This window comes from Lissotriton vulgaris, chromosome 3_1 (assembly GCF_964263255.1).
Source record: "Lissotriton vulgaris chromosome 3_1, aLisVul1.2, whole genome shotgun sequence".
NCBI classification, from domain to species: Eukaryota; Metazoa; Chordata; class Amphibia; order Caudata; family Salamandridae; genus Lissotriton; species Lissotriton vulgaris.
Window position 1 is genome coordinate 537044329 of NC_141689.1, and position 288358 is coordinate 537332686.

Here is a 288358-nt window from a genome sequence, read left to right on the forward strand (position 1 = left end):
AACCAGCGCTGTACCATAATTCTCCCATCTGCCAAGCTCTCGCCTTTAGTGGCCTTGGTTTTAGCAACAGTGGAAACAAACAAAAATGTTTTACCAGAATTAATCTTCCATGCATTTAAATAGGTAAATATACAAGGATGTACCTAAATACTAGAAACCGAAAATAAGCTACTGGATCACTTACACTAAATATGAGATACTATTGCAAAAAAATAAGGATGTTCAACATCGGAAATTCGAAACTAAGAGCACAGATGCTAAGAATAATTTGCCACTGACAGGAAGACGAGCTGGATGTTTGACAAAATAAGATTGAAGCTAGAAAAAAAATCCCCTTGTTGTGTTAGGTACATATGTAATAAATAATATGAATAGTTTTCCCTTGAAGAAATATTGGGATTTAATTTGAAACATCGTTTATGTTATAAATAGGGTGAAAGAATATAAATATAAAATAATGTAAGTGCCTATCAGGAGAATCCTCACACGAATAACTGATTTCATGTTTATTTTTATTGGCATGTTATGACATGTTGTCTCTTTTAGGTTTTCGAATAGTCACTTGAAAATGCGTTTTTGATCTGTGTCCTGAAGAAAATGTGTCAAGATGCAGTGTCAAGGGTTTCTCTTGCATACTTATTGGGTCCAGTGAATGTCGTGTTTTATGACCATCGGCAGCACTAGGATGGAAATGACGATTAGGGCTTTGGGGGACAGACGACCGGAAGGAGGACTGTCGCCCAGGAGTATTGGGGGAATCAGGCACAGTCTAGATGACTGGGCTTGATATGGGCTACATCCGGTAAAGGATGTAGCCCAAGGGTATATCATTGGCCATTTTGAGCTTACACCCTACCATTTTGTATTAAGTGTACACTGTGACAGCCAAAGTTATTTTAGGACTAGTTTGTCACTTTTAGAGTAGCGAGAGTAGATGTTTTGTTGGAGGTAGGCATAAGTGAGCGTAAGAGTGAGTGTAGCCTGTAAATACAATCAGTCAGGTAGGGCATATTTACTATACTGACTTGGGGAAGGAGCCTGAAGCGAAAGCAGTTGGGCAGAGAGCAAGTGGGAGCAAGGGGGCAGGGGCCCTCTATATATCCCGATTTGGACAAACCAGTCTTGGCCCAGAGCAAGGTAGGGACAGGGCTGTATGAGGGCATTGATTTGCCTTTATAGACTGATCTGGAAGGGTTGGCTGTGGAGGATCCCTTGTTTTGTGGGCCCACCCTTTATTGGGGTGCACAGCCGAGCCTTTTGGGGTTATGAAGCAGGTAGACAGGGAAGCATTTACACCCCGTGCAGTTTTTTGATGGCAGGATCATGGATCTGGACATATGGGGGGCTAGTAATCCTAGGGTGCCAGGGGGTGGGGCTGGATTGAGCCAGAGGTTTCAAGTTGGCCTTGGAATTGGTGAAAAAAGGCTACTAGTCTGGTGCAGAGTTTTGGGGGATTTAGGGATGGGGACCAGCAAGAAGTTTTGTCAAGGGGATGCACACCAGGTCTTTCCTCTTCTTTGCAGGGGTCGAAAGTTCACCATGTAGCAGACCTGGGAGAGCACAGTGTGGCTCATCTGCCCCAGAGGGAAGAGAAGGCATTGCCAAAACGGCCAGTCGGACGGCGTCCTGTGACCCTGACTTAGATGTTGCAAGAAGGTCTTGGTGGCCTCACCAGGGCGAACATGTGAGCAGAGCAGAGCATTTCGGGAGGAGTACAGGTCCAATCGGCCCACATCAGAGGAACACCTGAGAGGGTATGGTACGGCCCCTCAGGAGATAGTGTAGCCCGATGAGGTGCAGCAGCCACATAGCGTGGCAGGCATGGGTACTGGCCCGGTAGAGCTTGGATGGCATGATGATGTTTTGGATTATGGAGATGATAGTCTTGAGGAAGGGGAAATTGTGGATACGGATGTGCAGAACCTACCTGTGCCGCCAGAAGCCCAGAGCAGAACCGTGTGGGAGGAGGTAATGCAAATAACCTATTTAGTGCTATTTTGCAGGTTCCCGGATGGGCACAGACTGAACAAAGGACAAGGCAACATCGCACGCTGGCAAGGTGGCATGCTTCAGAATGGCCACCGATCTTACAGCCAGGTAAGACAGCAAATGTGTTAAAAGTTGCAGGTTCAGTCGTGGTGTCCCATGGGTTAGACACAGGCTATTATGGGGGTCAGGAAGCACGATTGAAGAAGGGTAAATATGTCAAGGACACGAGATAGGTACCGAGGACATGAAGCAAAAGGAGGAGGAGCCTTTGAAACAGATAGGTACTACCAGGCAAGGATAGACAGGAGCGGAGAAGCCCATAGAGGTAGAGACGGCCAAGGACAAGTTCACGGGAATAGGGGAGGATGACAGACAATGGGACAAGAGGAAGGTGAAAGAACATGGCTCAAAAGAGAGTAAGGCGCTTATGATCCGGAACCTCCCCTACATGGGTGTTTACGAAGCCATTAGTAGCTACCTTGATGGTGTCAACTAGGGTGAGAATTTGGAAGGTTGAGTTTGTCGAGAAGTCAAAGCTTCTGCATAGAGACCTTAGGGCAAAACAGGGTTCAAAAGAGGAGGAATATGAGTTGGCTAAATGCCCAAGAGTACCCTTGACCATTGGGAACTGGACAGTGGCGTTCCTTATATACACCAGTATCTACTGTAAGAAACATCCTTATCGGAACGTTGCTATATTTAAATACATTGATGTGATACATTAGGGAAAAATGTCATTTGTTGGCCATGCCTGGCCCAGTATGATGAGGAATTTAGGGCATGCATGGCCTGGGACCCTGAAGCCAAGTGGTGAGGAGTTTGATACAGATCTGTGGCAGCAGACAATGGGCTCAGCGAAGTTTGGCAAGACTATATATACAGCAAGCGGTCTGCCTATAGTGTATCGGCCCTTTCAGGCCCAACCCACCCAGGGAGGAGTAGGAACACACAATAAGGTACAGGGAGGAACACAAGGTGCCTGTTGGAATTACAATAAAGGGTTGTGCACTAGAGAATATTGTCATTTCAGACACAAGTGCTCCAAGTGCGCAGAGAGGCACCCCCTTGTCAACTGCTATTGAAACTCGGGAGGAGTGTCTGGGTCACAGTAGAATGCTACCAGTTCACAATGGCACCAGAACTCTGGGGAAACAGGAGCAGCCCCAGCAGGAGGCTATAGAGGGGGGCGGGCGCTCAGGCGTCTCAGGGGAAAAGCTCTTATGCCAGTTAAGTTAGATAGACTCAAATTTTGACTGGGATCCTACCCAAATAGGGTGGAGGCTCGAATATTACAGAAGGGCTTCACATGGGGTTTCAGATTGGGTTACACAGGTCTGAGGGCGAGGCGATGGGCAGAAAATTTGAAGGCCGTGAAGGCACACCCAAGCGATGCAAGGAAATAAATGAAGGGAGAATGGCAGGGCCTTTTCACAATTGGTCAATGGCTGATCTAATTATTTCTCCGATAGGTGAAGTGCCCAAAAAAGAGGTGGCACAGTTTAGGCTTATCCAACTTCTATCATGGCTTGAAGACCTCTCAATCAACGACTTCACAGGAGAAGAGTTCACTTTGGTATCTTACTCCTCAGTGTATGTAGCAGTGGCCATGGTAGAACCTGTGGGAGCAGGTGCTCACATGGCAAAAAGTGATATAAAATCAAAATTTAGGTTACTTCCCATCCATCCTGATGATTTTCAATTGCTAGGTATCCAAATTAAATGTTCATGGTACGTGGACAAGACACTCCCTATGGGATGCTTAATGTTGTGCACACTCTTTGAACATTTCAGCACATTTCTGCAGTGGCTGTTCATGGAAACAAGGAGTCCTGGGAAAATGTAATATCATCTAAATAACTTTTTTATGATCATGAACTCTGATTCCACAGACTGCCAGAGGCTGGTAAGTTTACACGAGCTCATGGAGGACACAGGGGTACAATTGGCCCTGTAAAAGACAATAGGTCCAGTAAATCCCATCTCATTTCAAGGAATTGTGCTGGATTCAGTGGCCATGATGGCACGCCTACCATTGGACAAAACATTGAAGATGCAGGTACAGTCAGATACCATGTTGACAAAACAGAAGGTGAGGGTCAGAGAGTTTCAACTGCTTTTAGGTTACCTAAATTTTGCATGCAGGGTGGTAAGAGCAGACAGGAAATTCTGCAGGAGATTGGGGCTAGTATTTTCAGGGCTTTCCTTATCACACCATCATGTGAGATTATCTGCAGGGGTGAAGGCTGATCTGTGGCGAACATTTTATGACTGCACAGTATCTGATTGCAGCTCCACAGATGTTTGATTGGGATGTTTAGAATTTCTCAGATGCCTCTGGTGGGATAGGTTTCAGTCTTTACTGGCAGGGTCGATGTTGTGCAGAGGAATGGCCCAAATGTTGGAAACTTGCGAGAAAGAGCATAGCATTTTTAGAGTTCTTTCTACTCTTGGTAGCTGTCACATTGTGGGGATCCATGCTGTGCACACAAAGGTCCTTTTCCAGAAAAATTACTTGGCTGTGGTGCAAGTGGTCAAGACAGTCAGTGAAAGATGCACAGGTCCTCAAGTTGCTGAGGTTTCAGTGCTGGAGTGTTTGAGACAGTACACTTTGTTTAAAGGCAATCACATACCAGGTGTGAACAATGACATTGTCAATGCTTTGTCTCGTTCGCAGTGGGAAAGGTTCCATGCGCTGGCCATGGAGGCAGACAAAGGCATAACTCAGATGCTGCCAACTTTATGAACAGTGGGAGGATGTGACAACTGGTAGTCTAGTCCTTGGCGGAGTCTCCCCATGCAGCATATTACCAGACTTGAGGTTAGGGTCTGGCTTCAGGAGCTCATTGTGTGCAGAAGAATGGGACAGAGTTGAGGATGTGGTGCAATTCATCTTAAGCCTGACAGAGAGGGACCTGTTCAGAGTTATAATGCGTAGAAAGTTAGCAGGCATTGCCTTCATGGGAATGGGGCTATGCTCCATCAGCAGTGGAGTTGAGTAGGAGAATGTTGGACTAGGGAGCTATGGAAAGCGAATTCTAAGAGAAAGCCTATTTCTTGGCACTTTTTTGCAGGGTGATTCATAGTTTAACGGACCTCGGCTTTTCACACTTTGAAGTTATTCTTTTCTCCACGTTGATGACAGGGATGTTTTTTGGGGCTTTCAGAGTATCAGAAGTCTTAGGTGGTCAGGGTGCCCCAGGTTTGCCCTGGGAAGATGTTAGTTTATGGCATAATAGCTTGGAATTACTTTTGTTAAGGTCAAAGACAGACTAGAGGTCTAAGGGAAAGTCAGTTGTGTTACAGGCTCAGGAGGAAGGGATTTGGCCTGTGACATGAGGTAAGGAACTATGGACACAAGTGGGGACACCGGTAGGGGGGTTTCAAACACCAGCAAGGGGACTGGGTCACTTCTTTTCAACTGCTGAGAAGGGCAATAATGAAGCTGGGGTTGGTGCCTACCGACTTTGGCATGCATTATTTTAAGACTGGGGCAGCAACGGAGGCAAGTAAAAAGGGAGGATCTAGGGAACAGATAATGGGGCTGGGTAGGTGGTCATCAGGCTGTTTTTATTGATATGTAAGGAATAGCGAAGGGGATGATTGTTAGCCAGATGGCATGTTCACACTGTTTAATTTTCCAGGTTCTGTACCACGTCCATTGGCTGCAGGCTTGGCAGTGTAGATTGGCACATACTCCTTCGCAAAGTGTGCTGCCAGGGCAGCGGGAGGAGTCCAGGGGTTAGGAATCTGGGTTTTCAACAAAACACCTTGACAGTGGCCTGGTTTGGTAAGAGGGGCATAAGATAGAAGTAACTGTTATCCAGGCTTAATATGATGAGGCCAACCAACACTTGCCAAGACATTTTGATGATTCACTTGGGAGAGAACGATATGGTGGAGGAGAAGGGCGTGGCGCTTTTGCTGCCATGAAACAGGATCTCAGAGAGATACGATTACAGAGATGTGGCGCAGCAGCCATGGCAGCTGACTCCAGAGCACGGGGCTCACAGTTCAATCTCCAGCGCAGGAGCCAGCTCAGGCCAGCACCATGTGACTCTGGGCAATAGCATGCGTAATCTTCCCGACAGCCCCCAGCGCCTTGAAACCCTTAGTGGTGATTGGTTTGCACTTTACAAATGCCGGATTAATATTATTATTTATTCTATAGCATGGGTGAAGATCATACCAAGGCGATGTTGGAGAGGTGCTGCCAAGCCACCATCCATAGATAGGGCCCTGAGGAAAGTGACTAGGGTAATGTAGCGTTTTTGTAGGGACGAAGGCATAGGCAGAGTGCAGCATGTTGATTTGCATTATGAGGAGATTGGGTTCATTAGGGATGATGGGGTACATCTGTTGGACTTCAGGCCAGGATTGTGCCTTTTTCTGGTGGCAGTTGGCCAACAAGTTTGTAGTCCTTCAATTAAGGGTATTTTGGTTAATATAGGATAAGAAGACAGAAAGGGAGGGTCTCAATAAGAATACACCAGAAGTCCTGGAGTTAAAATCTTACGCTTTAGGAATAAAAAGCTGAGCACAGGTTAATTAGTTAACTGTTAGGTGGAAGAGGAAGTTTAAAGTGAGCCAATCTTAGAAGTAAAGTGCTTATCATGTTAACGTTTAAAGAGTATGTATATAGAGGGGGGGATTATAGGAGAGGGAGAGCAGGAAGGTAGCGTACTGAATGTATAGTTGGGTTTTAGTTCGGTAAGGCATTGGCTGAGGATTTTTTATGTAATACGCACCTGTTTCAATAAAGCAGCATTTTCCTACACAAACGGTGAGTCAGTGATATCTAAGTGCCCCATTTCGCCCAATAGTACTTTGGGAAACAGAGGACTGAAGGAAGGTCTGTCCCCCAGGGGTATTGGGGGAATCAGGCAAAGTCTAGATGACTGGGCTTGATTTGGGCTACATCCTGGAGAGGATGGAGCCCATGGGTATATAGTTGGCCATTTTGGGCTGTCACCTACCATTTTGTATTAGGAGTACACAGTGGTAAGCCCATGCTAGTTTAGGAAATTTTGTACCACCATCCCACCCCAGTATATAGTGTTAGGGACAGAATAATTTGGACTTGATGGTTATGATATAGGCAGACTAGTTACTGCAAGTGCGTAGGGGGAGTACATTGTATTAGTTGTCGCTTGAACCAGGTGTGTCGAAGGGGAGGTTGGCCCACTAGTTTGCAGGACTATAATTAAGGTTATTTTGGTAAATATAGTATAAGCAGGCAGAATGGGAGAGTCTCAACAACACCACACTAGAAGTCCTGGAGTTAAAATGTTACATTTTAGGAATTACAAGTTGAATTCAGGTTAATTAGTTAACTGCTAGTCAGAAGGGGAAGTTTAAAGTGAGCCAATCACAGATGTACAGTGTTTATCATGTTAAAGCTTGAAGGGTATGTATACAGAGGGCGGGATTAGGGAGAGAGGAGGGAAGGAAGGTAGAATACTGAATGTATAGTGAGGTTTTAGTTCTGTAAGGCATTGGGTAAGGAATTTTGATGTATTACACGGGAAACATCGTTTACAACACGGTGTTTACATCGCAGTACCTTTACAACGATGCCATTACAACACAAGTCGTTACTACGACTTGCGCTGGATGGCGCTGTTGGATAAGGATTATTGTAATTTTATATTCCAACACCTTCCCCACTTAAGTGGGCTGGTGTTGGAATATAAAAATATAATTATCCTCAATCTGCGCACACCAACGCAAGTCGTTGTAACGAATTGCGTTGTAATGGCAGCGGTGTAAAGTACCGCGATCTAAAAGATCGCTTTGTACTGACGTACATCCATATTACACACCGGTTTCATTAAAGCAGCCTTTTCCACACAAACGGTGAGTCAGTGATCTGTAAGTGCCCCTTTTCACCCGAGATGTGTAGCATTTTCATACATGAAAGTAGCTGAATATAGTATTTTAGACTGACAATCTATATGAAATATTATGATGAATGTTTTTGAGAGCATGTTTCAGGTAGTTTTCCAATGTAAAATGAGAAAACACAATATTTGCTGATAAAATAAATATATTTTTATGTTATGGTGAGGAAATTTTCTTTATGTGATATGAAGGATACAAATTTAAGTAAACAAATATTACTTTCCTTTATAATTGAAAACATGTGTTATGATTATTTTTGTTAAAAAATCATCAGATTATAATTTTTTTAATCTACTTTTCAGTTGCTTAACATTTCCACAATTTGTGAACAGAAGGATGCAGTGAGCAATCAGTACCTGGGCATCTGTGATTGGGTGATGTTCCCATTTTCCAAATGCTGTTGTCTGATCGGCTTAGGCATATGTTCACGATAATCAACCTTAATAGGAAATGATTGTAAATAGCATAACCAGACAATGATCTTTTCTACCTACAACGTCACACTTGTACACTTTTATTCAATCTAAATATAGGCTTGTTTTAAAATGCTTGCTATATGACTAATAGTGATTTCCACACTACTGCAACCTTACATTTAATGACTTTGATCACTTACAGGAATGCATTGGAAACAATGGAAACAGGCAATAATATGTGTAGTCTACTAATTGAAAGCCCCTCTTAAATGTAAATGTAAACTTTTTTTTGTAGTGTTTGCACTATAAAGAACTGCTAGAACTTCAAGGCTCTCATCATCAACCTTAAGCAGAGGAAATTCAGATACCGTTCTTCCGTTGCTTGTACAGTTTTTCCACCTCTCAAATGTATCAATTTGTAGTACAAGTGTCCACAAACGCCGCGCAGTAAGGAAGTTCCATTCATAATGTTCATTGTTTCCTCCACACAACCTTGGTCATCATCAGGAACTCATGAAGGACAGATTACATATTTCTCCTTTCTACATACTAATAAGCAAATTAAACCTAAAAAGACTCTTGAGGCCTTCTCTGCAGAGCAGTAAAATGCGCTCTAGGAAAAACAAATACAAGTGTGATTATCATTGTTATTTTATAAAAACTCCACTATTAAACGCTCTATTAATGCTTTTGTTTGCATTTTCTTACGCTCTGAACATTATTTTCAAACAATTTGTGAAAAATAAACCTGCAGCTTTTGGCTGGTATTTTCTGCATACATGGTGTGCATTTGCGGCCTACATTAACTTTCCCCAGCCCGTCTTGCGCAGTTTTCATCTTTCCCCTTTTAGTTTTGCGCTGTTAATTTTCACACCATTTTGTTAATAATCCACTCGATGAGGAGTTCAATCTGAGCAGGTTTTATCTCGCAAAAACCCTGCTCCATCAATCCCCCCTTTGAGGGCGACATGAGCCATCATAAAAACCAACCTAAAAATCTGATTGTTATACTTCCTAGAAAGCAGTAGTCTTCTTCTGTTATAATGACGTAAATAATTAATTTACTCTCTTAATTTCTATGCAGGTAAGTACTTAATCAATAATAACTCAGATCGGATGAAAAAAGACAGAGTCCGTGGTGTTAGAGTTTCTAAGGGTTTTTATTCCTCATAAAGGAATGGTCAAGACCAGGATATCATGTTCTGACCACCACAGGGGTGTCAGAAGGGATAGAGCAAACTTTATTGACATTACATAGCTTATATACTTGATTTATACCATAGGAAGTAGTGTAAGAGGCGTAACAGCTGAGAGAAGATAAGATAACAGTATGCACGTGTTACTAGTACGTAATCAAGAGGCGTGAACTAGGCGTGAACTGGAGGTATGTGCTAGAAAACGTCACTGATAGGTGACGCGAGTGGGTGGCATCAAGCAGAAATGTTGCAATGTCAGCAGAAATCGGAAGCTTGGATGCGCGCGCAGCTGCATGACGTGTGATTGACGGGGTGCAGGGGACTTGACATTTACACTGACGGAAAGAGACAGAAGTCTGGCATGTCAGATCAACTTGTACTTCTATCATATCTGATATCTGATGTTTAGGAACCATACTATCTGGGCGGAAAGGTCTCTAGGGCAGAAGCTATTCGATGCTAACTGTGGATGCGTGTATAAGCGCCTAAGTGTCTGCATGAGAAGCGTGGGGGCACGGGGCCTTCCATGGAAGCATGGTAACAGAGCTATGAATTACTTGTACGGAGACGGGTCGGCCCTTTGGCTCTGCAGCTGGGGAGGATGTTTACTGAAGCTAGTAGGCAGGAATGCATTTTCGAGGAGCGGACAGATAACTCGAAGGTTATAGTCAGTCTTGGCAGAAAGCAGGCTGAGCTGAGCGCGAGGGGCCGCGCTGAAAGTAAGTCAGAGTTCACGGGTACAGAAGCAGCCTGGGCTTGAGGCTGTCATAGTCAGAAACCAGAAAAAGAGGCTCGATGGCAGAAATTCAGGGCCTACTCTGTCAGAGCAGGAAAAACATGTAGAGTACACTACAAAAAGACGTTGGCATAGCATACTTAGGAACGGACTATTTAATCCATTCAGGGTGGATCTGAAAGAGGACAAGTTAACGTTGGACGCAAATGTATTTGCGTCTTCATAGCTGGCACAGGAGGGAAGTTACATGCACTTTAAGCTGGTACATGGAGTCGGTGGGGTACGCGCTAGGGAACATAACATGACCAAAAATTTATATTTCCTCATTCCCTCCTTGTTCCCTACGGACCCTTCATGATATATCGATCCTCATGAATCGATCAGTTTGTTCTTGTAACATCATTTGTTCTTCTTTCTTTCTTTTACGTTTTGAGAGAAAACTGGAATGTTCAATACAAGAGGTGGCACACAGTCCACAAATCGCTGGCCCACACTGCAGGCACAGGCAGCAACTGAATACTAGGACTAGGCCAATGCCTAGGAAGGATAGGATCTTCCATCCCCAAGCGGTTAACGTTGTCCAGAACCAACCGGACCAAGTCCAGGTGCCTGGATTCTGATGGATCTGATTTGCAATTTTATGGAGACGTGTAATAGCTTGATATACAGATGGTGCGTTTTGTGGTATGAAAACACAACAACTTGACCCGATGACCTTACAGGCTCCGCCTCTATCTGCCAAGATGACGTCAATAACAAGACGGTTCTGAAGGACAACAACCCGCATGGCGGACTGCTCTTCTGTTAGGTTAATTAAGGCGGAGGCAGTTTCATTCACTACTGCTTCAAGTGTCCTAGTTAATCTGCGTATTAATTTACTATTCTGAACAGGTCCTAAAAAGAAAAAGAATCCTTTATTAAAATCGGTGTACTGTTCCCATGCCGTTTCTGTGTAGTCGACAAGTGGGATATCTCTTCTGGGTCTATTCTTTACTAGATTAGTATTTCTATGGTAATCAGGGGGAGCTAGGAAAACAGGTGGCAGAAGGAATGCAATGTAACAGGTACCATCCCAATCTGGAGGTAGACGTATGTATGCGGTGTGACCACAAACAAAGTAAGAATGACTAATGGCTTTAAAGGACGATTTACCATGATCACTGAATTCGACCACAGTAGTGCATTTACTATGACCTAAGTGTACTGAACCTTTCTTCTTGATACATAATTCACCAGTAACTGGCAATACTGACATAGTGGGTATAACAGGTGTGTCTTCGGATTCAACAGTAAGAATCATAAGGCTAATTGTATAATTACCTAATCCATACACTTCATTTTCTAGATCAGTTCCTATTCTAGTGGGGAGTCCTTCCTTATCAGGGTAACAGACGTCAAGCAGGACTAAGTTCAGGTTTCCCCAAACCCAGCCCCCGTCGAAAACGGCAATATCAGGATCTAAGGAATTAATTATTTTAAACCATGCTCCGCAGGAGCCATTGTGAGTGAATGGGTACGGAAAGAGGGGTAGAGCTCCCTTGAAATTCTGGAAGGGAGGGAGTCGGCCACATATCCAGCAGTCTGTAGCATTGTTAGTTTGATGGGAATGATGTAGCATACTAATGAATGTATTGTTGCGCAGCGCAAGTCTGTAGGAAAGTTCGTGTGGAGGTAACTTACTGAAAGTGTGTTCAGCAGATACATTATAGGCAGATTGTTCACGCTTGAAAATAGGGTAATAGATAGGTAACAGGATGCTAGCAACAATGATTAGAATACTGAGAATAAACATGATTAATAGGGTCACTATACAGTGACTACGAAGCGATTTACAGTATGTACGTTTCTTGGCTTCTCTCTCTCTATCTCGATCTAGGGGATACATGTCAGAAACTATTTAACCGATTCACCTAGGGGAGGACTTAAACAATTAAACTGTCTGACTTGCTAGATCGGAGTTTCATGCGATAATTTTCTTGAGGAGTTTTTTCTCGTTCAGATTCGGTAAAGTCTTTTAACTCGACACAGTCTTTGGTGGGGGTGGACGAGTCTCGATCAGGTTTCAGTCCAGCAAATCTCTTCACATGACTCGTGTGAACCCACCCCTTTCTTCCTTCGATTTTCACGGCCGTCCTTGTGGTGAGAAGAACGGTCTTCGGGGACTTCCAGCGGGGCTCCAGCGGACTCTTTCTGTCGAAGTTGCGAACTAGTACAATGTCGCCAGGACGGACGTCGTGTGGCTTTACATCAGTGTTGTCAGGAAAGGCTGCGGCAACCTGTGAACGACATGATTGGAGTGCAGACATCAAGGAGGCAAGGTAATCTGTCAACATATTACAATCAACATCAGTAATCTTTTTCGGAATGGGCGTCCCCCACATATTCGGTGGTCTGCCAAAGACCACCTCGTACGGGGATAGCCCTGATCTCGAATGGGCAACCATTCTCATATAGAATAGTGCCACTGGCAGGGCGACTATCCAGTCGACCCCTTTTTCCTGACATATTTTGGCAAGGCGGATCTTTAGTGTCTGGTTATGCCTCTCTACAAGGCCTGCGGCTTCGGGGTGTCGGACACAATGGAACTTCCACTGGTATCCTAGTAATAAAGAAACTTCTTTCATTAAGGCAGATGAGAATGGCTGACCGTTATCTGAGTACACGACACGAGGCAAGCCGTATCGTGGGAAGAATTCACGAACCAGCTGCTTGGCAGTGGTCGGGGCAGTGTAATCTGGGACTGGGTATGCTTCGGTCCAGCGGGACAGAGCACAGACAACTACGAGAACATACTTAAATCCTCGACAACGGTCCATCTGGATATAATCCATCTGGAGGACTTCAAAAGGGTGATCGGGAGGATGAAATCCACCTTGCTCTACAGGAACGCTTTTACCTGGATTGAACTGACAACAGATCATGCAAGTACGCACTTTCTGTTTCGCTGCTGCTCGTAAGTGTTTATTGTTCCAGAGATTTTGTAAACTGTCTAACATCGCTTTCTCTCCTAGGTGTGCTGGGCTATGTGCTGTATTTATCATGACTTGAACCATAGAGTCAGGGAGAAACCATGTAGACTTTCCCTTCGTCATCCAACCTTGATCTGTCTGGATCCCTCCTAGTTCAATCCATTTCTTTATTTCTTCTGGAGTAGCATGTGTCTGAATATCGATAACATCTAGCGCGGGATCCCTGACTGTCATGCAATTTGTCGGTCCTATTGTCTTTGTCATGTCAGTTGTCGGAGTGTGAGTCAGTGCTGTATGTTTTGCTGTCTGGTCTGCCAGGTCGTTACCCTGGGAAACAGAATCTGTGACTTTAGTATGTGCTTTACACTTCATGACTGATATGCCTGAAGGCAGATGTATTGCTTCTAACAGTGCTTGAATGTGGGGACCATGTTGTATTTTGGCACCATGAGAGGTCAGAAAACCTCGTTCTTGCCATAGCATGCCGAAGTCGTGTACAACTCCGAACGCATAACGGGAATCAGTATATATGTTGACATTTCTGTTCTTGGCTAGAATACAGGCTCGGGTCAGAGCGATGAGCTCTGCCGCTTGAGCAGACAGTGTATCTATACGATGTGTTTCTTTAACTTCAGTTTCAGTGGTCACTGCATACGCGGCCACTAATTCTCCTGTACTTGTTCTCATACATGAACCATCCACATAAAGTGTCAGGTCTGGATTTGTCAATGTAACATCTGTTAAGTCTCGTCGGGGCTTTGTTACTGCATTAATGATTTCTATACAATCATGCGGGGCTGGATCTGTCATAACTGTAGGTAACAGTGTTGCTGGGTTCAGGATACTGCAGCGTCTGATTTCTATGTGTGGCTGGAATAGTGTCAATTCGTAACCTGTCAGTCGTGCTATAGTCAAGTGTTGGGTCTGAGTTCTGTTTAAAAGAACCTCTACAGAATGTGGAACTTGTACTGTTAACTGATGGCCTAGAACAATTGAATCACTTTGTCTGATTGCTAGCGCTGTTGCTGCTACTGACTTTAAGCACACAGGGAGTGCCTGGGCTACTGAATCCAATGTACTTGAAAAATAAGCGCAAGGCTTATGTGAACCTGCTTGATCTTGAGTGAGGACAGACAATGCTGTGCCATCACGTTCTGTAACAAAAAGAGTAAACGGTTTGCTGTAACATGGTGTCGCTAAAACTGGTGCTTGGCATAATGCTTTCTTTAATTCCTCAAAGGCTTGTGTATGTTCCTGAGTCCAAGGGAGGACAGTCGAAGTTGCTGCCTCCTGCGTCGTTAACTGGATGAGTGGTTTAGCTAGAAATGCATATTGAGGAATCCATTGTCTGCAGTACGAGGTGAGGCCTATGAAGGCCCGCACTTCCTTTTGTGTCTGTGGTCGTGGCATATTTACAATTAACTGAATGCGATCGGGAGTGAGCTGTCTCCCCACTTTGGACAGCAAGTGACCCAAGTACACAACTTGCTGAACACAGAATTGCAGCTTCGAAGGAGACACCTTGTGTCCCTTGTCTGCTAGGAAATGTAAAACTGTCAGTGATGCTTGTTCACATTCGGACTCACTTCGTGCGGTGATCAGTAGATCATCGACGTATTGCAATAAAGCGGTGTTAACTGGCATTTGAATACAATCTAGTTGTTTTTTCAGTGCTTGACTATAGATGCTGGGGCTTTCTGTGAATCCTTGAGGTGCGCGGGAAAATTTGAAACTTCGTCCATTTAAACTGAATCCGAAGAGATATTGGCTCTCCGGATCAATAGGTACACTGAAGAAAGCGTTCTTGAGATCAATTACAGTAAAGAACGTTGCTTCTGAATCAATAGCAGTCAATAGGGAAGAGATATCGGGGACCACAGGGTACTGTGGTACAATGCATTTGTTCAATTCTCGAAGATCAATCACCAGCCGATATACTGGCGGTGCATTGGGGTCTGTACGTTTAAGAATCGGAATGATGGGTGAATTACAGATATTGGAGTCGGTCTCTACAACCACTCCTTGGGCAATAAGCTCTTCAATGATTTTCAGTAAAGCCACTACAGCATCGGGTGGTAACTTGTATTGTCTGATTCTGGGTAGAACAACTCCTGTCTTGAGTGTAACACGGTATGGAGTGATATGCATACAACCTACATCAGCTGGGCCTTTTGCCCATAGGTGATCTGGTACATTTTTCAATCTGACATCAAAATCTCGTAAAACATAATGACCCTTGAAATCCCGTAGAAAGAGTCTAACTCCCTCCGGAGAACAGCATATTATAGCTCCTAGAGCCTTCAGTGTTTTAATTCCTAATAGATTTTCTGGACATGAGTTCGTAAGTAACAAATCTGTAACTCGTGATAATGGACCCACAGCCAACGGTACTGGTTCCGATACTTCATTTACAATAGGCTGTCCTGAAAAACCAAGGGAAACATTCTGTGAGCCTGAGAGGGGTGCCCCTGGGACTTCATTATGGCTGATTGTGGTGCGGCTTGCCCCTGTGTCAATTAAAAACGTTCTGTCTTTTCCCAATACGTGACTATGTACATAAGGACCTTCTTGATCTACAGGAATTTCAATAAGAGGCAAACCACCTTCCCTCTCTAGGCTGTTTCATGTATATCGGGGGTAATCTGGATATGCAGATTGGGCATATTGGTACATCTGTTGCGAAACTTGCTGAGTCGCGGCAATGGGCTGTGGTTGTGGTACTGCTACTGTCTGTGCTGTATGGGATGGAGCATGCATAGGCTGTGTATTCTGCATTGGCTGTACATTTTGCGAGGTCTGTTGCTGAACCTGATCTTGTCTAGACGGATGCGGTCTTTCTTTAGTTTTACCTGTTGAGATGTTATGTTTCAGGACTGGGCATTCATGTACATAATGACCTGGCTGTTTACAGTAATTACATGTCCCTTTAACGGAAACTGTAGTGTGACTTGTCTGGGTCCCACCTTTTCTCTGACCGTCGGCTGGGACCGTCTGAGCTACTAACATTTTCATTTTCGTGTCTTTCATACGTTTCTGTTCCTGATCTTGTTCTTCCCTAATTCTGTTCTGATGATATTGTAACATTTGTAACATCTGGGATGGCGTATTTGCCTGCCAAGTACTTTCAACCTTGTACACTCTATTTTTAACTAATGGTAGGGAGTTCTCGACTAGTTTTGATACAAAAAGGTGTGGATATGACTCGCTACTTGGTTGTAGGCCACTATTTATAATGAAACATTTCTCGAATCTTGAATAGAAGTCACTAGTATCTTCATCATGTTTCTGTTTACAGGACGAGATGGCGTCCCAATCTTCCTTTCTAGTTGTCAATAATCTTGGCAAAACCTGTACTATTAATCCGGGCAATGCTTTAGTCCTGTCCCCAAGGCCTAACCCTGGGATTCGTTTGCTTTCTTCGTCTTCTATTTCCGCCCATGCTATCTTTGTCTCTCCCACCTCCCAATCCTTTTCCTTTAATTTCTCGTAAATGCCCGTGGGCAACAGTACTTTTAACATTTTCATAATATCATCATACGTGTAATCCCCCATTAACAACATGTCTTTAAGCTCTCTGTGAAAACCTGCTGGGTCTTTATCGTGACACGGAACTAGTTTCTTCATTTCTAACAGTTCTAACTTAGTCAATGGTGTGTGAACATACACACGTTTCAAGATATGATCCGTACCCATAACTGGGTGTACTTCTCGTAAGGGGTTCTGACTTTCAATGCCACTCAGGCATTGCATGTGATACGTTTTCCTTTCTGGGGGCGGAGCGGGAACATATTCAGAACTTATGAAAGTGTTATATTTATGTCGTTGTTCTAGAATTATCTGTATTAACTTGGTACTGAAACCTCTCCATCTATCCATAAGTAGTGCTTCTAACGTTTCGTGTAAGGGACCTGGATCAGAATGTTTGTTTCTATACTTGATGAGGAGGTGCTGAATCATGTATACACCTGCTAATTTCTGCTCGTCTGGGGAAAGGTTCAAGAATGTCTGCGCTAACGTATCATCATTATATATGTCTGGATTTTCAGCCCATAATATGGCTGACCGGGCTAGTTCTTGCTCATCCATAGAATTGAGTACATGGTACCCCATTCGGTCTCGAAGCCTTTTATCAGTTTCCTGGAACTGATGTTCAGAAGAATTCGGATTTGTTAAAGCAGAGAGAAAAACTCTCTTGTTTTCTGGACGGATGCCTTTCCTAAGGTAAGTTCCCTTACCTACATACGCTATAGTATCTGTAGCTCGTTCTGGTTCTTCAGGTTCTTCTTCCTCTTCGGAGGAAGCTTTTTCCTTCTGGTGTGCTGTAATCACTGCTTTTCTAATTTTCTTGTACATACTGGCTATGCAAGCCCCCTTGTCATGTTTTGCTTCGGCTATATTTTGACCCCACTTGTTTAGTGCATCTAATTCACTTTGATCTGTTCCGGGCCTGTCTCGTTCTCTTATTAGACAGTTTATGAAAAATCGTAATATCTGTGCTTGAATGTCAACTTTCTGTTTCTCCATGGCATCCTTGATACTGTCCGGGTCTTTCCCTGTCTGAACAAACTCGTATATTCTATCTAGACGCTCCTTCATTCCTACATAGCATAGCAGGATATCAGTAGCAGGTCTTAACCGTAGTGATGCCAATATCATTAGATCGTTTTTACCGGGTACTGGATCATATCTGCAAACGGAAATGTTTTCTTTAAATGCGTCAAGTCGGGGTGACTGGAACGTGAGAGGACTCTGCGTGTCCCTGAAATTGAATCTACGTGTTAATGGCGGGGTCCGAAGACCTGCGGTCGCACCTCCTGAAGCGGATGCTTGGGCATTATCTCCCTGTGGAGTCTGGATCTGAACATGAATTTGTCCTTTAGTAGGATCAGGTAGGACTTGTTTCGGTAGGTCAATCTTGGGTAGGGGAAGTGGCGGAGCTGGCGGAACAGGGGAGGTCTGTCGCGGCACTGGCGGAACATGATCTGGGGGCGTAGTGCCACCCCCGTCCCTGTCAGTGGGCAGGGCACGAACAGGCAGGTTGGCGTAAGCTGGGGCTACATCCTCTAGATAAGAATTTAGGAATATGTCTTTAGTAGTCTTATGCATTACTTTAGTTGGAACTAATGGTGGCGGCAGATTTTTCGGTATTTCTGATAGGGCCTCAGGTGTACCTTCGGCCGCAAGATACATTCCGTTTACAAGATTGTTTCGGGCACGGTCTATTTGTTCTGATTTTACTCGAATTCCTTCAGTAACTAATTCGTTTTCTTGAGCCTTGTCTGATTCTTTAAGTCTGTCTTCTCTACGGAGTGCTTTCTCAGCACGCTTATGTGATTCCTTACGCCAAAATTCTATGGCGTCTTTCTGTGATTGTCTAGCTTTCTTTTTCCATAATGCTTCTTCTACCTTCATGATGCACTCGGCATCCCATGTTCCGGTAACAGGCCATCTGTGTCTTTCGTCTAGGTGCTTGGTGTAATCGGCCCATAAATCTAGATACAATATGGCATCTAAGCCATGCTTGTGGTACATAAAGTTACCTGGAGTGTCCCTAGGGGGAATAGGAATTTCTTCCTCCAGTATCCCTTTCCTAGTTCCTATCTGTTTTAACTTGTTGAAAAACGGCATTTTGCTTACTTATTACTGAATGCTCGATCCTTACTACTTAATACTGGTTACAGCTTAGTTGATACAAGAAACACAATAATGCACATTAAACGGTCACATTCATACCACGACATTAATCACATGAAAAGACATTTGAGACATAGATGACTACCCCCTATACTAGATGTACTGCTCAACAGTACAGATACACTGGTGTAACAGTGCAGAAATTCGGAATACTAGATATACTGCTAAACAGTACAGATACACTGCCTAAAAACAGTGCAGACCGGACTTGCGTACCCAAACCCGTCTAGATACGACCCAGCAATGGTACTCACCGGGAAGCACGGAAACTGAAGGCCTCGGAAAACTCGACTGGACTCGACTCGGTACTTCGGAAAACTTCGGAAAACTTCGGGAAACTTCGGAAAACCTGGTGGGCCTCTTGACACCTCGGACCTTGCTTCTTTCGGCTAGGCTCTGGTCGGGATCCTCCGCACTCCTCACCGCCTCGTCTGGGCACTGATCGCAGTCTTCGTCACCTCCGTGGGTCAGAGGGAGATGCAGGAAATCCTGCCGGTACGCGTTGGTTCCATCTAACTGATGGCAGGGGACAGAGCTTGCAATGCGCCAACCGGCGCGTGAGGTGGGGGAGGGGTCCCTATTCGGGCGCCAAAATGACGTAAATAATTAATTTACTCTCTTAATTTCTATGCAGGTAAGTACTTAATCAATAATAACTCAGATCGGATGAAAAAAGACAGAGTCCGTGGTGTTAGAGTTTCTAAGGGTTTTTATTCCTCATAAAGGAATGGTCAAGACCAGGATATCATGTTCTGACCACCACAGGGGTGTCAGAAGGGATAGAGCAAACTTTATTGACATTACATAGCTTATATACTTGATTTATACCATAGGAAGTAGTGTAAGAGGCGTAACAGCTGAGAGAAGATAAGATAACAGTATGCACGTGTTACTAGTACGTAATCAAGAGGCGTGAACTAGGCGTGAACTGGAGGTATGTGCTAGAAAACGTCACTGATAGGTGACGCGAGTGGGTGGCATCAAGCAGAAATGTTGCAATGTCAGCAGAAATCGGAAGCTTGGATGCGCGCGCAGCTGCATGACGTGTGATTGACGGGATGCAGGGGACTTGACATTTACACTGACGGAAAGAGACAGAAGTCTGGCATGTCAGATCAACTTGTACTTCTATCATATCTGATATCTGATGTTTAGGAACCATACTATCTGGGCGGAAAGGTCTCTAGGGCAGAAGCTATTCGATGCTAACTGTGGATGCGTGTATAAGCGCCTAAGTGTCTGCATGAGAAGCGTGGGGGCACGGGGCCTTCCATGGAAGCATGGTAACAGAGCTATGAATTACTTGTACGGAGACGGGTCGGCCCTTTGGCTCTGCAGCTGGGGAGGATGTTTACTGAAGCTAGTAGGCAGGAATGCATTTTCGAGGAGCGGACAGATAACTCGAAGGTTATAGTCAGTCTTGGCAGAAAGCAGGCTGAGCTGAGCGCGAGGGGCCGCGCTGAAAGTAAGTCAGAGTTCACGGGTACAGAAGCAGCCTGGGCTTGAGGCTGTCATAGTCAGAAACCAGAAAAAGAGGCTTGATGGCAGAAATTCAGGGCCTACTCTGTCAGAGCAGGAAAAACATGTAGAGTACACTACAAAAAGACGTTGGCATAGCATACTTAGGAACGGACTATTTAATCCATTCAGGGTGGATCTGAAAGAGGACAAGTTAACGTTGGACGCAAATGTATTTGCGTCTTCATAGCTGGCACAGGAGGGAAGTTACATGCACTTTAAGCTGGTACATGGAGTCGGTGGGGTACGCGCTAGGGAACATAACATGACCAAAAATTTATATTTCCTCAATAACATAATTCCTTCTATATCCTTCTATATCCTTTACTATTTCATAGTATTTCCTCTCCTGCCTTCCAACTCTATTTCTTCTCTCTTTCTTTTTCTTGCTCTATGTTTAGTCTCTAGTGTGTTTTTCTTGTATTTACAATACCAGCGTTACTATCCCTGTAGCAACAGCAACCATTGGCGTTAGTATTTTTCCTAACAAGCTATTACCAAAAGTAGAAATCCAACCACCCACTTAGGAGAAACCCTTACCAAGTCTCTCCCAAACACTGTCAACCTTCAGTTCAGTTAAGTCCTCCTGTAAATGTATAATATTCTTACTTTTGTCATGGATATATGAGCAGCACTGTTGCATTTTCAACATACCACAGACTCCGCCCTCTTTTGACAATAATACATCAAGAGCAAGTCTATTTTGTATTAAGAACCCACCTGCAGTGTCTGTTGTGAAACAATCAACCACTGTGGACAATTTTCTAATTTTATGTGAATTTAAAATTACTCCAACTGAAGGTATCAATGCTCCAAAAATGTCACCAACAATCTCTGCAGCTCTAATTCCTCTTCTATTTTGTATTAGTTCTCTCTTCTTTTCATTGAATCCATGACTTTCATCCAAATGGTAGACCTTTGGAAAGACAATCGCCATATAACAACACCCATACTAATGTGCAGGCAACCTATAATAAGCATTCTTACCACGGCACGGTGGCTGTCAGACCGGCATCGAGCAGACACAGCAACCACGCAGCGGCCCTACCCACTGGAGCAGATTGCCAGACTCTTTCACCCCGGCACGAAGACGAGGCCTACAGAACCCCTGTTACTTACTGTGGCATACAAATGTTTTCACAGCAGCCTCTATATAACTAATTTTTCCTTATGTGCCAACAATACCCTTAGAGGGGTTCCCTAGTGGTCCGGCAGTGCTCACAGCACATGCAGTCCGGGCATTGCAAGAGAGCGGCATCCAAACACTCGGAGATCTATATTGAGAGGGGACGCTCATACCATATACATCTTTGGTAGAGAAGGAGGGGCTTCCACCAGGTGAGTTCCTAATACACCGTTCACTGACAGTCACACTCACGGCCAAATGGGGCGACATCACCACAGAGCCATGATCACACCTCACCATGCAATACTTACATGTTAGGGGACTGGGTAGACACCTTACACGTTGGTTTACAACGCGCCGGTAAGCCTGGATTCGCTTCGCCACAACTAAGAACAAGACCGAGGTCGCCAGTTAGCAGACGCAGAGTGGGCTCGGGTACTAGAGAGTCCAACACATATCCCCCGGAACATGCGTTTCCAACAAATCCAGTTCTACATAATTCACAGGAGATATCTCATGCCTGCTAAGATCAATCAGTATTTCAATACCGAGGACGCAGCATGTCCGAGATATCACTGAACTGGGAGCTGATCTGATACACATGCCCCGGAACTGCGCCTGAATCGGCGCATGCTGGAGTGAGGTAGCAACTATATTACACAACTGTACTGGGCGTGAGTTGCTTTTCGAATGGCCAACATACTTACTACACAAATTCAGTAGAACACCCAAAAACCAAAGTGACATTCAGTTTCCTGGACTTAGGAATGGTGGTAGCCAAGAGGTTGATAGCCAAAAGGTGGAAAGCACCAGATCCCCCGCATGCACAAGCATGGCTAACTCATTGCTAGCATGGGCCAAAGCAGAAAGCCTCACCATCAGGCACGAGGAAACCTTGGGTCTACGCCAGGTTCCCATTGCAACACACTGGGACGTGCTCTTGGCTGAGCTACAGCAGAGTGCGGGTGGGGTTGTAGGGGACTCCTCTGTTGAGTAACATACAGGTAGACACCATAAACATGTGCTTCAATTGTGTATACACCACAACACTTTGATAGCAACTGCACACTGGTTGTACTAGCGCACAGGCACACGCGCTAGTCAATAGACACAGAAACAACATGCAAGACCTATGCAGGGGAGTGGGAGGGAAGCTAAGGACTTTGTTAATGTTTTAAATGTGCTTTCTCCTTTGTTAATCTATTATTATTGATCTGACACTTGCACTAACCTGTACCCCAATGTTTTGTTTTTAAAGATAAACCGACGGCAAGCAACATATGGTATGCAATGATAGGTATTGTCTAAACATTGGTAACGTTCCTAAACCCGTAGCAGCCATCAAGATATGCCAGGTAAATATAAGACAAACTGGGATCAGAATAATGACTATATTGTAACCTGTAGCATACCTGTGGCCAGTAGCGGTCGGCAGTAGGTGTTTCTATAGGGCGGTGACGTGGGCAGGAGGAGGGGCAGGGTGGGGGGAAATAATGTATGGATTACGGAGTTTTACAGGTAAGTAAACATTTAAATACATAAAACGAATTTCGTTGCGCACACTGCATCACCAAATGTGATGCAGTGCGCGGAACGAAATTCGTTTTATGTATTTAAATGTTTACTTACCTGTAAAACTCCGTAATCCATACATTATTTCCCCCCACCCTGCCCCTCCTCCCGCCCACGTCACCGCCCTATAGAAACACCTACTGCCGACCGCTACTGCCTGTGGCTTGCTAATTTACATGCACCATATCAAGTGAGTTTGCAAAAAGAATTGTAATTTCCAGACATACAAAAATAGGCATTCTTACCTCACACATAATATACTTAAGAAAAGACAGGATCCGTACCACCTTTTATTCCCCAATCTCCGTGATTAGGAAAATATGGTCACATTCACTAGAACCAATGAAATAATTATTAAAGTCTGTTTTCTGTCTTAGTAAGCAAAGTTTTCCCCTATTATGCCAATCCAGAGTAGTTGCAGTATATGTCTCACCCTTTTTGCAGTGTCCTTCTCTAAAAGCCCAAGTAGGCACATAGGACTTTTGCTCAACAGCTTTCTTCTTTAAACACTGTCTCCTATCTTCCACCAAGTTTATAAATTCAATCTCCTACTGACGCAAACTACACGTTAAATTATTATGCTGTGCATACACAGTATCTACTGCTTTGGTAGTATGGAAGAATTCTCCAAAATTCTCTGCATTTTTCGCACTATTCACCTTATTCATATTCTTTTTAATAGGCACTTCAGAAAATACTAAATCATAATTTGAATAGAAGTACTGCAGGGTTCCTATTTCATACAACAAACTTGTTAGTACATTACACAAAACTCCATATGTTAAATGTAGGTGATGATAAGTCACCCCCTCAGACATAGACAAAGGTAATTGCAAGCACACTTAACAATCTCTCGCACCTATAGAATCAAGGCACTCATACAATAATTTGGCAAAAACATTTAAAGAAAAATCATGAATAGAGTTATCCTGATGATATACATTATCACAAACAAATGATGGGCGGAATGCTGACAATGCAAACATTCTCCCCAGTCAAAGGATTGGGTTAAATTCATTGTTCATGTGTCCACTACACCACCCTAGTTTAGACCCAGCCATATGCAAATCAGTCCTGACCCTGGGGCCCATTGGAACAGTCCAGACCGAACTGCAAGGCCAGGTCTTCCCTGGACCGGAAACAAGCCTCCTGTGATCGGTTTCAGGGTATGTCACCCTTCTTCAGCCAGGCTAGCTTGAATCCAGTGGTACTGTTAGCAAGGGACCCACGTCCGGGCATACCCATCCCACTTAGTGCGAAAAGTGTTACAGCAAACAAATGATGGACGGAATGCTGACAATGCAAACATTCTCCCCCAGTCAAACGATCTGGGTTAAATTCATTGTTCTTCCATGCCACTGGAGTCAAGCTATCCTGGCTGATGAGGGCTAAAAGCCCGAAACCGGTCCTAGGATACTTGTTTCCAGTCCAGGGAGGACCTGGCCTGGCAGTTCGTGCTGGACTGCTCCCATTGGGCACAGGGTCAAGACTGATTTGCATATGGCTGGGTCCAAACTGGAATGGCATGGTGAGCAAAAAAATTATAGATTTAGGCCAAGATCTCTGTACTGGGGTGAATGTATGACATTGTTCTAGATTCTGTCCATCAATTGTTCTTTTTGCATTTGTCACCCAGAGTGGGACAGGTATGCCCAGACGTGGGTCGCCTGCTCTCCCTGCCACTAGAGTCAAGCTATCCTGGCTGATGAGGGCTGAAAGCCCGAAACCGGTCCTAGGATGCTTGTTTTGTGTCTAGGGAGGACCTGGCCTGGCAGTTCAGGCTGGACTGTTCCCATTGGGCACAGGGTCAAGACTGATTTGCATATGACTGGGTCCAAACTGGAATGGCATGGTGGCAAAAAAACAATGGATTTAGGCCTAGATCTCTCTACTGGGGTGAATGTATGACATTGTTCTGTATTCTGTCCATCAATTGTTCTTTTTGCATTTGCCACACAGAGTGAGACGGGTATGCCCAGATGTGGGTCCCATTGTCTCCATGCCACTTGAGACAAGCTATCCTGGCTGATGAGGGCTGAAAGCCAGAAACCAGTCCTAGGATGCTTGTTTCAAGTACAGGGAGGATCTGGCCTGGCAGTTTGGCCTGGACTGTTCCCATCAGGCACATGGTCAAAACTGATTTGCATATGGCTGGGTCCAAACTGGAATGGCATGGTGAGCACAAAAACAATGGATTTATGCCCAGATCTCTGTACTGGGGTGAATGTATGACATTGTTCTGCATTCTGTCCATCATTTGTTCTTTTTGCATTTGTCACCCAGAGTGAGACGGGTATGCCCAGACGTGGGTCCCGTGCTCTCCATGCCACTGGAGTCAAGCTATCCTGGCTGATGAGGGCTGAAACCCCTTAACCGGTCCTAGGATGCTTGTTTCCAGTCCAGGGAGGACCTGGCCTGGCAGTTCGGGCTGGACTGTTCCCATTGGGCACAGGGTCAAGACTGATTTGCATATGGCTGGGTTCAAACTGGAATGGCATGGTGAGCAAAAACAATGGATTTAGGCCCATTTCTATGTACTAGGGTGAATGTATGACATTGTTCTGCGTTCTATCCATCAACTGTTCTTTTTGCATTTGTCACCCAGAATGGGACGGGTATGCCCAGACGTGGGTCCCGTGCTCTCGATGCCACTGGAGTCAAGCTATCATGGCTGATGAGGGGTGAATGCCAGAAACTGGTCCTAGGATGCTTGTTTCCAGTCCAGGAAGGACCTGGCCTGGCAGTTTGGGCTGGACTGTTTCCATTGGGCACAGGGGCAAGACTGATTTGCATATGGGTGGGACCAAACTGGAATGGCATGGCGAGCAAAAAAAGATGGATTTAGGCCCAGATCTCTGTACTGGGGTGAATGTATGGCATTTGTTTGCATTCTGTCCATCAATTGTTCTTTTTGATAAATATTATCACCTGCTACTTTTTCAATATTAGTCTGTGGTTCTTCTTTAAGATTTTCCACTCACCAAATTATTAGTAATACTATTCTTAGTAGGATTTATTAAATAAGGCACAACAACAATTAGTGTTAACCAAACAAACATTAATAGTAAATCACTTATAAAGCAAGCATTAATATATCTACGTTTAAACCTTTGATTTTGATATCCAGTCTCTTGAAATGTTGCCTTTGCCATTTTCGAGAAAAATGAAATACTTACACTGAAAAACTAAAAAGCTAAAAACTATGAACAATGATAGTGAAAAATGATATATAGTGTATCCAAGCACTTCTTCAGCCTCCTTGCTTCACCCCTCTCTTTTTTTTATATCTTTACAGCCTTTAACTGAATTACAGTATAATTTTCCACACTTTTCAGAGTGATCTTTTCAACCTTCTATCCCCCAATTTTTCTTACAGTTCATTTAGGGTGGCTCATAACAGTATTTGTAGCTCGATTCTGCAACAGTCTTTTCCTCACAGCGATCTGTGTGTTCAACTACCTCTACCACTACGTATGTCCATTCATTTGTTGTGTACTTCTTGTTCGGAACTCTGCCCTTTTTTGTTCTCCGAACTGTATCTTCTTCAGAGTCACTTTGTTCTGTTTGGCTCAATACTTCTATTATTGTATTTGGAACTTTTTCACCCAGATTGTATTTCTGTCTTTTCACTCCCTTTGGCCATATAGCTACTTTTCTTGCCCTTTTCACTTGCACAGAATCACCAGATTCAAGACTTGATTCAAAACTTCTTCTTGTTTGCACTTGCTCTTGAATCAAACCTCACGAGACCAAGTAGCAGGTGCCCACTTTATTCAACTTTGTTCAGACTCTCTTTGACTTTCAGCCTGATCTTGAGCTCTTTGATCACTTTCATTTGTTTCTGTTCTTTCAAGTGGACTTGGGACTCTTCTTGTTGGGCTTGCGTGGATCCAATTTGGTAAGCCACCACACTTCACTGCTGTAGTCATCAGCAATATCACTTTGTATGGCCCAAGCCAACGTGGTTCCAAACACAGCTTCCTTACATGTTTCTTCACCAGGATCCACTCTCCTGGAGTTAGGTCATGTGCTTGTTCTTGCTCTGTTGTTGTTGCAACTTCTCCAACCTGATGAAACACAGAACGCACCACATCAGCCAAGCCTTTGCAATAATCAAGCACTAGATCATCAGTTATATCCATCAGTTGATTTGCTGGGACTATTGGCTGCCTCATTGCTATCCCCATAATCACTTCGTGGGGTGATAGTCCATTCTTTTTATCAGGAATACTACTCAGACCCGTCAGAACTAAGGGTAAGGCATCTGCCCATTTTAGTACTGTGGATGCACACACTTTTGAAAGTCTTGATTTATTGGTGCCATTAATTTTCTAGACCACACCTAAAGCTTCTGGTCGATAGGCACAATGGGCCCGATTCACAAAAGTAATCTGAGACTAAAACCTAACTTTACGACTTTTGGTATTCACAAAAGGAATTTAAGAGTAGTAAAGTTAGGATTCCTAACTTTACTATTGAGACAAAATTCTAACTTCTACTCCTAAATGCCCTTTGTGAATACCGAAAGTCGTAAAGTTAGGATTTTTCTCAGATTACTTTTGTAAATCGAGCCCATTGTAATGATTGCTCAATTTGCAATGCTTTACAAATCATCTGAATTATTTCATTGTTGAAATGTGTTCCTCTATCTGTTTCTAAAGAAAGTGGAAATCCAAACCTCAGTATTATCTCTCTTTGCAGCAATTTAGCAACAGTTAGACTAACATTTCATCTTGTTGGGTAAGCTTCTACCCAACAAGAGAACAGACAGATCACTATCAAGACATATTTTAATTCATTACATAGAGGAAGCTTGATAAAGTCTGCCTGAAATCTGGTAATTGGACCTGGTGCTTTTCCAATTCATCCCCAACTGAAAACATTTTTTCTCTCTGCATTTTGATGCTGGCAAGTTATGCACCTCTGCAAAGACACTCTGCATTGACCTTGAACTTGGAATTATACCATGTATGCTTAAATAGACTAATCATTGCATCTCTTCCTACATGTGTTAAACCATGGTACATTCTTGATATTTGTGACAACAAGCTATCTGGCATTATTGGTCTTCCATCACTGTACAGCCACACTTCATCTTTGACCCTAAGTGAACAACCTGCTTTGAACCAAATTTCTTTTTCTTCCTCGCTAGCTTCTTCCTGCAATTGACTCATTTCTTCCCGTGTCTCCACAGAAGAAAGCATAAGATGAAAATTTGTATTAGATTTCTGCGTCTCTTTGTTAATTGAAATTCAATTTTGGGCACAAAAATGTGCAACTTGATCAGCGTAGTTATTTCCCTTAGTCACATAGTAATTTCCTGACTTATGCACTGAACACTTTACCACTCCAATATCGTTTGACAACTGTAGTGCAACCAGCAACTCTTTTACATGATTGTTATTCTGAATTGGTGAACCTGATGATGTCAAAAACCCACGTTTCATCCAAAATTGTCCAAAATCATGGACCACCCCAAAACCATATTGACTATCTCTGAAATAGTTATCCTTAGATTTTTGCCAATTATACATGCTCTGGTCAATGCGATCAATTCAGAAATTTGAGCTGATCTTATTCCTTTCAAGCATGAAGCTTCAAGGACCACAGCCACGGTACGGACTGCATATGAGGGACGTAAAGTACTGTTATCATCTCTCAGGCAAGATCCATCTACAAACATTATAGATTCAGATTCAGGCAATGGTATATCTTTTATATCAGGCCTTGGTTTTTAACGCAATTCAGTCACATTCAGACAATCATGATCTGCTTTGTCCACCACTTCCTCACAACTTGGACTTAGTAACAATGTAGCTGGATTCAAATTCATGCATCTTGTCACAGTCACATTCTCTGCTCCCAGAATCACTCTCTCATATCTTGTTAACCGACTACTTGTAAGATGCTGTGTTCTAGTTCTTGTCAATAAGATCTCAACAGAATGTGGCACATACACTCTCAATGAATGTCCCCACAAGCGATTCACTCTGTTCCATACTCACACAATTAGCAGCAACTGCTTTTAAACCTCCTGGTAATGCTGCAGCCACTGAATCTAGTGTTGCAGAAAACTATGCCACTTGACAGCGTGCTGTTCCATGCGTTTACATTAGAACTGAAAGTGCACATCCATCTCTCTCACAACAAAATAGTGCAAAGTCCTTACTGTAATCTGGCATTCCTAATGCAGGTGCTAGACAAAGGCTGTCTCGCAACTCCACAAATGCCTTCATGCATTCTTCATCCAGTTCAATCGGTTTGGTCACATCTTACTGTGTCAATCTCTGTAATGGCAACCATACCCAAGAACATTCAAACATCTTTCTGTGTTCTGTGAGGATTAATTTGCAAGATCAAAGTTATTTGATCTTGTGATACTTTCCTGGTTCCTTTCTCAATTTTTTGTCCCGAATATAGAACTTCTTTTTGACAAAATTGCAATTTAGCAGGTGGCACTTTATGCCCACCTTCTGCTAAATGGTTCAGTAGAGCAATTTTATCTGTCACACATGCTTCCCTTGTCTTTGATGCAACAATTCATCAATATATTGCACCAGTACTGAGTCTTCTGGCATTGCCAATGACTCTAAGCATTTTTTCAAAATCTGATTGAAAATTGAGGGATTCTTTGTATACCCTTGAAGAATTTGGCGCCATGCCAAAACAAGGTCTCCAAACTGGAATGCAAATACATTTTGGCTATCCGAATGTAATTGTATCAAGAAAAATGCTTGGCACAAATCAATCACAGTAAACCACTCCATGTCACAAGGAACTTGGTAAAGAATTACTGCTGGGATTTGCACTATTTGGCAACAAGGTACCATTATCTTATTGATTTTCCTCAGGTCTTGAACCACCCTATATTTTCCGCTCATTTTTCTAATCCCCATAGTAGATGAATTACAAGGACCCCCTAGTATCTCTCTCACAATGCCTTGCTCAATCAATAATTCAATAGCAGGTGTTACTCCTGCAATGGTCTCAGGACTCATTTTGTATTGTGGCATTTTTGGAAATGCTAACCTTGTTTGACTGAAATCTGAATAGTATCAACCCCTTTCATCAATCCAAAGTCTTTCCCTGAAAAATCCCACACAAAAGTCATCAGTGTGTCTCTGAATTCAAAAGACAGATCCTTCGCTGTAAATAAAGGATACAAATCATTCACTTCTGTCCCTTGTCTCACCATCATCATCTTAAAGACTGCATCTTTGTCCTCCGTATGAAATGCTATACCATCTAGTGTACAGTAGATGGTGCAATTCATTTTACAGAGTAAATCTCTACACAGAAGGTTAACTGGACTCGTAACACACACCACAAAATGATGCAAGTCTTTAAAATCTCCAATGTTTATCTTCATTGGTTTTGTCCCTGGAGTTTTGATCAATTGATTTGAAACGCCTAAAACTTGGATAGTGCCTCCAGAGAGGGGTAGAACCAGTGTCGTCTACAAGGAATGCAATTGCTTTAACTTCAACTTCTACATCCACAAAGGGACCACACTGATCTACCTCTAGAAATACGCCAAGCACGCACACCTCCCCCTCAGGCACCGTCATTGACATGTATCTGAATCACTCTCCTGGAACTGCAACCAGTATTGTGAAGCCATTTGCACAATTTGATTATTGTTAACTCGCTCACCAGCATGAAAACCCACATTCGCACTGTATCTTTGTACTTGAGCATTCACATTGTTGGGCATCGGGGCTTGCGGTATTTGTACCTGTGTACCTGTTGTGGTTACTGTTGATAAATGTTCACCTTGACTTGCATTTGCTGATAAAAATGATGATTCATTTAATTATTCTCTAGAAAAACCTTATACTCGTGTTTCCAATGTCCCAACTTGCGGCAAGCATAACAAGGATATTTCTTTTTCATATCTTCTTTATTACCTCTACCTCTTCCTTGAGTAAGAACACCTCCATTCATCATGACACCTCCAATGTTAGAAATCTGACTATTCTGATTCTGACCCTTTCATAGGAAACCTGTTTGTGAAAAATCTACAAAATGACCACCTTTCTGTGCCGCTTTCATCTGTGCCCACTCTCATTTCTCTTTCAACTTCTTATGTTTCGATTCAATATCATCACTACAATATTTTGCATACCGCAATATTTCATCTACACTCTTATTTTGCCAACAAATCAAATGCTGTTGAATCATGTTACTAATCTCTGGTTTCAAACCAAACACAAACTTACACACAAAATGTCCCATATCTTTGTCAGTTATGCTTTCAAAACCACTATACTTTTTAAACCCCTGTGAAAGCCTCTCATAGTAAGCATGTTCCGCTTAATTTGTCTCCTGGGTTGTTCTGACTATTTGTTCACAATCTCTCTCCTTTGGTGAAATCTTTCCCTTCAAATAGGTAATTACTTGATTATATTTTTTCATGCCTTCATCTGATGGTGCTCTAGTCTTTGCATCTCTGGGATATTCTTCTTCTGGCCAATCTACTGCAATTTTGCACTCCACCCACAAATCAGCTGGAACCACAATATCAAACAATCCATCCAAATCATTCAACAAGACTTTTGAAACCTTTACAAATCTTTCTACTTGTTTGTACCACTCAACTGGTTTTTCTCTCAATCTGGGAAACTCGTTTGTAAAAGGCAGTATATCCTGCCTTGACCACTGAACGTAAACATATCACCTCCTGGTACCTCTCTCATTGTATATATCATTTCAGTCATTGTTGTCTCAGTTCTAGTCTCTCTTACTGGAAACATAGATGATGCTCCATTATTTGCAAGCATTTCTTTTTTCTTTTATTCCAGCCCATCCAAAGTTCCAATTCACCCCATTGTCTAAATGTATTAATCAACTCCTTAATCTCAAATCCCTTACCAGAAGCATTCAAACTCTCCAAATCTTTATCACTAAAATCCAATCTATATGTCTTTTGCAAAGCCTTTGATTTGTCTATCTCCACTCCATACTTTTGTGCAACTTCAGCAAACCTCTAATGAAGGCCCTTCGCTCTCATTATAATATTCTTACACAAAAACAATAATTCTTCTTCCTGTTATTTACTCAATCTTTCTGGAATAATCGTACCTAGAATTATTTCCCCCAAATCCACTTTTAATATACTTACATCCATGCTCGTATTCACTTTATTAGACACCAACCCGCTAATCCATTCATCCAACTCCTCCGGTGATGGTCCTATTGAACCTCCTGGAGTAGGTGTCATTTCTCTCACTTTCTGCACTAATCTTCTAGGTTCCATTTGTACATTATGCTTTGGGGTTTCTACTGATCTTTCTGAACTATCAATTAATGTTCCTGTCTCACTCACATCAGCATCACTATTAATCCTATTATCATTAACAGGTAGTGTCAAGGTATGTTCTTGTGAAATATTCCGACCCTCACTATACAATGGAACTATGGGACCAATCGTCACAGGAACTTATAAAGCTTCTGCATTCAGATTTAATTGAGTAATCTTTTTTGTCAAATCATCTTTTACCTGACTCGTTACATTTGTATTTTTCACCTGCGAAGGCTGAGGAACCTCAACTTTTAATCAATGGAGCATTCAGAGTAATTCTCTCCTGCTCTTCCTCATAAGGTGAAGGTGTATTTAGTAATAACTCATCTAATAACTCATCATCAACTTCATTTGGATCTGGATCTGAACAGTCGACATTTTTCTTTTTCTCTTTTCACTTTACTCCAGTCTGATCCTCCACTATAACAACCGGATATACACCTTCACCTCCTGCAATCTCATCCCTTCTCCATCTATTCATTTGGGCATCCCATTTTGCCTCTGAGTATCTACTTTTAGTTTGAAAAGAATTTTGAGAGAGACCCCTTGAAAACCAGGGGAATGGGGTACTGTTACACAGTATGATCAACGCTTTCCCTTGGCTGAATTAAATGAGAACTCAAGCCCAAATACTGATCTTGGACACAAGACTCTACCAAATAGAAGTACAAACATAAACAACTTTCTTGTATAAAACTATATAGTATTTTATTAAAACAGATTTTTAGTCAATTAAAAAACACATACACAGAATGTAAAAATAGAGTTTAAAGAAACTCTTCACATAACTCATAAAAACATCACCACATAATTGCACTATAATTCATGCACAAAACATATGTAGACAACACTGGTAAAAGATTTTTTCATTAGAGGAAGACCTACTCAAATTAATATGGAAATGAGGAATGGGGGAGATAAGGGAAACAAACACAGACATTCACAATTTGTCATTCAATATTACACATTAATTCCCGCATTTAACTTAAACCCAGACTCGACTTGTTTTCGTTGTTCTTGGGGCGAGTTAGGTTGTTTAATTGTGCACAAGTATGCGTCGACGCGTTTCGATGGACTCGTTAGATATGTGCCATCTTTATCAAGACTTCTCTATATTTTGTACTCTCCTATGTTGACACTGGATGGTTGCCTTTGTACGAAAATCCTTAGATCATGTTTTTTTTATAATTCATTGTGTTGGAAATATTGGTTTGAAAAATATTGCTCCCACGTTGTAGCCTAGTGGTTGCTGTAATCGGATCCTGGGGTGGGGTGGTTTAAAGCCGGAGCCTTAATATACAGCGAGGGGATAGCGGAGTGTAACGCAAAAACCACGCACAGGACAATAACAACTGAGGTGACAGACAACCGCCCTAATTTCTTCATATCCCCTGACCCACCATAAAGACTGCATGTGTGTCTACTAACATCGAGGGAGATATAATTTACAGACCAGGCTGAAGTTTGAGCGAAGAGTATGAGCAATATTTTTCAAACCAATATTTCCAACACAATGAATTATAAAAAAACATGATCTAAGGATTTTCGTACAAAGGCAACCATCCAGTGCCAACATAGGAAAGTTGTTTATGTTTGTACTTCTATTTGGTAGAGTCTTGTGTCCAAGATCAGTATTTGGGCTTGAGTTCTCATTTAATTCAGCCAAGGGAAAGCGTTGATCATACTCTGAGTATCTACTCACAGTATTTCTGTATTTATTCGCAGACCTGTCTCTATCTCTCTTATATGCCTCATGCTACCTTTCCTCAAGCGCTTCATTCTGCATTGGTCTAGGATTTGGTCTCACCTGATTCATTTGATATCTCAGGTTCTCTAAAATTCTTACAAGTACCATGCTCTTCAAATGCCATATCGCCATCTCCTTCTGTGTACTTTACCCAATTCTTCAACCATGTACACGTATGATATCCTCATTTTAAAGACATAAAAGAAGCAGGCATACCATTGGGTGGTACAGGAATTCCCTCTCTAATAGATATAGGCTCATCTTTCCTAAACAAAGTCTTCATCATTTTCAATAACTTCATTCTATTTCTTTCGCTACGCTAAAACCCCCAAAAAGCAGAGATAACTCTTCCATATTTCTACACTCGTTATTTGTTCACGCTGCTCAATACCAGCGCAACTCACACCAATCAACCAATAGTAACACAGCACCTTTTTGCAGAGGATTCACACTAGCTGCCCAATGCCAGCGCGGCTGTCCATGAAGTCAGTATAACTCCTACTACTGACCTCCCTTTACAACTTTTTTTTACAAATGCTATTCGTTCACGCTGCCCAATACCAGCATGGCTCACCCCAACCAACAAATAACAGCACAGAACATTTTTGTGATGATTAACACTAGCTGACCAATGTCAGTGCGGCTCTCTGTGACATCAGTATAACTCCTACTCCTAACCCTGCCTTTTCAAAAGTAATCAACAGTAAATTGCCAGTTCTTCTTAAAGGAAAACAAAATTAGAAACAACATAAAACAAACCTGTATGTCTGCCCCACTAAAAGAAAGAGATAGATTCAATCATTCAAAAGACTTTTTCGCTGCTAGCAGAATATTGACCAGCGTTGCTCCACACTCAATCGAGTGAAAATTCTCAGGACTTCCTCAGCTGTGCTTTCTAAAGGTACCCAAATAAATCTCCACTATACTAACTTCAGAGTTCCCTATGCAATATTAACAACCCATCTGTTAATACCGCACCAGCAGACAATGCAATATTACTTAGAGTATGCCACACTAAACCTGCCCAGTAGGCTAATATCATCTTGGGATCTTGGTCCACTTCAGACCGTCTCTGTTAAGGTTAATTACAGACCACAACATATAACAATAATACAATATAATAATAACCAAAATTATTATTTATTACCTATTAAATTGCCAATTTCATCCATAAAACCATCAAATCTGCTACCAAAAACTGATCCAGCCTTTGGGGACTGACAAACTTCTATCATGTGGACCCAGTTTAATACCTAACAGTCCCTTTCACGCTGCATGAGTTTAAACCAATCTTACCAATTTGCTCATTATTTATTTATCCTCTCCTTTCTCCAATGAATCTTTGTCATTGGTTAGGGATTGTCAAAATAATATCAGAGTTCTAAAGACGTATCATGATAAAGAATAATCATTCAATATAACTTAAATGACACTAATAAGACAAACTCTGTTCACGAATCAATATGATTTATTTAAAATAATGTAAATGCTTCTCAAGTACAAAACAGCTTGAATCATAGATCATCACAAAAGAGTATAATAGTAAAGTAATTCTTAATGATACATTCTCAAATATCAGCGCAATGAGAGAGTGGATAGATGAAGAGACAAAAGGATATAGACATTTATTTGCAAATAAGATTGATGCAAATTCAGAATATCATATAACCGATCACGCAAAGTACTGGAAATCTGGAAAGCTACCCTCTGGCCATGAGAGTAAGCTGGGCATCCCCAAGAAGAATTGAAGAGCAATGTCAAAGAATCAGGATCAGCAGAACAACATCCTGCCTATAATGTTAGGAAACAGCAACACAGCTCTCTCCACTCACAAAGTAAAGAATAAACGCGCCTAGCCCCCACCCTCTCACTACTAATATCTATACCCTAAATTCACTAGAGGTCCAACCTCTCATGTATCATTACACATAGAATTATTAAAACTCATTGGTTCAAATCAAGGAGTGTCTAATTACTCCACTCTTGATGTGCCTACATTTTCAATAGTTCCTTTGTATTCGACAGCTCCTGACATCAATCTTCAGCAGAGGAAATTCCACTCTTCCATGGCTTGTACATTTTCTCCATCTTACAAATGTATACATTTGTAATACAAGTGTCCGCATACTCCGCTCGGCAAGGAAGTTCCATTCATAATGTTCATTGTTTCCTTCCCTCAACCTTGGCCATCATTAGGAACTCATGAAGGACAGATTACATTTTTTTCCATTCTAATAAGCAAATCAAACCTAAAAAGACTCTTGGGGCCTCCTCTGCAGAGCAGTAAAATGTGCTCTAGGAATAACAAATACAAGTGTGATGATCATTGTTTTTTTTTTACAAAACTCCACTAGTAAACGCACTATGATGCTTTTGTTTGTGTTTTTTTACACTCGGCACATTATTTTCAAACAGTTAGTGAAAAATAAGCCTGTGGCTTTCGGCTGTTATTAATCGTCTGCATTTGCGGCCTACACTAACTTTCCCCAGCACGCGCTTGCGTAGTTTTCATCTTTCCCATTTTAGTTTTGCGCTGTTAATTTTCACACCATTTTGTTAATAATCCACACAATGAGGAGTTCAATACAAGCAGGTTTTATTTAGCAAAAACCCTGCTCCATCACTGCCATTCTGAAATAATGAGGCTAAACAATTATTGTGATCACTGTCTTGCTGCCATCCTAAAACTGCGATCACAAACATTTCATAGGGTAGGGAGATGGTTATTCATAGCGAAACCCTTAAAACTCACTGGGAAAAAGTGGCTTAAGACAGTTAGGACTGTGTGGGGAGCAATGATGTGTAGTCTATGACACATAATATAAAACTCTTGAATTTTATAGTTAGACCTATCATTTAGGTTACTTGTAAGGCCCTTTTAACATAGTAACATACGTTCCAAGGCCCTGTAAATTAAATACTACTAGTTGGCCTACAACACTGATTGTACCACTCACATAAGTAGCCCTTTAAACATATCTCAGGCCTGCCATTGCAGTGTGTTTATGCAGTTTACATACATTCATTCGACCTGGCAAATTAAATCCTCTTCCAAGGCCCAAACCTTTTTTAAATACATATGTCACCCTTACCCTGGGCCCTACAAAGCCCAGGGAGCATGGAGCAGTGTATTTAAAATGATTGACATGTTTAAGTTTTACAGGTCCTGGTAGTGAAAAACTCTTATATTAGTTTTCACTACAGTGAAGCCTACCTTTCCCGTAGGATAACATTGGGCTAAGTTTAGGCCTGGGCGGCGTTCACAAAGTTTCCCTATGCAGAACTATACAAAGCGACACAAATACTCCATCAAGCTACCCAGAGTTTCTCGAGCAGCGGAATGTGTTACCTCATGCCGTTTGCTCCTCTTTTCTGACAAAGTCCTCGAAAAGACCAGCAACTGATTGAACAACTAGAGAACAACAATCTTCTGGACACCTCCCAATCCAGATTCTGCACCAGCCACGGCACCAGAACTGCCCTGATTGCTGCCACCGACAACTTCAGAACCCTCCTTGACTTTTGAGAAATGGCAGTCCTGATCCTCCTTGACCTTTCAGCAGCTTTTAACACTGTATCCCACCACATACTTATCATGAGGCTTCACCACATTGTAATACAAGGAGATTACCTCAAATGGATCACCTCCTTCCTCACCGAAGAACCAAGAGAATCCGCCTACTTCCTACGAATGTCATCTGTAACGTCCCTCAAGGTTCATCCTTTAGCCCTACAATGTACAACACCTAAATAATCCCCTTGGCCAATATCGTCAGACCCCATTGGCTAAACATCATATCCTATGGATACAACACACAGCTCATCCTCTCGCTATCAGAAGACCCCTTCACCACCCTAAAAGAGACCATCCAATAACAGTCATTAGAACTCTCCAACACTCAACCACATATTGGTTTAGTCAAAATGCAGTCAGGTATTATTAGTAAGGAAAATGTCAAGACTTGTTATTTATAAATTAATAAATAGGCATTACAAGCAGTGAGGCCAACTGCCGAGGGAAATGACCGCACCGTAGCCTAGCTCCACTGCGCCACTCCCGATCAATCCGCATTGCAGCATCCTGCCCTGGCCAAACTTACATGGGACTGTGCCTACCTGGCCCTGGCATCGCGCCCATCATCTGTGCGAAATATCACCTCGATTGGAGGTGTCTGCATGAGGGAACATCGGCCTGTGCGACACAGAGACTCCGACGGATCTGGGTGTACCCCGTCACTCCCCGGCTGTATGTGTTGATCTGCGCCACGGTTGCAGCGAGGTGTGAGGGCCGCCGCCTGGATTGAGGAACCGAGCAGGTGATGGCTATAACGGCGGTGAGTGTGCCGCTCCTGCAGCAGACATTGTTTCGAGCCAGCTGCCTTCCTGGGTACCCTGGGTGCTGGAGAGCCCCATGTGACGTTGGAGGCCCGTGTGCTCCATCTCAGCAGGTGGCAGGCTTGAGCGAGGCACGTTTTGAAAAGCAAAAAGACAAAAGCCATTCCGAGCAGTGCCTCACTTTGGGGGCATCCGGGGGCCATGGGAGGACCATTTGCCTCGCATCAGAGCATCGCGCCCGGCTAATTCCTTACCCTGGGCCTTGTTGATGTGGGACAGTGTGCCATGGGAGTGAGACACCCGGTGGCGCCGCCACGCACATACTACCATGCCAAGAAGGGACGTCATACTCCAGACTGCGAGGGCGGCCCCACCGCTGGCGATCGACAACAGTAAAGTCACCCTCTTCCCAGACTTCACCCTTCGAGTCCAGACACAGCGTAGCAGCTTCCTGGATGTGAAACATTCTATGAGAGACCAAGAAATCAAATACCCATTGCTGTTCCCTTCTAAGCTGGGGGTTGAGTCGGAAGGGAAATTATGGTTTTTCACTAGTCCTGAAGATGCATGGGACTGGCTCGAGGGCTGGGGGACTGTTGGTAAATGTCCCCATAAACCTATGGGTGACAATGGTAAGTCTGGCAGAAAATATCAGCAGCAGGGCTCTTGGTACTGGTGGGGGGACTTTAACCTGACTATAGACGGCTCCAGGGATCGCCTCCCGCCTTGCGGGGACCCCCCTCAAGGGTCTCAATTGAGTGAATTCCTGACAGCTGTGGGCTTGGTGGATGTCTGGAGATGGCTTAACCCCACCACCACACAGTTTTCGCTTCATTCTGGGGCTCACAATAGTCAGTCGCGCATTGATCATGTGTTCACGCATGCCCAGGATATACATGTTTTCACTGACTCTAGATGTCTTGCGCGTGGATTCTCTGACCATTCCCCTGTCTTAGCAGTGCTCACACTCTGACTGCCCAAACGTCGCACTACCCTCTCATAATTCCCTGGGCACTTAAAGTACCACATATTATGGAAACATTGCTTACAGAAGCTGCTTCTTATTTTAAGGAAAATGTTGGGTTGGTTACCTCAGCCTGTATGTTGTGGGGGGCGTTTGGAGCCGTGATGAAAGGCAGAGCCCTGGCGCAGATGGTAGGTCATAACCTGGAACTCACCAAGCGCATAATGGAGCTTAAGGAGGAGATTCTGGCCAGGGAAAAGGCCCTCGCCTGCACCCCTGATCCTAATGTGCAACACGCACTTGCTATGGTGCGCCTTGACTATCACCACCTACTGACAGAAGCGACCAAAGTGAATTATCCCGGGCGATATCACAGAGGCCGAAATCCAGAAGGCAATTCAAGATGTGCAGACCGGTAAAGCCAGGGACCCAAGGGGCTCCCAAAAGAGTTCTGTAAGCCAATGGCTTCCAAACTCTCACCCTTCCTTTTTCAAATGTATACTGATAGTTTTGAAGTCGGGGTCCTGCGGGCTGAATTTAGGAAGGCCGCAATAGTGGTAATTCACAAACCAGGCAAACCACCAGATGACTGTGGGGCCTGTTGTCCCATTTCACTTATCACAGCTCAGGCTAAAATTTTAGCTAAACTATTGCCAATATGCTTATTCCCTTCGTCGCCAAACTCATACACCTGAATCAATCCGGGTTTATGCCAGGGAGGAACACAGCCTTGAAGTTAAGGTGACAACATGGGGTCCTGGGTAGGCGTGACACGATCAGGGAGGATGCAGTGCTTCTGTCATTGGACGCATCTATGGCGTTCAATACCATTGAGTGGGACTATCTTTTTACTGTACTGGCAAGGAAGGGATTTGGGCCCAACTTTATCAAGTGGATCCAACTGCTCTATGCCCAGCTGACCACTCATGTGACAGTAAAAAAAAACACATCTCTAGGCAATTCCTGTTGCAGAGGGGCACTAGATAGGGGTGTCCCTTGTCGCCCCTGCTCTTTGCCCTGGTGCTGGAGCACTTGGCTGTTTGGGTCAGGGGGACTGTGAGATTAGAGGGAGGAGATGGACGGAGGATCATGAAGACGGTATCTTGTTATATACAGATGGCATTCTCCTATATTTGGCCTTGCCGTCCCTCCGAATGGTCCTCCAAATATTTCCTATTTTTGGTGCCCACTCAGGGTATGCGATTAATTGAACTAAGTCCCAACTCTATGTGTGGTGGGGAGCACCTCTATATAGCCCTGGGTGCTATGATATACCAGTGGCATCCCAGGGCTTTGAATGCCTTGGTATATATGTTACACCAAACCCGACCTTATTCTATGAATCGAACTTGCTAGGACCTCTGACTCGACTTCAGTCCGATGTCAAGCATTGGCGCTCTCTCCCCCTTACTCTCCTGGGACGGGCAGCACTGTTTAAGATGTGGCGCTGCCGCGTTTCCACTATGCATTGCAGAACACCCCCATTGAGATTTCTGACATCTATTTTTCTAGCATTGACAGTGTGGTGCGGGGACTGCAGTGGGGTGGTCGGGCCCACACATAGCCATGGGAAAACTTACTATGGGATGGTATGATGGGGGCATCGCACTATTCGACAAACGACTATATTATCAGGGGTCCCAGTTGGTTGCCATTAACAAATGGGTGCATAGGGAATACGATGACCCCAATTTTTGCACAAATCGTTGGCTATTGAGGAGGAGGGTTACAATAGAGCCCTCTAGACAAACCCCTGTAAACTTTTCCTTATGGGATCCACTGCTTGCACAGTGGAGATTTGGCATGCAATAAATAAGAAATGGGGCTGGCATAATAAACTTTGAAAGCCACACCACTCTTGGAACCAGGCATACTGGGACAGCTTAGTAAATGCCCTGGGTTTGACATGTGGGACATGATAGGCATCTCAACAGTGGGGGACATGTGGGTGAAGGAAAACTGGCCACTTTTGCGGACCTACAGACCAAATATCAATTAGCGCGCACCAAGACATTTAGGTATTTGCAGATTAGCCATGCAATCACAGCTGCTTTACCCAAAGATGTCCCTCTGCCCGAGTCATCCCAGCTGGAGCAGCTGGAGAACGGGACGATACTAGACCCTATATGCATAAAAAAGCTATATCCCTCACACATAAAAACAACCACCCAGACCCCATGCTGCACCTGCGGCAACACTGGGAGGCTGACCTAGGAGATTTCGACAAGGAGGACTGGCGCAACGCCTTGGCTTCTCCTAGAGAGGTGGTTATTCCCATGAGACTGTGCCTGGTCCAACTGAAGATTCTCCACCGTGTATACTTAGATGCAAAGATCTTGACCAAAATAGGTAGGAGAGTGGACTCCATGCATCCCTGGTAGTGCCGTCAACCGAGAACCTTCTTTCATATCCTATGGGATTGCCCAATAGTGCAACAATATTGGGATAGAGTTACTGAGCAGACGGAGAGAGCGGATGGTAAGACTCTGAAGACCTCCCCCCAGTTGTGTCTTTTAAATGTATGGGATGTCACAGATCTAACACAAATGGAGAAAACCTGTGCCTCACTAGGGTGGGCCACCGCCAAACGTAACGGGGAACAACCTTAACAACGCAACTTTTACGACGCAGTACCATCACAACGCAACCATTACAACGTAGGTGCCATTACAACGCATGCCATTATAACGCATGTCATTACAACGTAGGTGCTATTACAACACATGCCATTACAACGTAAGTATAGATCAGTATTTTTTTTTTTTTAATATAAATTAAATTTTAATTTCTTTGAATTTTTGTTTTATAAATAAATGTATTTAAAATAATTAAAACTTTTTTAACACATTTATTTATTTTTTTAATTATAATCTAATGTATTTAATTAATTTTTAATTTTTTAATTACATTTATTTTAGAATAGTAATTTTAACCCCTACACTATCCAACACTTACCCTACTATTACACCCCCCTGGAGTTAGAATAGTAAATTTTTATCCCTACACTATCCAACACTTACCCTACTATTACACTCCCCTGGAGTAAGAATAGTCATTTTTACCCCTACACTATCCAACACTTACCCTACTATGACACCCCCCTGGAGTAAGAATAGTAATTTTTACCCCTACACTATCCAACACTTACTCTACTATTATACCCTCCTGGAGTTAGAATAGTGATTTTTACCCCTACACTATCCAACACTTCCTTACTATTACATCCCCCTGGAGTTAGAATAGTAATTTTTACCCCTACACTATCCAACACTAACCCTACTATTACACCATCCTGGAGTTAGACTAGTAATTTTTACCCCTACACTATCCAACACTTACCCTACTATTACACCCCCCTGGAGTTAGAATAGTAATTTTTACCCCTACACTATCCAACACTTACCCTACTATTACACCCCCCTGGAGTTAGAATAGTAATTTTTACCCCTACACTATCCAACACTCACCCTACTATTACACCCCCCTGGAGCTAGAATAGTAATTTTAACCCCTACACTATCCAACACTTACCCTACTATTACACCCACTGGAGTTAGAATAGTAATTTTGACCCCTACACTATCCAACACTTACCCTACTATTACCCCCCCCCCTGGAGTTAGAATAGTAATTTTTACCCCTACACTATCCAACACTTACCCTACTATTACACACCCAAGGAGTTATAATTATAAATTTAAAAATACTTTTTTTAGTTAAAAATTAATTCAAATTATTTAATAAACAATTTTTGAAATGTAATTAATATTAAATTAATATTAAAAAAAATACTTACCTATACTTACGTTGTAATGGTATGCGTTGTAATAGCACCTACATTGTAATGGCATGCGTTGTAATGGCATGCGTTGTAATGGCACCTGCGGTGTAATAGTTGCGTTGTGATGGCATACGCTGTGAATGCATGCGTTGTAACGTCATACATCCATTTAAGGCATCATCCACAGCATCCACTGTGGTGACTAATCTGCATATGGGGTATGGATTATGGTAGTATTGCTCCCACAACTGTTAAACTTTGGTGCGCCGTACATTGACAGATTCTTTTGCATTGTAGCCCACCATTCACCTTGCTCTGATTGCTCACTGCTGTTGCTTACTTGCTTTCACCTCTATGCATATACGTGAATGGCATCTATTGATTTTATTTTATATATAGTATGATAGTGTGCTTTTCGTTCCTACAGTCATATATAATACAATATAGTGTTCTTTAGGCCTGGAGTTCTTTCACATGCACAGTTGCATGTTGTTTTAAAAGATTTCCCATGGGATTCTTCATAGTATGACTCGCGAGAAACACCTTCTCTTTGTCCTCCTGAGACAGGTTGTCTTTCTAAGCATAATGATAGCTAAGTTAGGCTATCACAGACTGGATCATGTGAGCTGAGGGCAGACTGCCCTTAGCAAAGAGGTATGCAATGCTGTATTGCACATCTCAATATTTCAGACTTTTTAGATGCTAACTCCTATTAGCAGAGACTCAGTAGCAAATATCATTTTTGAAAATACAATGATATCTCTTATCATAGTACTTGCATTCTGCATATTCTGTAAAGCTATTGTAACTGTGATACTTGCTACTATTCTTATGCATATGTCTGTCATAATGTGGTTCTAATTAAAGTATCTAATGAATTTAACCTAAACGCCTTGGGTGTATGCTGGCTCTGACAAAAGCATAAGGTTGAGAAGGGGTTGTTGGCTCCAGGACCTGGGCTTCAGCAGGAGAAAACATTTAATATCCACTGTTCTTCACTTATTGCACACAGAATGTATTTGTATGTCAGTGTTAAAAAAAAGCAGGTTGCTGAAAATTAATTCTAAATAGTTTTCTTTTTTATAATAAATGGTACACCTAAAAGAACATGTTTTTGTTTTCTGTGTTTTGGAATTTTCTTTGCTCTTTTAAATTGTAATTGTTTTACTCTTTTAATAAAAAAAAAAGAAAAATGTCCACTTGAATTTTTCACTAAAAATCAGCGAAAAAAAGGAAGCTGAAAAAATATTGATTACACTCAGTGTTATCATGGATCAGCTTTCACTCAATCTGAGTATTCCTTTTTTGGTAAAACATATGTGGCATGCCATGCATACAATAAAGTACCAACCTATGTATCTCTGGATCTACATCAGTCTCTTTTTCATGCTCACTCTTGTCTGGACAGGTATGCCCAGACGTGGGTCCCTTGCTCACTGTGCCACTGGATTCAAGCTAGCCTGGCCATGAAACTGGTCCCAGGATGCTTGTTTCTGGTCCAGGGAGATCCTGGTTTGGCAGTTCGGTCTGAAAAAATACAACTTACCTGCTGGTCACCTTCACTGTTGCCGTCGCCAGCCACTGCTTCTCCTCAGCAGGAACAGGAAGCACCCAGACTTCCAGACTTCCATAGCCAGTAATGATGCTACTGATTCAAGGGTCAGGATTGGTCTGCGTGCCACTGTTCGGTGCTCAGAAAGGGAGTGGTAGCCTGGGCATGTTGTCCAAGCAGGTTATAGTGCAGCCTGGGTGGAGAACTTGCAAACTGTTTGACTGGCCCGAGATACGTGGCCAATCATGTGCACTTTAGTGCAGCATCAGCCACTCTTTCTCCCTGTGCCCAGCCCGCCCCACCCTAACCTGGCGGCAACTGCAATACAACAAATAAAATGATAATAATGCTGCATCATTATCATTTTATTTTTTTCCTTTGCAATGGTGCGGCAAAGCTCCTCCAACTTTGTGGAGGAGCCGCTGCTGGGCACAGATGGATTGGGTGACGGGCCTGGCCAAAGTAAATTAGTGGGAAATACCTACCTCCGCTTCGCATAACCTCTCGGTTTGGGTTTGCAAATCTTTCTATATTCTAAAATAGGAAAAATGGGATTCATTATTTTTTTTAAATGTGGGTTCATGTACTATCTAACCCTGGGCGGAGTTCACGAAGTTGCACTATGTGGAGCTACGCGAAGTGCAAAAAAAACTCTGTTGCACTACGGGGAGCTCCGCAAGTGGCGGAGTATGGTAGAAAAATGCTGTTCACTTTGATTGCACAGTGGTGGATGCTTGTCCGCACTGTGCAACCATTGCAAACAGCACCATGCACAGCACAAGCTTACCTTTTCTGCTGCTCGAGTAGATTTGTACTCGAGCAGCAGCTTTCTCAACGTGAATGGGCAGTTTCTCAATCGGAGCAGTCTCAAGCATATGCGATGACTCCAATGAGAAACCTGACGCCCCACGTTAAGAAATCTCGCCGGGAGGTTTATTTTCCATGCTCGCACTCGCCAACTTGATGTTGGCGATCGCGAACAAGGAAAAATCTCGCATGGAGGTGGATTTTCCTCGCTCGTGCTAACCAACTTGACGCTCTTGAACGCGAGCGAGGAAAAAATTTCCACTCCGCTACGCAAAGCAGAGTTTTTCTGTGTACATGCTTGCGGGCGAGAGTGGGTTTACATGAGAGAGACAGTGTGTATGTGTTTTATGTGTAAAGTGAAAGTGAATGTCAGAGGGTGTGTGATGTCAATTCGACTACTCCTGGCCTTTTGGTGAATTGACTTCCATGATTAACAGTCAGGATCGTGGCGGCTCCTCCGCTAAGGGGGAGGAGCATCGCCCCACTGCTTTTAACACCTTGGCTGCTAAGGCAATTTCCAGCCTGTGCTGGAAATTGCTATTTGACATTATTTTATGACGAGCTGGGCTCGTCATCAGCACAGCTCCACTGTGCCTCATGACGAGCTCAGCTCGTCATGAGCAGGGAAGGGGTTAAGCAGTGTCACTAACGGAAAAATAAAATGATAAAAACTCTTAGTTATTATCATTTCATTTTTTTCTTGTTGCAGTAGCTTTGCGGAAGGGTTGAGGCGCTGCTGTTCTGCTGACAGATCAGGGAAGGGGAGTAGTGATTTCCACTCCCTAAAGTGGCATGAATGTTTGGCCGGCCCGCTGGGGCCAGCCAAACATTCATGCTCACTCTGGAGAACATGCCCAACCTCCCATTCTCTGGCTGAGGTGCGATCCACGGTGCTCAGACCATTCACAACGCTGTATTGCAGTGTTGTGATTGCCTATCGGGAGGCTGTGAAGTGGGTGCATCCTGCTTTCTGCCTGGAAGCGCGGAAGAGGACTAAGAGGAGGCAGCGGCGGCAATGCCGAAGGCAGAGGCAGAAAGGTAAATGTATATATATTTTTTACATTTCATTAACTTCTCCCCTCCTGCTCCCACGGCCTGACCCCCCCCACTGCCTTCAAATACCAGCCACCACTGGTCAGGATAACATTATAGCTTTACACCAAACCAAGCAAAGATACAGCTCTTAGAAAAGTTTTAGGTTCATGCCATGTTTGATGTAATTTAGTTCAGCATTTTTTTCTGTACATGAGAGCAAATTTTCCCATGGGAAAGAAAATGGAAAACATTAATTTTTTGACAACACTTTACCTCTGCCTTCCAGATTGATCTGCTGGAAGAGTGACATGACAAAAATTAACCACTAGCTTGAAAAGTTTCAAGTAGATCTGAGAAATGGTGCCACCGTTATAACCAAATGAAAAAGGATACTTTCAATGGAAAGTCAGACCAAACAATAATTACGCTACAGTTTTTACAGTAGAAAATTTAACTAAAGTAAGAAATATATATTATATATGGGTACACAGACAAAATATCGATTTTTAAATATCGATATACAAAAATATCGAAGTTTAAATATCGATGGGTCAAAATATCGAAGGTAAGTAATATCGACAGTCTTAATATCGATATTGGTATGATATCAGTAATATCGAAGTTGTAAATATCGATGTCAATAATATCGAAATTAATAACTTTGATGTTACTAATATCAATTTTTAAATAAATTTAGTGTATATTATATTGTATGTATTATGTTTTATTATTTATTTTTAATGTAATTTAATTAAATATTGTCTTTTACTACTGTAGCGGGTTGTGGGTTTATAGGGGAATAGGGTGGGAAGTAATTTAATTATGTTAAATTAATTATTAATTAGTAGGAATTATTAATTAATTAATTGAGAAATAATTTTTATTTATTTTTAATAATTGATTAATTGATAAATATGTTCTGTAGCGGGTTATGGGTTTATAAGGGAATAGGGTGGGAAGTAATTTAATAATAATTAATTAATTGATATATGTTTGTACATATTTTAATTAATAATTAATTGGTAATTAATTTCTATTAATTAGTTAATTAATTAATATAATTTTTGACATATTTATAATTATTAATTAGTTGGTAATTAATTAATATTAATTATTTAATTACATTAATTATAGTAATGTTTTTTATATATAATTTATTGTTATTCTTAATTAATTAATTGGGAAAAAAATATTAATTATTAAATTAAATTAATTACAGCAAATGTGCTAATATATTTACTTTATTGTTATTGTTAAATAATAATTAATTGGTAATTAAATAATATTAATTAATTTTGGGTAAAGAAGTATTTTTAGGGTTCAGGGTCAGTTTTCAGTTTTTGGGTAAAGGGGTATTTTTAGGGTTCTGGGTCAGTTTTCAGTTTTTGGGTAAAGGGGTATTTTTAGGGTTCAGGGTCAGTTTTCAGTTCATGGGTAAAAGGGTATTTTTAGGGTTCAGGGTCAGTTTTCAGTTTTTGGGTAAAGGGGTATTTTTAGGGTTCAGGGTCAGTTTTCAGTTTTTGGGTAAAGGGGTATTTTTAGGGTTCTGGGTCAGTTTTCAGTTTTTGGGTAAAGGGGTATTTTTAGGGTTCTGGGTCAGTTTTCAGTTCATGGGTAAAGGGGTATTTTTAGGGTTCAGGGTCAGTTTTCAGTTTTTGGGTAAAGGGGTATTTTTAGGGTTTAGGGTCAGTTTTCAGTTTTTGGGTAAAGGGGTATTTTTAGGGTTCAGGGTCAGTTTTCAGTTTTTGGGTAAAGGGGTATTTTTAGGGATAAGGGTCAGTTTTCAGTTTTTGGGTAAAGGGGTATTTTTAGGTTTCAGGGTCAGTTTTGGGTTTTTGGGGTACAGGGATATTTTTAGGGTTCAGGGTCAGTTTTGGGTTTTTGGGGTACAGGGGTACAGGGTAAAAACAAAAAAAAATTACATTAAATCAAATAAATTACATGAAAAAAAATAAAATTACTTTAAATTATTAAGTGCTTTATTTATTTTAAATGTATATGTATTAGTTTTAATTTTGTTTTAATATTTATATTTAATAGTTGTAAAATTATATGTATTTTAAATTTATTTTTACATTATTATTAATACATTTAAAAAACGATATTTTTGATTCCGATATTTTTGTACTTCGATATTATTTTTTCGATATTTTTGTACTTACCTTAATGAAGATAGGATTCCGATATTTTTGCTGTCAATATTTTTGCTCCGATATATTTGCATATCGATATTCTGTCTGTCGATATTATGTCAGACATTCTTATATATGTATATATATATATATATATATATATATATATATATATATATATTATATATATATATATATATATTCACTGAAAAAACCATAGCTTCCACACCAATTATAGTTAGCAGGTAGTTTTACTCCCATAAAACCATTGAAATTCCCACGTTATAGTTAGTTGGACTCACTATAACTTGCGCGTGCAATGCACTGCTGATGACATCGTATATTACATGTTATGTTATGTTAAATTTTATTTATTCAGCGCACGTACGCCCGTAGGCTTCATGGCGCTATCGAAAATTGTGGGAGCGCAACATAGCACCACAGACAAAATCCTTAGAAAATTGGAAACCCAATATATTGTGGCATTGGACAGCAAACAGCCGTACAGGCTCAATGCCACAGAGGATTTACATAATTTTATATAAATATCTCCCCCTGTTTTCGCTGTGGCGAAAGGTGCTGTACAGGGTGTTGGAATTTCCATGTCTTGACCACCTTAGTATCAATCAGTGACACTTATAAAGCGCGCTACATACCCGTAGGGTCTCAAGGCGCTGGGGGGGGGGGGGGGGACCGCTACTGCTCGAACAGCCAGGTCTTCAGCTTCTTCCTGAAGGAGAGGTGTTTTTTGATACTGGCATTATTTTAATTTCGTCATTGATCAACCCACTGAGTTAAAAACTCCACTGCACATGAATAAGATGTATGAGCTTGAACATCTTTGGGAGATATTCAGATCACAGATGTGCGCATGGAGTTTGCTACTTTTCGCTTTTACAATATTGTACATAGTGTTTTATTTCCTACTAACTTTATTGTTTAATAGCCTCATTCACATTTTTCTTTTTACACTTTCAAATAGGAGCACAAATCAACGGTGGTTATTTTACACTAGATTGTTTTGTATATAGAAGCACAAAAATCTTGGTATTTATGAAATATGTAAATTCATCAATTTTGAATTTTAATAAATATTTTAGATTTGAGCTTGTGGGTATCACAATGTGAGTTGCTAGTAGTACATTTACATTATATGATATGGGGAAATCAAGGCTTCATCAGTATATATCATTCTGGTGATCGGTTGATACGAATTTGTACTGGGTATTCAGCATCTTTTGTGATAACTGCATTCAAGCAGTAAGGACTAGGCACCAGTCACTTTAATAACCCGGCATTTGGGTAATCTGCATTCAAGCAGTCACGATATGTGTCAGAGCCATGATTTAAAATGTGTGCAATGCCTCAGGGTATGATATGATAATTTTAAAAATGTTTCATTACACATTTTTAGAGTTAATGGACGCAATATAATTCAAATGAAACAAATTCTAATTGGTATTTATATTGTACAAAAAAAAATTGGATGTAATTTGCATTTTTGTTAATTGCACCAAGAAAAGTCGTCTGTTTTCAAAATCCAAGTCAATTGCACCCTTTTCCATGTTTATGTATCTGGTCATGTGATGTACAACTGGAGCATATAAAAAACAGGCTGACTATTCTATCGGTGTGTGAACAAGAGTACATCGTACTCGAAACGCGTCATTGAAAGTTTGCAATAAAATTTACATCTTGCCTGAAACGTGGGGTTCTGCTTCTTCTTTCGCCACGCCGTCGGCGTGGAGGTTCGAGGATTTGTTGCATATATATATATATATATATATATATATATATATATATATATATATATATATATCAAAGTTTCCTGATACGATAAGCAAAAACACGCTCTCAGAAAGGTGCAGCTAGTGGGAGTTTATTCACAAAGTAACGCTACGCGTTTCAGCACCAAAGTGCCTTGATCACACGTTAACCACAAACCAATCAGGAACATCTTATGTACAAACACCAATGATCACCATGTTTGGTAAACATAATAGAAGGACAATGACATTCTGAAAAATTGCGTCGGCCATTATTAACTAGTCTTTATGCATTAGATCTCTATTGCATCATAGAGTTAATTCATTTGATATATAATGAGAGACCTGGACTCCATCTCATATTGTTCAAGGGGGTACCACCCTCCACTGAGTCAGTCAAATGTTTTGCTGGGTGGGCGTTGCCCCTTAATGCCAACAATTACTCCGTTAGAAAACGGCTTTTAAGAAACGATACATAAACAAAAAGGGCCCACGAAAATGAGTTTAACTATTCTAGTAATTCATAACAGTGAGCGTTATAGCCTTGTATCAACTGTACACAACATTTCAATCATGCAATGCAGTCATAGTCGAATTATGCATGTTAGTAATTGCATTTACGCGTTTAGACAAGGCAATAACTAAGATTCCAACCATTTCTGACTCACTTAGCAATGAATCATACAAACTGAATCGTCTGTCAAATTTCCCAATTGCATGTGCGCCACTGTCTGCAAAATAATAATCCATATAAAGTGCTTACTGCGCACCCTGCTAAAGCAAGTAGCTGTTATAGCCATATATGAACTATGCCCAACATTTCAATCATGTAAAGCAGTCATAATCAAATTATGCATGTAACTGATAGCATTTCCGCATATGACAAGGCTATAGACACAATATAAACAGTTTGTGGCTCCATCGGCATTAAACCAAAGACTAGATCGTCTGGGGTGATACATCAATTGTATGTGCACCAATGTCAACATAATATTGATCAATAAGATGCTTGTTACAAACCCTGGCTTAGATTCCCAAAAATTAGTGAGGTAATTGCAGTCATGCATGGGATCAGCTAGTTGCTAAGCGTGTATGTCAAAGCATCTGCAGGACATATTTACAAATGGCAAATTGCACTCGGTCTAGTGCCCGAAAATTACGGATTCAGTGAGTGATCATGTTGAGTCTCATAGTCTCTAAGGTACCATTCCTCCCATAAAGTGATCAAAGTAGGTTCCACTTGGAATGTTCCATCAAGGTGAGTAGAGTGCATCTAGATCCAAAGGATCAAAAGGAATCAAAAAAGTGGGGGTATATATGAACAAAAGTGATGGTGTGTCTCTTAGCTTATCGTGGTGAGGTGATAGTCTTCTATTCAGTTCAGACATGTGAGGATCAGTGCAGTGCTCAGATTTTCTAAGGAGTGATGTGCCCCCGGCTGACTCCTAGAAAAGGTAACAAGAATAGGTGATTAAAATGGATTAAAAACATCATCAACAATCAATTTGCATGAACACTCAGGTTACACATTAAACATGAGGACACAATTTAAATTGCAGCGGACCAATAGAAAGCAGCTTCGTACAGTTACTCAATGTGCAGATGGGTTGCAAGTTCTTCATCCAAATTGTGCCCCCCAGGGAATTTGGTCTCCAATTCTAATATCCATTTGGATTCTCTTTTTCTGAGGGCAAGTTCGCGATTCCCACCACGCTTACCAACATTTACCTGTTCAATCGCATAGTATCTAAGCAGGTCATTGTTTGATTGGTGTGTGGTTTGGAAATGTCTTGCAATGGGGTATTTGGGGTCTTTGTTATTAATAGCCCTCAAATGTTCCTGAACTCTTTTCTTAGCCATGCACGAGGTACTGCCCACATATTTTTTGTGACATGGACATTCCAAAATATAGATCACATAAGTGGAGCTGCAAGTCAAAAATTGTTTGATTTGTTTTTTGGTATTGGTCCCTGGTATTTCAAAGTCTTTGACCATCACACTAGACCGGCAGGCCCTGCAATGCCCACAAGGGTAGAATCCACTAAGTCCTTGGATATGTTGGCCCTTTTTATCAGAGATGTCACTTTTCACCAACATATCCCTTAAATTACGGCCTCTTCTGTACGTTATGAGTGGTCTGTTGGTCAGTTTAGGGCCTATAATGGAGTCAGATTTGAGAATTTTCCAATTATCTGCCATTATTTTTTGTACTTGTTTGGACTTTTGGTTAAAGGTAGTTATGATTCTAGGAGATTGTGGGGAGACACTGGGTTTGGGCATAGGATTCAGGGTCTCTGATCTCTGGATAACAGAAGCTTTAGAAAGGGCTTTGGTCAGTATCTCTTCGGGATATCCCCTATCCCGAAACCGTTGGAGTATATTGCTACTTTCGAGTATGAAATCTGCCTCTTGGGTGCAGTTTCTTTTTGCTCTTAGAAGCTCCCCATAGGGAATGCTCCATTTAAGTGGTTCTGGGTGGGAGCTGAGAGCATGCAGTAAGCTGTTACCTGCGGTGTCCTTTCTATGAAGTTTGGAAATCAGTTTACCATCTTGGATCTCAATACTTGTGTCTAGGAAATCCACCTGATGTCTGCTAATGTTGTATGTTAGATGAATATTATAGCTATTACGGTTCAGCTTTGCAATAAAGGTAATAGCCTCTTCCTCTGTGCCACGCCAGATGACGAAGAGGTCGTCAATATATCTGGACCATAAATGTACCTTGGTGAAGTCATCCCTGAGATCTACACTAGTCATGATTTCCTCTTCCCACTTCCCCAAAAACAGATTGGCGAAGTTGGGAGAAAAAGCAGAACCCATGGCCGCCCCACGAATTTGTTTAAAAAAGGTGCCATCAAACATAAATATGTTGTTGCGTAGACAAAGTTTCATCATCTCAATTAGCATGACGGTGTGGTTTCTGAATCCTATTTCATGATTTTTTAAGAAATAGTAACAAGCCTCCATACCCTGAGTGTGATCTATGACAGTATATAGGGCACTGACGTCCATAGTTATTAATATGGAGCCTTCTGTCAAAGTGATGGTGTCTATTTTTTTGAGAAAGTCTGTTGTGTCCTTGATGAAAGAAGGAAGTTGGATGACATAATCTTTAAGGAAGTGATCAACATATACTGACAGGTTTTCGTTGACGCTTCCTATGGAGGATATAATGGGTCTGCCTGGAGGTTCTAAGAGATTTTTGTGAACCTTGGGCAGCAAGTAAAATATTGGTAGTTTGGGATAATCACGTTTAAGGAAGCAAAATTCGTGCCATGAAAGGAGCCCCTCTATTTGCCAGTCATGTAGTCTATTCCATGTTTCCTCAATACTATTGTTATATTCATTAGAATTAGATTTAGTATAGAAGATATCACCTTCAAGTTGTCTGAGGGCTTCTTTAACATAAAGATCCCTCCCCCACAGAACAATGTTTCCTCCCTTATCGGAGGGTCTTAGTATAACAGAGTTGTCATCTGCCAAAGAAAGGATAAAGTCACGTTCTTGTTTGGTTAGATTCCTATTCCTATTATCTCTGTTATACTGTTTGTGTTTAAGCTTAGCGAGTTCTTTGCTAACTACTTCTTGAAATGTATCTATGGGGTCATGTGGCATGATAGGGTAGAAAACAGATTTGGGTCTGAAGCTAGTACATGCAGCCCTATTCATGTTATTATCGCTCACCCCTACAATAGAATCATCAGGTTGGCTATCAGATGATATACCGCCCAGCACATACATGTCTAATAGTAGATCCTGATCATGGATATTAAATACAGGTGTATCTGCTACTGTGGAGGATTGCGGAGTACCTTCTATGGGTCTGAGTGAATGCCATTTCTGAAGTTTGAGTTTCCTACCAAATGTATAAATATCTATTCGGGTGTCAGAGTAACTAAACAGTTCACTGGGGCAAAAAGTCAATCCCAAACAAAGAGTACGTTTTTCCTTGAGAGTAAGTGTTCTAGAAGACAAGTTTATGATAGTTTTGTTTACCATTTCGTCATCCATGGTTAACGTCTTCGTCTGTAGCCTCCTCTTTTGGATCCCACCGGCTTTGTACTCTTTGCGTTTTCTCTGCTGGAACTTGAGTCTTCTCTTCTGTGATCTGCTCTTCCTCTTGCTTGTCCTCTCGGTCTCCCACGAGTTGGTGTTTTTTGGAAGGACTGCTGCTGCTGTTGTGATTCCGCCTCTTTTTTCCGTCTGGTCCTTAGGACCCTGAACTCTTCTAAAAAAGTCGCCGGTTTCTTAGCAACTTTTTCAGTCTCAGAGGCAGTGCTAGTAGAGTGTCTAGATGCATCAGAATCTGGCTCACTGGCGATAGCATTTGAAGAGCATGCTTCCTCAGTTTCTTGAAATTCAGGTGTCTCAATTTGGATATTATCTTGTTTGTACAAGTAGTCATATTTGGGACTATAGGTAAGTATCCGTCCACTGTCATACTCTCCACAGTCTCTATGTAGCTTAAGTTGTTTTGCCATTTGTAAATATGTCCTGCAGATGCTTTGACATAAACGCTTAGCAACTAGCTGATCCCATGCATGACTGCAATTACCTCACTAATTTTTGGGAATCTAAGCCAGGGTTTGTAACAAGCATCTTATTGATCAATATTATGTTGACATTGGTGCACATACAATTGATGTATCACCCCAGACGATCTAGTCTTTGGTTTAATGCCGATGGAGCCACAAACTGTTTATATCGTGTCTATAGCCTTGTCATATGCGGAAATGCTATCAGTTACATGCATAATTTGATTATGACTGCTTTACATGATTGAAATGTTGGGCATAGTTCATATATGGCTATAACAGCTACTTGCTTTAGCAGGGTGCGCAGTAAGCACTTTATATGGATTATTATTTTGCAGACAGTGGCGCACATGCAATTGGGAAATTAGACAGACGATTCAGTTTGTATGATTCATTGCTAAGTGAGTCAGAAATGGTTGGAATCTTAGTTATTGCCTTGTCTAAACGCGTAAATGCAATTACTAACATGCATAATTCGACTATGACTGCATTACATGATTGAAATGTTGTGTACAGTTGATACAAGGCTATAACGCTCACTGTTATGAATTACTAGAATAGTTAAACTCATTTTCGTGGGCCCTTTTTGTTTATGTATCGTTTCTTAAAAGCCGTTTTCTAACGGAGTAATTGTTGGCATTAAGGGGCAACGCCCACTCAGCAAAACATTTGACTGACTCAGTGGAGGGTGGTACCCCCTTGAACAATATGAGATGGAGTCCAGGTCTCTCATTATATATCAAATGAATTAACTCTATGATGCAATAGAGATCTAATGCATAAAGACTAGTTAATAATGGCCGACGCAATTTTTCAGAATGTCATTGTCCTTCTATTATGTTTACCAAACATGGTGATCATTGGTGTTTGTACATAAGATGTTCCTGATTGGTTTGTGGTTAACGTGCGATCAAGGCACTTCGGTGCTGAAACGCGTAGCGTTACTTTGTGAATAAACTCCCACTAGCTGCACCTTTCTGAGAGCGTGTTTTTGCTTATGGTAGCAGGAAACTTTGATTGACTTAACTCGGCGGTGGGATTGGCCGAGTGCAACACGCCACCTGACAATGGGATATGGATCCCGGAAACGAATCCTCTGGTAAAGCAACTGAATATATATATATATATATATATATATATATATATATATATATATATATATATATATATATATATATATATATATATATATATATATATATATATATATATATATATATATATATATATTCACTGAAAAAAACATAGCTTTCACACCAGTTATAGTTAGCAGGAAGTTTTACTCGCTTACAACCATTGAAATTCCCACGTTATAGTTAGTTGGACTCACTATAACTTGCGCGTGCAATGCACTGCTGATGACATCACATATTACATGTTATGTTATGTTAAAATTTATTTATTCAGCGCACGTACGCCCGTAGGCTTCATGGCGCTATCGAAAATTGTGGGAGCGCAACATAGCACCTAAGAGTGCATTAGTGCAAGGGCACGTGTTCCACCTATTTAAGAGTAGGCTTGTCTAAACAGCCATGTTTTAAAGGTTTGTCTAAAAATGAGAAGAGTGTCACTCTGTCTTAGAGATAGAGGAAGGGCGTTCCATAAAGAAGCGTCCAGATAATGAAAACCGCTGCCACCCTGACGTTTTTTCCTAAATGATGGAACCTTTAATAGTTCTTGATGGACTGAACGAAGATTACGTGGGGGGTGTATTTGCATACCAAATTCTTTATGAATTTTGGGCCATTGCCTTGCAAAGCCTTAAAAATAATGCAACCGGCTTTAAATGCAACTCTCTGGGCTACCGGCAGCCAATGTAGATTTTCCAATACTGGCCTAATGGATTGCCTTTTAGGTTGTTTGCTTATCGGCCTGGCTGCCTGATTCTGGACATACTGTAATCTCTTAAGCTGACCTACTGGAAGGCCTAAATACAAACTATTAGAAAAATCAAGTCGAGATAAAACCAAAGCAATACTCGCTTGAATTAGAGCTGAATAAGTTAGGAAATGGGCAATTTTCTTTATTTTTCTCAGGTGGAAGAAACTGGATGAGACTACCTAGCCAATATGGCTTTTAAGCGACAGATCCTCACTAACAGTTACCCCCAAGCTCTTTACTGTGTGGGATTTGGTGGGAGGAGTTCCCATGTCAGATGGCCAAAAGTGGGGTCCCCAACTGATTTCACTTTTCCTGGGCAAGATAAGTTCTGTCTTGCCCGGGTTGAGCTTAAGATGGTTTAAATTCATCCATCTCTGGATATGGGACATAGTTTTTTGAAATTCAGCCACTGCATCCGAGGAGTCCAGTGGGAAAACAAGTTGCAGGTCGTCTGCATAGTTAAAAATTGTAACTTTGTGGCTTCTCAGAGAGTACAGTAGAGGGCGCAGGTATAAATTAAAAAGTAAAGGGGACAAAGACGATCCCTGCGGGACTCCACAGATGGAAACAGTTTTTCTGGATGTGAACGTCCCCAGTCTAACAGATTGAGATCGTTCAGAGATGAAAGATTCCAGCCAGCTCAAGGCGGGACCCCTGAGGCCGGCCTGTTCGACACGGTTGACAAGAATGGAAAAGTCAACCGTGTCGAACGCGGCCGACAAATCCAGAAGCACCAATGCTTGATGAACGTCTCTGTCTGCATTAGATCTCAGGGTATTCTGAACCGCCAGTATCACTGTCTCAGTCGAATGACACGGACGAAATCCTGCCTGATTCGGTTCCAGGTATTCTGTAGATTCGATAAAGTTTGACAGACAATTGGAGACATGGGCTTCCAGAATTTTTGACAGATAAGGTAGGAGAGAAATCGGCCTGTAATTTGTGAGATCATAAGGATCAATGCCAGGTATTTTAGTTAAAGGGATCAACAAAGCGTGCTTGAACCCCTTAGGTACCCTGCCTTGTGTGAGCGAGTCATTCAGTAAGGTAAGAATGCTTTGAGGAATGGCAAGTCCTATTTCTTTAAAAATATGGGGCGGGCATATATCATCAGGTGAACCAGATTTGACTCGGGTGAGAAGATCAGTTAAGGTTTTGAACTCAATGGGAGAAAAAGTATGTAGTGTAGAGATATTGTAAAATATATCATCTATTGGGATTGGGGTGGGAGAGCTGATTATGTTCTGTTTTATACTGATAATTTTTTCCCTGAAGAAATCGTTCAATGAAGCACACAGTTTTTGAGTAGGGATTATAGGAGGAGCAGTTCTATCATCATTGCAGAGATTATTCACTGTGTCAAGTATCTCTTTAGATTTATTCACAGAGTTCATGATTTTAGATGAAAAGTAGTCAGTTTTATGTTGTAGGATAGTTTTTTGGTATAATTTCCTAGCTGAACAGTAAGTTTCTTTATCCTGTGGTAGATAGTTAGCTCTCCATTTCCTTTCTGTTTGTCTGATCTCAAGTTTTAATTTCTTCAATTCTGGAGTAAACCATTTGTGGGCTTCCCTCCCACGGGATCTAGGAAAGTTTACTAAAGGGGCATGGGAATCTGCAGCTTGATGCTTGATCACTCATGACATGGTCAGTGACATCACTCATGACATCACCGATGACACCATCTGGTAAATGTGTGTCTTTTTGAAAAATAAATTTGTTTTATAAATGTATATGTAAAAGTTGATGGAAGAATAAATGTTTAAATAAGTGTCTAAATGGATGTTTTTTTTTAATAAAAATTGATTAGTTAACTGGCTTATTAAGTGTTTCTTAGTGAGTACTTATATTAGTGAGTAATGTTTAAATATTTATATATTTGTATTAGTGTTTCACTTTGTGTCTAAGTGGCTGCATGGGTTGGTGAGTAGGTACATGTGCAGGTATATGGGTTATTAGATTTTTTTTGTATCAGTGTGAGTGTTTGTATGGTTTCATGGGGGTATTACTTATCACATAGATGCATGAATGACTAACTCTCTCTTTGTATGTGTTTTGAAGACAGCATATATGCAGGACTGTATGGGTGGATGAGTGTGTATATGTGTGTGTTAGTGAGTGAATGACTGTCTCACTAGTGTCTTCATCAGTAACTACATATGTTTTAATCTAGTATATGTGAGTATTGATGTATATACGTGAGTATATGTGAGAGTGCAATATTGAAAGAGCTCCTGTTTAAATAATTATGTGTTTCTATAAGTGATTGTTTAAGAGAGTAAGTATGTGTAAGTTTCCTTAGAAGTAAGGTGGTAGTGTGTGTATAGCTGTATATTAAAATAAATGGATGTTCAATAGTTTACTTGCATGTGTGAGTATGTGTGAGAGTAACTTTTGGATGACTGGAGGTGTGTAACAGGATGTATAGGTGAATCACTACATATGATGAGTGAGTATATGTATGAGTGACTATATAGAACTGTTGGTGAATGAGTGGATGTGTATATAGATGGTGGAATTATTGAATTGGTTGTTGTAACTGGTATGGGTATCTCCATTTTTTTTTAAAATTTTAATTTATATTTTTCAATATGTGTTTCATGGGTTACATTACAGTGAAAGGAGGTCTGTCACTCTGTCACAAGGATGGTGTCATCAGTGATGTCATGAGTGATGTCACTGACCATGTCATGAGTGATGATATATGAGACATCATCAGCAGTGCATTACACGCGCAAGTTATAGTGAGTCCAACTAACTATAACGTGGGAATTTCAATGGTTTTATGCGAGTAAAACTTCCTGCTAACTATAACTGGTGTGAAACCTATGGTTTTTTCAGTGAATTTAATAGGTTTTTTAAATGCTAATTCCTAACTATAACTGGTGTGAAACCTATGGTTTTTTCAGTGAATTTCATAGGTTTTTTAAATGCTAATTCCTAACTATATATAGGGCCTCAAACCTATGAAATGTAATATTTTTATAATGAATCCTATATTGTGTATTTATATAATATTTTTATTTTATTTTTTTTTGCCCTGGTGCGCTCCCGGGGCGCGCCCCGGTGTGCGCACTGGAAAGTGCATTTTTTTGGAGCGCCCCGGGTCGCGCACCGGTGAGCGTCCCGTTGGCGCTATTGCCGCGAACGAAAGCATCATGACGTATCGTGTAGCCGCGTCCGCGTGATACGCACGGCGTAAGCGCACCCGGAAATACTTGAGCGAATACGATCGCGCAACATAATTATCTGACGCGCTTACGCGGTGGGCCCGGGGGCGCTTCGCGTAAGCGCGTCAAGTCAAGTCAAGTCAAGATATTTATATAGCGCGCTATATACCCAGAGGGTCTCAGGCGCTTGAGGAGGGTGGGGAATTACCTGTCGAATATCCAAGTTTTAAGTTGTTTTCTGAATGCTAGGTGGTTCTGAGTGAGGCGAAGGTGAGTGGGAAGTGAGTTCCAGGTCTTAGCTGCTAGGTAGGAGAAGGATCTACCTCCCATGGTGGTTTTGTTGATGCGAGGTACGGCAGCAAGGGCTAGGTTGGAAGATCGCAGCTGGCGGGGGGGGGTGTAGAAGGAGAGACGTGTGTTGAGGCATTCGGGTCCAAGATCGTAGAGTGCTTTGTGTGCGTGGGTCAGGAGACGGAAGGTAATCCTCTTATTGACGGGGAGCCAGTGGAGGTTTTTCAGGTGACTGGAGATGTGGTCTTTACGCGGGATGTCTAGTATGAGTCTGGCTAAAGCGTTCTGGATGCGTTGGAGTTTTTTCTGGAGTTTTGCGGTGATGCCGGCGTATAGGGTATTTCCGTAGTCCAAGCGGCTTGTAACCAGTGCATGGGTGACCGTTTTTCTGGTTTCAGTGGGGATCCAGCGAAAAGTTTTTTTGAGCATGCGAAGAATGTTGAAGCAAGATGATGAGACGGCGCTGACCTGTCTGGTCATCGAGAGTGAGGAGTCCAGGATGACGCCCAGGTTCCGTGCGTGGTCCGTCGGGATGGGTGCTTTTCCAAGGGCCTCTGGCCACCAAGAGTCATCCCAGGCGTCGGGTCATGTGACCTAAAAATAACACTTTTCATTGGTGCAGAACAGTTTTGGTTTCTAAATGATGAAAGCCCGGGTCATGTGACCTGAAAATAACACTTTTCATTGGTTCAGGACAGTTTTTTTTTCCAAATGATGAAAGACCCCACCTTTTCTCCTTATTCTGACTTTGTCCTTTGACTGAGGAAGACCTGTTTGAACATCTTTGAGAAAAATGTTGTACTTTAAAATGGCTACAGTAGCAGCAGCAGCTGGAGCATCTGCACCACCACCACCACCACCACCACCACCACCACCAAGAGGACCACCATAACATTACATTGGTGGTCAAGAAGAGGAGGAGGAGGAGGAGGAGGAGGAGGAAGAGAGAAGGTGGCTGCCAGAAGAAAATACCCCATACAAGCCAAGGCCATACATTGTATGGGAGTTTTTTCTATCCCAGAGGGCAAGAAGAAAGTCAATGCGCCCAAGATGACTTGCCTAATCTGTGACATGAAACTTTCAAGGGGGAACCCGAACAAAAAATATTCTTTTGGTAATAATACCATGATTAGACACATGCAGCGCAAGCATCCAAACAACTATTCTGCTGCAGAGATGAGAGAACTGGCCAGTAACCCTCCCCAATCTTCAACCACCACCTCCAAAAGAAAGCAACCCACTCCATCGGGACCAGAGACAAGGGAGACAATCCCTTGCATACAACCACGGTTTGGGGAATACAGGATTACATGTATTTTTTGTGGTAAGACCATCTCCTATGGTGAACAGAGCATCAAGCTCATCCTCCTTGCTGGTGACAACCACAATTGCCCCAAAAAACCCTCATTTTTTCCTTTTTTTTTTTGCTCCAGTTGAGCCATTTTCAATTCCCTGTATTTTGTTTCTCCCCATAAAAATAACAAAAAATATATAAAATAGTTCATAAAAGACAAAAAAAGTACAAAATGTTCAAAAAACATTAAAAAAATATAAAACAACAAAAAGAAGAAAAAAAACGTCTTTTTAGAACTACCTCCAATTTATAAAAAAGGCAAACTTTTTTAAAAACTCTATCATTCTTTTTTCCCCATGGAACGCTTCCCGGTACGCTCTGCGGTGCGTGCACCGGGAGCTCCCCCCGCGCAAATAAAAAAAAATGTTTTTGCCCCACGGGGCCCTTTTATAGCCCCCACATCAAACCTAGGGGTCAGGGGGGTCTACTCTGCCCCCTTATGGTCATTTCCCCCTTTGTTTTTGCCACCTCTTGTGTCTCGATCCTACAGAGAGACAAGATGGCGGCCGCTCCGGACTGTTTGGAATGTTGAAAGACACCCGAGAGCCAATCAGCTTTCCGCGCGCGAACTCGCGTAGCGCGCTGGTTAGCGCCCCGGTGCGCGTACCGGGGCGCGGCAATAGATATATATATTTTTTTTAACCTAAATTACTCATAATCCACTGGAGCACATATCTTGAGACATAGCAAAGGCACATTGGGCTACCAGTCCCTACAATTTTGCCAAGTTTGGTGGAAATCCATTCAGCCGTTCGGGCTAAAAGTGAGGTCGACCGCCCTATGGAAATTAACATGGGAAAAACACGTTTTGGGACCCCCCTTTCATCTCGGCCCCCGCTTGAGGAATCCCCCCAAACTTTCATGGAAGGACCAGATCGCCGCGAGGCAAATTTGAAATTTTTTTAAGGCAGATCCCTCAACCGGCACCAAAGTTATTCACAATAGAATGTTTAGATTTTGCATTGAAAATAATCCTAACTATAACTACCTACTGGCGACCGCCAGTAGGTAAAATATATATATATATATATATATCACGCTCCCTGCCCCACTAGAAAGTCAGGGCACTCGCGGGCGGATGCGGTTTGCGGTAATGGGTACCCGCAATAACACTCTGCTCGGCTTCAGAACTCGTATCTTCCAAAGAACCGCACTCGTGGAACCAAAGTTTTGCAGTGCTCACACCATAAGTTTATTCACAGATGTTAACAGACGCGTTTCAGCATTACGCCTTCGTCAGTGTCAATTACATTGTGAAGATTGGCCTAGGATATAGCGGCAAACAATCATAAACATGGTTGACGGACTACAGTGATGTTAGGGTCGCGCCATCTTGGAACATGTCAATACACTTCACTTTTAGGTACGTGTTACCCCAAGTTGGAAACAAGATACATATTGCCGTGGATCGGCATGGTTCCCCGTGTTTTACACATCCGGGGAAGATGTCGGGAGCTTCAGACTTAAAGCCCCCTCTTACCGAAGTTTCCAAAGTCCATCAAGCCATGTATTGGCAAGTACTATATTTCAGCCTGCTCCAGTGCAAATTATTTACAGTGGCCCAGCCCCCCTCCCCTCATATGGTCAATCCTAAGAGAAAAAAGGTGAAAAATAAACTTAACACAGATTTCAATCTTAATGTTCATAGTGTCTTAACCAAATATTTGAATCAAGGAGGAAAATCTACTGTGCTTGATAAAGAGTCTTTCATTCAGCTATTTCCCCAAATGTACCGCCAGTTCTTCCCCATAGTTCAATCCCATTGGTGCTTTGGTCATAAGGTCTATAATGTACCTTGATTCCAAGCGCCTCAAAGTTTTTAACCTGTGACCTCCTCTCGGATTTTCAGGCACAAAGTCTAGCCAAAGTACTGCAATTTATTCCTGTCCCGTTGGTGCACTTGGTCAAAATGTCTTGCGACAGGGTATGCTGGGTCAGCTTTCTCTATTGCCCTTTGGTGTTCAAGTACCCTGATTTTAAGTTGGTGGATCGTACTTCCGATATAACCAAAGCACCAATGGGATTGAACTATGGGGAAGAACTGGCGGTACATTTGGGGAAATAGCTGAATATATATATATATCTTACCTACTGGCGATAGCCAGTAGGTATATATAGTTAGGACCTAGCTACCATAGGAAGTCCGCAACATTCTATTGGGAATAACTTTGGCGCCGGTTGAGGAATTTGCGTGTAATTTTCCAAACTTTAGGCCAGCTCCGCTCCGCTCCTTCCGTAGAAGTTTTGGGGGGATTCATCAATCGGGGGCCGAGAAAAAAGGGGGGTCCCAAAACGTGTTTTCCCCATGTTAATTTCCATAGGACGAACAGACAAGGCTACAGCCCGAACCGCTGAACGGAATTACACAAAACTTTGCAAAATTGTAGGGACTGGTACGCAGAAGTGCCTTTTCTATATTTGGTGAAAATTGCTCCAGTGATTTTTACGAAAATTAGGTTAAAAAACATATATCTATATGCGCGCTTCCAGCGCTTACCGGTACCCGTACCGGGGAGCGCTACCGGCGCAACACGGAAGTGCACGAGCGGAAGGCTGATTGGCTCTCGGGTGTCTGTGAACATTCCAAACGGTCCGGAGAGTCCGCCATCTTGTGTCTTGGTAGAACATATCGGTATTTTAAACATATCATCAAAGACAGTTACATTGTTATAGTAACATTTGAGCTATTAGCATACCTTCTCTTTTTTAATGAAAGACACTGCGATTTCGTAATCAGGATCACTCGGGTCAGATAGCCCAGTGTGGTAGAAAATCTGAGTGGAAATAGAAGAATGGCGCAAAAGAATACTATCACTATAAGCGAATCAATCATTGTTATGTACCACAGAGATCAGATGTGAAAACTAATTAAAACTCCAATTGCATATTTCTAATTTTATATTTAAGTCAATGTCCTAAGGCTTTTTTAATTCAAATCTTTTTATTATTAAAGGGATGCCTTTTATTATATTATGGGCTATTAGAACTGGGTGATTTCCTCGATGTTTCTCTCATATTCCTCCGTATTATAATTTCTTTGGCTGTTTAAGCCATATTGGATGAAAAACCGTTTGTTTACAATTATTTTTGCTCCCATGTTCCTCCCCAACAATCACTCTTACCCGGTCTGCCCCATTACGATAATATTGTTTGTCTTTTTGGCCGCCATGTTTGGAGGTCACAAACCCTTTTAAACTAGAAAAGAAATTGCAGAAATGAATCTAAAAGATGCTACTACCAAAAATTATGAGATTTTGAAAACAGAGTTAGCTGCCTATTAAATATACTTGAAAGATAGAAAATGAAAAAAATACAGAGGGATGAAAAGGATTATGCTAACGGTAGAATTTTCACCTTTTCAAAAAGAATACGATGATATAACCCCTAAAGTGACATCTAATGGGAACTCTCATGTGAAACCAATAAGTATCTCCTCAAGTAGCACATCCCTTTCCTCCATTGATAGTGACCCTGGCGAGGGCACCAGTAAACAAGAAGTGCCTGTTTCCTCTGCCTCTTCTCATTTTTTAAGGGAAGTTCAATGGTACAGATTAGGAAACAAAAAGAAAAGTCAAAATTCAGAATCAGAAGGGGAGTGAAGAAACACAAAACAAGGCGTACAAACCAGGCAACAGAGCAAGACAAACATGAAGAAATAAATGATGATATAGATTCTAATGTGGTACAGAATGCCTTAAGTATCATCAATCTATCAGATAGAATCTTGACTGTGAATGAAGAAACCTTGCTGTTAAAAGGATTGAATTTTTATGTAACGAACACTTGTAATTTTGTGGATCTACATGTTGACTTATTCAAATTTATAAGAAAACTGAGATTAAATAAATACTTTGAAAATCATAAAAGTGTGCAGAATGTTCCATTAATTAATTCAAGTGTTTCAGAAATGTCATTAGCTGATCTAAATGTTACCCATTTGATTTCCACCTTCAATGAGGAAGATGAAAATGTAGATATTACAGAAATTGCTAGATCTTTGGAAATAGTTGAGGATGTCTCTATTGACAGTGGCTTAAGGATACAGTCTAAGTTTTTACCATTAAGACCACAAGATACCTATATTGATGAGTTTTACAATAAAGTAACTCTAGATATTCATCAACTAGAAGACAAACATATGTTCCACTCACACTGTAAACATGAACACAATGTGACCAAAAAAGATAGGGACATATTCAATACATTACGAGATGATCCCAAAATAGTCATACGAGAAGCAGACAAGGGAGGATATATTGTAGTGATGAATCGAGTTGACTATCTAAATGAAATAGATAGAAAACTAGGACAAAAAGATTGCTACATCAGATTAAAAGACAATCCTACCAAAAAAATTGAGCAAAACATCAATGCCGCGCTAAGGGATTGGCATGAATCTTGTCTCTTGTCAGACACTGAATACAAATATCTACAGGCTCACGACTCTCGTCATCCATGCATATATATCCTCCCAAAGATTCATAAGGGGGGATGGGTTTCCACCTGGGAGACCTATAATATCAGGGAACGGTGGACCCACTGAACGGCTTTCAAAATTTGTGGATGAATATCTCCAGCCCTTTGTTAAGAACTTGCCCTCCTACCTCAAGGATAGTGGGGATGTTTTATGCAAACTAGAGGACTTCGTTTGGGATAGTCCTGATCTACTCTTTGTTACTCTAGATGTAGAAAGTTTATATACGTGCATAAAAAGTGACTGTGGTATAGAAGCTGTTAAACATTTTTTGTACAAACCTAGCACCACAAATCTGGAACATACTCTCATTTTACTTGAGATGACATGTATGATCCTTGAGATGAATGCTTTCCTCCACAACGGAGACTGGTTCTTACAAAAACAGGTACGGCGATGGGATCCAGATTTGCTCCGTCATACGCAGGCCTTTTCATGGGCCTGTATGAGACGGAGCATGCCTGGGGCGTCGGGTCACAACCATGGAATGATAATATCATTTTCTATGGCAGATATATCGACGACATCCTGATGTTGTGGAATGGTGAATTAACAGAACTAATGGCCTATTTCAACTATCTAAATGACAATCGGTTTAATGTAAAATTGACCATGAACTATTCCAAAGAATTCATTGAGTTTTTGGATCTTAGACTATATGTCAGTGGAAACAAAATCGAAAGTGACATTTTTAAGAAACCCACAGCGTGTAACAGCATTTTACATGCGGAAAGTGCACACCCAAGGGGAACAATAAATGCTATACCCTTTGGGGAAATGACAAGAGCCCGCTGCAATTGCAGCCAAGAAAAGAATTTCCAAAAACATGTTAAATCCATGAAAAATGCCTTTAAAGAGAGAGAATACACAAATAAATGCTTAGATAAAGCTGAATCAAGGAACAAAACTGTGAATCGTAGTACCACCCCGAAGAGTAGTGTAAATAGAAATATGAAAAAGAAAGAAAACAAGGATGACATCATGTTTATAACCAAGTATGATGTGTACAGCAATCATGTGTACAATATTTTACGCAAAAACTGGCACATAATTACATCAGGCAAATTGCCCCAAGGCACAGTACCAATAAAACCCAAGGTGGTGTATAAGAGGGGAGAAAATCTGAAAAAGATGTTGTGTCCTAGCTATGTAAAAGGTGAGAAGGAGATGAGTAACATCACATGGCTAACTAATAAACCGGCAGGTTTTTATGTTTGTGGCACATGCACCATTTGTCAATATGGCCTTAACAAAAAAACAAAATTTAAATACAACACCAAAAGAGAATATGAAATTCGATCTTTCATCAACTGCAACACTACACACACTGTATATGCTTTGGGTTGCGCATGCAACAAAGTATATATAGGCAGCAGCATCAGATGCATAAAAATAAGAGTACAAGAACATATTAGAGCGATAAGAAATAATGATGCAAGATACCCTGTGGCAATACACATACAAGAAAATCCTCCAACCGAAAGGGATGTCTGGTTCCATGCTTTGGAACAAATACAGACTCTATTGAGGGGTGGAAACAGAGAATTGTGTTTAAGAAAAGCAGAGGAAGGCTGGATTTGTAGATTAAGGACTACGACCCTGGGACTTAACACCAATACTGAACTGAATCATTTTCTGTAGTTTAGGACAACCTAGGTTATAATTCAGTATTTGTTCTTGAATCTCCAAAATCAATCAGTTAGTGACCCAGTATATGTCCTTGAATTCAGAATATCAATTAGACAGTGATGAAGAAATTAAAAGATTGTCTCTCTAAATACTGCAGTAATCTTTTGCCTTAAAAGTATGTATGTGCTTATAAAATATTGCAAAATACTGTATAGCTGTAATAAGGTTGCACAGAATATCATTTGTGAAATGCATGTTGATATCACTGTTTCCATTATGATGGTTTTAATTTAAAACAAAACCTTATAAATATTGCAAAATACTGTATAGCTGTAATAAGATTGCACAGAATATGATTTGTTTGATGCATGCTGATATCACTGTTTCCATTATGATGGTTTTAATTTAAAACAAAACCTTAGAAATGTGTACGATTAAATTTTATTTTCCATTTACTGCAAAATTCTTACAACTCAACTGGATATGTCTTGATAAAATATGCATGGACAAACAGTAACTTTAATGTATTATGATTAGAAATCTATTTCTATGAAATGTAACTCTAATAGAACCACCACTCTAATATGGCGCCGATATTTAAATTTAGTCACTTAGTGTAAAATCAATTGAAACGATGTGTTTAAACTTTTTGACGAGATCGCTTTAAAAATGAAAATGATTAGGATAATATACTCTTTGCTTTAATCACTTACTATATTATATTGAAATTGGAAATTGGCGCTTACTTGACATTAATCGAAGTGAGCGTTTTTCATACACTCCAATATGGCGCTTAAATCGAAATCTTGATTCAAATTGTAAGACCAACCTAAAATGGCGGGTCCAGTTGCCGGACGAGTTTGCCTGCGTGTAAGGATGATTGGGCATTTGTATTTATTGCTCTAAAACACAGGCAGATATAAATTAATAATGATCACACGAGACACGAAAAGCAGACGATATATGTCGTAATATTAGGTCAACCTAAAATATATCAGTTATTTGAGAAATTAAACTTCGAACTTGTTTCTCTTTTCTGGTAATTTGACATTTTTTAAATATAGGTTTCTATGAGTGAATATACTCAATTATGCATATAGAGATCTGAGATTTTTTTATCCCAATGGATACATGGGAAGCTAATCGAGGACGACCAAGATGGCGCTGGTATAACGAAGGCATAGTTCAGCAAAAATGTAAAGATACACTCAATTAACCACAGGTGAAGGCAATTGCATAATTAACTTTTGTATAAAAAGCGGCTCCGCTCTCCGTTGATTTCACGCTACAACGGAAGACGCCACGCGATGGAGCCGGCTTAAACCACTTTCCAAGTAAGTAACATGCCGCTAGAATCAATTTGTGAACAAGATGGGATGGATGTTCTTCCTTGATAAGAACACCGCTTTGCCTTCCTAGTTTGATTTTTACTTTATTTAGTGTAACATGGGCACCTTGAATAGGTAAACACTGCTAGTTGTAAAATATGAGAAGTCGTTCACGCCCGCTGCCCATAGAAATAAAAGGGTTTGTGACCTCCAAACATGGCGGCCAAACAGACAAACAATATTATCGTAATGGGGCAGACCGGGTAAGAGTGATTGTTGGGGAGGAACATGGGAGCAAAAATAATTGTAAACAAACGGTTTTTCATCCAATATGGCTTAAACAGCCAAAGAAATTATAATGGGGAGGAATATGAGAGAAACATCGAGGAAATCACCCAGTTCTAATAGCCCACAATATAATAAAAGGCATCCCTTTAATAATAAAAAGATTTGAATTAAAAAAGCCTCAGGACATTGACTTAAATATAAAATTTGAAATATGCAATTGGAGTTTTTATTATTTTTCACATCTGATCTCTGTGGTACATAACAATGATTGATTTGCTTATAGTGATAGTATTCTTTTGCGCCATTCTTCTATTTCCACTCAGATTTTCTACCACACTGGGCTATCCGACCCGAGTGATCCTGATTACGAAATTGCAGTGTCTTTCATTAAAAAAGAGAAGGTATGCTAATAGCTCAAATGTTACTATAACAATGTAACTGTCTTTGATGATATGTTTAAAAACTTGACATTAAGGATTTTTATCCTCCATTAGATACCCAGTACTTTTTTTTGTCTGGATGGAAGAATACTTATATATACTTATTCTAAGAAGAGTTCACTCTATTTGGTAAGCCAACTTTCCGGCTTCATTTATTAATTTTGAATTAGAACTATATAGGCCCAGAATTGACCTGCTAATATCGTCACAATATATAAAACCCACCAAAAACATTTTTAGACAATAAGTTTGTTAGGCCCACAACTGTTTTTTTGCCTTAGTCAAATCACCACTCCTCTGTTTGAAGTTGTCCTGCAAGACAAGAAAGTAGCAGAATTTAGTAAAATAGGATATCAAAGGATTTTTTCTGATAAAAGTGTTTTTCTTTGAACATGAAAATTTCGAGACAAGTGTATTTTAATTGTAGAAATGGTTTGTAAAAATGGTGTCTAAGAGAAAACTGTTTACAGCCCAATTTTTGGACTCTTTTCTTTTTAATAGGTTGAAATGTAATTAAATGTGTTTTTAAATTGTATAATAGTGTATATATTGTACATATAATAATTGTGTGTATATATATATATTATTTGTAGCCCTGAAGAAGTCCGTGGAGGACGAAACGCGTTGGCTACAGTGTGTTGTGAAGAACTTAATAAAGATTGAACTTCTAAAAACATCTCAGATTCTGCTACTGAATGTTTCTCTATTGTGATTTATGAACTTTGATTATCACTGTATACGTTTACAAAAAATAGTTTTGTGTGCTGGATCAGTATTGTCAAAAATTGTATGTTGGAACAATCTATTGTTCTAGGAGATTTAGGGGAATAGAATCTCCGATCCGTGGCACCATAAAAAAGAATGAATAAGGCAGCACTCAGGATAGGTGCAATTGTGCTTAAAACCCCTTTCCCCAATCTTTTTGTTCTTAAATTGGTTTGCCTTGGTATTTAAATATGCATTATATATATAGCAATTTGCATCGAAGAATGAGTGGATATAAATAAATAAATATTTGGATGGAGGATTTAGTACAGTGTAATTGACTGTTTACTTGACCAATTTATAGTGTCTCACTAAATATAGTGGATAGGGAGTAAACTGTATAAATATCTGTATCACTTTGTCAGTTGTTGTGTAAACTGGTTCTACAGTTGGTTACTAGCTATGTGAAAGTCTATATTAGTTATTGATTAGATAACTGAGTATTTGTATGGGAGAGTGAAAGTGTGTGTGGTTCGGTGGGGGGTGTGTGACTGTCCAAAGATGTGTGAATAGTTGATTCAGTAGATATATGAAGTTAAAATTACATGTTCTAACAGTTTGGGTGAGTGAATCTCTTTATGGGTGTGGTGATGAGCAAATATATTTCTGAATGGTACATGTCCAACAAACTAGAAAAATAATAGGCAGTGTATGTGTCATTTGTTGTATATGAATAAGTATACATAAGACTCAATGATTGTATGAGTGACTGTATGGATAACTATATACTTGTAATAATGATTTTATAATTCGCTAAGTATGACTTACTATCTAAATGAATGGATGAAGTGGTGTTTGTATAAGTGTGCAGTTTAGTAAATATGTAAGTATCATCCATTGTTTGCATAAGTGAGTAGGATGACTTCATATGTGAATAGGATGTGTGCTGTTGTTTAATGTCGATATAGGTGTATAAGTATTTTTGATAGTGTTCTATTGTTCATGGACAGCATGTATAAGTGAATCTACAGGTAAGTGATTAGATGTGTGTATACATCTATGAACCACTGAGTAGGTTTTTAGATACTTGTATTGCTGTGACAATGGATTCAAATATGATACTCTGTATTTTACAAAGAGTGATGAAAGATTTTACTAGTGTATGAAAAGGTGTATGTGATTGCCACGTGGATGATGTCATCAGTGATGTCATCAGTGATGTAATTTGAGATGCATCAGTGATGTCACTGACCATGTCATGAATGATCTAATATGTGACATCATCAGGAGTGCATTGCGAGTGCGCAAAATGTAGTTAGTACAGCTAACTATATAGGAGCAATTTCAATGGTTTTGTATGAGTAAAATGTCCAGCTAAACACCCCTAAAACTTGTAGTTTTTGAGTGAATTTCAAAGGTTTTTTAAAAGCTAATTCCTAACTATATAAGGCCTGAAACCTATGTTTTTTTTCAGTGAATATATATATATATATATATATATATATATATATATATATATATATTACCTACTGGCGATAGCCAGTAGGTATATATAGTTAGGATTTTTTCTCTATGGGATTTTTGAAAATTCTATGTCTAATAACTTTGGCGTTTGTGGACGGAATTGGCTGAAATTTTCAGGAAAATGGCACATTTTGTTTCTGAGCAGCCCCTAAAAATTTGGGGGGGTTTCGTCAAGGGGGGGCCGAGAAAAAAGGGGGGTCCCAAAACGCGTTTTTCCCATGTTAATTTCCATAGGGCGGTTGGACTCACTTTTAGCTCGAACGGCTGAATGGATTTGCACGAAACTTGGCAAAATTGTAGGGACTGTTAGCCCGATGTGCCTTTGCTAGGTCTCAATATATGTGCTCCAGTAGTTTTTGAGAAATTAACGTTCAAACCAAGATATATATCTGTAACAGCGCTCTGGGCAGCGATCCGGTCCGCTTACTTTTCGCTTATCGGAACTTTGCGCGCAGAAAGCTGATTGGCTCTCCGGTGTCTGTCAACATTCTAAACAGTCCGGAGCGGACGCCATCTTGTCTCTCGGTAGGATCGAGAGAGAAGAAGAGGTGGAAAACGAAAGGGGAATTTAATGAAAGGGGGCAAGGTATCCCCCTCTTGACCCCCTAGGAATGTTGTTGGGGTTATTAAAGGGTCCCGTGGGGAAAATAAAAAAAAAATGATTTTTCACGGTAGAAGTGCGGCCGCGAACTGGTAGCGAAACGGGAATTCGCCATTTTGTGCTTCGTTAATTAAATTACTAGTTATAAGTGGGTGCGGGAGACGTATCCTAATCCCCTATGTTTTCTGAGGGTGGCTGAGGAGGCTGATATATGTTGATACATCTCTTCCAGCGGCTGTGCGTGAGCTTTTTTTTTTTTTTGCTGCGTGACAGTCCGGAGCGGCCGCCATCTTGTCTCTCGGTAGGATCGAGAGAGAAGAAAAGGTGAAAAACTAAGGGGGAATTTAATGAAAGGGGGCAAGGTATCCCCCTCTTGACCCCCTAGGAATGTTGTTGGGGTTATTAAAGGGTCCCGTGGGGAAAATAAAAAAAAAATGATTTTTCACGGTAGAAGCGCTTCACGGGCCGCGAACTGGGCCGCAAACTGGTAGCGAAACGGGAATTCGCCATTTTGTGCTTCGTTAATTAAAGTACTAGGTATAAGGGGGTGCGGGAGACGTATCCTAATCCCTTATGTTTCCTGAGGGTGGCTGAGGAGGCTGATATATGTTGATACATCTCTTCCAGCGGCTGCGCCATCTTGCCTTTTTTCGAATGCCACAATTTTGTCGTGCACGGCAGCCATTTTAGATGCCAGGCTGGTCCCAGGCTATCACCTAACCCTGCGGATGTAGTTTATGGCCCCAGCTGTAGAGAATTCAGACATGCCAATCCTCCCGATTCAGGCGTGTGACTACTGATTTCAGTGCTTGTCTCCCGCCTCCCGATTTCTGCAAGCAAAAACCCGGGGGCATATTACGAACAACTAGCGATAATTTTTGTCTCTAACTTGTTTAGAGACAAAAATTATCGCCGCACATCGGCGATTTTTATCGCAGATAAACCTTGCTATTATCGCAGAAAAGTCAGCGATATTCATGTATTATCGACCTAATGCTCTTAGCCATGTTATCCACCTCCCATTGGATAACATGGCTAAGAACTGCTCAGGGCAGGTGTTAGATTTTGGAGATATTCGCGCTTAGCGCGAATATCTCCAAAAGTTGGTAATAGAAGGTAGCGATGTTAGGGACTGTTTCCAGTCGCTAACATCTTGGCACGCCACTTTGCATGTCATTAGTGATAAGTATCACTGACATGCAAAGCGGGGCCCAAGATGGTCGCTATCTCCTTTTAGCTGTCACTAACTGGTGTTAGCGACAGCTTGGTAATAGGGAAATAATTTTATCTCCGCTTTCATGGCTTTTAAAGCCAAAAAAGCGGAGATAAACCCCCTTGATAATATGCCCCACGATTCCTTGGGGTTTCAGCTGACAGGGCTTGGTATTGTGTTACATGGTAATTTTTCCATGAAACGTCAGAGGGTCGATGCAGGGGTTCTAGAAGAGGTGATAAACCATTTAAGCCTCATGAACAAGCGCATGGTCTTTTAAAGATTTGTGAAGTACTCGGGGCGGCGGTGTGTGTGTGCCCTCTTTCAGGAGCGGGCGGGGGGGCACTGCCAGCAACTTGCCAGGTCAGGTAGTGTTCAACACGTGCATCACCCTTTCTCTGCCTGCTATTGCGCTCCATGCTTCGGAAAGGTAAGAAAAAGAACGTGCATTTGAGTTTGAAATGTCCGATCCTGCAGCAGCACACTTCCAAAGCCCACACATGACAATAACCCGATTCAAGGCCCCATTCACCCGTTTTTAAAAAAATAGATAACACTCCAACAAAGTAAGGTTATAAAACTTTATTAACTACTAACTTTAACGAACGGAACAAAAACTAAAAACATTTAAACATTTCTCAACACAAAAAGCAACAATGGTTAGAAGCTGTCTTTTGTGCGAATAGTCCCAAGGCAGCACAACGTGCAGAGTTCTGGACGGCACCCAGGTGATGTCGCCTGGGTGCCGCACTGGTTTAGGGATCCTACAATGCTGCTCCGAAAATTGGCGTGGGGCGTCCCGGGTGGGGCGGGGGGAGGCCTCGTCAGTAGCGGTCTGTTGTGCGAATAGTCCCAAGGCAGCACAACGTGCAGAGTTCTGGACGGCACCCAGGTGATGTCGCCTGGGTGCCGCACTGGTTTAGGGATCCTACAATGCAGCACAGAAAAACAGCGTGGGGCGTCCCGGGTGGTGCGGGGGGAGGCCTCGTCAGTAGCGGTCTGTGTCCAGTGTCACATGGCTGACACAACATGTACGACAGGCACCCAGGTGATGTCCAGTAAACTGCCGCACTGGTTTTGGTATCCTACAATGCTGCTCCGAAAATTGGCGTGCGGCGGCCCGGGGGGGGGGCGTGGGGGAGCCGGCGTGAACGGGCCTCCCCAGGTGGCGGCCATCTAGCTGAGTTGCGCTCGCTCTTGCGGCCACAGCGTCTCGCTCACCATGTTGTTGAGTTGCTCCCACTCTTGCAGTGCAGCGATAGGCGGCTGCCACATGGCTCTTAAAATGGCGGACAGCTCCTCGGTTTTAGGCCTGGTCCACTGAAATGGCCCTGGGACACTTTGGAACTCGGACGCTTGCCTGCTAGGGCTTGGGCTCCATTCTCGAAAAGCGTCCCCTCAGCCGTGAAGATTGTATAAAAGTCTTGGGGGCCCCCGACTCCCGCAGGCTTCCGGTGGGGAGCGGCTGCCATGATTGCTCGCGGAATGACCACGACGGAGCCACGAGATGGTGGTGCTCTCATGCTGACGCCAGCTTCAGTCTGAATGATCCAGAAACAAGGTGGGGCTTTCATCGTTTGGGAAAAAAAAATGTTCTAAACCAATGAAAAGTGTTATTTTTAGGTCATATGACCAAGCCTTCCATCTTTAGGAAACCAAAAGTAAAATGAACCAATGAAAAGTTTTATAAACAAGTCACATGACCTGTTATGCGGCATAGGGCTACAAAAAGCGTAGAAAATCCGTTGGCACGTGAGGCGGCGTCAGTAGCGGACCGATGTGCGAATATGCCGAAGGCAGCACAACGGGCCGAGATCCGGATGGTACCGAGGTGGTGTCCAGCAAATTGCCGCACTGGTGTGGCCATCCTACAATGCTGCGCCGAAAGACGGCGTGTCCAGCTGAATTGCGGTCACTGTTGCGGTACAGTGACTCGAACGCGCCGAGATCCGGATGGCACCGAGGTGGTGTCCAGCAAATTGCCGTACTGGTGTGGCCATCCTACAATGCTGCGCCGAAAGACGGCGTGTTCAGCTGAGTTCCGGTCACTCTTCCGGCACAGTGACTCGAACGCGCCGAGATCCGGATGGCACCGAGGTGTTGTCCAGCAAGTGGCCGCACTGGTGTGGCCATCCTACAATGCTGCGCCGAAAGTCGGCGTGGGGTGCCCCGTTGGCTTATGAGGTGATGTCAGTAGTGGACTGATGTGTGAATAGGTCGGAACCAGCACAAGGCGCCAAGATCCGAATGGCAAGTCCTGGATGTTGAGTGCCTCAGTTGAGATTTCTGAGCAGTGCTTGTAGGACTGTCTGAAGCTTATTTGCACCTGCTGCAGCTTCACTATTGCCCTGGTGTGGCCAAAGGTGGCACATGACATAGGCGGCCGGCTCCCGAGGTCCGGCGGAACTTTTTTCCTTTTCCTTTCTGCTTCTTTTCCTACAATGCGTTTCATCTGAAGACACGACCAGGTCCCTGAATGTGTGCAGGGGGACGCTATTGAGTGAATGAAAATGGCGGCTTGACACAAAGCTGACTCAAGCGCTACTGTTGGTGCTATACAGACAAAAATTGGTTTTCAGTTTGTACATTCTTCAGGTTTTTTTTTTCCATCCAAGTCTGATTGAGAGTTTGTAGAAAAATGGCTTCAGATTTTCCACATACTACTCTTCAACATTCTTCCTAAATGTAACAATGTGAAACTCACTAGGAGAACGGCTGTTTCTGTTTCTTTTCAAAATGCTGCCACCAATATTTTCTGAATGGAAGACACCATCTTGTAGCATAAAGGGCCGAAAGGGGTTCTGGTCTGGCCGATGGTTGGTGGAGACATTTTGACTATATGTTGGACCTGCCCGACCTCGCCCAAAATGGCGCCGGTATAAATGGGACTCGTAACTCCTTGCCCGCAAATGTATATCTAGAAAATGTTATTGTAAGTGGCCCTGTCGTATTTTAATTACAAAATGTACGTCCACCGATTCCGCAACTGTTAGACACCTTTGTTCTTGTCACCTAATGGCCCGCTCGTTACGTTCTTCTACAGTGTAAATGTCTCCTCATCATATACGATTTCAGTTTGCTCCGTGGCCGGCCCACGTGGTTATAGGCTCGTATTTGTATACTGACATTTTCACAATAAAGGTTTTTAAAACAAAACACGGTAGTAGTATTTACATTTGTAAAGTTTTTACTTTTAGTGACTGTTTTCGAATCAGTAAAAGGCAAGTGAAATAAAGCAGTCCAATTACATGACGGATAAAAGGTATAATATGTAGAAACGCAGTAAAGATAAATGGTCAAGGGCAGTTGTGTTTTTCATGTCTGCAACATAAAGTGATCGATAAGAATCTGATAATCAGGCGTATCGGCGACTAAGACAGCAGGCCGAATCTCTTTTACTCAACGGCTCCGTCATGGAAGGAAGAAACGCCCTTTTTCTCGAAAAAGGAATATATTTTACTTGCAAGACAGTTGTAAATTTTCCGGGAAAGTACATTAGCCTGGAATATTATAACATATGTTTGAAAAAAAAATATTGTTTGAAAATAATAAAAAGCGTAATTTTTAGGTCATATGACCAAGCTTTTTATCATTAAATTAACAAAAGTAAAATGAACCAATGAAAAGTTTTATTAACAAGTCACATGACCTGTTATGCTTACGTTACGCGCTGCGCGCCGCGCCTCGGATCACTTCCGGGTGCGCTAACGCGGCGTGTCATAAAACGCATTACGCGACAACGTAGGTCAAGAATATAGTCTAAATGTCTCCACCAACCAGCGTTCAGAACACAACCCCTTTCAGCAGTCCAAAAAGTTCTGTTAAATGACAACAGAGGGGACAGGCAACAAGAACCATCAGTCAAAGAGGGGAGGGCAAGTTCTTCTCTTCCGGTTCATGTTGGGGCGCTACCGGAACTGATCGAATTGGTAGTCTATAGTGTTTCTGGATGTTTCAGACTAAAGCTGGCGTCAGCATGAGACCACTGCCATCTCGTAGCTCCGTCGTGGCCATTCCACGAGCAATCATGGCAGCCGCTCCCCACCAGAAGCCTGCGGGAGTCGGAGGCCCCCAAGACTTTTGTAGAATCTTCACGGCTGAGGGGACGCTTTTCGAGAATGGGACCCAAGCCCTAGCAGACAAGCGTCCGAGTTCCAAGGTGTCCCAGGGCCATTTTAGTGGACCAGGCCCAAAACCGAAGAGCCGGCCGCCATTTTGAGAGTCCTGTGGCAGCCGCCTATCGCTGCACCGCAAGAGCGGGCGCATCTCAACTACATGGTGAGCGAGACGCTGTAGTCGCAAGAGCGGGCGGTAAACAGCTGAATGGCGGAAGAGGCACAGTGTAGCAAAAGCGGGCGGAATGGCAACTAAAACGATAAAGGGGCGCCCCACTACAGCTTGTCTTCAGGTCAAACGGATTGTGGGACAAGGTCCAGAATTGAAGAGTCATCAAAAGGCAAAAAGTTCCGCCGGACCCCGGGAGCCGGCCGCCTATGTCGGGGGCGATCTCAGGCTACACCAGTGCTATAAGACTTGGGGAGGGTGTCGGAGCCAAGCGTCTTCTCCGAGTCCATGGCCATCACACCGCCCCTCAGGGGCCTCCGTCAAGCTGTTTAGGAAGGTAACATATCACATTGTTTTCTAATGCAGTCAGGTCCACAAACGACACTCACTTACTTTGAGAATAGTGAAGCTGCAGTAGGTGGAAATAAGCTTCAGACAGTGTTACAAGCACTGCTCAGAACTCTTAACTATGGCACCCAACATCCAGAACTTATGCTATTTGAGAATGGTAGTGACATCGAAGCATCTCAGGGACCAAAACCATTAACGTACTTTCACGTATGAAAATCTTACTTGGGGAGGGGGCAGGAGCGAAGCGCCCCCTCCCAGTCAGCGCCACCACACCGTATGTTGAAAATCTGAAGCCATCGTTCTACAAAGTCAACCAAACTTGGATTGAAAAATCTAGAAAAATGTACAAACTGAAAACCAGTTTTGGTCTGCATAGCATCAGTAGCAACGCTTGAGTCAGCTTTGTGTCAAGCCGCCATTTTGATTCAACAAAGCACAGGCATTGAAAAAGGCTGAAATTCAGAACTCTAAACTATGGCACCCAACATCCAGGAGCTTGCCATCCGGATCTTGGAGCCTTGTGCTGTTTTCGTTCTATTCACACATCGGTCCACTACTGACATCATCTTATAAACCAACGTTATGTAAATAGTTTTTTAATAAAATGTTTTACCCTGTTTCTTTGCTGGTGTGTTGTCTACATTTTTAATATTTGCATAGGGTTTGTCGTTATTTTGTGCGGGATGGGTGATGGAGCCGAGCTGTCTTGCAGCCCTCATGGTGTGGAGCTCAGTTCATCTCACTATTTTCGTATTTCTCATGAAGGGTTGTTCCTAATATTTCTATTTTAGCGAGGTCAAAAAGAGATCCAATTAGTGGCCTACTGATTTTGCTCGATTACTTTTATTTTTTTACACGATTTTTCACTATCTGCAAAGACTAAACAGAGTATTGCGCCTTTGTGCTTGTTTGTAAATAGAGAATGATCCAAAGAGAACCAATTCTAAAACAGTAAATGCTTGGACAACAATCAATCAAATGGAGAGACAAGGAGGCACGACGGATTACAACGGGGGTAAAGGCCTGCGTTAACTACCCTTCAGTATCTGCAAAGAGAGAGTACTACTAAGACAAAAGAGGGGAGGGGGGGGGGTGCAGCGTTCAAAGCACATCAGCGTGCATAAATACGAAAATGTTTTTATCTATCACGTACTTGACATTTTAAAGCTTTTCATATTTGCTATTAAAAAACCAATGAAATTCACAGAAAAAACCATAGGTTATAGTGGATATATAGTTAGGAATTTGCATTTACAAAACCTTGAAAATTCAATGAAAAAACCATAGGTTATAGTCCATATATAGTTAGGAATTAGCATTTACAAAACCTTATTTTACTCGCATAAAACCATTGAAATTCCATATATAGTTAGAAGCGCTAACTATATATCGCGCACCCGCAATCCACTGCTGATGATGTCACATATTACATCATTCATGACATGGTCAGTGACATCACTGATGACATCACTGATGACATCTCAAATGACATCACTGATGACAACTCAAATGACATCACTGATGACATCTCAAATGACATCACTGATGACAACTCAAATGACATCACTGATGACATCTCATTTGTCATCACTGATCACATCACTCATGTGATAATACAATGAACCTCTTCAGACTCTAATATAACCTTACATACACTCAGTATAAACAGACACTCACAGACTGTCACTCATCCATGGAGTTACTCACACACCTAGTCAGTCATGCAAAGAATCAATCACACCTCCATTTCCTCAACTATAAAGTTATACACATCTTACTTATTCAAACATATAATAACACATATTTATTCTCTTATATAATCCCTGATACAAGCTCACAGTGATCGATACAGCCACTCACACATTCACTGGCTCTTATGTTCAGTTATTTATATATCTCAACTCTCACATGTATTGTGTTTTACATACGTACTTACTTGCACATGTAGCAATGAGAAATCCATTCACTCACCAACACACCCATGCATAGTCAACCGCCCATATAGCTGTTTCCACATGCACTCTTGAACTCATACTCCTAGTGAATCAACTGCTTACACATCTATGCACAGAGTCACGCACCTCCCAGCCACCCACACACACACTCAGCCTCCCATTCAAATACTTGGGCAACCAATCAATAACCCATATGGCCACTCTTATAGCTACTGATCAACACATGCAGCAGCTTACACAACAACAAACATACTGATGCACAAATTAAGACAGTTTAGTCACTAACCCATGCACTCAGTGAGACACATTTAATCACTCACTCATACAGTCAGTCATGCACCTACTAAATTCTTCAGCCAGACACTTATACATCCACTCATTCTTCAATATGTGAAACATATTTAAACTTTACAGAAACATACAGTCACTGGATGTTGTCATCAGTGATGTCATCAGTGATGTCACTGACCATGTCATGAATGATGTAATATGTGACATCATCAGCAGTGGATTGCGGGTGCGCGATATATAGTTAGCGCTTCTAACTATATATGGAATTTCAATGGTTTTATGCGAGTAAAATAAGGTTTTGTAAATGCTAATTCCTAACTATATATGGACTATAACCTATGGTTTTTTCATTGAATTTTCAAGGTTTTGTAAATGCAAATTCCTAACTATATATCCACTATAACCTATGGTTTTTTCTGTGAATATATATATATATATATATATATATATATATATATATATATATATATATATATATATATATTACCTACTGGCGGTCGCCAGTAGGTAGTTATAGTTAGGATTTTTTTCAATGTTAAATCTCAAAATTCTATTTGGAATAACTTTGGCGCCGGTTGACGAATCTGACTGAAAATTTCCGCAAAATGGCCTTGCGGCGTTCCGGTCCTTCCCTGAAAGTTAGGGGGGGATTCTTCAAGCGGGGGCCGAGATAAAAGGGGGGTCCCAAAACGCATTTTCCCCATGGTAATTTCCATAGGGCGGTAGATTTCACTTTTAGCCCGAACGGCTGAATGGATTTCCACCAAATTTGGCAAAATTGTAGGGACTGGTAGCCCGATGTGCCTTTGCTATGTCTCAAGATATGTGCTCCAGTGGATTTTGAGTAATTTAGGTCCAAACAAATATATATATCTATGGCAGCGCCCCGGTACGCGCCCCGGGGAGCGCTCCGGGCGCGCCACGCGAGGTGCGCATGGAAAGCTGATTGGCTCTCGGGTGTCTGTAAACATTCGAAACAGTCCGGAGCGGCCCCCATCTTGTGTCTCGGTAAAATCGAGACACAAGAGGTGGCTAAAACAAAGGGGGAAATGACCATAAGGTGTCAGGGATAGACCCCCTCTGACCCCCTAGGTTTGATGTGGGAGCTATAAAAGGGCCCCGCGGGCATTTAAAATATTTTTTCTTTTTTCGTTTTGCGCGGGGGGGAGCGCCCGGTACGCGCACCGGGGAGCGGACCGGGGAGCGTACTATGAGGAAAAAAGAATGACAGTTTTTAAAAAATGAAGCCTTTTTTTAGAAATTGGAGGTAGTTCTAAAAAGAACTTTTTTTTCTTCTTTTTGTTGTTTTATATTTTTTTTGTGTTTTTTGAACATTTTGTACTTTTTTTGGCTTTTCAAAACAGTTTTATATTTTTTTTGTATTTTTTTAGGGGGAGAAACAAAAAAAGGGAATTGAAACTGTCTCAACTGGAGCAAAAAAACAAAAAAAAACAAAAATTACTTCTTTTTGGGGCACTTGTGATTGTCACCTGCAAGGACGATGAGCTTTACGCTCTTTTCACCATAGGCGATAAGCTTGCCACATGCAGTACAAGTGATTTTAAAATCAGCAAATAGTGGCTGAATACAAGGCATCATCTCTGATATTTCTGGTCCCGATGAAGTGGGTTCGTTTCTTTGGGAGGTGGTCCTTGAAGACTGGGGGAGGTTACTGGCCAGTTCCCTGAGCTCTGCACGAGAATAGTTGTTAGGGTGCTTACGGGTCATATGTCGAATCATGGTATTGTTACCAAAGGAATATTTTTTGTTTGGGTTGCCCCTTGAGATTTCTTCCTTACAGATTAGGCAAGTTACTTTGGCCGAATTCACTTTTTTCTTGCCCTCTGGGAGTGAAAAAAACTCCCATACAATGTGTGACTTGGGCTTGTATGGGGTATTTTGTTCAGGCAGCCATCTTCCACCATCCTCCTTTTCCTCTTCCTCCTCCTCCTCTTGTTGACCACCAATGTAATCTTGAGCTGGTTCTCTTGGTTGTTGTGGTGGTGGTGGTGGGGCAGATGCACCAGCTGCTGCTGCTACTGAAGCCATTATAAAGATCAAAAAGGTACAGAGAGGTACAAACAGGTCTTCCTAAGTCAAAGGACAAAGTCAGAATAAGGAATAAAGGTGGGGTCTTTCATCATTTGGAAAAAAAACTGTCCTGAACCAATGAGAAGTGTTATTTTCAGGTCACAAGACCAGGGGCTTCATCATTATGAAACCAAAACTGTTATGAACCAATGAAAAGTGTTATTTTCAGGTCACATGACCTGACGCGCTTACGCTACGCGCCCCCGGGGGCGCCCAGGGGCGCGCCCCGGGTCGCGTCGCGTAAGCGCGTCGGATGTTTACGTTGCACGATCGTATTCGCTCGAGTACTTCCGGGTGCGCTTACGTCGTGCGTATCACGCGGACGCGGCTACGCGATATGTCACGATCATGTTTTCGTTCGCGATATTGGCGCTTACGGGACGCTCCCCGGGGCGCTTTATAGAAGTACGCTTTTCGGGGCGCTCCCCGGGGCGCGCACCGGGAGCGCTCCAAAAATAAAAAATAAAAAAATGGGAAAAATTGTAGGGACTGGTAGCCCTATTCTTAAGTGGTTTTTACGAAAATTAACTTTGAAAAAATATGTATTGTGCTACATTGGGCTATATATATGTTAGAGCCAAAATGTAGCCCAAATGTAGCCCAATGTAGGCCAATGTAGCCCAAAGATGGCCACCAGAGACAAAAAAAAATATAGCTCAAATATAGCCCAACTGTAGCCCAATGACAGAATGTGCCAGAGTGTTCTAAACAACTAGAGCGCTAACAGTCTTACTTATAAAGTGAGACTTATAGTTAGGAATTAGCATTAAAAAACCTATGAAATTCACTGAAAAAACCATAGGTTTCAGACCAGTTATAGTTAGGAATTAGCATTTAAAAAAACCTATGAAATTCACTGAAAAAACCATAGGTTTCACACCAGTTATAGTTAGGAATTAGCATTTAAAAAACCTATTAAATTCACTAAAAAAACCATAGGTTTCACATCAGTTATAGTTAGCTGGAAATTTTACTGGCATAAAACCATTGAAATTCCACGTTATAGTTAGTTGGACTCAATATAACTTGCGCGTGCAATGCACTGCTGATGACGTCACATATTACATCACTCATGACATGGTCAGAGACATCACTCATGACATCACTCATGACATCATCCTTGTGACAGAGTGACAGACCTCCTTTCACTGTAATGTAACCCATGAAACACATATTGAAAAATATAAATTAAATTTTTTTTTAAATGGAGATACCCATACCAGTTACAACAATCAATTCAATAATTCCACCATCTATATACACATTCACTCATTCACCAACAGTTCTATATAGTCACTCATACATATATACACTCATCATATGTAGTGATACACCTATACATCCTGTTACACACCGACAGTCATCCAAAAGTTACTCACACACATACTCACACATGCAAATAAACTATTGAACATCCATTTATTTGCATATACAGCTATATACACTCTACCACCTTACTTCTAAGGAAACGTACACATACTTACTCTCTTAAACAATCACTTATAGAAACACATACTTATTTAAACAAGAACTCTTTCAATCTCTCACTCTCACATATACTCACTCATATACATCAATACTCACATATACTAGATTAAAACATATGTAGTTACTGATAAAGACACTAATGAGACAGTCATTCACTCACTAACACACGCATATACACACTCATCCACCCATACAGTCCTGCACATATGCCGTCTTCAAAACACATACAAACAGTGAGTCAGTCATTGATGCATCTATGTGCTAAGTACCACTACCACCAAACCATACAGACACTCATACTGATACTAAAAAAACATCTAATAACCCATATACACACACATGTAGCTACTCACCAACCCATGCAGCCATTTATACACAAAGTGAAACACTGATACATATATTTAAATATTTAAACATTACTCGTTAATATATGTATTCACTAAGATACACTTAATAAGCCAGTTAACCAATCATTTTTTTTTTTTTTAAAACATCCATTTACACACTTATTTAAACATTTATTCTTCCATCGACCTTTACATATACATATATAAAACATATTTATTTTTCAGAAAGGCACACATTCACTGGATGGTGTCATCAGTGATGTCATCAGTGATGTCACTGACCATGTCATGAGTGATGTAATATGTGACGTCATCAGCAGTGCATAACACGCGCAGGTTATAGTGAGTCCAACTAACTATAACGTGGAATTTCAATGGTTTTATGTCAGTAAAATTTCCAGCTAACTATAACTGATGTGAAACCTATGGTTTAGTAAATATATATATATATATATATATATATTCACTGAAAAAACCATAGGTGAAACCTATGGTTTTTTCAGTGAATATATATATATATATATATATATATATATTCACTGAAAAAACCATAGGTTTCACATTTGTTATAGTTAGGAATTAGCATTTAAAAAACCTTTGAAATTCAATGAAAAAAACCATAGGTTTCACACCAGTTATAGTTATATAGTTAGCTGAACATTTTACTCATACAAAACCATTGAAATTCCCACCTTATAGTTAGTTGGACTCACTATAACTCGCGCGCCCGCAATCCACTGCTGATGATGTCACCTATTACATCATTAATGACATGGTCAGTGACATCACTGATGACATCACTGATGACATCTCAAATGACTTTACTGATGACATCATATATACAAATATATATGTATATATATGCATATATATATGTATATATATATATATATATATATTTGTATATGAGGAACACTTCTAAAATTCAAAAATATGCACTTTTGTGGAACACTTCTTAGAGTCAAAAATATGCACTTTTGTAAAGGCAAAGATAAAATATGCCTTTATAAATGTTTCTAATTGCCGTCGTCAGGCACACTGCTCAAGACATGTGACTGTAAATGGAGAAAAGCGGTCTATGATTCTGTGGATCACATATATGTACTTCATCAAATTAAACCATGCATAAATATTGCATCAAAATAAGGGGAATGTTTGTGATTTACCCAAACGCTGTTGCTAGTTTGCAGAAATTCAGCAGGTGCAGGGTAGTTTTAGGGACTGCTTACGACTCAGGTGGAGCGGTATCACTCGGAAGCATACCGCTCTGTCTGATCTCAATTGTCCTAGTGTTCCCACTCCTGGGGTTCCCAGGGTTGGAAATCTGGATTAGGTTTTACCAGCTGGAATTTCCGGCCAGTGAAATTGCCTGAGGCTTTGGTTGAAACATCAGTCAAGACTCGTCCCATGGTCCAAATGTTTCTTTGGGAAGGGGAGAGTATGTAATGCTCCCTCCACCAAACCTTTTCTCATCTTTCTCCCTACCCTCCTAGGTTTTCATCCTCAAACCCCAGAAAAGCAACTGCACCACTTACCACCTGTTTACGACATGGGCGCACCAAACCCCTCTGCATAGTAATTCCATGTCGCAAACTTTTTTGCCATTTGAAGAGGTTCTAACTTGTAATGGACAGAATTCCAGCAGGTAACAGTAATTTCCGGCAGCCGGGAATCTCACATTTGGAATTCCTCCATGCTTGTATTCAGGGCCATTTAATCTGTTATTCATATTCTTAAGAACCTTTGTAAAACTGTCTGGAGATTTCATAAGAGATCAAAAAAGTATAGGAGGGCAATTTCAGAAAAAAGCAAGAAAATCAAACATGACAAAAACCTATAAATTAGAATAGAAAAACAAAACAAATGCACACAAATGATAAAAATGCAACGTGAAAATATTTGAAGAGAGGATTCTTACTAAAGATAGGGAAACATTTTTAAAATACGAAAACAGAGTGAAATGCCAAAGAGATACTCTGAATTAAAAGTTTATATTCTGTGCCAGATTCCAATATTTGTTTTTTACTCTGATATGATACTTCTTCCTATAAAAGAGACACATTTGGGATTATAAATTCCCCACCCTAGGTCACAGAGTGAGGACTTGTGGAATTTTATGATTGTAAAGTGAACAAAAGGTGTCATAAAAGATGACAGATTTAACACTATTGTAACTAAAGGACATATGTTGGTTACACCTGAACACTGCAGAGGTAGGTGAAGGCCCACAAACCTTTATACTTGTCAATATTTACATGCATCTGGGAGGTAGGTCTCCACAATGGACATGCGCACATGTTTTTTACTAGTGAAACGCAGAATTTTCACTGTGGGAAGAGACGTCAAATGGCAGTGTACACAAACAAATATATGCTTTGTGGAGATAACAAATATTTGTGCAAATACACAATTCTGCAAGATTTACTCACGCTTTGGGTGAACACCTCATTCCATGTCATCACACATACTGTTGCTAGTCCAGGTCTTTATCCCTGTAATAAGTCTAGCTCAATGGGAGCAAACCAAGACTAACTACAACACCCAGAATGCACTAGGTTTTCCTATGAAATGCCAGAAGTAGAAAGAGTGCCTATGGGGACATGAAGTAAGATGGTTAACCTGCTCATGCATTTTTTTTTACGAATCTGATGAAAATGTTAAGCATCTGAGACCTGGGTGTCTGTGCCTATAATAGATTTCCAGGATCATTCCATCATTTATTGGTACAGCCAGTGAAAGTCAAACGGTACTACAGACACAGGAGTACCTATACAAGAGTATTGTAGAGTCTTCCAATTTAAATCTACTAGGCCACTTTTAAACATGTCTAATAACTACCCACCATATCTCCAAGCAATGACTAAAGGAACCAGTCATTTTCTGTACAAATTCAGTCACCCGAAATATTTTTAAAAAGTGAAGCTAAAGACGTTAAAATTTGCTGCAAAGGGGGGTGGAGCCAGGCGCGGGACCAAGATGGCCACGTGAGACCTTAGCTCCGTAGAGCCCGCTTCTCCTTTAAGTCTATCCTGTCTTAATCCTGCCACCCGAGAGTGAAATTCGACAGTTGAGTCGGAAAGATAATAGTAGGCGAAAATTGGGACGAAAATGGATGTTTCTACCCCTCAGGATCGGCATCGGAAGACTCGGGCCTGACACCTCCGGAGTCCGGGAGCTGTGGTATGCCTCCGAGCCGGATGTTAATACAACAACAGCGGTACGGGGGTCGACCTCCCTAACGCCCAGTCGAAAGTTGCGACTTCAGAGAAGACCGACGCTGCACCACCGACACGTACTGCGTATTGTATGCACGACTGAGGTGTGATACACAGTCCAAGGTGTGAAGTCCTGCTTTGGAACACAAAGCGGTGACCATTACGACCCCGTTAATGGCGTCGAAACCAGACAACGAAAAGTCCCCCTTGCGGGGTGGAGGAGGGCTGAAAAATGTACAGTCCAATAAGATGGACAGATACGCACAGGCCAAGGGTTCGCCAGTGAAACGGAGGAAATCTCCGCCGCTTGGGGGAGACTCCTTGGTGGAGGCAGTGGAGCCCACTCTGGCGGATGTCAAGGCCACCATAAACAAAGTGCAGACGTCTATGGTGAAAAAAATGGACGCATTGGACAATAACTGGAGTTTAACCTACTGAGAGCTGACCATGTCAAGACGAGCGAAAAGGTTAAATCGCTAGACATCAAGACATCCATCCTGGTGTACGATATGGCGGAGGTGCAGCGGGAGGTCCGGCCCTTGCAAGCGGCCTGTGAGGAAACGCGTCGGAAGTTGGACGAATATGAAGGGCGTAATAGGAGGAATAATATCCGAATCTTTGGAATACCGGAGAAATCGGAGGATCAGGCCCCAGATCTATTTGCAGAGAACATTATGTTGAATCACTTAAAGCCGAAGGGCCTCAGTAACTTTTTTTCGATTGAGAGGGCCCACAGAGTGCCGGGTGGACAGCCGAGACCCGGGGTGCCTCCTCGACCTATGATAGCTAGAGTGCTGAACTACAGAGACAGGGATGTGATCCTGCAGGCGGCATGCTCAGTGGACCCGCTTCGCTTTTAGAACACGACTTTGTCCTTCTTTCCGGACTTCACCCAGGTGGTACAACGGCAAAGACAGAGCTTCCTTCCTGTTAAAAGGAGACTGAGGGAAAAGGGAATACGCTACTCAATGCTTTTTCCAGCGAAGCTTCGGGTGGAGGTGGATGGGAGGGCATGGTTTTTTGATCATCCAGAGGCGGCATCGTACTGGCTGGACAGTGCCACATGGCCTTAATCAGAGGAAACACATGAGGAGACCCAGAGGAACAGTGAGGCCAGAATTAGCTGATTCATGACTGCTACAGGGGGAGAGGGGTTTTCATATGAAACTTATACATGACTGTGAATCGCGTGGTCCTTGGAGGGGGGGAGAAGGGGCTGAGGGCTGGGTTCCCCCTCATACTATCTTTAGTTAATTTGTTAGGGTCGGGCGACGGGCACACTGCGAGTCGGGGTTGGGCATTTTCCTTATGCAGTGGTGCAGGGAGGGGGAGGTGTAAGGAGGGAGGGGGATATATGTTTGTTAGTGATGTTGAATTTTTGAGTTGGTTTGAGTTGTGTATGTATGTGCTATTTTTGGACTCAGGTGACTATCCAGTTTTGATCTTTCTCACACATGGGTTCGAAGGTATGTGAAAAAAGAGGATCATGGATGAAAGTGCTGATCTGTAACGTGAATGGTTTAGGAGATAAGATTAAGAGGGGGATGGTCAGTCAACTCATTAGGAGACACTTCCCGGATGTAGTGTTGCTACAGGAAACCCACCTAATTGGTAACAAATGCATGTCTCTTCACAGAGGGGGATACAAAATGGTGGTGCATGGGGGTTTCACAGCCGGTTCCAGGGGAGTGGGTACTCTGATCAAAAACTCCTTCCCCTTCTCTGTACAGAAGACCTGGATTGATCAGCAGGGTAGATACGCCGGCGTCACTGGCCAACTTGGGGGACATACGTTTACTCTCCTGTCCATATATATACCGCTGGCCCTTCAGTCCGAGACGTTCAGAGACTTGAGTAACATATTGCTTGTGTTTCCCCTGGTAGGGCTAGTACTGGGTGGAGACTTTAATTCAGTGCTTGATGGTAAATTGGACCGCAGTCCGCCCCGGGTGTTGGCGCAAAACAGAGATGGCTCCCGGAGTTCCTATGTACTTTGGGACTGATTGATAGCTGGGGTGCGCGCAACCCGAGATCCGTGCAGTACTCCCATGTTTCGGCCGCGCATAGGTCCCTGTCTCGACTTGATTATGTCTTAATTCCGGCGGCAGTGGCGCCTTCGATTGTGGAGGTCAGATACTTGGGGAGAGGCATATCAGCCCACTCCCCACTATGGCTTAGTCTCACACTTGAACTCCCGGCAGCAGGTAGAGTAGCTCCTATTGGGGCTTGGAGATTGAAGGACCCCACAGTACGGAAAGAAATTCTTAAGGTGGCGGGCAGATACTTCCTGGAGAACGAGGGGTCGATTGAATCTGCCGAATCACTTTGGGAAGCTTATAAAACCGTTGTGAGGGGAGAAGTGTTGTCTATTGTTTCGAGGCGGAAGAGGGAAGAGCAGGTGGCGATTACCAGCAAGGAGGGAGAGGTCACACGTCTAGAGAGGCAGTTCGCAGAATCACCTACAGCGGCGGACCTCCACCTACTGAGGCTCCGGGAGGAAGAATATAGGACTTTGGCTAGAGAGAGCGCTGTGGCGCAACATAATTCACACAGAGCCGTATATATGAATATGGTGATAAGGCAGGGAAACTGATTACTTGGTTGGAGAAGGGGGAGCGAGCATCTAAATTAGTCCCGGAATTGGATAGTCAAGAGCGGGGTTTGATTAAAGACCCACAGGCGGTGGCAGACGAATTTGAAGAGTATTATCGGGGGGTTTATGAGGCCGGGACTGATTTCACGGAACAAAACAATGGAGAAATGATTAAAGATATTGTCATGCCAAGCCTTTCCGATGAGGATAGGAGCTTTCTTGATTCTGCTATTACAGACAATGAAGTCGCCCAGGCTATATGGCAAGTTTACTCCGGTAAGGCCTCTGGTCCGAACGGAATACCTATCGAGCTGTATAGGTTAAATGCCATTAGAGTAGCACTGTATCTCCACGCCATGGTTCTCGAGAGTAGAGAGAAAGGAGAGCTCCCATATGATCAGCGAGTGGCCAATATAGCTGTTATTAATAAGCAAGCTAAACCTAAGACATGTTGCTCCTCCTACAGGCCCATATCGCTCCTCAATGTAGAGCCCAAGGTCCTGGCCAAGCTCCTGGCTACCAGATTAGTTAAGGTGATAACAACCTTGATCCATCGGATCAATCCGGTTTTATGCCACGGTGCAGCACAGCGTTGAATCTACGTCAGCTGCATGGGGTACTTGAAGGGGCTTCAAAGCTAGGTGAACCGGCGGTTCTAGTGTCCTTGGATGCCATGATGGCATTCGATAGAGTGGAATGGCCATACTTATTTGCGGTTTTGACCAAGCTGGGTTTCGGAGATGGATTTGTGAGCTGGGTGCGATTACTGTATACTAAGCCAAAGGCAAGGGTAGTGGTTAACAACTGCAAATACCGGGACTTCTCCCTTGGGAGAGGTACCAGGCAGGGGTGCCCTCTGTCGCCGCTGCTCTTTGCATTGGCAATGGAACCATTGGCATTGTGGGTTCGCTGGGACATCACTATACGCGGTTTGTGCTGGACGGCGGAATGGGAGGACAAAATATTGTTATATGCAGATGATGTACTGCTCTATCTTACTAAACCTAAGACCGCCTTCCGATATTTTCTGGATGTCCTTACTATCTTTGGGAGATACTCCGGTCTAGCTATAAACTGGAGTAAATCAGTACTTTATGTCCTCGCCGGAGATCCCCCGGAGGTCCGGCATACATGCCCCATCCGTATAGAGAAGGGCGGATTTAAATACTTGGGAATCTATGTCTCGCTCGATCCAAAATGGCGCTATGATAATAATCTTGCATCTCCTCTGACTCAATGCCGAGGGGATGTGGAGCGCTGGAAGACTCCCCCGCTGTCATTGCTCAGCAGAGCAACCCTGTTTAAGATGATGGCACTGCCACGATTCTTATATGCGTTACAGAATGCAATGGACCCGTGCCAGCAGTTTATTTCAGAGAGATAGAGGCCCTTCAGCGGCACCTCTTGTGGGATGGTGGGGCTCGTATAGCTTTTAATAAATTGACTTGCTCCTGGTTTGATGGTGGTATAGGGCTGCCTGACTTGCGAAGGTACTACTGGGCATCACATTTAGCCACGTTGAATCACGTCGTATACGGAGTTCCCCGAGATCCAGGCTATGTTATGGATAGAGGTCAAGCCCCGGGTGGCAGGATAGATAGAGCGTTATATTCTAGACTGGGTAGGTTTCCCCTTACGGGTCCAACTGCACATTCAGTACGAGTGTGGCACACTGCCACCAAAAGTTTGGGCTGGGAGGGCAGACTTACATTGGCCACTCCGTTGCTTAATTCTGAAAAACTGGGTAGCCTATGGAAATCCAAAGGGTTTGATAAGTGGGACCTTATTGGAATTACTCCGATCAAGGATGTGTGGGGGAAAAACTCGATACCACATTTGAATCACTTGCAAATCAATATAGTCTTCACCAGAATGAATACTTTCGATATTTGCAGGTGAGGCACTCGTTGTTAGCCTATATTCCTGAGGGAACGGAACTCCCTGAGGCGTCCCCTCTGGAGGACCGGGTCCTTGATGGTCATATCCCAGACAAGACCATTTCCCTGATATATTGCAAGTTAATTAACAACACAGAAGACCCACTGGTTAGGCTTAGGTCACAATGGTGTGCGGATGGCTTTGAAATGGATGATGAGGACTAGACGGAGGCGCTATCCTCCCCTAAGGTAGTCGCTGTTCAGATGAGGCTTCGCCTGGTCCAGTTGAAAGTGCTCCACAGAGTTTATGTTACCGGGCCACGGCTTGTGCGAATGGGCAGAGCGCCTAGCGCAGCATGCAGGAGAGAATGTGGAGAAATGGGCACATTGATACATATTCTTTGGCACTGCACCTTCGTACAAACTTACTGGGAGAAGGTTCATGAGAAATTGAGAGTTGTGTTGGGGTTGGAAGTGCGTATGGAAGTCCGTAGATGCCTCTTGAATGTATGAGAACCGACAGATCTCAATGATTATCAGAAGCAATGGGTGACGTTGGCGTGTATGGTGGCCAAGCGAAACTTTGCCTCGACTGGTGTATGATGAGAGAACGGGCGGTCGATGTTGCCAGGGGCTGCCCCCGGAAGTGGGGGAAGGTGTGGGGGGCTTGAAACCAGTTTCGTGGAAGCCTTTGTGAAGCCCCCGGGGGAGATCCGTATATTGCAGCACAGGAATCCCCATGATCCCGATGCTTCTTTTTCTATTAATTGCTGATCCTGCACGGTGCCCAATAAACCGAAGTGTTGTAAATTGATTGCACTCATCTGAGATCTTATTATTTCTATCGTTGGCCCTAATATGGGAGTCACCAGACACACCGGATTGCCTTAAAGACAGACTCGCACTCCCCTTAAAGACAGCTGGAATAGAAGAGGGGGGCCAACTAATGTCGCAAAACAAAATAACTGACTGGGAGATGCTATCATTAACAACAAACGCTTCTTTAGCAAAAAATGTATTTTACCAACTCTCAAGCTGGGCAAAATCATTGAAAGAAACCAGAAGGGGAAATCTAACTCTAGAGACCGAGATGAGGAAAAAGGAACCCTTCCATAAAGAAATTTCCCATTGGTATTGCACCCTCATTTCAGCAGGGGAGGAGAAATTCCAGATTACAGAGAGAACCTGGGGGAATGAACTGCCGACGCTGGATGTAAATAATTCTTGGCAAGTATCTATGAATAAATGTTGGTCCATTGTAACATCTGCTGCCTTAAAGAGGAATCATCTATTCACCACCCAGAGAGCCTACTGGACCTCGAAGAAGCTTTCCAAATTCAACGGGGCCACAGTGAAGAACTGCCCAAAGTGCGGACTGGAAAAAGCTGATGATCTACACATGTTTCGGCAGTGCCCCAGCTCGATGGTTTCTGGAAAGAAGTGGGTAAGACACTAAATGAGGTGCTAGGAAGACATCTGAATGTAAATAGCGATTTAGTTATTTGTGGGGTAATGGGTTCCAATATCTCAGAAAGGTTATCAAGAAAGCAAGAAAATGTGTTATTCCTTGTCATGATCGCTCTCGCAGCCACAACGAGAGCACTTAAGAAAGGACAAAATGCGCGTTCACTCCTTCTGCACTACAAGTCCCAGAATGCCAAGCGGACCGGGAAAACAGGAAGGAGTGTCTTTTCTATATAGCTCCGCCTTAGTTGAGGATCGGTGCTTGACAATTGTTATCGTGGATTCATGAAGGGCGGATGGTGTTCCCCGCCGGATTTATCCCAGAGAAGATTACCAGCGCCGATCAAGTGCTCCAAAGCATCAAGCCAAGTTCCGAGTAGGAACCAGAGCGGTCAGAGGAGTGGAGCAACTTCCAGAGAACCGCAAGTATCACCACGGAAGAACGGGATCGTTCTTTCCGTTCAGACCTGAGAAATTGCTATTGTCTTACGGAAGTTCCCGTTATTTTTGTTTTAGTTCTTACAAAGCCAGTACTAACTCAATCACAGGGTTCTATTACATTTGCTGTATACTCAAGCGTTATTGAGGATACAATTGAACGGAGAACAACACTAAAAGCACCAGATACCGATACTCTTTCTAAGGAGTACAGCACTGAGTGGGAAAGTGACTTTCAACTTTGTACTTCAGTCTTTTGGAATAAGAGGAACAGACCGGTTCCATTTACAGTGCGAGTGACAGTAACTTTGGTAAGTGTGATTGCTCAGGGCCAGGGAAGAACAGGGAAAAGAAAGGAACAAGATACTTATACCTGTCCATTGTCTTCCCCTGCTTCAGCACATCCTTCCAAGGAGGTTTCCCCGGACCCAGACTCAGAGGGCCTCATCCTGCACTCCGTTCTTTCCTGCACATTATCCCTCCGGCTTTCTGCGATACCCATTCAGACGGCGATCTCTAAGACGCCCCTGGGTGCGGTGTTTAGGCAAGTCGAAAGGACATTCGTCACATCGTCCCTGCTGACCGGATTGCTCAGGTTAGTGGTGCGCGAAGGTATTGGCGCCGCTTGCAATCGCGACAGATTGTCAAGCCCACGAATACTCTTCAGCCCGGACGATGGACGCCGATGCTACCTTTGCTTCCCTGATGGAAAGCTTCTCGGAGCTTCGTCAGGAAGTCCTTACCTCTCGTGCCGAGAATCAGGCATTATACCAGGAAGTCACGCTAATGCGTAAAGAGATGTCAGACTTATCGCTGAAGGAACCAGCGGCTCGACCTATTCTTAAACCAGCCACCTTGCCTCCACCTTCGTCTTCCCGAACCGGGGGTTACTTCTTGCCATTATCGACTCCCGCAACAGTCCCGGATGCGGTACCGACGGTGCAGGTGATTCAGAACCAAGGGATTCCTTTGGCCCCTCCGGAGAGGTTTTATGGGGATCCCCGCAAATTCGAGACGTTTCTGAATCAGTGCCGTCTTCATTTCCTTTGTAAACCTGTGGTCTTCCAGGAAGAAGCGGTTAAAACGGCATTCATGATGTCCTACATGGGAGGGAATGCGTCAAGCTGGACCATTCCCTTATTAGAACGTAACGACCCGGTTTTACATAATTTTTCGGATTTTTGTCTCGAATTACGCAAGCTATTCGACAGGAAATCCCATATGCTCACCCTTGACCGAGAAATCATGACGCTGAGACAGGGGTCTCAAGATTTATTATCTTATATCACTACCTTTAATCGCCTGCTCGTGGAAACGGATTGGCCGGTGGAGAAACGGATTTCCCTCTTTTATCAGGGGTTGAGAGGAGAATTAAAAGATGTGTTGGCCCAGGTGGTACAACTTCCCACCACGGTATCAGAATTTATAGATCTCACCGTACAGTTGGACCATCGATTACTGGAACGTAAAGGAGAAAGGCCCAGAGGGGACAATCGTTTCTACTATCCCCCTTCCCGTCCCAAATTTGGAGGAGAGGAAAAGATGAAAGGGGTCGATGAGCCGGAACCCATGCAGATTGGAGGGGTCAGGGGGCCTCTTACTGCCGAAGAAAAAGACAAAAGGCGACGTCTGAAACTATGCCTTTATTGTGGTAAAGGAGGACATTTCATTAAGGAATGTAGAGCCCGTAATTACAATCCCGGACGCTCGACCCTTCCCCGGGTCCAAGCTACTCAGAAAGACAGCGAACCGGCGGAAAACTTCAGATCTTAAGTCAGACGGAGGTCTCTGACTTAAGATACCAGCAGCCTATGATCTCCCCCGTACTGGCCAACACCCTTCATCCAGCAGTGGCCCACATGAATGTACGTGTATCTCTCTGGATTGCCTCGCACAACAAATTACAGATAGATGCCCTTCTTGACTCTGGGGCCACCGGAAATTATATTGACCAGGACTATGCGTTAAGGATGGGCATCCCGTGCGAGAAGAAGCTGCGTCCCGAGACGGTGAAGGCAGTGGACGGAACTATCCTGTCGTCTGGTCCGGTGGTTTATAACACCCTGTCACTTTTGATGGAATTCGGTGAGAACCACCAAGAACACATCCAATTTGATCTGATCGATGCCCCGCAGTTCCGGCTCATCTTGGGTATGCCGTGGCTTACGTTGCATGATCCCTTCGTGAGCTGGTCATCCCGAACAGTCAGTATGACCTCTCCTTATTGTAAGGAACATTGCATGAATCATGAGATGCGTCCTCCTGTTCTGGTGCCCTCGCCGGCGGCCTGTTTGGCGAGCGCCTGTGGCTTGGAACTGTTCTGTTGTGCCACGGTGCTTCCCGTTGAATATCTGGAGTATAAGGCGTTGTTTGACAAACAAGAGGCAGCGCAGTTACCCCCCCATAGGGTTTATGACTGTCGAGTGGACCTCATACCGGGGGCAGATATCCCTTGTAGCAGGGTTTATGCATTGACGGAGAAGGAGACCCAATATTTGAAAACTTATATTGACGACAATCTCGCTTCCGGATTCATTAGACACTCTACCTCCCCAGCGTCTTCACCGATGTTTTTCATTGCAAAAAAGGACTGTGACGAGTTAAGACCCTGCATAGACTATCGTGCAATCAACAAGGTGACGATAAAAAACCGCTATCCCCTTCCCCTCATTCCGGTCTTGATGGACCAATTGAAGGGGGCGAAATATTTCACGAAGCTTGATCTTCGGGGGGCATACCACCTTGTTCGAGTGCAAAAGGGAGACGAGTGGAAGACCGCGTTCAGAACCAAATTCGGATTATTTGAATATAGGGTGATGCCCTTTGGACTCTGCAACGCCCCTGCTGCCTTCCAATTCTTCATGGATGAGGTGCTCAGGGGGTGCTTGGAAACATACTGCGTGGTCTACATAGACGATATTCTGATATACTCAACAACAATGACAGAACATGTTGTCCATGTGAAAACTGTGTTGCAGAAGCTTCTGCAAAACTCATTATACGCCAAATTGGAGAAATGTCTCTTCCATGTCCAGGAAGTCGCCTTCTTGGGGTACATCATCGACGCTCAAGGGTTCCGAATGGACACACGAAAAGTCGAGGTAATCCTGAACTGGAAAACCCCACAGAATGTTAAGGCGGTGCAGAGTTTTCTTGGCTTTGCCAACTATTACAGACGCTTTATTCAGGACTTTTCGAAGGCCATACATCCCATCACATCCCTCCTGAGAAAAAACGCCCCCTTTGTATGGGGACCTGAAGCAGCACAGGCCTTTCAAGTACTCAAGGACAGGTTCACCCAGGCTCCTATTCTGAGGCATCCAGATCCTCAATTGCCTTATGTCCTCGAGACCGATGCATCCCAATACGCTCTCGGAGGAATCTTGTCCCAAAGACATCCGAAAACGGGACAGTTGCACCCAGTGGCATACTACTCCAAGAAACTTACACCGTGTGAGGTAAATTACTCTATCACCGATAAGGAACTCCTCGCTATTAAACGAGCCTGTGAAGAATGGCGACACTATCTTCTAGGAGCACTGCACACCGTGGAGATTATCACGGATCACCGCAACCTTTTGTTTCTCAAAACAGCTAAGGCTCTGACCCCAAGGCAGCTTCGATGGACTTTGTTTTTTTCCGATTTTGATTTTGTAATCAAGTATCGACCTGGATCCCGTAATGGAAAGGCAGACGCCTTGTCCCGAATAGGTACAGATGAGACGGTGGAACCAGCAGAGCCTCCATATATCCTTCAAGGCACAGACTGTTCTGAGGTATCGCTTGCCCTGGTATCCTCCGAAGACTTTCTGGATGATTTGAAAGTGGCAATAGCTGATCAGGACATCGATACTTGGATACAGGAAGAGCCAGGAAATCGACGTATGGAAAACGAACTGGCCTACCACTACCAAGCGTTGTACGTCCCACAGATACAGTTACAACAACAGGTGCTCAAATGGGCGCATGACTCAGTATTAAGTGGACACATGGGCATCTATAAGACCACTGCTAATGTGGAGCGTTCCTTTTGGTGGAAGGAAGTTCCCAAGGACGTTAAAGAATACGTAAAGACATGTGCTGTTTGTGCCCAGGGCAAATCTGTACATACAAAACCCTCGGGTCTCCTACGCCCATTGCCCATTCCTCCTAAACCTTGGCACACCATATCCATGGATTTCATAGTGGAGATGCCTCCCTGCGGCAATCAAACTGTGGTTCTGGTGGTAGTAGACCATCTGACAAAAATGGGCCACTTCATTGCTTTACCGGGGCTGCCTACATCGATAGAGTTGGCTAAAGTGTTCCTTCAACACGTTGTACGGGCGCATGGAGTGCCCAGTGTACTCATAACCGATCGAGGTACGCAATTTACATCTCATTTTTTGAAAGCGCTCTGTGCCATCTTACAAATTGATGCCAAGTTATCGACTAGCTATCATCCTCAGACCGACGGTAAGACCGAGAGGCTTAACCAAACACTGGAGCAATACCTTCGATGCTTCACCATGCAGAATGCCATGGAATGGACCACCCTCCTTTGGCTGGCGGAATTCGCTTATAACAATGCTGTTCACTCCACCTTGGGGTGTTCCCCCTTTTTCTGCCTTTACGGTTTCCATCCGAATATGCTTCCCTTCGACTGGCCAGCGGAATCCTTGGTTCCTTCCATACATGAACATCATGCGCATTTGAGAGCCATTCTGATCGATGCGCGACATTGTTTACAGTCGGCACAGGCAGCACACAAACTGTTTGCAGACCGGAGGAGGTCGGAGGAGCCCGAGTATAAGGTGGGGGACAAGGTGTGGCTATCCACACGCAATATCCACTTGAAGGGTGTCAATAAGTTTAAGCCTAAGTTTATTGGACCCTACGGTATCAGTGAGGTTGTGAACCCTGTAGCCATGAAATTGTCCCTGCCGGTGTCGTGGTCCATTCATCCGGTGTTCCATGTGTCTCTCCTCCGGCCTTGTCCGTTGAGTATGCGCTTGCCGGAGCGTCCCCCTGCAGTGGAGGTGGAGGGACAGGAAGAATACGAAGTGCAGCGGATTCTGGACTCCCGGTTGATTCGTGGCAAGGTTCAGTATTTGGTCGACTGGCAGGGATATGGGCCCGAAGACAGAACCTGGGAACCAGGGGACCATTTGCATTGCCCGGATCTGGTTGCGGAGTTCCATGAGCGATTCCCTGGTAAGCCGGGTCGACCGCCGAGTCGGCAGTCCTCGAGAGGGGGTTCTGTCATGATCGCTCTCGCAGCCACAACGAGAGGACTTAAGAAAGGACAAAATGCGCGTTCACTCCTTCTGCACTACAAGTCCCAGAATGCCAAGCGGACCGGGAAAACAGGAAGGAGTGTCTTTTCTATATAGCTCCGCCTTAGTTGAGGATCGGTGCTTGACAATAGTTATCGTGGATTCATGAAGGGCGGATGGTGTTCCCCGCCGGATTTATCCCAGAGAAGATTACCAGCGCCGATCAAGTGCCCGCGCGGTCAGAGGAGATTGCCAGCGCCGATCAAGTGCCTGCGCGGTCAGAAAAGCATCAAGCCAAGTTCCGAGTAGGAACCAGAGCGGTCAGAGGAGTGGAGCAACTTCCAGAGAACCGCAAGTATCACCACGGAAGAACGGGATCGTTCTTTCCGTTCAGACCTGAGAAATTGCTATTGTCTTACGGAAGTTCCCGTTATTTTTGTTTTAGTTCTTACAAAGCCAGTACTAACTCAATCACAGGGTTCTATTACATTTGCTGTATACTCAAGCGTTATTGAGGATACAATTGAACGGAGAACAACACTAAAAGCACCAGATACCGATACTCTTTCTAAGGAGTACAGCACTGAGTGGGAAAGTGACTTTCAACTTTGTACTTCAGTCTTTTGGAATAAGAGGAACAGACCGGTTCCATTTACAGTGCGAGTGACAGTAACTTTGGTAAGTGTGATTGCTCAGGGCCAGGGAAGAACAGGGAAAAGAAAGGAACAAGATACTTATACCTGTCCATTGTCTTCCCCTGCTGCAGCACATCCTTCCAAGGAGGTTTCCCCGGACCCAGACTCAGAGGGCCTCATCCTGCACTCCGTTCTTTCCTGCACATTATCCCTCCGGCTTTCTGCGATACCCATTCAGACGGCGATCTCTAAGACGCCCCTGGGTGCGGTGTTTAGGCAAGTTGAAAGGACATTCGTCACATCGTCCCTGCTGACCGGATTGCTCAGGTTAGTGGTGCGCGAAGGTATTGGCGCCGCTTGCAATCGCGACATTCCTATTGATTTTATTGGCCAGAAGAGAGATTTGTGTAAAGTGGGTAAGTCCAGTCCCACCTCTTCATGGAGAATGGCTGGCCTCGAATTAAGAATATATAATTTGGATAAAAGAAGACCACCTAGTAAAAAGTAAAAATTTGGGGACATATGGGGAAACTACCAAGCTAGTTAATTCATCTAAGATGTTTGAAATTGCAATGGTCATGGTTGACTCAATATTCTACTGTCCAATGATTATACGATAGCAATACTAAATCAGGCGAAGGCCTGCCAGAGTAGCCGGGATTGCTAGCTCAACCACCTCAGTGAAACCTTCTGTAAAGTAATGAAAATAAGGGGATCCCATCCTCTCTACACTTCGTGGGGGAACTGCCTAGATCCAGAATCAAGGCAGTGAAGGAAGAGGATAAAGCGAGAAGGGGCCCGACAACTCCTTATTAACACTATTGCACAATGAGGACAAATAAAATAGATTTACTCACGCTTTGGGTGAACTCCTCATTCCATGTCATCACACATACTGTTGCTAGTCCAGATCTTTATCCCCGTAATATGTCAAGCTCAATGGGAGCAAACCAAGACTAACTACAACACCCAGAATGCACTAGGTTTTCCTATGAAATGCCAGAAGTAGAAAGAGTGCCCATGGGGACATGAAGTAAGATGGTTAACCTGCTCATACATTTTTTTTCACGAATCTGAAGAAAATTTTAAGCATCTGAGACCTGGGTGTCTGTGCCTGTAATAGATTTCCAGGATCATTCCCTCATTTATTGGTACAGCCAGTGAAAGTCAAACGGTACTACAGAAGCAGGAGTACCTATACAAGAGATTTTAGACTTTGTGAATCGAACTCTATGGGTCCAATTTACAAAGAAAGTCGTAAATCTGCACTCACAGATTTGCATTACGTGTAAAGTACAGATATACGACTGTACCCGGTGTATTTTCCTATGCATATAACTTAGTGGGTCATGGGACAATCTTAAAAGGATCCTATATCTTGTTGTGCAGATGTCTCCATAGTAGAGCACTCTGCACAGCGAGAATAGGATCCCTTGTGCAAATGCATGTTTTTTTCTACATGGGGAAAAACATGTTCCCTTTGGAGAAACCCCTTCCCCTACACCACCTGCAAATGTTGGGGGGATCTGCTCCCCTTCATATCCTGGAAGAGGTGTTAGGTCAGCCCTTGGATGGAGTAAATCTCGGTAATTCTCCAGAGTGGACAGCAGATATAGAGGAGTTTGTGAATGTTGACAAGCAACAAAACCATATATGCACAAACTTCCAATGCTAACCACACCTTGGCACGCCCACTCCTTGAGAGGGATATATGGATGTGGCGGACTCCGCGCTCTCAACGGAGATCTTCGCACAGGTAAGAAGGCTTGCACCATCCAAGTTTACCTATATGAATTCTTTGCAGGCGTAAGCTTGGTAAGCTTGGTCGTAAACACATGGTTACCTGTGTGAATAGGCTCCTTTGCGAGGAAGAAATAGAAACCAGTAAATGCCAAGGTGCTGCCAACAAAAATAAAAGCAGCATATAAAATAAAATGCAAAATGCAGCTTTATTTTAAATCTTAGGCACCACTCAAAAGTCATGTAATAGGCAAACTGTCATCCTCGAACTATATTGTACTAAAGACCGCTCTAGTTCATCCACCCCTTGCCTTCCTGAGAATGCAAAACTCGTTCTAACATATTAAAGCAATTTTCCTTTTTCCAGTGGTATCAGCATCTGTTCAGTTGATGAGGTTCCCTGCCACTGAGCTCCAAGGCCAGCCTCCAGCGAGTTATGATCACTTCAGGAAAGCTTTGAAACCCTGGCTTTTCATATTAGCCTTGTCAGTATTGGGTTTCCCGGGTTTCAAAGCACTTCAAAGTGAGCTTAAGCACCTTATCCATTTTGTACAAATAGTGTACTCATTCCCATTCACTTATTCAGTCAATCTTTCTCGTGCCCGTGTGTGGTCGGCCACAGCCGCCCAGTGTGAACACATTCGGCATATCCGGTTCCCTTTAACCAGCAGGAGCAGATGAAATCTAAGATAGCCTCCTGCAATGATGCAAAGTTTCCATAAGGCTTACGAGTTCATGATACATTGCACAAGCGTGGCCAATTAAAGATCAGAAAAAAGTTAACAATCCACTGAAACGTAAAGACACCCCCCACACTTAAGCGTTCAGAATAAAGACGTCTATAGCATGAGGAGCCATACTGGGGGCAACTTTAATATCCGAACCCCCAGATTCACACGGCGGATTACTGCAACCTATTTACACTCTCCTACGAGCAAGCACAAAAAAACAGGCTAGGAGTGGAAGTACGTCTCTTAGCTGTCACCCTCTTTCAAAAAGTACCCATCGTTTGAATATATACCCTGCACCAGGCCCGGTTCTTGCAGGGGGGCCGGGTGGGCCAGGCCCACCCAAACATGACCTTTGGCCCACCCAATCATGGCAGAAGAGGCCACGGAGAAGGCACCTGGTAAGTGCTTCGTCAATCTCAACGTCAGAATGTCGAAATGTTGTTTCATGGTCTTTAAAACTGAAATTGGGTTTTGGGGTTAGAGGTGGGCGAGGAAACAAATTAACAGGGAGAGCAGAGCTCAGGCTCTGGCTTGGCTCTCAGAGCCTGTGCACGAGCCGAGCCCTGAACATGTTTGCTATGTAAAACATATCACAAACATCACGTAAAATATGATACTCTTTTTGAAAATGTGATGAGACTGCATTTCTTTAACACAGGGAAGCTTTGACTTAAATATGTCACAATATAGCGCTGCACTAATTAAAAGTGATAGTTTTTAAACATGAGCTTAGAGTCAGTCATTCTTGTCCCATCCTCACACACTGGTGACACTGCTATTAGCGAACCAACAGGCAAGACAGTTGTCACCTGGACCCTGTATGTGGCCTTGAATATTTTAGAGCACAGGTACTCATAGTACGGCCCGCGGACCTTGCAGACATCCTACCTGTGTTTTTTTTTTTTCTGTAATTTTTTATTGAGTAAAAAATATATATATATTTACATGGAGCATGAGATATACATGAGAGTGTCCTGTGTCTGCAAACACTGCCAGTTGCAGCAGCGCTCTATAGGAGCGGGCGATTCCTGCGAAGGTCAGAGTGGAGATGCAGGGGCGCCAAGAAGAGGTGAAATACAACAAAGCCTCATTGACAAGTAAGTGGTCTTTTAAAGACCTGTGACGTACTCCAGTGCAGCCGGGAAGCTGTCTCAGCCCCAGCTGACACACACGCACGCCAGGTGAGGTGACAGAGGGAGGGAGACAAAGGGAGAGGGAGGGGGGAGAGGGAGTGGGGAGGGAGGGAGAGAGGTTGGGTGACAGAGACAGGGAGGGAGACAGAGAGAGAGAGACAGATGGAAGGAGGGGGAGACAGAGGGAGGGGGAGGCAGATGGAGGGAAACAGAGGGAGGGAGACAGAGGGTGACAGACAGAGGAAGACAGACGAGAGAGCGGGAGGGAGACAGAAAGAGGGATGGAGACAGAGGGAGGAGGGTGACAGAGGGAGAGAGACAAAAGGAGGGAGACAGAGGGAAGGAGAGGGAGGGAGACAGGGAGGGAGGGAGAGGGTGACAGAGGGAGGGAGACAGAGGGAGGCAGAGAGAGAGGGAGAGGGAAACAGCGAGGGAGGGAGACAGACGGAGGGAGACAGACAGAGGGAGACGGAGACAGAGGGAAACAGAGGGAGGGAGGCAGTTAGAGGGAGACAGACAGAGGGAGGAGGGCAACAGAGGGATGGAGGCAGAGGGAGGGAGGGCGACAGAGGGCGGGAGGGCGACAGAGGGAGGGAGACAGAGGGAGGGAGACAGAGAGAGGGAGGGAGACAGACCGCAGGAGACAGACAGAGGGAGGAGGGCAACAGAGGGAGGGAGACAGAGGGAGGGAGACAGAGGGAGGGAGAGATAGGGAGCGAGACAGAGGGAAGGAGACAGAGGGAGAGAGACAGAAGGTGACAGACAGAGGGAGGTTGAAAGAGGGTGACAGACAGAGGGAGGGAGACAGAGGGAGGAAGGGATACAGACAGAGACAGATGGAGACAGACAGAAGGAGGGAGAGGGAGAGACAGTCAGAGTGAAGGTGACAGAGGATGAGAGAGTGAGACAGAGAGAGAGAGGGAGACAGAGTGAGGGTGACAGAGGGTGAGAGAGAGAGAGGGGGGACAGAGAGAGAGGGAGGGACAGAGAGAGAGGGAGACAGAGGGAAACAGCGAGAGAGGGAGACAGACGGAGGGAGACAGACAGAGGGAGAGGGAGACAGAGGGAAACAGAGGGAGGGAAGCAGAGGGAGAGGGGGACAGAGAGAAGGAGGGCGGTATAGGGAGGGAGACAGAGGGAGAGGGAGACAGAGGGAGAGAGACAGAGGGAAGAAGACAGAGGGAGGTTGAAAGAGGGTGACAAACAGAGGGAGACAGAGGGAGACAGACAGAGGGAGGAGGGCGACAGAGGGATGGAGGCAGAGGGTGGGAGGGCGACAGAGGAAGCGAGGGCGACAGAGGGAGGGAGACAGAGAGAGGGAGGGAGACAGACCATGGGAGACAGACAGAGGGAGGAGGGCAACAGAGGGAGGGAGGCAGGGGGAGGTTGACAGAAGGAGGGAGACAGAGGGAGGGAGAGATAGGGAGCGAGACAGAGGGAAGGAGACAGAGGGAGAGAGACAGAGGATGACAGACAGAGGGAGGTTGAAAGAGGGTGACAGACAGAGGGAGGGAGGGAGACAGAGGGAGGAAGGGAGACAGAAAGAGACAGAGGGAGACAGACGGAGACAGACAGAAGGAGGGAGAGAGAGAGACAGTCAGAGTGAGGGTGACAGACGATGAGAGAGAGAGGGAGACAGAGAGAGAGGGAGACAGAGTGAGGGTGACAGAGGGTGAGAGAGAGTGGGGGACAGAGAGAGAGGGAGACATAGAGTGATTGAGGCAGACTGAGACAGAGGGAGGGAGCCAGAGGGAAGGAGACAGAGGGAGGGAGAAAGAGGGTGACAGAAAGAGGGGGGGGAGACAGAGGGAAGGAGACAGACTGAGACAGAGGAAGGGTGACAGAGGGAAGGAGACAGAGGGAAGAAGACAGACGGAAGGAGACAGAGGGAAGGAGACAGAGGGGGGGAGAAAGAGGGTGACAGACAGAGGGAGGTTGAAAGAGGGTGACAGACAGAGGGAGAAAGAGACAGAGGGAGTGAGACAGACAGAGGAAGGGAGACAGAGGGAGGGAGACAGATGGAGGGAGACAGAGACAGAGGGAGGGAGACAGACAGAGGGAGGGAGACAGATGGAGGGAGAGAGAGAGAGAGAGAGGGAGACAGTCAGAGTGAGGGTGACAGAGGATGAGAGAGAGGGAGTGAGACAGAGAGGGAGACAGTCAGAGTGAGGGTGACAGAGGGTGAGAGAGAGAGAGAGAGAGAGGGGAGACAGAGAGAGAGGGAGAAAGAGAGGGAGGGAGACAGGGAGGGAGACAGAGAGGGAGAAAGGATGGAGGGAGAGGGAGACAGTGGGAGGAGGGAGACAGAGGGAGGAGGGAGACAGAGGGAGGAAGACAGAGGGAGGAAGACAGAGGGAGGAAGACAGAGGGAGACAGAGGGAGGCAGAGGGAGAGTGGGAAAGATGGAGAGGGAGACAGAGGGTGGGAGACAGAGGGAGGGAGACAGAGGGAGAGTGAGACAGAGGGAGAGTGAGAGTGAGACAGAGGGGAGTGAGAGTAAGACAGAGGGAGAGGGAGACAGAGGGGGAGTGAGACAGAGGGAGGGAGACAGAGAGGGAGCAAAACGGAGGGAGACAGAGGGAGGGAGACGGAGGTAGGGAGACAGTCTGAGACAGATGGAGAAGGAGACAGAGGGAGGGAGACAGAGGGAAGGAGACAGAGGGAGGGGGACAGAGGGAGGTTGAAAGAGGGTGACAGACAGAGGGAGACAGAGAGAGGGAGTTAGACAGAGGGAGGAAGGCAGACAGACAAAGACAGAGGGAGGTAGACAGACAGAGACAGAGGTAGGGAGACAGAGGGAGTGAGAGAGAGAGAGAGGGAGACAGTCATAGTGAGGGTGACAGAGGGTGACAGAGGGTGTGAGAGAGAGGAGGAGGAAACAGCGAGAGAGAGGGAGACAGTCAGAGTGAGGGTGACAGAGGGTGAGGGAGAGAGAGAGAGAGAGAGAGAGAGAGAGAGAGAGAGAGAGAGAGAGAGAGAGAGAGAGAGAGAGGTGTGTGTGTGCCGGGTCTGGTGGCTTTGTGGACAAAGCGTCTGCTGCAGGGACCTGTGTTCAACTGTAGTGTAGTTCCTATATTCTCAATAGGCTCTGCGCATTCGAATAATATATCCTATAGATTAGACGGAGGACTGAGGTCTACTAGGTCTCTATCGAATATACTAGACTCAATTGTGAGTGCCAGCTAGCTCAGAGGTCACTAGAAACTTTCTCGAATTCACAAGAAGGGATTAGTTTCCGACAACCGCATAAACATGACAACTTTGTTTCCCCAAGATAAAACTTATCTTCAGAGTCGTGGAAACAATAGATATATATTTCACTCAGTCAATCGTGCATGCTTCGTTTCACCAGAGTTGCAGAGAAATAGATAGACGGGCGTTTTCAATAAAAGGATTTATTGAGCAGTCTTCTTTCTCAAGCATAAGAAATTAACTGCTACAATCGTAAAACTGGTTGTAAAATATAACGCATACAGTATAAAAAGCAGAACAAAATAATACTGTAAGAGCATTGTATGGTTCCTAAACCATAGAAAAATACATACATAAATAACAGAGGCTAAAAGTACTCAACTGGTGCTTCTAAAATACGCCTACCCCGGTGTACTTAACATAAGCTTAGTACGGGGGAAGAAGTGAGGTGTAGCATAAATATAGTATACTTTTGCCAAGAATCTGTCCAAGATTCCTCTTAGGGTCTAATCAGCTCCGTACCTTAGTTTAGAATGGAAAAGGTCAGTCTCAGGACTCGATTTCCCAACAACCCGCAAGGGTAGCTTGGAAACACTGGAGCTGGATTTCTCGGCAGGAGAAAAGACAGCGTCTCTCTCAGTGCGTCTGCAGGAGGGGCGGCTTCCTTCGGCACTTGCTGTAGCAGGATGCGTCGGGCAAGTAGATACTTGAATTGCTCCAAACCACTGTGTGTTTGCTAAGGCAAGTGTAGGCATATTTATACCTTGAAGTTGCAGAGTTTGACTAAAGGTGGACATAATAATGTCATCAAAGAGTCTCAGTTCTTTGAAAACTCCATGAGTTCTTGGACAAGTCAGTTCTCGAGCAAGGGAAAGTCCCTAGCTGCTGAAGCCGAGTTTTCCAAGAAGAGATTTTCGGAACTAGTGGAAGTAGCCCTGCCGTATTTGGACATGAGCTATACCTAAATATGGTTATTATTTCTATGCCTATATAAGGATATGGTGATTTATACCTACATAAGGGCATGAATTGGGAAAATTACAATAGTGTCCAAAAATGGTTTAAAAAACAACCTCATGGTCACAGTTTTTTTGTTGTTCTAGACCTACCACCCTCCCCCACTGACCCCACCCCCACCGTTGTGGCCCTCTGCCACAAACCACATGTAAATTTCCCCCCGAGAGAAAGTTTATGAGTAACCATGTTATAGAGCAACATTAGTCTCTTAAATGAAACACAATAGCTTTTGTATAGTTGGTTTTCAAATTCATGTATTTGAATGTGCTTTCATATGCAAATGCGAAGAAAATTGAGTTTTGGTGAAATAAAATATTTGCCCAAGCTCACACAATTTAAGTGGAGATGCTGCAATTTATCCAGGTTTTACGTTTCCATTTTGAACAAATCAGCTGCTTAATGGCTATTTGTCTCTCCTTCTTATGTTAATGCTTTGTTTTTACCACCCAGGTTTTCTGAGATTTTTATATAGTGTGAACACTACTTGGAGATATTAAAGCATTCACATGAACACCATTTACATTATACAATGTCCCATTCATTTATTTTAGGCATTTAAGATTTGCCCAGAATCACAGGATGTTGAGCCAACACCATGACTCAAACCTAGCTTGTTCAGTTCCAAAGTTGGAAGCTCTCATTGTAATGCCACCCCCTGATGAGATTGAGGGTGGCATGCAAAAGGTACATAATAGCTCGGCTCATTATGGGCTCGAATTTCCAACAGGACCTCAAGCTGAGCCAGAGCCAGGCTTCAGGCTCAAGCCCTGATGAAGCTTTCAGTGCCTGTCTTTCTAGTGCAAAATGTCAAGGCTCAGATGTGTTAACAGATATCTCCTTAACCTTAAATTGCTATTACAATCTGCATGGAATCTTGGTGCTGGTGCTAAAGCCTAGCCTGCTGGAAATAATAAAAGTTTAGCTGTTGAGCATAGGCATCAGCTGCTACTCTAAAATAACTCTTTAGATGCTCTTTATGCCGGTTTGGAAGAAGATATGATGTAAAACTTGGGATTACAGAATTGGACGCACATTGGCCCACCCAAACAAACCCTTGGCGCATCCAGATCTAAATTCCAGCAACCGGGCCTGCCCTGCACCTTAATAAAACAACACAGTGGGCTATGTAACCAGAGCTTTGATTAGATCTGTTTTCAGTCGTTTTTGGTTTCTTTGAACAATCCAGATTTTTGTTTGCCTGCAAGTTGTTCTTCAGCTCCCAAACCGCACTCTCATTACCACTCCCTGATTTTCCCATCATCACTTGCAAATGTAGCCTGTATTCATTCCCAGCAAAATCCACGGTGGCACCACAACTTCTGCCCCCTTTACCCAGAGTACTATCTGTGAAGTGTATAATTAATCAGCATTTCTCATTGTGTTAACTCCTTAGCAGAAGCAGAGTCAATTTGCAGCTGGTCTACACTTTAGTTTTACTTTAGTTGGAGTGTGTCCTTTTTTAATCAGGTTTCTGATTGATATGCTTTGAAATTTACGGTTTGTCTGATCTGCCTGCACGAATAGTGTATGCTTCATTCAATGAACGTTCCAGTGCTAGTCAGTATAATGTAGGTGTGTTTGTGTGCGTGTGTAGGTGTGTGTGTGTTGGGTGGGTACTTCAATCAATCAATAAGTCAGGGGTTTGTATGGCACAACTACACACCCGTGAGGGTCTCAAGGTGCTGGTGTTGGGGGGGCCGCTCCGTTGAGTGCTGGGGTCATCCGAAGAGCCAGGTCTTGAGGTCTTTCCTGAACTGGGGCAGTGTGAGTTTTGCTGGAGGTGGAGGGGGGGGGGTCATTCCAGGCCTTGGTTGCAAAGTAGGAGAAGGAATTTCCTCCCATTCTGGTTTTGTAGATCAATCAATCTATCAATCAATCATTTGTAAAGCGCACTACATACCCGTGAGGGTCTCAAGGCACTGGGGGGGGGCACTACTGGTCAAACAGCCAGGTCTTGAGTATCCTCCTTAAGTTCAGCAGGTCTTGGGTCTGTCGTAAGCTCAGTGGGAGGGTGTTCCATGTCTTGGCGGTGAGGTGGGAGAAGGATCTCCCACCGGTGGTTGTTCTTCAGATGAGTGGGACGGTGGCGAGTGAGAGGTTGGCGGAGCGTAGCTGGCAGTTGCGGATGTGGAAGGAGAACCGTCTGTTGAGGTAGGCTGGGCCGGTCTTGTAGAGTGCCTTGTGGGTGTGGGTGAGGAGCTTGAAGGATATCCTCTTGTTGATGGGGAGCCAGTGCAGGTTTCTCAGATGGGGGTTCATGTGACCGTGGGGTGGTACGTCGAGAATCAGTCGTGCTGAGGCGTTTTGGATGCGTTGTAGTCGTTTGATGAGCTTGGTCGGGGCTCCCGCATAGAAGGTGTTTCTGTAGTTGAGTCTACTGCTGACGTGGGCCTGGGTGACTGTCTTTCTTGTATCTGTTGGGGTACATCTGTAGATCTTGCGGAGCATGCAGAGGGTGGTGAAGCAGGAGGAGGAGACTGCGTTGACTTGCTTGTCATTGAGAGCGTTGAGTCGGGGATGATTCCCAGGTTGCGTGCATGGTCGGTGGGTGTCGGGGCTGCCCCCAGTGCCATCGGCCACCAGGAGTCATCCCAGGCTGAGGGGTTGGAGCCGAGGATGAGGACCTCCGTCTTGTCCGAGTTCAGCTTCAGACGGCTGGTGTTCATCCAGTCGGCGACGGCCTTCATTCCTTCGTGGAGGTTGGCTTTGGCGGTGATGGGGTCCTTGGTGAGGGAGAAGATCAGCTGAGTGTTGTCGGCATAGGAGATTATGTTGAGGTTGTGTTGTCGAACTATGTGTGCGAGTGGGGCCATGTAAATGTTGAACAGCGTCGGGCTGAGGGAGGATCCCTTGGGGTACGCCGCAGATGATCTCGGAGGCTTTGAACAGATTGGGGGAGGCGGACACTCTGGGTTCTGCCGGAGAGAAGGGAGGTGGTCCAATCCAGAGCCTTGTCTCAGATCCCTGAGGCGTGGAGGCGTGCACGTAGTGATCGGTGGCAGACGGTGTCAAAAGCGGTACAAAAGGGGGTGGTGATGGACGGAGCATCTGAATCAATCAAACACTCACACCCAGTCAAAAGATCTGGATTCACGCAAGCTGGGCTGAAGACGGCTGGAATGCCAGAAACCGGTCCTCGGAAGCTTGTTTCCGGTCCAGGGAAGACATGGCTTGGCAGTTCGGGCTGGACTGTTCCCATGAGGCACAGGGTGAGACTGATTTGCATATAGCCATGTCTGAACTGGGGTGGCAGAGTGGGCTAAAGAACGGTGATGGATCAAACCCAGATCTTTTGACTGGGTGTGAGTGTTTGATTGATTCAGATGCTCTGTCCATCACCACCCCCTTTTGTACCGCTTTTGGCCGCCATTTGTGTGGCTGGGTATGCTCAGACGTTAGTCCCTTGCTCACTTTGCCACTGGATTCAAGCAAGCCGGGCTGAAGGCGGCTGGAATGCCAGAAACCGGTCCTCGGAAGCTTGTTTCCGGTCCAGGGAAGACATGGCTTGGCAGTTCGGGCTGGACTGTTCCCATGAGGCACAGGGTCAGACTGATTTGCATATAGCCATGTCTGAACTGGGGTGGCAGAGTGGGCTAAAGAACGGTGATGGATCAAACCCAGATCTTTTGACTGGGTGTGAGTGTTTGATTGATTCAGATGCTCTGTCCATCACCACCCCCTTTTGTACCGCTTTTGGCAGCCATTAGTGTGGCAGGGTATTCTCAGACGTGAGTCCCTTGCTCACTTTGCCACTGGATTCAAGCAAGCCGGGCTAAAGATGGCTGGAATGCCAGAAACAGGTCCTTGGAAGCTTGTTTCCGGTCCAGGGAAGACATGGCTTGGCAGTTCGGGCTGGACTGTTCCCATGAGGCACAGGGTCAGACTGATTTGCATATAGCCATGTCTGAACTGGGGTGGCAGAGTGGGCTAAAGAATGGTGATGGATCAAACCCAGATCTTTTGACTGGGTGTGAGTGTTTGATTGATTCAGATGCTCTGTCCATCACCACCCCCTTTAGTACCGCAGACGGTGTCAAAGGCAGCAGAGAGGTCTAAGAGGATGAGTGCTGCGGTCTCGCCATTGTCCAGCAGGGTCCTGATGTCATCCCAAAAAGCAGTCTCGGTCCTGAGGTTGCTGCGGAACCCTGACTGGTAAGGGTCCAGGATTCTGTTTTCTTCGAGGTATCGGGTTAGCTGTCTGTTGACGGTTTTCTCGATGACCTTGGCCGGGAAGGGGAGCAGAGAGATGGGCCAGAAGTTCTTGAGGTCTCTTGGGTCTGCCTTTGGTTTTTTAAGTAGGGTGTTGATCTCGGCGTGTTTCCAGATCTCTGGGAAGGTTGCGGTCTCGAGGGAGAGATTGATGACTTTGTGCAGGTGGGGTGCGATAAAGCTGCTTGCTCTGTTGAAGACGTGGTGCAGAAATGGGTCTGACGGAGAGCCGGAGTGGAATGTGCGCATGGTCTTGATGGTTTCATCGATGCTCACGCTGGCCCAGGCTAGCAGGGAGTCATGGTCGATGGTGTGCGGAGGGTCTGTTATGTTGCTGTCTGTTGGGGCTGTCTGGGTGTTGAAGCTGTCATGGATGTCTGCTATCTTGCGGTGGAAGAAAATGGCGAGGGAGTCGCACAGGGCTTGCGATGGCAGGATGTCGGTGTTGGAGCTGGAGTTTGAGAGTTCCTTCACGATGTTGAAGAGCTTCTTGCTATTGTGTGCATTGTTGTCATGGTGGTCTTTGAAGGAGGTCCTCTTGGCCGCCCTTATGAGGTAGTGGTGATTGCGGATGGCGTTCTTGTGTGCTGCGTGGCTGTCCGGAGTTTGTTCACTGTGCCAATTCTTCTCTAGTTTCCGGCAGGCTTGCTTGGAGGCTAGGAGTTCTGGGGTGAACCAGTTGGCCCTCTTGCTGTTGTCTCTGAGGGGGGGTTTCTTCAGCGGGGCGAGGTTGTTGGTGCAGTCCTCACTCCAGCGTCTGAGGCTGTGGGCAGTGTCGTCGCTGTTGGAGGGTGCGGTGAGTGGGCTGAGAGCGAGGTTTGCGTGTAGTTGGTCTTCGGTGATTTTTCTCACGCAGTGGTGGGGATCTGTTTGGTGCGGTGGGCTTCTGGAAGGCGAAGTGGATGCACCGGTGGTCTGTCCAGAGGAATTCGGTGGTGTGGCTGATGGAGACGTGCGGGCTTGAGGAGAAGATGGGGTCGAGCGTGTGGCCGGAGGAGTGGCTGGGCGTTGTGACGAGTTGATTCAGTCCGAGGTTGGAGAGGTTATCGATCAGGGTTGTGGAGTTGTTGTTGTTCTCAAGGTGAAAGTTCAGGTCTCCGAGGAGGATGTAGTCGGTGGAGGTCAGGGCGTGCGTGCTGATCAAGTCGGTGATGAAGTTGCTGAACTGGGGGCGTGGTCCGGGGGGTGAAATGTTAATACATGTACATGTTTTACGTTTTGATCATGTTTCTTTTTTGATGCCCATTGTTGCTAGGTAAATACCTTTGTGAATAAATATTTTTGGCCTGAGCATTGTAGTTTTCGTAAATGGTCAGAGGGTTGACTTTTGATTGGGTTGTCACTATCCTGTAGCCATTTTTCTTCACCATTCCCAGGACATCCTAATGCCTTAGTGTCCTGTGCTTAAGGAAGTCTGAGGTAAAAGGTGACCCCCTGAAGTAACACCCCTGTTGGGTCTCTTAGTATCCTTGAGACAAAACCTCCGCTCGGCTGTGATTGAACAAATAAAAAGAAGAAAAATACAAAAATTCCCAGGAGAAGGAATTGTATTTATTGATTGGACTGTACACAATTGAGTTTTGTATATATACTAAACTGTGAGGTGGTGCAACATTAATATATATTGTAAAATACTTGTTTGACCCTATGGTAAGGGTGGTGCTCTTGGACAGAGGGCACTGTTAAAGATTTGCACACAAGATTTTCTTAGTTCAGGTTAAGATATGGTAAATATTTCTGTTATTTGGTGCCTTAGAAGAGATTGATTCACTGTCCAGTTCTTTGTGTTTTATGATTTTAGAGATGATGTCTTTGTGTTTAACCCACAATGTTTTTATTTTTTAAGGCAAATTTTACAAACAAAAGCAAGGAACAGCAATGGGTACTTCATTCACTCCTACATATACGAATCTGGTGACGGGATATTAGGAGGCAGAATGTATGTGGTCAGAAGCAAATTTAGCTAATATGGAAAAAGTGATATTGTGGGTTCGTTACATCAATGACCTTTTTCTGATATGGGAAGGTGAGGAGAACAAGTTGTTAGAGTTTTTGCAATCTTTGAATCATAATTCGCTAAATTTGCAAAATACTTACACGCTTAGCAAGAATCTAATTGATTATTTGGACATTCAAATTTATATTGGGAATCTGAAGATCTGTATCACCTTATTCGTAAACCCACCGCTTGCTATAGTATCCTGGCTGCAAATAGTGTCCACCTCAAATGAAGTATACCATAAGGAGAATTTTTGCGGGCTTGAAGGAACTGCTCAGAAGACATAGAGCAGAAAAAGAGATCCAAGGGAATTAAATGTATCAGAGATTCAGAAGACGTGTTTATCCGATAACTGTGTTAGAAGATGCAAAGATAAGAGCAACCAAGCAAAAGAGAGAAATTTTGCTTGTGCCCAAAACATCCCTTAAGACCTTAGAATCCAGCAGGGAGGTTACCAGATTCATTACAGATTTCAATGTGTGAAATAAAGCCATCAAGAGAGTAATAGGAAATCATTGAAAGGCACTCAGAAAAGATGAGGAACTCAAACGATTGGTTCAGTGCGTTACACGGGGCGTAAACGCATCCTTGATGATGGGCACACTCTTTGGGTTCGTCATATATCGACAGACTCCATTGAAGTTTTTTTGTGTTGATTTATTTGTTATTCATAAATTCTTTGTATTCATTTAATCACGAATATATTTTCAAAAAGTATATTTTCAAAACGTTTTTCCAAGTTTTATGATTCGGTCACAAGAAAATCATTTGTGGTAATTTCAGCATTGTGTTGAAATTACCACAAATGATTTTCTTGTGACCGAATCATAAAACTTGGAAAAACTTTTTGAAAATATATTCGTGATTAAATGAATACAAAGAATTTATGAATAACAAATAAATCAACACAAAAAAACTTCAATGAAGTCTGTCGATATATGACGAACCCAAAGAGTGTGCCCATCATCAAGGATGCGTTTACGCCCCGTGTAACGCACTGAACCAGTACTTTACGACGACGTGCATGGACGGTCACGTCACTTGTTGGAGCACCTAATCTTTCTAAACACCAACCCAAACATTTTCAAAAACCTACTATTTAACCATATACTACCACTTGCTGTGCGTCACGCCATTAATTAAACCAGTTTGTAGAACTCAAACGATTAACATTTGAAAATGTAAATATCACACATAGGAAGGTACCATCTTTGAGAGATTTATTAACTCAAAGTTACTTCACAAAAGGAGGGGCTCAGAAAGAAAATTGGATAAGGAACAATGGCTTCTTCAAATGTGAGAAATATAGGGAGTGCCGTTAGGGACAGAATAGAGGGGGCTTCAGGACACTCAATGGCATAAAAAAGAAGATTAAAGAGAGGATTTTGTGTGAAACCACACATGTAGTATACATCTTGGAATGTGGGCGTGGAACACAATATATTGGCAGTACAGTCAGCAAGCTAAAGCTACAAATATTGCAACATCCAAGAGCAATAGTGAACAAAGACTTTGCATATGTGAGGGCTAAACACATCTGGAGAGAACATGCGGGAAAACTAGCAAATTTTTCATTTTCTGCATTGAGCATATCCCAATAAGGATCAGAGGAGGGGATCGAGGAGCAACTTTGAGAAAGGCAGAATGGAAATGGATTCTCACGATAGGAACTGAAATTTCATGGGACCTTAATGCAGATGTGGAATTATAAACATACTTACGATGTTCCTTGATGTTTTGTAATTGATGATGAAAGATATTTTCTGTAATGGGGGCCAGGGCTATGAATGTGTGTAGTCAAGAGAGTTGGATGAGTGATGTAATATGTGACGTCATCAGCAGTGCATTGTCAATGTGTAAATTCATACCCTCAGGGATTTAAAAACTTGTCCCTTTAGTTGCGTCCCAGGTGGTGATTCAAATCGGGTATTTTTTTCAGTGCGTTTAGTCCCAGATACGTTCTTGATCAAAGGAAAGCGGACGCACAAAACCGCAACCATCGGGTCAAAGGTGATCACTGAGGGTATGAATTTACACATTGATCTGCACCTCTGAATGCTCACAGTGCTATCTGTGTTTTTATTATAAGGGTCATCCTCACTGCATTAAAATTTTCCGTCCTGATGATGGTCTTGGGATAAAAACAGATAAGACCGAAACGTCGACACACCAGTCCATGTCTGCACCTTTCATCTGACTTTCTGTTTACTCTAACAAGGAGTCAACTTTTTATTAAATTTACAGACTGGATCAACGTTCTTATGTATTGATGGAATGATTTTGTCGCTTCCTTATACCTAAGACTTTTTTGCAATTATGTTGACCATGAACCCTTGTAAAATTTGAATTTGACTTGAAGATACAAATAATAAGTTTCTTAAAAATGTTTTCCTTGTGTTGCTTCTTATTAGTATTTCTCCTGTTCCTGAATTTCATTTGTTGAACCGAATTGTTATTTCAAAACTGGTTGTTTCTCTGGGGCTAGTGTGGTAGTCTCCATGAGGTTTTAAACTGCACCAAGAATTATAACAGTGACTGATGTCTTCAGTAGAGGAGTCTTAGCAAGATAGACCCTATTACACTGAAAAACTTTGTTCCTCAAAAATAAAACCCTTGCTGGTACCCCCTTCTTAAATACACATTGTTTGCCCGAGCAGGCAAGGGTATATTGGGTTACCCACCTTTCTAACTAGTGATTAGATGAGGGCAGTCTTTACTGATCCCAGTAGACTTTGCCTCTTCAATGATCTCATTGTCAAGAGTCTTAGAAACATGTAAGCTTTCCCTGGAGCGCATTTCTGCCTTTGTGAGTGCTTGTTTCAAAATTTTGTCAGAATACCCCCGTGCTTTCAGTCTCTTATTCATCTGCCCAAGACAATGGTCAAACTCAGTTGGAGTGCTACAAATGCGTTTTAGGCGTAAGATTTCCCCCAGTGGTATACTGGCAATGGTATGCTTAGGGTGCATGCTAGACGCATGCAGGGTAGTGTTCCCAGCAGTAGGCTTCCTGAACAGGGTGGTCTCTATTTTGTCATTGCTGATTAATACTTTGACGTCAAGGAAATCAATTTCATTCTGACTCATTTTAAAAGTAAAATTAAGATATAAATCATTGTTATTGATTTCCTGGACAAAGAGAGCCGCTTCATGAGCATCCCCCTGCCATAAGATGAAAACATCATCTATATAGCGGAGGTATTTGACAATTTTGTTATTGACCCAGGACTGGTGTTGTCTTCCCAGGACATGTTCCTCCCACCAGCCAACGTGTAAACACGCATAGCTGGGGGAGAAACAGGCCCCCATAGCAACTCCCCTTAACTGCCTCCATATGTCCTTTCCATATAGAAAGTAATTATTATGGAGACACCAGTCTATCAGACTGAGGATGACTTTGTTATGTTGGAAAAATTCGTCTGGGCGTTTGTTCAAAAAATGTTCAATAGCCCTTAAACCTGCGTTGTGGGCAATGCTCGTATATAGGGATTCTACATCCATAGAAGTCAACCACATATCCTTCTTCCACATCACGTCTTGTAGTTTGACCAAAAAGTCTCCCGTATCTTTAATGTAGCTGGGTAAAGCCATTACCATGTCCTGTAAGAAAAAATCTATATATCTTCCCACATGCTCGCCTGCGCTCTTAATGGCGGAGATAATGGGTCTCCCTGGAGTAGGCTGTATACATTTATGAATTTTAGGTATAAGATAAAATACAGGGAGTATTGGAAAGGCATTGTACATGAATTTAAATTCTTTTGAGGAAATTAACCCCCGCTCTTAATATATATATACACGGAGCGGAATGTATATATATATATATATATTACCTACTGGCGGTCGCCAGTAGGTATATATAGTTAGGATTTTTTCTCTATGGAACTTTTGAAAATTCTATGTCTAATAACGTTGGCGTTTGTGGACGGAATCGGCTGAAATTTTCAGGAAAATGGCACTTTTTTTTCTGATCAGCCCCTGAAAATTTGGGGGGGTTTCGTCAAGGGGGGGCCGAGAAAAAAGGGGGGTCCCAAAACACGTTTTTCCCATTCATTTTTCCATAGGGCGTTTGGCCTCACTTTTAGCTCGAACGGCTGAATGGATTTGCACGACACTTGGCAAAATTGTAGGGACTGTTAGCCCGATGTGCCTTTGCTGGGTCTCAATATATGTGCTCCAGTGGATTTTGAGAAATTAACGTTTTAAAAAACAGATATATCTGTGACAGCGTCCCGGGTAGCGCTCCGGTTCGCGAACTTTTCGCGTTACGGAGCTTTGTGAAGCGAAGCTGATTGGCTCTCCGGTGTCTGTCAACATTCTAAACAGTCCAGTGCGGCCGCCATCTTGTGTCTCGGTAGGATCGAGAGACAAGAAGAGGAGAAAAATGAAGGGGGAATTTAATGAAAGGGGGCAAGGTAGACCTCTCTTGACCCCCTAGGAATGATGTTGGGGTTATTAAAGGGTCCCGTGGGGCAAATAAAAAAAATTTGATTTTTTGCGGTAGAAGCGCTTTCCAGTTCGCGAACCGGGTAGCGAATCGGGATGCGAAACGGGAATTCGCCATTTTGTGTTTCGTTTTAATTAAATTACAAGATGGAGGAAAAACAATGTGAGAAATGGGTATAAGGGGGTACGGGAGACGTATCCTGACCCCCTATGTTTTCTGAGGGTGGTTGAGGAGGCTCATATATGTTGATACTTGTCTTCCAGCGGCTGCGCGTGAGCGTTTTTTTTTTTTTTTTTTGCTGCGTGACGTCTGTTAACATTCGATTCGAAGGAAATCAGGAAGTGTTGACCGCCATTTTGACACTGCGAGTAAATATATTGTTAAAAATAATTGTTATAAATTAATCCGTATTGATAAACATTGTCTGCGCCATCTTGCTTTTTTTCCAATGGCACACTTTTGTCGTGCACGGCAGGCATTTTAGATGCCTTGACCAGACCCACTCTCTGCACGCCGCCGATCGTGACGTCTGTTAACGTTCGATTCGAAGGAAATCAGGAAGTGTTGACCGCCATTTTGACACTGCGAGTAAATATATTGTTAAAAATAATTGTTATAAATTAATTCGTATTGATAAACATTGTCTGCGCCATCTTGCTTTTTTTCCAATGCCACACTTTTGTCATGCACGGCAGCCATTTTAGATGCCTTGACCAGACCCACTCTCTGCACGCCGCCGATCCTCAGCATGGCTGCCCACCCTCGCAAGCATCTCCCCCATGCACTGGTCACCCACGCTCTCTCTCTCATGCATGGGCCATAAACCTCCTCCCATATGCGCTGCTCTTCCCTGAGAATCACACCCCGTGCTGAGGAAAATTCAGCCCAGATTACAACCGATGCCCAAGCTGCTGGCACAAGACGCCAATTAGTTCCCATCTTGAACGGTTACCAAATAAAGAGACGGGCGCTGGAAGCAGGAACACAAGAACAGAGTTTTATTTCTCATGAGGGTCACGCAGAGGGAGAGGGCTTTATGGTCGATGCATGAGTTGTGTGCGCGGGAGGGGTGCTGGGGGTTTAACAAACGGGCATAGAGGCCATGGTGCCTAAAAATGGCTGTCGTTTGCGTGCGTGCATAGGTCTATGCTGGCGGGATAATGCTTTGAGTGTTTCGCGGTATTCGTTCTGTTTACAGCAAGGGGTATGGTGAACACAAATGAACGCCGCTTATGTACATATACATATACATTGCCATTTTCAACAGTTTCCGTTTTTTAACATAAGTTACAACAAACCTGGACCATTCATATTTGCAATGTTTCTGCATACTATACTTTTTAACCCTTAACTAATCGAGCTGCTTCATTTCACCTGCTTTTTTTTTTTTTTTTTATATATCGGAAACAGTGGCCATTTATTCGAAACTTACCAATCTACGCGTTACAACTACGTTTGCTTTTTCAAAAACCTTTAATAAAAATGTTGGTGCACAAATACGGGCCTACAACCCCGTGGGCCGGCCACGGAGCAGGCTGGAACTGTAAATGGGGGGGGGGGGTATTTATTTGTGGAAAACATAACAGAGTCAGTGGTCGTTGATTTCATAGTAAAACGTGCGACAAGTGCAACAAAATCATATCGATAATTCATTGTGAGCAAGTACCAAAAGTGTCGACAATTTGAACCTTCAATAAATACAGTAATCAATGATGCATTAGAACTTAATATCAATTCATTGTCCGAACGTGTAATCAGTACCCGTCCCATGTCAATTCATTGTTCGAACGTATAATCAATACCCATCCCGGATCAATTCATTGTCCAAACATATAATCAGTCTTATCCCATATCAATCCCATATCAATTCATGTGCTAAAAACTGCATACATATCTCATGATATCAAGGCTGAGCAATAGGGGCACAACAAGGAGTTGAGAGTTTCATTTGTACCGGCGCCATTTTGGGTGAGGTCAGGAAGGTCCAAGTATAGTCAAAATGTCTCCACCAACTCGTGGTTGGACCGGGAACTCTTTCGGCAGTCCAAAAGTTTTCGTTGAAGGGTAGCAGAGGGAACTGGCGACATGAACCATCAGTCAAAGTGGGTGGGAGGCAACAATGTCTCCTACCGGGTCATACTGGTGTCCCACCGGAACTGATCAAGTTGGTAGTCTTGCAGGATTTTGGTCATTTCAAGACTGAGGCCGGCGCCGGCATGAGCGCGCCGACGTCCCGCGGCTACGTTGTGGTCGTTCCGTGGGTGATCATGGCAGTCATTCCCCATCGGGGGTGTCTGCGGGGGTCGGGGGCCCCCGTGGCTCTTATAAAATCTTCAAAGTCGAGGAGAACGTTTCTGGACGCAGGACTCATTTTCTAGCTGAACTCAGAAGCGCCGTTGCACCGCAACAGTGGACGAGACCCCCGCTGGGTGAGCGGAGCATCATTGCCTCGCAATAGTGGACGAGACCTTTTGTTGGGTGAGTGGAGCGTTGGGGGTGCAGCTGAGGGGGGGTGGGAGAGGCTCGTTCGCGCCGCCTCTCCCTCCCAGCGCGCCCCACGCCGACACCTGGCGTTGATATCCGTGATGTCCGGACCAGGCGATAAGAGGGGGGGGGTCGGAGGCAGAGGCAAGACATCCCCCCCGTGGCCTGCAGGGCGCCGCTTCAGGACCAAACGGGGAGCTCATACCAAGCCAGGGCCAGACCAGGAGATACGAGGGGAGGGGGGAGGGGGGGGGTCGGTGGCATGTGTAAGACATCCCCCCCCCCGTTGTCGCAGCCATTATTGAAGAAAGAAGAGGATGGGACAAGGGATCCCGTCGGCCTCGGCTCCTCTCCTGGCCCACCTTACGCGACGACCTCCCCGGCCGACGGCTGCCAGCAGGACTCGCCCTACACGTGCCGAAGGCCTCGTCTTCCGGATGGGCGTAGCTGCGAACCTGTTGCACTTCGGGAGTTTCCGGAATGGGGGTAGGTATCTGCTGATTTGTATCTATTTCATGTTACCGTTATTGGGCGTGGCGGGCGGTGGGACAGACATGCTTGGAGCAGTGGGGAGGTGGCGGAGCCTAGCTACCTCGTGGCTGCCGTAACGTCAAGCTTGGCTTCTCTCACCACTTTCATGTTTCTTATTTCTAGCAAAGTCAAAAACTCATCAGTGGCCTACTGATTTTGTTCGATTTCTTTCCCTTCCTTTTCAAGTGTGTTTCATGCTAAAGTTTCAGGATACAGTGATTACTTCGTATTTTACATATGTCTTCTTTATTAGGGGTACCCTCCGGTTGAGCCAGATGATGTACCTCTAATAAATGGTCCGGGTGGAACTAGTTTATCAATCAGTGGGGAGTAGATGGGCATGACAGATTACAACGGGGGACAAAGGTCCGCATTACCCACCCTTCACTACTTGCAAAGACTAGACAGAATATTTCTATTCCACGTTATTTGCAAACAGAGAATACCTCGAAAGAACTATTCCTTGAACAATAAATGTCCAGCCAATCAATCAATCAGTGGGGAGAAAAACAGGCATGACGGATTACAACAGGGGACAAAAGTCCGCATTACCTATCCTTCACTATCTGCAAAGGGAGACAGAATATTCCTATTCTTCTCTGTTTGTAGACAGGGAATATCTCAAAGAGCAATAATCGATAAAAAATTAGTAGGATTATAACACTTTAATAACTTATAAATATATACATCGCAACAAAAACAGTAAACACCTTAAAACATTTTTTATTAAAATAGAAGCAACAATGACAACTAACAGTAGTGATATCCTGGGCGGGTGATGGAACTGGGATTGTTAATGGAAAAACATCTACAGAGAAAGCTATTGGTGAATTATACTTCTCCGGAAATTTAAAACTCACAAATGTTTCATTTGTATAATCGTTTCATAAACATGTACATTAAAAAACTAAATACGCTCCACTGTTTTAGAAAATCTTTACAGCTTGCTAGATCACCCTTTAAAGGTACAACTACGAAAACCTACTTACTTAAGCTGTTGAATTCGGCTTCAAATGTAAAGCATAAGTTCAAGCTAGCATATCATATGTCTAAAAGGTTTCACTTAATTGATATGCAAATTTAAATACTACCCTTTCTTAATGGTGACACCTTATCTCTCCTATATCCCACAATTTCCATGTGCAAAGCAAAAGAAATTCTGAGGCCCTGAAGAAATAAGGCTTACTGTGGGGTTCAACTCAATCTGGTGTTTGGGAGATTCCATGTTTTAGGGTGATATTCTGTGACAGGGTGCAGGCACCAGAAGAATTTTAGCCTAGTTCATCACATTGGAGAATGAGGGTCTGGGAAAATATCTAATCTGGTGAAGAACCATCCCTTCTTTAAACCCCATGGTGACCAACTATAGTTTATTCTCTATTTTGTTCCCTTGCCATAACAAAATAAAAGTCTTGGGTTATTTATGGAAGGGAATACTTTTTGTTTCTTCCAATTTTTAAAAGAAAAGAGGAGGGGGGGGGCAGCGTTCAAAGCACATCAGCGTGCATAAATACAAAAATGTTTTTACCTACCACGTACTTGACATTTTACAGCTTTTCATATTTGCTATTAAAAAACCATTGAAATTCACTGAAAAAACCATAGGTTATAGACCATATATAGTTAGGGATTAGCATTTACAAAACCTTAATTTACTCGCACAAAACCATAGAAATTCGCATATATAGTTAGTTGCAATAACTATATATCGCGCACCCGCAATCCACTGCTGATGATGTCACATATTACATCATTCATGACATGGTCAGTGACATCACTGATGACATCTCACATGACATCACTGATGACATCTCAAATGACATCACTGATGACATCACTGATGACATCTTAAATGACATCACTGATGACATCACTGATGACATCATTCATGTGATAATACGATGAAGCTCTTCAGACTCTAATATAACCTTAGATCCACTCAGTGTAAACAGACACTCACAGACTGTCACTCATCCATGGAGTTACTCACACACCTAGTCAGTCATGCAAAGTATCAATCACACCTCCATTTCCTCAACTATACAGTTATACACACCTTACTAATTCAAACATATTCTAACACATATTTACTCTCTTATACAATCTCTCATACAAGTTCACAATGATTCATAAAGCCACTCTCACATTCACTGGCTCTTATGCTCAGTTATTTATATATGTCAACTCTCACATGGACTGTGTTTTACATATGTACTTACTTTGACATGTAGCACTGAGATATCCATTCACTCACCAATACACTCATGCACACAGTCAACCGCCCATGCAGCTGTTTCCACATGCACTTTTGAACCCATACATCTAGTGAATCAACTGCTCACACATCTTTGCACAGAGTCATACACCTCCCAGCCACTCATACACATACTCAGTCTCCCATACAAATACTTGGGCAACCAATGAATATCCCATATAGTTACTCATATAGCTACTGATTAACACATTCAGCAGTTTACAGAACAACAGACATAATGATGCACAAATTAAGACAGTTTAGTCACTAACCCATGTACTCAGTGAGACACATTTAATCACTCTCTCATACAGTCAGTCATGCACCAACTAAATTCTTCATCCAAACACTTATACATCCACTCATTCTTCAATATGTAAGACATATTTAAACACACAGTCACTGGATGATGTCATCAGTGATGTCATCAGTGATGTCACTGACCATGTCATGAATGATGTAATATGTGACATCATCAGCAGTGGATTGCGGGTGCGCGATATATAGTTATTGCAACTAACTATATATGCGAATTTCTATGGTTTTGTGCGAGTAAATTAAGGTTTTGTAAATGCTAATCCCTAACTATATATGGTCTATAACCTATGGTTTTTTCAGTGAATATATATATATATATATATATATATATATATATATATATATATATATATATATATATATATATATATATATATATATATATATATATATTCAAAATGGCTTCCTTCTACTCCCCTTCTATCTCCCGAGGCAGTTGGAGCATCTTGTAGGTGAAGCCCACCAACTTCAAAGTTCCAATAGTTTTTCAATTAGGCGCTCACTTAGGAGCTCAGTTTCATCAGCTTAGATTTTATTGCACCAGGTTACGCGTTTCAAGGAACCTCATCCCCTTTTATAGCGTAACCTGGTGTTATAAAATCTGAGCTGATGGACCTGAGATCCAGAGTGAGGGCCTAATTTAAAAACTATTGGAATATATATGTATGTGTATATTTTTTTTCACTGAGAAAACCAAATGTCACAGGGACATTATAGTTTACAGTTAGGCTGACATTTCACTCGTACAAAACATAACATGCGCCCCAACAATGCACTGCTTATGACCTCACATATTACATCACTCATGACATGGTCAGTGATATCACTGATAACATCTCAAATAACATCACTGATGATATAACTGATGATTTCATCCAGGTCACTGTGAGTGTTTCTAAAATGTTTATGAGTGTTAAATATATATACACCAAGGTGTATTGATGAATCAGTGGGTGTATGAGTGCCTGTATGGATGATTTAGTGGGTGTGTGACTGACTGTATAAGTGAGTGATTATAAATGTCCAGTGAATGTATGGGTGAGTGACTAATTTGTGTGAATGTCTGTATCAGTATATCACTTGGTGTGTAAGTGGCTGTATAGGTTGGTGAGTAGGTAAATGAGTGGCTGTATGGGTTATTGATTGGTTGCCTGAGCACCTACATGGGTCTATGAGTATCTGTGTGGCTGGGTGAGGGGTATGTGATTGCCTGTGTGGATGAGTGAGTTGGTGAGTCACTGGCTGGATGGGTTTGTGAATTTGCCTGTGAGGGGCTGTATGGGTGAGTGAGTATACATATGGCAATGTCAGTGAGTTCATGGACGTGTCAGTGGTGTGTAGGTGAGTAACTGCTTTGTGAAAGGCAGTGTAGGTGAGTGTTGGGGTATATAAGTGACTGTATTTGTGAGTGAGTGATTGTGAAAGTGACTGTATGGATGAGTGGGTGCTTGTGTCAGTGACTGTGTAGGTGAGTAGGTATGTGTTAGTATCTGTATGAATAAGTGAGTTGGTGTATGTTTAATTATTGGTGAGGTGAGGAAGTGGCTGTGTGATTGACTATATGGGCGAGTGAGTAGGTGTGTGAGTAGCTCTATGAGTGACTGAGAGTATGTGTGTGGCTGTATGGGTGTATGAGTGGATATATCAGAGACCGTATTAGTGAGTGAGTTGGTGTATGATTGGCTGTATGGGTGACTTAGTGAATGTGTGTGGACCTATGAATCAGTGAGTGGTTGTGTCAATGGTTTTGAGAACAGTAGTGTGGAAATTGAAGTGGGTGAATGCAAAGTTTTAGTGGGGTGTGAGTGGGTATGTGAGAGATTCTATGGATGATGTCATCAGTGATGTCATCAGTGGTGTCATCAGTGATGTCATCAGTGATGTCACTGACCATGTCCTGAGTGGATGAGACATATAGTCAGCTTAGCTAACTACAACTGCTAAATCTCTCTGGTTTTGTACAAGTGATATGGAATTCTAACTATAACATCCCTGTAACCTTTGGTTTTTCAGTGATTTTCTAAGGTTTTTTAAATGATAACTCCTAACTATAACATCCCTGTGACCTTTATTTTTTTCAGTGAATTTCTAAGGTTTTTAAAGTCTAATTCCCAACTATATTGTCCATATCACCTGTGATTTTTTAATTGAATTTTTAAAGTTTTTAAATTGTATTTTCCATCTAAAATGTCTATATAAGGTGTATATTTATAGGCTGTTATTTTCTTCAGTGCATTCATAAGCTCTGTTTTTTTTCTTTAAATTATTTTATATTTGCAACGACATTGCGATACCTGTGGACATGTCATGAAAACACAAAACAAAAGCAGTCATTCAATAACCACCAACACATTCACAAATAATATGTAAAAAAAATCCATTCTGACTATTACCCTACACATATTACTGTATACATATTTCTTTAAAAACATGTTTAAACTCATGTTTTTGTACTAAGTGTCTTTAAAATCAATCTTTCAGACTAATTTTCTGTTTTAGCAGTTATTCTGAGTATTGCAACCACGTTGTTAAATGCGACGAATGTGCCTTTTCCACAAAGTGTAAAACACATGTAGCCACACATACCCTAGTATTTTACACATTAGGGATTTCTTGCAGTATTCTCTAAAATCATGTTTTAGTACAGAGTTTCTATAAAAATCATCCCCAAAATCTATTTTATCTTTTCTCAGTGACTCCAGAGATCGCGATGATGTCAGTAATCGCGATCCCTGCGGACACGTTGCAAAACCCGAAAACAAAAGCAGACATTCAATAACCACCAACACATCCAAAAAAATCCTTTCTGAACATTGCCCTACACATATTACTATATACATACTTCGTTCAAAGCATTTTTAACCTCGTATTTTTGTACTAGGTTTCTTTAAAAGCTATCTTTCAGACCTATTTTCCGTTTTTGCAGTTATTCAGGACGTCGCAACGTTGCAGTTAATCACGTCATGCCTTTCCCATAAAATGAAAACACATATATGCACAAATATTGTAGTATTTTACACACTAAAGGTTTATTACTGTACACGTCAAACTCCTGTTTTTTTAAAACTATATAATTAATTCTAAACATCACAGTAGATAACTCATTAGGTAAATAACTCTAAAAAACATTTATCAAAATCTCAATATCTCTATAACAATGCGTATTAATGATTCACAAAGAAATGTTTGACTATTTCCACCAATATTTGGGAAGACGTCGATAGTCGCGACGTCCCTGTGACAGTACACAGGTGCCACGGTGGCAGTCGTTACGCCACTGCAAATATCGCGTGCAATTAAAAAATCAATTTGGAACACATAACTTGCATCACTAACACCCCCATTACTCAAACATAGAGTCAGAGTACCTCTACTCTAACCACTTATGTTAGCTTTTTCAGAAATTGTCAGCCCCGGGAACCGTTTCTGAGCAATAAAATGGTGGCCACAACTTTCTGTCAGGTTCCGAACTCCCAAACAGAGCATTCCATTGGCGCGTGCGTTTGCGATTAATCGTGAAATCGTCACAAAATACCTGCGAGATATCACTATCATTTTAAACTTACATTTCTCAACAACTACTGAATGGATTTACACTAAATAAGCACAAGGCACTTCCTTGAACCAGCATCTACTGCCCTGCCAAATTTGGTGTCAGTCTGTTCAGCAATTCGGGCTGTAGCTGTGGCTAAAGGTTCCTATGGAAAATAACATTACAAACGCACCCTTATTTTGGGCCCCAAATTCTCGGTCCCCACTAAGATTGGTCAAACAATGCCAGATTATAGGCAAGTCAAAAAATGCTTTTCCTATGGAAACTAGGTCCTAACTACCTACTGGCGACTATATATATATATAGAACATCTCTTGTTCGAAACGTTGGTGGGTGGTGGATGGTGGCGTTTCACTTTATGCTTGAATAAAAACAAGCTTCACTAAAGTTCCTGATTTCCTGAGTGCAGTCATTTGAAGAATTGTTTTTGAATATATATATATATATATATATATATATATATATATATATATATATATATATATATATATATATATGTAGTGAACAAGGCGGCAACGCCGAAACGCGTCTAAGCAGACAGTGAGTAAATAAATCGAGTTTGGATTGAGATTCATGGTGTCAGCGCCTTCTTCGTATCGGATGAGTTTGGCAAGACTGGATATATATATATATATATATATATATATATATATATATATATATATATATATATACATCCAAACCAGTCACAAACAAAGTTCGTACGCTCTCAGGAAATGAGTCCAAAAACACGGTTCAGTTGAAACACAGGTTTAATCCACACAACGCGTTTCGCCTTGCAGCTTGTTCACGTGAACAAGCTGCAAGGCGAAACGCGTTGTTTCAACTGAACCGTGTTTTTGGACTCATTTCCTGAGAGCGTACAAACTTTGTTTGTGACTGGTTTGGATTGAGATTACCGGCTCACTACGCCGGAGTGTACGCCACCCCTCATGGGTCCCAGTGTCCCGGCAGGAGCCTTTTCTTTGTGGATTATATATATATATATATATATATATATATATATATATATATATATATATATATATATATATATATATATATATATATATATATCGGCACAAATCTTCAAACCTCCACTGCACAGCGGCGAAAGAAGAGACAGACCCCACGCTCTCCAGGCAAGATGTTTATTTAATCCTTGTGCCTTCCAAAATGCAACGTTTCGACTACTGACGTAGTCTTGTTCACACACCACATTGCACAAAGTGGAAACTTTTTTTATATCTTATGCAGTGAGGACACACCCTTCCGGGTCCCACCTCCAAACGTGAGTCACATGGTTCAACATTTAAAACAACAGAAACAGAGCCTTAATTAAAGGCACAGTGCACTGTGACGCCATGTATGTGTAACATTGTTGCAATCCAGAATAGAAACATTTATGTAAGCCTATTAACGTACTCACATAGATCACTCTGTGATTCTGTACACATAATTGAATATACAGTGGCATTGTAGCTGAAAGTTTGAAATAACCGCATGAATGCGTAAAGATTTCTTATGGGGGTTACTTAAGAACAATAATATGCATGAATGCTTGATATTGGTCACATAAGTCACACATTAATTTCACGCAGGTAATTGTATATACAGTGTTATTTTCCTTGAAATGTCAGAAATAACCGCATGAATGCGAAAAAAATCTCATAGGGTTGACCTGAGAATAATAATGTGCATGAATGCAATATAAGCTTCACAAAACTCCATAAGAAAATATCTGATTATTCAACTTACATGGACTTGCAACATAAATCTATTCATACAAATCATGGCGGTGCACTGCAGTTTGTTGCTATAGCATAGAACAACCAAAAATATTGACCATAAAACACCAAAACAGCACCTAAGTGTACTAAACACTTATAAATACATTATAGTCCCAATTACATGTATATGAAAAAATATATATCTGTACATTATTCATTTTTCCAATATCATAATTATATAAGAACTATTTACATCAAAATTGTGTGTAAAAAAAAGGTGCTTAAATAAATAAACAGTGTAATACAAATCACCAAAAAAGAAATTCCCAAGTGTTTGTTTAAAAAACTGTGCTGTCTAGAGAACTAAGCAGCCAGACCTTTAAGCGACAGGACTACAGAATACCTAAAAATAGGTGCTGGAATACAGGATTTCATATATATACACACTATATACAATTTTATTCATTGTTCTCACGTTGTATCCACTATGTAAATGATCTGCAGAGTGTCTGTGCAAAATGTATGTTCCTACAGAAAGTTGTGCAAGTCCTTCGTCGCATTCAACCCATTTGGTTGTTTGCTGTCGAGTTTAATAATGTATTGCGTTTCCAACCGGCGTAGTATTTTGTCACGATCACCTCCTCGTCTGAGGGGGGCCACGGCGTCAATGACATAATAGGTAAGACATGACAAATCCCTATTGTGCCTGCTGTTAAAATGACGCGCCACTGGGTATGCCCCATCATGGTTGACTATGGCTCTGAGGTGCTGCAGTATTCTGACATGCACCTGTGCACCAGTACTGCCCACATAACGTAGGCCGCAAGTACAAGTTAGGACATATACCGCAAACTCCGTGCGGCAGTTGTAATTGCCTTGAATTGGAAATTCAGTATCAGTGAACGGAGTGCGGTAATGAGTGGTATTTTGTCCAAACTTGCATGCCCGACAGGAGGAACATTTGTGGAATCCCTTTCTTCCAAACCATTGATCCATCCTAGGCAGTTCAGGGCTGGATTGTGATAACTTGCTACGCATCCTAAACGCGAGCCTGAATGTAATTGTAGGCTTGTCAGGAGTTAGATCACGTAAAACTCCATCTGTTTTTAAGACTGCCCAATGTTTATTTACTATGGATTTGATCTTGCGGTGCTGTTGACTATAGGTTGTTATTAGTTTGCTAGAATTCGAGGTTGTGTCACTATCAAGGGGTTTGGGTAATAACAAAGAGTCTCTAGTTCTTTCACCACTCTTCCTCAAGGCAGTGGCAAGACAGGATTTACTATATCCTCTTGCCTCCAGTCTTGCAAGCATTGCGGATGCCCCTTCCTCAAATTTAGCCTGGGTGTTGCATATTCGCTTAAGGCGTAGCAATTCACCCAGCGGGATGCTCATAATGACATGTTGTGGGTGGCCACTGCTGGCATGAACAATACTGTTGCCAGCAGTGGACTTCCTGTGGAGGGCAGTGATGATCTGATTGTTGATGATATTGATAGATACATCAAGAAATTCGGCAGTGCTTTCACTAATGTTAGAAGTGAAAAATAAGTTGGAATGATTTTTGTTAAGTGCATCAACAAAAGTCCGAGCACTGCTAATGTCTCCCTCCCACACACAAAAAATATCATCAATAAAACGCATCCAATATTTAACGCATTCAAATCCAGCAATGCCAGGTAGCTCCTGCTCCTCCCACAGCCCCACGTGCAAGCACGCGTAGCTGGGAGAGAAGCAGGAACCCATGGCTACACCACGTATTTGCTTCCATATATCTTTACCAAACAAAAAAAAGTTATTGTTTAAACACCACAATACCAAGTTACAAATCATTTTGTTGTGGCTATAGTATGCACATGACTTACGTCCCAGGAAATGCTTTATACCCTCGATTCCTTTATGGTGTTCGATACACGTGTATAAAGATTCAATGTCCAGAGTTATTATACACCAGTCCTTTTGCCATGGTATGGCTTCCAATTTGGATAAAAAGTCACCAGTATCTTTGATGTAACTAGGTAATCCCTGGACATGTTCTTGTAAATAAAAATCTATGTATCGAGAAACATTTTCACCCATACTGTTAATTGCGGAGATGATGGGTCTCCCGGGAGTTGGATTTTGTCTCTTGTGCATATATATATATATATATATATATATATATATATATATATATATATATATATATATATGAGAGTGTGAGGGTGAGGGGGTGTGGGTGTGTGAGGGTGGGTGAGGGTGTGAGGATGTGAGGGTGTGTGATGGTGAGGGTGAGTGAGGGTGGGTGAGGGTGAGAGGGTGTGAGGGTGAGTGAGGGTGAGGGTGTGAGGGTGAGGGGGTGTGAAGGTGAGTGATGGTGTGTGAGGGTGAGGGTGTGAGGGTGAGTGAGGGGGTGTGAGGGTGAGGGGGTGTGAGGGGTGAAGGTGAGTGAGGGTGTGAGGGTGAGTGAGGTTGTGGGGGTGAGGGTGAGTGAGGGTGTGTGAGGGTGATGGTGTGTGAGGGGTGAAGGTGTGTGAGGGGTGAAGGTGACTGAGGATGTGAGGGGGAGTGAGGGTGTGGTAAATATTTGATTAATCGGAAAGAAAGAGGCAGAGTCTGTGGTGTTAGAGTTCTTTGGGGTTTTATTCCTTAAAAAGGAATGGTTCTAGAACTGGATATCATGTTCCTGCAACCACAGGGGTTCAGGAAGGGATAGAGCAATATTTTATTGACAATACATAGCTTATATACTTAAATCGTACAGTAGAAACCAATACAGTAGGCGTAACAGCTGAGAGAAACAAGATAACAGCATCCACGTGGTAGTGATACGTAATTAGAAGGCGTGAACTAGGCGTGAACATAGAGGTGTGTGCTAGAAACGTCACAGGTAGGTGTCACAAGTGGGTGGCACAAAGCAGAATCTTGTAATGTCAGCAGAAATCTGAGGCTTGGATGCGCGCGCAGCTGCATGACGTGTGATTGACGTGAAACTGGAGGGTGCAGGGGACTTGGCATTTACACTAACGGAAAGAGACAGAAGTCTGGCATGTCAGATCAACTCGTACTTCTATCATATCTGATATCTGATGTTTGGGAACCATATTATCTAAACGGAAAAGGTCTCTGGGGCAGAAGCTATTCTATACTAACTGGGAGTGCGTGTATAAGCGCCTAAGTGTCTACATGAGAATGCGAGGGGCATGGGCCTACCATGGTAACAGAGGCTATGAATTACTTGCACGGAGACAGTGAGGCCGGGCCCTTTGCTCTGCAGCTGGGGGGATGTTTACTTAAACTAGTAGGCAGGAATGCATTTTCGAGGAGCGGAACAGATAATTCGAAGGTTGAAGTCAGTCTTGGCAGGCAACAGGCTGAGCTAAGCGCCATGAGCCGCACAGGGAGTAAGGCAGAGGTCACGGGTACAGAGACAGCCTGGGCTGAAGTTTTCGGAGTCAGAAAGCAGGAAAAAGGCTCGATGGCAGAATTCAGGGCCTACTTTGCCAGAGCTGAAAAACGTGTAAAGTACACCATAAAAAGACGTTGGCATAGCATACTTAGGAACGGAGCATTCAACCCATTCAGGGTGGATCTGAAAGAGGACATGTTAACGTTGGACGCAAATGTATTTGCGTCTTCATAGCTGGTACAGGAGGGAAGTTACATGCACTTTAAGCTGGTACATGGAGACGGTGGGGTACACGGTAGGGAACATTACTTGACCATAAAATTTATATTTCCTCATTCCCTCCTTGTTCCCTACGGACCCTTCATGATATATCGATCCTCATGAATCGATCAGTCTGTTCTTGTAACATCATTTGCTCATCTTTCTTTCTTTCACGTTTTGAGAAAAAACTGGAATGTTCAATGCACGATGTGGCACACAGTCCACAAATCGCTGGCCCACACTGTAGGCACAGGCAGCAACTGAATACTATGACAAGGGCAATGCCTAGGAAGGATAGGATCTTCCATCCCCAAGCGGTTAACGTTGTCCAGAACCAACCGGACCAAGTCCAGGTGCCTGGATTCTGATGTATCTGACTTGCAATTTTATGAAGACGTGTAATAGCTTGATATACCGTTGGCGCGTTTTCTGGGATGAAAACACAGCAACTTGACCCGATGACCTTACAAGCTCCGCCTCTATCTGCCAAGATGACGTCAATAACAAGACGATTCTGAAGAACAACAACCCGCATGGCGGATTGCTCCTCTGTTAAGTTACCTAGGGCGGAGGCAGTTTCATTCACTACTGCTTCAAGTGTTCTAGTTAATCTGCGTATTAGTTTACTATTTTGGACGGGGCCTGTGAAAAAAAAGAATCCTTTATTGAAATCTGTGTACTGCTCCCATGCCGTTTCAGTGTAGTCGACAATCGGGAGATCTCTTCGGAGCCTATTCTTTACTAGATTTGTATTTCTGTGATAATCAGAAGGAGCTAGAAAAACAGGTGGCAGAAGGAATGCAATGTAACAGGTACCATCCCAATCTGGAGGTAAGCGTATGTATGCGGTATGGCCACAAACAAAGTAGGAATGACGGGTAGCTCTAAAGGAAGATTTGCCTTGGTCACTGAATTCGACCACAGTAGTACATTTACTATGACCTAAGTGTACTGAACCTTTCTTACTGACACATAAATCACCAGTGACTGGTAATACTGACATAGCAGGGAGAACTGGTGCAGCTTCGGATTCAACAGTAAGAATCATAAGGTTAATTGTATAATTACCTAATCCATAGACTTCATTTTCTAGATCAGTTCCTATTCTAATGGGAAGTCCCTTCTTGTCAGGGTAACAGGCATTAAGCAGAACTAAGTTCAAGTTTCCCCAAACCCAGCTCCCTTTGAAAACGGCAATATCAGGATCTAAGGAATTAATTATTCTAAACCATGCACCACAGGAGCCATTGTGAGTGAACGGGTACGGAAAGAGGGGCAGAACTCCCTTGTATTTCTGGTATGGAGGGAGTCGGCCACATATCCAGCAGTTTGTAGCGTTGTTAGTCTGATGGGAGTGATGTAACATACTAATGAATGTGTTATTGCGCAGCGCAAGTCTGTAAGAAAGTTCGTGGGGAGGTAATTCACTAAAGGAATGTTCAGCAGAAACATTGTAAGCAGATAGTTCACGCTTGAAAATAGGGTAGTATATAGGAAGCAATATACTCGCAACAATAATCAGAAGACTTAGAAAAAACATAATCAATAATGTCACTATACAGTGACTACAGAGTGATTTGCAGTATGTACGTTTCTTGAGTTGTCTCTCTCTCTCTCTATCTCGATCTAGGGGATACATGTCAGAAACTATTTAACCGATTCACCTAGGGGAGGACTTAAACAATTAAACTGTCTGACTTGCTAGATCGGAGTTTCATGCGGTACTCTTCTTGGGGAGTTTTCTCTTGTTTCGTAACTTTAAAGTCACTAGATTCGATACAGTCTTTGGAAGGGGTGGACGAGTCTTTTTCTGGCATCAGTTCATTGCACTTTTTTATATGGCTTGTATGGATCCACCCCTTTCTGCCTTCAACTTTGATGGCGGTCCTCGTTGTAAGAAGGACGGTCTTCCGCTCTTTCCAGCGGGGCTCCAGCGGACTTTTCCTGTCGAAGTTCCTAATTAGGACCAGGTCGCCGGGACGGACATCATGCGGCTTTACATCAGTGTTGTCAGGGAAGGCTGCGGCAACCTGTGAACGACATGATTGGAGTGCAGACATCAAGGAGGCAAGGTAATCTGTCAGCATATTACAATCAACATCGGTAATTTTCTTAGGTATGGGCGTCCCCCACATATTCGGTGGTCTGCCAAAGACCACTTCATACGGGGATAGTCCTGATCTCGAGTGGGCGACCATCCTCATATAGAATAATGCAACTGGCAGGGCGACTATCCAGTCTACCCCTTTCTCTTTACAAACTTTAGCAAGGCGGGTCTTTAGTGTCTGGTTATGCCTCTCTACAAGGCCAGCGGCTTCGGGATGTCGGACACAATGGAATCTCCACTGATATCCTAGCAGCAGGGAAACCTGTTTCATGAGTTCGGATGAGAATGGCTGTCCGTTATCTGAGTACACGACACGAGGCAAGCCGTATCGTGGGAAGAATTCTCGAACCAGCTGCCTGGCAGTGGTCGGAGCAGTGTAATCTGAGACTGGATATGCTTCGGTCCAACGGGAAAGTGCACAAACAATTACGAGGACATATTTGAATCCTCGACAACGGTCCATCTGGATATAATCCATCTGGAGGACTTCAAAAGGGTGATCGGGAGGATGAAATCCACCTTGCTCTACAGGGACGCTTTTACCTGGATTGAACTGACAACAGATCATGCAAGTACGCACTTTCTGTTTTGCTGCTGCTCGTAAGTGTTTGTTATACCAGAGATTCTGTAAACTGTCTAACATCGCTTTTTCTCCTAGATGTGCAGGACTATGTGCTGTATTGATTATGACTTGAACCATAGAGTCGGGGAGAAACCATGTAGATTTTCCCTTCGTCATCCAACCTTGATCTGTCTGGATCCCTCCTAGTTCGGTCCATTTCTTTATTTCATCTGCAGTAGCATGTGTCTGAATATCGATTACATCTAGGGCGGGTTCCCTGACTGTCATACAATGTGTCGGTACTATTGTCTTTGTCACGTCAGTTGTCTGAGTGTGAGTCAATGCTGTATGTTTTGCTGTCTGGTCTGCCAGGTCGTTACCCTGGGAAACAGAATCTGTAACTTTAGTATGTGCTTTACACTTCATGACGGATATGCCTGAAGGCAGATGTATTGCTTCTAACAGCGCTTGAATGAGGGGACCGTGTTGGATCTTGGCACCGTGAGAGGTCAAGAAACCTCGTTCTTGCCATAACATTCCGAAGTCGTGTACAACTCCGAACGCATAACGGGAATCAGTGTATATGTTAACATTTCTGTTCTTGGCTAGTATGCAGGCTCGGGTCAGAGCAATGAGCTCTGCCGCTTGAGCAGACAGTGTGTCAATACGATATGTTTCTTTAACTTCAGTTTCAGTGGTCACTGCATACGCGGCCACTAATTCTCCTGTACTTGTTCTCATGCATGAACCATCCACGTAAAGTGTCAGGTCTGGATTTGTCAATGGAACATCTGTTAAGTCTCGTCGAGGCTTTGTTACTGCATTAATGATCTCTATACAATCATGCGGGGCTGGATCTGTCATAATTGAGGGTAACAATGTTGCGGGGTTCAGAATGCTGCAGCGTCTGATTTCTATGTGTGGCTGGAATAGTGTTAATTCATAACCTGTCAGTCGTGCTATAGTCAAGTGTTGAGTCTGGGTTCTGTTTAAAAGAACCTCTACAGAATGTGGAACTTGTACTGTTAATTGATGTCCTAAAACAATTGAGTCGCTCTGTCTGATTGCTAGTGCTGTTGCTGCTACTGACTTTAAGCACGCAGGGAGTGCCTGGGCTACTGAATCCAATGTACTTGAAAAATAAGCGCAAGGCTTATGTGAACCTGCTTGGTCTTGAGTGAGGACAGACAATGCTGTACCATCACGTTCTGTAACAAAAAGTGTAAAAGGTTTGCTGTAACATGGTGTCGCTAAAACTGGTGCTTGGCATAAAGCTTTCTTTAATTCTTCAAAGGCTTGTGTGTGTTCTTGAGTCCAAGGAAGGACAGTCGAAGTCGCTGCCTCCTGTGTTGTCAACTGAATGAGTGGTTTAGCTAGAAATGCATACTGAGGGATCCATTGTCTGCAGTACGAGGTGAGGCCTATAAAGGCCCGCACTTCCTTTTGTGTCTGGGTTTGCGGCATATTTACAATTAACTGAATGCGATCAGGAGTGAGCTGTCTCCCCACTTTGGACAGCAAGTGACCCAAGTACACAACTTGCTGAACACAGAATTGTAGCTTCGAACGGGACACCTTGTGTCCCTTGTCGGCCAGAAAATGTAAAACTGTCAGTGATGCTTGTTCACATTCGGGTTCACTTCGTGCGGTGATCAACAGATCATCGACGTATTGCAGTAAAGCGGTGTTAACTGGCATTTGAATACAATCTAGTTGTCTCTTCAGTGCTTGACTATAGATGCTGGGGCTTTCTGTGAATCCTTGAGGTGCGCGTGAAAATTTGAAACTTCGTCCATTTAAACTGAATCCGAAAAGGTATTGGCTCTCTGGATCAATAGGTACACTAAAGAAGGCGTTCTTGAGATCAATTACAGTAAAGAACGTTGCTTCTGAATCAATAGCAGTCAATAGGGAAGAGATATCGGGAACCACAGGGTACTGTGGTACAATGCATTTATTCAGTTCTCGTAAAACAATCACCAGCCGATATACTGGCGGTGCATTGGGATCAGTACGTTTAAGAATCGGAATGATAGGGGAATTACAGATATTGGAGTCGGTCTCTACGACCACTCCTTGGGCAATGAGCTCTTCAATGATTTCCAGTAAAGCCACTACAGCATCGGGCGGTAAGTTGTATTGTCTGATTCGAGGTAAAACAACACCCGGTTTCAGTGTAACACGGTATGGTGTAATGTGCATGCAGCCTACATCGGTTGGGCCTTGTGCCCACAGGTGATCTGGTACATTTTTCAATCTGACATCAAACTCTCGTAATACATAGTGACCCTTGAAATCTCGCAGAAAGAGTCTAACTCCCTCCGGGGAACAACATATCACTGCTCCTAGAGCCTTCAATGTTTTGATACCTAACAGATTTTCTGGACATGATTTCGTAAGTAACAAGTCTGTAACACGTGATAACGGACCCACAGCCAGGGGGACTGGTTCTGATACCTCATTTACAATAGGCTGTCCTGAAAAACCAAGGGAAACATTCTGTGAGCCTGAGAGGGGTGCCCCTGGGACTTCGTCATGGCTGATTGTTGTGCGGCTTGCCCCTGTGTCAATTAAAAACTTTCTGTCTTTTCCCAATACTTGACTGTGTACATAAGGACCCTCTTGATCTACAGGAATCTCAATAAGAGGCAAGCCCAACTCCCTCTCTAGGCTGTTTCATGTGTATCGTGGGTAATCGGGGTAAGCAGATTGGGCATACTGGTACATCTGTTGTGAAACTTGCTGAGTCGCGGCAATGGGCTGTGGCTGTGGTACCGCTACCGTCTGTGCTGTATGAGATGAAGCATGCATAGGCTGTGTATTCTGCATGGGCTGTACATTCTGTGAAGTCTGTTGCTGGGCCTGGTCTTGTCTTGGTGGATGCGGTCTTTCTTTAGTTTTACCTGTTGCTATGTTATGTTTCAGAACTGGACATTCATGTACGTAGTGACCTGGCTGCTTGCAATAGTTGCATGTCCCTTTAACGGGAGCTGCGGCGTGACCTGTCTGGGTCGTACCCTTTCTCTGACTGTCGGCTGGAACCGATTGGGCCACTAACATTTTCATTTTCGTGTCTTTCATACGTTTCTGTTCATGATCCTGTTCTTCTCTAATTCTGTTCTGATGGTATTGTAACATTTGTAACATCTGTTATGGCGTATTTGCTTGCCATGTACTCTCAACCTTGTATACACGGTTTTTAACTGCTAACAGGGAATTCTCCACTAACTTCGATACAAAAAGATGCGGGTACGACTCGCTACTTGGTTTAAGACCACTATTAATAATGAAACATTTCTCGAATCTTGAATAGAAGTCACTAGTATCTTCATCTTGCTTCTGTTTACAGGCCGAAATTGCGTCCCAATCTTCCTTTCTAGTTGTCAGTAATCTTGGCAGAACCTGTACTATCAAACCTGGTAATGCTTTAGTTTTCTCCCCAAGGCCTAGCCCTGGGGTACGTTTTTCCTCCTCGTCTTCTATTTCTGCCCATACTATCTTTTTGTCTCCCACCTCCCATTCCTTTTCCTTAAGTTTCTCGTAGATGCCGGTGGGCAACAATACCTTCAACATTTTCATGATATCTTCATATGTGTAATCCCCCATCAGTAACATGTCTTTAAGTTCTCTGTGAAAACCTGCAGGATCTTTATCATGACAGGGTACTAGTTTCTTCATTTCCAATAGTTCTAACTTGGTCAGGGGTGTGTGTACATACACACGTTTCAAGTTATTATCGGTACCCATAACTGGATGTACTTCTCGTAAGGGGTTCTGACTTTCAATGCCATGCAGACGCTCCATATGATACATTTTTCTTTCTGGGGGCGGAGCGGGAACATATTCGGCACTTAAGAAAGTGTTGTATCTATGTCGTTGTTCTAGAATTATTTGTATTAACTTGGTACTTAGGCCTTTCCATCTATCCATGAGTAGTGCTTCTAATGTATCGTGTAAGGGACCTGGATCAGAATGTTGGTTTCTGTATAACGTGAGGAGGTGCTGAATCATGTATACACCTGCTAATTTCTGCTCGTCTGGGGAAAGGTTCAGAAATGTCTGCGCTACTGTGTCATCATTGTATATGTTCGGATTGTCAGCCCATAATACTGCTGACCGGGCTAGTTCTTGTTCATCCATAGAATTGAGTACATGGTACCCCATTCGTTCTCGAAGCCTTTTATCAGTCTCTTGGAACTGATGTTCCGGAGAATTCGGTTTTGTTATGCCAGAGAGAAAAACTCTCTTGCTTTCCGGACGAATGCCTTTCCTAAGGTAAGTTCCCTTACCTACATACGCTATCGTGTCTGTAGTCTTTTCTTGTTCTTCAGGTTCTTCCTCCTCCTCGGAGGAAGCTTTTTCTTTCTCTTTTTCGTGTATTTCTATCACTGCTTTTCTTATTCTCTTGTACATACTGGCTATGCAACCCCCTTTATCATGTTTTCCTTCGGATATATTTTGACCCTACTTGTTGAGTCCATCTAATTCCTCCTGTTCTGTCTCAGGCCTGTCTCGTTCTCTTATTAAGCAATTTATGAAAAAACGTAGTATATATGCTTGAGTGTCAACTTTCTGATGCGCCATGGCCTCCTTAATACTGTCAGGGTCTTCCCCAGTCTGGACAAAATGATATATCCTATCTAGGTGTTCTTTCATTCCTGAGAAAAACAGTAGGTAATCTGTAGCATGTCGTAAGCGTAGTGATGCTATCATCATTCTATCGTCTTTGCCGGGTACTGGATCATATCTGCAAACTGAAAGCGGTTCTTTGAGTATGTCGAGGCGGGGTGATTGGAGTGTAAAAGGGTTCTGCATATCCCTAAACTGTAATCTGTGTGTTGGTGGCGGGGTCCGGTAACCCCCGGTCGCACCTCCTGAGGCGGAAGCTTGGACATTATCTCTCTGTGGAGTCTGTATCTGTACTTGAACTTGTCTTTTAGTAGGATCAGGTAGAAGCGGTTTCGGTATATCAATTTTAGGTGCGGGAAGTGGTGGAGGTGGAGGAACGATGGGCTGTCGAACGGGGAAACCTGGTTGCGGTAATGGCGGGATATGGTCTGGAGGCGGGTTGCCACCCCCGTCACCGTCAGTAGGCGGGACGCGGACAGGCAGATTGGTGTAAGCGGGTGCTACATCCTCTAGATAGGAATTCAGGAATATGTCTTGAGTAGTCCTGTGATTTACTTTAGTTGGAACCAATGGTGGCGGCAGATTTTTCGGTATTTCTGAAGTGGCCTCAGGGGAACCCTCGGCCACGAGATACATGCCATTTACGAGATTGTTTCGTGCGCGGTCTATTTGCTCTGATTTTACTCGGATCCCTTCAGTAACTAATTCGTTTTCTTGGGCTTTATCTGATTCTTTAAGTCTGTCTTCTCTACGGAGTGCTTTTTCAGCACGCTTATGTGATTCCTTACGCCAAAATTCTATGGCGTCCTTCTGAGATTGTCTGGCTTTCTTTTTCCACAGTGCTTCTTCTACCTTCATGATGCACTCAGCATCCCATGTTCCGGTGACAGGCCATCTATGTCTTTCGTCTAGATGCTTAGTATAATCGGCCCATAAATCTAGATACAATATGGCATCTAAGCCATGCTTGTGGTACATAAAATTTCCAGGAGTGTCCCTAGGGGGGATAGGAATTTCTTCCTCTAGTATCCCTTTCCTAGTTCCTATCTGCTTTAACTTGTTGAAAAACGGCATCTTGTTTACTTAATACTGAATGCTCAATCCTTGCTGCTTAATACTGAATACAGCTAGTTACACAAGAACACAATAATGCACATTAAAAACAGTCACACTCATACCACAACATTAATCACATGAAAGACATTTGAGACATATATGACTACCCCCTATACCGGATGTACTGCTAAACAGCACAGATACACTGTTGGAGACAATGCAAGAACTTGAATAACTGATGTACTGCTAAACAGTACAGATACACTGTCTAAAACAGTACAGACCGAATTTGTGTACCCAAACCCGTCTTGATACGTCCCAGCAATGGTACTCACCGGGAAGCACGGAAACAGAAGGCCTCGGAAAACTCGACTGGACCGGACTGGACTCGACTTCGACTCGACACGTGGATACTTCGGAAACTGGTGGGCCTCTTGACACCTCGGACCTTGCTTCTTTCGGCTAGGCTCTGGTCGGGATCCTCCGCACTCCTCACCGCCTCGTCTGGGTGCTGCTCGCAGTCTTCGTCACCTCCGAGGGCCAGAGGGAGATACAGGAAATCCTGCCAGTACGCGTAGTTTCCGTCTAACTGATGGCAGGGGACAGAGCTTGCAACGCACCAACCGGCGCGTGGGGTGGGGGAGGGTCCCTGTTCGGGCGCCAGAATAATGTGGTAAATATTTGATTTACCGTCCTAATTTCTATGCAGGTAAGTACTTAATCAATAATAACTCAATCGGAAAGAAAGAGGCAGAGTCCGTGGTGTTAGAGTTCTTTGGGGTTTTATTCCTTAAAACGGAATGGTTCTAGAACTGGATATCATGTTCCTGCAACCACAGGGGTTCAGGAAGGGATAGAGCAATATTTTATTGACAATACATAGCTTATATACTTAAATCGTACAGTAGAAACCAATACAGTAGGCGTAACAGCTGAGAGAAACAAGATAACAGCATCCACGTGGTAGTGATACGTAATTAGAAGGCGTGAACTAGGCGTGAACATAGAGGTGTGTGCTAGAAACGTCACAGGTAGGTGTCACAAGTGGGTGGCACAAAGCAGAATCTTGTAATGTCAGCAGAAATCTGAGGCTTGGATGCGCGCGCAGCTGCATGACGTGTGATTGACGTGAAACTGGAGGGTGCAGGGGACTTGGCATTTACACTAACAGAAAGAGACAGAAGTCTGGCATGTCAGATCAACTCGTACTTCTATCATATCTGATATCTGATGTTTGGGAACCATATTATCTAAACGGAAAAGGTCTCTGGGGCAGAAGCTATTCTATACTAACTGGGAGTGCGTGTATAAGCGCCTAAGTGTCTACATGAGAATGCGAGGGGCATGGGCCTACCATGGTAACAGAGGCTATGAATTACTTGCACGGAGACAGTGAGGCCGGGCCCTTTGCTCTGCAGCTGGGGGGATGTTTACTTAAACTAGTAGGCAGGAATGCATTTTCGAGGAGCGGAACAGATAATTCGAAGGTTGAAGTCAGTCTTGGCAGGCAACAGGCTGAGCTAAGCGCCATGAGCCGCACAGGGAGTAAGGCAGAGGTCACGGGTACAGAGACAGCCTGGGCTGAAGTTTTCGGAGTCAGAAAGCAGGAAAAAGGCTCGATGGCAGAATTCAGGGCCTACTTTGCCAGAGCTGAAAAACGTGTAAAGTACACCATAAAAAGACGTTGGCATAGCATACTTAGGAACGGAGCATTCAACCCATTCAGGGTGGATCTGAAAGAGGACATGTTAACGTTGGACGCAAATGTATTTGCGTCTTCATAGCTGGTACAGGAGGGAAGTTACATGCACTTTAAGCTGGTACATGGAGACGGTGGGGTACACGGTAGGGAACATTACTTGACCATAAAATTTATATTTCCTCAAGGGTGTGAGGGTTGTGAGGGTGAGGGGGTGTGAGGGTGAGTGATGGTTGTGATGGTGTGAGGGTGAGTGAGGGTGGGTGATGGTGAGGGTGTGTGAGGGGTGAAGGTGAGTGAGGGTGTGAGGGTGAGTGAGGGTGTGAGGGGTGAGGGTGTGAGGGTGAGTGAGGGTATGTGAGGGTGATGGTGTGTGAGGGGTGAAGGTGTGTGAGGGGTGAAGGTGAGTGAGGGTATGAGGGTGAGTGAGGGTGTGAGGGTTGTGAGGGTGAGTGAGGGTGTGTGAGGGTGTGAGGGTGAGGGTGTGTGAGGGTGTTAAGGTAAGTGAGGGTGTGTGAGGATGTGACGGTGGGTGAGGGTGAGGGTGTGAGTGAGGGAGTGAGGGTGTGAGGGTGGGTGAGGGTGAGGGTGGGTGAGGGTGTGAGGGTGAGTGAGGGTGAGAGGGTGTGTGAGGGTGAGTGTGAGGGTGAGTGAGGGTTGGTGAGGGTGTGAGGGTGAGTGATGTGTGTGAGGGTGACTGTGTGAGAGTGAGTGAGGTTGTGTGAGGGTGAGGGTGTGTGAGCGGTGAAGGTGAGTGAGGGTGAATGCAGGTGTGAGGGTGTGTGAGGATGAGGGGGTGAGGGTGAGGGGGTGCGAGGGTGTGAAGGTGAGTGATGGTGTGTGAGGGTGGGTGAGGGTGGGTGAGGGTGTGAGTGAGGGTGTGAGGATGTGAGGGTGTGTGATGGTGAGGAGGTGTGAGGATGAGGGTGTGAGGGTGAGGGGGTGTGAAGGTGAGTGAGGGTGAGGGGGTGTGAGGGTGAGTGATGGTCTGTGAGGGTAAGGGGGTGAGGGTGAGTGAGGGTGTGTGAGGGTGAGGGTGTGTGAGGGGTGAAGGTGAGTGAGGGTGTGAGGGTGAGGGTTGTGATGGTGAGGGAGGTGAGGGTGTGAGGGTGAGTGAGGGTGTGTGAGTATGAGGGGGTGAGGGGGTGAGGGTGCAGGGGTGTGAGGGTGTGAAGGTGAGTGAGGGTGTGTGAGGGTGGGTGAGGGTGTGAGGGTGGGAGTGGGTGAGGGTGTGAGGGTGTGAGGGTAGGTGAGGGTGAGGGTGTGAGTGAGGGTGTGAGGATGTGTGATGGTGAGGAGGTGTGAGGGTGAGTGAGGGTGTGAGGGTGAGAGGGTGTGAGGCCTGCAGTTTTGGCCTGCAGCTGGCGATAGGCGACCACGTCCAGAAATTAGTTTCACATCACAGGAGGGGGATAAAAGTTTGCGGCATTTAAAAACCAGTGCCTTGCATAATGTCATCGGCTTTCACCTAAATAGTCACTCTCCGTGAGAGACGGCTAGATTCCATGTGCGTCAAGAGGGCCTGTAAGCTGACATCACAGGGTGTGGATAGAGGGGAGAGTGTAAGCAGGGAGGTAGAGCGAGAGCAGGGAGATGAGAGAAGAGTTGAAGAGAAAGGCAGAGGGGAAAAGAAATGGTATTGAGAGGCGGTCGATATAAAGCAGAGAAGAGAGAAACAAAGGGGCAATATGTAGGAAAGAGGGGAGGGGGGAGAGAGCGCGTAACAGCGAGAGCCTGACTAAAAGTAGAGAAAGGGAGTAGGTGGGAGGGACAGGGTCTGAATGTAAAAGAGAGCATGGTGGCGAGGGAGAAAGTCTGGGACAGATCGGTAAAGGAAATGGGGCGAAGTGAGGGGCGTGAGCGAGGCTAGGGAGAGTGGTAGGGAGAGACCGGATAAAGAGGCTGCAGAATGGAGGGGTTGGCGGTACAGGAAGGGGGTAGGGTGAGTACCAGGAGGAAAATAACTGCATGGGCAATCCGGAGTTTATTGCCAATGTGTTTGATATGTTCATGTCTGGAGAGTGTCGCTCCGTGTTTATTTACAGCGCTGCGAAGATGAACCAAACATAGGCGCATAATAAGTTTCTGGTGTTTTGTTTGGGGGTGGTGGGTGAGCGTTGCCCTCAGACAGCTGGTTCAGTCCCGGAGACCCTTTGATTGGCGCCTCTAACTCAAACCCAGCAAGGAGAGGTCCGGGCTGCCGTGTGTTCACATGCACAGGGTCTATTCAAGGGATGCCCAAAGGAAGGGGACGGGGGTTGGAAGACATTACCTGCTGCCCCTACTGCTAAATAAAGATTCGGGTTGTTTTGTATTTAGTTAACTGTAATGCAGTATTTTGGCAGTACTAACGATGCTACTGTTGTGTAATTTCCCATAACATGTTATCCAGGGGTCGGTGAGTGGAGGCTGTGACGTAGCACGGTGGGACAAAGCCAAGCAGGAAAACTGGTGCCTTCCCCCATCGCCTAATTAGGTGGTAACAAAAAAAAAATTGGCATTGCTGTGGGGAAAGGGGGGGGAAATGCGAGACGTGGCCTGGCGGCTGTGAAGTGTGAAGCAGTGGGCGGGGGAGAGTTGAAGAGAAAGGCAGAGGGGAAAAGAAATGTATTGAGAGGCGGTCGATATAAAGCAGAGAAGAGAGAAACAAAGGGGCAATATGTAGGAAAGAGGGGAGGGGGAGAGAGCACGTAACAGCGAGAGCCTGACTAAAGGTAGCGAAAGGGAGTAGGTGGGAGAGACAGGGTCTGAATATAAAAGAGAGGATGGTGATGAGGGAAAAAGTCTGGGACAGATCGGTAGAGGAAATGGGGCGAAGTGAGGGGCGTGAGCGAGGCTAGAGAGAGTGGTAGGGAGAGACTGGATAAAGAGGCTGCAGAATGGAGGGGTTGGCGGTACAGGAAGGTGGGGTAGGGAGAGTACCAGGAGGAAAATAACTGCATGGGCAATCCAGAGTGTATTGCCAATATGTTTGAAATGTTCATGTCTGGAGAGCGTCGCTCCGTGTTTATTTACAGCGCTTGAACGATGAACCAAACATAGGTGCATAATAAGTTTCTGGCATTTTGTTTGGGGGTTGGTGGGCGAGCGTTGCCCTCAGACAGATGGTTCTGTCCCGGAGACCCTTTGATTAGCGCCTCTACCTCAAACCCAGCAAGGAGAGGCCCGGGCTGCCGTGTGTTCACAAGAGCCGATCTGGCCGTAAAGTGTGAAGCAGTGGGCGGGGGAGAGTTGAAGAGAAAGGCAGAGGGGAAAAGAAATGGTATTTAGAGGCGGTCGATATAAAGCAGAGAAGAGAGAAACAAAGGGGCAATATGTAGGAAAGAGGGGAGGGGGGAGAGAGCCCGTTATAGCGAGAGCCTGACTAAAAGTAGAGAAAGGGAGTAGGTGGGAGAGACAGGGTCTGAATGTAAAAGAGAGGATGGTGGTGAGGGAAAAAGTCTGGGACAGATCGGTAGAGGAAATGGGGCGAAGTGAGGGGCGTGAGCGAGGCTAGAGAGAGTGGTAGGGAGAGACCGGATAAAGAGGCTGCAGAATGGAGGGGTTGGCGGTACAGGAAGGGGGGTAGGGAGAGTACCAGGAGGAAAATAACTGCATGGGCAATCCGGAGTTTATTGCCAATGTGTTTGATATGTTCATGTCTGGAGAGTGTCGCTCCGTGTTTATTTACAGCGCTGCGAAGATGAACCAAACATAGGCGCATAATAAGTTTCTGGCGTTTTGCTTGGGGGGTGGTGGGCGAGCGTTGCCCTCAGACAGCTGGTTCAGTCCCGGAGACCCTTTGATTGGCGCCTCTACCTCAAACCCAGCAAGGAGAGGCCCGGGCAGCCATGTGTTCGCAAGAGCCGATCTGGCCATGAAGTGTGAAGCAGTGGGCGGGGGAGAGTTGAAGAGAAAGGCAGAGGGGAAAAGAAATTGTATTGAGAGGCGGTCGATATAAAGCAGAGAAGAGAAAAACAAAGGGGCAATATGTAGGAAAGAGGGGAGGGGGAGAGAGTGCGTAACAGCGAGAGCCTGACTAAAAGTAGAGAAATGGAGTAGGTGGGAGAGACAGGGTCTGAATGAACATCGCGGACAGAACTGTTGAAAATCGGCTTGAGAGTCTTTTGAGAGCCTTGGAAGAGCCTTTGGTGAGCCTTTGGTTTAAGTAGTGGTTTAGCTGCATTAGACTCCCATATTCATTCCTTGCGGAATGGAATAGGCGAGACCTAAAAAGCGCAAAATACGAAAAGGGGGCAGGGTAGAAACCCCCTATATCTGTTCAAGGGGTCCCACAAGGACCCCCAAGCCCCAAAAGATTAAAATGTTTGTTTGGAAATCAGCAAAATCCGCGCAGGATGCATGGATCCTGCCTATCAAAAAACAAAACATAAGCGCGGACTCCTGTGCTTCTTTGGTAATTGGCCACATTCCAGGGTCAATACTTATGTAAAGGGGGCCCAGAGGGGCCCCCAGGGACCGTTACCCCCGGGGCTTTATTTAATTACGTGCGAGGGCTCTCAGGCCCCCCAGCCACGGGGACCGCTACCCCCGGGGCCTCTTTCAATTGTGTGGGGGGCTCTCAGGCCCCCCGAGCCCCAGGGACCACCACCCCTGGGGCTTCTTGAAATTAGGTGGGGGGCTCTCAGGCCCCCTGAACCCCGGGGACCACCACCACCCGGGGTTTCTAAAATTGAGAGGCCCCCGGGACCGCTACCCACCGGGGCTTCTTTAAATTCATTGCGGGGGGCTCTCGCGGGCTCACGGCCCCTCTGCAGCCCCGGAGACCGCCACCCTGGGGCTTTTTTTTTATAAAATACCCTGTGTGGGGGGGAATCAAGACCCCCCCAGCCCCAGAGCCCACCACCCCCTGGGGCTTTGAAACAGGTGGGAGGGAGGCCACGCAGTCCCCCTCCTGGAACCCTCAAGGGCCCTAGGGACCGCAAGGGGCTGCTCCTGCAGTGTCCTGGGGTGCCCACCCCCGGGACACTGCTGTTTGCTATGGCAGCCTCGCTGCTTTCGCCCTGCCATAGCAAACTGCTTTGCTGTTTGTAAGGGAGAGCAGGAAACCTGCTTTCTCTTCCAAATAGCAAAGCAAATTGCTTTTCCATAGGGGGAGCTGCATCTAAGCAGCTCCCCGTGTGGAAAAGCAATGCTGGCTCCCGCAGGAGGCGTGGAGCAGGCAGGACCATGGGGGGATTGGAGACCCCATGATCCCCAATGGAGTGGGCCAGACCCGGGGTATGGGGTTCCTCAGGACTATTAGTGGCCCGGGCAGGGGGCCGCATGGCCCCCCTCCTCAAATTAGAAAAACAAAATGTAAAAAAAACAATAAAGGCCGGCCCCGTGGGATGGGGTCCCCAAGCCATAAGGAGGGGGGCAAGGCAGCCACCCTCCCAAAAAATAATATTAAAAAAAGGGTCATGCCCGGCGATGGGGTCCCCCGGGCTGATTAAGGACTCAGGAGGGGGGCCACGCAGCCCCCTTCCCAATTTTTGTAATAGGGGCAGGCCCTAAAGGGGTGGGGTCCCCAGGGCCTAAAAATTAGAAAATGAAGGGGGGCTATGCACCCCCCCCTTCTTAAAAAAAAAAGGAATACCAGCAACACGCCGGAGGCCACGCCCCCTCCTTTCAGAACTCTGCAGACGGGCCCCCTGCCATGTTTGCAGATGGGGACCGAATTCCCCTTAAATACTGGGGGTCCCTGGGGCCAACTAGCCCACCAGGAACCTCCAGTATGCACCAGGGGCCTGCGTGGCCAGAGAGGTGGTCTGAGGCCACGCCTCTTTTTACACCTCTCTGCAACGCAGCTCCGTGGTGCTTACTGGAAGTACCTGGTGGGATAGTTGGCCCCCAGGGGACCTCAGGATTCAAGGGAAGTTAATCCCCCAACTTAAAATGCACCATGCGTACCTCCAGTAAGCACCACAGAGCTGAGTTGCAGGGTGTTGTAAAAAGGGGCATGGCCTCTGAACACCCCAGGGGACCTCAGGATTGAAGAGGAATTAATTCCACGACTTAAAATGCGTCACAGGGCGTGTTTGCAGACATGTCACCTCAGGCCCCGCCCCCTTCCTTCACCATTGTGCAAACGAGCCCTGTGGTGCATTTTAAGTTGAGGAATTAATTCCTCTTCAATCTTGAGGGTCCCTAGGGGCCAACCAGCCCGCCAGGTACCTCCAGTATGCGCCAGGGAGCTGCGTTGCAGAGAGGTGTTCAGAGGCAACGCCCCTTTTTACACCTCTCTGCAATGCAGCTCTGTGGCGCTTCCTGGAGGACCCTCAGGATTCAAGGGGACTTAATCTCCCAACTTAAAACGGACACAGGGCGTGTTTACACAGGGGCGAAGGGAGGGGACGGGGCCTGAGGTGACGTGTGCAAACACGCCCTGTGGCGTGTTTTAAGTTGGAAAAATATTTCCCTTTAATTCTGAGGCTCCCTGGGGGCTAACTAGCCCACCGGGGGCTTCCAGTAAGCGCCAATGCACTGCATTGCAGAGAGGTGGCCCAGGCTGTGCCCCATTTACACCTCTGTGCAACGCAGCTCTGTAGCGCTTACTGGAGGTACCTAGTGGGATACTTGGACCCCAGGGACCCTCAGGATTCAAAGGGACTTAATCTACCAAATTAAATGGACACAGGGCGCGTTTACACAGTGATGAAGGGAGGGGACGGTGTAGGAAAGTGGCTCTAAATATAGTGGACCAAAGTAAAATCAGCCGAACTACGAATCCCGATTTACTCACCTGTTAACAGGAGAAACCACAGTGCTGCATCTTTGAGCCCAGTACTGATCCTGAAAAGTACTTTTAACCTTACTTACCAGTAACTTGAATTTCCTTCCATAGGCTAACATTGACTGGTTTCACTTGGAAATTCTTCGAAGTGTGGAGTTTTGGAACTTTAAAATATTCCTCTAAAATCAGCCGAACTACGAATTCCGATTTACTCACCTGTTATTAGGAGAGACCTCAGTGCTGCATTTTGGAGCCCAGTACTGATCCTGAAAAGTACTTCTAACAATACTTACCAGTAACTTGAATTTCCTTCCATAGGCTAACATTTACTGGTTTCACTTGGATTCAAGCAAGCCGGGCCGACGACGGCTGAAATGCCAGAAACCGGTCCCCGGAAGCTTGTTTCCTTCCCAGTGTAAGAATTGGCTTGGTAGTTTGGTTTGCCCTGTTCCCATCATGCACTGGGACAGGAACAGACTAATTTGCATATAGCCAGGTCCTGAACTGGGATGGTGCAGTGAGCTAAAAAACGGTGTTGGATCTAGCCCTGATCTCTTGACTGGGTGAGAGTATTCTGCTTAATTCAGAAACTCTGTCCATCACCACCCCTTGTTGTTAAATATGTTTCGAGTTCAGCATGGCTTAGCCCCCTTGTACATACAAAGCCTTGCCAAGCCTTACCAACTCAATTGCAAACTGAGATCAGCCAATGTAGGACTTTGCGTTTTTGGCTAAAGTTCCCTAAACTTTTTGCTTTCCCCCTAGACCGTTTTCCTGACAAAGAGTTGCCAATTTAGATGCTTTGGGTACTTTGCCACTGCTGATCAGTGTCAAAGTACAAGTGTTCCCTGTGTAAAGTGTAATGGTATTTGGTTGGCCATGATTGGTATATTTGCCTTACTAGTAAAGGCCCTAGTGATGTGCACTGTGTGTGCCAGGGCTAGTAATGCAAAGGCGCGCGGAGAAGGGAACTCAGGCCTGCAGTGTAGGGCTTGCCTTGCACGCAGCTTGCTAAGATAGCATGTTGTCCTGACAAGTGCAACCACTTGTCAGGCCTTACTTTCCCTTTTGCATACACATTGGGCACCCCTTTAGTAGGTCCCAGGTAACCCCTGGGCAGGGTGCCATGTAAGTAAAAGGCAGGACATATACTAAGGTGTGTGTTATGTACTGACAGTGAAAAACATTCCATTTTGTTTTTCACTGCTGAAAGGCAATCCTGCCCATAGGACAGAATGGGGGAGGCTGGGTGTTGTGTTTATTAGCCTAGTTTCCTATAAGATTAAAATGGAGAGGTGAAGTTTAGTATGTATGAACTCACAGTGTCATAACACAATTTTTAGTGAAAGTGGTTTTGTCACTGTGCGTTCAGAAACCACTCTTTTAGAAAGTGGCTGAGTTTTGTGCTTTACGCATTTCTGTGTGTCTCTGTTGAATGTAGATTGACTGTCTGGATCTGAGAGGTGAGAGGAGTTGGGAGAGGTCTTGACCCAGGGAGGTTTTGAGATGGCACCAGGCTCCCCTGCATCAGGAGAGTAGGGGGAGGAGAAGCCCGGGAGGTGAAAAGGACTGGGCTGGTGCTATAAACCAATTGACCCATCTCCTGCTGAGTGATTAAGGATCCAGAACCCCAGTATCAAAGGGAGAAAGGTGAAACCGGGAGGGAGACACCCAGAACTGATTTAGGGAGGGGACAGGGAGCACAACAAACTTCAAAGAAAATAAGGGGTATAACTATGAGAGCTGAAAACCCTGAACATTGGAATGAAACAGAAATGATTTGAGACTGAAAAGACTTGGACCCATTTTGTGGTCAAGAGGAACCTCTGCTAAGAAAGGAGCAACTGAAGAGACTGCTGATGAAAGACCAATCCTTGCTTCATGATCTGGGGCTGATCTGCAGTTTGCTGTTCTAACCAAGGGAGAGGCTGTTGGGACTGTGCTTTGAGGCGCTGGGTCCCCCTGCTTGACGAAGACTGTGCTTTGTGCTGTGTCTTGAACCCCAAGGGCCCGAGGTGAGCTGGCTTCCTGTGTGGAAACACAAGAACAAAAAAGTTTCCGGAGAAGTCCAAAGCAACACGGTGTGCACATGTTTTTGCAGCTTGAGACCCTCGGAAGTCGTGCCTTGACATCGTGGGCACAAGGCAGAAAGCGGAGTCTCGGACATGCATGGTGCGTGTCATGGTGCAAGCCAAGGCGTTGGTGAGGAGCGCCTGGTCGTTGTGTGCACCGGAAGAAAGTGGAGTCTCAGATGTGCATGGTGCATGTCGTGGTGCAAGCCAAGGCATTGGTGAGAAGCATCTGGTCGTTGTGTGCACTGGGAGGAAGAATGGAGTCTTGGACTTGCAGAGTGCGTGGTGAGGTGCAGCCAAGGCTGGTGAAGAGCGCCTGGTCATAGTGTGCACCGAGCAAAGAGGTGAGACTCGGACACGTAGGGTGTGTGACGAGGTGCAAGTCGGGGTGTTGGTGAAGAGCGCCTGGTCATCATGGGCACCAAGGAAGAGGTGAGTCTCAGACGCGCAGAGTGCTTGTCGAGGAGCAACCAGAAGCGCTGGTGAGGAGTGCCTGGGTAGGGTGTGCACCAAGATCGAAGTAAGTCTCCACAGTGCTGAGGGCGGGTCTTGTAATCCACCTATACTGCCGGAAGGAGGGGCAGGTCATCGGGCCCTCAGAGTGAAACAGTAGCGGCCAGGACCAGCAGCCCCGGAGGAGCTGAGCTGCTGGCCCGAGCTAGCTGTGCCCATCTACGGAGTTCTGGATCAAGGCCCAAGTCGCTGAAGGAGGAGAGAAGAGTGGGGTCGCGCTCCCCAGGTAACGTGGCTCACCACCTGGGGTGGGGTGTGGACCCGGTTGGACACTCACTCAGCCTCTCGCTTGTGTCAGCTGCGCAAGCCTGTTTCTTCGTCTTGGATCTAGGCCTGTGCTGGCCCAAAGAGGGGCAGTACTGGGGCCGGAATGAGAAGCTGTACTTTTGTGTCATCATTGATCCATATTGGGGGCAACTGTTAACGGAGCAACTAAACTGTTGTATTACACTTTGCATTATTGCTGCTAACGAACTATCGAACTGTCGTATGACACCTGACTTTATTTGTGCCTGACGAACTACATGCTTGATGCGCTACGTACTGCATTACTTTTCCCCTGCAGAGTACATGATTGTAACGTGGCGCATTGCATCATTTTTTCATTACACCGTACCTGATTATAACCTGGCACATTGCATTATTTCTTCATTGAACAGTACATGATTGTAGAATGACCCATTGCTTTGTTTCTTCATTGCACAGGGCATGCTGGTAGTGATACGAATTGCATTATTCCTTCTAGTACATGACTGTGGCGCTACGTATGGCATTGTTTCTCTATTGCCCAGTACAGGAGTATATCGTTATGCATTGCAGTATTTCTTTTCTTTTGCAACGTGTGTGATTCTAACAATACGGGTGCGTGACTGAATATATAAATGAGTGATTCGGTGTCTCTGTGAATGTATGGGTAAGTGACTAGTTGTGTGAATGTTTGTATCAGTCTGTCAGTTGGTGCCTAAGTGGCTGTATTGGTGTGTGAGTGGGTATGTGAGTGGCTGTATAAATGATTGATTGGTTTTCTGAGTACCTGTACGGGTGGCTGAGTGTCTGAGTGGGTTAGTGAGGGTGTGTGTGATTGCCTGTCTGGGTGAGTGACTGGGTGAGTCCGTGGCTATATGGGTTAGGGAGTGTGTGTGTGAGAGGCTATATGGGTGAGTGAGTGTATTTATGGCTGTGTGGGTGAGTGAGTGGATGTGTCAGTGGTATATGAGTGAGTAACTGCATATGTGGAACCAGTTTAGGGGAGTGATGGGGTATATAAGTGACTGTATGTGTGAGTGAATGTGAGAGTGGCTGTATGGGTGAGTGTGTGCTTGTGTCAGTGACTGTATAGGTGAGTGAGTATGTGTTAGTGTATGTATGAGTAAGTACGTGGGTTTGTGTGTAACTGTAGGGCTGAGTAAGTGGATCTGTGATTGAAAGTATGGGTGAGTGAATGTTTGTGTGAGTAGCTCTACAGTGACTGGCTCAGTGTGTGGGTGGCTGTATGAGTGTATGAGTGGATATATCAGTAGCTGTATTAGTGAGTGAATGGGTGTATGAGTGGCTGTATGGGTGAGTGAGTTGATTTGTGTGTAGGACTATGAATCAGTAAGTGGGTGTATAAGTACTGGTATGGGTCTGTGAATGGGAAGTGAGTATATGAAAGGTTCTAAGGGGCTGTAATGGCAGAGTTTTTGGGCTCTATTTAGCAGTGATATAGACCTTAGTCTTGCTCACATCTAGTATAGGTATTCTTAGCCTGTGTTGGCCCTTTTAAGCCCTTTTTTCCAGACCTAGAAGAGGATAGCTGCTTAATATGATGATAGCTTGACTTTAACCTGTCTATTGCCTATTGGCTTTGACATATTAGACACATTGGTATGGTTTATGTAGGTATTCTGACAGAGCTAAGGGGCATTTCATCCCTTTCAGGCCTACAGGCCTAGAGCTAGAGGGACTCCATCTTGATGAAGCTGAGAGGCTTTTCAGGGTAAAGGCAAAGTTTATAGTTATAACTGTTGTTCGCCCTAAGCGGACCGGAGAGAACCGGCCAGAGCTGAATCTAATCAGGAATTGTTCCCGGGCTCAGGTCTCTAGACGAAACAAGCAGACTGGTCACTGTGGGAGCGTCTAGCGCAAGGAGCCTGGTGCATGGGATTGGTGGGAGGAAGCTGCTGGCTGGAACTTTCCATGAGGAAACAGCATTCTATATCAGTGAAGTTCAGAGGCGGAGTCGAGTCGAGGAGAGTCGAGTGGAGGTGGCGAAGCCAGTCAGTCGTGTTGAGGTGGAGGAGTGGAAAGCAGTGGAGTGGAGTTGGCAGAGAGAGAGAGGGTTCAAGCTGGAGAGAGAGCTGAGTTGAATAGTGAGCTGGAACTGAAGGAAGCAGTCAGAAGCAGTTACTTATCAGGAGGAGGTGTGAATAGCTGGAGTCTGAAGTAATGCCTTTTAGAAGAGACGGAGGAGAGATCGTGGACTAACCTATGGGAGCAGATGGAGTTATTTGGACATTGGTGCAGAGACAGAGTGAATAAGCTAGTGGAATGAACGGTGATCAGAGCGGCAGGAACCATTAAGATTGAAGCTGGAAGGTGGAGACAGTTCGTGGGGGAGAGGAGTCCAGTGCAAAGTGATCAGCGCAGAGGTGTACCCAAGAGTGCAGGAGAGAGAGAGAGTCTGAGATGAGCCAAGGCACAGACGAGAGAGGAACCCAGATGACAGCTAGAACAAGACTACACACTAATAAGGTGAACTCTATCCTTAATCTTGTCCTTATTCCCTAAGCTATTGCATGTCTAATCTTTTCTCTTTCAGCGGTGTGTTCTACCTATAGTCTTTGTCAGTTACAGATCTGTGTATTTTTATATTGTTCTAATAAAATAACCCCCAGTTTGTAGCAAACTGGCATGTGTCTCATACTTTTGTTCAATCTAGGTAAATATATCTCCTAGGTGTTTACTAGGTACATGAATGGATGAGTAATCCCAATCAGGTAAGTGGTGATCACATAAATAGAGAGTGAGTGGACCTATGATGCCAAGAATAAGAGGTACATTATATTAATTGGCTAACTCCTAATATTGTAGTAGCAGACCCTTAGTGAAGAGACTTCCCAATATATATATATATAGGTGTTCATAGGAATGTGGTCGTCGTTGATATGCGGCGTTAGTGAGAACGTTGGGTAGGAGACCAGCGTGGATACCCACAAGATTGTGGCTTGAATAAGTGAGAGCGTCAGGGAGGAGACTGGCGTGGAGGTTTGCCGGATTGCAAACCGTTTGGAAAAGGGAGCATTGGGTTCTGCAGGCCCATGTGTAGACGCACCGGATTGTGTGTCATATCTGCCCTAGGGTAGATCAGTCTGGGTCTGAGTGGCCGCGAGACTAACTGATGTATGAGTGTGGTGTAGGGTATGGATATCCCTAGTAATCAGTGAGTATTCTTAGTATCCCTATAGATTTAGTGGTGTTTTTAATAATATGAGCTTGTATATTGCGAGTTCCCCATCCTCAGGTAGGTACCCAGGTGCCTGGATGGATAGTCCTGAGGAGGGATGTGATTACGTTCTGGCTGGGTTGGAGGGGCCCCTAGGGGCTGATCCCATCTAATCAGAAATTCCGACCATAACATTTGGCGTAGTCGGCATCTTACGAATCCTGTGTGTCCTGGCCATGTGCTTAGATTGTTTGTGGGAGTGCCCTGAGCACCAGACATAACATTTGGCGTAGTCGGCATCTTACGAATCCTGTGTGTCCTGGCCATGTGCTTAGAGAGTTTCCCATGTGTTGTGAGGGAGTGCCCTGAGCGATGGTTCCATCTGGCGTAATGTTGCAGTTTATGTAGCCTGTGTGACCTATGGGCTTGAACAGTTGCAGCGTGAGGAGATTGCATTACATCATGGCATTTGGCTTATTCAGGGTGGAAGGAATGGTTATCATCTTGGTGTTTAAACTGTCAGGGTTGAAGGTTGGCATTACATGAGGGAGCCAGTTACATCTTTGTGATGGTCCAATAGTATAAATGTGTGTAAAAAATGTTTTTAAATTGTCCATTAAATTGCTTGCTGCATCTGCTTATGCTGTGCAATGTGAAATGTGTTCATTGTTATATGATCTGTGGAGTTCTTTGCATATAGCTCCTTGTAAATATGGCTTATGAATAGCGCCATATTATTGTGGCTTGTGAGGTGCATGTTCTTATGTTGACCTGCTGTGTTCCTTGTGAATTGCGCCTTGGATATAGTGTTTGTGAAGAGTTTGTCTTGTAAATATGGCTTGTGAATAGCGCCATGTGGTCATGGCTTGGACAGGGCATGTTATCATTACGTTAGGCAGGAGAGAGCTGGATCTCTCTCGGGTGCTTGGGGATAACGTTTTGAAAATGTGTGTACGTGTTATCTGTAAACGTGAAGAGATGTGTTCATGATTTTCCCATGTATCTGCAGTCATTGGGAATTGATTGTGCTTGAGCTGCCAAAGGGTTAATATCTTGAATTGAGATGGCAGTCTTTATTTTTAACATGCTGTCAACACGCATGGTTATCTGACCTGACTATAAAAGTCAGTGGATTATTTGATGGTTTGATTTTGACTTTTTTTTTTGGATTCCTTGGTCTGCCTACGTGCTTTGTCAGCTTCTTGACGGAAAGGTAACATCTTGTGCTTTGCGAAGGGTTCTGTTCATTTCACATTCTTTTTGAACTGCGTCTACGAATTTGTGTGGGTTTTTGCCTTGGAACTGTAAGTTATAAATCAACCAGTCGGATTGAGATAAGGGTTTGCACGGAGAGAGCTGTGTTCTTTTAAATACGCTTCTTAATATGCATCCATAGACGTGTGGAGTATTATTTTTGAATGCATGATTTAAAATGAATGAAATGTTAAGGAGGTGGCCCGTTAGAATGCATGCTACGGGCTGTTTTCATTAATTATTTCTTTGAGGGTTTTCCATCTAGAAAGGAATGTGCTGGTTGCAATGATCACAGGTTGAGAATAATCAATCTTGCCCGACAGTGCATGGTAACATGTGCTTTTAATTAGTGAAAGGCAACCGTGTGCTTTTGAAGAAAAATAATGATATGTATTCTTATTATTATTTTCCCAAATGCAAAATGAAACTTTTTTTATAAATGTGTCTATATGAAAAGTTTGCGCTATAAATTACACTGTAATGCATAGTTGCATGATGCCCCTGGTTGAACTAAACACAATGGTGAAATATGTCTGCATTTTGTGTTGTTTTAAAATTATTTCTCTTTCAACAGCTGACAATGGTCCATGTTAATTCGTTTTTTAAATACAGACTGTATGTGCAAAACTTAGTTGCCCCTTTCTAAATAAGTGCCCTTATTTTAATTATCTTGCCTTTAGCTGAATTAGTTAGACAAAAGTCTTTTTAGAAACTGGAGCTTTTAAGTAGCAGTACATTGTAACAGAATTGTTTTTTTTTTAGAATGCTGGCTTTCGTTAGTTAGTGCAATCAGGCCTGGGAACAAGCTTGCAAAGAATTTGTTTGTCGACCTTGGCAGACCAGCTGGTTTGTGAAGACGAGTTTTTTTTTCTTCTTCCTCTGCAGGCTCCGAACACGGCCCTGTCTCGTTATGATTGGCTATAATCCAATTTTGTTCCGCGGACGGCTTGTTTATGTAAGGGTGGGGTTAACTGGCTCTTCCTGGCTGTTGACGCAGGCAGCTTCATTGCCTGCTGATAAGGGACTCTTGCACACTCTTGGCCCTTGGCAGTAGGCCTGGGCGGGCTTCTCTGATCAGGGAAATGGGAGGCTTGCAGTGCCCTGCGCCTGCTGTGAGATCATCATTTGGCAGTGATTCAAATTGCTTCACACTGTAGCCTGGCTCCGCGTCTGAAGGGAGAAGGCTGTCTTAGAGAGGATTAGGGTATGTTAGGCCCTGCTAAATTTCATTAAAAGTTAAATTTTGAATGTTTTTAATTAATTAGGATATTTTCTTTTCAATAATGAAAGGCACCTGGGGTGCTTTTTAAATTAAAATTTTATTTTTCAAGAATAATGATACTTGTTTTCTTGTCCTAGGTTGCTGGGTTGTGGTGTTGGTGTGGGTCGCCCCCCCCCCCCCACTTCCTTTTCTTATTTTAGTTTTTTACTTTCATGTTTTTATGTTAGTTTATTATTTTTGGAAGATGGAACCAGACCAGACCAGACCGGAAGGGTGGTGGATGGCCGCATCGGAGGAAGTGTCCGGATACCGAAGATGCAGGGTGGTGGCCTACACTGAAGTAACAAAATTGACATTGGACTCTTTTTTTTTTTTTTTTTGATGATACAAAGCAAATGGATTTGGTTATATAATTCCTTGGCCTGCATTATTATTTGCAATCACTACGAGCAGGCCCCACTTTAAAAAAAAAAAAACACAAACATGTTTTATTTGTGACAGAATCACAAAAGGATTTGGTACTATAATCCCTTGGCCTGCATTATTCCCATGTTTTCAATCATTACAAGCAGGCCCCACTTTTAAAAGCAAATACATGTCACCTATTATAGTTTTCCTGTTTTCTTCAAAACAGTTTTTGCCAATGAAGGACTTTTTTTTTTGAATGGTGGTGCACACATGTGTTCCACAGTGTGATGTAAAATGGCTGTTTTAGGCTTGGTGTTACACCAGCTATCTTGTAGAAATGGGGTTGTTTTTTACTGTTCTTACATTTTCACCTTGATTGATCAAAGGGTGGTTACCCTAGACTTTGGATTGTCCTGGGAGGTGTGTCTTTTAGTATGATTATGTATTAATGTTTGCCCAGACCTTGAGAACAATTTGTCATGTTTCAAATGTCAGTAGGCCTCATTTAGGCCCATTGTTATTTTTATTCCACATTTCAGTCCCTACACCAATAGATTTCATGAGTCATCATTAGCTTAAATTGACTATAGTAGGTAGGCCTCATTTAGGCCCTTTGTTGTTTTCTCATTAGAAGTTGAAACACATTTAGTTCTTAAGTTGTCCGAAGTAGGTAGGCCTCATTTAGGCTTAAGTTGTCCGAAGTAGGTAGGCCCCATTTAGGCCCCTTGCTGTTTTCATTCAACACATAAGTCCCTACATCACTAGATTTCACCAGTTATCATTAGAAGTTGAGGCACATTTAGTTTGAGGATGCTTTGGTTAGTTTCTGTTGTTATCAGATCCAATCTCAGATATGTTTCAGCATTTAAGTCAAGGGTGCTTTGATTTGTTTTCAGTTGGTTGTTAGGTTTGTATTCCCTACAATTGAGTTTCAGGTGGGATTTCCTTAAGTTGTCATTCTTTTTAGGGAGTTTTTTAGTTTTTGATTTGTTGATAGATTGTGTTGATGTTTGTCTATATGGATGTTATTGTTTATAAGATGTTCGCAAGATAAGGATCTAAGGGTGGATGGCAGAGTTTTTGGCTCTATTTAGCAGTGATATAGATCTTAGTCTTGCTCACATCTAGGATAGGTATTCTTAGCCTGTGTTGGATAGATTGTGTTGATGTTTGTTTATATGGATGTTGTTGTTTATTGATGTTCGCAAGATAAGGATCTAAGGGTGGAATGTAATGGCAGAGTTTTTGGGCTCTATTTAGCAGTGATATAGACCTTAGTCTTGCTCACATCTAGTATAGGTATTCTTAGCCTGTGTTGGCCCTTTTAAGCCCTTTTTTCCAGACCTAGAAGAGGATAGCTGCTTAATATGATGATAGCTTGACTTTAACCTGTCTATTGCCTATTGGCTTTGACATATTAGACACATTGGTATGGTTTATGTAGGTATTCTGACAGAGCTAAGGGGCATTTCATCCCTTTCAGGCCTACAGGCCTAGAGCTAGAGGGACTCCATCTTGATGAAGCTGAGAGGCTTTTCAGGGTAAAGGCAAAGTTTATAGTTATAACTGTTGTTCGCCCTAAGCGGACCGGAGAGAACCGGCCAGAGCTGAATCTAATCAGGAATTGTTCCCGGGCTCAGGTCTCTAGACGAAACAAGCAGACTGGTCACTGTGGGAGCGTCTAGCGCAAGGAGCCTGGTGCATGGGATTGGTGGGAGGAAGCTGCTGGCTGGAACTTTCCATGAGGAAACAGCATTCTATATCAGTGAAGTGCAGAGGCGGAGTCGAGTCGAGGAGAGTCGAGTGGAGGTGGCGAAGCCAGTCAGTCGTGTTGAGGTGGAGGAGTGGAAAGCAGTGGAGTGGAGTTGGCAGAGAGAGAGAGGGTTCAAGCTGGAGAGAGAGCTGAGTTGAATAGTGAGCTGGAACTGAAGGAAGCAGTCAGAAGCAGTTACTTATCAGGAGGAGGTGTGAATAGCTGGAGTCTGAAGTAATGCCTTTTAGAAGAGACGGAGGAGAGATCGTGGACTAACCTATGGGAGCAGATGGAGTTATTTGGACATTGGTGCAGAGACAGAGTGAATAAGCTAGTGGAATGAACGGTGATCAGAGCGGCAGGAACCATTAAGATTGAAGCTGGAAGGTGGAGACAGTTCGTGGGGGAGAGGAGTCCAGTGCAAAGTGATCAGTGCAGAGGTGTACCCAAGAGTGCAGGAGAGAGAGAGAGTCTGAGATGAGCCAAGGCACAGACGAGAGAGGAACCCAGATGACAGCTAGAACAAGACTACACACTAATAAGGTGAACTCTATCCTTAATCTTGTCCTTATTCCCTAAGCTATTGCATGTCTAATCTTTTCTCTTTCAGCGGTGTGTTCTACCTATAGTCTTTGTCAGTTACAGATCTGTGTATTTTTATATTGTTCTAATAAAATAACCCCCAGTTTGTAGCAAACTGGCATGTGTCTCATACTTTTGTTCAATCTAGGTAAATATATCTCCTAGGTGTTTACTAGGTACATGAATGGATGAGTAATCCCAATCAGGTAAGTGGTGATCACATAAATAGGGAGTGAGTGGACCTATGATGCCAAGAATAAGAGGTACATTATATTAATTGGCTAACTCCTAATATTGTAGTAGCAGACCCTTAGTGAAGAGACTTCCCAATATATATATATATAGGTGTTCATAGGAATGTGGTCGTCGTTGATATGCGGCGTTAGTGAGAACGTTGGGTAGGAGACCAGCGTGGATACCCACAAGATTGTGGCTTGAATAAGTGAGAGCGTCAGGGAGGAGACTGGCGTGGAGGTTTGCCGGATTGCGAACCGTTTGGAAAAGGGAGCATTGGGTTCTGCAGGCCCATGTGTAGACCCACCGGATTGTGTGTCATATCTGCCCTAGGGTAGATCAGTCTGGGTCTGAGTGGCCGCGAGACTAACTGATGTATGAGTGTGGTGTAGGGTATATCCCTAGTAATCAGTGAGTATTCTTAGTATCCCTATAGATTTAGTGGTGTTTTTAATAATATGAGCTTGTATATTGCGAGTTCCCCATCCTCAGGTAGGTACCCAGGTGCCTGGATGGATAGTCCTGAGGAGGGATGTGATTACGTTCTGGCTGGGTTGGAGGGGCCCCAAGGGCTGATCCCATCTAATCAGAAAATCCGACCATAACAGGGGCGTCATCAGTGATGTCACTGACCATGTTATGAGTGATGTAACATATGAGGTCATTAGCAGTGCATTGCTGGGGCGCAAGTTATAGTTAGCTCAGCGAACTATGACTGCTGAATTGCACTGGTTTTGTACCAGTAAACCTGAGCTTAACTATAATGTCCCTATACCTTTGTTTTTTCTGTGAATATATAAGTTTTTTTATTCCATTTCCCAACTGTTTTTTTCAGTGAATATTTATATATATATCTATATATAGATATACACACACACAAACATATATATATATATATACATATAGATATACACACAAACATATATATGTCTATATATATCTATTCCAACAAACACAGATGGGTGTTCGTTCTGCTCCCCTATTAATTAAAATAAATCAACCCAGTGGGTTTGCACAGTGGTCTGAATCCCTTCCACTGCCAATACATCACCCACACATGGAGCACAAGCCAGTCCCGAGCATCCAAGTCATCCGGTGCTCTCGATCCGCCATTACGCTGCAGGCCAACTCTGCGACTGAGCAGGCCGCCTATCAATTCCAACAAACACAGATGCCCATGGGGAGGAGGCCTCACTGGCTAGTACCTGCTCCCAAAGTGAGGCTGCAGTGGATGGGGCAGGCACACACTGTTGAAAATCCATGGCCAAATGCGTTTCGGGCTCCCGCCCTTGATCACTGGCAACACAAGGAGAGTACACACACAAAGGATGCAGTCAACTGTTTAATTTCAAAATAAGCCCTTACCACCAGCCTCCGGGCATGATGGTACTTGAAGTCCTGCAATTTCTTCCCCAGTGGGTGTTCGTGTGGCTCCCAATTAATTAAAATAAATCACCCCAGTGGGTTTGCACGGTGGTCTAAATCCCTTCCACTGCTAATACATCACCCACACATGGAGCACCACCCAGTACCGAGCATCCAAGTCATCCTGTGCTCTGGATCCGCCATCATGTGGCGGGCCAACTCCACAGCTGAGCAGGCCGCCTATCAATTCCAACTATATATATATATATATATATATATATATATATATATATATATATATATATATGTATATATATATATATATATATATATATATATTACAACAGGTTTTCCCCGGTCCCGGGGAGGAATGGAGTCGCAGAAAAGACGGCTCTGACACGCTTATCTCAGTGAGAGTTCAGGATTTATTTTCATCAATCCATGTGGGGGATTCAAACAACAAAAAGCAACCAACGCGTTTCGACAGCGTCCGCTGTCTTGATCACGGTTAGTTTGGTAAGTGAAGCTCACAGTTTTATGAAACAAGCACAATATTGAGGTTACACCCCCTCGGTCTCTGGGGCCGCCCCTTGGTTCTAAGCATTCTGGGACTGGTAGTCCATAAGTTACATGCGTTGCATTGGGTAAACATTTAAACATTTTCATCAGCGAGTACATGGGGATGCATTTCCTTTCATCATTCTATTATGGCATGCTGTCCACATTTATACATTTAGTTATACTTTTGACAGTTTCATTACAATGTCGGTCCGTATTGGGAAAGGCCATCGGAAACCCGTTTCTATCAAAGTCCCGCCCTCCAGTGGGCTATGGTGGCAATTATACTGTGTGGTGCTTGATGGAACCGATAGTTTCCAGGAGTTTACATTGGAACTACGTTCCTCATGAAACCCGCACTATGTCCTTAGTGATTTATGTGGTGTTGGTGAATTCTAGGGTTTCTTATATTTTACGTTAAGCAGGCAACAGTATACTGTGTGGGTGGGGTACATTTATCCCTGTTACTCGGGTTTAGTATGGCCGATTCCCCCTTCTATTTATCAGGAGTACTGCCCTCTGGTGGGCTGGTTAATGTGCAGTGGAAAAGCAGCCAGTTTCACACGTGAGCTTGTAAATCAAGTGACAATAATCAGTGAGGTGGTGAAAAAATTAAATAAGGGAGAAATCAGTTAAAATTGTTCATGGTTGGCGGGATGTTACAGAAGGCTCAAGAGATCAATTTAGTTAAAGGTGTATATATAGTTCTTCCGACTGATTGAGCCCGAAGGGTGTCATAGTCCTGAAGCTCAAAATGTGTTTCGATTCTTTTCGTCGGAGTTCTTTCTCATTGTGTCCACCCCTTGCTGAGATACTCATGGTCTCAATGCCCCAGAAGCGTAATTTTTTCCAGTCTCCTTCATGGTTCACTTCCATGTGTTTAGCAACTGCGTTGCTTCTGTCCTTGTGTACAGTAGCCCTTAAATGCTCAAGTATACGCTTTTTTAATTCGCAGATCGTGCTGCCTATATATCTTAGCTTGCATGGGCACTCAATCATGTATACCGTGTTTTTGCTATTGCATGTGATGCATTCTTTGATCTTCCAGGTTTTGTTGTTGGGCATAAGTATTTCCGTAGTTGGTTTTGCTATTTCGCAGATCTTGCAGTTATAGCATTTCACAAAGCCCTTAGTTTGTAGCCATGACTTCTTACTGGAGGCTTGGAAGTGACTGTGAATCCTGGAGGTTTTTTGCTCTCCTGTATGTCAGTATGGGGTGGTTACCCATTTTTTGTCCTATCACTGGGTCCAACTGTAGAAGCTTCCAATTCCTTTTTAATATTTGATTTACCTGCTTGGTTTCCTGACTGTAATCTGTGATGAACCTGATAGGTTCTTCTTGTGTTGTAGTTGGTATTTCTTTCGGCTTTAGGCAGTCCTCCCTTGCTTTCCGATTTGCCCTTTCCCAACAGAGTTGAGTGGCTTGGTAATTGTATCGTCTCTTGCTGAAACGCTGTTTTGCGGTGTGGCTTTGTTTTTGCCATTCTTGTTCTTCACTACAAATTCTCCTCAGACGTAAGAATTCCCCGTACGGGATACTTGATATGAGGGACTGCTGGTGGAAGCTGGTTGCTTCCAATGTGGCATTTGTAGCAGTGCTTTTGCGATGCAAAGTCGTTTCAATTTGATTGTTTTTAATGTACACCTCTGTGTCCAGGAAAATTGCTGTGTCTTGACTGATGCTATGGGTGAATTTTATGCCAGGTGTGCTGTTATTTATTATTTGAAAGTATTGCAAGAATTTTTCTTTTCCCCCGTCCCACACAATAAACAAATCGTCTATGAATCTTTTCCAGACTTTGATATGCTGCGTGAACGTTTGCAGATTCTTGTCCCATGCCTTTGTTTCCTCCCACCAACCCATGGCGGTGCAGGCATAGTTGGGGCTAAAGGAAAAGCCCATGGCGGCTCCGTTCTTTTGTTTATACATGGTTTCCCCAAACATAAATATATTGTTGTTAAGCAAATATTTGATCATATCAAGTAGCATGATGTTATGATGATGGTAATGAATGTTCCGTTCCTGGAAAACACATTGGCATGCCTCGAGGCCCATGTCGTTGTCTATATTTGTATACAAGGCGATCACATCCATGGTGATCAGGATGTAATTTGGTTGCCAATTTATTTGTTTCAGGTTACACAAGAAATCCGTGGTGTCTTTTATGTACGATTTTAGGAGTTTCACATGTGGACTCAGGTAGAAGTCTATGAAGTTGGACAGAGGTTCTAGTAAGGAACCGTTGGCTGACACGATCGGTCTCCCTGGTGGTTTCGTGGCGTTTTTGTGGATCTTGGGCAGGAAATAGATTGTCGCTGTCTTTGGGAAGTCTACAGTGAGATATTTTTTCTCGTCAAAGTCCAAAAGTTCATCTCTTTCCCATTGTTCTATTTTTCTGTCCAGGTCTCTTTTTATTTGATCCATAGGGTTTTTTTCAATTTTTTCGTAGTAGTGCGGATTGCTCAGTTGTTCCATAGCTTCAGCAATGTACAGCTTTCGATCCCATAGCACTATGTTTCTGCCCTTGTTGGCCGCTTTGATCTCAAAGGTATTGTTGTTTCGTAGTGAATTTAAGGCTTCCCTTTCACTTCTGATTCAGAAAAGGGGGTGGTGATGAACAGAGTGTCTGAATTAAGCAGACCACTCTTACCCAGTCCAAAGATCAGGGCTTGATCCATCACCGTTTTTTTAGCTCACTGCACCATCCCAGCTCAGAACTTGGCTATATGCAAATTAGTCTGACCCTGGCCCAGTGCATCATGGGAACAGGGCAGACCAAACTACCAAGCCAATTCTTATACTGGGAAGGAAACAAGCTCCCTTTCACTTCTGGACAGATTGTCTTTGACCTGGTTTTTCATATTGATTTTATATAAGTCATGAATGACTGCCTCCTGAAACATGTCTATTTTATTTCCAGGTGCCAGCTGGGGATAAAACTTGGATTTTGCTTTTAAGCCACTCGTTCCGGCTCCCAGTTGTGGTATGGCCGTCTTCAGATCGATTTCCTGGTCCTCCTGTGCATTTAAATTTAGCACAGTTAGGTATGCCTCTGATTCCTTTGCTAAAAGTGTGGATGTGGGTTTGGGCTGATTTTTCAATATTTTTGGTTTGTTTTTTCTTTCAGCGAAGAATTTCGCAAGCTTGATTTTTCGGATGTATAGGTAGAGGTCAATCCTAGTTTGTGCCAGGTTAATGCGTGCGGTGGGACAAAAGTTAATTCCTTTCTTTAATAGGGAGATTTCTGCATCAGTGATTTCTTTCCCAGAAAGATTGACTATTTGAAGTTCCTCGTTTATTTCCCTCTCTTTTGTTTCATTAGTCTGGTTTCTGTTCCCACTTTTTCGCTTGTAACCGTTTCGCCTTGTGCCCCTCCTTGTGTAGGCCCGGTGAATCTTGGTTGCCATCCTCTTCCTCTGCCTCTCGCTCGACCGCGTGCATTTCTCTGCGCCCCGTGGTTTTGTTCCCATCTTTGTTGTGATAAGACAAGGCGCATATCCCCTAAAAAAACCTTTTGTGTGGGGTCCAGGTTGGCATCATCTTCGCTTAAGTCCGCTGATGTTAAGGATGCCAAGCTTGATGAGGAACTGGCTGTATTTGTTTTTGAGGGCCTGAAGGGGTCGTATTTTCGGGCGAAAGTAAATATGCGACCTTGCGCATAGTCATTGGCATCCCTTTCGAATTTGGTTTGTTTTCTTTGTCTGACCTCTTCCTCATGTTTTTCAATCTGCTTGTTTAGGTCTTCCCTGAATTTTGTCATTTCCGTGTTGAGTTTGATGGCCTCAAGTTCTTTTTCCACTGTTCGTAGTTGTTCCTTTATTTTTTCAAGGGCTATCTCGATATGTTTTACTAATATTTTTATCAGGCCCAAAGATGAATTTAATGTATGTTCACCCCACTCCTGGAGTAGCTCATTCGTGACATCCGTTGGCTTGGCATTATCAATATTCGTAGGCCACGAGGCACTCTTTCCACTTCTAGGTATTGTTGCAGTGATATCAGTTCCCAGGACTTGTTTATTTCTTTTTTGTTTAGCTTTTCCCATAGTCTGAGCTTGTCCTTTATGTCGTTTTTTTCTGGTTCCTTATTGCCCTCCATCGGTTTGGTGTTGTCACGTTTACTAAACATGGTACCGATGAGTTCCTTTCTCTTGGCATCCCGCCTATCCATTGTATATTTTCTTATTTTTGTGTTTTATTCCCCCACTTCTGGGTATTGGGTGTTTACAGGATTGTTTGTAAAAGCGGCTCCGTCTTTGTTTGTGCCTCTATATCACTGTTTGCGCCTCGATTTCTCAATTTCAGTTTATACCCTCAGTTGGGTTGGTCAGTGGATTATCAGAATCCCTGGGCACAGAAATACAGTTTAGAGGATTTGAAACCCAAGTAGCCGGCCAGCGTGATGCTGTGTTAGTTCTGTTAGTTCCAGAACTGGGTCCACTTAGTCAGCGTTCAATCAGCGTACTCCAGCATTCAAACACTCTTACCTTGGAGTCTCCCTCCGCGGTAGGCGAATGGCCGCTTTCTTCCGCCGATCGTCTGCTGCACAATGGGTCCCGCTGTCTTCCGATGGTAGGCCGGCGAGCACCTCGAAGAGTGATTTATGTCCACCGCTTGGCTCCCTTTCCCTTCGCTAGGCGCTCCTTTGTTCTCGGTCGCGTTACTCCTGCGGTTGAGGCAACCGCTGGTAATTACAACAGGTTTTCCCCGGTCCCGGGGAGGAATGGAGTCGCAGAAAAGACGGCTCTGACACGCTTATCTCAGTGAGAGTTCAGGATTTATTTTCATCAATCCATGTGGGGGATTCAAACAACAAAAAGCAACCAACGCGTTTCGACAGCGTCCGCTGTCTTGATCACGGTTAGTTTGGTAAGTGAAGCTCACAGTTTTATGAAACAAGCACAATATTGAGGTTACACCCCCTCGGTCTCTGGGGCCGCCCCTTGGTTCTAAGCATTCTGGGACTGGTAGTCCATAAGTTACATGCGTTGCATTGGGTAAACATTTAAACATTTTCATCAGCGAGTACATGGGGATGCATTTCCTTTCATCATTCTATTATGGCATGCTGTCCACATTTATACATTTAGTTATACTTTTGACAGTTTCATTACAATGTCGGTCCGTATTGGGAAAGGCCATCGGAAACCCGTTAGGTAGTTATAGTTAGGATTTTTTTCAATGTTAAATCTCAAAATTCTATTTGGAATAACTTTGGCACCGGTTGACGAATCTGCCTGAAAATTTCATGAAAATGGCCTCGTCGAGCTCCGGTCCTTCCCTGAAAGTTTGGGGGGGATACAATAAGCGGGGGCCGAGATAAAAGGGGGGTCCCAAAATGCGTTTTCCCCATGTTAATTTCTATAGGGCGGTCGATTTCACTTTTAGCCCGAACGGCTGAATGGATTTACACCAAACTTGGCAAAATTGTAGGGACTGGTAGCCCGATGTGCCTTTGCTATGTCTCAAGATATGTGCTCCAGTGGATTTTGAGTAATTTAGGTTCAAAAAAATATATATATCTATAGCAGCGCTCCGGTGCGCGCACCGGAGTGCGCTCCAGGCGCGACACGCGAGGTGCGCATGGAAAGCTGATTGGCTCTCGGGTGTCTGTAAACATTCCAAACAGTCCAGAGCGGTCGCCATCTTGTGTCTCGGTAAAATCGAGACATAAGAGGTGGCTAAAACAAAGTGGGAACTGACCATAAGGCGTCAGGGATAGACCCCTTTGACCCCCGAGGTTTGATGTGGGGGCTATAAAAGGGCCCCGCGGGGCATTTAAAATATATATTTTTTTTTCGTTTTGCGCGGGGGAAGCGCTCGGTGCGCGCACCAGGTAGCGCACCGGGGAGCGTAAAATGAGGGAAAAAGATGACAGAGTTTTAAAAAAATGAAGTTTTTATTTAGAAATTGGAGGTAGTTCTTAAAAGAACTTTTTTTTTTCTTCTTTTTGTTGTTTTATATTTTTTTTGTGTTTTTGGAACTTTTTGAACTTTTTTTGGCTTTTCAAAACAGTTTTATATTTTTTTTTGTATTTTTTAGGGGGAGAAACAAAAAAAGGGAATTGAAACTGGCTCAACTGGAGCAAAAAAACAAAAAACCCAAAAAATTATTTCTTTTTGGGGCACTTGTGATTATCACCTGCAAGGACGATGAGCTTAATACTTTGTTCCCCATAGGAGATAAGCTTGCCACAAGCAGTACAAGTAATTTTAAAATCAGCAAATCTCGGCTGAATGCAAGGCATCACCTCAGATGTTTCTGGTTGCGAGGAAGTGGGTTGGTTTCTTTGGGAGGGGGTCCTTGATGACTGGGGGAGGTTACTGGCCAGTTCCCGGAACTCTGCACGAGAGTAGTTGTTTGGATGTTTTCTTGTCATGTGCCGAATCATGGTATAGTTACCAAAAGAATATTTCTTGTTTGGGTTGCCCCGTGAAAGTTCATCATTGCAGATGAGGCAAGTCACCTTGGGAGCATTCACCTTTTTTTTCCCCTCTGGAATTGAAAAAAACTGCCAAACAATGTGTGGTTTGGGTTTGTAAGGTGTATTTTCTTCTGGCAGCCATCTTCTTCTCCCCTCCTCCTCTTCCTCTTCCTCCTCCTCCTGTTCTTGACCACCAATATAATTTGGAGCTGGTCCTCTTGGTGGTGGTGGTGGTGGTGGTGGTGGGGCAGATGCACCAGCTGATGCTACTACTGAAGCCATTATTTGGAGCAAAAAAGTAGAGAGAGCAACAAACAGGTCTTCCTCAGTCAAAGGACAAAGTCAGAATAAGGAAAAAAGGTGGGGTCTTTCATCATTTAGAAAAAAAAACTGTCCTGAACCAATGAGAAGTGTTATTTTCAGGTCACAAGACCAGGGGCTTCATCATTATGAAACTAAAACTGTTATGAACCAATGAAAAGTGTTATTTTCTGCTCACATGACCCGACGCGCTTACGCTACGCGCACGGGGGCGCGCAGCGTAAGCGCGTCGGAAGTTTACGTTTTGCGATCGTATTCGCTCGAGTACTTCCGGGTGCGCTTACGCCGTGCGTATCACGCGGTCGCGGCTACGCGATACGTCACGATCATGTTTTCGTTTGCGATATTGGCGCTCACGAGACGCTCCCCGGAGCGCGCCCGGGGGCGCTTTTCAGAAATACGCTTTTCGGGGCGCACTCCGGGGCGCGCTCTGGGAGCGCTCCCCCCAAAAATTAAAAAAAAAAAAATGGGATAATTGTAGAGACAGGTAGCCCTATTCTGAAGTGGTTTGTAAAAAAATTAACTTTATAAAAATATGTATTGTGCTACATTGGGCTTAATATATGTTAGAGCCAAAATGTAGCCCAAATGTAGCCCAAAGTAGCCCAATGTAGCCCAAAGATGGCCACCAGAGATCAAAAATTGTAAATGTAGCCCAAAATTCAACTAGATGTAGCCCAACTGTAGCCCAATGACAGAATGTACCAGAGTGTTAAAAAGAACAACTAGAGTGCTAACAGTCTTATTTATAAAGTGAAACTTATAGTAAGGAATTAGCATTAAAAAAACCTTTGAAATTCACTGAAAAAAACCATAGGTTTCACACCAGTTATAGTTAGGAATTAGCATTTAAAAAACCTATTAAATTCACTGAAAAAACCATAGGTTTCACACCAGTTATAGTTAGCTGGAAATTTTACTGATATAAAACCATTGAAATTCCCACGTTATAGTTAGTCGGACTCACTATAACTTGCGCGTGCAATGCACTGCTGATGACATCACATATTACATCACTCATGACATGGTCAGTGACATCACTCATGACATCACTGATGACACCATCCAGTGAATATGTGTCTTTCTGAAAAATAAATATTAGTGAGTTATGTTTAAATATATAAATACATATATTAGTGTTTCACTTTGTGTATAAGTGGCTACATGTGTTGATAAGTAGCTACATGCGTATGTATATGGGTTATTTGATATTTTTAGTAGTATCAGTATGAGTGTCTATGTGGTTTGGTGGAGGTATTACTTAGCACATAGATGCATGAGTGACTGACTCTTTGTTTGTATGTGTTTTGAAGACAGCATATGTACAGGACTGTATGGGTGGATGAGTGTCTATATGTGTTTGTTAGTGAGTGAATGACTGTCTCACTAGTGTCTTTATCAGTAACTACATATGTTTTAATCTAGTATATATGAATATTGATGTATATAAGTGAGTATATGTGAGAGTAAGAGATTGTAAGATTTCCTGTTTAAATAAGTATGTGTTTCTATAAGTGATTGTTTAAGAGAATAAATATGTGTAATTTTCAGTAGAAGTAAGGTGGAAGTGTGTGTATAACTCTATATTCAAATAAATGGTTGTTCAATAGTTTATTTGCACGTGTGAATATGTGTGTGAGTAACTTTTGGATGAATGTCGGTGTGTAACAGGATGTATAGGTGTATCTCTTCATATGATGAGTGAGTATATGTATGAGTGACTATATAGAACTGTTGGTGAATGAGTGGATGTGTATATAGATAGTGGAAGTACAGAATTGCTTGTTGTAACTGATATAGGTATGTCCATTTTTTAAAAATTTCAGTTTCTATTTTTGAATATGTGTCTCAAGGGTTACTTTACACTGAGAGGAGGTCTGTGACTGTGTCACAAGGATGGTGTCATCAGTGATGTCATGAGTGATGCCACTGACCATGTCATGAGTGATGTAATATGTGATGTCATCAGCAGTGCATTGCACGCGCAAGTTATAGTGAGTCCGACTAACTATAACGTGGGAATTTCAATGGTTTTATATCAGTAAAATTTCCAGCTAACTATAACTGGTGTGAAACCTATGGTTTTTTCAGTGAATTTAATAGGTTTTTTAAATGCTAATTCCTAACTATAACTGGTGTGAAACCTATGGTTTTTTTCAGTGAATATATATATATATATATATATATATATATATATATATATATATATATATAACAATGTTCCTGTTTCACCAATCCGTGGTGAAAATAGATCAGGTCAGGACCTCTTAACATGACAATCCTTCAATCGATCAAAACAAAAGAAGCAGCAATGATATTATCCATAGAAGTGAAGTATTTATTTCACAGAGATGAAATAAAAATACATGGTGTCGTCCATGACGCGTTTCACTCCACAAGGGAGCTTGTTCACATAACGCGCCCCTTAGATTAACCTCAATTTATAATCAGTGCACAGGTGAAAAAGATTTAGACATAGAAAAAGTGCAATAGTGAAAATAAAGAAAAGACTAACATGTTGGCCATATTGCAAGTACAAGTGAAACAATTCCTTAGCAATCATATTTACCATATGGAAATGAAAATAAAATGGATTATTCAAATCATATGGTTAAAACAGTATGTACATAATTTACATCAAATAAATCGTATTGATGGAAAATTACAAAAATTACCGACAAGTGTCATAATCAAAATTCATATTTAGAGTCAAACACCTAGGGTGGAAAAAAATTAAATAAATACAAAAAATATTTTTAGAATCGTGTCTACTAGTGTAGGTTTTCAAAATTCCATGAATATATACAATATATAAATCTTTTTTGTAATCTAGGTGTGACTCACAAAGATGAGAGTTATAAAGATAATCGACAAGTGTCTTAATCAGTGTAAAGTACAGACTGCACAAAAAACCAATACATAGTCCAAATCATGTCCTTATATGAAAAACAGTTCATCGTCAATGATTAATATCATAGAGATTGTTATAGATGTAATCCAAAGGAGACATTTCAATGGAAATGATAGCCTTAGTTGGCAGTAGAAAGTCTTGTAGCAAAATTATGCCTAAAATTTAAACAAAAAAACATATTTGTAGCAAAACATACTAAAGCGCGCTCAATCATAATAAACAGTATATGCATAAAAACAATTGTAGAAAGCAGCAGCAAAAAGACATCAAGAAAACAGCCATTATGATGCCATTTAACTTAATAACTCTAATTTCATTTTAGATATAGAAATAGAACATTGCAGAGTAGAGAAGCAAACAATTCATGAAGAAACAGTACAGATATGATTACCCCAGACCTCACTGAACATCACAGCTAAATGGTGACATGGGATAGATGTAAATATTTATAAATGCAGTTTAGATGCCTATAGATTTTTTATTTCAATAATTTACAGAAAGACATATAAGTCTTCTGTAAGATTAAGGCCATTAGGAGCTCTAGTGTCAAGTAAAAGAATAAGATGTGCTTCTTTTGGTCTTAGCAGACGTTCACGGTTGCCTCCCCGGCCAGGAACAGGCACTGAGCATAAGTCAGTATACTCTAGGTCTTTTAATTGGTTATTGTGGACAGCTTTAAAGTGTCTTGCGACAGGATAGTCATTATTGCTGTTCACAATGGCGCGTATATGCTGCAAAATGCGCTGATGCACCGGGAGTTTGGTACTCCCAATATATTCCAAATTGCAGGTGCATCTTAATTTATAGACTGCAAAGTCTGACCTGCAAGTCAAATGTTCTGTTATAGGAATTTTTTTGTTGCTGAAAGCTGATGTATAATATGTTGAACTGCGTGCAAAAGTGCACGCGCGACAAGAGGTGCATTTAAATAAACCAGTTTTAAGGAACCATGGTTTTTTTGGTAGAACTTCAGGCATTGGTTTATCTAGGGCATCACGCATTGAAGGTGCTCGTCTAAATGTAACAGCTGGCAGATTTGGTAAAATAGGATTCAAAATGTTATCAGTAAGGACAATTGGCCATTCTGAACAAATGATACGACGAATTGCTCTCTCTTGCGAACTAAAGGTGGTAATTAGTCTAATGGAGCAATCCGTTTGAGAATCTAGAACAGGTCTGGGTTTTAACAAAGTGTTGCGATCATGGGACTTTGCTTTGACTAAAGCCTGCTCTAGTATTGTTCACGTATAGCCTCTTCTAAGAAACCTTTCTACTGAGGAATCAAGACAAGCATTAGCAGTCGTGGCATCACTACAAATGCGACGAATTCGAATGAATTTGCCGTAAGGTATGCTGTTGATGGTATGGATCGGATGTGCGCTCTGAGCATGTAATATGGAGTTTCCTGCTGTGATTTTGCGGAAAAGTTTAGTTTTTACTTCAGCGTTCTCCACATACATTTGAACATCTAGGAACTCAGCTGAGTCTTTGTTGATGGATGCAGTGAATTTGAGATTCAAATCGTTGTCATTGATTTTATCAACAAAAGACAAGGCCTCTGAGGTGGTTCCATTCCAAAAAATACACACATCATCGATGTAACGCCAATAATGGGAGATGTGTGGCAACCATTTGGTGTGTGTGACTCTAAGCACGCGCTCCTCCCACCAGCCAACATGTAGACATGAATAACTGGGGGAGGAGCACGAACCCATTGCCACACCGCGCAATTGCTGAAAAATGTTGCCTTGGAATTTGAAATAATTAGAAGTTAAACAAATCCGTATCATTTCCAACAGCATTGAGTTATGCCCTCGAAATCTTGTTTGTTTAAATAATACTCAGAAGCATGCAATCCATGAGAATGGTTAATAGAGGTGTACAATGACTCAATGTCCATTACCAATATCTTGTAATCAGAATGCCAACGTACATTTTGCACCTTATTAAGAAAATCTGTGGTGTCTTTAAGATATGAGGGCAAAGAAATCATATGTGGTTGCAGGAAATAATCGACATATTTGGAAATCTTTTCATTGATACTACCAATGGCTGAGATGATTGGGCGCCCAGGTACTGGGGATACCATCTTATGAATTTTGGGGAGGAAGTACAAAAATGGAGTAATCGGATTTTCAACATTAAGAAAATTAAACTCGTTCTTGGAGAGTAAACCAGATTTATACCAATTCGGCAGTTTCCTCCTAGTGGCTACCTCAGTATTTACCATGACATGTTGGCTAGATAGAGTGTAACATGAGGAATCTGAAAGATGTCGGTTAGCCTCAAGAAGATAGTCAGATCATGCCCAGAGTACAGTATTTCCTCCCTTATCAGAGTTTTTTACTATTACCTCGCGGTTGGATTGTAATTTTCTCACCAATCGATGGTACTGAACATTGAAATAGTTAGTTTTTCTAGTTTTATTCAAAACTGTGCGATTTAAGATTTTCAATTCAGTAATTACCCTGTCGCTGTAGATGTCCAAAGCATCTCTTGGCATAAGAGGAAAGAAAGTGGACTTGGGTTTGAAAGAGCTCGGGGCTGGCAAATTTACATTAAAGACTTGGCTCACAGTAGGACATGGCTGTGAGTCACATTCATGTGCCAGATCATAAAGATTTTGTAAGCCTGTCGAGTCCACAGCTTGTATTGATGGCTGACTGTCGCTGCTATTAGTAACGCTTAACTCTTTTTTGCGTTCGGGATTCAGCTTGAAATATTTCATTAGTTTAATTTTTCTAATGAAGTTGTAAGCATCAATACGAGTTTTATTATAAGAAAATCTATTGCTTGGACAAAAACTCAAACCCAACGATAACAACTGTTCCTCGGCTTTAGTTAAAGTAATATCAGTAAGATTTACCACTGTATTTTCTGTGATGTGAGTCACTTTTTCCAATTCTTTTTGGTCTTTGTTTGCGAGATATTTTTGTTTGTGTTTGCGTTTCCTTGCGCGCCGGTTTTTGCTGACTGGTTTACCGGCTTTGATGGAGGATTGCAGGAGCGCAGGGAATAACGCCGGTCCTCGTTGACAAAATTCAGTTCATCAAATAGGGAGAAACTCGCAAGGCTTGACAAGCCTGGTTGCACAGGTGTTTGGTTGTCTTCCGAATCGTTGGAGGTTAACGAATTAATAGAGGTAACTGAGATGCTGTCGGATTGATCTTGCGGTGTTGCAGATGCATCATTACTTTCAGCTGGTAATGGATTCAAATTTTGGTTCTGTTTACTTGTGCCCGACAAAGCTTTACAATTGTAATTATCGTACTTTTTAGAAAAAGTAAAAATACGACCATTAGCGTAATCGTCTCTGTCGCGGGCAAATTTGAATACCTTTCGCTCAATGATAGTTTCCTCTAATTTTTTGAACCTCACATCGATTTCTGCTTTAGTTTTTTGTATCAAGTCCGTTTCGCCAGTCGCCTCCAAGAGCGTGTTGACTTTGTCAATCTCAACCAAAATTGCATCGCGGTCGATTTCCGCGTATTTAATAAGAATATGAATCATGTTCATGGAGCTCTGTAAGTTGTTAACAGCCCACTCTTGCAACATTTGGGGGTTTGGATTTTCGTAAGTTGGTACAATGAGGACACGTAGACCGCGTGGGATTCTATTGACATCACAATATTTTTCTAATTGCTTTTTTTCCCACCACTTTGAAAGTTCTGATCGCAGTAGCTTCTCGAGTGTTTTTAAAAGTAATTTAACGTCTTCGTTGGAATCTTCTGCAGTGTTTTTATTGGGTTCATTGGCAACAGTCGGTAAATTTTCAAAACGTGCCTCTGCGGCGCTTTCACGGTTCCGGAGCGCGTCACTGGATGTCATCTTGTGTGAATAATTAGAGTTTATATTTGATATTATTGTTGACTTCGGATAATATCCCAAGGAATAGGAAAATGTTGCTGCCGTTGTCGGTTGCGAGCTCAAAGTTGAATAATCGTTTTCGAGCTCGAAACAAGTCACTGTCCCACAACCCGCCTAATCGGAAAGCATGAAGAAGGTACTTGGCGTTCGCTCGCAGGAGCGTCTTACCGGAATCGGTGCCGGGCTCCAGGTCAGTCAGCCGACCGACCGGCCATCCAGCTACCACGCCGTTCGACTACTCCTCCTCAGGGGCCGAAAACCTTGCAAATTCCTGGCGGGGGGCACAGCAAAGCGGGACTCGAAACAATCCAATTGCAAATACGTAGAAACGTAGAACGCTGCAGCAGCGCTGTGCCTCAGTAGGCGGGAGGGTCCCAAAACCGGAAGCAGCTTCTCCGGTAATAGATATAACAATGTTCCTGTTTCACCAATCCGTGGTGAAAATAGATCAGGTCAGGACCTCTTAACGTGACAATCCTTTAATCGATCAAAACAAAAGAAGCAGCAACGATATTATCCATAGAAGTTATTTATTTATTTTACAGAGATGAAATAAAAAGACATGGTGTCGTCCATGACGCGTTTCACTCCACAAGGGAGCTTGTTCACATAACGCGCCCCTTAGATTAACCTCAATTTATAATCAGTGCACAGGTGAAAAAGATTTAGACATAGAAAAAGTTCAATAGTAAAAATAAAGAAAAGACTAACATGTTGGCCATATTGCAAGTACAAGTGAAACAATTCCTTAGCAATCATATTTACCATATGGAAATGAAAATAAAATGGATTATTCAAATCATAGGGTTAAAACAGTATGTACATAATTTACATCAAATAAATCGTATTGATGGAAAATTACGGAAATTACCGACTAGTGTCATAATCAAAATTCATATTTAGAGTCAAACACCTACGGTGGAAAAAAATTAAAAATAAATACAAAAAATATTTTTAGAATCGTGTCTACTAGTGTATGTTTTCAAAATTCCATGAATATATACAATATATACATTTTTTTGTAATCTAGGTGTGACATGAGTGATGTAATGTATGAGGTCATTAGCAGTGCATTGCTGGGGCGCAAGTTATAGTTAGCTCAGCGAACTATGACTGCTGAATTGCACTGGTTTTGTACCAGTAAACCTGAGCTTAACTATAATGTCCCTTTACCTTTGTTTTTTCTGTGAATGTTCAAGTTTTTTTTATTCCATTTCCCAACTGTTTTTTTCAGTGAATATATATATATCTATATATAGATATACACACACACAAACACATATATATATATACATATAGATACAGATATACACACAAACATATATATTTGTCTATATATATCTATTCCAACAAACACAGATGAGTGTTCGTTCTGCTCCCCTATTAATTAAAATAAATCAACCCAGTGGGTTTGCACAGTGGTCTGAATCCCTTCCACTGCCAATACATCACCCGCACATGGAGCACAAGCCAGTCCCGAGCATCCAAGTCATCCGGTGCTATGGATCCGCCATTACGCTGCAGGCCAACTCTGCGACTGAGCAGGCCGCCTATCAATTCCAACAAACACAGATGCCCATGGGGAGGAGGCCTCACTGGCTAGTACCTGCTCCCAAAGTGAGGCTGCAGTGGATGAGGCAGGCACACACTGTTGAAAATCCAAGGCCAAATGCGTTTCGGGCTCCCGCCCTTGATCACTGGCAACACAAGGAGAGTACACACACAAAGGATGCAGTCAACTGTTTAATTTCAAAATAAGCCCTTACCACCAGCCTCTGGGCATGATGGTACTTGAAGTCCTGCAATTTCTTCCCCAGTGGGTGTTCGTGTGGCTCCCAATTAATTAAAATAAATCACCCCAGTGGGTTTGCACGGTGGTCTAAATCCCTTCCACTGCTAATACATCACCCACACATGGAGCACCACCCAGTCCCGAGCATCCAAGTCATCCTGTGCTCTGGATCCGCCATCATGTGGCGGGCCAACTCCACAGCTGAGCAGGCCGCCTATCAATTCCAACAATATATATATATATATATATATATATGTATATATATATATATATATATATATATATATATATATATATATATATATATATATATATATATATATATATATATATATATATATATATATATCCACAAAGCTCTCGCAGTGGGTGCTCAGCGTAGGAGCCGGATCCTGGCCCCAAATTCAATTTTGCAGGCAAAGATGCAAAGCACTCCAAAGTGAAAGTCTTAGGCTTGTTTATTCAACAAAAACCCAACCAATGCGTTTCAGCCTACTCGGCTTTGCTCACGTGAGCAAAGCCGAGTAGGCTGAAACGCGTTGGTTGGGTTCGTTTTTATTGAATAAACAAGCTTAAGACTTTCACTTCGGAGTGCTTTGCATCTTTGCCCGCAAAAAAAATATATATATATATATATAAATATATAGATATAGATATATATATATTCACTTAAAAAACCATAGGAAACACACAATCACTGGATGATGTCATCAGTGATGTCATCAGTGATGTCATTTGAGATGTCATTAGTGATGTCATCAGTGATGTCACTGACGAAGTCATGAATGATGTAATATGCGACATCATCAGCAGTGGATTGCGGGTGCGCGAAATATAGTTAGTACAACTAACTATATAGGAGCAATTTCAATGGTTTTTTAAATGCTAATTCCTAACTATATAAGGCCTGAAACCTATGGTTTTTTAAGTGAATTTGCAAGGTTTTTAAAATGCTAATTCCTAACTATATAAGGCCTGAAAACTATGTTTTTTAAGTGAATTTGCAAGGTTTTTTAAATGCTTATTCCTAACTATATAAGGCCTGAAACCTATGGTTTTTTAAGTGAATTTGCAAGGTTTTTTAAATGCTAATTCCTAACTATATAAGGCTTGAAACCTATGTTTTTTTCAGTGAATTTGCAAGGTTTTTTAAATGCTAATTCCTAACTATATCAGGCGTGAAACCTATATTTTTTTTCAATACATTTCAAAGGTTTTGTAAATGCTAATTCTATTAGCGGATAACGTTTATATATGTTATTATCCTTCTGGGACCACCAGAGCAGCCATCTTGTTTCTCAGGAGAAGTGAGGCACAATAGAGCACAAAACAAGAGTGGAAAACGCGAAAAGGGGGCAGGGTTGAGACCCCCTGACCCCCTAGCCCTTCTCAGGGGGTCCCAGAAGGGTACATGCATGGTCCGGAATCGTATAATCAGTCTTGATTCTAAATGTCTCAATTTCGCTGTTCTGTCTCCACCCCTTCTATTCATAGGTACTGATGCGATCCCCAGTATTTCATTTTATGCCAGCTGTATCTCTGGTGTGTGTTCATGTGTTACGTCATTGTATTGTTGTTCTCATCATTCTATACTGCTCGAATGTGTTCTAAAACTCTCTTCTTTAGTTGACAAATGGTACTTCCTATGTGTCTTACGCCGCATTGGCAGACTATATATGTTGTTTCACATTTGGCTTTCTCGTTGATGTAGAAGGTTCTCCCCTTAAAATCATTGATTTCCTTCATGTTTTTCCCTATGCAGCAAGTTTTGTATTTTTCACATTTGTTGAAGCCTTTCTGATGCTCTCGTAGCCATGATCTAATTCGTGGTCCTGTGAAATGACTATGTACCAGTTTGACATTTAGAGATGGAGCCCTTCTATAAGGTACATTGGGTCGTTCTCCTAAGTTCTGCCCAATGTCTGGGTCCTTCTTGAGGACATGCCAGTGTTTGTACCCCGCGATTTTTTTGATTTTTTTTCTTCCCTTGGGGGCCCTTTTAGGACCCCCTGCGAAGGGCTAGAGGGTTGGGGGGTCTCTACCCTGCCCCCTTTTTGTGTTTTCCACTCTTGTTTTGGGCTCTCTTGTGCCTCAGTTCTCCTGAAAAACAAGATGGTGGCCAACACTTCCTGGTTTGGTAAGTTTGGAATGTTGACAGTCGACTGCCAGCCAATCAGAAACTCGCTCGCGCACGTAAGGGTACGCGCCCGTATGCGTACGGTGCGCGTACGGTGAGCGCATATAGATATATAATTTGCTCAAATTCAATTTAATCAACAACTACTGGAGGGATTTTCCCCAAATATAGAAAAGGCACTACTGCATACCTGTCCCTACCATTTTGCCAAGTTTGGTGTAATACCGTTCAGCCGTTCGGGCTGTAGCCGTGTCTAAAGGTCCCATTGAAAATGCCATTTGAAAAATTTCAAATTCAATTTTCCCAAGAACTACTGGAGGGATTTTCACCAAACATAGCAAAGGCACATCTGCATACCAGGCCCTACCAGTTTGCCAAGTTTGGTGTAATTCCATTCAGCCGTTCGGGCTGTAGCCGTGTCTAAAGGTCCCTATGGAAATTAACATGGGGAAAACATGTTTTGGGACCCCCCTTTCGGCCCCCGATTGACGAATCCCCCCGAAACTTTCAGGGAAGGAGCGGAGCTGGCCAAAATTCTGGAAAATTACACACAGATTCCTCAATCAGCGCCAAAGTTATTCCCAATAGAATGTTGAGCGCATATAGATATATAATTTGCTCAAATCAATTTTCTCAACAACTACTGGAGGGATTTTCACCAAATATAAAAAAGGCACTACTGCATACCTGTCCATACCATTTTGCCAAGTTTGGTGTAATTCCGTTCAGCCGTTCGGGCTGTAGCTGTGTCTAAAGGTCCCATAGAAATGCCATTTGAACAATTTCTCATTCAATTTTCTCAAGAACTACTGGAGGGATTTACATCAAACATACAAAAGGCACTGCTGCATACCAGTCCCTACCATTTTGCCAAATCTGGTGTAATTCCGTTCAGCCATTTGAGCTGTAGCCTTGTCAGAATGTCCCTATGGAAATTAACATGGGGAAAACACGTTTTGGGACCCCCCTTTTTTCTCTGCCTCCGCTTGACGAATCCCCCCGAAACTTTAAGAGAAGGAGTGGAGCGCAGCGAGGCCAATTTAAGGAAAATTACAGGCAGATCCCTCAATCGGCGCCAAAGTTATTCCCAATAGAATGTTCGGAATTTCCTATGGTAACTAGGTCCTAACTATATATACCTACTGGCGACGGCGACCGCCAGTAGGTAATATATATATATATATATATATATATATATATATATATATATATATATATATATATATATATATATATATATATACACCAACAAATTATGAATCGCACTCCAGGGAAAATATATTCAGGCTGCATTATTCTCATGTTACCATCACCATCAACCAACCATTTCGACCACAATGGTCTTGATCACAGTTAGTTTGGTCCATATTCTTTTTTTTTTTTTTTAAACCTTTATTGATAAGCATGGACAAACAATAGCAATCATACAGCCACATCGGGTCGGCTGGCAACATTTCCGATGATCATAACAGGATGAATGAATACACAGCCCTTCAGCCGACAACCCTAGGGCCCTACGGCAATTAAGCAAACATGTCATGTCATACATTAAATCGCAGGAGGAATAAGGTCTTTGTTTTGTGTTTTTTGAAAACCAACCAACCAAAAATTAAAGAAAATAAATGCGGAGGCTAAACGCAAGGCCGATACATAAGTAATCCTTCTGGGGAGGGAGTACCACATCTACAACTGTTACGTAGTAACAAGCGAAATTGAAATGTTATAAGAAAAGCAGACGGGAGGGGGAAAGAGAGCAAGCCAGCAATACATAGACAAAAATTCAGACTGGAAGGAACATCACGCTAAGGGGAGTGTAACACCTCCGGCTGTGGCACAAAAGGGGGAGTACAAATTTCACCACGATACTGGTTCCACTGATTCCACACCCTCCCCTACTTCTTGGGCCTACCCCGAACAATGTAGACTGTTTTTTCACGAAACATGCACCAGTCTATGTTTCTAGACCAGGCCGACAGACTGGGTGCCCTCGACGATCCCCACAATTGCTCAATGTCACTCTTAGCGATCATATTACCCAAGGTGGCCCACTGTGTCTGTGCTACATTATAATCATTGGGCTCCCACACATTCAATACACACCTTCAGGCCTCAGGCAAAAGCGAAACACCCGTCACCTCGGCCATAACACCATGCACATGATTCCAAAAAGACACTACCGCCGGACACTCCCACAAAATATGAAGGAATGTACCCACCATTCCACACCCACGCTTACACAAATCATCCGAAGCATACCCCATACGTAACAAGCGAGGACCCGTCATGTACACTCGGTGTAGGATTTTCAACTGGACCAATCTCAGACGGGCCGAGATTGCTACCTCCTTTGGGGAGGATATCGCCGCCTGCCAGTCCTCATCATCAAGTTCCAGTCCATCACTGGTCCAGGCCGTACGGAGCTGTAGAAGAAGGTCCGCTCGGTCATTTATCAGCTTTTTATATATAAGTGAGATCGTACTGTCCGGGACATGTCCGTCGAGTACTCTGTCCTCCAGGGGTGAGGATTCTGGAACGAGCGTGCCGGCCGGAAAAACAGAGGAAAGGGCGTCGGACCTGTAGGTACCGAAAGTATTCTCGATTGCTGAGTTTGAATTCAAGTTGCAGCTCTTCAAAAGACTTTATCTTGTCTTTCCGCCAAAGGTCCCCCACCCTACTAATCCCAATGAGGTCCCATTTTTCGAATCCCTTGGTGGGCCACTAATTGCCTAACCTCTCGGCTGCGTAGAGTGGAGTCGCTCGAGTGAGAGTGTCCGACCAGCCCATAGCAGCATTAGCGTTATACCAGACCCACACCGCAACTCTGGTGGGCCCCGTCAACGCAACATCAGACCGTTTGGAATAAAGCGCCCTGTTATAGTCACCGCCCGGCAGCAACCATTTGTCCATAGCAAAAGCCAGGTTGGAAGCTGGACCATACATCGCATGATTAACTGAGCTCAGTTGTGAGGCCCAGTAATATCGTCTTATATCCGGTAACGCTATACCGCCATCATACCAAGGCAGCGTAAGCTTAGCCAAGGGAATCCGAGGACGTCCGGCCCACAGCAGTTTCCTTTGTAGGCACTCGATCTCGTGGAAGTAGCTGGAAGGCACTAGATCCAGTGTGTTTTGGAGCGCATATAAAAATCTGGGGAGGGACATCATTTTGAATAAGGCTGCTCTGCCCACCAGGGACAGCGGCAGTCTGCTCCAGGCTTTCACGTCCGCTTTTAGGCGAATAAGCGGGGGGAGTAAGTTACGCTGATACCTGACAGCTGAATCGCGCGAGACATAGATACCTAAATACTTGAACCCGGTGGATGAAATTTGTATCGGACAATTGCGCGGTACGAGTGGAGCATCGTCTGTGAGCGAGTAAACGCAAGACTTCACCCAATTGATGACTAGTCCGGAGTTCCTCCCAAGGGAATTAAGGACGTCGAACAATACCCCCAGATATTTCCGAGGGGAGGTGAGGTAAAGAAGAATGTCATCCGCATAAAGTGAGATGCGATCTTCAAAACCGGGAGTCCACCTGATACCTCTGAGGGACGGCTCCCATCGCAACCAAGCGGCCAAAGGCTCCAGAGCCAAGGCAAAAAGCAGCGGAGACAGAGGGCACCCCTGTCGCGTACCCCTCCCCAGAACAAAGGGAGCCGATACTCGACCGTTAACAACTACCTGGGCTAGGGGCTCCTCATAGAGTAACCGGACCCATCCGATGAATACCGGTCTGAAGCCGAACTTCGCCAGCGCTGCCCATAGATATGACCATACCACTGTGTCAAATGCCATAGTGGCATCCAAAGAAACCAAAATGGCCGGCTCACACAGCGTCTCCTCCCTCGCCAGCACGCCATGAAGACGGCTTAAATTCAACGCGGTATTCCGGGCCGTAATAAAGCCAGACTGGTCCTGGTGCACCAAATCACCGATCACTTTAATCAGACGGTTAGCTAACATTTTTGCCAAAATTTTAGGCTCCAAATTAAGAAGTGAGATAGGTCTATAGGATGTACAAAATTCACGGGGTTTACCCTCTTTAGGGATCACCACGATAGACGCTAAACGCTGGTCACGGGGAAGCAAGCCCCTCTCCCTGGACTCCAAGAACATCGTGCGAAGATACAACGCCATTTTGTTCGGACACAACTTGTACAGCTCGATGGGTATGCCGTTCGGGCCCGTGGCTTTTCCAGAGCGGATGGAGCGAATAGCGAGCGCTACTTCATCAGTGGAGAAGTCCGCCTCCATTAGCTCTCTGTCAGATTTGGACAAGCAAAGCAAAGCGATATCCCTAAGAAAAAGATGGGAGTCTTCCTCCGGCCGGTCCGAGACTGGCGCATACACCGTTCGGAAGTGGCAGGCGAACTCCTCCACGATCTCCAATGGATCCGTCACGCGTACACCATCCACTCGCTCAACCACCGGTACCACTCGATTCAGTCTCTCCCTCTTGTCCAGCCAAGCTATCAACTTCCCCGGCTTGTCGCCCACATCATACAAATGCCCCTGTTGCTCTCGACTCATGGCTTTCGCAGCATTCGTAACCAAGGCTTTATAATCAGACTGCTTCAGTTGCAAAACATGCACCTTTTCACCCGTGACCCCACACTCAAGATCCCTCTCCAAAGCCACTATATCAGACTCCAGCTGCTCCACCTCTCCATTGTGGCGCTTCTTAGAGCTGGCGACTAGTGACAGCGTCTGACCCCGTATCACAGTTTTAAAGGCCTCCCATAGGGACACAGACGAAGATACCGATCCCACATTTTCAACGAAGTAGTGATCAATGGCTTTGATCACCCCAGTCCTGGTCTCCGGAACACTGAGATGCCAGGGATTAATTGGGGCGACCCGGCCCCCTGCGTCTAAATTGAGATCTATATGGATCCATAGCGGGGAGTGATCCGAGATGCCTCTAGGCAAATGTCGGGCCTCTCGCACCGTTGTAGCTTGGGTTGCGGGCCCAAGAATATAGTCAAGTCTAGCTAAGCTCCCATGGGCCCCGGAGTGGAAACTATATTGAGCCTGCCCTGGGTGAAGCATCCGCCAACAATCACCATACCAAACGTTTCCAAGAAACCACTCAGGCAGCACTGCGATGGTGTAAGAGCCCTGGGGGGATGTCGATCCTCCAGGCCGTTAACCACTGAGTTGAAGTCCCCTCCAACCACCAGAATCCCCTCAGGAAGCCTCAACACCAGTTTCCCCAGGTCGACAAATGTGGTGGCCTGCAAACCCGGGGGGACATATATCGAGAGGATGATGACCTTTCTCCCCTCCCACCTGCCAACAATCGCTGCATACCCTCCCCTATCGTCCAATATCGTTTCATCAATCTCCAAGGGAAGGGAACCACGGATCATAACCCCAGCCCCTCTAGAGCCCGAAGTGAATCCTGAGTGTGCCACCAACCGGTAGCCCCTCCGGTTCATTGCATGGAACGTGTTCCCCACCAAGTGTGTTTCTTGCAGTAATACAATGTCGGGGGAATGGCGCTTTACATATTGGAGTACAATCCCCTGTTTTATTTTGTCCCCCAAGCCTTTGACATTCCAACTCAAGACTCTCAGCCCCCTACCCCCATCCCGAAAAAAGTAGCAGGGTCCCTCAAACCCCACGAAGGAAACACAGAATAAGCCATTCAGCAATACGTAGCCTTGAAGACAATGCAAACAGTAAAAAGAAGAAACCCCCCCTCCCCCAAAATACCCAGAACAACAACCCCCCACCCAGCACCCCTGCGATAAAACCAGAAAACCACCCCTTTCTGCAGTGTGCCTGTTGCCCTACCCCAGAAAACGAATCTACAAGTAGAATAGGAAACACCCCCGGAGGAGGAAAAGTCCCGAACTCCCCGCCGCCCCAGGGTTTGTCTTTAAGAGTGTCATTGACCCAAAAAAGGATAACAATCACGGTACGATGGTAGCAGACGCCGGCGTCCCTACTCCTCCTGGTCCCGTTGGCTGCCTTCAGCACCTCTGGATTGTTCCGCATTGTCCAGTGGCCTTGATAGTGTGTCCAACCAGTCACTGACCACCTCTGGCATTGAAGTACCGGGTTTTTAAGAACCCAGCGGTGCCAGGGAGAACACCCAAAGACTTCGAGTCCTTCCTGTTTCAGACTACAGAAACACAGAGTCCTCTTGGTGAAGTCAAAGATCGTATTTATTGGCTGCAGCCAGTAACAGGTATCCTAGAAGTACAACAGCATGTATGTTCACAGGAGACTGCTCAAATTTACAAAGCCAGCCTTCCCTTTTTATACAAAATAATATGCTTCAGGCAAACATTACTTATTTTACAGTTGACCATACACATATTTTCACTACAAAGAAAAAGCAGAGTCATGATGACAAGCCCACATTTCAGTATGTCCAGTCCATAATAAATTACCCGGCAAGGCCCAGAACTTTCATCAGATATCGACGGACCCCCAATAAAAACGGGCACCTCCTCCTCGTAAAGCAGGTCATAAAGAAGAAACAGGGACAGGTGTGTGTAAGATTAGGCATGGTTTGTGTGCGATGAGGGGTTTATGACATATTGTGCCTTGATACTAATCTCATTCGGCCACTGAGAAAGAACTGCCCGAACAGGGTTGGCTCCGGGAAGTGGAGTCAGCTTGCCCAGGTCACAGAGGAGTCAGCAAAGGTGTACGTGTCCTTCAGATCGAATTCGGCCTTAGTTATTTGCTATGTGAGGGCAACCACAAAATGGCTGCCGTTCACAAAATGGAACCCGAGGGTTCAGGACGAAAATGCCGATTTCAGGGTGATTGTGTCACTCGAACATGACGCAAATGCTTGTGCATAGTATTCAAACCATTACCGGTCTGCTGATACCAAAATCATCATGATACGACGATGTTTATGACACGAGTCCAGAATTTTCAGTACCACAGACCCTCCTTTTGCCCTTACATAGGCAATAACCTATACTCACGCTAATCTGAGTCCAGGTCTATATTCATAAAGTCATTGAGATGTTGCTGTAGCATCATCCTATTACTTAGTTTGTTTCTTGATACAGGTTTCCTTACACATGACGTAGCACAGAGGCCACATATTGCAGGAACACACTGTACACACAGACAGAACAGAAAAAGAATGGCTAAGATCATCCCAATGACTATCAGAATCTTCCATCCCCTGGCAGATATCAGTTCCCAGAACCACCCCATCAAGGACCAGTCTCCTTCATCCACGTGAATGGATTCAGAGATCTTATGCAGTTTGGAGATGGCCTGGTATACTATCGGAGCGTTGTCTGGGATGAAAATGCAGCAACTTGATTGGATCACTTTACATACCCCACCTCGGTCTGCAAGTATGACATCTAACGCGACCCTGTTCTGAAGAGTCATAAGGCGATCCGACTGGAGCTCAGCAGTCAAATTACTAAGGGCACCGGCAGTTTCAACTATAGTGGATTCAACCACCCTTGTCAATTGCCTTATGTTCCTGCTGTTCACCATAGGCCCCCAAAACGGCAGAAAACCCTTTACAAAATCTCCGAATTCTTTTCCTGCAGTGTCTTCTTTACTGATGACACCTCTAACTATCCTTGTCCTATGGTAATCTGCCGCGGCCGTGTAGGTGGGAGGCAACAGGAACGAGACAAAACATGTGCCGGAGAAGTCAGGGGGCAACCATGTATAGGCCCTATCATGGCAGATGAAATAAGTACCCTCAGCTGCTAGGAACGAAGGGGAATTTCGAGATGCAAAAACATATGTTTCAGTGCAGACGCTCTTCCCCAACTGAGCTCTGGGATTTTTGCCATTACCTTGCAGACATAGGTGACCCTGATGGGGTACAATCCAAATCGAGGAGGATCTCTTTGCTCGCTGGTTCTCACTCAGAGCAACTCCATATTTTGTTATATTCCATTTAACGTAAGCTTGCAACTCATCCCTAGGAATCGTTCTGTGCGAGTCAATTGTTCTGCTCATATTTGCAATTCCTACTGCCAATGCTTTGTTGCTTGAGTTACTTTTTGCGGAACGTGGGGGATATGGTTCGATGGCAAATATGAACATCGTTTGAAACGCCCACAAAGAACCATTGTAGCTAAACGGTAAGACCAAGTATGGGATACGCTTGTTTGTCGTATGCGGCATAAGACCACACACCCAGCAGTTAGTTGTGTTTACTACTAATTGGTGTTGGTGTAAAAGCTGAATGAAAGAGTTATTAATAAACTCTAATCTTCTAGTGGACTCATGCTCAGGCAGAGGGTGAAAAGAGTGCGAGGAAACAGTAGGGGGAGGTATGGGCTGTGTAGTGGGCACGAATGTCACCTGAAAAGTGAATAGAGCATATCCTATTAAAAACGTAATTACACCAAGTAACATGAAAATACAAAATATCAATGATCTTTTCTTCGTGATCAATATACACATTTTGTCTTTAAAGTTCATTTGTTTGGCAGGTCTCTCCATCTTGAAAAACTCCATCCTCTCTAATTTGCTGCCCACGGTGGTAGGGTGTTTCTGCTAAAGAATGCTTCTGTCAGTCCAGGGCAACTCCCTTAGACCGACCAGAACTGTTGACCTAACGTCTCCAGCTGCACTCCAAATACTTGGGAAACCGCGACCCTAGCAGCAGAACCGGATGGCGGTTCAAAAAAACAAAAATGAGCAAGTTTCTCAGATGAGAGAGCTGCACAAAAAGTAAAAAGAAATATTTTATTTGTCCATAGTCATAGTTCTCGGCCTTAAATTGTAACGCTTTCTTCCAGGTGCTGTCTGGTCTTGGAATAAAAGTTCAGGCTCTGTAGTGTTCAATCGAATTGACGGAGGCACGGCCTCTTGCAAAATATTGTCGCTTTCCTGTTCAGAATTTGTTCCTTTTACACGTGCATCGCTAAAAGGTAGAAAACGAGGCACAGTCTCAGTTTCAGAGTCAGCGATCCCCTCCTGGACCCGCCGGTCGTACCGAAGAGGCAGTGGGACCCTCTTACAATGAATGCCGTGGATCCAGTGTTTCTTCCCTTCCACTCGAACAGCTGATCTTGTTGAGAGAAGGACTAGATGAGGGCCGGTCCACCGGGGCTGGTCATTCTTTGTTCGCTGAAAGTTTTTAATCAGCACCCAGGATCCAGGATCGATCGGATGTCCTGGAGCTTCAGAGGCCTGAGGTAGAGTGTCGTGGACGTGTTGGTGTAAAACACGCAATTTAGCCGTCAATTCATACAAATAATCAAGCAGTACAGGGTGTTCTATCTCGCTAAACCTGGTTGGTCTTGGCACTCCCCATATGTTGGCCGGGCGGCCAAACACAATTTCATAGGGACTAAGTCCCATTCCCGAATGCACAGTCATTCTCGTTGATAGGAGTGCCAAGGGCAGAGCGTCAGGCCATTTAAGACCAGTGCTCGCTTGAATCTTGGCCAGTTTCAGTTTTAACGTGCCATTATAGCACTCTACTAGTCCAGCTGATTGGGGGTGATTTGCAGCGTGGAATTTTTGCTGAATGCCTAGCCCTTCACACACTTTCTTCATCACTCGACCCACAAATTCACTCCCATTATCACTCCAAACCATTCTCGGCATTCCAAATCTGGGGAAGAATTCTTTGACAAGGGCTTTAGCTGTGGATAAGGCAGTATTGTCCTTTACGGGGTATGCTTCGACCCATCTTGAAAAGGCACAAACAACAACGAGTACGTATTTCAAATTGTTGCACCTTTCCATGTGGATGAAATCTAGCTGCAAAACCTCGAACGGATACGTTGGAGGCGCAAAATGACCAGCTGGAGTTGGGGTTCCCCTACCAGGATTGTATTTCAGACACACCATACAATTCTTGACCACATTCTCTGCACACTTAGGGATTCCAGCATTTTGCCATACTGGAGCCAACAACTTACAGATCCCTTTCACACTGATATGAGCCATTCCATGAGCCATTGTCACCAATGCAAGCACATACGCATCGGGTAACAACCATCGCTGATGCTCTGACAATTCAACCCAACAACCATTTGCATCCAATTTACCCGTACTTTCTCTCCACACACTCAATTATTTCTCTGTAGCTTCAGCTTGAATGGATTTCACACTCTCAATCGTATCTTCACACATACCAACGTCCCCAACCCATCTTGCAGGTCCTGCAACATACATTCGACTCATTACATTCCTTGCAGTTTCTTTCGCAACTTCATCCGCAAACCCATTTCCGCGACCAACATCATCAGTAACTTTTTTGTGTGCACTGCATTTCACAATCGCAACTTGTAACGGCAAGGTCAGTGACTCGAGAAGCTCATTCACCAACTGACCATGCTGGATCTTAGCACCATGCGAAGTCAGGAACCCACGTTCTTTCCAAAATCGTCCAAAACTGTGAGCCACACCAAATGCATACTGGCTGTCTGTGTACACATTCACTCGTTTTCCTTTCGCCAACACACACGCTCTTGTAAGTGCAATCAACTCTGCTGCTTGCGCTGAATTGTGTGGGATACGTGCAGCTTCAACAATCGTATGCAAAGTCGTCACAGCATATGCTGCAGTCGTATCACCATTTGGCAACTTGAAACACGAACCATCAACCCACAAAATACCATCACATTCTGGAAGAGGAGTATCCCTAAGATCTATCCTCCCTTTCGTTTCTTCTTCTGTCCTAAGACAGCAATCATGCTCTTCAACCTCATCTGTCTCTACTGAAATTGGCAATGACGTGGCTGGATTTAACGTACTGCACCTCTTTATGTGTACATGACTCGCTAACAGTGTCAGCTCATAACCTGACAATCGAGCACTAGTTAAGTGCTGTGTCTTTGTTCTGTTCAACAGAATATCCACTGCATGCGGGACCATCACAATTAACATGTTATTCATCACTAACCCAGCAGACTGTCGGATAGAAACAGCTGCTGCCGCAGTGGCTCTCAAGCAACTCGGCAACGCCTTAGCTACCCGGTCTAAAGTCGCCGAAAAATACGCGCATGGACGCTGTTTGTCCCCAAAAGACTGTGTCAGAACTGACAATGCACAACCTTCTTTCTCATGGACATACAATGTAAAGGGCTTACTGTAGTCGGGGGTACCCAACACAGGAGCCGAACACAATGCATCACGCAAGTCGGAAAAACTTTTCTGACACTCTTCAGACCACGGAATGGGATTCGGTGTATCTTTACAAGTTAATGCCACCAAAGGTTTGGCCAATAAGGAAAAATTCGGTATCCATTGTCTGCAATATGATGTAATGCCCAAGAAAGCACGCACTTCTCTCTGTGTCCTTGGGACACTCAATTTTGCAATTGCCTGAATTCTTTCTGGGGTTAGTTTCCTTCCCTCCTTCGATAAGAGGTGTCCTAAGTAGGTCACTTCTTGTCGACAATATTGCAATTTTGAAAGAGAGACTTTGTGGTGCAGATCACACAAATGACTCAACAACGACAATGTGGCTTCCTTGCAAATCTCCTCAGTATCTGCAGCGATTAGCAAATCGTCGACGTACTGAATAAGGGTAGTGCCGTCAGGTAAAACAATCGTATCAAGCTGTGTTTTTAAAGCCTGACTGTATATTGATGGACTTTCACAGTAGCCCTGAGGAGCGCGTTTGAAGCGGAAGCTTCGGCCTCCTAAACTGAAGCCAAAAATATCCCTGCTCTCCTCGGCAATCGGGATGCTGAAGAAAGCATTCTTCAAGTCAATCACCGAGAACCAAGTGGCTGACGCTGGAATCATGGTCAATAGGGCAGTGATATCAGGGACAACTGGAAACTGTGGCACAACTATTTTTTTGACCTCCCTAAGATCAATCACAAACCTGTAAACAGGTGGCTGGGAAGGATCAGTACGCTTCAAAACAGGCAGAACAGGACTATTACAAACGTTGCCTCTTGTCTCTTAAATTACATCTTTCTCAATCAGATCATAAATGATCGCTAACAACGCCTTTTCACCTTCGCTAGAGATCTTGTATTGGGGAAAACATGGCATTCTAACATTTGCTTTCAATGTTACAACATATGGCGCTATTTCCAAGAGACCCACATCATTAGGACCAGTAGCCCAAAGAATATCTGGAAGAGAAGACAATTCTGTCGGAAGTTTATCCTTCGACAAATACATTGGAGAAACCACTTACTTACCCAGTGTAAGTTGTACTCCCGAATGAGAACAGTACAAAGTCACATATAATCTTTTCAACAGATCCAATCCCAACAAGTTTTCACCACAACCTGTTGTAAGAATAAGGGGTGCTTCGAATTCACAAGGTCCGACAGAAAGGGACATAGGACTAGAAATCGGGTTCCTAACCGGGGCGCCAGAAAAACCTACTGAAACGTTCATTTCGCCAGACAAAGGTGCGCCAGGGAGTTTTGAGTGCATAATAGAACTCTTTGTAGCACCAGTATCCAACAGAAAAGGCTCTGACACACCTGATGTAATCACCTCAACATAAGGTCCACTCTGATCTACTGGAACTGAAACAACTCCCTCACTTTGTCCATGGCTGTCCTAGCAATCACTACCTTCCATATTCTCATTTTCTGCATAGTAGTCATCAGCATAGTACTGAGCCGTCCTAGCAAATGCGTTATTCTGCTGGTCGAAACTATTCATCGAATTCTGAGGCGGGAAGGAACGAGTGTTCTGGGGGAAAATTCCACGTCCCCTACCTCTAGGAGCTTGTTGAACACCTCGACCTCTTGCACCAGAAGCACCATTCATACGCTGTAACAAAACCGGACAACTACTCTTGAAATGACCCTCTTCTTTGCAATACGCACACTGATTGGGTCCATACGGTAAACGTTGTTGAGAAGACTCGTTTCTTTGCGAGTTCCTCGAATATTGCTGAGGTTGCTGATAATCATGCTGATTACTAGTACGTGGTGGATAAGCTTGCTGTAGAAGAACTTTAGTCTTCAATTCTTTAGTCTTTTTATCCGCTTTCTCTAACTCATCTTTGCGCCTATTTCATAGTACTGGGCCGTAGCTAAAATCTGTGCTGATGTGGAAACGGCCCAAGCACTCTCAGAATCCTTCAATTTACTACACAGTTCAGGAAACAAATTAGGTACAAATTTGTCAACAAACAATCTCTGGCCACCCTCAGTAGCCATATCCTGACCACTATGATCCACGAAAGTCTCTTCAAACCACGTGAAAAAGTCAGACACAGTCTCATCTTTCTTCTGTTTGCACGCAAACAACTTGTCCCAATTAACATGCAATTCGGGCATTAAAGTCTTCATATACGTAATAATCTTGTCAAGGAGTTCAGTAATCAGATCCTCAGGCTTAGCACCACCTACTTGTCTATTGTCGGCGTCTCTAAGATTAACCCATGTATCACCCAATTGAACCACATGAGCCTTTTGACGAATCTTACTCCAAATAGGTTGTGGAACAACATTACCAAACAACATGTCAATGTCCGCCAAATTCATAATACACAAACCCACAGTCTGAGTCAGTTCCTTATAGTACCCTGCTGGATTTTTGCGTGGATCAGGTAAAGACTGCTTGATAGCTAAAACTTCAGCGCGTTTCCATGGAACATGCACCCAGACGCGCTAAAAATGAGCCGGTACAAGTGTCGGATTATTACTTGGATCAGCAGCCACTTCCTCTTTCCACACCGGGGGAACTTCTCTCATTGGATATTGCCTTGCCTTCTTCTCAACAGATAAATCGGACTCAAACAACGACTGGGAAATACTCTCACCCCTAAACGATAATAGTGTCGCAACTGCTTTCTTAACATCAGAACCTACAATTGTGCCTTTTGCAAACTCGAACCGTACACGGTACAACTCAGACATGTTGGATTCCAAATTATTTTCCTTCAATTCCTCGCAAAGGAAAACACACATTTTCTCAAAAACGTATCTCTGTTTCGATGCTTCCCACTGATGGAAGACATCCATAATAGATTCTAACTCATATTGTATCGGGTCTGTAACCCATTTATGTGCCAAACGATTCAATATCTCTCTCTCCCTAGAATCAGGCAATTGACTGCATGACTTTCTACGCTCTGTAGCAGGGGACATACCCAATTGTCCCAACCAAGGAGAAAAGAAACCAGAAAAGGCAGCAGTCATTCGCTGTCTGGTAGAAGGAGAAGAAGAAAGAATAAGGGAAGACGGAACAACAGTAGAAGAATCCAGAGTCGGAGCAGGAGGAGCATTAAGAACAGACGTAGAAGTAGCAGGCAAAAGCAAAGTTTGGGGCCCCTGAGGAGGCTGCGCCAAAGGAACGGTAACCAACGGAAAAGGGGCTGGTTGTGGAGGAATCACAGGTGGCACAATAACCGGAGGTTGCACAACTAAAGGTTGTGGAGGTGCTGTGGCACTCTGCGCATAAGGGGGTGGCGAGCTCAACAAGTGTGACATTAAAGGATCTTTTTCAAGTTCTTTTGCTGCATCTTGCTGAAGAGGCGACAAAACTGGATAACATTTATCAATCGCCATTTTACGTTGCCTGTGCAACTGCTCATTTGCCTGTTCTTCTTCATCATCCTTAAATTGGGTAGCAGCTTGCATTATCGAGATACCCCTATCTCTCTTATTTTTCTTTGCTGATTTAATTTCCTTCTGTTTGGCTTCCTTACGCCATAAGCGGAAAGAGTCAAACATCGCCGGCCGGGCTTTCTTCTTAAAAAGTTTAACCTCTAGATTATCCAAAATCTCTGTGTCAAAACTACCATATTGGGGCCATTTTAAAACACCATCCTTTCTGGTGTATCGGATCCATACTTCGTTATATGTGATAGGGCCTACGCCATGTTTCACATATAATTCATAGGTCGGAGTTCCAATCGGAGGAACCGGACACGAGTCCTCCAACCGGTAATCCCTATTACAACCAAGACAAAACAAATGTCCAAGTCTGCTAAAACCAGGCATCTTCGCTCTCTAGTCTAGCTTCAAACTTCAAAGGACTTTCGAATACGATAGTCTCGTGAATACACAAGTCCTTCGGCTTTGGCACTTGCAAGTTCCAAATCAAAGCGATCCCAAAGGGATACCAAACTAAGAACCAAACTAAGGACTGGGAGACGCTCCACTAATACTTAACTGAGGTATCGATGACCGATGACGTCACCAGAAGACTCGTCTATCGTTTCGCTCTACCAATCATCAAGGGTCCAAAACAGGGTGATAGCCAGGGCAGCAGTCCTTCGTAGCGTCGGGACGCGGTGATCCTCGCAGCAAAGACTTTCGGACCACGTCGACATACAGGGGTCGATGAAGTGGCGGCCTTCCTCCAGAATTTTCACAGGAAGCTCCTCATGAACCTCTGGCATGGACCGGTACCGCTGATACCGCCCCACGTTGGGCGCCAACTGAAGTACTGGGTTTTTAAGAACCCAGCGGTGCCAGGGAGAACACCCAAAGACTTCGAGTCCTTCCTGTTTCAGACTACAGAAACACAGAGTCCTCTTGGTGAAGTCAAAGATCGTATTTATTGGCTGCAGCCAGTAACAGGTATCCTAGAAGTACAACAGCATGTATGTTCTCAGGAGACTGCTCAAATTTACAAAGCCACCCTTCTCTTTTTATACAAAATAATATGCTTCAGGCAAACATTCCTTATTTTACAGTTGACCATACACATATTTTCACTACAAAGAAAAAGCAGAGTCATGATGACAAGCCCACATTTCAGTATGTCCAGTCCATAATAAATTACCCGGCAAGGCCCAGAACTTTCATCAGATATCGACGGTCCCCCAATAAAAACGGGCACCTCCTCCTCGTAAAGCAGGTCATAAATAAGAAACAGGGACAGGTGTGTGTAAGATTAGGCATGGTTTGTGTGCGATGAGAGGTTTATGACATGTTGTGCCTTGATACTAATCTCATTCGGCCACTGGGAAAGGAACTGCCCGAACAGGTTTGGCTCCGGGCAGTGGAGTCAGCTTGCCCAGGTCACAGAGGAGTCAGCAAAGGTGTACGTGTCCTTCAGATCGAATTCGGCCTTAGTTATTTGGCTATGTGAGGGCAACCACAAAATGTCTGCCGTTCACAAAATGGAACCTGAGGGTTCAGGACGAAAATGCCGATTTCAGGGTGATTGCGTCACTCGAACATGACGCAAATGCTTGTGCATAGTATTCAAACCATTACTGGTCTGCTGATACCAAAATCGTCATGATACGACTATGTTTATGACACGAGTCCAGAATTTTCAGTACCACAGCATATCAAAGAACACCACCCGCTCATTATGTTCGATGCGCAATCGGGCGGGGAAAAGCATAGCATACTTCATGCCCAGGTCTCTTAGTCTCCGCTTCACCCCAGAAAATCCCAGTCTCTGCTTCAGCACCGATGGGGTAAAATCAGGGTAGACGTTGATGGACGCATTCTCGAACTTGGTGGGGCCGCTAGTCCTCGAGGCCTGCAAAATGGCGTCTCTGTCCCTATAGTTGAAGATCCGCGCAATGATGGGTCGCGGTGTAGCCCCCTGCTTGCGTCTGCCGCCCGGGATTCTATGGGCACGATCCACCGCAAAAAGGTTACTCAGGCCCTTAGGGGCGATGTGGTTGAGAATCAGATCTTCAATGAGTAAGTCCGTCGATTGGCTGAGGACTCCGGAACTCCAACTATGCGGACATTATTGCGCCTAGCGCTACTTTCGAAATCCTCAAACCGGCGGGCAAACTGGTCACTCGAGGTCCGAAGAGTCCGGATCTCAGTCCGGAGATTGGAGACATCGGTGGTGAGACTGGCTGTTTTGGCATCCAACGACTTGACTCTCTCATTAGTCTTGGCCAAGTCCGCCCTAATCAAGCCTACATCCACCGCCACTGTGTCGATCTTGGCCGCCAAGGTTTCATATTGTTGGCCCATCGATGATTGTATACTCGCAATGGCGCCCATCACGTCTCGAAGAGTTGGCTCCTCTGACTCAGGGGGGCCACCACCAAGGTCCTCCGGGGTTTTGCCAGTCCCGCTAGGCGAGCCCTTGTTGCTTGCAAATCTGTCCATAATGGTGGTCTGAGTTGTGCCACCGGGAGTCGCGTTCTTGAGGGACCGCTTGTCACTATCAAACTTGCCCGCCATGGTGGGCTGCGCGCCCCTCAGGGGCTTTTGGGACCTGGTGTAAATGGCTCCCCACAAGGAAAAACAACGAGAGACTGAAGTGCAGGGCGCCGGTGAAGAGTAGTCAAGCGAGTGCGCTCACAGGCCAGCTTGATCACTAGGCAGCCGCCTCCCAACCTTCTTAGCCAGGAAAAGCGAAACCGAAAGTAGATCCCGGGTATTCGTCCCCTTCCACACACCGTTGTTGTTCAACTACTTTCGGGGTGCTCCGGATGCCCAAGTCCCGGGATGAGCCACGGTGTAGGCCTTCAGGCTTCAGGAAGGAGTAATTCGGACGTCCGGCATCCGATTCAAAGTCTGAAAAAGGCCTTTCAGATCAGGAGAGTCTCAGCTACTAGAACCTGTCGTCAGAAACAGGATTAGTGCCAGGATAGACGGGGGAGGCGGCGAGGGTTTCGGGAGCTCACAGCTCACGCAACCATCTTGGATGCGCGCTAAGCTCTTCCTCAGTTTGGTCCATATTCAATTGCTAATTTTTATACAATTGTCCACTTGGCCCATGATGAAGCATTGTGGGACATAAAGTCCAATTGGTTTAAAAAACTCAAATAGTATTTATAAATTGTCTTATGCATGTAAAGATTGTATATTGTCACTTAATAGTGATTTTTGATAGCTTCATTCGTTCAATTGCAAGGGTTACTACTTTTGCAACGTTTTCAAGCTCTATCATTATTCATCTCTATTCTTTAAAATCAAATTTGATTTTGTTTTGCTTTTATGCTTTGCTTTTATGGCTCTATTGTCCAAATTCATAATACGGGTTATGACTTTGAGGCTCAGAGGTCTCGCTGGCTCCCTGAATTACACCATTGTGGCTCGGTGCCCAGTGTACATTAATTATAAAAGTATCTTCTTTCGGCTCAGTGCCCACCATCTGTTTATTTTGTAAAGTCTTTCATTTCATTCCGGGAGTGTGATACTAGTGTAAATTAATTCACTGGTTCACTCAGTTGTCCAGTTACGGCTTGGTACCATCTCTACCCCATTGCTGATGGTATATTCATTTTATTCTGGGAATGTGATACAATTAAGACATTTCCTGACTCAATGGCAGTTTTTAAGCAGGAAGTTCTTGTTTCTCCTGAGATTACAGATGCATGTGTAATTCCTCGTCCCCATTCAACCCATAATGGTTGTTTGGTCCGGAATCGTATAATCAGTCTTGATTCTAACTGTCTCAATTTCGCTGTTCTGTCTCCACCCCCTCTATTCATAGGTACTGATGCGATCCCCAGTATTTCATTTTCTGCCAGCTGTATCTCTGGTGTGTGTTCATGTGTTACGTCATTGTATTGTTGTTCTCATCATTCTATACTGCTCGAATGTGTTCTAAAACTCTCTTCTTTAGTTGACAAATGGTACTTCCTATGTATCTTAAGCCGCATTGGCAGACTATATATGTTGTTTCACATTTGGCTTTCTCATTGATAAAGAAGGTTCTCCCCTTAAAATCATTGATTTCCTTCATGTTTTTCCCTATGCAGCAGGTTTTGTATTTTTCACATTTGTTGAAACCTTTCTGATGTTCTCGTAGCCATGATCTAATTTGTGGTCCTGTGAAATGACTATGTACCAGTTTGACATTTAGAGATGGAGCCCTTCTATAAGGTACATTGGGTCGTTCTCCTAAGTTCTGCCCAATGTCTGGGTCCTTCTTGAGGACATGCCAGTGTTTGTTCATAATTTTTATTATTTGGTGGTTTTCTTTACTTTAAGTAAGAATCAATCTGATGTCTAAATTGTATTTGTCTGTTGTTTTCTTACATTCTCCTTCTTCTTCAACAAACTATGTTCCCATGGTACCTTCTGTGTTCTTCTTTTACCTTTCTTAATGTGTGATCAGTTGTATCTTCTTCTTAGGAAATTACATTTGGTTTCTTTAGTTTTAATTTACAATTCTTCTTCATCTGAACTGTTTTGTTTCATCCTCAAGAATTCCCCATACGGTATACTCTTAATTAGAGACTTAGGATGAAAGCTGGAGCCGTGTAGAGTGCTGTTTGTTGCAGTAGGTTTTCGATATACTGTGGTTTTGATTCGACCTTGTTCTATGTACATTTGTACATCCATGAATTGAACTGTCTTAGTGCTGATGTTACATATGACAACAAATTGAAGCACTGCATTAATTCATTAGTTGTCCCATTCCATATTATGAAAAGGTCATCGATAACCTTAGGCTTATTTTGTCTTAAATTAGGATTTTGTCATAAATTAGGACTTTGTATTAAGTTAGGATTTTGTCTTTAGTTAGGATTTTGTCTTAAGACCAAAACTTAAGACAAACTTAAGAGTAACTTAAAACAAAATCCTAACTTAAGACAAAATCCTAACTTAAGACAAAATCCTAACTTTACTACTACTAATTGTCTTCTGTGAATACCAAAAGTAGCAAGTAGAGGATTTTGTCTCAGATTAATTCTGTGAATCGGCCCCTCTATGAGTATTTGTTTATTGCACAGTTAATAAAAACTCACAATTTTACACAAAAATTAAAAATAGAAATTAAAAGTCTTTTGACTATGTAAAACTTTTCCTGGCAAAAAGATGTTACACTTTAATAAAATCTCAAAGAGTCTATAGTCAGGTAGTGGGTCTTCCTATTGATCACTGCTATTTTTTAGTTGAAGTTCTTGTAGTTATAAGGCAGTTGCAGGATCTCTATTCCCCTGATTTAATTAATTTTCGCTCAGCAATCTTTATAGTTTTTTTAAGGGTCGTTTGAGAAGACTGCCTTTATCCCAGTGCGGTTGGTTTTTCGCATCCTTATACTGTTTCATTTAATTTTTTGGCCACTATTTCAAAATATTTAACTGTTCTACAGTTTAGCTGGGTCTCGTTGGGGTTGAAGCAGAGCATTACTGCTTGCCTGCATGATCTTACACCCTTCTGGTTCCATAGGGGCCGGAGCATTGACCGCCTTACATCCACTAAAGCTTTACAGATGCATATAATATGTATAAGATCCTCCTTTGCAGATTGGCAAAGGCGACATGCGTTTGATGGATCAGGCCTTTTCCAAGGTTCCAGGTGATGTGCTATGGGTATGTTGCCTAAGCGCATATTTAAGAACTTGCTTTTTATTTTTTGTGTAAGGCCCCTTGATAGGTATTCTTGTGGCTTTATGACTCCATACCCTTCGAGCACTACCCATCCGTGTGCTCTCCTGGTCAGGGTGGCTCTGTCCTCGAGTGAAGAGACCAGTTTTGTGACCTTTGTCACAGTTTTCTTGAAAGTTCCAAAGTCCGTCCTTGTTTCCCAGAGCATGTTTAATCCTAGGCTCTCCAATGAGTTTGTTAGGTAGGCCCTTGCTGGGGAGATTTCTTTGGCGTGAAGCTCAGTCCATAAGTTCGCATTTAACGATCCTTGCTCCGATTCTTTGATTTTGCGCCAACTTTTTACATATTGTCCTTTCTAAGCATGGGCGGAAAATCCGTTTCGCTCGCGGATTTTGCGGATTTTCGGTAAATTCGCAATCCGCGAGATTCGCGAATCTCCCGCAAAATCCGCAAATCCGCGAGCAGCGGATTTTGCTCGCACTGCTCGCACTGTTCGCGTGAGTTCACGGCTTCCCAGTACAACTTCGCGCCCCGCGAATAAGTGGAAAATTGCAGAAATACGATCTTAGCAAAACTGAAACTACTTACCAGGTTCAAAAGTTCAGGCTCATCATTAGTAGCCATTTCCTGTAGTGCTTCCTGAGGGGCCCCTCCAGAGTTCAGTTGCCAGTTGCAACTATTATGTGACCCTGCTCTGAACCTCAGAATAGTTACACATATGCCACAAAGGTCCTGAATTACAGCTAAGGGAGACAAGCAGGAGCCAGGCTGGCAGTTCAAATCCATTAATCAGCCCCTAATTCAATATTGTCAGTTGGGGCAGGGCAGGTGTTGTAACTAATTTTGCAACAATGAAAGCACTTAGCAAGTGCAAAAGATCACTAATCAGGAAGCACTAAGGAAGCAGGTGCCAGCTAAAAAAATATTCTGTGACACATTAATCAGCCCCAAATTAATTCAGGTCACTTGAGGCAGGGAAGGTGTGCTTGCGTTGCCACAATAATGTACACTGACTGGACAACCAGAGGGTGCTGTGATGAAACAGAGGGTGGCATGGGTGGGCCAGAGGGTGGCATGAGTAGTCAGAGAGTGGCAGTGGTGACAGAGAGTGGCAGTGATGAAGAAGAGTGTCCCAAACAGGCTGGACACGTAGAAACAACAAGTTCGCGAAACTTGCGACCCGACAGGTAAGTTCGCAATTTGCGACATTGTACAAAACCCTCGCGAACTGGCAGAAACCCACGCAAACACACAAAAAAAATCCGCAAATTCGCGAGAATTCGCGGATTTTGCGGATTGCGAGTTCGTAAATCCGCAAAATTCGCGAACGCGAGATTCGCAAAATTCGCCCATGCTTAGTCCTTTCCTCTCCACAGATTGTTTCAATAGTCCGAATTCAAGACGAATTTGAGCAGGCGAGGAGTTTTTAGGGAGATGGAAAATTGCCCTGTATGCACGGCTGATAGTTTTGTCCAAAGTGCTTGCATCTTTACCCCGCATTGATTCGCTGCCATAGGAGAGCATTGGCAGTAGGCGAGCTTTTATTACCTGTAGAAGTGGCGCTAATGTCCTGTCGGGAAGGACTTTCTGCAAGGGCCTTATTGATAGTTGAAAGGTCAAGCCCTTCCTACGGATGGCATCTAGTTGGTGCTTGGAGGAGCCATTGCCCTCTATTGTAACTCCTAGATATTTATATGAGGCTACCAGTTCCAGTCTTTGTTTATCCAGGTACCATGCGGGCTTCTGTTTTTTATTATAGTTCATTGGCATGACCTTAGTTTTGTCCAGATTTATTGTTAAGGAGTTTGCTTTGGAAAATGTGTTTGTTTTATCTAGAAGGTTTTGAAGGCCGATAGGAGACCGGCTGATAAGGACCAGGTCGTCTGCGTAAAGCAGATTTGAGAGCGTGATATTTCCTAACCGGGGTGCGTGTGATGTAACTGTTTCTAACTCTTCAGGAAGATCCGCGAGGAAGAGGTTGAACAGTGTTGGCGCTAGGACGCAGCCCTGCTTTAGGCCTTTGCTGGTCTTTATTTTCCTCGATAGATGTGTGCCAGATCCCAGTTTTATTTGGACCCATGTATCGGTGTGCAGCATTTCCAGCTGCTGTAGAAGGGGGCCGGGGATTCCCCATGAGCTCAGCTTCCGCCATAGTTTATGTCGGTCTACATGGTCGAATGCGGCACTGTAGTCAATGAAACACACGAACAGAGAGCTTTTTGCAGTTTTTGCTGCGTCGGACAGTAGGGTTAGTGCCATGATGTTGGTTAGAGTTCCCTGGCCCGTCCGAAAGCCCGTCTGAGTGACTGGGATGATGTTCTCTTTTGTTGCCCATGTTGTTAGATCCTTCAAAATGAGGCTTGCATAGTACTTCGCTTCTACATCTATCAGGGCAATCAACCGGTAGCTGCTTGGGTCGATCCTTGCGCCTTTTTTATAAATTGGGCTTATTATCGAACCTCTCCAAGATGCTGGTATTTTTCCTATTTCCCTTGCTTCATAGAATATTGGGATCAATGTGGAGCACCAAAAGGCCGGGTCCTGTTTATATAATATTGGAGGGATCCCGTTTGGTCCTGGCGCCCCCTCGAGTTTTCCCTTTGAGATTTGTTTGAGGATTGTGTCTGTTGTTTCTTGGGCCGATTGTCCGGGTTCTGTTTTACTAGAAACGACTATCTTGGGGCCGGCTTCGTTCTCTGCTAAGATACGGGGCCCAGTTGTTTTCATGTTTAATGCTTGGTTTTCTTTTTTGGCGGGTGTATCATTTTTTCCCGGTTGGTGGGAAGCTCCCTCTTCCGAATTTGTCCCTCCGGCTTTCTTTTTTGCGGGGTCAGTTGTGTTAAAATGAATTGTTAAGTAGTTGGCCCAGACTGATTCCGGTATTTCAGAGGTAATACCTCTGTGGTCTGGCTGTTGGAACCTGTGAATCATCTTCCAAAAGCTAGAGCTATTCTTCTGTTTTGAGTTGTGTAGAATTTTTGCCCATAGGTCTTCCTTCAGTTCCCGCTTCCTTTGCCAAGTTTTCTTTTGTAGCAGTGCCTTTGACCTGCGTAACTGCAGTTGGATTTCCGGATTGTTTGGATCTTGCCGGAGCTGTTTGAGGATCTTCTTTATTTCGAACTTGATATTTTTTGTTTCTACTGTTGTTACTTTACCAAACATATGCCTAGTGGTGTTCCCTTTTTGGTCTTTCTTCCTTTTGGCATGTTTTTCTCCTAGTACCGTTGTAAATTTTTCCCATAAGGTAATGGGGTTGTCGGTTGTATTGTGTATTACTTGTATTATTGTTTTTGCACTGTTTGTGAGAGTTTCTATGTCCGAGATCTTACATCGTAATCGTTTGTAGTCGGTAGTATGTTCTGTGCACATACTTCTGATTTCGGTTGCTTCGTTCTTACAGTTTAGTGCTAAGTTGGCTTCTAGCGGCAAGTGGTCGCTCTGGGCTCTGTCGCCTATCTTAAATTCTTGTACATTGTCATACAATGGGAGTGTAACTAGAATAAAGTCTAAATAGGATGAGGCAAATGACGAGTGAAATGTTGGTACTGGGGGAATGTCCTCTTTGAATCGTCCATTAAGAGCGCGCAGGTTCAATTTCTCTAGAGATTGTAATAGCTTGGATGCAGTGTTGCTGTGTTTATAACTGTGGGGAATTTTTTGAGGAGGAATTTTCCATACTGTATCCATTTCCTGCGTCATCTCGTCGGTTGTCGGTTCACCGAATAACTGGAGGTTGAAGTCGCCTCCCACTAGTATGTTTTCCGTTTCTTCGTCCTCCACGAGTCTTGTTAATTCTTGGACTAATTCATTTGACCCAGACTGCTTATTCTTAGGATGAATGTAAGTATTAACTACAACTAACTGTTGAGTTTCTTGGTTTTTTCCTATTGTGATTGATATTGCCTGAATTGCATTCGGCGGAGTGAGGTTTATGGTTAGTAATTTGATTTCTCCTATTACTGGTATTGAGGTGAAGATTACCAAACCGCCGGAGCAGCGGCCATAATGTGATTCTTTGCGGGCCGGGTGTGTCCAAGCTGTAAATCCTTGCAGAGTTATTTCGCTGGGTTCCCATGTTTCCTGAAGGAGAATCAGATCGAAAGATTGCAGGTAGTTCAGTGTTTCGGGATCTTCCAATTTGTTCCCTAAGCCGTTTATATTCCAACTACAAATTTTGAATTTGTCTTTTCTTTTGTAGGGACCTGCAGTTTTGTCCACTAAACCTGACTCGATTTGTCAGTTTGTGGCCCTTCCGTTTATTGTCCGAGTATGACAATGAGGAAAGGCCAACTTCCATCAGAGTGAAAGGCTGCACAAACAATCCCCATCTGACAAAACAGGCAAATGTCCCAGTAAGGGATCTATCTAACTACCGCCCGATCTCTCTTTTGCCTCTACTGAATAAACTCTTAGAAAAATGCATCAACAAACTACTCTCAGAATATACAGAGTCCACTATTTGCCTTTACCCCTCACAGTCTGGGTTCAGACCAATGTACAGTACGGAGTCAGCACTGATTGCTGTCACAGACAATATAAGACACTCCCTCGACAATGGCCAGGTGGTCCTGTTGGTGCTGCTGGATCTGTCTGCAGCTTTCAACATGGTATCCCATTCTATTCTGCTCTGGAAACTTAAAGAGTACTTGTGCTTCCTTACCCATCGGACACAGACCATCAATCTCGGACCCTTCCGCTCTCGAACGATGGAGCTTACCAAAGGAGTGCCACTGGGATCTTGTCTTAGCCCCCCTAATTTCCTATTTTTGTGGCACCCCTCGCAAAACTATTCAGAAAACTTGGCTTCACATCGATTGCATATTCTGATGACATCCAGCTCTTAATATCATTTGACAAAAATTCCAAGAACACTCAGTCTTGTGTCTCAGAAGGTATTACGGGAATCGCTGTCTGGATGACGGAGAATTTTCGCTGGTTAAATACTTGGAAAACTGAGATCATGCTCTTCGGTGAAGCTACTTTGATATGGTCTCCAGAGTGGTGGCCATCCGAGTTGCGTGCTGCCCCTGCCCCTAAGATAGTGGTCAAAAATCTTGGCGTCTATCTAGACCAGAAACGTATGATGAAAGATCAGGTTGCAGCTACAGTATGCTCCTGCTTCCCTATGTTCAGGTTCCTGCAGAGAGTATTCCTTTTTCTTCCTCTCTCTCTGTGAAAAACACTTGTCAGGCACTAGTGATAAGCTGCCTGGATTACTGTAATGCCCTCCTAATTGCGGCAAGTGATTTCTCAATAAATAGTCTCCAGGTGGTCCAAAATACCACTGACAGTCTCATTAAGAACTCACCAGCCAGAACAGCCTCCTTCCCACTCTTACGACACCTTCATTGGCTAGGATACTTAAGAGGGTTTGGTTTAACATATGCTGCATTGGGGACAAAGCTTTAAATGTCACAAGGCCTTGTTATTGAACTGAAAAACTCATCCAATACCAGCCATATAGATCCCTACGATCAGGAGTGAAATCCCTGCGTCTCACTTCGCGTGTTAGGAAATCTCACATGGGCGGAAAAGCTTTCTTCTATTTAGCACCCTACTATTGGAATCAGCTTCCGATTTATCTCCGTAGATGGCCAGAATATCTTTTGTTTAGAAAACTTCTCAAGACTGAGCTTTTCTGAGCTTTCCTTACCCTGGTCTGCACTAACGGATATGCCTCCTACAGCACGGAGATACCCCTTTTGGGGTGATTCGGGGGCTTGATAAGTCAATAAAATGAGATGCATATTGCACAAAGCACGTCACTGCATGAAAACCGCATTACAAACTGTAACCCTTTTGAGTGCCTAAATCACTAATACTGGTTTCCCAAGGATAGGTGTATCTGCAGAATCCTACAGCACCTCATCAGGAGTAAAAAGTGATATATACCCATAGCACACCATTGCATTCATGCAGAACATTAGGAAAAGTATGTGGAAATTTTGCAACTATGAGGTAGGGTTGGTATGGAGCCTGTGTGAGTATGTTTCACTAGCCACAGGAATACATCTTTGGATTTCTTTGTGTGGAGGGCTACTCAGAATGGAGGGCTAGGCTAAGGCTGATGAGCACTTTGTAACATTTGTAAGGAAATGCCTTTTTTTTAATGATCACCCCCAAAGTTTAAGGACTAATGCTGCTGATTTTTCAACTCTGAGAATGCTCTGAGGCCGCCTAACTACACCTCAGTACCAGTGTTCTGACCCTACAAGTATATGTCTGACTAGCCTACATCCATTTGGTGTAACTTTACTTATGTATAAGCCCCAAGTATATGCTAACAGTGGAACCCAGAGCCTGTGTATTAAAGGTGTCCCACCAAGGCTGCAGCACCTGCTGTGACAACATGAAAAAATGTATCCCAGCCTGCCGCTGATGACTGGCAGGGCAGTTTTAAACAGCTAACCCGACTTTGCCATTTAAACTAATGGCAAAGCGAAGACCTCCCTCTTTAATAAATATAAGCACCCCTACAACAGGTCTATTGAGTTCTAAGGCAGGGTGCAATATAATCAGGCCACTGGAAATATCCAATTGTGCGGCCACAAGGATTTTTGCATAATTATAGAATTGCCACATTTGCAACATAATCCATCATTTGCTGCATAATCTGCAGATTTTAACAAAAGAATTGTTTCTAGCTCAAACGGTTCAAAAGTTACTAAAAATGCAGTGGCATGTGTTGCATCTCAGTGGAAGGCCCTCTATGAAGCCTGGCTGGTCACCTTTCTGTTGCTTATTGATATATTTGGGTGCTAACCAGGTACTAATGAGGTGCAACTAATACCCAGACAGTGTGAACATGTTTACAAATTATCAAATAATTAAGTAATACAATTACACAATGTGCTACATTATGCTGAATAATTTGCCTTTTCTTGCTGCATAATTTACTCAATCCTGACACATAATTTGGCCCTCTCATGCCGCATAATACCAGTGGCCCTTAATATAATAAAGAGTATGACATGTATTTTTATATGTCGTAACATTGAAAACTCTGATTTGTCATTTTCACTGTGGAAACATTAGTAACCTCGTCGATGAGCACAGGGTTACATTCTGACAACTCAGCTGTGCTAACTTCTGAATTGGACTATTAAAGTTGATAGTTCAAGGTATCAAAATGATTGTTGTTTTAAGGCCGACTTGATGCCCAAGTCGCATTCAATGAAGCTTTGTAAGAAAAGCAACTTTAAAAAGTTGCCACTCTGTTTCCCAAGGCTTCCTGTGGCTACTCGCAGATGTTGGCCACAAAACAGCCTTCTGTGCTCCTGGGAAGAACTGTGTGGCAGGTAGCCACACAGTGTGAGCCCAAAAGGTGAGCTTCAAAGGGGAAGCCGCCTTTGAAGGGTAAATGGTGAACACACACACACACACGAGAGGGGCTGCACTTTTAATGCAGTAGAAGGATTGGAGCTGGGGAGAGAGCTTGTGGAAAAGTTGCTCCGAGCCCCAGTCAGAAGAGGTGAACTCGAAGAGTTAGTTCCCAGACTTCCTGTTATAGCAACAGGGCCAAAAAAAATCTAACGGCGCCAGTTCTCGCAAGTCACTAGCCACAATCATCTGATCCCCACTGACTGATGACGAGTCAAGTCCTGACACTCAAAAGTTGTACCCAAGTCTGTGGGACCTGGGAGTCATCTGACCACAGTTTGGATGCCCTAAACAGAATCTACACAGAAATAATGTTAAACATTGTCAAATATTCACCCCCAGTCACAGATCACAATCACCAATGACGAGTAGTAGGACAGTTACCTTGCCACCAAAACAGTCACAAGTCCAGTTCCAAGTGCTATGGATGAACCACCATAGACTTCATTAGAATGGTCCTGATTCAAGGGATATAGGATGAGGAAGGCACTGTAAGATGCTGAGGATGCTGTGTGGTCGACAATGACATTCTTGGGGCTACTCATCCGTCCATGGTCCAAGTGGGGCAAATTTGGCCATAAAGATCAATGTCCCTTGAAGTCCTCTTTGGTCCAGAAAATGTCCAGTTACCACTGAACTAGTGGTCTCCAGTAATAGCCAAAACAGTGGTTCTCTTGGGTGAAGGCTAGATTCTGTTTAGCAAAACACACAAGATGATGGACGGAATGTTGCACAGTGGCAAAACATTCACCCCCAGTCACAGATCTGGTTTTAATCCATCGTTATTTTGCTCACCACGCCACCCCAGTTTAGACATAGCCATATGCAAATCAGTCTTGACCCTGTGCCTCATGGGAACAGTCCAGACCGAACGGCCAGGCCATGTCTTCCCTGGACTGGAATCAAGCATCCTAGGACCATGTCTGAACTGGGGTGTTGTGGTGAGCAAAAAAACGATGGATTAAACCCAGATCTGTGACTGGGGGTGAATGTTTTGTCAATGTGCAACATTACGTCCATCATCTTGTGTGTTTTGCTAAAAGGAATCTAGCCTTCACCCAAGAGAACCACTGTTTTCGCTATTACTGGAGACCACTAGTTCAGTGGTAACTGGACATTTGCTGGGCCAAAGAGGACTTCAAGGGACATCGATCTTTATGGCCAAAATTGCCCCACTCGGACCATGGACTGATGAGTAGCCCCAGGAATGTCATTGTCGACTGCACAGCATCCTCAGCATCTTACAGCACCTTCCTCATCCTATATCCCTTGCATCAGGACCATTCTAATGAAGTCTATGGTGGTTCATCCATAGCACTTGGAACTGGACTTGTGACTGTTTTGGTGGCAAGGTAACTGTCCTACTACTCATCATTGGCCCCCTTGATCTTCTCCCTGTCAGATTTGGTCACCCAAAGCAGTTCAGAGTGGCCAAACACACATGTTTAAAGGTTTTACAAAGTTTCCAAACGGTGTGGCTGCCAATGCTTGTTTGTGCTTCTGAGTGAAAAGCTGGAATTTACATTTAACTTAAAAATCTATACGTCCGTAACCCTCTGGTAGATTTTGTTCATTTTGGTGTCCAAAATTCATAGGAATGCAATCTATTTTATTAATAGGGGTTGGATTTCTTTCGTGTTGCGTCTTACTGATTTCCTTGTTTTGATACTTCTAAATTCTTTACACTTGTTCCTTTGTTCAAACCTGACTGCTGGAAGCCACAGCTACCAAGGGTTGAGTTCTCTTTGAAGTTGAGCCATCTATACCCTTAAAGGGGACTGTCGGGCCTGCCTTATCTGTGTAAAAAGGATGGTGGCTGAACCAGACTGGAGAGAATAAACAAATTCAGATACTGCCTGAGACCAACTTTGGTAGAGCTCCACTGGAAGAAACCACTGTCATGCGGAGGAGGGGGGGGGCATACTGTGTAGTTTTTGAGGAGTTTTACAAAATGTGAACATTGCACAAGGGTGATCGACCAGATCAGAAATACTAGATAGATACTTAGTGTGCCAGGAAATTTCTTGACCAGACTCGTTGAGTAGGACTTGCACTGTTGCTAAGTGTTACTGGGCATACTTGGGGCTCAGTTTTGGCTCCAGTGTTGAGAAGGCCCCAGGATACCAGGGGTGAAAGGCTTTCAGTGTTACAGATGGAGCCTGGCAACCCTTGATTGTCCCGATACCCTTTACCCAAAGCAATTCCCACAACATACTTCTTTCTCTAGCACCGGTATTCGTGTAGCTGTTGTGAATTCACACCCATCCCGCTTTCGGTTAATCATTTGACATTGGGGTCTTCCCTCAGTGTCGCAGACAGAATTTCTGGCACTGCGCTGCGCTGTTCTCGTCAGGGGAGGCGGTTCGTTTATTCTGGACGCAGTGCCAGATTTAAGCACAAGGCGGTAAATCAGTTTGGACACTTTGCTTTCAGACATCTCAAGTATTTAAAACATTTTTACAGAAACACCATTGGCATCCGCGCTTATAATCTCTTATCAGAGGCTGTTCCACGGCTGGCCTCCGAGGTTAATGCTGCCATCGCAATGAGTTTGAATCGCCTTGAAAGTCACAGGGAGATGAAAGGCTCGAGGCCTCTGCCCCGGCCTTCCCAGCCGGGCCCACTGAGATCACGCACCGGGGCGGATTAGGGCCGTCCATCGGCCGGCTCAGCGGCGGGCGGGCAGGCTCAGAAGAAAAACAATAATTACTGCTAATTGCTTGTGTCCAAACACGGGCACCAAAGCCCCTTTCCCTTTAGTACTTCGTGAGGTGGAATGAAAGAGACACCCCCTGTTTTGACAGCTGGGCAGGCGAGCGGAATGGGCGACGGATGAAGGGAAACGTCTTCGGGCGTGAGCGCAGACACACCAGGCCGCTGGTGTGGGGCGGTGAGGGGGAGGGGATGGTGGAAGGGAAGAGGGTGGGGGAAGGGAAGAAGGTGTGGGAGGGGGAAGGGTAGAAGGTGGAGTTGGGGGAATGGTGGAAGGTGGGATGGGGAAGGGTGGAGGGTGGGGGTGGGGATGGGGAAAGGGAAGGGTGGAAGGTGGGGGTAGGAGGAAGGGAAGGGAAGGGAAGAAGGTGTGGGTGTGGGAAGGTTAGAAAGTGAAGTTGGGGGAATGGAAGAAGGTGTGGGGAAGGGTAGAAGGTGGAGCAGGGGGAAGGGAAGAAGGTGTGGGTGGTGGAAGCGAATAGGGTGTGCTTGGGTGAAGGGGAAGGGCGGGAAAGAAGGTGGGGTTGGGGTAAAGGAATATGGTGGGGTGGGGGGGAAGGGGAGAGGGTGAGTGGTATAAAGGAGGGTGTAAAGGAAGTGGAAGAGAATGGGAAAGGGAATAGATGTAGAGGTGGCGGTATATGAGACAGGTGAGGCAGGCAGTGTAAGGTTGGCGCTAGAGGATTGGGGATTCAGGGGTTACTCTGGGAGTGTAACTAGTAATGCAGGTGGGGATGCGCAGGAGTGGAAGGCTAAGGAGAGTGGATGTGCGAAGGACTGTGAAGAAGAGCGGGTTGAAGGGAAAGTCAAGTGGGGTGGAGGGAGTCAATTATGTGATAAGGGGTGAAGAAAAGTTTAGGAAGGAAAAGGCTGGGTGTTGCAGTGGACATGAGGGAGGTCAGGTGGAGCGAGAGAGGGGCTAAGAAAGTTGAGGAAATGTTATGCGGAACTTAAAAGATAACTTAAAATAGAGAGGCTAAGTTATCTTCTGTGAATTATAAAGGTGTGAATTTATGAGTTTTTAATACTGTATATGTATGTTTAGACTGAATGCTCGCTGCATTCCTAAAGCATTTAATGGTAGTAGTTTAAAACAATTTGTAAGTCCTGGCTCGCCTTTAAAAAAATGTCTGGTACTCATCTAAACTGCTCTAATGAACCTAGGCCAAGTCCGCGCTATTTGAAACTGTAAAATAATACAAATAAATACAAAATATATAAAGTGGTTTGGATTTGAATTATTGAGTGATTGAATGGTATGGGGGAAACAAAATGAGATGAAGTGAAAATGGAGACTATCGACAGAAGGCTCCAAACATCACATGTAACATCTCAACTACTGATCCGGCAGGACCGGGGTGACGGTCCATTAGCATGTCTGTGCCATGCGAAGTGACAGCAAAACGCCCCCCGTGGCACTACCCGCGCCTTCGGAGGGTCATGTGAGGACTGCAGCCCCCTCTCTTTCTCTCCCTGGTGTGAGCAGCCAGGACGGGTCTCTTCTTGTTGTAGTGCCCTCCTGCAGAGACAGCCTTCAGTAGCTGAGGTGAGGTATAGGACCGAGCGCTCTCTCAGCGTGACAAGAAAGACCATGAAACGCAAGGAAAAGCTTTAGAGCCCCCTGGCGGCCGACAGGGGAACAGGCGACACAGTGAATCTTTCTCTGCGAACAAGTTGTTACTGAAAGGAAAGTGCGTCTTTGTTGCCTTTCTAGCGCGCTGTTTTACTCATGCTAATTTATCTGTACAATACAAGGCATTAGAGTTAACTGACATTTTCCTAAACTTTTAAGGCACCGCAGTACACCTCTAGCAGGTTATACTGTCCGTTGTAACTATTTCACAGCTGCTAAACGGGTAAAGGTTGCTTTCTTCTAAGGCTGCAAGTGCATCCGATTGTTCGACATGGGTCTCTTTACGTTCAGATGTCCAAATGCTGGCGATACTGGCGTGGGTTTCAAAGTAAAATAATACAAACTCTACTATATGAAACGCAACTTCGTCACACAGCCCTCCATTGAAAATCCGTGTCCCCAAATGAACAGATAATTTAAACAGTTCAAATGCAATGAAACGAATCGTGTAGTCTGTTTTGGCGAATTTATGAACATAGAGACGATTTGGCGCGCTTTTTGGAACCTTTATTGATTCTGAACAGACATGAAGCGTTCCGTACAGGCCTCAGTGGTGCGTTAGTTGCCCTTAGACGCTGCTCTCCCCGCCCTGCGTGCCCTTCCCTGCCCCTTCCTGCGGTGCCACAATCATTAACCTCTTATCTCATCTCCAAGGTGCTGCCTTGAAGGTGAGGGGAATAAAGCGGCCGGAGGGCGTGGGCTGCCCGAAGTCACGCGCCCTCACCACGAGGCACCCTTGGTGCGTGCACGTCCCGGCCCTGAGTCCCGCTCCATACTCTCTCTTTATTGTGAGTTTAAGGCGGCCTGTCAGGGGGTACCACCTTGAACCAGCCGTTGAAGGGGAGCCCGCACTGTAGCGCAGCTCTGGAAAAGTGCTCTTTGTATGATTAGTAGCAGCAAGATTTCTTATTTGTAATACTTTATACATATGTGTGTGTGGCGCGTGTTCTGCCAATGGTACGCATTCGCAGTGCGAACCGGTGTCACGCCTTCCCTTCCCGGGCCCAAGGGTTCTAATGCCAGCCGGTGTGTGGGGGAGCGTGGCGCGTGTAGTGGCATCCGGCTGCGTGGGGGGGTCTGTAGCTGTGCTTGTGGTTAATAAAAGTCCTGTAACCCGAAATCCAGCCAAAATGCACTATTAGTAGTAGTATTCGTAATATTAACTGGACAATAACAGAATAATATTCCTAACAGTAAACCATTCAGCTATTAAGCGACCTGCGTTCTGTAAGCAGTAGTACTATTATTACTGTTACCACTAACACATGTAAATGATAATAATACTTATTATTTACTAATAATTCTGTTGCTTCTGTATAACAATAATAATAGTCATATTAATCATAACAATACTGATAACAATAATTGTTATTATTGTTGTTACTTTGTATTATTAGTATTATTTTACCTCACTAATCGCTGCAATGAGTATACTAATGCTAATGCTTCTTTTATTAGTATTACTGCTAATAATAATAATATAATTATTATTACTTATAATAATAACAGTAAACATTACTTTTGTAGTTGTTGTACTAACAGAGATACCAGTAAGTATTTCTCAGTGGAACAACACAGATTGTGACTGTGGCGAAAACAGGATTACACACCTGGTCGCACACCACAATAAAGCACGTATAATACTTTATAAAGTTAATACAAAAAACATTAAAATATATTCAAAATATACATTTGACACCATACTATAAGGATGACGTTAGAATTATCGTGACTTTTATTAATATTATTATTATATTTGCGATCTTTCTATCATTATTACGTGTTGTATCTATATTATAAATATCAATTATTTCTTGCATTGCCTCGGATGGTTTATTTTTTTATCACATAAATATTGTATTTTCGTTGGAATTGATGCTATTGGTAGTTTTATAAATCACTGGTTATATATTAAAGCGGTTGCAGGGCAGCTATTAAAGGTTCGTAAGTAAGTTTGAGATGTCAAAGTTGGATGTAAACAATAGTAAGCGTCAGTGATCGGAGTGCGGAAGGGATGTTTTTGGCATAAATGGCGCCGGCAGCGACAGTGTCGGTGCCTCTGGTGACGGCCGGGCAGGCCCGCAGACGTTCTGCGCACAGGGCGGATGTTAAAGAGACGCCTTCTAGGCGTGGAGCAGAGTGGCACTCATTCTGACGATGCTGACAGTTACACTTGTTTTTTGTTGAGGGAATATCACTGATTGCCCTACAATGTAAGATATGTTTATGTTCAAAGTATAGCTTTGGCTTGACAGGTGTTTAAGTGCCAGCGCATTTGTATAAAAAATATGTGATTATTCGTAATTCAATACTGTTGTGTGATATAAGATTTCTTAACAAGGGAATGAGATCCGATGAACAAAGATGATAGAAACATCACAATTCGGAAATGTATATGGTGCCCTTCTTGCCCGGGTGCAGCCTGCCCGCGATCGCCTCTGTTGGCCCTGATTGCCGGGCATTAGGGCATTTTATAGTAAGTGTGCATTTCCGGTGCTTTGAAATTGCGCAGCTAAACCCCCAAAGTGGCAGAGCAACACCTAAAACAAACAAATCACAAACATCTCGTCTATTTCTAAAGCGCGCTTCCACCCATTGGACCTTTTTAATGGAGGGTATTTATTGTTTTCCAACTCAAAACTAAAACTCAAAATGCCTCTGAGATAAGTTGGGTGCACTCGCGGCACCAAGGCCAGCCTTGCCCTGCTGCAGCACTGCCTGCACCACCGGTCTTCATCAACGAGTGCGTGGGCATTTAAGGGGCTCATAAGCGTACTTTAGGTACGTTCCAGACACCCCCGGCGGCATTGGGCTGGTCCGCGTAACTTTCACTAAACTTTAGTGAAAGTTCCGTGGACCCTCTAGTGACGAGAGATCACTATTACGGACTCTTTCTCGTCTCGGCGTGCACATCTCCCTGCTGTGACGCTGCCCTTCTCTGTCATTCTGGGATGCCCTCTTCTCTGCATCCTTTTTTCCTACATCATCAATGGTGGCCGCTGCTAAGCCATTGGCCAGTGTCTCCGGAGAAGAGAGTGCCAGGGTTCTGTGTGGTCACTGCGGGCTGCAGATGCCCCAATAATTTCAGATATAATTGAGGGTGTCCACGGGGTGCTCTGAAAGGCCCGGATGTGGTTCTGCGGGTGGTGACCATTAAAGGCTTCTTGACGACGGCTCCGCTCGACTGGTTTCATTAGTGAAATACTTGGATACTTTACCACACTGAGCCCCGAGGGCCGCTCTCTGGGAAATAATTCTAAAGTTAAGTCTTTCAAAGTCACGTTCACAGTTACGAGGGCACATCTGTACAGGCAATGGGGCCTGGCCCGTACCGAACCAGCTGGAGGGGCGAGCGCCTCGAAGCACGTTATAGCAAGGGCCACTTCTCTCAGAGATCGGTGTTGTAACAGGAAGGTGCGAAATGAAATCCGAGGAAACGCACCTGAGTTTGGCTCAGACTGCACACGCGAGGGCGATATTTTAAATATAATGATGTAGAATTTGCAGGCCTAACAGCGGTATAAGAATCTGTGTAATATCAGAGGAACATTTGAAGTAATTAAGGACGCTGAAATATGTAGATCTAAAAGTTCATAGAAATCTGGGTCTAGTAATATTTCTGTGTCGTGTATTGCAGGTGCGGCGCAGGCTACACCACTTTACAATAAAATGTATTTTTACATGTGATAAATAATCTTCAAAAGGTAGCAGTTATTACCTAATAAAAACTCCCTATAAATGTCCGAACCTATCAATTACCAGAAAGCCAATGTGTGTGACTTATCTCCATTTCTCTAACTAAAGAGCTGTCCTCTCTCTGTTATCCAATTTCGAAATCAACACGGTCAGCATATATTTTAGTTGACTAAAAGATGTCGTTTAGTTGTTAGTTTTATGCCTCTGGGCAGAGAAGAGGCGTTGTTTTTACTCGGTGGCATTTATTACGAGCACTGCCGTTATATATATATATATATATATATATATATATATATATATATCATACATTGTCTATCTTATAGTATTTTTCTTCAGTGTGTATTAATAGGTAGGTCATAATGATGTTATGGATTCGTAAGGCCTCCAAAGCCCCTCCGGGCTGCTAGGAGCCCGCCTGCGTCCCGCCGCCTGCGTCCCGCCGCCCGGGTGACAGGCGCGGCCCGCGCTGCCTCAGACCCCCTTCCCCTCAGCGGCTCGGCCGCCTCGGAGCGCACCCTCACCCCAAACCTCCCACCGAGGCCCCGGCCTCCAGCAGGATGTGTGCGAAGTTTCGCCTTTCACTGGCTGCAAATGCAGATCAGATGGTGGTTACAGGACGTCTGTGAAAACAATGGACTAAAATTACACGGCGGAGCGGTAATGTACACAAGGACATGCGTGATTAATTATGTAAAGGCCTCTCCGACAGGAGGTAGCTTGGAAGGAGCCGGGGTGGGCGCGGAACGGCAGCTGAGCACCGGGGGACGGGGCTGGGTGGAGACGGGGGTCTGGGCGGGGCCTGGTGGAGAGCATGCTGTCGGGGTCCACGAAGAGAAAACACCCAAACTGTATCCATCAACTAACTAGGTCTGAACACCCCTAAATAGCACCCCTCTAGAAACAGTGACCGCGGCAAGGTTCCGCCTGGACACTAGCGCGTGGCTATTATCATGGGACCACACCTGTGCCAGCAGAACTGCGCCAATAGCGCGTGCCCAACTGCCTTAGAGCAGGGTCTCCTTCCGGATTATATTATATTTGTTATACAATATTATATTATATTATATGATATTATATTATATTATATTATATAATATATTATATTATATTATATTATGTTATATTATATTATATTATATTATATTATATTATATTATATTATATTATATTATATTATATTATATTATATTATGATTCAACGTGCACTTTAAAACACAAAATATTACACATCCCTTTTAAAATTTCGCCTACAATTTCAACAATGATTTTAAGGAGGAAGGCAATACCGTACCAAACAAACCTATTGATTAATCAAACTATAAAGGTGAAGGTGATTTTTTTAAAATATATTTTTCAGAAATCCAGAAGTATTGATATTAAGCAGAGTGAGTGATGATAAATGACAAACTGATTCCAGGTTATCTGAGTAATTTCCACCTGCTGCAGTTTGAAGTTTCAATTTTAAGTTAATGCGTGGATTAGCAGGATTTCATTGGTTCTGGACACTCAGTGGCCATACTGTAGAATATAATTTGAACAGAATAGAATAATTAATATGGTAAGTTCTGATATTTTATCATATATTCCTATGTAGTTAGTAGAAAAATGCCCTAAAAAATTATTTTTGGCTTCACATTGACAGGTGGTTTACCTGTTGCCATAATTAAAACATCTGGATGTTTAAAATATTTCGCAGTAAACAATACATGAGGATTGGAGAATTGCTAAAAACAAGAGTTTAGATGTGGATTGTCGCATATGTATCGGACACCTTGTAAGGGGGCTCTGAAGTAAGAGAAGCGTAGGGCTCGGTGGCTAGCTCGAACCCGTGGCGATGGCAAGAGTGAAGGGCGTTCATGAAGATGGGATTCACGGGTGTGACGACGTGTTGTGGGGGTCAATGTGCACGTGAGGAGCGTGTGCCGTTCATACCTGTGTTTGCACACACATGATCATGCTGCTTAATTCATTAATGACACCAAACAGTGGGTAACAGTGGCATAGGCTTAGTGAGGCACTTACATCAAGCGGCGGGGGGTCACGGTGCTCTTGAACCCATACGGACGTACGAGCTGTCACTCAAGGCGCACCTTTATATGGAAGCACTCGGGGTGGGGTGGTCCCTGTATGTCTTCATGCACCGATCTATCGTGAAGTAGGGGGACATAACATGAAAATTCATCGATGTACAAAGAAACTTGGACCACTCGAACCTATAAAACTCTAACGTTCATAGTCACACATTTGCGTTTACGCACTGCAAGGGATACTATGGGGCAGATTTACAACCCCTTGTTCCACTTTTGCGTCATTTTTAACATGGGAAAAGTGACGGAAGAGTGGTGCAAGGGCCTTGTAAATAAGCCCCTATGTCTTTATACGCCTTTCTTTACATAGGGAGGTGGGGGACGCGGAGCCCTTTGATTCTATGCTGGAACATGGAATCCGTCGATCCTATAGCAAGTTCTGCATAAGGACAGTTGTGTGTCCTCTGCTGGAGTGGCCCTATCTTTACCCGGCCAATGCACAGCCAACCTGTGCGTCCGCACGCTACAGCGAGCAGACATGTGGTATGAAGCGCCTAGAGGCAGAATGTGAACAGTGGCCTCGACTCCTCCATATCTCACAGATAGTCTTTATTCTTGGGCTGAATCGTTCCCCCTTTGAAGGTCTGGGGCCCTCCCTGCGCTGCAGAGACTGCAGGGTCTGCCCAGTGCTCCTGGCCAAGAGATTGAGAACCAAAGAACAGTGGGCGATATATGATGGTCACCAGATACACGCGAATTACAGGCAAACTATAGGAACTCCGTCATTCCCAGGCACACGCACCTGTCGGGTTTGGCTCTGAAGGAGGCATCCTCGGTGTTTAATTTGTTTTTTTTTTTTTAAATTGTACTTAGGAAAAGAGGAGGCGGCGCATGATTGTATATATATATATATATATATATATATATATATATATATATATATTGCTTTAAATGAACAGGTATAGTCCAGTACTTACCGGCGCTTCTTTAATTTGAAAGGGAGAGCACCTCTGCCTCTACCTATATATGTGTGTGTGTATCTTTATTGTTCCATGAACCGAAATAAAGTGTATATATATATATATATATATATATATATATATATATATATATATATATATATATATATATATATATATATATATATATATATATATATATATATATATATATATATATATATATATATATATATATATATATATATATATATCGCAGCATCAGCATTGTTAAATCAAGCCAGGCAAAATATTTCATTTCAGAGTGACTGGTAGCAAAGTTTGGAAAACCTATTTAGGGAAAAGTAAGTTAAACTTTATTTTTAATTTTTCTTGCAATGTCTTCGTTTCTCTGGGGGAAAATAGATCTGACCAGCTGGATATTATTTACCTGCCACCTCGTTGCCAAACACGGCCTTTTGGATAAAGGACGGTAGATACGCAGCAGAAATAATGTTTTGTTCGCTTTAAAATAGAAACAACAAAAACAATAAACAGAAATAAGTTCCACGACTGAACTGGAACTAGACGGGAGAGTATTCATAGACCCTGACTCCAAACCTGGCAGGGTGCCGTGGCATCCTATAGAAACCATCTGCAACCGGCCAACTGGAATTGCCTCCAAGGGTAAAGTTAGAACCAGCGGGCAAACGAAAGGCGGGCTCTCCTGAGTCAGGTCTCTACCCCTCAGTGCTGCAGGTGCCTTCCAGTCCACCTGCCCTTCATGCCTTCTACCCCGTGCTCCCAGAGCGCGCAGAGAGCGGGTGGCACTGTTGTGCCCTCTGCGCAGTCTACTTAAACCTGCTAGAACTAACACGCTCTTCAGACAGACGCCGCGTCCCCCTGCGGCCTCGGAACACTTCTGCTACCCTTCTTGGTCCAGGCTATGTCCCCTGCTCCCCTCCAGTGACAGCCAAAGCTTCTCTGCAGCGGGCGCACCGTGTTACCTTGAGCAGCACCGCATTCGCTGAAAAGTCCAGAAAGAGTATTTTGGGAGACAGAGCCCGGAGGGATGCATCGCTTCAGCCTCCATACAAAGGGGTTTGTTAGGATATAAAACCCGTAAAGCCAGCGGCTGAGGTGCTCCCAAGGGCATTTTTTTTAATCTCTCATCCAGGTCTCTCTGGAAAAGTTACCAAAAAATAGTTTACAAATTTCAGAGGAGATGAAGTTACCAATTAGGAACGCATTGTCTTCTTCGTTCTTTATGCACGGTTCGTTCATTATTCGTTTATTTAAATATTCAGAAGTGTTTCTATATATTTTTTTGTCTCCCTTAAAACTCCCGATACAAACACAAGGTTGTACACGTATATCCACATTCTGCTTTGAATTAAATCGTCACTTCTCACCAGCGTTTATTTTCCGATGCGGATCATTTCCCGTTTCCTTCTTCTTGCAAGAACATTAGAAACTCCTTTCAGCACATACACGTGCCCATACCACAACCGACGTTTCCGAGATGTAGCTTGTATGTTGAATGCATGTTAATGCTGCTTCTTGGCCATCATACCTGCAGCATGTACTGGCCGCTTGCGCTGTCTTTTAAAAAGATGCATGTCGGTGGTTTGCACCGAAACTGCACTGCTACTCTGTAGCGCCCAACCCCCATCGTCAGGGCGCTTGCCTGGCACAAGTAGGCTTCGGACGGGTCAAGCGTCGGAGACTGGAAACACAGTGCCCGCCTCACGTCACATATATTAGTTCACCTACAATTCAAATACTTCACCGTCTCCTTTAAAGACCACAATGTACATTATCCGCGGAAGCAGGCAGACGTTCCCATAAATGTACAGGTTTAAGCACTGTCACACATGCATTCATATCATCACTAATTTAATAGTATAGCTTTAATTTTACATCTTAGTGTTCTGTTTACAGGGAACTAATGCGTCCATTCTTAACCTTTCTAAAGCGCCTCAAAGCCTTCCGAATTATGTCAACGCTATAGAAAAAATAAATACGCTGCTGCAGCGCACTGCGCACCCTCGAGATTCTGGAGGCTAACGCACCCGGCTCGAACAAATTGAGCCCAGTCCCAAAGGCAGATGCCCCCAGCTGCAGTGGCTGGCATGCATTAGGTATTTTTTGGGAGCCTGACTATTCATCACAAGCTCTGCAGAAACATACAAACGAGAGAGCGGAGAGCGGAACACTTGTAACCATTCACACGTCCTCTTCAATCCTTCGGAAATAGCCGCAAACAAGCTTGTCTAAAAATACATTAAGAGTCGAGACACCCATGACACATTGTCTCCCACAAGAGCCACTGGTGGAGGAGATCCAGTCCCACTTTCAACAGCTGCGACCCGGTACAAGTTTCTGGACGGTTTATGTCCTACTGCGACAGTGACCGCACGAGCTACGCAATTACAGTGCTGTGGGGCCACACGGCGGCAGGCTTAGCTGCAGTGGTGCCTTAGCTGCAGTGGTGCAGTACTGCGACAGGTTTAGCTGCAGTGGTGCTGTAGCTGCAGTGGTGCCTTAGCTGCAGTGGTGCCGTACTGCGACAGGCTTAGCTGCAGTGGTGCCCTAGCTGCAGTGGCGCCCTAGCTGCAGTGGTGCCGTACTGCGACAGGCTTAGCTGCAGTGGTGCCTTAGCTGCAGTAGCGCCCTAGCTGCAGTGGTACAGTACTGCGACAGGCTTAGCTGCAGTGGTGCCTCAGCTGCAGTGATGCCGTACTGCGAGAGGGTTAGCTGCAGTGGTGCCTTAGCTGCAGTGGTGCCTTAGCTGCAGTGGTGCCTTAGCTGCAGTGGTGCCGTAGTGCGACAGGCTTAGCTGCAGTGGTGCCTTAGCTGCAGTAGCGCCTTAGCTGCAGTGGTGCAGTACTGCCACAGGTTTAGCTGCAGTGGGGCCTTAGCTGCAGTGGTGCCGTACTGCGAGAGGGTTAGCTGCAGTGGTGCTGTAGCTGCAGTGGCACTGTAGCTGCAGTGGTGCCTTAGCTGCAGTGGTGCCGTACTGCGACAGGCTTAGCTGCAGTGGTGCCCTAGCTGCAGTGGCGCCCTAGCTGCAGTGGTGCCGTACTGCGACAGGCTTAGCTGCAGTGGTGCCTTAGCTGCAGTAGCGCCCTAGCTGCAGTGGTACAGTACTGCGACAGGCTTAGCTGCAGTGGTGCCTCAGCTGCAGTGATGCCGTACTGCGAGAGGGTTAGCTGCAGTGGTGCCTTAGCTGCAGTGGTGCCTTAGCTGCAGTGGTGCCGTAGTGCGCCAGGCTTAGCTGCAGTGGTGCCTTAGCTGCAGTAGCGCCTTAGCTGCAGTGGTGCAGTACTGCCACAGGTTTAGCTGCAGTGGGGCCTTAGCTGCAGTGGTGCCGTACTGCGAGAGGGTTAGCTGCAGTGGTGCCTTAGCTGCAGTGGTGCCTTAGCTGCAGTGGTGCCGTAGTGCGACAGGCTTAGCTGCAGTGGTGCTTTAGCTGCATTGGTGCCTTAGCTGCAGTGGTGCCGTACTGCGACAGGCCTAGGTGCAGTGGTGCCTTAGCTGCACGGGTGCCTTAGCTGCAGTGGTGCCGTACTGCAACAGGCTTAGCTGCAGTGGGGCCGTACTGCTACAGGCTTAGCTGCAGTGGTGCCTTAGCTGCAGTGGGCCCTACTTCAGCGCATAGGTTAGAGAGGATCACATGTGCGATGGTGCCGTACTTCGACGGTATTTGCACGCGCGAAAGGATTTCGCTTGCTGTGGTGCAGTACTTCAGGCTTTGGGTGCAGTAGTGCCCGACTCAAGGCTTATTCCAAGGGCTGGGGATTACAGCGCCGCGATGCCTTACCTCGACACTAAGAGAGGCGCCAGCCTGCTGGTTGGGCGCGTGGTAGTGCGGCTGTCAGGGAGGCGGCAGCGAGTGCCTTTGCTGTGCTTCCACCTTCGTCGCGAGGGACCGCAGGCGCTGTGGTATTCTGTTCAATTTGGCAACCAGTATGAGGGGGGGGGCAGATTATCTTTCAGTGGTGCTGTATAACAGAGAACTGCAGTGGGAGTGAGTGCACGCGGCACACACCTGTAGGCGCTATGGTTCATTGACATGATACACTCGCAGGAGTCGCAGCACCAGTGCAGTCTGAAATTTGCGGTATGCAAAGTGACTTCAGGTATCAAAGTACGGGGCGCTGCATGTGGTACTTGTAGTGGCCCATTCACAGCCCGTCACCTTTGACCTGAAGCCCTCCACCCTCAGTTAGGCCTAGCGCTCTGCGGTGCGGGGCATGCAGGCAGAGCGCCTGTTATTCTGTTATTCTGGGTTCGCCCTCTTTCTTGGGCCAGGCACTGCGCACATGGGCTCTGCAGCCGCGGAGGTCACCTGAGGTCAGGTGAAGAGCTGAGGTGGGCTAGACCGGCCTGTACGCTGCACTAATGGCTTCAGGTCGATCTCCTTCACTGACCTGGGAGAACCTCTCCCATCTGCGAACTAAAATCCAGATACCACTGTGTTCAGAGTTTTCGGGCCTGATGCGCACTACATGAGCAGACACCCTTCTGAACCCCTGGCCATAACCCTAGGCCAGGCAAAGCAACACTGATCATCGAGGCTAAATCTCATCCGAAAAAGACGTGCAGCTGCGCAATGAGAGTCCTGGGTGGACTAGAGGCAGCAGGTGATTCCCAGCTTCCGGGGCTTCCGTGCACCCCTGTGCTGCGACTATAGGATCTCCATCAGATCCCTGGCTGATGCATAGATCACCTCTATAGGGCTGTTCAACAGGACCTCACAGTCTAAGCTCCTAAGCAAGGAACAGGAACTGACCAATCACTGGAGCCACATCTCGGTCCACTATACTCAGCATCACCTGTTTTGCCCTCCCTGAATATCTTTGCATTTCTTGTCTTAGGCCCCAACTAGAGATTGGTAATATGTAAACATGGATGTTAAACTGGTGCAAAGTGGATTTTTGGTTGTGGAACTCGTCCAGGAGAACACAGGGAGTCAGTGGTTACTGCGCTCCAGTTGTGTCTATTGAAGCCTTTCACCATTGGTCCCCAGGAGCCACTTTCCCATTCGCCCCAGTATTGAGCAGCAAGCAATGAACCTCAAGACAGCGTGTGTGGGGAAGGAGAAGGCCCCCTGTCATGGCTCTAGTTTGGAGTGTTTTCTTCACTCTTCTTTACAATTAAAAAAACAGACAATGCTGCCCTCTCTCGACTCTATTGCTTTAATGGCAACTGAATCATTAAGTATAGTCAAATGTAAAATCCAGAACTTAACCTCATAGCTGCTGCCGTCGGCCACTGAACGTTCGGAGCACTACCTGGGAACGTTCAACGGCCGACGCGGCCCGCCCACTCTTTGGAACGCCCAGCACTGCGCCGAAATAACGTCCGCAGCTAAGGCGTTAAACAGCACATACACAGTAGTTGGAGGACCAGGGGTGTAGGAGACACTAAAATTCGGGGGGTTTGGGGCAGGGACAACCTTTTCGACTTTCCAGTGACCTTTTACAAATCGGCCATTATCTGAGAGCCTTCGCTCTGTTAAAAGAAGACAATTGCATAGTTTTGTAGTGTAACATTGATAATTACAGGCATGTAGTCACAGTTTGCAAATATGCTTTAATTGTTATTTACATTCATAAAGTAATTAGACCAAATAAGAAAAAACACGTTTTTGAATCTTACACCGTCATGCACCAAGCAAACAAAAGTGGGACGAAAAAAAAGGAAAAATAAACTGAATGCTCTTTGCAACAGGCCTAATCTCAAAATGCAATTGGACTAAAATTGAAGTGTACTGGAGACAGGCTGCATGCACACAGAGCTGTAAGAGCAGATAAATGTCCACTTTCTAAAAGTGGCATATCTTAAATAGTAATGTGCATTCCATCCTTACCAGTAAAAAAGATTTATCATTACCATTCCAAAGTTATAAAACATGCCTCTGCTACTTCTTTCTTACCAGGAATTACATATTAAAAGAGTCTATTAAGGAATTCCCAATGTCAATCTATGAGAGGAATATGCCTCACATTAGTGTAAAATGAATATAGATGTTTTTCACTACAAGGACATGCAAAACATAAAAGTACATGTCCTACCTTTTAGCAACATAGCATCCTCTTCCATGGGCTACATAGGGTCTACCTTAGGGGTGAGGTATGTGTAATAAAAGGAAGTTTAAGGCTTGGCCAGGGGATTTTAATACCAAGTCAACGTGGCAGTAAAAGTGCACACACAGGCTCTGCAGTGGCAGGCCTGAGACATGTTTAAAGGGCTTCTTGTGTGGGTGACACGATCAGTACTGCAGTACCACTAGTAGCATTTCATTTACAGGCCCTGGGTATATGGTGTAACACTGTACAAGGTATTTACAAGTAAATATAAAAGGCCAATCGTGTGTACACCAATATTCAAATTTTTAAGGGAGAAGCACATGCACTTTAGCACTGGTGAGCAGAGGTAAACTCCTCAGAGTCCTAAAGCCAACAAAATTTATCGCAAAAAGAGGAAGTAAGCAGGCAAAAAAGTTTGGGGGAAGTCCGTCCTAAGGCTGACAGGTCTAACAGTATGGTGTAGGATTCTGTGTGTCTGTTTGAGTATTGAAGTCAGTTGGATCCTTTTTGGAAGTCCCAGGTTTAGTAGGGCACTAGAAAGAGAGCGAGAATAGTTTCACAAACACTAAGTTTATCGCCTGCATTCCTGAGGCCGGAGGGTGGAAAAACCCTCAATGCTTCACAAAGTATACCACGCAATACAAAAACATTTGTTGTCTAATCTATGAGAAGCACTATTGCAGATGGATGACATAAGTGTAGAGTGCACTCAAACCACATTATCTTGCATAGGAATATAAGACACCCTATACAATACATTTGCAATAAGAATTATCCTTGTGTGGGATGTCACAAAAATGAGATTTACAGTGTTTGTGTGGAAGAGAGATGCTTACCAATGTAAAACAGCCTGCTGTGAGAGACACAAATGAGATTCTCACAGAAGATAGATATAGTTAGATATCGGAATGAATTGTGTGGCAAAGCTCAGATATGAGGTGTTAGTGATGAACACCAGAAACAATGTTTGTGTGTGAAGCTTACACATGAATACAGTAGGTGGAAGGTCACAAATGAGAAGTGAGTGGGATGCAGTAAAGCACAAAAAACGTTGTTATATGAGAGGCTCACAAAAACTATAAAAATGACCAAACTAGCAAATATGCCTCATGCTAGGATTTTTCTAGCCAGCATATTCAGCATTTAATTGATACAATATTTGAAGGTGTGGAGGCCTTGCTCAAGACTGTGATGATTTATTTACAAGAGACATTTGGAGAGTTGGGTATTAACAGTGAAGTCATCTTTCGGGAACAGTTATTGCTACAAAGAAAAAAAGGTCAGATGGGCAGGATAACTTGGATATGGATGGGGATGCTCTTGAGCATATCCAGGAGGGGTCTGGAGGCCCCTTACTGGAGAACTCTAGTCCCCCAGAGAATAGTTCTAGTAACACAGAGGGAGGCCCTAGAGGTATGACCCCGTTATTCCTCCTGGGTTGGTACAAAAGGTTCAGGGAAGTCCAGGCCCTCCTCCATTAATTCAGCCTCCTCTGCCACTTCAATAGGGACTTCCATCTCTGGCAGGAAGTGGGAAATGTTTTAGAAAGGAAATACCACCTGCTCAAACTTTAGCGAGCCAAGCTCAGAATCAAGAAGGAGGTAGCCCTGGATAAGGACACCCGAGAAGTGCAGAGGGCTAGGAAGAATTTAGTATTAGAATCCCATGGTGGCAGGAATAGTGATCCTAGAGTTAGGGAAGATCCCTTTGACACTTGGAACTGGAGCAGGATAGTCCCTCCTTACCAGGAGGGTGAAGACATCCATAAGTGGGTTACTGCTTTAGGGAGGGCCTGTAAAGGTCAGAAGATTCCTCAGGGGCAGTGGGCAGCTATCCTTTGGTTCTCCTTTGCTAACAAAGGTAGAGACAAACTCTTGACTGTAAAGGGAGAAAATTCAGCTTTTCAAGACAACTGGAGTGCCCCCCACACTATACTGGAAAAGAAAGGTGAGGTCACCTACTTAGTTGACCTAGGTACTCCAAGAAGTCCCAACAGGGTGCATCATGTGAATCACCTGAAAACGTTTATTGATCGGGCTGACATGAGGATGCTCATGGCCTCTGATGAGGGACAGGAGGAAGAAAGTGACCCTCTCCCTGATCTTCTCTCTCAGGACCCTGTTGATGTATCAGTTGAAGGAGTAGTCTTGGCAGACAGACTCACTTATCAACAGCAAGCTGATTACAGACGTGTTCTCAATCAGTTTCCTGGTCTCTTTCTCTGACATCCAGTCAAACCACCTGGTGTAGCCATGAAGTGGACACAGGTGACAGTCTGCCTCTGAAGAGCAACATTTACAGACAGCCTGACCTTGTCAGAGATTGCATCAGAAAAGAATCCCAAAAGATGCTGGAGTTGGAGGGGGTCATTGAGCCCTGATATAGCCCTTAGGCTAGCCCTGAAGCCATTGTACCAAACGCTCATATCCAGGATGGTAAGAGAGAGATTAGGTTTTTGACTATAGAGATCTCAATGCAGGCACTAGGACTTATGCCTATCCAAATCCCGGGACAGATGAACTGATTGATACTTTGGACTCTGCCAAATGTGTCAGTACATTTGACCTCACTGCTGGCTATTGGCAAATCAGACTTTATGAGGATGCCAAATCAAAAACTGCATTTTCAAACCCCAGTGGGCATTATCAATTTATTGTGATGCCTTTTGGTTTGAATAAAGTCTTAACAGTTCTGGAAATCTATAGTGCAGCATATCTAGATGATATATCTGTCTTTAGCTCCACCTGTGAGGATCACCTGGTCTCCGTCAGAAATGTACTCGAGGCTACTCGAGGCCCTGCAGAAGGCAGGCCTCACTATGAAGATCACAAAGTACCAGATAGGGCAGAGTAAAGTTGTGTACTCAGGCCACCTTGTAGTTGGAGGCCACCTTCCAACATTGGAGAGCAAAATTTAGACCATCATGAACTGGAATGCTCCCACTACTCAGACTCAGGTCAGAGCTTTCTTGGGCCTGAGTCAGTACGACAGAAGGTTTGTTAAGGGCCATGGATCCATAGCAACACCCCTTAAGGATCTCACCCCCTAAAGAATGCCTAAGAAAGTTCAGTGGACAGTTAGCTGTCAGAAGTTATTTGATGACCTGAAACAAGCCATGTGCTCTGCTCTAAATCTGCAATGTCCAGTGCTAGAAGTATGATCCCATGTACTGGGGGGCTCCTTAGGGGACTCCCATGTACTCCCGGTAACAGTTTCTTAGGGTCTGCCAGCAAGCTAGTGCTGCTGCCAACCACAGACATGATTCTGCCCTTCTGTTTCTGAGCTGAGCTTAAGCAGGGGAAGGTAGAACAATAGGTTTAATGTCACAGGAATTGTGACCCCCCCCCTCCCAGACAGGGTTCAGTGTATTGGGCTGTGCTGGGATCGCCTTCTAGGCATCCAGACTGTTATGAAGGGCATACTTGAGTCCCTCTTTGCATACTCAAGTTTGAGCCAGTTCAGGAACCCTTGTTTCCTGCTCTGGTGAGAAACTGGAGTAAGGCCAAAGGAAAGCATCTTCCCCTCTGTCCAGCCCCTGCTCTAGGGGGGGCCGTGGTGAAACTCTAATGCTTTCTATAGGGTACCGAAGTTCTCCACTGTGGGAGGGTCCTCATACTCATCGTAGAACAAGAATCACACCTGAAACCAAGACAACACTCTTCGACCGTCTGGACACTTGAACTTCGTTGGGCTTTGACTAGAACCGAGACTGCATCAAGGAAGAGTCCTGCTGCTCCTGGTCTTGCTGTCAAGTCTTCTGAGTCGTCTGTGTCTGTGCTTCATCCAGGTTCTCCAGAAGGCCTGTAGGCATCAAGGACATCCCTTGCATCTGCAGGCACAGCAACAAAGAGGATTGGTCAGCTGCTCCTGTTGTTCTGCGGGCTTCCCAAGGCCCAGCAACACAGGTGGTGGTTCTGCAGCTCTCTCGAAGGCCTGCCCTGCCTTCTCTGCAATTTTGAGGACACTATCCCTCGTTGGAGCCGGTGGGACTGAACCCCTGTGCACCCCGTGCACTTGCCATTGTCACTGCTTGTTGGCTCTGTATTCCAGAGATCTTCGGGCTACAAGAAGCTCAAGCCTCCAGTACCTCATCCGTTGAAGATCAGCATCCTCATTGCATCCTCTGCAACCTCGGCCTCCATCTTTGCTGAGCTGCCTGAGGTCCTCTTGCGACTCCTGTGCCTTCAACCTGTGGGTCCTCTCAAGGAAGTTCCTTTGCTGCAGTGGGTTCTCCTGCTTGCTCAGGGCCTGCTTTGATTATCCTGCTGTTTGTGAGTCCCTTGGACTTTGCTGGTCCCAACGTTTGCATCTTTTTGCTTTCTACGCCAATTGCGGCTACCAAGGCTTGTTGCTGCTCCCGCCAGACACCAGGCACCTGGACATTGACACCTGATGTGGGGCAGCTCGTGTGCAGCTCCTGGACTTCTTCAGCATTGCCTGGTCCTCACAGCTGCAGGGAAAAGGTATCTGTCTTCACTCCTAAACCTCCAGGTATAGGTGGGCATTCTGCTTCCATGCCTCCTGGTCACTTCCCAGTGGCATAGACTCTGTCCCCTCTGCTGACAGGTTCTTCTCTTGAAGAGCTTACTATTGTATTCCACCGAACTCCTTCACAGGCTTCTCCAGAGTCATTTTCAAAGTCTTCTATTGTCGTCTACGGCAGGTTCCAACGTCACTTCACTCTATGCACCTGGCTTTCCTGGTGCAAGTAACCTGATTGCAGGTGGGGTGGGTCTGCAACTTCCCAACTTCCAAAGGGTTTCGTCTGAGGTTTCTGGGATGAGTTCTTCTTCTTTAAAACTGCAACTATAACTTCTCCATTGACTTCCATTGGGCACGTGGCTGTGTTTCCACTCTGCACACAGCCTCCGGGGGGGGGGGGGCATGGTTACTTACCTTGGGTGGTTCCTTGTGTCCCCAGCTCCTCTGAGTCTTCTGGTCCAAGTCCCATTCTCCTTTGCAGTTTATATTCCACTTTCTTAGTATATGGGTTGGTCTTCCCCTGGAGACCAGTGTATATTTGTGCTGCTGACTTCATTATTTTGATGTATTCTTGTGTGTATTATTGATATCTCTGGGTAGGAGATATGCCAATTTGTTAGTGATTGTGTTGCATAATAAATAGACCTATTTTTATAAACACTGTGGTTCTTTTTTATCTTATCTTTACACTCCTTTAAGATAAGCCTGAAGGTTGCTCTACGCAGATACCACTTAGAGAGCTTTCTATGGTTATCAAAGACCACTAAAATCACCACAAGTAGTTGTCTGGATCAGTGCAAGGTGCATCACTCCTGAGCATACACTATATACTAAACCTGTCTCCAACAATCACCAACACCAATTCTCCATTGTACTTTTCCCACCAGGATACAAGTCCTAAAAAAAGAAGTGGGGCACTAACCAAGTTAGGCAGTATGTAAGTGACATCACAGCATGTGACATCACAATCCACAACCTCACAGGAAGTGCTATCACAAAAAATTACATCAGATTTTAAGACCTGATATATGTTAAGCAGGTCTGTCATGAGTACATTTGAGTATATTACAATATGTTTTTTGATAATCAATTTTATTAGGTGTATTACAACAGATAAATATTACAATATTTAACAAATTAGATCTTGCGTCGGAGTTGTACCAAAAAAGTGTTGCAACCCCAGCGCAAGATCTAGGCCTCAGATTACACATTTATTTATTAAAACTCTCCCAGAAAGAAATTGGCAACAAGGAGAAATGTGGCAGTGTATCTGTTCTGCTTAATTGCTTGCAAAGTCTGCATTCTAAAATATCTTATGGCGTTAAGGTGCCTGCTGCATAGATCTTTAAGTACCCAGTAAATCTGAGGGAATAATAATGGTAAGATAACTCTGGAGGTTAATGCACTTGCTGGAGAGACAGGTATTTTGTCTAGTTCCAGTTTTGTCAAAGTAGCATGGAGGGTTAATGTGCCTCCCACAAAGAACATCATGTGACACGCAGATGACGGATCTTTATTTTATATGAATGGGTAAGTGGGTTATTGCTTTTAACACAGAGATCCTTTCGTTACTTACAGTTCATAAATTGTAATTCCTCTATTATAGCACAGTGAACTATGAAGGAAAGGACATGTGACTCCTCAAATCGTAACACTGTCTTATGTAACACATCCAGTAAAATGATTTTAAAACATGTGCATTATTGCCAATGTGCATGTGTGATGTAAGGCGCTCTGACACCCTGGATTGGGTTGAGTGGTGCTATAAAAGAAATCAGACAAAATAGTGGTATCTAAATTGTTATTTATGTAAATATTAGGACAGACCAAAACATCTGACACCCAACCGAAGTAGGCTCAAACGGTGTCTGTTACTAATTGTTTTTCATGTGCCCTGGCAAGGTTCAACTGCTCAAAATATACATTTCACCAAACATTAGCCTTTGAGTGGATAAATTACGCAGTCAAAATAACTAAGTAGGGTCGGGGCTGAGGAGGTGCACCATGCAGACAGCAATTAACAAACTATCTCTCCTCCTTTGTCCTAGAAGTTCAGAGTGCAGGCAGCCATGGCGGGGAGGATGAGGTGAGAAAATTCCGGGAGGTTTGCAGCACAACAAAAGGGAAGGGCCATCGGCACGTGAAAGGCTTTGACAAAAGTTTCCCCTCTCTCGTCTGTCAGTCGCAGGGCCATTGGCACCTCAAAGCACTTATTGGCACCTCAAAGCACTAGTGCTTTGAGGTGCCAATGGCCCTGCGACTGACAGAAGGGAGAGGGGAACTTCTTTTGTCCCCTTGTCCCCCGTGTCCCCCCCCTCTACAAAATCTGGGGGGGGATATATTCCCCGCGTCCCCCACACTTCCTACGCCCATGCGGAGGACACAAAGTGTTCCATTATATAGTTACCCTTTGGAAGCCCTTGATTTGATAAATTCACTGATGACAGTAATTTATTCCTTTAATACATTTTCAGGCTACAAAATAACTTGGTCCAAATGCTAGGCACTGCCAATAATTCAAGCATAACTAAAACCTCAATAGGAGAATCACCACATTAAAGGCTTCATGCACGTCTAAACTATTTTTTAAAGAGACAAGGGAACCTAAAGGTAATACACTAGGGACCTTGGGCGCTTAATTGTTACTAAAGACAGGGTTCCCTAGAACATGAAAATTGAACGCTTGAATCAACATACGCTAAATATGTTATGTTATGTTATATGTTATATATAGATTTATAACGCACTCCGTTAGTCAAGACTGTCCTGGCGCAGGGAAGAAACTGAATCAGAGTGGTTTAGGGAATTTGCTATTCATGATCTATAAAAAGGTGAGTTTTTAGCAGTTTTTTAAAATTGATCAGGTTGGGAGCATGTCTAAGAGCATCAGGCAGGGCGTTCCACATTTGAGCTCCCTTTACCGTCAGAGATTGTCCCCCCAGGCGAGCTCTTTTGAATCTGGGGGCGACCACCTGCTTTCTGGAGGTGGATCGCAGCTGACGGTCGGAAGGTAGAAGTTAAATCTTTTGGCAAGGTAGGGAGGGCATGGTCCATTCAGGGCTTTAAAGACGAGGACCAGAGTTTTAAAGCGCACTCTTTGGGGCACTGGAAGCCAGTGAAGCTCCTTCAGTTGTTTGCGAACGCTGAGTCTCCTCGGGATGTTATAGATGAGTCTCACCGTTGCGTTCTGGACTACCTGTAGCTTTCTAATCAGGAAATCAGGTGTCCCAATGTAAAGGGCGTTCGAGTAGTCCAGACGGGAGAGCACCAGTGCTCTGGCTACCGTTTCTTTGGCCGTTTGGGGGAGAAGGGGAAAGAATCTGCGAAGAGTGGTCAGGGTTCCAAAGCAAGTCCCCGCCAGTCTCGAGATCTGGTCGTGAAAACACAGGTCGGCTCCGAACCAAATACCCAGATTCTTGGCTATCCCACTCTCTCCCGTTGGGCATGCTGATTCACTGGGCCAAATGGACTCCTTAAAGTCAGTGGGAAATTGGCCGTAGAGCAGGATTTCTGATTTGTCCTCGTTGCATTTGAGGCATGCTCTAGCTAGCCAGGCAAATACAGAGGATAGGCATTGGCGGACTCCTGAAGTGCAGATGTTCTCCTTATTTCAGGTGAAGAGAAGTTGGGTGTCGTCGGCATATGCCATAATCTTTGCTCCCAAGTTCTCTGCCAGCCGGATCAGGGGTGTTAAATAAACATTAAATAGAAGGGGACTCAAGGTCGACCCTTGTGGTACTCCAGTCTCTACCCTTCGGTTAGAAGAGTGATAGGGAGGTAGCCAGATCTGTTGGGACCGATCAGGTAGAAAAGACCTGATCCATCCTAATGCCGTGCCCGAGATGCCAATATCCTCCAGCCTAGATAGAAGCTTGGAGGTGGGGCACCGTGTCGAACGCGGCAGAGAGGTCCAATAAAATTAGGGCCGCTCTGCCGCCTCCGTGAAGGCACTCCCTGATGGCCTCTGCCATCTCCACAAGTGCAGTCTCTGTACTAAAAGAGGTACGGAATCCTGATTGGGCCGGGTGAAGTGCCTCTGAGGATTCCACGAACCTCTCAAGTTGCCGGAATGCGGCCTTCTCGCAAACTTTGGCAAGGGCTGGGAGAAGGGATATGGGCCTGTAGTTGGATGTAATCAATGGACCTGCGGTCTTTTTTTTTATCAAAGGGAGGAGTTTGGCTTGTTTCCACTTGGAGGGCACCATTCCTGAAGCTAGAGATTCATTAACCAGGGCAGTGACCATAGGGGAAATTACTTCGGCCACTCCACTCAGGACCCTTGCAGGGCAAGGATCTGCAGGTGACCCTGACTTCAGAGTTTTTAATATGGTCATCACATCCGTCTCTTCAACGTAAGTAAATTTGGTCATCTCAGTTTTAACCTTTGTTACTTGGCATAGTGAAGGTGAAGGTGGTTGGTTAAAATAGCCAGTATGTTCTTTGTCCAGCCGGACAGAGTTTATTTAAACAAATATGAATAATAACACAGAATTGGGAAGTAATGTCAAGGGGGCACAGCCTGTGACCCACATAAAACAAGACAAAACAGCAATTTTCAGGCAAAAACGGGCAGAGCGGTCTGTTTCCTAGTATTCAGTAGACAGACTTAATCCAATCAAGGTACCATTGTGCAATACATTCTGGATATTAGGAGACATATGGTACATAGGTGTCGACGTTTCGATGCCCAGACTTAGATATGTGGCATCATCTTCAGGACAGTAATATAAAGCATGCCTGTCTTGAATTCATAAAGTTTCCAGTAGGCTGAACAATCGGTGTGAGGTTGCAGAACGATTAGGGATTGGGCAAAATCAGTCCAAGGGGGTGTGACAATAACCCAATGATAACGGGTATGCAAGTTTCACGCAATTGAGGGAACGCCGTTGCGGATGGCAATTACGGCAAGTTTGAGTTAATACTCGAGGGATTCGCCGATCTGCGTCTCAACTATCTTGGCATTTACTTAAATGTGGACCTTGATAACATGGTTAGAAATATTGTTGCTCCCATACCAGACATGGGCCTCATTTCGATGCAGTTCAGACCGCAACCAACGGCTTGTCGGTTGTGGTCCAAACCGCATCTACTGCTGCGCTCCGACCGACGCATTAGGACACGTGCGGTCAGAGGCAGCAGTCAGAGTGACCGACCAACGATTTTCAACGGGCTCATGGAGCCATGCGGTTGGTTAGAAACTCCTCATAATCCCTTGAGGATAACGTTTCTGCTGTCTGGATTATGATGTCTGTTTCCGACAGCTTTTCCATGTCGGCCTTTACGACATGGGAAGGCTGTCGGAAAGCGACATTGGGGGCCCCTTCCCTACTGGCCCTCTGCCTCCGGGCCTTGGGGGCATCATAGCCCCTGAACATCCCTGCATCATGTGGCAGGCTCCATGAGGTGGCTGCCACAGGGTGCAGGCATGTTCACAAACTCCCATTTCTCCATGGGAGCTTGTGCTGGGTGCAGTTTTTGCCCGCCGCACAAGCTCCCATTGAGAAATGGGAGTTTCCGAAGGCATTATGTGCGGTCAGATCGTAATTCGGTGTGTCGAACCTCTGACATATGGTTTGGGGATTCTTCTACTGAACAACCACTGTGAGAAGAATATGTATTCTGCATACTAAATCACTTTAGTTTGCACATTAGCTGGAACATGAGATATAACTGTGAAATACACATACAGAAATAACAACATTGATTCATACAGAAATAATATACTTAGAAGAACAGTTGAACTGACAGCGTTTGACAAAATTTTCCAAAATCATACACACCCACAATTAGATTGGTTTAATATTCAATTGCTCCCACATCTATATATATATATATCACCCAACAGCTCCGGTTATATAGAAAACGCCAGTCACGTTCGCCGGGCGGTTCGAGAAAGGGTTACCGGTCACCCATATAATCCAACCAAATAGTCCATAAATGAACAGGCATACTCGAACATTGAAGTTGCTGGTGCACGCACAATTTAATCAGTTTCCTGCCTGATTAAATTGTGCGTGCACCAGCAACCTCAGTGTTCGAGTACGTCTGTTCATTCATTGACTATTTGGTTGGAGTATTTGTATATACATATATATATTGAGTTCCACAAGTTGCCACTTTAGAAAGCACTCCCCACAAGGTTTTCAAATGCACCGGGACAGTCTTCGTGCAGCACAAGTAATTTAATCAACACACGCCTTGCCTGACGCGTTTCAGAGTAAACACTCTTTCCTCAAAGGCAGCATGTAAAACAAAGTTCGTTCCGTGAAAAACTCCAACTAACAAGTTCCCTCCAATTAATCTCCTGCCCAGCTGGGCCTGAAGCAAAGAATCACGGGAGTTGGAGTCATATTTGAATCCCAAGTGGGTCCGGACACAGAACCTGTAAAATATAAAGTACATATTTTCCTTTTGTTAGCATTGCTTGCACAAACATCAAAGGATTGTCCCAAACTCAAAGCGCCACTTGTAGTTCCAAGGCGTCACTCACGCAGAATGTCACTGGATTTGCATATTATAACTGCAAAGGTGCTTTCCCCGACCTGGCAGGCCGTAATACATTGAGTTCCACAAGTTGCCACTTTAGAAAGCACTCCCCACAAGGTTTTCAAATGCACTGGGACAGTCTTCGTGCAGCACAAGTAATTTAATCAACACACGCCTTGCCTGACGCGTTTCAGAGTAAACACTCTTTCCTCAGAGGCAGCATGTAAAACAAAGTTCGTTCCGTGAAAAACTCCAACTAACAAGTTCCCTCCAATTAATCTCCTGCCCAGCTAGGGCCTGAAGCAAAGAATCACGGGAGTTGGAGTCATATTTGAATCCCAAGTGGGTCCGGACACAGAACCTGTAAAATATAAAGTACATATTTTCCTTTTGTTAGCATTGCTTGCACAAACATCAAAGGATTGTCCCAAACTCAAAGCGCCACTTGTAGTTCCAAGGCGTCACTCACGCAGAATGTCACTGGATTTGCATATTATAACTGCAAAGGTGCTTTCCCCGACCTGGCAGGCCGTAATACATTGAGTTCCACAAGTTGCCACTTTAGAAAGCACTCCCCACAAGGTTTTCAAATGCACTGGGACAGTCTTCGTGCAGCACAAGTAATTTAATCAACACACGCCTTGCCTGACGCGTTTCAGAGTAAACACTCTTTCCTCAGAGGCAGCATGTAAAACAAAGTTCGTTCCGTTAAAAACTCCAACTAACAAGTTCCCTCCAATTAATCTCCTGCCCAGCTGGGCCTGAAGCAAAGAATCACGGGAGTTGGAGTCATATTTGAATCCCAAGTGGGTCCGGACACAGAACCTGTAAAATATAAAGTACATATTTTCCTTTTGTTAGCATTGCTTGCACAAACATCAAAGGATTGTCCCAAACTCAAAGCGCCACTTGTAGTTCCAAGGCGTCACTCACGCAGAATGTCACTGGATTTGCATATTATAACTGCAAAGGTGCTTTCCCCGACCAGGCAGGCCGTAATACATTGAGTTCCACAAGTTGCCACTTTAGAAAGCACTCCCCACAAGGTTTTCAAATGCACTGGGACAGTCTTTGTGCAGCACAAGTAATTTAATCAACACACGCCTTGCCTGACGCGTTTCAGAGTAAACACTCTTTCCTCAGAGGCAGCATGTAAAACAAAGTTCGTTCCGTGAAAAACTCCAACTAACAAGTTCCCTCCAATTAATCTCCTGCCCAGCTGGGCCTGAAGCAAAGAATCACGGGAGTTGGAGTCATATTTGAATCCCAAGTGGGTCCGGACACAGAACCTGTAAAATATAAAGTACATATTTTCCTTTTGTTAGCATTGCTTGCACAAACATCAAAGGATTGTCCCAAACTCAAAGCGCCACTTGTAGTTCCAAGGCGTCACTCACGCAGAATGTCACTGGATTTGCATATTATAACTGCAAAGGTGCTTTCCCCGACCTGGCAGGCCGTAATACATTGAGTTCCACAAGTTGCCACTTTAGAAAGCACTCCCCACAAGGTTTTCAAATGCACTGGGACAGTCTTCGTGCAGCACAAGTAATTTAATCAACACACGCCTTGCCTGACGCGTTTCAGAGTAAACACTCTTTCCTCAGAGGCAGCATGTAAAACAAAGTTCGTTCCGTGAAAAACTCCAACTAACAAGTTCCCTCCAATTAATCTCCTGCCCAGCTGGGCCTGAAGCAAAGAATCACGGGAGTTGGAGTCATATTTGAATCCCAAGTGGGTCCGGACACAGAACCTGTAAAATATAAAGTACATATTTTCCTTTTGTTAGCATTGCTTGCACAAACATCAAAGGATTGTCCCAAACTCAAAGCGCCACTTGTAGTTCCAAGGCGTCACTCACGCAGAATGTCACTGGATTTGCATATTATGACTGCAAAGGTGCTTTCCCCGACCTGGCAGGCCGTAATACATTGAGTTCCACAAGTTGCCACTTTAGAAAGCACTCCCCACAAGGTTTTTCAAATGCACTGGGACAGTCTTCGTGCAGCACAAGTAATTTAATCAACACACGCCTTGCCTGACGCGTTTCAGAGTAAACACTCTTTCCTCAGAGGCAGCATGTAAAACAAAGTTTGTTCCGTGAAAAACTCCAACTAACAAGTTCCCTCCAATTAATCTCCTGCCCAGCTGGGCCTGAAGCAAAGAATCACGGGAGTTGGAGTCATATTTGAATCCCAAGTGGGTCCGGACACAGAACCTGTAAAATATAAAGTACATATTTTCCTTTTGTTAGCATTGCTTGCACAAACATCAAAGGATTGTCCCAAACTCAAAGCGCCACTTGTAGTTCCAAGGCGTCACTCACGCAGAATGTCACTGGATTTGCATATTATAACTGCAAAGGTGCTTTCCCCGACCTGGCAGGCCGTAATACATTGAGTTCCACAAGTTGCCACTTTAGAAAGCACTCCCCACAAGGTTTTCAAATGCACTGGGACAGTCTTCGTGCAGCACAAGTAATTTAATCAACACACGCCTTGCCTGACGCGTTTCAGAGTAAACACTCTTTCCTCAGAGGCAGCATGTAAAACAAAGTTCGTTCCGTGAAAAACTCCAACTAACAAGTTCCCTCCAATTAATCTCCTGCCCAGCTGGGCCTGAAGCAAAGAATCACGGGAGTTGGAGTCATATTTGAATCCCAAGTGGGTCCGGACACAGAACCTGTAAAATATAAAGTACATATTTTCCTTTTGTTAGCATTGCTTGCACAAACATCAAAGGATTGTCCCAAACTCAAAGCGCCACTTGTAGTTCCAAGGCATGACTCCAACTCCCGTGATTCTTTGCTTCAGGCCCAGCTGGGCAGGAGATTAATTGGAGGGAACTTGTTAGTTGGAGTTTTTCACGGAACGAACTTTGTTTTACATGCTGCCTCTGAGGAAAGAGTGTTTACTCTGAAACGCGTCAGGCAAGGCGTGTGTTGATTAAATTACTTGTGCTGCACGAAGACTGTCCCAGTGCATTTGAAAACCTTGTGGGGAGTGCTTTCTAAAGTGGCAACTTGTGGAACTCAATGTATTACGGCCTGCCAGGTCGGGGAAAGCACCTTTGCAGTTATAATATGCAAATCCAGTGACATTCTGCGTGAGTGACGCCTTGGAACTACAAGTGGCGCTTTGAGTTTGGGACAATCCTTTGATGTTTGTGCAAGCAATGCTAACAAAAGGAAAATATGTACTTTATATTTTACAGGTTCTGTGTCCGGACCCACTTGGGATTCAAATATGACTCCAACTCCCGTGATTCTTTGCTTCAGGCCCAGCTGGGCAGGAGATTAATTGGAGGGAACTTGTTAGTTGGAGTTTTTCACGGAACGAACTTTGTTTTACATGCTGCCTCTGAGGAAAGAGTGTTTACTCTGAAACGCGTCAGGCAAGGCGTGTGTTGATTAAATTACTTGTGCTGCACGAAGACTGTCCCAGTGCATTTGAAAACCTTGTGGGGAGTGCTTTCTAAAGTGGCAACTTGTGGAACTCAATGTATTACGGCCTGCCAGGTCGGGGAAAGCACCTTTGCAGTTATAATATGCAAATCCAGTGACATTCTGCGTGAGTGACGCCTTGGAACTACAAGTGGCACTTTGAGTTTGGGACAATCCTTTGATGTTTGTGCAAGCAATGCTAACAAAAGGAAAATATGTACTTTATATTTTACAGGTTCTGTGTCCGGACCCACTTGGGATTCAAATATGACTCCAACTCCCGTGATTCTTTGCTTCAGGCCCAGCTGGGCAGGAGATTAATTGGAGGGAACTTGTTGGTTGGAGTTTTTCATGGAACAAACTTTGTTTTACATGCTGCCTCTGAGGAAAGAGTGTTTACTCTGAAACGCGTCAGGCAAGGCGTGTGTTGATTAAATTACTTGTGCTGCACGAAGACTGTCCCAGTGCATATGAAAACCTTGTGGGGAGTGCTTTCTAAAGTGGCATCTTGTGGAACTCAATGTATTACGGCCTGCCAGGTCGGGGAAAGCACCTTTGCAGTTATAATATGCAAATCCAGTGACATTCTGCGTGAGTGACGCCTTGGAACTACAAGTGGCGCTTTGAGTTTGGGACAATCCTTTGATGTTTGTGCAAGCAATGCTAACAAAAGGAAAATATGTACTTTATATTTTACAGGTTCTGTGTCCGGACCCACTTGGGATTCAAATATGACTCCAACTCCCGTGATTCTTTGCTTCAGGCCCAGCTGGGCAGGAGATTAATTGGAGGGAACTTGTTAGTTGGAGTTTTTCACGGAACAAACTTTGTTTTACATGCTGCCTCTGAGGAAAGAGTGTTTACTCTGAAACGCGTCAGGCAAGGCGTGTGTTGATTAAATTACTTGTGCTGCACGAAGACTGTCCCAGTGCATTTGAAAACCTTGTGGGGAGTGCTTTCTAAAGTGGCAACTTGTGGAACTCAATGTATTACGGCCTGCCAGGTCGGGGAAAGCACCTTTGCAGTTATAATATGCAAATCCAGTGACATTCTGCGTGAGTGACGCCTTGGAACTACAAGTGGCGCTTTGAGTTTGGGACAATCCTTTGATGTTCGTGCAAGCAATGCTAACAAAAGGAAAATATGTACTTTATATTTTACAGGTTCTGTGTCCGGACCCACTTGGGATTCAAATATGACTCCAACTCCCGTGATTCTTTGCTTCAGGCCCAGCTGGGCAGGAGATTAATTGGAGGGAACTTGTTAGTTGGAGTTTTTCACGGAACGAACTTTGTTTTACATGCTGCCTCTGAGGAAAGAGTGTTTACTCTGAAACGCGTCAGGCAAGGCGTGTGTTGATTAAATTACTTGTGCTGCACGAAGACTGTCCCAGTGCATTTGAAAACCTTGTGGGGAGTGCTTTCTAAAGTGGCAACTTGTGGAACTCAATGTATTACGGCCTGCCAGGTCGGGGAAAGCACCTTTGCAGTCATAATATGCAAATCCAGTGACATTCTGCGTGAGTGACGCCTTGGAACTACAAGTGGCGCTTTGAGTTTGGGACAATCCTTTGATGTTTGTGCAAGCAATGCTAACAAAAGGAAAATATGTACTTTATATTTTACAGGTTCTGTGTCTGGACCCACTTGGGATTCAAATATGACTCCAACTCCCGTGATTCTTTGCTTCAGGCCCAGCTGGGCAGGAGATTAATTGGAGGGAACTTGTTAGTTGGAGTTTTTCACGGAACGAACTTTGTTTTACATGCTGCCTCTGAGGAAAGAGTGTTTACTCTGAAACACGTCAGGCAAGGCGTGTGTTGATTAAATTACTTGTGCTGCACGAAGACTGTCCCAGTGCATTTGAAAACCTTGTGGGGAGTGCTTTCTAAAGTGGCAACTTGTGGAACTCAATATATATATATATATAAAACAGTTAACTCTCCCCGAATCCACATCCAACGTGAAAAGATAGAGCGCGGACTTCATGGGCTGAATCAGCTGCAATCTTTAATGGTAACCCTTTCGCAATGCAGCGGCAGCCATGACGCCTTTCGTCCCACGCAGGGGACATGATCACAGTTTAATCAGTTTCCTGCCTGATTAAATTGTGCGTGCACCAGCAACTTCAGTGTTCGAGTACGTCTGTTCATTCATGGACTATTTGGTTGGAATATGTGAGATTGAGGAGAACAACTGTTGTGGAATATATATATATATATATATATATATATATATATATATATATATACGCCAACTGTTAATGATTCCTCGCAATGTTATTTGAACCCTCTGTTATGGAGAAATAGAGCCATAAGAATTGGTGGTATAGAAATTGACTGGTCTCTATGGAAAGATATAACACATGGGAGACCTCAATTAACAATGGCAATAGCATAACATTTTGTGATCTTCTGCAAAAATGTAACCTGCCAAACTCGCAGTGTTGGAGAAAGGATCAAATCTCTGTCAGCCTAAGACATAATCTTGGGGCATCGTCGTATACACTTTTGAATTCACCAACACTTCAATATGTTAAAACGTGGAAAGTGCACAGAGAGACAACTTTGGGACACTACATGAGTTTAATCAATAATGTTTTTCCCCCAAAAGAATGTAGCAACCTTGAAAAATTGGGGGGAAACATGCTTAGATACAGACTTTCCAGATGAAGAAAGGGAAACTACCATCCCCCCCAACACTCACAGACCCACTAAACACAACACTAGAGGCATCGTCAAAAACAACCTTAGGCAAGTTCCCCTCATTCTGGAACCCATTACATCCCTCTTTACGCCCGCCTTAAGTGTATACTACTAAATTGCAGATCAGCCTCAAGATACGCGGCCAACATAGCTGATCCAATTCTCACACTAGAACCCGATTTGCTAATTTTAACCGAAACCTGGTTAAAGGAATCCTCTACACCCATCACTGACATACTAGTACCCCCGAAATATGACATAATCAGACTGGATAGAATTGATAAGACAGGGGGGTATCGCTTGCATACACCGGAATAATATCTCAGTAAACAAATCCCTATCCCCTGTATTCCCTGGTTGTGAATACATATGCCTTTACATCAATAGCTATGGCAAACCAATATGCTGTCTACTCACCCTTTATCACCCGCCGGGTGATAACCTCACTTTTACCGAACACTTTATGGACATAGTTTCTACTAATGCCGGACATCAAATTACCCAAATATTTCTCGGAGACCTCAATCTTCACTGGAATGACACCAATGATGCAGTGGTCAACAGTCTCAAAAATGTTCTCGCTGACCTTGACCTCACCCAAATTTGCAACAGCTCTACACATGATAAAGGATCAATCCTTGATTTAGCAATCTCTAAAGTTGATTTTATCCAGCTAGATACGATCCATCCATGTGATTGGTCAGATCATCACATCATCACTTTCTTTATCAATGAAACTGTGAAATGCAACTCGGTTCAACCCACAAGACCTAAAGAATGGAAGAGGGATCTGAAAAACATTGACCCTAACATAAGCACAATTCACAGCTACAACCTACTTCTTCCTCCTGAAGGGATATCAGACGTTCATGATCTCACCATCCACTATTTCAATTCCATGAACACGATACTAAATGAAGTAGCTCCCCTTCAATTGAAGAGAGTCTCCACAAAAGATTCTAAGCCTTGGTACGATGGAAGATTAAACGAGAACAGACGAGCCCTAAGAATAACTGAACACAGATGGAGAACAGCTCCATCCGCCAACTATCTCAAGATACTAAGAAAGAAGAGGAACGCATTCTACAGAAAGATCAAACTCACTAAAGCAGACTTCTTCACACACCAATTCGACCAGGGAAAAAAATCCCAGAAAACTTGAGTTAATGAAAACTCAATTGAAGGATGCGCCTCACTGCCGCCAAGATAAATGTGGCGCACAACCAAACTGTAAAGAATTTGCTACCTTTTTCACTCAGAAGACAGATACCATAAAGAAGGACCTTCTCAACGGCCTAATAACACACATTGTCTCACATACGAACCCCCCACCTTCCCTTCTAAATGCCCCACAACGAAAGTCATCAAAGTTCAATTTAAAAAATAATGCATCTTGGTCTTCTTTCAATACCTACAAAGAAGAATCTATTCTCAAAATGCTTACTGCCCTGACCCTGGCCAATCACTTCACCGACCCACACCCTGCAAACTTTGTAAAAGATTTCACCCCATTGCTGTTGCCGCTATGGACCGAGATCATAAAGAGCTCTTTACGCCAAGGTTGCATCTGTGACACCCTAAAACCCGGGCAGGTATCACCCATTCTAAAGAAACCTACGGCAGATCCTGTGGACTTAAACTATTACCGCCCTATATATCCAATATCCTCACCTTGGCCAAATTCTTAAAAAGATTGTGTACACCTCCAACTGGTGAGACATATTGAACATTTTAACCTACTCAACAAATACCAATCAGGTTTCAGAGCAGGTCACAGCACTGAAACAGCCATGACTCATATATTAAATGATGAGCTACAAATCCTGAATCAGAACGGAGCCTGCTTACTCATCCGGCTAGACCTTTCCTCTGCCTTTGATTCCGTCAACACGATAACCTGATAGACCTTCTGAAACACAGAATGGGATTATCTGGATCAGTGTTAAACTGGTTCACTTTGTTCCTCCGAAACAGATTGCAACGAAGTAAGGTCAACCACTCATTGTCCAAACCCGTCACGGTCATGTTTGAAGTCCCTCAAGGATCTTCACTATCTCCAACATTGTTCAATTCATTTATGGAACCACTTACTGAAATTCTTAACTCCTCCAATGTGCAATAACACATGTACACTGATGACACACAACTATACCTTAAGATCCATACCCAGGAAGACATCAAAGCACTCAACTCAACTCTTGGAAAAACTCAGACCTGGCTGTCAGAAAATCATCTAAAACTGAATGCCCTCAAAATGAATTCCTCCTAATTGCTCCTCCCGCTCAAGTACCCAGAATGCAAGAATGGATCAAACACCTTACTGCACTCAACGGCCAACCTCTCATCGTTGACTCAGCAAAATCGCTGGAAATTTCACTGGACAAAAACCTCAATATGCAAAAACACATTAGCAACGCAATAAAAGGAGCAAACTTTCAGATTCATACTCTGAGAAAACTGAAATCTTTCCTGCCAGAAAAGGACTTCAAACTGTCAGTACAAGCGCTAGTCATCCCAAGAATTGACTACGGGATTGTCTCGCTTTGCGGCCTGCCCAGAGCTGCAACGGCCCCTCTAAGAGCCTCAATCAACGCTGCAGCAAGACTTATCGCTGGTTCCAAAAGAAGCTCCCACATATCCCCTGACCTAAAATCCCTTATTGGCTACCTTTTGAAGCTAGAATACATCTGAAAATAGCATGTATGACGCATAAAGCTATTCACTACAATGCACCTAGCTATCTGGTACAGAAACTGGCGCCCTCTTGTGGGGTCAGATCTTCAAGAAGTGCTAAAAACCTTCTACTGAAACCGCAAAGATTCAACAAGAAGAAAACATATACCCGAACCTTTTCAGGGATGGCACCCAGAATATGGAAAGCTCTACCCCCAGAAACCAGACTAAGGGCCCGATGTAGGTAATTAGTATTTACCGATTCGTAAATACCAAATTTTACCGATTCGGTATTTACAAATCGGTAAATGCTATGTAGGTATTTTTACTGAATCAATTACCGAATCGGGAATATTCGGTAATTACCGAATCGGTATTTACCGATTCGGTAATTGCCATTGATTCCTATGGGTCTTGAGGCCCATAGGAACCTATGGCAATTACCGAATCGGTAAATACCGATTCGGTAAAATTACCATTTTGACACGGGGGACAGGGTGTCACTTTGACACCCTGTTGCACCCCTGATTCAGGCTTGTGTGCCATGTGACACACAGACATGCCCTTAGGGCATGTCTGTGTGCCACATGGCACAGGAATTCGTTATTTACCATGCAATAGTATTACATGGTAAATAACGAATTCTTAGGGGCCTGTGGCACTGTTTGCAGTGCCACCTACATATAGATTTACCGATTCGGTAAATTTACCGAATCGGTATTTTACAGAAACGGTAAATTTACCGATTCTGTAAAATTTAGGCCCCCTACATCTCAATCACCAAATACTGGTCGGTAACTGCCGAAATCGGCCGTTACCGACCGGTATTTGGTGACCTACATCTGGCCCTTAATCCCTCTATGGCATCTTTCAAAAAAGAAGTGAAATCGATTCTCATTGCTAAATTCACTTGAGCATGGACTACTGTTATATTGCTACCAAACGTATCTTCTATATAGATCCTTTTATTGTCTATTGTCCAACCAGGTCTTGGATACTGTATCTATATTTTGCTTGATATACATTGAATGTTTTGTTATGTACCTTATTCCCATGTAGCTATGTTAGGAAGTTTAAACTATCATTGACCCACATTGAACCTATGTTATTTTCTTTGTATTTATGTAACTTTGACACCTACCCTGTAAAGCGTTCTGGTACCCGCAAGGGTCTGGTTTGCGCTATATAAAACTTTCAAATAAATACAATAAATAACTATATTACAAGAGCACAATAAAATATTGAGTAAGGCCAGACTGATAGTAACCTATTATAAAATTAAATACCAAGTTACATAAGGCACACATGATGCAAGACTTTGAATGCTGAAGGAGTGATACCCAAAGAAGTTCACAGTGCATATTTTATGAGACTGTACAACACTATCTCAATATTAGAATACCATATGGGATTCAATTAAAACTAAGATTGGTGTGGTTATACAGTTATTGCCGAAACCTGCTCTAATACCCACGGTGGCTCCTCCTCTAAGGCAGAGGAGTATTGCCCCACTGCTGAGCAGTGCAATAAATGAAAAAGAAAATGATAATAACAAGATATTATTATTTTATTTTTCTCTACGCAGCCAGTTTGGGTGGGGCAGGACTGGGCAACTGTTTCTATGTTGTCTGTTAAATTTAAACATCATTTAGGGCATGGATGCCTTCGGATTGAATTGCAAACTGTGGTTTGGGGGGGGGTTCACTTTTTTGGTGTGTGTTAGGCCTTTTCAGCCAATAGGCCCAAAGGTACTCATCGGTGCATGAAACAACTGTTTCTATGGTGTCTGTATAATTTAAACATCATTTATGACATGGATGGCATTGGATTGAATTGCAAAATACGTTTTTTGGGTTGTAGTTAACTTTTTGGGTGTGTGTTAAATACATGCCTTTGATGCATGTGTATGTGTTGTTGTTGTGGTTGTTGTGTAACTTTCCAACCTTTTTAGCCATGTGGATTTTTGTTTTTGCATTAAAGCTGTGTTGTTTAACAGGCATCCTTTGTCTGACCATATAGCTATATAGGCCTGCTTGAGTTCATTGTTTTCCGGGCCTTGTGCCTGTGATGAGTGACCATGTGGCTGGGGCCATTTTGTGTTGGTAGTTAGTAGTGTGCTGTTTTTGCCACATAGGCCTGTGTATCTTTCCATTGTTCCTCTTGGCTTACTGCTTCCATCCCCATTGCCAGCTGCAGGTCCCTGATGCTGCATCCATCCCACAAGATTCACAAATTAAGGCCATACAGGTTCCACTACATTTGCATTTTGGTTTTTGTTCTTTGCTGTTCTTATTCTTCCTGAGTGTACACAGTACACTAGCAGTAATTTAAGCACAACAAATTTCATGTTTGACTGATGTTCTTCTGGCTTTTTTGCTTTTAGGTGCACAAAAGACTGAGGAGGAGGTGTCTGTCATCATCACCCGTTGTACTGCCAGACAGACGTCCTGCTGTTGTACACGACGTGTGACCTTACCAGCCATCTCTGCAACTTGTGCAACTGAGTGCTGCTGACATCTGAAGAAGATGGGCCCAAAGAAAGCAGGACCAGGTCCTCCAAGACCAATAAAGTTGCTGAGAAGAATGAACAGAAGAAGGAAGTGACACTTAAGTCTGGTGTTCCGCCCCACACCTTTTTTGGGAAAACTAAAATTACACCTGCAGCAGCACTGTCTGGGGGGGCACGCTGGGGGCAGCACCTCTCCATCAGTGGGCCCAATCCACCAACCCAGGCCCAAGCACATGAGTGTGGAAGAAATAGCCAGCCTAATGGTGCAAACCAGTGATACTGAGCCTGAGATGAACTTATCGCTATCTCAAAGTAGTACCCAATCAACGCAGGAGGAAACACAGCAGATAAGTGGTCAACGATAGCCTCAACCACCGCCCACAATACTAGTAGTTGTTCCTCCTGAAGTAGGGGCAGTTCAGGAAATTGAGCCTCATGCAGAGGAAGAAGAAGAGGAAGCCACTCATTCAGAGGATCCATTGTCTTCCACATCCCCAACAAGGAGAAGGAGGGTTAGTCTATTAAGTTCTTCGCCAAGCATCCCTGCAGATGATCTAGATGCCACTTGGGAGCCACAACCTGAGCCTGAGAGGGAGACATGTCTCAAGACCAGGCTAGTCAAAAGGAAGGTTCCAGATACTCTTACACTTATGGAGGTTGATGTACAACAGCAGGATGATGATGAGCCAGTCATCATGGACATTACTTACGCCCTATTGCAGACTGACATTACCACATCCCAAATTGCTGTGAGGGATGTGGCACGGATAACACCAAAACCATCTACAGCTTCCATATTTGCATTAGCAAAGGGACGGCAGCGACCTACATCCAACACAACCACCACCTCAGTTGAAGTAGATAGTGGTATTCCTACTGCACAGAGTCAAATTAATCAACGCACACCCTCCAGTTCATCCGGCATTGGAAGTAGCACCTCCAGCAGGAGACAAAAGTTAATCACCCCAGTTTGGGACTTCTTTACGGTTAGCGAAAAGAAGGAGAACATTGTTATATGCTCCATTTGTAATACCTCTTTTAGTCCGGGTAAGCTTGGTACAAACTATGGTACCGGAGGCCAAATAACCCATCTGAAAAAACATCACTTGATCAACTGGGAGGACCACCTTCGCAGCATAAAAACTGCAACCATTGCTGTTGGTGGGGATAAACGAGTAGAAGATCCAATCACGGTGGGAGAGGAAGAAGAGGGAGACATTCTCTCTGGTAGTGGTACACAAAGTAGCCCTGTCCAAAGCAGTGCAGTGGTACCGCCCACATCCGCAGCAACATCGCAGTGGCACAAGAGTAAGAGTCAGCCTAAGACACCAAGCAGTACCGGAATGAAAAAAAGTGTGTCGTCATTCAGCCTAACAGGAAGGAAAACCATGCAGCCTACCATTCTCAGCATGTTGACCAGGGCAGAGGGGCAGTACGAACGCACCCACCCAATAGCACATTTGTACAATGCAAAGATGGCTAAAATGATAGCACTGGACCTTCTCCCCTTTTCTTTTGTTGAGGGGGTGGGGTTTCTGCAATTTGTGACAGCCATCTGCCCAAAATGGCAGGTTACCAGCCGCTAATATTTCACCAGAGTTGCTGTTCCAGCACTACATCACAACGTGCTGGAATTGCTTGGAAAAACCTTAAAGCAGAGTGCTGTTCAGAGTATCCACCTGACATGAGGCATGTGGACCAGTTGCCAAGCCACTGATTACATGTGCATCACTGCACACTGGATCTCTTTTGTGAAGGTTAGAGAACAGATATCTGCTGGTGTTGACGCTACTGAGATTTTTCATGCCACTCGACAACCTTGCAACTGTAGCCATGTTTGCCATGGAGAAATCTCATACTGCTGCAAACATTTTGGATGAGTTTAACAGCAAGGTCTTTGAGTGGCTGCACCCAACAAGGGTTAACATTGTTTTTGTTGCCACGGACAATGGCAGTAATGTAGTTAGGCCATGAAAGATGGTGGCTATTTCAGGGTCACATGTTTGGCACACTACATTTACATTGTTGTTCAAGACTTTCTGAAAAATGAATACAAAGTCAACAACTTACTGGCCACCTGCAGAAGAATATGCACACATTTCAACCATTCTTTTAAAGCCCGGAGGAAGCTGAGGGTCATTCAATGTGAGCATAAAATGCCAGTCAAAGCACTCATCCAGGAGGTGCCCACACGTTGGAACTCAACTTATTACATGCTTGATCGTCTGTTTGAGCAGTACATACCACTCAATGCTTATGTCATACAAAGAATAAGGGATCCTACTGTGAGAGGCATGACCGTTGAGATGGGCCAATGGGACCTAGTTAAATGCCTGACAGAGATGCCACTTAATTTTGAGGTCTTCACACGTGAAGTCAGCAGGGAGGACTGTACTATGGGCTAAGCTATCCCATCGTTGCACATGCTAGAGCAACAGCTGAAGGAGGTGTCTGGAACGTACACAGGTGTGGATGACTAACAAGACGCATATCATTTTGCGGACTCATTAGCCGTTTCTTATCTGAAAATACAAGGATTGAAAATAACATTGTGTCACATCCACATTACATTACTGCCACAATTATGGATCCACGGGACAACATATTTCTGAACTGTAAGGCAGTAATTCCTTTTTCAGAAGTGGATGTTGCCAAGTACAAAACTTTGATAGCTGAGCAAGCCATTGACTTTGAGAACGAACAGCTGGTAATTAGAGGCCCCCACCCCAGGTCAGAACAAGTACTACTGGGGATCCAGAGTCAAGTTGTATTTCGGAGCTTGAGGGCAGTGTGTTAGCCTCCCAGCAGTCACCAACACTACCAATAACATCAACAATAGCAAGAACAGGATCATCAGCCACAGTACAATCGGCAACTGATTGGTTTCTGCGGCAGGGGTATGGTAAGTCCAGTGCTGATACAAAGGCAAAAGATGACGAGCACATCGGAGCACCCCTGAGCATTGAGCGGACGGTCAAGGCCTATATGGAAGACCCAACAGAGGTCTTCCTGGATCGAAACCCATTGGTGTATTGCTACGGGAAAAGAGGCCAATGGACGATAAAGTATCTGGCTTCCCCTGTCGCAAGTGTCTCTTCTGAGCGTGTTTTCAGTGCTGCTGGTGCCATTGTAACTTTGAAAAGGACCAGTCTCTCGCCCAAAAGCGTGGAGAGGTTAACCATGATCAAAATGAATCAGCACTTTATACCACCGGAGTACAAAATACCTGAATCACAGCAGGAAGAGGAGAGCGACTTAGATGACGGGAGTAGTGTGTTAGAGGACCTACTTCTGGTCGAACCACCAGAGTTTGAGGATGAGTTCCTCTTCCCTGTCAACTAGGCTTTCAAATTGTTACTTTCTTCCTTCCTTTATTTGTGTGTGTATCTGTCTTTCTGGTTCGAATCGAATCACAACAAATCCATCACCACCGTCTTCTCTTTTTATTTCCATACTGGAGTTGCACCTCTGTGCATTTAACTGTCCACTCCTCAGAGTCCTGCTCCATCTTCTTGACTTGCCCTAACATCAAGCCAGGCATTGGATGGAGAATAGTACAAGAAATATTGCCTCTAACAGTTCCTCCAGAGGAGGTGAAACATGACTATAGCTATCTTCCTTTTGTTTCCGAGCCGAAACTCATCATTGTCCGAAGGCTACCGCCTCTGCAGGCATCCACAATTCTTTACTGTCAGAACTTGGCTTTCGCCAGTCGGCAGGCATCCAATAGTAAATTCATCACTGTCAGAAGGCTACAGCCTCTGCAGGCATCCAAAGCTCATCACTGTCAGAACAGAAGGTACTTGGCAGAGGAAGACAAGACTCTTCGAAGAAACTTGCTGACATTTCGGCAAACTCAATTGACACAGCGACTAAAACTCAAATTTAATGTGGAGTAATAATAAGGACACTTCCTCAGTCAAAAACACACACCTGTCAGAACTAGGCATCTGACTGCCAAAGAGAAGAGCAAGACAGGTAACTAAAAGTGACTCAAGTGATAGTCAAGGTTTCCCTTCGTGTTGTTTAATAAACAATTTATACTCCGTCCTGCTACTGCAGGTGCAGGCCAATATCCGTTGCAATTTTTAAATATGGAACATGGACTTAATCGGAGTCACTACAGACTGAGTTGGAGTTGGACAACACGTACCATACCATGATGATGACCATAGTATCTTCGCACGCAGTCAGTCAGTTGGATCGGAGATGATTGATGGAATAACTCGAGGCATTTACTTTCAAATCAAGTGGCATAAAAGGTAAATAAGTCAACAACCACAGCAGACCTACATGTCTGTGTAGTGGTAGAGTTGAGTAGTCACGAGTGTAGTAGTGGAGGTATGACTGACAGCTGTGTGTTGATTTAGTTACTTACTTTGGAAAATGCTATGTTGCTGTATATGTGTCCTGTTTCAGGTTAATGCTGGAAACAGACTTGTTGTTTAATAACAAAATTGTACTTGCAGACCTACATGTCTGTGTAGTGGTGGAGTTGAGGGCAGTGGTATGGCATGTAGAGTAGTTCCTATATTCCCAATAGGCTCTGCGCATTGGAATAACATATTGTAATAATCTCAGGGAACTGGATGATGTATCAGTTTAAGTTTAATTATAGAAAGCGCTACACAGCTCATCATATGCTGGTCACATCTGTCTCCAAGTCAGCTGGCTCTCAGCATTGAAACATAACATTCCACAATAGACCAGATGCAATGACATCATAAATACAGTGGCAGCTGTAAGCAAGTGTCTAGTTAAAGTTACACCACATAGAATGTAGCTGAAAAGTACAGAACATGAAACCTAGAATATAACATATATCCTATACATTTGACGTAGGACTGAGGCCGACTAGGTCTCTATCGAATATATTAAACTTCATAGTGAATGCCAGTTAGCTTAGAGGTCACTAGAAACTTTCTCGAATAAACAAGAAGGGATTAATTTCTGGCAACCACATAAACAGGATAACTTTGTTTCCTCAGGAATAAACGTATCTTCGGAGTTGTGAAAACAATAGATAGATATTTTACTCAGTCAACTGTGCATGCTTCGTTTCATCAGAGTTGCAGAGAAGTAGAGAGACAGGCATTTTCAATAAAAGTATTTATTGAAGTCTTCTTTCTCATGCAGAGGAAATGGCTGTAAAGTATAATGCATACAGCAAGAAGAGTATTATGAAATAATACTGTAAAAGCATGATATGGTTTCTAAGCCATAAAATACATACATAAATAACAAAGACTAAAAGTACTCAACTGGTTCTTCTAAAATATGCCTACCCCAATGTACCTAACCTAAGTCTAGTACTAGGGAAGAAGTAAGTATGGTGTAACATAGGTTTTAGTTTCTTTGCCAAGAATCTATCCAAGATTTCTCCTAGGGTCTAATCAGCTCCTTACCTTGGTTTAGAATGAAGGAGGTCTGGTATCTCTGTCTCAGGACTCGATATCCCAACACCCCGCAAGGGGAGCTTGGAAACACTGGAGCTGGATTCTCAGAAAGGCAGCCTTTCTGTCGGTGCGTCAGCTGGAGGGTCGGCTTCCTTCGACACTTGGTGTAGCGAGCTGCTTCAGGCAAGTAGATAGTCGAGCTGCTCCAAACCACTGTGTGTTCGCTAGGGCAAGTGTAGGCATATTTATACCTTGATGGTGCCTAGTTTGACATAAAATTGGGCATAATAACATCATCAAAGAACCCCAAGGGAATGGTAGTTCTTTGAAAACTCCATGCTTTCTAGGACAAATCAATATTCAAGCAAGGGGATGTCCCTGACTGCTGAAGCTGAGTTTTCCAAGAAATCGTTGTGGCTTTTTGGAACAAGTGGAAGTATCCATGCCTGTATTTGGACTGCATGGGCTATGTCTAAATATGGGTATTATTTCTATGCCTATATAAGGGCAAGGTGAATTGTACCTTTATAAGGGCATGAATCGGGAAAATTACACAAGGGTCCTAAAACGCTATACAACACCCACTCCACTTTATTATGCTCAACATAACTAAATCCTAAGCATTTAAAACATATCTAAAGCATGTGTTTACAATACCACCCAAAAATACATACATAAAATGTATTTGAAATGGTTGCACACAGAAATTAGCATTTTGTGCTGTATGCATTGTAAAAGCAATGTTTTTCATTTAAAGCATATAGTATGACATTGGAAATGCTGAATGAATCATGAAATTACATTCATGAAATGGCTCTTAAATACAGGCGAAAAGGTTGAGACCATTCCATAGCAGAATATATAAAATGTTTTGGTTGTGGACAAGGTCAAATATTGTCTCTAGGAAGTATTCAAAGAATTCTTGTTCTCTAAGAATAGTTTTACTTTTAGCAGATTACTTTGTACCCAAAAAAAAAAATCAATTTTGGAAAAAGTCAAATCAAATCCTAGAAAAATATAATTCCAAAGTCAGAAGTTTTGTTTTGAAAATCGAAGATCGAATACAGAGTTCATAGAACGCTGTGTGCTAGATTCAAAAGTCATTCTCGCTGTTAGGAGAAAACATCAAATCTTTTAGGCTGGCAAAGAATTAGTCTACTATTGTAGGTGTAAGTTGGACTACCTCGTTAAGTAGATCAATCGTACACAGATGAGAAGCATCGCCGTCAGCCACATTAGCAATGTTCGCAGCAGATGGTACCTGTGTGCCTGTAATTCCACGTATCGCACCGGCAGCAGATTGCTCTGTGGGACCTCAATGAATGCCGTCATCAGGATTGATAGCTGCTGCGGACAACACAATGCATGAGCCATTATCGAACCAAGCAAAGCATCAATATCCGTCGGCAGTGCTGATGGAAGCGTTAGACAGATGTCCAGCACGCATTCTTCTCCACATAGCAGGCATAGAACAACAGGTAAGATGCAATCTTGCCAGATTGGTCTGAAGGATAGGAACCATGTGGTATTCAAATCTCTCAAACGAGCCAGGCCAAAAATCTGTATCATGCGCTCATGACACTTCATTGCCAGTAGAGTGTTCTCTATGGTAATCTGGGTGTCGCTGTTGACCGGACTTGCCATATGGGAGCAGAAGGAACAAGAATAGTATTCCTGCTATGAGTCCCAAAATAATAGGCAGGCCGTATAACACAGAGTGCACAAAGTTTGGAAAAATGCCTAGGACTCCTTTAAAGGGTGCTAACAGTCCTGAAAAACTGTTTTAAATACATGTACAATGTCACTGGTATCAGACATGTTTAAGATACGACCTAACATTTCTATGAAATGTATGAGGTAGTTTGTTGATAAAAGGGCATGTATCTCTGCAGAGGACCTTGTAACCTGCAGATCATACGTCTCTTTGGACGAGGTCAGTGGCACTTTTTTTTGTAAAAGAATGGCTTTCGTTCTGCTTAAAGTATCAATTCGAATAGAAGAGATGTTCAATGAAGGCCATAGCGGCGACTTCCCATCTGTCTTAGTTTTAGTTAACAATACTTGCATACAACAAGTGACCCTGGCTGACACAGTTACGAGATAGGCTATTCCTGGCATCATTCCACAGCATCTGTGATCATTCAACATTATGTAGCTCCCATTGGAAAGCTGCCTAAAAATTGGATCTATCACCACTGACAGAGAACCTTGCAGGTGGCAGGATAAGTTGTTCGAAGAACCATCACAGGCTCCATGTAAATTAATACTCTGACATAGAAGTGGACCGCTTAGTGCGATTTTACATTGTGTACCACTAAGAAATACTTCTTTTCCCCCACTCCAACATCTGTGTGTATATGGTAATTCCCAGGTTGACTTTATGTATTCTTTACCCAACCTTTCATACAGGCCAATTGGTATGTGTTTCAAGCAATACTGAAATTGGAAAATTGACACTGGCAAGGTAATGGTGCCATGTATTATCCATTCTATAGCTGGTTTCTCAGAAACAGTCAATGGTAATTTTTCCAGTTTTTTCTATGCTCAGCACCGTATAGTCTGCTCCCCTCTATGCCAATGAGATTTGTTTATCTGTAAGGTTAAATCCAGAAAACAATGACGTGGTGTTGATTAGACGCCAAGGCACATTGCCTGAATGAAGATTTCGTAATGTCCAGCCTAGAAGCATTATAGAACGTAATTGAGACTGTCCATGTTGTAACATGAGCAAGTGCTATTCCATTATGTCTATGGCAGAGAATACAATACTGTCCAAAGAATAAATTCTGGATGACAGAGTCGTTAACCTATTGTCAACTACAGAGAGAGTTTTCTCTAAAATATTACAATCAATTTCTCATATTCGTTCTGCAGTTTCCATTTGCGAGATTTTCCATGCTTCATTATAAGTAGCATAGATAGCGGCGTATATGAAACGTTTATGACGAGGTGTAGGAGGCCCTTGTAAGAAGTCCCTCAAATCAACGCCATCTTTAAGTAAAGTTAAGTGTTGTCTTATATCTGGTAGTGTGGACTTTTGTAGCCACTCAAGGCACAGTTATCCTATAATTGTATGCTGTTACTATCCCTGTATGTTGTCTTTGGACATATTTTGGATCTGGCCTAGTGAATGTGAACCCTTGTGTCTTATTCAGGAATCTATCTTGACAGGTGTTTGTGTCTGTGGGCCAGATTAACCATTTTTTCCAATTAGGATTAGTTCTGTTCTGTTCTGTTCTGTTCTGTTTTTGCTATCAGGTGTAGGTGTAGGTATGGACAGTTTGTTTAAATCTTTTATCTTGGCCAGGCCAAGACAAGATGTCTGTTGAACAGTGTCATTCAAAAACATTATTTGTTTAGGGATGATGCAGGCTCTAAATAAGGCTTCTAATCCCTGCAATTGTCAGTCTTTTGGGCCCCAGACAGTTTTTGTCTCAATATTGTCTTTCCAAAAGTCAAAACCTAAAGTAGACAATTGAGCATAAAAGGTCGCAGAATAAATTTGCTTAGTATTAGTCAACATACTTTTCATTCCTGTCTTCACACTTTTAAAATAAAATGTTTCTGAATTTGAGACATTAAAACCTGAGAAGTATGGAAATTTTTCATAGAATGTTTTTGAGCTACGCTTTGGTGGCGTTGAACAATGTTCCCATTGATTATAACTATAAACATTTCTAGGGTTTGCAGATTTGTGCAAATAATGATGACCATAGTGATTATAACAGCACATTTGTTCATATTCTGATGAACCTTCTAAGTATTCATGTTTTGTAAATTTTGCAGACATCTCTAAGTCTGGCATCATATTATTAACAGTCTCAAAATCCCAATCATCAGAAGATGTGCTGGGTGAAACAAAGTCACTCAAGGAAACCTTGAATTGATGTAGAATCTTTAACAGGTCTGCAGGACCATAAATGTCATAATCAATTCTGTTCCATGCTATACCGCCAGGTATAGGAACGGCTGTGATGTTCACTGATGACAAGTCTCTTTGTTCCTGATGAGATGATTTGTGTGGCTTGAGGAGCAAGTTGATGTTCTTACTTGCTGTGTCCATTTTACGGTATTTTCCATTCATTAGCATTCCCAAAGATAGTACAAGAGTCAGCCAAAGTACAAGGGAAAATACGCCTAACACAATCCAAAGTTCAACCCATGGTGAAACCAGATAAGTTTTTTCAAGTTCATGAAAAATTTCTGTTGCTTGTTCTTTAAAAGTTGTATTTGCTGGCGTTATTTCAGGCTCACTGGGATCCTCGGAAAACGTATCAAAGTTGATAAAATAGCCAGAGGCAGTTCTGTCAATTGTAGGGATTGCATCAGGATTAGTTGAAATCACTGGAGCTACCGGATCGTTTGTCATATTAGTATAGTCAGATGCTATATCATTGTAAACAGGTGTTTCTTGACGAACTGTTATTTGGGTCTCGAGAGGCACAAGTTCCATGGCTTTGTTTCATAGTCCTTCTTTTCGCTCTGCAGATTCTTCAAAGGTGATGAGTCTCTCAGTTTGAACCTCTTGGATAGTAGCAAGATTTGGTCGATTGCTACATCTTTGGAGTCCACTGGGCCTACTACTTATCATCGGCCACATGATGTGGTTTTACCAGATCGATGAACACGAACCTGGTCTCCTTTCTTCCAGCAAGGGGCGGCAGTAACACTGTTCTTGATCCATGGATTGCAAGCACAGGTACTGGTTTTCTGTAAGAAGGTCCAAATTCCTTCTTATCCGTGATCTTTTCTCTGACTAGATCCCCAATCTTTGAAATCCAGACAGACCTTGCTGGGACGGGTGGTTCTCCTTCAGTGATCGTTGGCTTCTGCAATGTGTTGCTTAGACTTCTTCTTGTTTCATTTAAGTGCTGCAAAACAGCCAAACAGTTTTTGATATCAAAGGGTTTTTGTTCTACCACTGAAGTGTGATGATTGAGGTCTTTAACCAGCATTCTAGTACCAAAGAGCATTTCATATGGAGTGATTCCAGATTATTTAAACTACGTTGGACACTTATTAGATGTTTTACCCACCCGAGCCTAATACCGTAGCTGTTATTGATTGCTTTATGTCCCGGTTTTTTCTTTCCACTATAGAATTTCCCTCAGGATGGAATGGACTTGAACACCGCAATGCAACGCCCAGATTGGCCATGGCCTCCTTGTAAGCTCGAGAGCTAAACGCAGGACCCTGGTCAGAATGTAGTATGCCGATTGAGTATGTGCCGATAAAGACTTGCAAAGCTTTTATAACAGTTCGGGTGTCAGCCGAGCGCTGGAGCCACATCCAAATGAATCTTGAGCATGAATCCTCTGTGACCATGATATATTTATAGTTACCATTCCTCTGTAAGGGACCACAGTGGTCCAGGTAAACACATGCTAATGGTTTATCTGAAATTAGAAGTGGCGTCTGCGCCGGGCGTTTCACTGTTGAAACCTTCATTTTCTGGCAGATTTCACATTCCAAAACATAGTTTCAGGTCTGTTTCCTCATGCGTGGCCACCAGTATCTCTGTTTCAATAGCGACATTGTGGCGGAAACACCTGCGTGTACAGAGGCAAGCCCTTCATGTGCTGCTAAAATTAGTCCTAATCTATGTTCCATGTTTGGAATTACTCTACCCCCCACTCCAGGGTTTCGAGCAAAAGGAACATTATTTGTATCAGTTATATATGCGTACTGGAGTGGAAAGCCTTTTGCTAACGTTTTACTGCTAATAAACACCGTATAACAAAGGGTCCAAGGGGATTATATTTAATGACCAGACAGTCTCCGAACCCCTATTTATCAGAACATACAAAACAAGAATGGGTGAATAACTGATAGTTCGAAAAAATAACTATCTCAGAGCAATAGGATCTAGGTCGACATGTTTCAGCCAAAAAGGTGTTATTAACCCGGATTTCGTCAGGACCTAGTATGACATACGCTACTGCAACAATATTAGTGAAAATGTGCCAAAATCATAAGAAAAAATAACAAGAGTTACCAATCATTGTTACGGTACCCACTACCCAAACCTGGTGGACAATATTCTGTCCAGGTATCCAGTGGATGTAGGGTGCCCATTCATTCCTGTAACAATAATGAAAATATATGGTTACAACCAGATCTCAGTCTCTATGTACAACTAGACTGTAAATGTGATTCTACAGAAGCTAAAATACCCCCTCAGGTGGATACGTATGATATAATGAGAACAATAGTTATAATAACATTATGGATGTACCCACCCAGCTTTGTGTGGGAGTGGACCTCACCTCACCCGGCAACTGCTCGGTAGTGGAGGTCCGCTCTATTTGGGTGAGATCTATACAACAAGACATAATGACTATACCTTTTTACTTACTGGGTTACTAGGATTTGTTGTGGTTGGCCTAGCACTTAGTATTCATTTATAATGGTTTCTATAGTGTATGTGGGGTCCATGACTTTTTTAACAAACCACTCCACTGTTTGTTTATAGTATTTGTACTAGATCTGGACCCATCAGGTCAGCTGTTAGACCTGCATTCATCATCATTTCTAGTCCCTTTTTCTGGCCATTGGTTTGCGTTTTAGGTCAACAAATTAGTTTTTTTTAGGTAAGGATAACACACATTGTACTGAGTATGGTGTGTTTCTTCTACCCCAAGTAGAGCGGGGCCTCCACTACCGAGCAGTTGCCGGGTGAGGTGAGGTCCACTCCCACCCAAAGCTGGGTGAGTACATCCATAATGTTTGTATAACTATTGTTCTCATTATACCATGCGTATCCACCTAAGGGGGTATTTTAGCTTTTGTAGAATCATATTTACAGTCAAGTTGTATATAGAGACTGAGATCTGGTTGTAACCTATATTTTCATTATTGTTACAGGAATGAATGGGCACCCTACATCCACTGGATACCTGGACAGAATATTGTCCACCAGGTTTGGGTGGTGGGTCCCGTAACAATGATTGGTAACTCTTGTTATTTTTTCGCATGATTTTGGCACATTTTCACTAATATTGTTGCAATAGCGTTTGTCATACTAGGTCCTGACGAAAGCCGGGTTAATAACACCTTTTTGGATGAAACTTGTCGACCCAGATCCTATTGCTATGAGATAGTTATTTTTTTGAACTATCAGTTATTCACGTTTTTAATCTTGACACCTGGTTTACACTCAATAAAATTTGGTTGTGTTCACCGGTAGTCATTTTTTATCTCTCTTAGTACTGCACTGCAAATAAACACTTTTTTCAGCACCACTCTTTTGAGATCCCACCAGGGCGGTCCAGTTGTCTTCTTTGAACATAGTGCAAGCCAGTTCCCCCTGTCAAGGGTTGGGCCGCACTGGATTCATTGGTTTGACTCCCAGATGACGAGGCTCCGCCAGTGTAGTGGGCTGATGGGATTCATCTCAACTTGGTGGAGCTGAATTCACACATCTTTCTACACACAAAATCTTTCTTCCTGGTTCTTCTATATTCTTAGTCTCACTACGGTTTGACCAGTTCTCTCCAATTCTTTTTTTGAACGTTTTACTGCTGTCTTTATTGGAAGCGGCGAAAGCCTGCATTATTTTGCTGTCTATTTTTGTTTTTGAATGAGTGGTTGCAGCTATGAAAGCCGTTTGCACAGTTGCCTTTGCGGCTTCATCAGCCAATGAATTCCCTGCAACGTGAATGCCATCACGCTGATGACTCAGTGTATGGATCAAGTGAGTCTTTTGTAGTTTTTTTTTGTAATTGAACAAATTGTTCCCAAAGCAACTTATGCTTGATTGTGCCACCTTTTGCATCTTTGAAACCTTTTTGAACCCAGTTCTGCAAGTATTAATTGTAAGATTAAACGCAGTAATACGAATCGCACACTATAAGTGTGGGGAATTTGCGATCGGTATTTTCAAGCGCCATCTTGAATGCATGTAGCTCAGCTCGCTGAGCTGTACAGTCTCTGAGAGATTGTGTTTTTGTGATCATAGGTCTGAATTTACCATCGCGCCAGCGGCCTTTAACAATCGCGCACGCAGCACTATAAGCCTGTTTGCCACCAATTGCGGGCTGTGCTGAACCATCTGTAGATATTATACATTCGTATTGTTCTAGAGGCAGAATCTCAGTGGGCAGAGGACATTCTTGTTCGTACCGTAGAAATTCTTGTGTTTTCAAGTAGGGGTCAAAAAACTTATTTAACGTCTGTTGCAGCAAGAGAGTTAACCCATTGTATTCATCTCGGATGTAAAGCCTTTGCATTCGGAATGCTTGCTTTTGCCTCTAAGGCAGGTACAGGAGTAACGACCATTATGCGTTTACCCTGTGCGAGAGCTCTCTCTTTTGCTACTGCAGTTTGAACCGCTGTCAGAATTTTTTCTGTTGAAGTGAATTTCATTTCAGCTTGTGTGCACAAGTGTGATTTGTAAGCAATTGGTACTTTTCCCCTTCATTAAAGGCTAATTACGTGAATCTGCATCTTCCTGGGATTAATCTGATTACAAGGTTGCATATGTTTACGCGTGTCTGTAAATGTGATGTTGCTAACATGTCTGTTTGCACTGAATGTAAAATTTCTGTGTGTTTTTGAGTCCAATTAGTTGTTTTGAAATCAGGTTTTATTAGTTCGTAGAGACGTTTAACCCTTTCTGCGTAATTTAGAATGTAAGTTCTTCCAAAGTTCAGAAAACCTAGAATTGATTCTGATAAGTATTTCAGCGTTTTTGAAGGTTGGAGCAGGGCACACTTTTCTAAAGAGTTCGCTGCTAGGCTCTTGCCTTCACTTGATAACTCATATCCTAAGAATAGGACGTTGAGGTAGGCAATTCTTGATTTCTTAAAATTGAATTTGTACCCTTCAGATGCGAAGCCAAGTATTATGGTGTTCACTCTGTTCAAGTGCCTGTCCAAGTCGTCATCCGTTAGATAAATGTCATCGACATAAGATAATGCCTCATCATCATACGTTTGTAGTAACTCTGTTACTCTGGCTGAAAATAACCCTGGACTATTCTGAATCCCTGGGGGAGACAACAGAAGTGATGCTCTGTCCCCATAATTGAGAAAGCGGTTAAGTACCTGCTTTCAGGTGCAATATTTTGACAGACGAAACCATTAGAAATTAGGCATGGGCGGAAAATCCGTTCCGCTCGCGGATTTTGCGGATTTTCGGGAAATCCGCAATCCGCGAGATTTGCGAATTTCCTGCAAAATCCGCAAATCCGCGAGCAGCGGATTTTGCTCGCACTGCTCGCACTGTTCGCGTGAGTTCGCGCCCCGCGAATAAGTGCGAAATTGCAGAAATACGATCTAAGCAAAACTGAAAGTAACTACTTACCAGGTTCAAAAGTTCAGGCACATCATTAGTAGCCATTTCCTGTAGTGCTTCCTGAGGGGCCCCTCCAGAGTTCAGTTGCCAGTTGAAACTATTATGTGACCCTGCTCTGAACCTCAGAATAGTTACACATATGCCACAAAGGTCATGAATTACAGCTAAGGGAGACAAGCAGGAGCCAGGCTGGAAGTTAAAATCCATTAATCAGCCCCTAATTCATTATTGTCAGTTGGGGCAGGGCAGGTGTTGTAACTAATTTTGCAACAATGAAAGCACTTAGCAAGTGCAAAAGATCACTAATCAAGGCGCACTAAGGAAGCAGGTGCCAGCTAAAAAAATATTCTGTGACACATTAATCAGCCCCAAATTAATTCAGGTCACTTGAGGCAGGGAAGGTGTGCTTTGCTTTGCCGAAAATAATGTACACTGGACAACCAGAGGGTGTGGTGATGAAACAGAGGGTGGCATGGGTGTGCCAGAGGGTGGCATGAGTAGTCAGAGAGTGGCAGTGGTGACAGAGAGTGGCAGTGATGAAGAAGAGTGTCCCAAACAGGTTGGACACGTAGAAACAACAAGTTCGCAAAACTTGCGACCCGACAGGTAAGTTCGCAAATTGCGAAATTGTAAAAACCCTCGCGAACTGGCAGAAACACGGGCGAACACAAAAAAAAAAAAAAATCCGCAAATTCGCGGGAATTCGCGGATTTTGCGGATTGCGAGTTCGCAAATCCGCAAATTCGCGGATTGCCAATCCGCAAAATCCGCTCATGCCTATTAGAAATATCTAATGTAGTTTTATATTTTTTGTGCACAATGTTATTCATCAGTGCTGCGCTGTGTGCATTTTGTACAGCAAAAGTTTTGCAACAAGAGTTTAAATGTCTGTAGTCCAAAACTAGACGATATGTATTGTCTGGTTTGGAGACAGGAAACAAAGTATTGTTCATTGACGAGGTGCATGTTTCAATCACCCCTTGGTATTCAAGTTGATCTAATATTTCCCTGACCTGTTTTTTAGCTTCTTGTTTGACTGGGTACTGCCTCTGAGCAGTAGGTTGTGTTTTCAACTGGTTTTGTGGTGAGGGGAATCCTCATCCCATCCCACATGATTTTTATATAATGCTGTAGCCTGGGCCACAGCCCATTTTCAGGCATATGTATATTTTTTGTGAATTGGAATATGATTTGAGAAGGCTGGTATAATGATGTCTTCGCCATGTGGGCACTCCCTGACAAATTTTGCTGGCCAGTCTTATTCAGCTAGAAGAATGTCATAACCCTTAGAGAGCTTCTCCCAAAAGAGTGCTCATATCTTCCTAGTTATGTCCCCCTCCATCCGGAATATTATTTCATATAACGTATGGGGTACACTAACCCTGGTATCAGCTGTTTCAACTTGAATGTACTCATTCAAGTCCACTGTCTCCAGATGATCCTTCAGGATCTTGCGAGCCGTGGTAACTTCTGCTGCACTGTCCAGCATTGTCTGGGCCCACTCCCCGTTCTTGAGTTGTGTCCTCAAGATCCTCGGCATGTCTGATTTTTAGACCTGCTACCTTCTTTTTGGTGAATTGGGTTTTCTTATTTTTTGGAGCGTGTTGATCATCTTTGGACTTCACGTGTTCTTCCTTGTGTTCTGATTGTCCTCGTCTTTCCGATTTCTGTGAGGAAGTCTTAAAGGTACGAGAGGAACGTGTATCAGTATCTTGATATCTATCAGGCTTTCTCAAATTATCCCTGTTCCTGAGGTTATACCTCTTCTCAGAGGGCTCCATTTGAGGAGACCTACCTCTGGATTGAGAACGCTTCTCTTTAGGAAGTGTCTGTTTAGTGTTTTCCCACTTCTTTTTAGGAGTAGTGAGAGTGTTTTAAAAAAAAGACCTTTTCAAGACTCCCTGTTAGTTGAGGTTTAGCTGGTTTTCCACCCAAACTATCTCTACCTAGTTCTTCATAGAATATTTCTATTATTCAGGCCAGTTCATATGGTTGTTCAGTTACATCAAGTTCTTTTAGTTTTTGGCTGATCGCCACGGATGCTGCTTCTCCTTTAATATTAGCTAATATTATAGCTGAGACCTGAAGTAATTTCATACCCAGATTTAAAGCAGGCTCTGCCCCCTATTCATTTTGAATCTGCTTCAGGACGTCTGGTATTACCGCCATAGACGGAACACCATGTGTTTTTGTGTAGATTGCAGCAAAGACTGTATCCTTTTTTTTTTTTTTTTTTTTTAATAAATTTTTATTGAGCAAACTTTAGATATACATCAGTAAATAATAGTAAACATATATAGTATCGACATTCTAGTAAAGTGGAATTTTTCCCAAGTTATAAAGGAACGCATAAAAGGCTGTACATAATACAATAAATACAATTAATAGTACAGATTATCTTTTGTTGTATGTGACAGGCATAATGATATATAGATGATAGAGAAGGGCACAGTTTGGAATAGATATTCGACATGCACTATACCCTCATTATCTTACTTCATGCTTCTATATAAATTTGACAATTATTTCTACAGAGTTCAAGTGGGTTTAGAGTCAGGCCCTTTGCTGATTATACCAACTAGCTATTGGAGCCCAGATCAATTCCCCTTTAGCTCTGGATTTTTTCCCTCTGGTTTTGTATATTGCTGTTTCTAGCTTATATGTTGCAAGGAGTCTATTCATCCAACCCTGGAATGTAGGTGCCTCTGTATCCTTCCATCGGGCTGCTAGCATAATTCTGTATATAGCTGTGCACAGATAAGTTGTATATATTTCTGAATTATTAAGTTCTAAAGAACTATCATAACCCAATACAACTAAGGTAGCTGATATTTGGATCTCCCGGCCAAAAATTTCAGCCCAGAATTTACCTATACTCTCTTTTAGTTGTTCGAGTTTCGGGCAATCATAGAACATATGAATTAAATTTGCAGGACCGAGCGCACATCTAGGACATTTGTCATGACTAGCCTTACCCCATGAGAACAATTTAAGCGGTGTATAGTATAAATTACATGCCGTTTTATAAATTTGGGCTTTTAGATTACTTGCGAGTATGACTTTAGAGGATAATTGTAGCACCATATCTATATCCACGTTGGAATTATTTAGTTTGTTAGCCCAACTTTCCTCTATTTTCTCTAGGTCATCTGGATGGTTGTTTATAAGGATCCCATAAATATCACTAATTCTGACCGATATTTTTTGCATCAGGTCTAAAAATGTTAACGACTGTAAGTTTAAATTTGTGGCGTATTGTCTGAGTGATGTGGAAATTTGAATGAATTTAAAGTAATCTGTGGGGTAAATCTGATATTTGAGGCTTAACTCGTTAAAAGTAATTCTGCCATCTGAGTTTAGGAAGTCGCCAATAGTAACGATGCCTAAATTTTCCCAGCGCTTAGTAATATTATCATTAAGATATTGCGGGATTATAGAGCTATGCCATAAAGGTGTATATTTGGTGTACTTAGGTATTGATAGTACTCTAGTAGCTTTGGTCCATATTTTGAATGCGTCTGTCACTATTTTAAATGTAATCTTTTTATAATATGATGGCTCGATTTGTCTTAGCAGTAGTCCTCGCGCTGTATCTCCTAATGTAAGTTCGTAGATAGAGGGGATGTCGTGAGGAGATCTTATTTGATCTGAAATTTTAGAAGTGGTTAAGAAGGACATCTGCTGCAGAATGGCGGCCCACATGTAGTAGGTTAAGTTTGGAACTGCTAATCCGCCTCGGGATGTAGGTGACACTAGTTTATAGCCCGTCTTGTCTTCCCATAATTCCAAATAAATGATGTTATTACTTGGTCTATCTTCTTTATATAGGTGTTATCAATAAGGAAGGGGATTGCTCGAAATAAGTATAGTAGTTTTGGAAATATTGTCATTTTAATATAGTTAGTTCTACCAATTATGGATAAGTGAAGGTTATTAACTCTGACAAGATCTTTTTTTATTTTTGTGATTACAGGGTCATAGTTAAGTGTAACCATTTCGCTAGTATTTGGTGAGATGTTGACCCCTAAATATTTTGCATATCCGACTCTGTATTGACTTATATATGGCGTGTTATCGGTGCAGACAACCATCGTTTTGTCTTTATTTAATGAGTACCCTGAGTACTGCCCGAATATTCTAGTGACTACTCCTATTTCATCTATAGCCCCAGTAGGATTAGTTGTTAGAATCGCTACGTCATCGGCATAGGCAAGTATTTTAGTATTATATATTCTAGTCTTGACTGGGGTTATCCTTGGTGATGTTAATAGTTTGATGATTAAGGGATTAATATATAAGGCAAATAAAAGTGGTGAACACGGACACCCTTGTCGAGTCCCTCTCTGAATGTTTATACTTTCAGACTCACTACCTCCCGTCAGAACTTTGGCTCTAGGTTCTACGTATAAGGCTTTCAATGATTTTATGAACCCCGGGCCGATATTGTTAAGGGCTAAAATCTCCCACAAGTACTGCCATGAGACCCGGTCAAAAGCCTTTTCGGCGTCTAATAAAATCAAAGACATTTGACCTTGTTCTATCTTCATTATATCAAAGAGTGCTATTACTCGGCTGTGGGGTGTGGGATTCGGCGGGCCGGAATAACAGGCGGGGAGGCCAGATATAGTGCGCTATGTTTAGCGAGTTTTTATTGTAGATACAGGTAGGTGTGGCTTATAAGTCTCTGTACAAAAGGGGATCGATGGAGTTCTCCTGGGGAAGTCCGAGGTAGTGAAAACGTCCGGTCGGTGAGGGAAGGGAAGGGCTCCGGCTGCTGGGCTGATGTCCTCCGGATGGTATAAGGCTTCCCTCTCTGTAATGCCGTTGGGTCTTTGACTTCTGTTGGTGAGCCTCGGAGGTTTGGGGCGAGAGAAAAAATAGAGGACCGTTAGTCTTTCAGTCCTTTCGGTCTGTACAACTATCACCGACACCAGGGGGTGGGGATACAGAAAGCGGATAGTGAGGGACGGGTAAGACGGGGAGGTGAAAGAGGCCGACAAATAGGAAGGGAGACCAAGGGTCGACAGGGTGCTCGAGGTGTAGGAAGGTGGGGGTCTATCTATATATATATATACAGTGCTCTCGTGCTCAAGTAGGTGCAGCGCTATATTATTTACACTTAATTACAACTATCTACAAACGGCACACGAAGATGGATGACGGTTACTCACGTGGCCCGCCGCAACTCCCTGGTGAGTTGCGGCCGCTCTCCAGCAACCTCCTGAGGACTCCACCAGTCCTCAGACCACACGTCGCCGTCGGCGTCCTCCTCCACTTCTTCCGGTTGGATCTCCGACTCCTCGTCTCTCTCTCTCAGCTCCGGTTCCTTCCTTGCTGCCTCCTGCCACAAGTCCGCGGGTTGGAACGCCCTTCGTTGTGGCTCGCTGGTTTTTATACCTTCCGGGATGTAGTCGGGGGCGGGACTTCCGGGTTCATGTAGAACTGCATCTGGGTGTCCGTCTTCCGGTTTCTGACCTCGGTAACCCTGCAGGGGGAGAGATAGAGAAGACGTCCTATGGAGAGGGAACAAGGAATCATCTATGTTAGACGGACCCCTCCCCGCGCGAGGATGCCGCTTCGCTACGGCAGGTACGGTGGCCTTTCCACATCCCCTTTCCCTAGCTGTCTTTCTTGTGGGGGTGGGAGAACAGGGAAAGCGAGAGAGGTAATCCGCATTTCCCTGTTCTGCCCCTTTCCTATGTTCAGTTGTGAACCTATAGGGCTGAAGGGAAAGGAACCACCTAAGGACACGGTCGTTGTGGCCTCGGTTGCGGGCCATCCACGCCAGAGGGGCATGGTCCGTGTAGAGCACGAATTCCCTCCCCTCTAGGTAATAACGGAGACTGTCCACTGCCCACTTTATAGCTAACACCTCCTTCTCTACACAGGCATAGTTCATTTCTCTGGGGTAGAGCTTCCTGCTTATGTACAGAATGGGCCTTTCATTCCCGCTTGTGTCTCTCTGGGACAGGACGGCCCCCAACCCCTGATCGGAGGCATCCGTTTGGAGGATGAATGGTTGGCTATAGTCAGGGCTTACAAGGACTGGTCTGGATAGGAGGGCCTGTTTTAAAGCTTCGAAGGCCTGCAGTAAGGGCACTGAGGGATGTCTTAGGGCCTCTTCTGTTTTGGTACTTTTTTTTAGCAGGTCTGTCAGGGGTACAGCTGTTTGGGAAAAGTTTGGTATGAACCGCCGGTAATACCCCAGAAGCCCCAGAAAGGCCCTGAGTTCTGTTTTGGTCTGAGGGAAGGGTATGGAGCGGATGGCCTCTATCTTGTTGTCTTGGGGTCGGATGAGACCTTCCCCTAAAAGATAGCCCAGGTACTTGACACTTTGTGCGGCCAAGGTTGTTTTGGCCGGGTTTATAGTAAACCCACTGTTGCCCAGAGCGGCCACCACCGCCCGGAGGTGCCCCAAATGTTGGTCCCAGGTATTGCTGTGGATCACTATATCATCCAAATAAGCCCCCGCATAGTGGGAGTGGGGCTGTAGGACCCTGTTCATGGCCCTCTGAAAAGTGGCAGGGGCGCCGTGTAAGCCGAAAGGCATTACTCTGAACTGAAATAAGCCCTCAGGGGTAGAGAAGGCAGTCTTCCGTTTGTCGTCATCCTTCAGGGGTATCTGCCAGTACCCCTTGCATAAGTCGAGCGTGCTAATGTATTTTGCGGCTCCTATTATTTCCACCATCTCATCAACCCGTGGAAGGGGGTAGGAATCAAATCGTGAGACTTTGTTTACTGCTCGGAAGTCAATACAGAACCGCACCGAGCCGTCGGGTTTGGGGACCAGTACTATTGGAGAGTTCCAGCTGCTAACCGACGGCTCGATAATGCCCATTTGTAACATCTGTTCTGTTTCCTTCTTTATTATGTTTCTGCGTGCTTCCGGAACCCGATAAGGCCGTTGTCTCACGGTTACCCCCGGATCAGTCTGGATGGCGTGTTCCACTAGTGTTGTACGTCCTGGCAGGGAGGAGAAGACGTTCTGTACTGGTGACAACATGGTTTTTAGTTCTTCTGTCAATGATGGGGGTAGATCCGGATCTATGCAACCCTCAAAGGACATGGGATTACGCACCGGTTCACCAGATAGGACAGGTCGGGGCCCCTCCCATTTCTTTAAGAGATTGATGTGGTAGATCTGCCGGACTCCTCGGGTAGGCTCGGTCTCTACTTCGTAGGTGACGGGGGTTACCTGACGAAGGACGGTGAATGGACCCTGCCATTGCCCTAGGAGCTTGTGGTCAGAGGAGGGTAGTAGTAACAACACCAGATCGCCAACAGCCAAGACCCTCTTCTTGGTTCCCTTATCGTACTGTTGTTTTTGGGAGGTTTGGGCCTTTTCCATGTGTTGCCGTACAATGTCCCGGACTTGGGTGAGATGGGTCTTTAGATTGTCCACATACTCGGGAAGGGGCCGGGTACGATCAGGTTCTGCCTCCCAAGCCTCGCGGGCCATATCTAGGAGGGTTCGGGGAGGTCTTCCATACAACAGTTCATATGGGGAATATCCGGTGCTACTTTGGGTTTTGCACCGGATAGCGAACAGTGCCAGGGGCAACATCTCTTCCCACCGCTTGCTTTCCAAATCCAATAGCTTTTTCAGAGTGGCTTTTAGGGTGGCGTTGTAGCGTTCCACTAACCCATCTGTCTGGGGGTGGTACGCTGAGGTTCTCAGCTGCTTGATACCTAGCTGGGAGCATACCTGGCGCATCAAGGCGGACACGAATGGGGTTCCTTGGTCCGTTAAAATTTCTCGTGGAAATCCTACCCGTGAAAAGATAGAGACCAGGGCTTTCGCTATGTTCTGGGTGGTGGGATGTTTCAGGGCGACAGCTTCCGGGAAGCGCGTGGCATAGTCCACCACCACCAATGCATATCTACAACCGCTCCTGGAGGGCAACATGGGCCCGATAAGGTCCATTCCTACCCGGCTAAAGGGTATGTCTATGAGAGGGAGGGGCCGGAGGGGTGCCTTCGGGGGTCTGTAGCGGCTATTCCTCTGACAGATGGCACACTCCTTGCAGTACTGTTTGATTTGGCTATACACTCCCGGCCAGTAGAACTTTTCGAGGATTGCCTGTCCTGTCTTCTCTTCCCCGAAGTGGCCGCCCAGGAGATGACTATGCGCAAGGAACAACACCTTGTCCCGGAATGGAACCGGAATAACTAACTGTGGATGTTTCTGGGGGTCCGCTTTTCGATACAACAAGCCCCTAGACCGGAAGAAGTGGGGACCTACATGTAGCGGGTCCTCGTTGTCAAGAGCCTGCCCCCAGGCATTTTGCAGGATGGGATCTTCTTGCTGTGCAGCTCTAAATTCACGGTCCGTTTCCCAGGGATGCTGCGCCTCTTGTACTGGATATGCTTCTGTGTACCTCCTTCTTTCCTTTTTCTTTTGGTTTTTCGTTTTGGCCTGCTTCTCGGAGAGGGACTCAAGGGGTGGTTTTGGGAAAAGGGGGCTTCCTTCCACCACTTTTCCAGGGAGTCGGTAGTGTCTCTTAGGAGAAGGGGAAGACCACTATAATCACTACCCAGAATGGCTTGTTCTGGCAAGTTAGGGATCATTCCTACATTCAGGGTTCTTCCGTGGTCAGTACTGGTTTGTACCGTGACTCGTGCTGTGGGATAGCTTTTGGTGTCTCCATGTACGCACTTGATGGCTACTGACCCTGTGACAGGGCCGACGGGTTTCGGCAAGTCCTGAGGTCGTACCACGCTGTGTCTACATCCAGTGTCGGCCAGCGCCATAAGGGGTTGGTTGTTGATTTTCACAGGACACCTAAACGGTGGGGGTGAGGCTCCTGCGGTGAGACAGACATAGTTCCGAGTCACCCCGATTTCCATAGGCTCCTCTTTCTGGGGGCAGTGACGGGCAATGTGTCCAAAACCACCGCAGTGGTAACATTGTGGTCCAGGTGGGTTTGGTCGAGGCATCATCGGATAGGGCACGAAAGGAGCAGGTTCTGCTTTTCGGGGAACGGGTGGCCGAGGGGGCCGGATGTGGCTTCCATGTGGGCCCCGAGGGAGGTGTTCTTCCTTGTTCTTCTGAACTTCTTGGGCTTTGCTGTAGGCACTGGCGATCTCGACTGCCCGTTCGAGCGTCAGGTGAGCATGCTGCCGCACCCATTTTTGGGTGCTCGGATGAAGGGAGGCGAGGAATTGTTCCAGGTTTATTTTAGCGACTATCTCCTCTTTAGTGGACGTAGTAGTTTTCAACCACCGGGATGTTAGGTCCTGAATGCGATAAGAGAGGGCCCGAGGAGTTTCTTGGGGCCCCTCTCGTACTTGTCGTAGGCGGATCCTATAGGATTCCTCGTCTATCCCCAGACGCTCGAGGATGCACTTTTTAATGTCGGCATACGGCGTCTGCCCCTGTATGTTGGCCTGTTGATAGGCTGATTGTAACTCTCCGGTCAGCAACGGACCCACGTAATGACCCCAGCGATCTTCAGGCCAGTTAGCCGCTTGAGCCAGTCTTTCGAAATTCGTGAAGAAGAAGTCGGGGTCTTCCCCCGCGACATACTTTTGGAGGACGACCGACGGTAAGGGAGCCAGAGGCCTCTGCTGTCCCATTGCCTCCGTGAGCTTCCCTAGAGCCTGGTCCTGGGCAGTTCCTTGCCCTTTCAGGACGTCGTGGAGTTGGCCCCGGTCGTCCTCAGCGGTCTTCAGGAATCGTTCCATCATTTGTCCGAGCTGCTCCTGGCTTTCGGCCAGCTTCTTGACTGCGGCCTCCATGCCTCCGGGTGATCCCACTTCTGACACCACTTGTGGGGTGTGGGATTCGGCGGGCCGGAATAACAGGCGGGGAGGCCAGATATAGTGCGCTATGTTTAGCGAGTTTTTATTGTAGATACAGGTAGGTGTGGCTTATAAGTCTCTGTACAAAAGGGGATCGATGGAGTTCTCCTGGGGAAGTCCGAGGTAGTGAAAACTTCCGGTCGGTGAGGGAAGGGAAGGGCTCCGGCTGCTGGGCTGATGTCCTCCGGATGGTATAAGGCTTCCCTCTCTGTAATGCCGTTGGGTCTTTGACTTCTGTTGGTGAGCCTCGGAGGTTTGGGGCGAGAGAAAAAATAGAGGACCGTTAGTCTTTCAGTCCTTTCGGTCTGTACAACTATCACCGACACCAGGGGGTGGGGATACAGAAAGCGGATAGTGAGGGACGGGTAAGACGGGGAGGTGAAAGAGGCCGACAAATAGGAAGGGAGACCAAGGGTCGACAGGGTGCTCGAGGTGTAGGAAGGTGGGGGTCTATCTATATATATATATACAGTGCTCTCGTGCTCAAGTAGGTGCAGCGCTATATTATTTACACTTAATTACAACTATCTACAAACGGCACACGGAGATGGATGACGGTTACTCACGTGGCCCGCCGCAACTCCCTGGTGAGTTGCGGCCGCTCTCCAGCAACCTCCTGAGGACTCCACCAGTCCTCAGACCACACGTCGCCGTCGGCGTCCTCCTCCACTTCTTCCGGTTGGATCTCCGACTCCTCGTCTCTCTCTCTCAGCTCCGGTTCCTTCCTTGCTGCCTCCTGCCACAAGTCCGCGGGTTGGAACGCCCTTCGTTGTGGCTCGCTGGTTTTTATACCTTCCGGGATGTAGTCGGGGGCGGGACTTCCGGGTTCATGTAGAACTGCATCCGGGTGTCCGTCTTCCGGTTTCTGACCTCGGTAACCCTGCAGGGGGAGAGATAGAGAAGAAGTCCTATGGAGAGGGAACAAGGAATCATCTATGTTAGACGGACCCCTCCCCGCGCGAGGATGCCGCTTCGCTACGGCAGGTACGGTGGCCTTTCCACATCGGCGTATGTGGTCAGTGGTACTTTTGCCTGGTATAAACCCGTGTTGCCAGGGAGATACTAGCTGTTCAATATATTTGCCAAGTCTGTTAGTGAAAATTTTTGCATAGGTTTTAGAATCTGAATTAATCAGCAAAATTGGTCTGTATGATGTGGTTAATTCAGGGGGTTTGTCCTTTTTCCCGAAAACTGCTATGTTTGTTTGTCGCCATGATTCTGGGGATTTTCCGTGCCACTGGATGCCTAAGAATAAGTCGTGAAGAAATGGGGTTATGGTCTTTCCTAGTATTTTTTAATAGGTCTAGAGGTATCTTGTCAGGCCCTGCTGCCTTCCCTGCGGCTAGTTCTGCTATTGCCAACTCAACCTCTGTTTTAGTGATCTCTTTATCTAGTTCATTCCTTGCGACATCATCGACAGTTTGTAACATATTGGTTTCCCTAAGCCAGTTGACTAAAAACTCATTAGTCTCTTGGGCCGTATGTACATCCTCATTTTGGTATAGTTTTTGGTAATATTCTTTAAAGCAATTAGCGATTTCTTTTTGAGTAGTGAATTCGTGACCACCGTATTTAATACTTTTTATTGTGTTATAGGATTGAGTCTGCCGTGTTTTTAAGGCAAGATGTTTCCCAACATTTTCCCCCACCTCATAGGATTTCTTTTGATGAGCTTGGAAAATTTCAGCGGCTTTAGTAGTTAACTCATTATTTAGCTCTGCTTTGAGCACTAGAATCTTTCTTAGGGTATCCTCGGCATGTTCACTATGTTGTATTTGATTAGCATGTTTGTATTCTAGATGGGTTAATTCATTTATTAGTTGGTTATGAGTTTTCATTCGTTCTTTCCTGCGGGTGGCAACAAATGTGGCAGTCTCCCCCCTTAGTGCCGCCTTATAGCTGTCCCAAACGCTAAATCGTGAAGCACTATATTGATTTGCATCGAAGAATTCCTTTGTCCATTGGGCTATGTGAGTTATATATTCCTGGTTAACTAATAGTTTCCTATCAAATGTCCATTGTGTGTGGGCCCGATTATATCCCGGTATTTCCATTGTAATGTATATGGCATTATGATCGGAGATTGTTTTCGGGTCTTTAACAATCAGGGTATTCGGAGCAATGTCTGGAGTTGCAAAAAAGTAATCAATACGGACATATTTTCGATGTGGGTAAGAAAAAAAGGTGTATCCGGGATCTTTACCCTTTTTAAGCAGCCATATATCCTGAAGGTTGTGGGTTTGAATTAAGTTTGATACTGCCCTGAACACCCTGGGTTTCCGACCCGAATATTTATATTGATTCTGAGGGGACAGGTTTTGATTAAATGTCAAATTAAAATCGCCACAAAGAATCAGGGTACTTGGCCATGATGCTAATTCCATTTCCATTTCAACAAATAGAGTGGGGTCGTCAAGATTAGGGCCATAGATTGAGCAGATTGTAATACCCAGTTCTAATTGGACAATGACCCACCGTCCGTGATCATCGGCTTTTTTACGTACCGGGCTGCCTAATCTGGTTCTTGCTAGAATTATAACTCCCCTAGTTCTTGTGGTTTGAGTTGTTGTGATTAATATTTGATAGCTAGGTATTTTTAATTGTTTAATCTCCCCGACCGGAATATGGGTCTCTTGTAAACAGATGATATCACAAGTACTCTGGGCAATTATTTGACAAAATTGGGCTCTCTTGCCTCTGTCGTTTAAACCTGCCACATTCCAACATCCTATGTTTAATCTACCCATTTGATAGTACTATTTTTGGATCATTATTCATCAGCCTGCGTTCCCTTTCAAGTATCAATTTGCTCTTTTTTTTATTTTTCTGCTCCCCCCCCCCAAACCGGGTGCACGGAATGCGCCCTGTTTCCCACCCCCCACCCTCATTCCTCCTCTTCTCCCTCCCCACCCCTTGCCCCCCCAGAGTAGGCATTGAGACTCCATCGGAGTCTACAGTGATGGATTTAGCCTACTCCAAACAGGACTAGTGCAGCATGCATTTTAAAGTGCAGTAGTGACAATTACCGGAGACAAAAAAGAAAAGAAAAACAAGTGATATTACCTATTGTAAACATATTTAAACTAGAATAGGTAATAAGATAATAAGTATATAGGAAATGGGAAAAACATAGAAAAATCAGTGATTAAAGATTGATTGGAAATAAGATTGTGCTTGTTCAGTTTCTCATTTTCCTATTTTCAAGTGCCGCAGCTTATATTCAATTGCATCAACATAAACTAATATATATTAGTCAATGTAAAATCAGTGGCTTCGGTGTACTTCCATCTCTAGTTTAAATCAACTGTCTCTCCTGCCTGCTCTCATGTGGGTTTAGTTGTTCTTTTCATAAGCTCTCTAGATATTCCTTGGCCTTGACTTCAGATGTAAAAAATTTTGTTTGTCCCATATGTATCACTTTTAGCTTTGCGGGATTGTTCAAATATACAGTTGCTTTTTTCTCTTGAAAGGGTTTGATGAGTTGCCTGAGCCGCCACCTCCTTTCAACAGTCCAGTGACAGAAGTCAGGGCGCACGAAGTATGAGATTGCGTCCTTTTTGCGGTGTTTATCAGGAGTAACTTTCTCCGCAATGGCCTGGCGAAGTAGGAAATTTCCGAAGTATACCAGAATTGCGCGAGGATATTTACCTGTAGGTGCCGTGGGTTTTAAGGATATTGGAACCCTATGTGCTCTTTGCACCTCGTATCCCCAATCCCAGGTATTTAACTCAGGCAGGGTGTCACGGAACAGTTGTATTATATAGGTGCGACAATCCTCGCCTTCCATTTTTTCTGGAATTCCCAGTACTCGTAAGTTGTTTCTGCGGAGTCTGTTCTCATAATCTTCGAGCTTCCACCTTATGTCATGAACCTGTGCTTCGGTGGCTTCAAGTCGCTCATTTGTAGCTGCAGCCTCTGTCTCATTGACCACAATACGGTCCTCTATATCATTTAACCTTTCAGTAAATGCACCCATGGTTTTTGACAGTTTACGAACCACCCCTTGAACCTTTTGTAATCCGGCCCTCGCTTTACGGCTATCTTTAGAAGTTTCTTCCCGATGTGATGCTATGGCCTGTAGCACTGTCTCCATTACTTGTGTTAAAGTAGTTCCTGAGGCCTCCAAAGTCTCTTTATTCTCATTTTGATCTAAAATTGGCCTTTGAGATCTTGGATTAGGAGTGTGGCTTTGGTTCAATGCCAAAACTGTTGGGGTATAATCCCATGATAGCTCATTAGCTCCGTGGTGTCCAGATTTTTTCTTTTTAAGTATTGTTCTTTTTTTGTCGCGTTGTTCTTTTGGTGGATTAGGTTTGAGATCTGAACTTAGGTTAGAATCTGATTCGTTCTCCAGGTCATCAGCTTCATCTATTTCGTCAGTATCTCCTGACCAACTAATATCCTCGGAGAAAGAGTAGAAGTCAGTTATGTCTTTATCAATCTCTAGTACCTCTATAGCATCAACAGGGTGCAGATCTATTGTAGAGCTGATTTGCGGTATTTCTAGGTCAGGGTTAAATATCTCCGTAGTCTTTAGGGTCTCCCCTTCCCTCGTCTCGGGTCCCATGCTGGCCCCCCCTTGTGATATATGGGTTGCATCAAAAGGTGATTTTAGTCGTATAGCTGTTGTTTCATTCTCTGGTGGGGGATTAATGTGTATCTCTATATTATTTTGGAGATTCACGGAGGGGGTCTGACCAACAGCCTGGCCAACAGGATTTGTATACTCTTGCTGATTGACATTTTGTTGAATGTTCTTAATTGTAGATACACTTTGTACATTTCAGTTATTATTCCTGCCCACCTCTTGATTTACTAGACTGTTATTATCTGCAAAGTTCTCGATAGGGTTATCTGTACCCGCCTGGCTGTTGGTACCAGTACCAGAACTGTTCGAACTGTTCAATGCAGATGCAGATACAGAAATAGTAGGGATAAGGTGGCTTACCTGCCCCGCGACAAGACTGAGTCTCTCTGATACACCACTGGACACCGAGACAGCCACTCGATTTGGCTCCAGTTGCATCGCCTGCGCCTCCTGTGCTTCCATTTGGCTCATTACTTCATTATCATCTGCCTGTATTGATGCCGCGGGGCTTGTTGTGACCAGTATTTCTGTTGCTGCATTATCACTTCCTTTACCCCCAGTATCTGCTGATACACTGCCACCTTCAATGGGGGGAGCAGCTTGTTGTTTTCCATTATTCTCAGTGTTTTGTTGTATGTCTTTAGCCATCGTTCTTTGATTGGCGGCCCGAAACATTGTAGCCACTGTTGTGATATTTGCTGAAGTATTTTTAGCAGGCTGGGACATTGATGTTGTTTTACTAGAGGAGGCCCCCCTCCGGGCCGGTGTTTTCTCCGTTGTTTTTTCAGGCGCCGCTGCTGGTGTCTCTGTTTGTGCTCCTTGCCCTTGCACTCCCCCGCTGGTAACACCCCGCTTCACCTCTTGATCTCGCAGCGCCTGGCGTGCAGCCCTCGTCTTGGCTACCGCTGCTGCATTTTTCGTGGCCATTGGTAATAGCGAGGCAGTCACACTTTGGTCGGGTTTCTGATGCTCCGTCTCAATCACGGATCCCACGGAGTTTGCTGCGGAGTTCGCTGCGGAGCTCACTGCTACAGCCAGCCAGCAGAGGGAGCGCAGTGCATGCGTAGTTCGGTGATCGCCGATCAGCAGCCTGAGTACGGCAAACCCGACCACGGAGGCAAAGAGTGCAAGCGTGTGCTTGTGCGGTGTCCCTGCAGAGGAGAGGTCCTCGACTGGTAAGGTTTTCAGTCGTTTTTGCCGCATACCGAACACCTAGAGCTCTGACATATTATCCATCAGTTTTCAAAGACGTCCGTCTCCCGGGATGTTCACTGCATGCTCCGCTGTCCTATTCGGAGCTGCTACCGGCATCTAGCCTGACGCCGCCATCTTGCCCTCCGCAAAGACTGTATCTTAAGTGTCACAGTCCTCCAGGTGTGGTGCGATCCCCATTGGTAAACAGATTGCTAAAATCCTGTGTTTCTCATGAGGTGTACTATCAGGAAATAGTGCCTCTATTTGCGTAATTTTTTGAGCTATCCAGAATGGAATTTGTTCCCTTTTTGCTGGCAATTTACCAATGACTGATTTTTTTTTTCTTTTTTTTTTTATCCTCATATTGCGGGTTATGCAGAAAGAAAGGTGTTTTGGGAGTCCAACAGTATCCGAGCGGTTTTATCACAAGACTGCCCATGATCTTCTATCGGGGAGTACAAGGGGGATGTCTCATTCTCGGTCAAATCAGTTTTCTTCCACACACCTTTATCTTGCTCAATAATTCCTTTGTAACAGGAGATCTCTGACCCTTAGGATGTTTGACAGACTTCAAGTCATGCCAGGAATTATTGTTCCGCTTAATCATTGGAATCAAAAAGAAAAAAAAGAAAAAAGAAAAAAAAAAAAAAGAAAAGAGTCAAAGAGACCTCTGAAAAGGAGAGATTATAGGTTATTTTCTGGAAGAGATATAATTTTCCAGGATCTCCCAATATTTCATATTTTTAAGTTGTTTCCCTTTTCTATCCAAGCGAATAGTTCGTATTGCAGCATTTAACCAATTCTCATGTGTTGGTGGCACTGGTTTTATCCAATTAACACATATCTCTCTACGTGCTAATAGGATCATAACAAACAGTAAGTTTTCTTGATGTTTATCTAACTTTATCTGATTTGGTTGAGTAGAAAAGTGTATCCCAAAAATAATTAAGATAATACTCACAGTTTTCGGTGTTGCCAGTATTGCAGTTAGTGTCTTACCGATTTCTTGCCAGTATTGTGTAAGCGAAGGGCAGCCACCAAACATATGTATATCATCCACTTTTTCCTCACCGCATTTACTGCACGATTTTGCTGCAGATCCTTTAAATTTTGGTAATTTCTTGGGTGTCCAGTACGCTCTATGTATAGAGAAAAGGTGGTTCCTTTTTAATGCTGCGGCTTTTACACATAGCCAACATTTCTCTACTGATTTTTTCCAAATTTGGCATAGATCCAGATCTTTACCAATGACTGATTGTATAGCCTGTGGAGTAATTTTGTTTGTGTTCCCCTGGTGAGGAGTTTGTTGTAGAATCCGTATCGGAGTTTGGACTGTTAGAGTCCACATGACATATTGAACCAATTGTCTATGTATTTTGTTTAATTGTTTTAGTTGATCTAATAGTTCTGGACTCGTCATTTCTTCAATGGCAGGATGTGGTGTATAGCTGGCTAACACCGGCCATGTTGCTCCTGTTCTACCTAATGGACCGAGCCTGGTAATGTGATGATGATGTTGTAGGGCGCCTTTAAACCTGAGCGCATGCTCTTGGTATGTTAATGGAATTTCAACATCCTCGAAAGAAATGTATTCCGTTGTAGGTTCCTCTATTTTGCAAAAGTGGAACACATTTGTGTTTGGATTAACTTTAGGGAAAGCAATCCATTAGTAGAATACCTCTGTCTGCCGATATTCGTGTGCCTCAATGAAAAAAATCACAATACCAACTCTTGGTGTTAGGCCATTTGTTATGAGATTTATAGTTATGGTTTTCCTTAAGTTTTCCCGGGATGATTATAGCATCCGCATCGTCTTCATTAAAACCTGTAATGTCAAGACCTGTGGCCATATTGCCTGAAGTTTCACTGTTTTCAGTGTCACTATTTGACATTTGTTGACTGAAATATTTGCAAATAGAGTTTCAAGGAAACAAAGATAAGGTGCACAATATTTTAAAGCACTGTATCCTTCAACGTTAAACAAACCAAAAACTAATACATAGGATTTTCGTCCTACTCAGTTATGGCGGATATTTTATCCTTTTATCCACTCCAGACGTCTATAGGAGTTTTTTACGGGAAAAAAGGGGTCTCTGTGAAAAGCACGACTGAGTTACTCTAGTATCTAGAGTTAAATTAGTGCCTTACCAAACGTTGGGTGCCATGTAGTGTAGTTCCTATATTCCCAATAGGCGCTGTGCATTGGAATAACATATCCTATAGATTTGATGTAGGACTCAGGTCGACTAGGTCTTTATCGAATATATTAAACTTCATAGTGAATGCCAGCTGGATCACTGACACAATATCGATGTCAAAAATATCGATATACAAAAATATTGAGTTAAAAATATAGAATGCCAAAATATTGACTCCCTATCTCCAAACAGGTAAGTACAAAAATATCGAATCAAAAATATCGTTGTAAAAAATATAGATAGTCAAAATATCGACTTTTTTAAATAGTTAAAAGTAATTTAAAATTAATAAAATAATAAATATAACTAACTTAAAAATACTTAAAATACTTAAATAACATTAAAACGGATAGATAATTAATATAATAAAAAAAGAAAAATGTTTTATACATATATATATATATATTCACTGAAAAAACCATAGGTTATAGACCATATATAGTTAGGAATTCGCATTTACCAAACCTTATTTTACTCACACAAAACCATTGAAATTCCATATATAGTTAGTTGCACTAACTATATATCGCGCACCCGCAATCCACTGCTGATGATGTCACATATTACATCATTCATGACATGGTCAGTGACATCACTGATGACATCTCAAATGACATCACTGATGACATCACTGATGACATCTCCTTTGACATTGCTGATCACATCACTGATGATATCATTCATGTGATAATGCGATGAACCTCTTCAGACTCTAATATAACCTTAGATACAATCAGTGTAAACAGACACTCACAGACTGTCACTCATCCATGGAGTTACTCACACACCTAGTCAGTCATGCAAAGAATCAATCACACCTCCATTTCCTCAACTATACAGTTATACAAACTTTACTTATTCAAACATATACTAACACATATTTACTCTCTTATACAATCCCTCATACAAGTTCACAATGATCCATACAGCCACTCACACATTCACTGGCTCTTATGCACAGTTATTTATATATGTCAACTCTCACATGTACTGTGTTTTACATATGTACTTACTTTGACATGTAGCACTGAGATATCCATTCACTCACCAATACACTCATGCACACAGTAAACCGCCCATACGGCTGTTTCCACATGCACTTTTGAAACCATACATCTAGTGAATCAACTGCTCACACATCTATGCACAGAGTCCATCACCTCCCAGCCACCCACACACACACTCAGTCTCCCATACAAATACTTGGGCAACCAATCAATAACCCATATAGTTACTCATATAGCTACTTATCAACACATGCAACAGTTTACAGAACAACAGACATAATGATGCACAAATTAAGACAGTTTAGTCACTAACCCATGCACTCAGTGAGACACATTTAATCACTCACTCATACAGTCAGTCATGCACCTACTAAATCCTTCATCCAGACACTTATACATCCACTCATTCTTCAATATGTAAGACATATTTTAACTTTACAGAAACATACAGTCACTGGATGTTGTCATCAGTGATGTCATCAGTGATGTCATTTGAGATGTCATCAGTGATGTCATCAGTGATGTCACTGACCATGTCATGAATGATGTAATATGTGACATCATCAGCAGTGGATTGCGGGTGCGCAATATATAGTTAGTGCAACTAACTATATATGGAATTTCAATGGTTTTGTGTGAGTAAAATAAGGTTTGGTAAATGCGAATTCCTAACTATATATGGTCTATAACCTATGGTTTTTTCAGTGAATTTTCAAGGTTTTGTAAATGCTAATTCCTAACTATATATGGTCTATAACCTATGGTTTTTTCAGTGAATTTTCAAGGTTTTGTAAATGCTAATTCCTAGCTATATATGGTCTATAACCTATGGTTTTTTCAGTGAATATATATATATACATACATATATAAACATATATCATCTGTATATCTATATAAATACAAACATAAATGCATGCATACATATACTTATATGCATACGATGCATGTTATTTACATGAAAGTTGAAAAAACACTAATAAAAGCAAAGCTAAAAAGCCACCTCATTACAAACAGAATGGCTTTAACTTAAACGAGGGTGAGATCTATTGCATTTTCAATGCTTGTTTACTTTGGTTCCATCAAGAAGGCATTCAGATGTGTCACACATTTGCCATAAATTCTGAATGTTAGCACTCTAGTTGCACATTAGATCACTGTAGTAAAGCTACTGCTCACCAGGGACGTCTGCTGCTGGTATTCAAAGTGCATGTTTCAGTCTGCATGTCAGAATTTTTTTAATGAAATAGAAGAGGATTTGAGAAGTCACTCAAAATGATCCCTAATTTTTCTTTCTGAAGCACTAATCATACTTTCTATGGCAAAATTAACCCCCTCATGTTGTTCCTTTTTAAATTGAGTGTTTTCAGACTTACCAGTTCATTCCAATCAAGATGGCTTCTGGTGTGCCATACTTTTGTCATAAGTAAGACTGTTAGCGCTCTAGTTGTTCTTTAGAACACTCTGGGACATTCTGTCATTGGGCTATACTTGGGGTACATCTGGGTGATATTTGGGCTACATTTAGGCTCTTTTGTCTCTGGTGGCCATCTTGGGAGACTGTATGTCAGAATGTTTTAATGAAATTGAAGAGGGTTTGAGAAGTCACTCAAAATGTGCCCTAATTTTTCTTTCTGCAGCACTAATCATAATTCATATGGCAAAATATACCCCCTCATTTTGTTCCTTTTTAAATTAAATGTTTTAAGAGTTACCACTTTATTCCAATCAAGATGGCTTCAGGTGTGCCATACCTTTGTAATAAGTAGGACTGTTAGCGCTCTAGTTGTTCTTTAGAACACTCTGGGACATTCTGTCATTGGGCTATACTTGGGCTACATCTGGGTGATATTTGGGCTACCTTTGGGCTCTTTTGTCTCTGGTGGCCATTTTGGGAGACTGCATGTCAGAATGTTTTAATGAAATAGAAAAGGATTTGAGAAGTCACTCAAAATGTGCCCTAATTTTTCATTCTGCAGCACTAATCATACTTTCTATGGCAAAATATACCCCCTCATGTTGTTTCTTTTTAAATTAAATGTTTTAAGAGTTACCACTTTATTCCAATCAAGATGGCTTCAGGTGTGCCATACCTTTGTAATAAGTAGGACTGTTAGCGCTCTAGTTGTTCTTTAGAACACTCTGGGACATTCTGTCATTGGGCTATACTTGGGCTACATCTGGGTGATATTTGGGCTACATTTGGGCTCTTTTGTCTCTGGTGGCCATTTTGGGAGACTGCATGTCAGAATGTTTTAATGAAATAGAAAAGGATTTGAGAAGTCACTCAAAATGTGCCCTAATTTTTCATTCTGCAGCACTAATCATACTTTCTATGGCAAAATATACCCCCTCATGTTGTTTCTTTTTAAATTAAATGTTTTAAGAGTTACCACTTTATTCCAATCAAGATGGCTTCAGGTGTGCCATACCTTTGTAATAAGTAGGACTGTTAGCGCTCTAGTTGTTCTTTAGGACACTCTAGGAGGCTGCAGTAGAACACAAAGGAATCAACTGACAGTCTCTGTCCTTGTTGGATGTACATGTTTTACTGAGAATGTCAGACTTCATTTTCACATGACTGAGAAAGATAATGTGAATTTACAGAAAATATGCTTTCAGTTTAGCTTATAGATCCCCTTCCAAACCACTGTGGGAAAATCATAAGATATTAGTTTTCTTTCAAACAATATTCATGATATCACAGCAGAAGGTTTTTTCACATGGTAAAATCACCTTAGAACCCACCACAATTCCTAAAACGAGTATGGTACCATCAACAAATGATTTATAATGTAACTAAAGTCCTAAAACCCTCTATTAACTACAATGCTTTTTAATGAGGTGCTATCATGTATATTGGTCCCAAGATGGCTGCCAACACTTCTTGGATGAAGTGCTGACAGCCAATCAGATCAGATGTGTGGTTAGGCTCCGCCCAGATATATATCTTTTTTTGAACCTAAATTACTCAAAATCCACTGGAGCACATATATTGAGACCTAGCAAAGGCACATCGGGCTAACAGTCCCTACAATTTTGCTAAGTTTCGTGCAAATCCATTCAGCCGTTCGAGCTAAAAGTGAGGCCAACCGCCCTATGGAAATTAACATGGGAAAAACGCGTTTTGGGACCCCCCTTTTTTCTCGGCCCCCCCTTGATGAAACCCCCCCAAATTGTCAGGGGCTGCTCTGAAACAAAATGTTCCATTTTCCTGAAAATTTCAGCCAATTCCGTCCACAAACGCCAAAGTTATTAGACATAGAATTTTCAAAAATCCCATAGAGAAAAAATCCTAACTATATATACCTACTGGCGACCGCCAGTAGGTAATATATATATATATATATATATATAGATATATATATATATATATATATATATATATATATATATATATATATATATACACATACATAGTATTAATAATAAAATATACAATAGATTTACCATAGGATAGCGAGAGGGTTAAATTTACTATTACCACTCCAGTGAGTGCAACAGTAGAAAAAACATTGGATAGCGTAGCAGTAAACATTACTATTCCCACTCCAGTGAGTGAAACAGTAGAGAAAGCGTTGGATAGCGGGAGGGTAAGAATTACTATTCCCACTCCAGAGAGTGCAACAGTAGGGAAAGCGTTGGATAGCGTAGGGGTAAAAATTACTATTCCCACTCCAGAGAGTGCAACAGTAGGGAAAGCGTTGGATATCGTAGGGGTAAACATTACTATTCCCACTCCAGAGAGTGCAACAGTAGGGAAAGCGTTGAATAGCGTAGGGATAATAATTACTATTCCCACTCCACAGAGTGCAACATTAAGGAAAGCATTGGATAGCGTAGGCATAAAAATTACTATTCCCACTCCAGTGAGTGCAACAGTAGGGAAAACGTTGGATAGCGGAGGGTAAAAATTACTATTCCCACTCCAGAGAGTGCAACTGTAGGGAAAGCGTTGGCTAGCGGGAGGGTAAACATTACTATTCCCATTCCAGTGAGTGCAACAGTAGGGAAAGCGTTGGATATCGTAGGGGTAAAAATTACTATTCCCACTCCAGAGAGTGCAACAGTAGGAAAAGCGTGGGATAGCGTAGGGATAACAATTACTATTCCCACTCCATAGAGTGCAACAGTAGGGAAAGCGTTGAATAGCGTAGGCATAACAATTACTATTCCCACTCCAGTGAGTGCAACAGTAGGGAAAACGTTGGATAGCGGGAGGGTAAAAATTATTATTCCCACTCCAGAGAGTGCAACAGTAGGAAAAGCGTTGGATAGCGGGAGGGTAAAATTTACTATTCCCACTCCAGTGAGTGCAACAGTAGGGAAAGAGTTGGATAGCGTAGAGGTTAAAATTACTATTCCTACTCCAATGAGTGCAACAGTAGGGAAAGCGTTGGATAGCGGGAGAGTAAAAATTACTATTCCCACTCCAATGAGTGCAACAGTAGGGAAAACGTTGATAGCGTAGTGGTAAAAATGACTATTCCCACTCCAGAGAGTGCAACAGTAGGGAAAACCTTGGTTACCGTAGGGGTGAAAATTACTATTCCCACTCCAGTAAATGCAACAGTAGGGAATACGTTGGATAGCGTAGGGGTAGAAATTACTATTCCCAGTCCAGGGAGTGCAACAGTAGGGAAAGCGCTGGATAGCGTAGGGGTTAAAATTACTATTCCCACTCCAGAGAGTGCAACAGTAGGGAAAGCATTGGATAGCGTAGGGATAAAAATTACTATTCCCACTCCAATAAGTGCAACAGTATGGAAAGCGTTGGATAGCGTAGGGGTAAAAATTACTATTCCCACTCCAGAGTGTGCAACAGTAGAGAACGTATATACTTCATATATGAATGAAAATTATTTAAATATTAATACCAATTAATAAAAAAAAATATTCGTTTTTTATAATAAATTAATTAATTTCAACAAAAATAACCAATAAATGAATAAACAAATGTAATTATTTATAATTAAATTACTTCCCACCCTATTCCCCTATAAACCCACAACCCACTACTGAAAATAAATTAATACTATTAACATGATTAACATTTAATCAATTATTTAAAATTATTTACCAATTATATTTTAATTACTTACCAATTATTAAATATTTAACAATGAATTACTAATTTTATTTTAATTAATTACCAATTAATCAATTAAAATGAATTACCAATTATATTTTAATTAATTACCAATTAATACTTAATTAAAAATTCATTCAAAATAAATACCAATATATAAATTAACATATTTAATTATTTAATTAAATTACCTCCCACCCTATTCCCCTATAAACTCACAACCCGCAAAAGAAAATAAATTAATATAATTAACATAATTATCAATTAACCAATTAATTAAAATTAATTACCAATTTATTTTTAATTATTTACCAATTAATAATTAATTAACAATAATGAAAAATTAATACCAATAAACAAATTAACTTATTTAATTAATTATAATTAAATTACTTCCCACCCTATTCCCCTATAAACCCACAACCCGCTGCAGAAAATAAATTAGTATAATTAACATAATTATCAATTAATCAATTAATTAAAATGAATTACCAATTACATTTTAATTAATTACCAATTAATAATTAATTACCAATTAATTCAAAATAAATACCAATAAATAAATTAACATATTTAGTTAATTATAATAAAATTACTTCCCACCCTATTCCCCTATAAACCCACAACCCGCTACTGATTTATATTATGCAAAATTAAAATACCATAAAATTAATTAATTAAAATAAATGATAAAATAAATATACACTTTTCACACATATAGTAACATAAAAAAACACTTTAAAAAATTGATATTAATTTACTTACCTCTAATTCGATATTTTTGTTGTCTATATTCTGTCCATTCGATATTTTGTCCATTCTATATTTTGGAATCAATATTAATGTAATTCGAAATAAAAAACTCAATATTTTGACTCTATACCATGCCAGCGGGCTCAGAGGTCACTAGAAACTTTCTCGAATAAACAAGAAGGGATTAGTTTCTGACAACCGCATAAACATGACAACTTTGTTTCCTCAAGAATAAATGTATCTTCAGAGTCGTGGAAACAATAGATAGATATTTTACTCAGTCAATCCTGCATGCTGAGAGACGGACTTTTTCAATAAAAGTATTTATTGAACAGTCGTCTTTCTCATGCAGAGGAAATGGACCGCTACAATCATAATACTGGCTGTAAAGTATAATGCATACAGCAAGAAGAGTATTATGAAATAATACTGTAAAAGCATGATATGGTTTCTAAGCCATAAAATACATACATAAATAACAAAGACTAAAAGTACTCAACTGGTGCTTCTAAAATATGCCTACCCCAATGTACCTAACCTAAGTCTAGAACGAGGGAAGAAATAAGTATGGTGTAACATAGGTTTTAGTTTCTTTGCCAAGAATCCTTCCAAGATTTCTCTTAAGGTCTAATCAGCTCCATACCTTGCTTTAGAATGAAGAAGGTCTGGTATCTCTGTCTCAGGACTTGATTTCCCAACACCCCGCAAGGGGAGCTTGGAAACACTGGAGCTGGATTCTCAGCGAGAGAAAGGCATCCTCTCTGTCAGTGCGTCAGCTGGAGGGTCGGCTTCCTTCGGCACTTGCTGTAGCCAGCTGCATCGGGCAAGTAGATAGTTGAACTGCTCCAAACCACAGTTTGTTCACTAGGACAAGTGTGGGCATATTTATACCTTAAAGGTGCCTGGTTTGACATAAAGTCGGGCATAATAACGTCATCAAAGAACCTCAAGGGGATGATAGTTCTTTGAAAACTCCATGATTTCTAGGACAAATCAATATTCAACAAGGGGATGTCCCTGACTGCTGAAGCAGAGTTTTCCAAGAAATCGTTGTGGTTTTTCGGAACTAGTGGAAGTATCCATGCTTGTATTTGGATGCATGGGCTATGTCTAAATATGGTTATGATTTCTATGCCTATATAAGGGCAAGGTGAATTGTACCTATATAAGGGCATGAATCGGGAAAATTACACTAGGGTTCTAAAACGCTATACAACTGACCGACAGTTGTACATTGATTTAGTCACTTAATTTTGAAAAATCCTAGGTTGCTGTATATGTGCTTTGTCTGGCTCTGTC